This window comes from Drosophila rhopaloa, unplaced genomic scaffold, assembly GCF_018152115.1.
Source record: "Drosophila rhopaloa isolate 14029-0021.01 unplaced genomic scaffold, ASM1815211v1 contig_3, whole genome shotgun sequence".
Taxonomy (NCBI): Eukaryota; Metazoa; Arthropoda; class Insecta; order Diptera; family Drosophilidae; genus Drosophila; species Drosophila rhopaloa.
The window spans coordinates 4929035-5190831 of NW_025335123.1; the positions used below are offsets into that span (position 1 = coordinate 4929035).

Below are 261797 nucleotides of genomic sequence, written 5' to 3' on the forward strand. Positions count from 1 at the left end.
TATTATATATTGTTTATAAGAGTTTTTGACACTAATTATAAAATTCTAAATTGAAATAGACAATTTCCGAAACCTTTAGTTGCTTATCATGCATAACTGGTCAAATGTTGATACTTTAAATAATGTCAGCTTATCGCTAGCTAATTAATTCTCTTTTGGGCCTGTATTTAGATGCTTTCCCCTTGAAAAGCAATTTTGCACATGGAATCTGTCAGAAAATAAACGAACCTTGTCCGATTTCAGGTCGCACCTTCTTCACAACAAAGGCAGAGTTCCCAAAACTTCCGCTGTCATGATTCCGCCTCGGAATTCCACTCATTCACAAATGCTAATCGCAGGCAGAGAGTCAGAAGTGGGGAAGACACTGCGACGCCTGCGCAACAGTGTTTTGGGAGCCCATCTTTAATGCTCGAAGCTTGCCCAGTGGCATGCCTCAACCGTGGATTTATAAAGAAGGCCCTAAAAACAACCCGCCGAAAGGGAACGTGCCGGGAGAGATCTTCGCCGGTCTCTGGGAACAGGGCTTCCGTTCGAGGGGTCTGGGGATTCACCCTTTTCCCGACACCCCCGTCCCCAAAAACACTGAGCAAATTAAGGTTGTGCCTTCGAACATTTGGGAAATAACGAGTAGGCCTTAGACCACCATTTATTTTCATAGATTAACACTGCTTATACTATATTTTATATTTCCAAAATTAGGAAGATTAGTATTGAGGTTGTTCAACATTGTATTTAATTTTAACATTAATTCTGATAGAAATATAATAGGTCCTTTAACTCCTAATTAAGTCTTAGGAAATGTGAAAGATTGTTTAATATTTGTTTAAATACACTCCGTTAATAGCCTCATCCCTTTTTTTTAATACTTGGACTAGTCTCATCTTTTAGATTATTATTTCTTAAATTTAGTTCTCTGGATGTATCTTTCCAAGTTTGTCAAAATGGGACTGACATATCTTTATTTGAAACAAATAGTTTTTTATAACAATGGTTGTTTTTAAAAACTAATTAAAATACGAATAGCGCAGCCTGATAGTCGCCAAAACTTTGTTTGCGAACTAGATAATTTAATTTAGTAAGGACATTGTTTACGTAGAGTGCTTATCTTTGATGATTGCATGATTTATGGTATTTTGTGGCAGTGAAAAGGCCAAATTAGTGGCAAATATGAGTGGTTTTGAAAGGTAAATAATAAAATTACCATTAATTTCTGTGTGTGCACTTCCTCTGGTCTGCTGCTGCCGGTTTGATTTATTGTTTTTGACATCTTTTTCGTCGTCTTTTTCGGCTCCTATTTCTTCGTTTCCACGAGCCTCTGGAGTCCCAGGTCTGAATTCCAGTTTGAGTTGCGTTTCAAGTGGATTCGGAGCTGGAAATCTGTTCGTTATGTTTTATTTATAACGGATTTGTTTCTGCCGCCACTTTTGGCCTTCCGTCGTCATTGTTTGTAAATATTTATGCCAGCCCGCACATGTGTGTGTCCCTTTACGACTCCTTTTTTGACCTGCAGCGGACTTTGTTTTCCTTTCATGATTGGGGTCCATTTCGCTAATTCCGAGCTGGCCTAAATGGAATTTAAATTTTATTTGGTTCCTTGGCTGGGAAACCGCAGCGAGATATGCTTTGCTTTTCCCAATTGAGGAAAACTTTCGGTCGATTTCACTCTGCCCGGAGCTCTCAGCCAGAAAAGTGAACCGCAGCCCCAGCTCTGGACCAGGTTCAAGTCACTCACACTCAGAGAAATGCCTGCCTTTAATCATTATTCTGTTATTTTAATAGCTCAATAAATTCCCTTGTTTGAAATGAAAGCGCAAAAGTAAGTGAAAAGAATCGATATTAATATAAGACATTTAAAATTATTCCCTAGATAAACAAAATCAATATTTTTTTCAAGACCTTAAGTTATTTATTATTTTGATCAGAAAACCAAAAATATAAAGTTATTCTTATTAAGAGAGAGATACCAACGGTTTCGGAACAATCTTTAAGGTAGTACTTTTGAAAACTAGTCTAAAAAGAAAGAGTTCACAATTTAATCCATAATATAGTATAATAATATTTTTTCCTGTGCACCGAAAAGTGCGGAACGTGTAATTATGACGCCGCCTCGCACTTGGCCGAACAAAATGGAAATGGCCAGCACCTGATCATTACGATCATTATAGAGCTGGCTCAGTTGCTCCAGATGAGGCTGCGGCCACTGATGATGATGATGTTGACGGCGATGAAACCGCTGGTCAACGCCTTAAGTTTGGTTGGGGGCGTGGCAGCAGCGCGTACGCCTTGCCAAAATGTCCCACAATCGCGATATTTCCCGGCAAGAGTGAGTCGTTTTTCGTTTAAGTAGTCCAATAAAGTGAGAAAATGAAAGGAGGAATGTGTGAAGGAAATCAACTAGAATTCAGTTAACTCTAATCATTATACTTAGCGATGAATAAAGAATGAATAGCGGACTAAGAATACATTATTAAAAATATCTAAACAAAAGTGGCCAAAACCAAAGTATTTTTCTAAAGAAGTCTCTTTCTGAAAATAGTAAATCGAGCTTTAAAAGTTTCCAAACCTTATAAGTATTTGAGTAAAAACTAAATTTAAGTTGGGGAATATAATTTTCATAAGTCCAATTAAGGTTCTAGCTTTTTACGTAACCTGAGTTTGTGAATCAATCTGATAGAACACTACATTGCATTAAATAAAAATATAAAAATATAAAATATAGTTTTCGGTCAGACAGACCGAAGTTAACTACCCGATTTATTACTCAAACCTTTCATATACATTTATTTGCAATCGTATTCAATTTTCAATTAATTTCCAAAATGGCTCGGCTTACTGCTTCCAAAATTTTCGCTAGAATATATGCTTCCTGTTGTTGTGGTTGCTTCTATGTATTTCTAATGAGCCTTGTGGGTTTCCATCCACCCCACCACCCTCTTCCCCAACATCCGTATGTGCTTGGGTATTTTTTTTTCATTTAAATGATTTATTTATTTTTGCTCATTGCCCTTCGCAAGCTTTTGGCCTGTCCGCCGCAACACACATCCCTTAGACCCTGGATTGAGTACTACAGTCAGCAAAATTGTATTTGTTGAATCAATGTGAGTTCACTGGTAATGTTTTTGTTACATATTTTGTTTAATTGCATTTAAAGATAAATAACATATACACACAAATCCATGTAGTAGAGTTTCGTAAGGATACCAAGAATACATTTTCTGTGTAAGGAATATAACAAGAGAAAGAAAACAGAAAAAATAATTTTTAACTTTTCCTACATTTTATTTTGTGTTGTCTTTCAAAAGAGTTGCAAATTAGAGTTAATATAACAAAAATAAAAATAGAGAGATTTTTTCGGAATATGTACAGTGGCAATAAAATTGAAAACAATTAAAACCAATAAGTAGACCTGATCAAAATATTTATAATTTCAAAAAAAATCCCGACTTTCTTAATAATAGATTAGTATTTGGCATTTTAAGAAGATTTCCTTATTTATTTATAATGTTTTATTTACCATTTTACTTGTTTTTCTGTGTATCTTGGCTCCGCATTGTTTTGGTTTGGCGGAGTTGCTCTGGTGTTTTGGCTGTAATTGTTGCTGGGAAATTGCTTCTGGCATTTGATTTGTACATCATTTTTAACGAAGCATAAAGTTTTCTATATAAGCGATGTTTCGGCCAGGAAGAGCAGGACGATGAGGGGAAGGAGGGGGGGAAGGACATGGCAGGACAGACAGAAACACATCCTTGCTGATGTTGCTCTTGACTCTGTGGCTGCTGCCCCTCGATTCGGACCCCCTCCCCTGCCTCGTCCTCCAGTCGAGTTAATGAACAAAAAACGTGGCATGCAGATGTATTATTATGTATTATGTTTGCCCTCGCTTTCCAAAAATTATTTGCAATTTCCACTGCACAGCAGTCCTCTGTTTCGGACAGAATATTAAATAGGCATTTTCATTTGCCGGCAACATTAAATCAACCAATTAGAAAATTACAATGCGGCGAAGGAAAAATGAAGGAAGCAATTGTGGGAAAGGAGCGGAATAAAGCACAATTTTAATTGTAAATATACACTGTAATGGTCTTTTCTTGTTTGAAGGTCGAAAATTGTGTTTGAGCTCGTGGAATCACAAAAAACTGGAAGTGCAATATGTTAATAGCAATAATAAAATCATTAAAAAATGTTGTATTTCTAAGATTATGTTACATGTTTATAAATCATTTATCATTTGGATTTTGTGACTTGGCCATTTAGTTTATGTTCTTGTGAAAAGAAAGAAAGAATTAAATAATAAAAATATAACAGTAATTGAAATTTTAATCAAGTGGAACTTAGTTCATTTAGTTGTCTTTAAACTATCTTTAATTCATGAAATACTCTTATATGTGTAAAGATGAATGTCTGAGCAGTAATATATATTTATGTAGGCTTTCTAAATAAGTTTACCATAACATTTTAAACATACCTACGTTTTTCAGTAATAAGCATTAAAATTATTAGGATCATTTATTAGATATTAGTAAGCTACACAATAGTTTTAAGGGCACTTTTAAGGGTAATATGGTTCTCGTGTCTTAATTAACCTTGAAATACATTATTTTACTCCCACATTCTCAAAGATGTAGTATATGTATACCCAATGCCTCCGAAGTATTTTGTTCCCATCGATCTCCCAATTGCGCGGGATTTTGAAACCAAACGAACCGAAGACGAACAAATTTCATCGCAAGATTTAGACAAATCTCGCGTTTCTGCTTTGGGATCCCCAGTTCGATGGCATCGAATCGAGAATCGAGAACCGAGAACCGAGGTTTCCGTTCTGCATCCTCCACTCAAGTAGCACCGACCAAAGCGATGCAGCAGCCCATCTCAAGTGCACCGGCCCATCACCATTCACCATTCATGCAACATTCAACATTCAACATCCACCATGCAGCATTCAGCATCACCATTCACCATTCACCATCATCAGCGTTCCCATCTTCCCCGACATCGTCGTCTTTATCGATGGGAGACTATCGGAAAATCACGTAATGGGCACGTAGGCCAAATATTTACTTAAGCCCAAGTCGTGATGGTGCAGGAGGGGGAGGGGGGGGAGGTGGAGGGGGTCGGAACAGGGGCCACACATTAATGTTGTGGTGGCAAACCAATTGACTGGATCTGAAGACATGGTATGGAATGGAGAAGGGGGAGTGGGGAGGTGCGTGAATGAGTGGCAGGAGTCGACAATGACTTTCCTCTGCAATTGTTTGACTTAATTACCCACATTGACTGCAACTTACTGTTTCAGCATCAGACGTATTGGTACTAAAGAATACTCATTGTAGTAATTAATTAAATTTTGTGGTTTCAATTTATGAATTTAGCAAAGCCAAATTTTTGAAAAAGGACTTTGCAGAAAAGTGTCCAAAAACTGCACCTCTCAGACTATAACTTTTCTAATTTAAATCCGATTTTGAATTGATCTACCTCGAAAATCTTGCGGTTTAATTTCCTAAAAACTTGTATTCAAATCTTGGTCTACCATTTTTTCGATTTTTTGTCATTTTTTCCCATGTTTAGGAAAATTGGCTTTGCAGAAAATAAAAAAAAACCTGACCTTAAGACCTTTTCTTACAGGCATCCGATTTCAATGTGGCATACTACTACTGATTGTGGGTTGATTCTCTAAAAATCTGTGTTTATATTTTGAGTTGGTTTTTCTTAATTTTCATGAAATTTCGAAAATATTGAAAAATGCCTTTGCCGAAAAGTGACCTAAAGCCTGCACTTCTAAACCCATAACTTTTCTTACCCACGTCCGATTTGATTGTGGTTTGATTCTTTAAAAAATGTGAATTTATATTAATAAGAGAAACTATTTCCAAAGCTTATATATCTGAAGGTGTTAATCCGATTGATATGTATGTATATACATAGTACAATTTGCAGGCATATTGAACTAAATCTAACACCCATTCATCACCCAAGTAACCTGTTAAAGCGTTTAATTTCAGTGTAGCAATTGTGTCCGCTGCAAGTGCAACTTTAAGTTCAACATTGACTTTGGGTGGATGCAAACAATGGGAATGGGCACGAGATTCCAGGATGAGGACCGGCATATAAACAGCTCCTGCGTTGACTTTGCATTTCGAGTGATTTTCGGAGGAATAGGACACTGATGTTCCTTTGACGACTACCCGCAGCAAGCGGATTGCGAGCAATTCCATTGATTAGGCGAGTATATACATCAATTTGGGGTGATGGCCGGCGAGCCCGGCTTTCCCAACGAGAATCCTCTTGAGGAAATTGCCTGCACACAACTCTGGCTGTAGTCCAAACAAAATAAAACCTTTCCACCCTCCTCAAGTGTGGCAAATATCAAAGTCAAAGAAATGTGAAGTGGCAACAAGAGGAAAAACAACGGAGGAAAGTGGGCCAAAAAGGAGGAGGAGGTGGCAAGTATTTTGCACTAAAAGCGAAACTACTTAGCATTTGCCATCGAAGTCGGACTCGAAATGTGGAGTTGGCCAGGCGGAAACGGAAACAGCAAAAGAAGCGGTGGCGAAGGGAGGGGAAGGAGGGGAAGGAGGGGATGGAGCGGAAGGAAAGCGAAAGCCCAGACCGAGAGGAATGAGGTTAAGAGACAAAATAGGCTTACCGACATGTGTTTCCGACTTTCTCCGGTTCGTATGTGTGTGCGTGGGCCACCCTCTGCGGGAATTCAACGGTCAAATCCCTTGACTTTCGCCTGTCCAGAAAACCATTCCTCGAGGTTCTTTAACCTTTGCTTCGCCTCCTGCAGCTTTTCACACCCACTACTTGACAGGGATCAGGGCAATCTTGAATTCATGTCAAGTACGCAGCCAGAAGAACAAAACAATTTGCCATCCTGAAAAGAAATATACACAAATTTATTTCCGTATAATAAAACGGTTGACTTTGACAACTAAAAGCTAAAAACATTTTAAGCTACCGAACAATTTAGATGACTAACAAGTATCCAACAGTTCTTTTTAAAATCGAGGAAATATACATCAACATAATAAGAAAATTAATATCCCTATGATAAAATGAAAGACTTTGACATTTTAACATAACATTTCCGAATAATATATATTTAATGTAATTTTTTAAATATTTTTAAATGTAGTTTTTATATAAAGAATGTTGATAATAAAGTGAATTATTTTAATATTCACATGACATTTATCACATTGCTTTGTTTAAAGCTAATATATTTTTATATTTTAATTAAATTCTTCCTAGTTTTATTACAATTTTTTGTGTGGGATATTTTCTAGCCTTTTTAAAATTACTAGAATATTGAAGCAAAAAATAAATGTTTAAGGCTAATATATTTTTATATTTTAATTAAATTCTTCAGTTTTATTACAATTTGTTGTGTGTGATATATTCTTGCCTTTTTAAATTTACTGGAATATTGATGCCAAAAGTAAATGTAATGGATATACTCAAGTCGCATAAATGTTCCAGCTTTTTCGTCGTTTTTTTACGAATTTCCCAAATGGATGGCTGGTTGTTGGCTTCGCTTACGCTTAATTAACTCGTTTGATGCCGTACAAATCCATATGGAGATGGCCCGGAGATCATTTGGTTGACCGCTTTTGGCCTCCGCCAATGCCTTTGACTTTGCATTCGGATTTGGATTTGATTAACCGATAGAATTTGTTTGATTTATACTCGGCTAGTGGGTGAGCAGGGAAACAGGGTATTAATTATGGGGAGTGCTCCATTCATTCCACGAAAACAAGCTCCGGGACATGTTTAATGAACAGTTTACTGTGAAATTGTCAAGAAAATGCGTGTTTAAGCCAGATTAAATGCAGCTGGCCACTGATTTATGGCCATGTTGCTCCCCACTTCTCACACACTCGAATACTCGAATACTCGAATTCGTTGCGCTGGCATTGTTTACTCCAATTATTTATGGGTCAACGAGTCAACTTAAACAAGCCAAGAAAGCAGCGAAAACAAAGGCCACAAATGGGGCGATATCAAATTTCCCGAGCAGAGCAGAGGCAACAAAGCCGGCAACATGTTGGTAATGTTTCTGGCTCTGAGTTTGGCCAACAAGTTGCAAGAGCCATATTCTTCACACTGAATGGCCGATCGAGTGGGCGCCAAAAGGCCAAAGGGGCGTGGCCCCCAGGTGGGCGTCCGTATCGAAAAAGTAATTAAAGGCAAACGAGACAGCGAGGACGACGACGCTAAATGCTGATGCCAGTCGCAGTTAAAAGCTGCCCGCCTCCCCAAAAAATATTCCTGTCAAGTGCAATACGTGCCACGTGCAGTTGCCAAAACAAAAATGCCGGGCCAGCAATAAAGTGGCAAATGGCAGTGGAGGCAAGCTTAATGCAACGACCTGAAAATGCACTTCCCTCGTTTATAAGGTAAAATCACAAGAGGTCCGATTTAATTTCACATATACCTTAAATAAATAATTTTAAAATGAACTACTTCACTATCTTTAAGAAATAATAAGTGCATCTTAGCTGAAAGTTAAGATTAAAGAACAGATTTTATAAAAAAAATTGTTATATTAAAATATCAATTTATATTTTACAAGCATTAAAACTACATTTAAATACGAGTAAAATAATTGTAATAAGATTTACTTAATCAATGCCTTTTAACTTATTACCTTATTCATGAGTTAAGCATACCTTTAATATTTCTTTTTCATATAATAAATAAATAAATCCGTTAAAGAGCACTGAACACATTTCCATAAAAGTTCCATAGACAAATCCTCAATCAGATGACACCAAACAAATATGTCTTAATTGACATTAAATTTAAAGTCGTATCTAAAAGGGCAAGACAAAATTCATATTGAATAACCAATACAATTTTGTTCAATACTGTCCATTTAAATCAGACCGATATATAAAATCTATAAGATTTCTAAGTAACACCATTACTTTGAGTTAGATACGTACCTAAAAGTGTACCCATCTTTTTTGAGCACTAGTAAACTCGTTTTCGGGTTGACGGAATTTCCTGTATTTGCTTTTCACAATAATTTTGTGGTGGCCAATTCCGCGATAGGGCACACGAGTTTCCAGACTTATCACACAGTTAATGCACTCGCAACCTTTGCATGGGGCACCGCAAAAAGAGCAACAATGGCTGCAACAAGGGGCAAAATACAAAACGCATCCGTTTTGTGCAACGTAATCGACAATTATCAGCGACATGAGCAAACCAATTGTTCAGTGCCCCGTGTCCGCAGTCCGATATTCCCCGTTTCCCGTTGTCCGATGTCCGTTGTCCGCTGTCCGTTCCCGATTCCTCCTGATATCCTGGCATCCTCACATCCTGTTTACGTGCAGGAAAAGAGCGATAGGCTCGCGGCCAGGACTCCATTTACAGCCCACTCCAACCCAAGCCAACTAGTTCATTTGTGTGTGTAATTGTTTGCCAGCGACACTGATTACTGTGTCCAAAAACACTGGTCAACACAACAAAATGTTGAATTTTTGGTATAGTTGAGTTTAGTGATTGAGAACTTTGTGATACATACGTTTCGTTTAAGAGTCACCTAGAAATCATCAGACCCAATCGGTAATATAAGTATAAAGTTTTATTTTTACAAGTGCAATCCAGAATACTATCGATGTTTGGAAAACAATACGACTAACAATGTTTCTTTACCAACATCGATGTTTCACTAATTAAGAAGCCACCTAAAAAGTATTTCTTCCAGCAATTTATTATTCGTTTGTACAGTTTTTTATCGTTGGCAAATAATAAAACGTTTTTTTCAAAATTTGATAAAAGGTTTATTTATCTTTTAATTTTTTTTTTTACTCTTTGCAAGTCATTATTATAATTTCCTTTAGGTGAATATGAAAAATAAAGAAAATAATTATGCTATTAATTTTAGGCCATATTTCCAGGTTATTTTGACAACTTTCAAAATTTTCGATGTCTTTGGTGATAAAAAAAAACAAAAACTTAAATAGCACTGAATTGTATCTGCAAACGAACTATTTTAAAATTCCACTTACTATGCCAGTAAGTACCATTTATTTTGTTAGCTAGTGTAATAGTCGATTGCCATGTCACGCCCTCGAAACTATGACCACCCCTCGCGACCCCTGCTAAAATTCAGTCACAAGTTTCGGACAATGTTACATTTATTAAATTCTTCTTAATACTCCTTACAGCTATGCAAAAAAAGAAATTATAAAAATAACAAATCGGAGTAAGATAAGATAATTACAACGAAAAACGAAAATACACTTAGAGACTTACTGCTAAATAAAAAAAATAATATTTGTAATTGTACACATTGGTTAGGTGAATAGGAATAGGACTGTAGGTTCGAGGATAAAGCGGGAAATCTCGTTCGATTAAAACATCCTTGGCAGAGACTCATCTTAGTTTATTTGGGTATACCAATTATGAAAATTAAGCTATACCCTATATCATCTGGAATATGTTTGTCGAATCAATGTAGTTTTAACTGAATAACTTTAATTGTGCAGAAGGTTTTAGTCCTTGGAACACCAAAACAATTCAGTTTGCAAACTAGTATAATTTATCAATACTAATTAAGATTTCAACTTTTAATGAATTGAGTTCAAATATGTCGACATTGTTTATGTATTTTTCCCTATAGATAGTTGGTCAAAATCACTGCGTTTTTCTCAAAAAAATTGCCTGTTTCATTTCTTTTGAAAATACCGTCAACTACTTTTCGGAAAAAGATTGGTGGGGATTGTGAATCGATTTTCATACGTTAGAAGTCCCATGTTATTCGAGGCCCGAGAAAAAGAGTTTCATTTCGATTCCGGCTCGAATCGCTTTACCGTTTGACCTACTCCTGACCCCTAAAAACTTGCTCAGCGGAATGTGAGTATGTACATGAGGAGGGGATCGGGAGCCCGTTCTCATCTCTCGCCTAACAATCCTTGACCTTGACCTTGACCTCCTCCTGAACGAAGGCGGGGTTCTCAATGCCCCGTTCGTCGGGTCGCAAGGTCACAGGGGTCACAGAGGTCACGGCGGTGTTTGTGGCTGCGGGAGGATCGGCGTGCTCCAAGGACTCGTGTATCACATTGGCCACGATCCCGTTCATCTGGCCCTTGGCCTCGCTGGCCAAAACCAGAGCCTCGATGGCGTTGATATTGCCATTGGGATCCTTCACAGAGGCGCGTTCCGCATCCGGAGAGGCCAGTTTTTGTCGTTGTCGCACCTGGAAGCGGTACATCCACCTGGGCGACACAAGATTTCATTTGGATTATTACTTAATTTTGGGGGGTTAGACAAAGTCACAGGACTTACAGGAAAATGAACACAGAGAACAGGGTGAGACCGCCGCCGAGGAGGAAGAAGGCTCCTGGAAGGACCCGCAGCGTGGCGGCATACAAGGTCGTATACATGGGCGCAAATACCATGGGCATCAGGGCCTCCGCCACCCCGAACAGCGAGTTGACCTTGCCCAGTTCGTCCTTGGACACCAGCTTGGTGGCAATCGATCGCATTGCAATGAAGGCGGTGCCATTGAAGATCTCCACCAGGCCGCCCAAGTACATGTGCCACGGAAGCGTGGCAAAGGCGTAGACGAAGGACGACAGGATCTTCGAGGTGCTGGACAGGACACCCACCAAGGCATCGTCGATGTTCAGCTTGTGCGAGAGCACGCCCACGCAGAAGATCACGCCGATCAGGCCGGTGAACATGGCGTAGGTGGAGAAGAAGCTGAACTCCACCTCCGACCAGTTGAAGCGGAATCGGGTGAACAGGTACGTCACCGCCATCTCGCCGTGCAGCGGACCAATGATCACCATCACCACGATCATCAGCAGGATGACCCGCTTGCGGCGCTGGTTCTCGCCCTTCTTGAAGGCCACCCGGAACGTCTGCACCACGTGCTCCTTGTCGAAGAAGTCCGCCAGCAGGCTCTTCTGCTCCCCGCTCTTCTCCGGCCGGGCCACCGGCTCCTCCAGGAAGAAGAACCCGTAGACGAACGCGATCACGTAGAAGGCCGCCGAGATCGAGAAAACGCCGTAGAATCCAATTTGCCTGCAAGCGAAAATAAACTGCAGGTTAGTTGATTTCTCAAAGATAGTTTTTTATTTAATACCCCTATCTTACAAATGGCTCGTTTTTCTATGGAGTATATTTTGTTTACTTTGCTTCTAACTTGGCTAATTTTATAAACTTTGTGAGCTATAGTAATAAGAGTTTTATTTGTGACTTTTTAAATGAAAATGGCAGGTAGACCTTTTGAAAAACAAAAATCTCAATTAGCAAAGACCAAAAATAATCATTATTTAAGAGTTTTATTTTCAAAAGACTACTGGGAGTTTAACACTATTATTTTTCCATTTGTTTTCTTTCTCCTTTTCTGGACAAGAAATTAAAGCTATATTTACTTAATTTAATGTAAAAGACAGAATTAATTTAAAAATAAAATTCTCAAATTAAGATTATTTATGGTCCCTGCAAATTACGATTTTTTTGGGAGCTTTGTATGAATATTTGTTTCCTATTTAAAGAGGACTCACTTGAGCAGGACTCCGCTGAAGGCCATTCCGATGGGCACGCCCACCGAGAAGCAGACGTTGAGGATGCCGATCCTCAGGGTGCGGTCCTCCTCGGTGGTGATGTCCGCGATGTAGCTGAAGACGCCCATCAGCATGGTGAACCAGCCGCCGCTGAGGGAGGGGAAGATGGCCTCCGTGAGGGCGGCCGCCTCCATGGGGGCGTTCTCGAAGTAGACGCACAGCATGAGGCCCACCACGCCCAGGAACTCGCCCACCACCGGGATCAGGATGCACGGCTTCCGCCGGCGGTGGCGGTCGCTCCACGAGCCCCAGAACAGGATCAGCAGGCAGGGGAACAGGGACTGGATCACCGTCTTCCAGGCGGCCATCCGCGCCACCATCTGCTGCACCGTCTCCTCCTCCCTGGAACAAGGAACAAAATAATTTACAACATATATCTTAATATTACAAAATATTAAAATATAATATTTTATATATTAAACTATTATTGGGCCTAATGCCATAGTAGCTATGGCCGCAAAACCCCGCTGTAACTTTAATTGATAACTTAAAGCTTACAGTTTGTAAATAAATAAATTAAGCTTTCGTCCTCAAATTTGTATATTTTACTCTAAATACATATTTAATTGGAAACGATGAGGGAGATTAAATTTTTCTTTAAATGTTAAGTTAGCTTTAACTACATCAGGTCTTGAATTCGAAATTTTGCAACTTAAACTTAAGGCCTGCTTCTAGTTTACCAGTCCTTATGGAATATGAATATGTATAAGTCCATCTATTTGCCTTTTGCTCTGATTTCTCTATGACATCTTTAAGAAATAGTTGCTTTGTTTTTCGTAAATCTAATTTTTTTACCATTTTAAAAAATAATTAATTCCGTTCAATCATTACTTTTAATAAAAACGAAATATGTTATTTGGCTATTCAAACCATAATGATTTTTATACCCTTGCAGAGGGTATTATAATTTTGGTCAAAAGTGTGCAACGCAGTGAAGGAGACATCTCCGACCCTATAAAGTATATATATTCTTGATCAGGATCACCTCCTGAGTTGATATAGCCATGTCCGTCTGTCCGTCTGTCTGTTTCTACGCAAACTAGTCTCTCAGTTTTAAAGCTATCGAGTTGAAACTTTGCACACAGCCTTCTTTCCTTTGCACGCAGTATATAAGTCGGAACGGCCGGGATCGGCCGACTATATCCTATAGCTGCCATATAACTGATTGATCGGAAATGCCATAACTTTGGTGTTTGTAAAGTTAGGTAGTTGGAATTTTCTATGGGCTTTATATTTGGCCAATCAATCCGACCTACCAAATTTCATAAGGATCGGCCGACTATATCTTATAGCTGCCATATAACTGATTGATCGGAAATGCCATAACTTTGGTGTTTGTAAAGTTAGGAAGTTGGGATTTTCTATCGGTTTTATATTTGGTCAATCAATCCGACCTACCAAATTTCATAAGGATCGGCCGACTATATCCTATAGCCGCCATATAACTGATTGATCTGAAATGCCATAACTTTGGTGTTTGTTAAGTTAGGAAGTTGGGATTTTCTATCGGTTTTATATTTGGTCAATCAATCCGACCTACCAAATTTCATAAGGATCGGCCGACTATATCCTATAGCCGCCATATAACTGATTGATCTGAAATGCCATAACTTTGGTGTTTGTTAAGTTAGGAAGTTGGGATTTTCTATGGATTTTATATTTGGCCAATCAGTCCGACCTACCAAATTTCAAAAGGATCGGCCGACTATATCCTATAGCTGCCATATAACTGATTGATCGGAAATGCCATAACTTTCGTGTTTGTAAAGTTAGGAAGTTGGGATTTTTTATGAGTATTAAGAATGCATTATATGAATAATTTTGGAGAATATAATTTACAGAGTATTCTGCAAGGGTATATCAACTTCGGGTCCGCCCGAAGTTAGCTTGCCTTTCTTGTTTTTGATCATTTAAAAAGGTGCCTAAAAGCATACTTTAAAAAGTGCACTTCTCGCCTTGGAATAAACAAAATTCACTGCATAACTTCAGGCATATTTTTAAAGGATTTTAAATTGCTAAAAATTCCCTAAGTATATTTCTCAGGTTTATGGTAACTTAAGTATGATTTTTTTGCGACTCATGCGACTCACAGTGTGTAGTTGGCTGTCTGGCGGCGGGTTAGGGCATCGCACACCTCATCTCCGTAGGCCATGTTCACGCGACAGGCCTTCTCCAGGTTGAGATTCTGGGTGGCCAGGTTCGAGAGCACGCTGGGCATGATGTAGGCGGCCAGGATGGGTTCCACGGTGACGTTGTTGGCCACCAGCCGGATCTTCTCCCGCCAGGTGCGTTTCGGGGGCGGGGTCATTGTGGCGCTCTCCTTCTCCTTGGCCGTCGACTTATCCAATCCGGTGGACAGGGCCATCGTCGTGGTCGTCGTCGAAGGAGGCGGAGGAGGGGGTGGCGCATGATTCACCGTGTATTTGGCGTATTTGGCATCGTCCAGGCTGCCGTCCTTGGGTGACATCCTGCTGGCGGGCTGGAGGGAATCTGCAAGTCGCAAAAATCAACTGATTAGAAAAGCTAATCACAAAGATCAAACAATATGTGAGTGCCTCTTCAGTGGAAACTTTCATTTGTCGACTAAACATTTTCCCATTATCACTTAATTAATTGCCATAAATATTTAAAATACATAATTGTATAATTTTATAGTTCATAGAATTTGTATAAGACTGCAAAACGTATAGAAAAACTAGGCACGGTAAACACAATTACTTCAAAGCGAAATGAAATCATTCCAATTTAGAGCGACTGTTTCAACAGGAGCTATTTATTTCTTTTATACTCCTTACACCAATTGTCTATAAAATGTTCTATTGCTTTTAAAATGTTGGAATAAATAACAGAACCGGCCAGATTTGCAACTATAAAGTACTAACATTTTAACAATACTAAAGTATTCCATAAAAGCCATAATTCACCTTATCTTTATGCGGTATTCCTAGAAGAAAAGGGCATATTGTGTTCATGTAAAGTCATGTAACAAGTTTTTTCCGATTCTCTAAAGAATTATATATGCTCTTTATTGGCTTTGACCGCTGGAATATGTTGGCAAAAATTAATCATTAAATGCATTAGTAAATATATAATCATTTCTTCTATACCTTTTTTAAGCCGGATTCTAAATTCGTCTTAAATTAAATGGTTTTTAATGAAAGCAACTAACCTATTAAATAGAGTTAAGTTCTAATCATTTTTCGAGGGTAATATATTCTCGCTTCCTCGAAGTTAATTTGCTTTTGTTATCTAAATTGAATTGTCATAAACACGGAATTGATAAATTTAATTAAAAGCCCATTAACAAGATTCTTTGCACTGCTAATATTTTATCTGGTTTTATTATCATAATGACTCCCTTGTCTTAATTGCGCTCTTTCATTATACATTTACGAAATTATATTGTCATCTTAAAATTTAATTGCTCGAATTATTCTAGGGAATTTCGCCTTGGGCGCTTTGTTAACTGAATGAATAAATGTCTGAAATAGTTTATTTAGATAATTAAAAGTCTTAAATTCAACGAACTTGGCAGACTTTTATATACTTCCTCCATTTCGATTCGTATTTCGGTTACCCTTCATTAGCGTTCACTGTGATTTTTGACTGACGGCAATTGGAAAAGTCAATCAAAGTGGAGCCTCAGCATGCGATCTCTCTGGCATTGAAGTGTTATCATTATCGCAGGGGGTCCGTTATCAAAAACCGCGAGCAGGTGCTTCTTTTCTTTTTTTTTAATATTGATTTTGAATTTTTAAAACCAACTCCCTTTGATGGCCCACAGCATCCGCTTGTAGGCCGCTAATGAAGCTCGTTGAAAACAAACAAAAAAAAATTATTCTGCGTGTCATGGCAATTCTATAGCAAAATGTTATTAGTGGAACTCCGATCTCTAGGAACGGAATCACCGGGTCTGCAGCTTTATCTTGGGATTGGGAAATCCCAGAGAGCGACAACGTTTCCATTTTGCAATTCCCTCTTTTTTTGTTGCTATTTTGTTGTAGCTTTTAATTGTTTTGCTTAGTGCATTTGTTTTTGTTCGTTAAAAGTGTTTACACAATTGTTGCCACATTTTGGCTTAAGGCATATGCCTGTCTATATGTCTATAAGTCGTCCCCGTTTCCCCGCCAGCTCAACTTCGCCAAAAAAAAAACCCATACCCATCAACTGCCAAGCGCATTCACCTTATCGCGGTGGAATTGCTCAAGGCGATTACCCAAAGTAAGGAAAACCATAATGATTTAAGCAAAGTACATACAAGAACACACTGCAGGTGGAAAATCAAAGATAGTTAACAAAGCTAGTTAACTATAGTTTAATAAAATAAAAAACGGTGTAAGCTACTTCAGTAAGATATAATTAAAAACCACTATTATGGATTCTACTTCAGTAAGATATAATTAAAAACCACTATTATGGATTCTACCATAATCTAAAATCTTTAAAATCAAAATATTCAGCTTATAATAAATTAAAATATTTTTTTATATACAAAAGGAAAATCAATGAAACAAATTATTAAAATATTTAACTGAAAATCAAAGATAGTAAAAATATTTTAATCAAAATCTTGTACAGGTTTTGATATAGTTTTTAAATGTCTTAAGCATAAATAAATAAATCTTCAGTAATAATACTTCCGATATTAAAATGAGAAGAAATTTCAGTTGAAAAAACGTGTTTATGCTTATCATAAAATGCTAAATAAAACTTGTTTTTAAAGTGAATTTGAATTAATCAATGTTTTTCTGGCAGTTTTATGTTTGCGTCTTAAGAATGTTTTGCCAATTATAGTTGGCACTCTGTTTTGATTATATTGAGGAATGGATCCCTCTTTCGGTGGTTTCCCCCATTAACAAACGCTTTAATTTCACGAACGCGACTCTGGGATTGGGTTAAAAGTTAAAATTAGCGAAAATTAGGCAAAGCTAATTGACCTTGACAGGTGATCACACACGAACACACCCAAACATCTTAGTCATAAAGTGCAGCACTGACCGTTTTAATCTCCAACTTCCGCCAGGTGATGACGCAGTCGGATCGACTGTCTAAAAGCACATAGAAAGCCAATGCGAACAAAGTCCACACTTAGAATCGGATATCTGCTGTACAGTGGAGCCCACAAACATCAAAAACCAAAGTTCAGAAAGAAAGTCGGGCTAAACATAGAAGCTACGCAGTGATAGAGATTGGTTCTCTCATTGCCAGCTCCACCAGTAGTTCATTGTCTTATGCATTGTTTAGATTAAAATGATCACATGGATGTGTATGGAAAAGTTAATTCTAGTTATTCCAAGTGAAATGAGGCCTAGTTGACCTAAATCGGTTAGCTAGAACTCTTTATAAAAATTAAATAGGCATGCAAACATTTGATTTAGAAAAGGTTTGACATTGAAAGCGATTTGAAAATTCGTTTAATAGACAAATATAAATTTGTAGTACTATTTTTTGTTAGCACTTATTTTGCGCATGCAAAATGTTTCAAACGTGACACTTTTACCAATTTACTTAATTTATCTTAGCGTATGTCTCGTAAATTTGGAAGAATAGCGTTGAGTTTTGGGGAGATCTTGAGCTAGTTTACATTGTTGCAAGCTCTGCAGTTTCTACGGTCACCCAATGCCACCCACTCAGACGTGCGTTGAACCCGATCAATTGGGGGGCGTGGAGCAGGAAGAGGGCGGTATCGAGGTCATCGGACCGTCGATCGGTCACGTCAACAAGTGTTAGCCCTCGATTTGGCCACCGATCGCCGTCTCTGGAAGACGGCCTATTCGTGCAGCGACTGAGTGGCATACTAACTAGCCTAATCGATGGCTATGGACATGTGCAAATTCAGGAAGCATTTTTGCAGTTGGTCTGCAAGTGCAACTAGGAGTGGTGCACTGAGAAAAAATCAAATCCATTATGGCTACAAGGGTTTTCCTTTCAATTTTATCATTTAATTTAGCCAGTCTGGAGTCTTGATTCAACTTTAAGTCTTACAATCAATTCAAAAGCCAATAATAATGTATTCAATCAAAAAACAAATCATTGGAATAAAATGTTAAAAAAACACCATTGCGATCTACAAAAATACAACTTAAAACTAAAAAATAATGTTTTATTATTAATTTATTTTCTTATTCCTCAGAAATAATAAATATTAGTAAGACATTTTTCACGAAATAATTTTTAACTATGAAAAATAATATTTCGTATGAATATAAACCGTATTAAATATTATGGTTTTAAATGTGTTCATTTAAATAATGTGAATTTTAAAAAGCAAAAACTAATGTTTCTAAGTAAAGGTGTGATGTTCCCAAATTAAGTTTTCTTTTTTCTTAAACGAAGAACAATATATTCATGTTTTAAGTATTTGGTTTCATGATTCAATTCATGCTTATTGTTATAACAAAATGTAACTAAACCATAATATAATTAAGTATTTTTAGTTTTTCGAAATAGTTCTTTTAATTTTTGAGCTTAGAATTTCTATGCCACGAAATACTTTGTTTTTTTCTGAGTGTAGTGAAAACAGTGCCAGACCCAGAGTCTGCTTAGAAATTTCTCCGAATTTTAATATTAGTGGTCGCTTTCTGGCAATTATCGATGGTAGTCGTATTATTAAGCTACTACCTTATAATTATCATGAACGAGGGAATATTGTGTTTATCAGTTTTAAATTCGAAATGTCATGCTGACATGTTAGACAATTTCTTCTGGCACACAAGTAATATTGACTCTTCCCGCGATTTGATTTGAAACAAAAACAGGGACAAGGGAATTACAACAGTTATTACCAAATATTTGCCGATCATTTGTCCCCAGTCACTACGTTATTATTTATTTTTCTAATCTTTGTTTGATTTTTGTTTTTGTGCTGTTTTTCAATGTTGCTTTGCTCATTTCCGGCTGGTTTGACAAAACTTTTCACACAGGCGAATCGAACAAGCGATGGCGCTCCAAATTACCCATTTACGTTATTAATTGCATGTCTATGACAGATACAATTAGATATATGAGTGTGGCATCACAGATACGCCGCCACACGGATACGGATACAAAGATACGACTGCGAAGTCTGCCTGTGACACAAACAAAGTTCTGCTTTAGTCGGGCCACTAAATTGGAAATAATTAAATACAATTAGCCGGCGAAAAAAGAAAAACTTTTCTTCTCGGATTTATTTATGCACAATTCAATGGTAAAATTAGCCGCTAAAAATATTTAGACACTCAAATAAGCCCCAGACCTCACGGACAAACGCCAGCTGGAATCATATATTTGTGCACAGAGAACAATCGTATGATAATTCAGATTTTTTAAATATTTATGATTATGAACATTAGACTATTTTTTCTCAGTGGGATTAACCCTGTTCGCAAATCGCGGAAATTCCGGTAACTGAGAAAAAAGCAGAAGCTCAGATGATGCCGCCGCAATGGAAACAGACTAGCAAAACAAAACTTGACAAAAAATAAATAAAGAAAACTATAGTCAAGGGCGCCGACTATGAGATACCCACTTTTTCTGAAACTCTTATAAAATACTTAAAAAAAAACATTTTAAATTTTAAAGCGCGGGAAATATCAAATACACATTTTTTGAGTGGTTCTTACAGAATCTCATTTAAAATATAAACGCATTATAGAATCGAAAACTTTTTTATCTCACTCTTTTAAGCTTTTGCTCATGTGGAATATACTCTACGAATAACAGGTACGAATCTCTATTCGTCGGCGATCAAAATAATGATAAACGAACCACTAATTTGGGCAATCAAACAATAGTGAAAAGCACGAATCTCATTTTAAAATACATACAGAAACTGCCACGTAATTGCAAAAAAAAAACAAAATTTAGAATACATTAAATACGATTTGCGTAAGTTTATTCAGGCCATAATTATAATGAATTGGGCTTGACAAATGGTACGAGATTTTCACCGAAATTCAAATTTATGGAAGGGTTGTCAAAATTTTCAATAATATAAATTCATATTATTTTCTCTTTTATAACACTATTAATAAAAGTTGTTTTTTTGAGCAATATTTTATAACAAAAATAGAGACAGATTATTATTGGTCCATGTTAACAAACGAAAATAGCTTTTGGTTGATGATTATTTGCAGCTTCACTAAATATCACTTAAAAAAATGCAGATTGAAGATTACAATTTAACCAATTTCGTTTATCAGCAGCTAAATGCAACAGTAAATATAAGAGATTATTATATTTGCTGTTAAATTTATCTGCTGATAAATTATACAAAAACGTTTATCTAGTTATCTTAATACTTAAAGTATGAAGTGATAGCATATGCAAATTGAAAATAAATCAGTTCTCTTTTTGATATTTTCGACAACCCTAAGCGAAAGGGATGCGAACATCACAGAAAAAAGAGAGGGCGAATGGCGATGGTCAAACAAGCGGATTTGATTTAATTTACATGTCGTTAATAAAATTAGTAAAAAGCAAGACACACACACGCACACACAAATGGGGGATAAATATGTATGTACATATTCAGATGCTGTAAGCAATTGCTGGAGCAACGGTAACTACACTTGCGGAAATCCCCGCCCGATATTTAAATTTTTCGGTTTTTCGATTTTTCAATTTTTTCCAATTTTTCGAGATCTTTGGCGATCCTTACAATTTTCGTATCTTTCAATTTTGCACCTTTACCTGAAAACGCTCCTTTCGATTTTGTTGGTTTGTTTGTTCTGTTGTTTAATCGCAGGTTGTTCTCCGTTTTTTTTTTTTTTTTTTTTGGTTTTTGTTTGCTGGCGAGGTGATTACCTACATTGACGCGACTGCAGCTGCAGTTGGATTGCTTTTGGGAATGGGAATTGGAATCGGAATGGGAATGGGAATTGAATTAAAAGTACAACGACAACGGCGGTGACAAAAACACAGTGCCTTCTGTGTTTATTCAGACGCTACTTTCGGCTTAACGAGCTGCGCTTTCAGTGTCTAAACCATCGGCGTTGAGCTGAACTCGGCGACTAAAATATTTCGTACTGAATTTGATGAGTTCCGCTGGCCAGTTGCCGCCGGCGCACGGTAAAACGCCGCTGCCGCCGTCGCTGCCGGCGCAGATTCCATCGGCGGTGGGTGTGTGGGTGGGGTGGGGCGGAGTGGGCGGTGTGGGCGGTACGATCAGCCCGAGGGCAACGCTGCCGTCGCAGAACTGAACACCGAACACCGAACACTGAAAACGAAAGCGGAGATACTCGTACAGGTGGGCTCACAGGTGGCATCGCCAGTTCTCCTCCTTTTTTCCCGAATGCGCTATCACAACTGATGGTCCAAAAAGTAATACAAAAAATATTGTTTTCAAAAGTACTACAGCTGGTATTGGAAAAAAAAAAAAAAATAAATAAAAAATCCCCTCTCAAACCAGTTCGTTAGTCTAAAAAAATATCTTTGAAAAAATACAGGTAAACAAAAATGTATTTTAGGCTTTTTTTTATGCGCCTCAGGTTTTTTCTATTGAAACCGGATAATTTTCAAGTTTTATACATATATATCGAACCTTATGTACGAAAATATGTATGTCAAAAATTGTTTTAATAGAAATGTATTGCTAAACAAATATCATTCATAATATTTTTCATCAACCATAAAATGTTATTACAAAGGCACAAACTTAGTTTAAAGGACCAACGATTTTACTGTATACAAAGACCGCACTTGAATAAAACTTTAAAACAACCACACATAATAGAACACTATAATAGAGTTCCCCGACTATTTTATTATGTTATTACAAACTATTGAATAGCCTGAAATTTGGTTTGAAAATTAAAGTTGATATTTCGAAAAAAATCATTTTTCTACGATTAAATATACATTAGTAATCGGCAATACATTGTTAAAAGATGTACAATATAATAGCATGTCTTAAAATGGTTTCTTAAAAGTTATAAAGAATTACATTTTAGGAGCCAAAATTCAATAATAACCCGCGCACTTTAGAATTTTTCTTAATTTCTGGTAATTGGGTTGCAATTGCTTCGTTATTTGCACCTCCCCTCAATTGCAATTAAAAACTTTGTTGGTGGGTACATTCAATATTTATTTAGTTGTCAGTTGCAAAAAATGTACGTCCCTATACAGATGTGTTTAAATTGTGAATGCCCCAATTAGCTGATCAAAATATAATTTTCAAGAGCTTATATTATTTTTTATCTTAGTCCCTTTTCACCAAAATCAAAAATAAAAACAAAGCACCTTAAATACAATATACAACAAAGTTTCACTCCAAAGTACACATATGTCACGACAGAAATTCAATTAAAATATTGTTGGGGGAATTCCAAAGTGAAATGGGGAATAAGTGATCAATCACTAACTGAATGTACATGCCAGTATAAGGGCAAGACATAATAGATTATAAACTTAAGTTAATTATTAGTATTTTAATACACTGATTTAAACATTATTGAGCCAATATTTACAAAGTCATTAACTTTAATTTGCAAGAATTTTAAGTAAGCCTATTCATCAAGTCCAAGACAAACAAATTAAATTTAAATTCTACTCAAGAAAATGATCATTGTCTGGGTTATTCCGCTTTTCGTTTAGTTTTGTGGTTTCAACAAATATCTGCCCTTCCAAACAACCAATTACACTGAGCTGTCGAGCGCACATTATTAACTGTTACCAATAAATTTCGATTTATCATGCAGTGAAAACACAAGCATTTTCACAAAGCAATATTTAAAAGAATGAAGTCGAGTTGAAGACAGAAAACAAATATTTCGAAAGTTAGATCATACATGCTGAACTGCTTTGTTTGTTTTTCTTACTGCGATTCAAAAAGTAGCTTGTGTATATATAATTTATATATATTTCTTGAGGCAACGACTTGATGTCCCTTCTGTTGAATATAACCAGGAGATATTGTGGACTATCTCGGGGCAAAGAACAACGCAACGTTTTGCAGCTAAAGGTTTTTAATAGAACTGACTTGGATTCGAACAATGCATGTACTTAAGAACAAGGGATTGAGACAGCGATTAAGCAGATGATGGAAAGCTCGCTGTTATCTCAATATATAAAGAAGATGATGCTTCTGAACAGATTATACCATGCTTCGCGTTAAAGTTATATCAGTATATTTTTAACAACTTTAATTTAAATACATATATAAGCAATAAACCTTTAAAAGCTAGCGAGGCATTTCAGTTCAACAAGGAGGAACAATATAGTCGACTTCGACGACTATCACATACCTTTCACTCTGCTAAACAGTTTCAAAATGTCCACAACAGATGGCATCACTTGCAGTTTTGTTGGCGCGGCAAACGAAAAATAAGTGTCGCCATCTGTCGGACAGATACATTTATCTGCAAGCTTGGACGTTACATTCCATGTTAAACTAAATTTTTTAACTATTAATTAAATAATTGTTCGATTTGTCTGTTGATAGATTATATTAAAGTTCAAATATATATATATATATTTCTCTATCCACGGCTTTACAGATGTTCAAGACATGTGGGGTACAAAAAAACATTGTCAATCCAGAAAATTTCGGTCTCTCGTTGCTAAAAATTTCCCATTCAATTAGTACGTTTGAGGGTTTGTTTTTTTTTCTAGTCTGCAGTTTGCAAATATCGCCGGCACTTGAGCGGTGGGCATAATTATCGCACTTGCTGCCACCTTTAATAACGCTGCTGATGATGGGTTTCGTTGGGCGAATGGGGTTCACTGAACGCCTGTGTGGCCTTGACTCACAAAGCCACAATGCCGCGGAGACCGCAAAAAGCGCATTCATTGACTGTAGATGCTACGATGGTCTTTGCTCGACTGCAGCTTAAAGGTACCTCAGCGGTGGCAAAGGTACTTATTTCTATCTGGATGACAGAGTTCAGGTGATAACAAGAAAGGAAAGCTAACTTCGGGCGGAGCCGAAGTTGATATACCCTTGCAGAATACTCTGTAAATTATATTCTCCAAAATTATTCATATGATGCATTCTTAATACTCATAAAAAATCCGAACTTCCTAACTTTAACAACAACAAAGTTATGGCATTTCCAATCGTTCAGTTATATGGCAGCTATAGGATATAGTCGGCCGATCCTTATGAAATTTGGTAGGTCGGATTGATTGGCCAAAAATAAAATCCATAGAAAATCCCAACTTCCTAACTTTACAAACACCAAAGTTATGGCATTTCCGATCAATCAGTTATATGGCAGCTATAGGATATAGTCGGCCGATCCTTATGAAATTTGGTAGGTCGGATTGATTGGCCAAAAATAAAATCCATAGAAAATCCCAACTTTCTAACTTTACAAACACCAAAGTTATGGCATTTCCGATCAATCAGTTATATGGCAGCTATAGGATATAGTCGGCCGATCCTTATGAAATTTGGTAGGTCGGATTGATTGGCCAAATATAAAACCCATAGAAAATCCCAACTTCCTAACTTTACAAACACGAAAGTTATGGCATTTCCGATCAATCAGTTATATGGCAGCTATAGGATATAGTCGGCCGATCCCGGCCGTTCCGACTTATATACTGCGTGCAAAGGAAAGAAGGGTGTGTGCAAAGTTTCAATCCGATAGCTTTAAAACTGAGAGACTAGTTCGCGTAGAAACAGACAGACGGACAGACAGACGGACAGACGGACAGACGGACAGACGGACAGACGGACAGACGGACATGGCTATATCAACTCAGGAGGTGATCCTGATCAAGAATATATATACTTTATAGGGTCGGAGATGTCTCCTTCACTGCGTTGCACACTTTTGACCAAAATTATAATACCCTCTGCAAGGGTATAAAAAAAACATTCGTACATCGGTGGAGAGTCAAAACCAATTGTGTTTAAGGTGCCATATTTTTAATGTTGCCCTATTTAAGTTCAAAATATTAGCAAATAGTTTTGAGTCACGTTTAAGCTGAAAAATCTCGTTAAAACCATTTTTCGAAAATTCCATTACAGTATGAAATTACATTTTTTTTTTGTTAATTCGTCATTATTTAAAAGTGTCACACACTTTATCCTCGTTTCCTTAAAGTGAACCAAATTTGTACACAAATATTGGTTAGTGTATTATTTTTGGACAATTTAATTTGTTATTTTTGAATTAAGAAATGTATAATTACGTTATTTAAGTTTTAAAAATTCTGTTTGTGGTTTCTTTATGGTTTTACAAGCAAATATCCTGATGTTGTAAATCAATTATCTTCGAAATGGGAAAATTTTTGTATTTGCAAGACCTTTTAGAAAATAAAAAGTTTATAGTAAAGCAACTTCAAGTGAAATGTTAGATAAGAACAGACATTATGGTAAAGTAAAGCTGCTTAAAAATGAATTGTACCCAAGTGCACCTGATGTACTCAGATACAACTGCCGCCTAGATGCGGCATATAAAACTGGCCGTAATGAGATACCGATTAAAATCAGCATAGCAGCACCCGACCCTCCTGTCTGTAATCAAGCAATAATATTTAGTTATTTGGTAATTCAATGCAAAATAACTGGTAAGTGGGCACGTTGCTCCGTGGCTTGGAACGCTTTTGTCCGCTGGTAGTGGCACTAGTGGCAGTGGTGCAGTTGCAGTTGCAGTTGCTGATTAATTTCCAATTGTTATTATGTTCGAACACCCTTCACCGGGCGACTGGCAACCCCGATGCTAATAGTCTCTCTGCAATCGCAGTTTTGTTCAGCATAATTGCTGGAAACTGAAAACTGACAACTGGAAACCCTAGATCGCAAGACAATGACAATGAATTTGCAACTTCATCTGCGACATCTGTCAGCAGATGTCAGCAGGCCCGATAAATCAACAGTCAATGATGTTGATCTATGATTTTGTGGAATAGCCAAAGTCCCTTTCACCTCATGAAGTTACCTGAAACTCCATCCATGCAAACTGCCGTCTGACACACTTAATTATTCAAACCTGTTTGCATGTGCGGAACAGTCTTAAAAATGGCATCTGGCAATTGATATTATCAAATTTATTCACAGCAAACTATGTTGGATGGCATCGCCCAGTGCCGTCATTTATCGCGAAAACCTCTTCCTCATATTATATAAATTACGCTATCCGTTTTATATAATGTTCACCCAATTTATTGGCAATATAAACAAATACTCTGTCCACACTTTCTCCCCATCACTCTCAGTGTCGTTGCCCAATTGATTAATTGTGTTGTCGCTAATTAGCCGAAACCATTGACGTTTTGCATATAAATTTGAAAGGTAATTATTGCCCGCCGAACATTATAGCCAAAACAAACAACGAAGCTACCTTTACGTCAAGCGAAAGATAAACATGATTTCTCGGTGCAGACTTCAAAAAAAAGATAAGTACAACCAAAATGGGAAGGTGAAGCTTTAAATACCCTTTCAGTCATATTAGTCATATTAGCTCAAAACCATTCTCAAGCTATTAAAATACGCTTTTAGTCATTTTAATGTGCTGGAAATAATTGGTTTTAATTCAAGCCTTTTAATCATATACAATATAATATTTATTATTAGTAGTTTTAAAAAGACAAACTATTAAAATAGAAAAGCAAACTTTTAAGCATAAGACATATTCCCAGTGCGTTACAGGGAAACGAAAGGCACATACAATCTTTTGGGACCTACCAATCATTTTAAACAATTTCATTCGCAACACAGAAAACCTTTCTTGGCGTAGATATGCTCAGACACATGATTTGAAATCATTTTGGGTTACTTATGGTAAAAATCGCAAACGGTGTTAAAAGTTGGTCCAGCGAAACAATTTGGTTGAGAGCCAACAGCTAAAGGGATGCCTCACTGGAAGCGTCAATGATAATGGTCAACTTCCATAACAAATTGTGTCTAATTCTGTGCAGGTTTGATGCCAGTTGACTCACCTTTTTTTTCCAATTTTGTTGGGTTAATTGGGTTAAAAATAAAGAAGAATAAAAAACAATACGATTTCGAAGCAACGACATAAATTATTTCCGAGCAAAATTTTTATATATTTTTAACTTATTTAACTTACTTAAAAATTGTCTTAAACGGGCCTCAGTTAACATAGTAAAGTTCCTTATTTCTAACGATTCAACCGGTTTTATATTCAAGGAGATTATTACTCCTAAAAAAATTATTACTAATTATTACTAAAAAAAATTACATTTTACCGGATATGGATATTGTTCTTGGATTTTATCTCGGAGTGTCCGTACATATGAATTTCTTATTTAAAAAAAATAAATAATTTTGGTCTCTGGTTCTACAAAAATAATGGTTTCAATAACAATATGTCCAAGCTTCTAGCAACCGGGCCGAAATTAAAATGGAAAATTTTCTAAAAGCTAACCATATTGATTTTAACATAAAATTCACCAATTTATGGTTATCTTGGAGTACCTGTACCTACTGTTTAAGATCAGGACTAGATGGACCTGTTTATGCTATTGAAGGTCAAAAACTCTTTCACAAAATATTTGATAATTTTGCACAAGTATAGGCTAATAAATGGGGTATACAAATACACAGTGTTGGGTGTTGAACCGAGACTCTCAGTCTCTGTCAGTACATTTGATAGACGAATAGTTGATGCCCTTGTACTTGCCAGTGCCCAGAATAATTGGCAGCAACAATAAAGAAAAAGTAAATAAGTTTAGCGAAAATCACAGCCGTTGTTCGACGTCACGACAACAATCAGAATGCCACTGTGTGTGGTCGATGTAAATCGTTGTTGTATCATTTGTTGGGTAAACAAATTATAAGCTATGTGCTTGCAAATTAATAATAGTTATATAGGTATATACAGAAAAGGCCCAGTCAAACGTGTCAACAATTTTGGGCCATCTCTTAGAGGGAACTTTCATATGAAATGAAAAAAGCTATACATTGCCTTTATAGTTAAAATATCAATTTAAATTTATAATTAAAAGTTTTTATAAGTTTTGATGAATTTGTTCCGTTTAATGTAGTGTACTACCTCATTTCGATCCAATCGATTTCAATTGAATGATTTGAGCAGCATGCGGTGCAGATAATTAATCTTCAGGCAAAACCGCATAATTTGCTGCAGCGGAATTTCCAGAAGATGACCAGTAACATTCTGTCACACAGAGATAATTAAATAACTATGATCTTCTAATTGGAAATATTTGGTTTCCAGAATTTGAAAAATATAAATAGAAGCCAATAATTGAAACCCTTTACTGTTGTATCCGACATATTTCACCAAATCTTTTAAGGGCTAAAAATATTAAAATATTTTTCTTAATTTACGACAATTAATTTCGATCTTTTAATTAAGAAGTTTTTAGTATGTAGTATTTTTAAATAGTTTAAACTCTATATTTTTGTTTTCGACAAAATATATGTTGAATTTTTTAATTTACAACAATTAATTTCTATTAATAATACTATACTTTTAGTAGTCGTAAAACAAAGTAATTATACAAATTTCAAATTCAAAAGGTTTTGTATCCCACGTTTTTCAATAAATCTTTAAAAATGCTTGAAATAATAACGATTTGCACTGAGCAATTCAAAAAGGTGGCCAATAATTCAAACCCTACATTTATTGCATCCAACATATATCACCAAATCCCTTAAAATGTTAGAGATACAGAAACGTTCTTGAGTTCTCAGTACTTTTGCGAATACACATTCGTATGTACTTTGCGCACATGGAGGAAATGTTATAATGATGAAATAATAAAGCCGGAGGACAGGCCGACCGAATCCTCGGGGAGTTGCCCCACACACATCCTGTCCACCATAACCGTTGATGGTGATAATAAAAGGAAGCCAAAGAAATGCCTCCTTCGATGCCTAACAGCATCCCAAGGCAAACAAAGGGGATCCAGGAACAGCAGCTCCTTATCGCCGCCAAAAACGGAGATATAACCCCTTGGGGAAGGCCTGTCCGGCAGTTTTCGTTGTTTTGTTGTTTCGTTGTTTTGTTGTTTCGTTGTTTTGTTGTTGCGTGTTAAATTGACCGCTCACATGCAACTTGCGGGCCATAGAAGACAATAAATATTTATATGTAAATGCCGGCAATATTGTCTCTATTGTGCAAACGGGGAGCTCACTAACCTGAACCCGCAGGGTACAGTTCACACCCAGCTTAGTGGACCAGAGGTCGCACTAAAGTGAGCCATTAAATGTTACAATTGATATACATAATTATATCCGTTATTTGTAGGAAAAAAGTTGTATTGTATTTCTGCACAAATATGTAACCATGGGAAGGATAGGTTTTCCTATGTTTAAAGAAATATATTTTATTAGCATCAAAAGAAATTCTTTTCAAAGCTGATAATCAAGATAATAATGAATGATAATTCAAATACATTTGCATCAGTATTTTTAAACGTTTCCCATGTTTGCCTAAAAGTAGGCAACAAATGCCTCTAGAAAAACCGCGTACATCTTCTTTATACATAAACTAGTAATTATAATCTTTATAGCTGTTCTAACTTTTTAAAAAGAAGGTAGATTAATGGAAATTGTTTACGTTTTTAAGCTTTAAAGAATTTCCTGGTTATTTATGCTAAGCTATTTGTTTAATTTGGACATAAGGTCAGAAGAAAACATTTCATACAAATGATAAAGAATCTTCGTGACTGTATAATGAGACAGCAATATGATGGTGTTTTTCTTATCAATCAATTTCACAATTATTTACATAGGTCTTATATTTTGATCGCATCTGTGGGTTTGGGTGTGTGGTGACGGGGTGGCAAGTAGTGTTGCCCCCGAGAAACAACACACTTCCGGCGGCAGCCACAGATTCAGCTTCATCTTCAGTTTTAGCTCCGAGTGACAGAGCCGAGGCTAAGCGACCACTTTAAAGTGCCCTGAACTTGATTAATGAATGGCAGCGCTCTAAAGTATGCTACGTTGTGCAGCTAACACAAACACACATACAGACACACACACCGAGGCACACACACACTCAAAGAGTCAACGACACGGCGCAAAAAAGAAAAAAGAAGGCGAAAGAAAAGCCCCGAGTCCTGACATGGCTTAAAATCTGTTTGCCACGCAGAGCACAAATTGAAATTGGCTCACAACTTGGCAGCTAATTTAATATTTTCAGTGAAGAGCCGCGTGGCTCGTATATGCCACACTTATAATTGTCACACACACGGGCTAAAAACATTCAAACAAATCTGCACAGAGACCCTAAATTTAACCAGAAAGGAATTCAGAACAATTTAAAAAAAATGAAAAGGTTTGCCAAGAAACTACACAAATATTTAAAGTACCTTGCAGTTACAAGTTACACAATTCGAGAATTTCTGTTTTACTGTTCTTTCATTTTTAAATTTACAAATATATGATTAGCTTATTCTTAATTAATTTTACATAAACTTTTGAAGCTTTGTATTTATGCTTACCAATTTCGATCAGAGCTAAAAAAATCAATAATAAAATGTAAATACATTTCAATGAGAAGGTTACGCCTTTCGGTTTAAAAGGTTTCCAGCCACTATTCGAATAAGCCAACCATAATAAGCACCTTCTTATTTGCATTGGTTGCCTCAATGTATATCTATTTTTTTCTGACTTTATGTTAGCAATAAATTTTAATGCTTCCTGTGGCTGCATCTTAAATAGATACAAGATACACATGCCAACGCCGATACACTTTGTTGGTAATTTAAATTGCACCTGCCTTGAAATTCAATTCGACTGATGCGGTGCTTCAAAAATTACCTGTAATTGAATTCAAATGATTTTTCAGCATGACATTTCAATATAATTTATTTACGACCAAATCTTTTGAAATACATTTCCGTTCAAAATACGTTTCAAGAGTATATACTTATACATTCATATACTTGTACTTGTACATTCATCATATTTAACTAATAGATTTCCCCTTTGCGCTCACAACTCCTTATTTATTCGTAACCCCACATTTCAATCCATAGAACCCTTATGAATAAACTCATTAAGTCGTTTACTCAAACGTCCAATTATTCATTAGCAGGTTTGAACATAAAATACACTTTATGTATGATGCTAGTATAGTAGTAAATAGCATAAGTAGAGGAAAACACACATACGCAACGTGGGCACGTTGAAATTCTAGACATAAATCGTACATAGGTCGAAATCCACAGGAATGAACTTCGATTCTGCCACAGACACGATTCCTCGTCCAAGCTTATTTTCGATTTGTGCAACAAATGAAGTGAGAAATTATTTTTATTATTATTTATATTTTTACTACGGATGCCGTGATGGGGGCATCACCCACATCCACATCTACATCCACATCCGCACCGTGGGCGAATCACGTATTCCAAAAAGCAAACAAACGCCGGAGCCCGCATATATAAACAGGCTGCGAACACATTCTCCGGCGGGTAGTTATGAAAAGTAAGCAAAAGCCAGGGAAAAATAATACGAGGGGTGATGGAGACCATCACGAAACATTGAAGCAGCTAAGTAAAGTACATTTTTCGGTGGGCGTCCGTCAGTCACATCATTAAAATCGAGCGTGGAGCATCGGCAGCCGCCTAATTCAAGTCCTTGCCGCAAGATGTGCTGAAATGTGCGATTTGGTGGGGGAAAGGGGAAGGGGAAGGGAAAGGGGAACTAGATAGGGACACCCATTCTCTGGAGGCATTCATCAATATGCCAAACATGTTTTGTTATCATCAAATGGAAAATGCTTCATTTCCACGTACGCCAAAACGGAAGGAGAGTTCACTGCAAGAAAAATAATGTAGGTATCCTCAAGCATTGAAATATACAAAGTAAAGGATTTCCTTTTAAGTAAAAATAATATAATCTTTAACCATATTTGAGGTGTATTACTTCATCGATATAAATATGAAAATAACATTTTCAATAGATAACATTAGAAAAATAAGTACTATTACTTTTGTCTTATTTAAAGATTGCCTTCATATTGTGAAATTATTTTTGAATTTAGCTCGACAATTAATTGCATTTGTTCAGAGATACTTTTGGAATGGTGTTTAACCGACTTAAAAATGTAGAGTCTGTCATTTATTATATACAATCCTTACAATAACTTAAAAATTGCTTATCTTTAAATTGTATGTTTTCTGTGTATAGTCAAAATTGAAAAGTACGATTAAAAAAAGTTGTGGATTGAAAATAAAAAATAAGGCAACTGAAGGCTGGCCATTCCTTTTGTTCGCATCGGAAGTTCCGTGGCAAAAGCGTTAATTCTGTCTCAAGCAATTCATCGTTGTTCCCAGAAGATTATTTAGAGTGCAGGACCAGCAACAGGACCAACAGGCGACTGACAGACAGGAACACCTGGGTGAGGATGGGAGGGGGGGGGAATACCGAAGACGGGCCGTCAAAGTTGATGGCCTCAAGGCGGAGATGAGTGGAAGTTATCGTTGGGAATTCCGCAGGTGAATTTCGAGCTCCCAAGCAAACCAAACCCAAACCCAAACCAACCAAACCACCTCATCCCGCATTCAGCTGGCAAAAAAGTTGGCGGCTTCTGTCGAATCGCGGTGGTTAAACCACCAAAAACTAGCGACGACGACGATGTCGGAACACATAAATTGATTACCAAGACATTTCACGACAAATTCGGCATATAACAACAGTGCCGGGGATTCACACCCGGGGGCTTATCGGTGTGGTAGACAACAGTTTCCGGAAGCAATATACTCGTAGATGTGGCAATGGCAATACAAATGGCGAAATTCGACAGTGGGGGCCACAGTGGAATGCCGTAATCTGCGACAGCCAGGGCAATACCCAAGATGCCAAATCAATTGCGACAACTGTTGAGCAAGTCAAAAGGGAGGATTCGATCTGGGAACTTCACTGGGAAAAGCCCCCCGAAAACGCAGATTGATTCAACCGCAAACCGCGTTCTTAATCTCTTCATATTAGAAAAAAAAGTGTATATAACCATTTCTAGGGTTCAAAAAACACTTAAAATACTTTAAAATAAACAATTATACTTCGGCAACCAAAATATAAAACTAGATAAAAAACATGTCCAGTCTTTTAGACATATTTTAAGCTAATGTCATATTGCCTTTAAGAGTACTTTTCAAAATGTAACCCAGCAACCACAGCGTTTCTTAACACATTAGAGAGTAGTCTTGGAAGTGAAACTTTCAACGAACGTATTGCTTCGAAACAGTTTTAAGCATTTACATAGCAAATACTTTTTTTAAATTTTGCAACGCCTTTTGAAAACCACAAGAAGAAACAGTTAGCAGACATCGGGATGGCGCTTGGCCGGAGTCAAACTATCTGCCACTACTATATGCGGGGCATCTGCCGCTTCGGGGATTTCTGCCGCTTCTCCCACAAGCTGAACCTTGGGCGTCTGGGTGTCCGTCCTTGGTGGGATGTGGAGGAGCAGGATGTGGCCGGCACGAGCAGCTACAGTCGCCAGAGGATGTGGGCGAATGCGCCGGTGTTTGTGCCCCGGCAATTGCGTAAGACAGCCGAATCCGAGGTGAACGGCAATGGGTCCCCGGTGATACCAGGATCGCTGGACGAGATCTGCCCATACGATGGCCCGTGCATGTGGGGCTCACTGTGCCCCTATCGCCACCACCTGGAGCTGTGCGAGATGTGCGACCTCTACTGCCTGCATCCGTGGGATCTGGAGCAGCGCAAGGAGCACAATCGCGAGTGCCTCCGGCAGCACGAGCTGGCGATGGAGCTGTCCTTCGCGATCGCCCGCTCCAAGGACAAGATGTGCGGCATCTGCTTCGATACCATTGTGGAGAAGGAGGGCCGGGACAAGCGGTTCGGCATCCTGCCCAAGTGCAACCACGTGTTCTGTTTGAAATGCATCCGCACCTGGCGGCAGGCCAAACAGTTCGAGCATACGGTAACGCGAGCTTGCCCCGAATGTCGCGTTAGCTCGGACTTCGTCTGCCCCAGCGTCTTCTGGGTGGACACCAAGGAGGACAAGGAGAAGCTGCTCACGGACTACCGCACCGCGGTGGGCAAGAAGGACTGCAAGTACTTCCGGCGGGGCGAGGGGAAGTGCCCGTTTGGCAACAAGTGCTTCTACAAACACGCCCTGCCCAATGGCGTACTCGTCGATGTGGGCTTGCCGTGGCGGAATCAAAACAAACCGATCCGGAACGGAATAGTCGACCTGCTCGAAATCTATCCGTGGGCCAACAGTGCCGATAGCCACGAATGGCCCGATACGTTTTCGAGTGATTCAAGCGACACCTCCGACACCTCGGAGGAATATTAGGCTCTGCGACTCGACTCCGGGAAACTTAGGCAGCAACATATGCCCACAAGCATACTAGTGTAGTACCAGAGCAGCGTATATTCAGTATTGAAGCGATTTGTTTATAGATGATACTGAACCAAATATCGAATTCGAAATCAAACAAAATATTCATTTGGCAACCAAATTTAGGTTAACATGTATAACAATCCTCCACTTAATGCCACCAAATTGTTAAATCAAATAAATTCTCCGTACTTGTGAATAATATTAAAATAATATTTGATACCATCAAAGAGTAGTTCATCATAAAACTAGAGGGGTAATCTTATTAAATTAACAGTAACCGAAAATTGTTCAAATATTTGTTGCTATTTAAACAGCTAAAACAAATGTTCGTTTAATTATTATATTATATATTTCTCACAAACTTTTTAATATACCATATTTACAAAAATATTTATGGATTGGTCAAAAAGATCTTTCTTCATATTGGAAACTTGATAGTCTTTACTATCACGTTTATCGTAATTGGCTTAAAGCTGAACTCTAACCCCAAACAATTTAGAAACAATTTTCTCAAATTTGAATAACTTTAATCATACACTTGATTGGCAGGTCTCACCAATCAGATGACCTTGAACTTGGTGGGCCGATTACCAGGTGGGTGGTTTACCAGCTGTTGACATCGTACCACTCGGAGGGGGAGCAGAGGTTGCCGAACTCGCCGTTGGTGCCGGATCCGCATCCCTGAGCTGCCCAGTCGCAGCTGGAGTAGATCTGGCGTCCGATCATGTTGGTGGTGGCATAGTTGCATGCCACGAGCACCTGGTTCCATCCATCGCGATTGTAGCGGGCGGCGGCGCATCCCACGCGAGTGTTCTTCTCCGACATCATCACGGTGAAGTGGCCGATGGCACTACAAATAAATAGGGATATCAATTTTTAATTGTACGGAATATAATCTTATACCATATACAAAAGAAATAACTTGAGATTTATCCACCACTTTTACAATGATAATTGTTATTAAAGAATCTGTATAATAATTCTTTTTTTTTAAAGGCCATTCATAATATCGTAGATATATCTTTAAATAAGATGTGTTGAAAAAATTCGTATTTCAAAGAATGAAGAATACCATATGATTTCTAATCAAATTTGGATCCTTTTCAAATAAAATAAAATTAATAAACTAAAGCATCCAAAAGGTTCGAACTAAATATTGATAAAATGCTCCTAAAGTTTTCCAATAAGAGTGAAATAATTTAAATTTTCAAACAAGAGTACTAAATAAAACTTTAAATATGTCAAACAGAGCGTTAAAGACATAAGAATATGTTTTTAAATAAAATTGATTAAAATATCACGACTATAGGAAAAACGGTAGCTATTAAAAAGTTGGAATCGAAGGTTCTTATCTGTGCTATCAGTCATTTTTTGTACTTTTATAACTAGAAACAGAACAATAAAAAGATTGGACATATTATATACAGTCCCTGCTAAATCTGACATGTCAGTTCACACCATTGGATCACAGAAAAAAAAGTTTAAGAAACAGTGTAAATTCACTGGGTTGAATATCCTTATGGGTAATTTAGACTTACGGGCCGTTGTCAATTCACACCATTGGATCACAGAAAAAAAAGGTAATAACTCAGTGTAAATTCACTGGGCTGAATATCCATATTAGTAATTTAGACTTACGGGCCGTTGTAGCCGGATGGGTATCCGCCGGAGATGATGCCGGCGTTGGAGTTGTGCACCTCGTCGAACCACATCTGGACGCTGTTGTCCAGGATGTAGCCCATGTCGGGGAGGTCGCCGGAGTAGGCCTGCCAGGCCAGGTTCTGGCCGGAGTACTTGAAGGCGTCGGTGTTGTGGCAGCTGTCGTGCACCATGTTGCACTGGCGGACGTTCAGGGAGGCCAGGTAGGCCAGCTCGTCGTCCCACTCCATGGTGGCCATCTTGCAGGCGGCATTGTGGCTCGGATCGTAGCCGCCGGCGATGTAATTCCTCTTGTCGTTGTGCGAGTGGACGAAGACCCACTTGTAGTCGTCGTTGATGTCGATCAGCTCGGCATCTCCGGGACAATTGCCGTCCCACCAGTTGCTGTGCCCGCAGGCGATGTGGGAGCCCCCGCTGCAGATGTCCCACGAACAGTAGTCGGTGGCCTGGGCCAGGCCAGAAATCACCACCAGGATGGCGAGCAGAGCGAACTTCATGTTGACTTCGATGCGATTCAGTTCGATTCGATCTATAAGGTGATCGGCACGACAGTGTGCTTATATGGCCAACCTTAGCCACTTATCGATCGGTATTAGCGATCCCCAAGTGCCCCTGTAAATCATCCCCGTGGCCACACACTCTTCCAGCCGAACTCCATTCAAATTGCTATCTAATCACCCGCCTCATATTTACGATTGCCAATATCAGTTTTTATAAATATATTGCAATTCAAATCACCGATAAAAAGTTCATCAAAATATGTAAGACTAATTTTTATTAATAACAAAGTTAAATCACTTTGAACCAAACGGTAATAATGATTAAAAAAAATAATATTTATATATTATAAAAAATTAAAATTTAAAAAATTATATTTTTATATTACTAATAAACACTTTTTATAACTCGCAAAAATTATCTTTTGCCCAGACACTTGAGGTAGGTCGACTTTATTAACAAGTAATCTTTTCCTTATCACTGAACTGATTTAGAGTTTATTTATGGGGCACTTCCTCAGTTCGGGTTGCTCGTGCAGAAGTTAACTATAAAAATTGAGTCTTCGCGATTACTTTAATTAGTACCAAAAATATGGCTACGTTTAAACAAAACAATCGAATTTATTACCTTTTATTAGTTTGTTTTCATTCAAATCGAATCAACAAAAAGGAACAAATATTGTGTCTGCTATATGTTATTTAGTAAGCTCAAGTTATATTAGATTAGATTTTTAATTATATGCTCAAAACATTTTAAAACAGTACCGTATTATCAGTATCCAGAAATTCAACTCTGTTGTTTTTCCCATAAGCTTTTAGAATGAATGACTAACTATCCACTGATAGCATTTGACTGGTTATCAAGTCTTAGTCTACCTTTCCTAAAGGTATTACAATGTTTATTTGCTTTGCTTCATCCAAGACGAACCTTCATCTGCAATCGTATATTTTATCTTCAAACAGAACAACAGAGATTAGCTCTTGATATCTCAGTATTTCCGCTGAAGACACAATAATTCTTATCGAAATTCGCAATAAGCCCAGTTACTCAGAAGAAAAAGTTCCGATTTGGTTTTTATACCCTTGCAGAGGGTATTATAATTTTGGTCAAAAGTGTGCAACGCAGTGAAGGAGACATCTCCGACCCTATAAAGTATATATATTCTTGATCAGGATCACCTCCTGAGTTGATATAGCCATGTCCGTCTGTCCGTCTGTCTGTTTCTACGCAAACTAGTCTCTCAGTTTTAAAGCTATCGAGTTCAAACTTTGCACACACCCTTCTTTCCTTTGCACGCAGTATATATGTCGGAACGGCCGGGATCGGCCGACTATATCCTATAGGTGCCATATAACTGATTGATCGGAAATGCCATAACTTTGGTGTTTGTAAAGTTAGGAAGTTGGGATTTTCTATGAGTTTTATTTTTGGCCAATCATCCGACCTATCAAATTTCATAAGGATCGGCCGACTATATCCTATAGCTGCCATATAACTGAACGATTGGAAATGCCATAACTTTGGTGTTTTTAAAGTTAGGAAGTTGGTATTTTTTATGAGTATTAAGAACGCATCATATGAATAATTTTGGAGAATATAATTTGCAGAGTATTCTGCAAGGGTATATCAACTTCAGCTCCGCCCGAAGTTAGCTTTCCTTTCTTGTTTTTTTTAAAGAAAGGGGTATATTTATTTACTTGTTATACCCTTGCAGAATTTATTATAATTTTGTGTGCAACGCAGTGAAGGAGACATCCCCGACCCTATAAAGTATATATATTATTGATCAGGATCGCGTCCTGAGTTGTCTGTCTGTCTGTTTCTACGCGAACTAATCTCTCAGTTTTAAAGATATCGAATTGAAACTTTGCACACACCCCTCTTTCCTTTGCACGCAGTATATAAGTCGGAACGGCCGGGATCGGCCGACTATATCCTATAGCTGCCATATAACTGAGTGATCGGAAATGCCATAACTTTGGTGTTTGCAAAGTTCGGACGTTGGGATTTTTTATGGTTATGGTCAAAAATCACACCAACGCTAAAATGAAAAATTTTGATGCAGATTTTTTGGGAATCAAATTACGAGTCTTCGGAGGTATGCCACTTTGAAATCGGATAAAATTTGGTAAAGTTATGGACTTCGGAAGTCCAGTTATGGGCCACCTTTTAACAACACATCGGAAACTTGAAAATAAATGACATGAAAATTGGTCAAAAATTGCACCAACGCTAAAATGAAAGATTTTGATGCAGATTTTTTGAGAATCAAATTACGAGTCTTCGGAGGTATGCCACTTTGAAATCGGATAAAATTTGATAAAGTTATGGACTTCAAAAGTCCAGTTATGGGCCACCTTTTAACAACACATCGGAAACTTAGAAATAAATGACATGTAAATGGGTTAAAAATTGGACCAACGCAAAAATGAAAAATTTTGATGCAGATTTTTTGAGAAATTTGATGCAGATTCTTTGGGAATCAGATTACGAGTCTTCAGAGGTATTCCACTTTGAAATCGGATAAAATTTGGTAAAGTTATGGACTTCAAAAGTCCAGTTATGGGCCACCTTTTAACAACACATCGGAAACTTGGAAATAAATGACATGTAAATGGGTTAAAAATTGGACCAACGCTAAAATGAACAATTTTGATGCAGATTTTTTGAGAATCAAATTACGAGTCTTCGGAGGTATGCCACTTTGAAATCGGATAAAATTTGGTAAGGTTATAAACTTTAAAAGTCCAGTTATGGGCCACCTTTAAACAACACATCGGAAACTTGAAAATAAATGACATGAAAATTGGTCAAAAATTGCACCAACGCTAAAATGAAAAATTTTGATGCAGATTTTTTGAGAATCAAATTACGAGTCTTCGGAGGTATGCCACTTTGAAATCGGATAAAATTTGGTAAAGTTGTGGACTTCAAAAGTCCAGTTATGGGCCACCTTTTAACAACACATCGGAAACTTGGAAATGAATGACATGAAAATGCGTCAAAAATCGCACCAACGCTAAAATGAACAATTTTGATGCATATTTTTTGGGAATCAAATTACGAGTCTTCAGAGGTATTCCACTTTGAAATCGGATAAACTTTGGTAAAGTTATGGACTTCAAAAGTCCAGTTATGGGCCACCTTTTAACAACACATCGGAAACTTAGAAATAAATGACATGTAAATGGGTTAAAAATTGGACCAACGCTAAAATGAAAAATTTTGATGCAGATTATTTGAGAATCAAATTACGAGTCTTCGGAGATATGCCACTTTGAAATCGGATAAAATTTGGTAAAGTTATGGACTTCAAAAGTCCAGTTATGGGCCACCTTTTAACAACACATCGGAAACTTAGAAATAAATGACATGTAAATGGGTTAAAAATTGGACCAACGCAAAAATGAAAAATTTTGATGCAGATTTTTTGAGAAATTTGATGCAGATTCTTTGGGAATCAAATTACGAGTCTTCAGAGGTATTCCACTTTGAAATCGGATAAAATTTGGTAAAGTTATGGACTTCAAAAGTCCAGTTATGGGCCACCTTTTAACAACACATCGGAAACTTGGAAATAAATGACATGTAAATGGGTTAAAAATTGGACCAACGCTAAAATGAACAATTTTGATGCAGATTTTTTGAGAATCAAATTACGAGTCTTCGGAGGTATGCCACTTTGAAATCGGATAAAATTTGGTAAGGTTATAAACTTTAAAAGTCCAGTTATGGGCCACCTTTAAACAACACATCGGAAACTTGAAAATAAATGACATGAAAATTGGTCAAAAATTGCACCAACGCTAAAATGAAAAATTTTGATGCAGATTTTTTGAGAATCAAATTACGAGTCTTCGGAGGTATGCCACTTTGAAATCGGATAAAATTTGGTAAAGTTGTGGACTTCAAAAGTCCAGTTATGGGCCACCTTTTAACAACACATCGGAAACTTGGAAATGAATGACATGAAAATGCGTAAAAAATCGCACCAACGCTAAAATGAACAATTTTGATGCATATTTTTTGGGAATCAAATTACGAGTCTTCAGAGGTATTCCACTTTGAAATCGGATAAACTTTGGTAAAGTTATGGACTTCAAAAGTCCAGTTATGGGCCACCTTTTAACAACACATCGGAAACTTAGAAATAAATGACATGTAAATGGGTTAAAAATTGGACCAACGCTAAAATGAAAAATTTTGATGCAGATTATTTGAGAATCAAATTACGAGTCTTCGGAGATATGCCACTTTGAAATCGGATAAAATTTGGTAAAGTTATGGACTTCAAAAGTCCAGTTATGGGCCACCTTTTAACAACACATCGGAAACTTAGAAATAAATGACATGTAAATGGGTTAAAAATTGGACCAACGCAAAAATGAAAAATTTTGATGCAGATTTTTTGAGAAATTTGATGCAGATTCTTTGGGAATCAAATTACGAGTCTTCAGAGGTATTCCACTTTGAAATCGGATAAAATTTGGTAAAGTTATGGACTTCAAAAGTCCAGTTATGGGCCACCTTTTAACAACACATCGGAAACTTGGAAATAAATGACATGTAAATGGGTTAAAAATTGGACCAACGCTAAAATGAAAAATTTTGATGCAGATTTTTTGAGAATCAAATTACGAGTCTTCGGAGGTATGCCACTTTGAAATCGGATAAAATTTGGTAAAGTTATGGACTTCAAAAGTCCAGTTATGGGCCACCTTTTAACAACACATCGGAAACTTAGAAATAAATGACATGTAAATGGGTTAAAAATTGGACCAACGCAAAAATGAAAAATTTTGATGCAGATTTTTTGAGAAATTTGATGCAGATTCTTTGGGAATCAAATTACGAGTCTTCAGAGGTATTCCACTTTGAAATCGGATAAAATTTGGTAAAGTTATGGACTTCAAAAGTCCAGTTATGGGCCACCTTTTAACAACACATCGGAAACTTGGAAATAAATGACATGTAAATGGGTTAAAAATTGGACCAACGCTAAAATGAACAATTTTGATGCAGATTTTTTGAGAATCAAATTACGAGTCTTCGGAGGTATGCCACTTTGAAATCGGATAAAATTTGGTAAGGTTATAAACTTTAAAAGTCCAGTTATGGGCCACCTTTAAACAACACATCGGAAACTTGAAAATAAATGACATGAAAATTGGTCAAAAATTGCACCAACGCTAAAATGAAAAATTTTGATGCAGATTTTTTGAGAATCAAATTACGAGTCTTCGGAGGTATGCCACTTTGAAATCGGATAAAATTTGGTAAAGTTGTGGACTTCAAAAGTCCAGTTATGGGCCACCTTTTAACAACACATCGGAAACTTGGAAATGAATGACATGAAAATGCGTCAAAAATCGCACCAACGCTAAAATGAACAATTTTGATGCATATTTTTTGGGAATCAAATTACGAGTCTTCAGAGGTATTCCACTTTGAAATCGGATAAACTTTGGTAAAGTTATGGACTTCAAAAGTCCAGTTATGGGCCACCTTTTAACAACACATCGGAAACTTAGAAATAAATGACATGTAAATGGGTTAAAAATTGGACCAACGCTAAAATGAAAAATTTTGATGCAGATTATTTGAGAATCAAATTACGAGTCTTCGGAGATATGCCACTTTGAAATCGGATAAAATTTGGTAAAGTTATGGACTTCAAAAAGTCCAGTTATGGGCCACCTTTTAACAACACATCGGAAACTTAGAAATAAATGACATGTAAATGGGTTAAAAATTGGACCAACGCAAAAATGAAAAATTTTGATGCAGATTTTTTGAGAAATTTGATGCAGATTCTTTGGGAATCAAATTACGAGTCTTCAGAGGTATTCCACTTTGAAATCGGATAAAATTTGGTAAAGTTATGGACTTCAAAAGTCCAGTTATGGGCCACCTTTTAACAACACATCGGAAACTTGGAAATAAATGACATGTAAATGGGTTAAAAATTGGACCAACGCTAAAATGAACAATTTTGATGCAGATTTTTTGAGAATCAAATGGTCAAAAATTGCACCAACGCTAAAATGAAAGATTTTGATGCAGATTTTTTGAGAATCAAATTACGAGTCTTCGGAGGTATGCCACTTTGAAATCGGATAAAATTTGGTAAAGTTATGGACTTCAAAAGTCCAGTTATGGGCCACCTTTTAACAACACATCGGAAACTTAGAAATAAATGACATGTAAATGGGTTAAAAATTGGACCAACGCAAAAATGAAAAATTTTGATGCAGATTTTTTGAGAAATTTGATGCAGATTCTTTGGGAATCAAATTACGAGTCTTCAGAGGTATTCCACTTTGAAATCGGATAAAATTTGGTAAAGTTATGGACTTCAAAAGTCCAGTTATGGGCCACCTTTTAACAACACAGCGGAAACTTGGAAATAAATGACATGTAAATGGGTTAAAAAATTGGACCAACGCTAAAATGAACAATTTTGATGCAGATTTTTTGAGAATCAAATGGTCAAAAATTGCACCAACGCTAAAATGAAAAATTTTGATGCAGATTTTTTGAGAATCAAATTACGAGTCTTCGGAGGTATTCCACTTTGAAATCGGATAAAATTTGGTAAAGTTATGGACTTCAAAAGTCCAGTTATGGGCCACCTTTTAACAACACATCGGAAACTTGGAAATAAATGACTTGAAAATGGGTCAAAAATTGCACCAACGCTAAAATGAAAAATTTTGATGCAGATTTTTTGGGAATCAAATTACGAGTCTTCGGAGGTATGCCACTTTGAAATCGGATACAATTTGGTAAAGTTATGTTCTTCAAAAGTCCAGTTATGGGCCACCTTTTAACAACACATCGGAAACTTGGAAATAATGACATGAAAATGGATCAAAAATTGCACCAACGCTAAAATGGAAAATTTTGATGCAGATTTTTTGGGAATCAAATTACGAGTCTTCAGAGGTATTCCACTTTGAAATCGGATAAAATTTGGTAAAGTTATGGACTTTGGAAGTCCAGTTATGGGCCACCTTTTAACAACACATCGGAAACTTGGAAATAATGACATGAAAATGGATCAAAAATTGCACCAACGCTAAAATGGAAAATTTTGATGCAGATTTTTTGGGAATCAAATTACGAGTCTTCAGAGGTATTCCACTTTGAAATCGGATAAAATTTGGTAAAGTTATGGACTTCAAAAGTCCAGTTATGGGCCACCTTTTAACAACACATCGGAAACTTGGAAATAAATGACTTGAAAATGGGTCAAAAATTGCACCAACGCTAAAATGAAAAATTTTGATGCAGATTTTTTGGGAATCAAATTACGAGTCTTCGGAGGTATGCCACTTTGAAATCTGATACAATTTGGTAAAGTTATGGACTTCGGAAGTCCAGTTATGGGCCACCTTTTAACAACACATCGGAAACTTGGAAATAAATGACATGAAAATGGGTCAAAAACTGCACCAACGCTAAAATGAAAAATTTTGATGCAAATTTTTTGGGAATCGAATTACGAGTCTTCGGAGGTATGCCACTTTGAAATCGGATAAAATTTGGTAAAGTTATGGACTTTGGAAGTCCAGTTATGGGCCACCTTTTAACAACACATCGGAAACTTGAAAATAAATGACATGAAAATTGGTCAAAAATTGCACCAACGCCAAAATGAAAAATTTTGATGCAGATTTTTTGAGAATCAAATTACGAGTCTTCGGAGGTATGCCACTTTGAAATCGGATACAATTTGGTAAAGTTATGTTCTTCAAAAGTCCAGTTATGGGCCACCTTTTAACAACACATCGGAAACTTGGAAATGAATGACATGAAAATGCGTCAAAAATCGCACCAACGCTAAAATGAAAAATTTTGATGCAGATTTTTTGAGAATCAAATTACGAGTCTTTAGAGGTATGCCACTTTGAAATCGGATACAATTTGGTAAAGTTATGGACTTCGGAAGGCCAGTTATGGGCCACCTTTTAACAACACATCGGAAGCTTGGAAATAAATGACATGAAAATGAGTCAAAATATGGACCAACGCTAAAATGAAAAATGAAAATATACACTTCGGCTTTCCGAAGTTTGCTTCCTTTCTTGTTTTATATAAAAACCAATTTATGTTATTCAAAATTTATTCAATTTGTATTTTCAAGTCGGCTATGACTCTAAAGTCGTATATTTCAAATGTGTTTGATGAGGAATGGCTCACATTATTTTTCAGTTTTATTTTTACTGCCAACCCGATCACACGTATTTTTCCAACAATTTACTGCTAGAAAAAAATCAAAATTTTTTTTGTGATCAGTTTCGATACGTTTTTATTTTTATCAAATTGTGAAATACTGACAAAACGATATGGAAACAAAAGACAAACATAAGCGTGCCACATCAAAAAGCGTTCCCGCGAAGAAAGACGATTTCGTTTGTAGTGATGTTCCCAGGCATCGCGGATCGAATACAAGGCGTGTTGGCAAAAAAACCCTTAGTCTGCGGTCTGAAGTTGCGGCCGAAGTAGTGCGCCCACTCCCTAGAATTCGCAAGCGCAAGCAACCGGAAACAAAATCTAAATTCGAGAAGACTAAAACCCCGATTGGCAGGAAGAAGAAGCTACCTTCTCCAAAGGTCTCCGCCGCCAAAAAGCGGGTCGCCAAGAAAACCCATCGTCCATAATCCACTGTAGTCCTCGAGCCCTTTGAGAAATGCTGATGGGACCAGCGAAAAGCCCTGGAGGAAGTCCTGCCCTTGCGAGAATCAAGATGTCGAAGGACCCTTCAGGAAGTTCAAGACGACGAGAGGATCCAGCCTACCAAAAACCGGCAGTCTGCGCAATACTCTTGACCTGAACACCAATACACTATAATAACAAGATCTTAAAACCGCATTTTCATTTAAATGGATAGTTAATAGATTAAGCCTGTATTGGATTGGGCTTAGTACATTTACAAGCTGTTTATTTGGTCTACATTTGGCAATGTCTACATATAGAATGTTTAATTTTTATAACATTTGCTGATTTGTTTTTGACAAGTCCAAATCTTCTGCAACCCTGAATTATGTGTAAAACTTGTGGTAGCCCTCGAATTTTGTACCTTATAATCAAATACAAGGGCGGCAACCCTGGAAGTTGAACAACGCTACACTTATATCGATTCCGTTAAAAGGATAATCGAAATGGCCTGCAGGGAAAAACAACTTGGGAATTGTAAGATTTCGGAAATTTGAAGTGAAAATTTGAAGTGGAAAAACATCTAGTAGGCTAGTTGGATTTAAGTTGACGTTTGGAAGCTTTCCGTTCGCCGCCGGTGGCAGCCGAGTGAGTAGACGGACCTCCTCGAGCTAAGTGTGTTATATATCGCCACCGGTCCGGGTTCGAATCCCGGTAAGATGTAAGAAGCATGGTACACGAACAGACTAGGGACCACAGACGAACAAACAGACACTAAAAGCGATGAAAAACATTTGGGATCCAACCATACTTACAAGTTATAGAAATTGCCAGCCGGGAAGACAGAGGAATAAAGAGTGGTCTGTCCCGGCCGGCTGACAGCTGTGCAAAAGAACTAGAATTAAGTAAAAAGTTATGGTGTTAATCACCTGAAAAAAAAAAAAAAAAATATTTTGATCGAAAAAATACGCAAATTTTTTTTTATACCCTTGCAGAGGGTATTATTATTTCAGTCGAAAGTTTGCAACGCCGTAAAGGAGACATTTCCGACCCAATAAAGTTTATATATATTCCTGATAAGCATCACTAGGAAAAATGGGTCAAAAATTGGACCAACTCTAAAATGAAAAATTTTAATGCAGATTTTTTGAGAATCAAATTAAGAGTCTTTAGAGGTATGCCACTTTGAAATCGGATAAAATTTGGTAAAGTTATGGATTTCGGAAGGCCAGTTATGGGCCACCTTTTAACAACACATCGGAAACTTGGAAATAAATGACATGAAAATGGGTCAAAAATTGGACCAACTCTAAAATGAAAAATTTTGATGCAGATTTTTTGAGAATCAAATTACGAGTCTTCGGAGGTATGCCACTTTGAAATCGGATAAAATTTGGTAAAGTTATGGACTTCAAAAGTCCAGTTATGGGCCACCTTTTAACAACACATCGGAAACTTAGAAATAAATGACATGTAAATGGGTTAAAAATTGGACCAACGCAAAAATGAAAAATTTTGATGCAGATTTTTTGAGAAATTTGATGCAGATTCTTTGGGAATCAAATTACGAGTCTTCAGAGGTATTCCACTTTGAAATCGGATAAAATTTGGTAAAGTTATGGACTTCAAAAGTCCAGTTATGGGCCACCTTTTAACAACACATCGGAAACTTGGAAATAAATGACATGTAAATGGGTTAAAAATTGGACCAACGCTAAAATGAACAATTTTGATGCAGATTTTTTGAGAATCAAATTACGAGTCTTCGGAGGTATGCCACTTTGAAATCGGATAAAATTTGGTAAGGTTATAAACTTTAAAAGTCCAGTTATGGGCCACCTTTAAACAACACATCGGAAACTTGAAAATAAATGACATGAAAATTGGTCAAAAATTGCACCAACGCTAAAATGAAAAATTTTGATGCAGATTTTTTGAGAATCAAATTACGAGTCTTCGGAGGTATGCCACTTTGAAATCGGATAAAATTTGGTAAAGTTGTGGACTTCAAAAGTCCAGTTATGGGCCACCTTTTAACAACACATCGGAAACTTGGAAATAATGACATGAAAATGGATCAAAAATTGCACCAACGCTAAAATGGAAAATTTTGATGCAGATTTTTTGGGAATCAAATTACGAGTCTTCAGAGGTATTCCACTTTGAAATCGGATAAAATTTGGTAAAGTTATGGACTTTGGAAGTCCAGTTATGGGCCACCTTTTAACAACACATCGGAAACTTGGAAATAATGACATGAAAATGGATCAAAAATTGCACCAACGCTAAAATGGAAAATTTTGATGCAGATTTTTTGAGAATCAAATTACGAGTCTTCGGAGGTATTCCACTTTGAAATCGGATAAAATTTGGTAAAGTTATGGACTTCAAAAGTCCAGTTATGGGCCACCTTTTAACAACACATCGGAAACTTGGAAATAAATGACTTGAAAATGGGTCAAAAATTGCACCAACGCTAAAATGAAAAATTTTGATGCAGATTTTTTGGGAATCAAATTACGAGTCTTCGGAGGTATGCCACTTTGAAATCGGATACAATTTGGTAAAGTTATGTTCTTCAAAAGTCCAGTTATGGGCCACCTTTTAACAACACATCGGAAACTTGGAAATAAATGACATGAAAATGCGTCAAAAATCGCACCAACGCTAAAATGAAAAATTTTGATGCAGATTTTTTGAGAATCAAATTAAGAGTCTTTAGAGGTATGCCACTTTGAAATCGGATAAAATTTGGTAATGTTATGGACTTCGGAAGTCCAGTTATGGGCCACCTTTTAACAACACATCGGAAACTTGGAAATAAATGACATGAAAATGGGTCAAAAATTGGACCAACTCTAAAATGAAAAATTTTGTTGAAGATTTTTTGAGAATCAAATTAAGAGTCTTTAGAGGAGTGCTACTTTAAAATCGGATAAATTTTGGTAAAGTTATGGACTTCGGAAGGCCAATTATGGGCCACCTTTTAACAACACATCGGAAACTTGGAAATAAATGACATGAAAATGAGTCAAAATATGGACCAACTCTAAAATGAAAATTTTTGATGCAGATTTTTTGAGAATCAAATTAAGAGTCTTTAGAGGTATGCCACTTTGAAATCGGATAAAATTTGGTAATGTTATGGACTTCGGAAGTCCGGTTATGGGCCACCTTTTAACAACACATCGGAAACTTGGAAATAAATGACATGAAAATGGGTCAAAAATTGGACCAACTCTAAAATGAAAAATTTTGATGCAGATTTTTTGAGAATCAAATTAAGAGTCTTTAGAGGTATGCCACTTTGAAATCTGATACAATTTGGTAAAGTTATGGACTTCGGAAGTCCAGTTATGGGCCACCTTTTAACAACACATCGGAAACTTGGAAATAAATGACATGAAAATGGGTCAAAAACTGCACCAACGCTAAAATGAAAAATTTTGATGCAAATTTTTTGGGAATCGAATTACGAGCCTTCGGAGGTATGCCACTTTGAAATCGGATAAAATTTGGTAAAGTTATGGACTTTGGAAGTCGAGTTATGGGCCACCTTTTAACAACACATCGGAAACTTGAAAATAAATGACATGAAAATTGGTCAAAAATTGCACCAACGCCAAAATGAAAAATTTTGATGCAGATTTTTTGAGAATCAAATTACGAGTCTTCGGAGGTATGCCACTTTGAAATCGGATAAAATTTGGTAAAGTTATGGACTTCAAAAGTCCAGTTATGGGCCACCTTTTAACAACACATCGGAAACTTGGAAATGAATGACATGAAAATGCGTCAAAAATCGCACCAACGCTAAAATGAAAAATTTTGATGCAGATTTTTTGAGAATCAAATTACGAGTCTTTAGAGGTATGCCACTTTGAAATCGGATACAATTTGGTAAAGTTATGGACTTCGGAAGGCCAGTTATGGGCCACCTTTTAACAACACATCGGAAGCTTGGAAATAAATGACATGAAAATGAGTCAAAATATGGACCAACGCTAAAATGAAAAATGAAAATATACACTTCGGCTTTCCGAAGTTTGCTTCCTTTCTTGTTTTATATAAAAACCAATTTATGTTATTCAAAATTTATTCAATTTGTATTTTCAAGTCGGCCATGACTCTAAAGTCGTATATTTCAAATGTGTTTGATGAGGAATGGCTCACATTATTTTTCAGTTTTATTTTTACTGCCAACCCGATCACACGTATTTTTCCAACAATTTACTGCTAGAAAAAAATCAAAATTTTTTTGTGATCAGTTTCGATACGTTTTTATTTTTATCAAATTGTGAAATACTGACAAAACGATATGGAAACAAAAGACAAACATAAGCGTGCCACATCAAAAAGCGTTCCCGCGAAGAAAGACGATTTCGTTTGTAGTGATGTTCCCAGGCATCGCGGATCGAATACAAGGCGTGTTGGCAAAAAAACCCTTAGTCTGCGGTCTGAAGTTGCGGCCGAAGTAGTGCGCCCACTCCCTAGAATTCGCAAGCGCAAGCAACCGGAAACAAAATCTAAATTCGAGAAGACTAAAACCCCGATTGGCAGGAAGAAGAAGCTACCTTCTCCAAAGGTCTCCGCCGCCAAAAAGCGGGTCGCCAAGAAAACCCATCGTCCATAATCCACTGTAGTCCTCGAGCCCTTTGAGAAATGCTGATGGGACCAGCGAAAAGCCCTGGAGGAAGTCCTGCCCTTGCGAGAATCAAGATGTCGAAGGACCCTTCAGGAAGTTCAAGACGACGAGAGGATCCAGCCTACCAAAAACCGGCAGTCTGCGCAATACTCTTGACCTGAACACCAATACACTATAATAACAAGATCTTAAAACCGCATTTTCATTTAAATGGATAGTTAATAGATTAAGCCTGTATTGGATTGGGCTTAGTACATTTACAAGCTGTTTATTTGGTCTACATTTGGCAATGTCTACATATAGAATGTTTAATTTTTATAACATTTGCTGATTTGTTTTTGACAAGTCCAAATCTTCTGCAACCCTGAATTATGTGTAAAACTTGTGGTAGCCCTCGAATTTTGTACCTTATAATCAAATACAAGGGCGGCAACCCTGGAAGTTGAACAACGCTACACTTATATCGATTCCGTTAAAAGGATAATCGAAATGGCCTGCAGGGAAAAACAACTTGGGAATTGTAAGATTTCGGAAATTTGAAGTGAAAATTTGAAGTGGAAAAACATCTAGTAGGCTAGTTGGATTTAAGTTGACGTTTGGAAGCTTTCCGTTCGCCGCCGGTGGCAGCCGAGTGAGTAGACGGACCTCCTCGAGCTAAGTGTGTTATATATCGCCACCGGTCCGGGTTCGAATCCCGGTAAGATGTAAGAAGCATGGTACACGAACAGACTAGGGACCACAGACGAACAAACAGACACTAAAAGCGATGAAAAACATTTGGGATCCAACCATACTTACAAGTTATAGAAATTGCCAGCCGGGAAGACAGAGGAATAAAGAGTGGTCTGGCCCGGCCGGCTGACAGCTGTGCAAAAGAACTAGAATTAAGTAAAAAGTTATGGTGTTAATCACCTGAAAAAAAAAAATATTTTGATCGAAAAAATACGCAAATTTTTTTTTATACCCTTGCAGAGGGTATTATTATTTCAGTCGAAAGTTTGCAACGCCGTAAAGGAGACATTTCCGACCCAATAAAGTTTATATATATTCCTAATAAGCATCACTAGGAAAAATGGGTCAAAAATTGGACCAACTCTAAAATGAAAAATTTTAATGCAGATTTTTTGAGAATCAAATTAAGACTCTTTAGAGGTATGCCACTTTGAAATCGGATAAAATTTGGTAAAGTTATGGATTTCGGAAGGCCAGTTATGGGCCACCTTTTAACAACACATCGGAAACTTGGAAATAAATGACATGAAAATGGGTCAAAAATTGGACCAACTCTAAAATGAAAAATGATGCAGATTTTTTGGGAATCAAATTACGAGTCTTCAGAGGTATTCCACTTTGAAATCGGATAAAATTTGGTAAAGTTATGGACTTTGGAAGTCCAGTTATGGGCCACCTTTTAACAACACATCGGAAACTTGGAAATGAATGACATGAAAATGGGTCAAAAATTGCACCAACGCTAAAATGAAATTTTTTGATGCAGATTTTTGAGAATCAAATTACGAGTCTTCAGAGGTATTCCACTTTGAAATCGGATAAAATTTGGTAAAGTTATGAACTTTGGAAGTCCAGTTATGGGCCACCTTTTAACAACACATCGGAAACTTGAAAATAAATGACTTGAAAATTGGTCAAAAATTGCACCAACGCTAAAATGAAAAATTTTGATGCAGATTTTTTGGGAATCAAATTACGAGTCTTCAGAGGTATTCCACTTTGAAATCGGATAAAATTTGGTAAAGTTATGGACTTTGGAAGTCCAGTTATGGGCCACCTTTTAACAACACATCGGAAACTTGGAAATAATGACATGAAAATGGATCAAAAATTGCACCAACGCTAAAATGGAAAATTTTGATGCAGATTTTTTGAGAATCAAATTACGAGTCTTCGGAGGTATTCCACTTTGAAATCGGATAAAATTTGGTAAAGTTATGGACTTCAAAAGTCCAGTTATGGGCCACCTTTTAACAACACATCGGAAACTTGGAAATAAATGACTTGAAAATGGGTCAAAAATTGCACCAACGCTAAAATGAAAAATTTTGATGCAGATTTTTTGGGAATCAAATTACGAGTCTTCGGAGGTATGCCACTTTGAAATCGGATACAATTTGGTAAAGTTATGTTCTTCAAAAGTCCAGTTATGGGCCACCTTTTAACAACACATCGGAAACTTGGAAATAAATGACATGAAAATGAGTCAAAAATTGCACCAACGCTAAAATGAAAAATTTTGATGCAGATTTTTTGAGAATCAAATTACGAGTCTTCGGAGGTTTGCCACTTTGAAATCGGATAAAATTTGGTAAAGTTATGGACTTCGGAAGTCCAGTTATGGGCCACCTTTTAACAACACATCGGAAACTTGGAAATAAATGACATGAAAATGAGTCAAAAATTGCACCAACGCTAAAATGAAAAATTTTGATGCAGATTTTTTGAGAATCAAATTACGAGTCTTCGGAGGTATGCCACTTTGAAATCGGATACAATTTGGTAAAGTTATGTTCTTCAAAAGTCCAGTTATGGGCCACCTTTTAACAACACATCGGAAACTTGGAAATAAATGACATGAAAATGAGTCAAAAATTGCACCAACGCTAAAATGAAAAATTTTGATGCAGATTTTTTGAGAATCAAATTACGAGTCTTCGGAGGTATGCCACTTTGAAATCGGATAAAATTTGGTAAAGTTATGGACTTCGGAAGTCCAGTTATGGGCCACCTTTTAACAACACATCGGAAACTTGGAAATAAATGACTTGAAAATGGGTCAAAAATTGCACCAACGCTAAAATGAAAAATTTTGATGCAGATTTTTTGGGAATCAATTTACGAGTCTTCGGAGGTATGCCACTTTGAAATCGGATACAATTTGGTAAAGTTATGTTCTTCAAAAGTCCAGTTATGGGCCACCTTTTAACAACACATCGGAAACTTGGAAATAAATGACATGAAAATGAGTCAAAAATTGCACCAGCGCTAAAATGAAAAATTTTGATGCAGATTTTTTGAGAATCAAATTACGAGTCTTCGGAGGTATGCCACTTTGAAATCGGATAAAATTTGGTAAAGTTATGGACTTTGGAAGTCCAGTTATGGGCCACCTTTTAACAACACATCGAAAACTTGAAAATAAATGACTTGAAAATTGGTCAAAAATTGCACCAACGCTAAAATGAAAAAATTTGATGCAGATTTTTTGAGAATCAAATTACGAGTCTTCGGAGATATGCCACTTTGAAATCGGATAAAATTTGGTAAAGTTATGGACTTTAAAAGTCCAGTTATGGGCCACCTTTTAACAACACATCGGAAACTTGGAAATAAATGACATGTAAATGGGTTAAAAATTGGACCAACGCTAAAATGAAAAATTTTGATGCAGATTTTTTGAGAATCAAATTACGAGTCTTCGGAGATATGCCACTTTGAAATCGGATAAAATTTGGTAAAGTTATGGACTTTGGAAGTCCAGTTATGGGCCACCTTTTAACAACACATCGGAAACTTGGAAATAATGACATGAAAATGGATCAAAAATTGCACCAACGCTAAAAAGGAAAATTTTGATGCAGATTTTTTGAGAATCAAATTATGAGTCTTCAGAGGTATTCCACTTTGAAATCGGATAAAATTTGGTAAAGTTATGGACTTTGGAAGTCCAGTTATGGGCCACCTTTTAACAACACATCGGAAACTTGAAAATAAATGACTTGAAAATTGGTCAAAAATTGCACCAACGCTAAAATGAAAAAATTTGATGCAGATTTTTTGAGAATCAAATTACGAGTCTTCGGAGGTATTCCACTTTGAAATCGGATAAAATTTGGTAAAGTTATGGACTTCAAAAGTCCAGTTATGGGCCACCTTTTAACAACACATCGGAAACTTGAATATAAATGACTTGAAAATTGGTCAAAAATTGCACCAACGCTAAAATGAAAAATTTTGATGCAGATTTTTTGGGAATCAAATTACGAGTCTTCAGAGGTATTCCACTTTGAAATCGGATAAAATTTGGTAAAGTTATGGACTTTGGAAGTCCAGTTATGGGCCACCTTTTAACAACACATCGGAAACTTGGAAATAATGACATGAAAATGGATCAAAAATTGCACCAACGCTAAAATGGAAAATTTTGATGCAGATTTTTTGAGAATCAAATTACGAGTCTTCGGAGGTATTCCACTTTGAAATAGGATAAAATTTGGTAAAGTTATGGACTTCAAAAGTCCAGTTATGGGCCACCTTTTAACAACACATCGGAAACTTGGAAATAAATGACTTGAAAATGGGTCAAAAATTGCACCAACGCTAAAATGAAAAATTTTGATGCAGATTTTTTGGGAATCAAATTACGAGTCTTCGGAGGTATGCCACTTTGAAATCGGATACAATTTGGTAAAGTTATGTTCTTCAAAAGTCCAGTTATGGGCCACCTTTTAACAACACATCGGAAACTTGGAAATAAATGACATGAAAATGAGTCAAAAATTGCACCAACGCTAAAATGAAAAATTTTGATGCAGATTTTTTGAGAATCAAATTACGAGTCTTCGGAGGTATGCCACTTTGAAATCGGATAAAATTTGGTAAAGTTATGGACTTCGGAAGTCCAGTTATGGGCCACCTTTTAACAACACATCGGAAACTTGGAAATAAATGACATGAAAATGAGTCAAAAAATTGCACCAACGCTAAAATGAAAAATTTTGATGCAGATTTTTTGAGAATCAAATTACGAGTCTTCGGAGGTATGCCACTTTGAAATCGGATACAATTTGGTAAAGTTATGTTCTTCAAAAGTCCAGTTATGGGCCACCTTTTAACAACACATCGGAAACTTGGAAATAAATGACATGAAAATGAGTCAAAAATTGCACCAACGCTAAAATGAAAAATTTTGATGCAGATTTTTTGAGAATCAAATTACGAGTCTTCGGAGGCTTGCCACTTTGAAATCGGATAAAATTTGGTAAAGTTATGGACTTCGGAAGTCCAGTTATGGGCCACCTTTTAACAACACATCGGAAACTTGGAAATAAATGACTTGAAAATGGGTCAAAAATTGCACCAACGCTAAAATGAAAAATTTTGATGCAGATTTTTTGGGAATCAAATTACGAGTCTTCGGAGGTATGCCACTTTGAAATCGGATACAATTTGGTAAAGTTATGTTCTTCAAAAGTCCAGTTATGGGCCACCTTTTAACAACACATCGGAAACTTGGAAATAAATGACATGAAAATGAGTCAAAAATTGCACCAGCGCTAAAATGAAAAAATTTGATGCAGATTTTTTGAGAATCAAATTACGAGTCTTCGGAGGTATTCCACTTTGAAATCGGATAAAATTTGGTAAAGTTATGGACTTTAAAAGTCCAGTTATGGGCCACCTTTTAACAACACATCGGAAACTTGGAAATAAATGACATGTAAATGGGTTAAAAATTGGACCAACGCTAAAATGAAAAATTTTGATGCAGATTTTTTGAGAATCAAATTACGAGTCTTCGGAGATATGCCACTTTGAAATCGGATAAAATTTGGTAAAGTTATGGACTTTGGAAGTCCAGTTATGGGCCACCTTTTAACAACACATCGGAAACTTGGAAATAATGACATGAAAATGGATCAAAAATTGCACCAACGCTAAAAAGGAAAATTTTGATGCAGATTTTTTGAGAATCAAATTATGAGTCTTCAGAGGTATTCCACTTTGAAATCGGATAAAATTTGGTAAAGTTATGGACTTTGGAAGTCCAGTTATGGGCCACCTTTTAACAACACATCGGAAACTTGAAAATAAATGACTTGAAAATTGGTCAAAAATTGCACCAACGCTAAAATGAAAAAATTTGATGCAGATTTTTTGAGAATCAAATTACGAGTCTTCGGAGGTATTCCACTTTGAAATCGGATAAAATTTGGTAAAGTTATGGACTTCAAAAGTCCAGTTATGGGCCACCTTTTAACAACACATCGGAAACTTGAATATAAATGACTTGAAAATTGGTCAAAAATTGCACCAACGCTAAAATGAAAAATTTTGATGCAGATTTTTTGGGAATCAAATTACGAGTCTTCAGAGGTATTCCACTTTGAAATCGGATAAAATTTGGTAAAGTTATGGACTTTGGAAGTCCAGTTATGGGCCACCTTTTAACAACACATCGGAAACTTGGAAATAATGACATGAAAATGGATCAAAAATTGCACCAACGCTAAAATGGAAAATTTTGATGCAGATTTTTTGAGAATCAAATTACGAGTCTTCGGAGGTATTCCACTTTGAAATAGGATAAAATTTGGTAAAGTTATGGACTTCAAAAGTCCAGTTATGGGCCACCTTTTAACAACACATCGGAAACTTGGAAATAAATGACTTGAAAATGGGTCAAAAATTGCACCAACGCTAAAATGAAAAATTTTGATGCAGATTTTTTGGGAATCAAATTACGAGTCTTCGGAGGTATGCCACTTTGAAATCGGATACAATTTGGTAAAGTTATGTTCTTCAAAAGTCCAGTTATGGGCCACCTTTTAACAACACATCGGAAACTTGGAAATAAATGACATGAAAATGAGTCAAAAATTGCACCAACGCTAAAATGAAAAATTTTGATGCAGATTTTTTGAGAATCAAATTACGAGTCTTCGGAGGTATGCCACTTTGAAATCGGATAAAATTTGGTAAAGTTATGGACTTCGGAAGTCCAGTTATGGGCCACCTTTTAACAACACATCGGAAACTTGGAAATAAATGACATGAAAATGAGTCAAAAATTGCACCAACGCTAAAATGAAAAATTTTGATGCAGATTTTTTGAGAATCAAATTACGAGTCTTCGGAGGTATGCCACTTTGAAATCGGATACAATTTGGTAAAGTTATGTTCTTCAAAAGTCCAGTTATGGGCCACCTTTTAACAACACATCGGAAACTTGGAAATAAATGACATGAAAATGAGTCAAAAATTGCACCAACGCTAAAATGAAAAATTTTGATGCAGATTTTTTGAGAATCAAATTACGAGTCTTCGGAGGCTTGCCACTTTGAAATCGGATAAAATTTGGTAAAGTTATGGACTTCGGAAGTCCAGTTATGGGCCACCTTTTAACAACACATCGGAAACTTGGAAATAAATGACTTGAAAATGGGTCAAAAATTGCACCAACGCTAAAATGAAAAATTTTGATGCAGATTTTTTGGGAATCAAATTACGAGTCTTCGGAGGTATGCCACTTTGAAATCGGATACAATTTGGTAAAGTTATGTTCTTCAAAAGTCCAGTTATGGGCCACCTTTTAACAACACATCGGAAACTTGGAAATAAATGACATGAAAATGAGTCAAAAATTGCACCAGCGCTAAAATGAAAAAATTTGATGCAGATTTTTTGAGAATCAAATTACGAGTCTTCGGAGGTATTCCACTTTGAAATCGGATAAAATTTGGTAAAGTTATGGACTTCAAAAGTCCAGTTATGGGCCACCTTTTAACAACACATCGGAAACTTGGAAATAAATGACTTGAAAATGGGTCAAAAATTGCACCAACGCTAAAATGGAAAATTTTGATGCAGATTTTTTGGGAATCAAATTACGAGTCTTCGGAGGTATGCCACTTTGAAATCGGATAAAATTTGGTAAAGTTATGGACTTTGGAAGTCCAGTTATGGGCCACCTTTTAACAACACATCGAAAACTTGAAAATAAATGACTTGAAAATTGGTCAAAAATTGCACCAACGCTAAAATGAAAAAATTTGATGCAGATTTTTTGAGAATCAAATTACGAGTCTTCGGAGATATGCCACTTTGAAATCGGATAAAATTTGGTAAAGTTATGGACTTTAAAAGTCCAGTTATGGGCCACCTTTTAACAACACATCGGAAACTTGGAAATAAATGACATGTAAATGGGTCAAAAATTGCACCAACGCTAAAATGAAAAATTTTGATGCAGATTTTTTGAGAATCAAATTACGAGTCTTCGGAGGTATGCCACTTTGAAATCGGATAAAATTTGGTAAAGTTATGGACTTTGGAAGTCCAGTTATGGGCCACCTTTTAACAACACATCGGAAACTTGGAAATAATGACATGAAAATGAATCAAAAATTGCACCAACGCTAAAATGGAAAATTTTGATGCAGATTTTTTGAGAATCAAATTACGAGTCTTCGGAGGTATTCCACTTTGAAATCGGATAAAATTTGGTAAAGTTATGGACTTCAAAAGTCCAGTTATGGGCCACCTTTTAACAACACATCGGAAACTTGGAAATAAATGACTTGAAAATGGGTCAAAAATTGCACCAACGCTAAAATGGAAAATTTTGATGCAGATTTTTTGGGAATCAAATTACGAGTCTTCGGAGGTATGCCACTTTGAAATCGGATACAATTTGGTAAAGTTATGTTCTTCAAAAGTCCAGTTATGGGCCACCTTTTAACAAGATATGGGAAACTTGGATATAAATGACATGAAAATGGATCAAAAATTGCACCAACGCTAAAATGGAAAATTTTGATGCAGATTTTTTGGCAATCAAATTACGAGTCCTCGGAGGTATGCCACTTTGAAATCGGATACAATTTGGTAAAGGTGAGGTATGCCACTTTGAAATCGGATAAAATTTGGTAAAGTTATGGGTCAAAAATTTGATCAACGCTAAAATGAAAAATTTTGATGCAGATTTTTTGAGAATCAAATTACGAGTCCTCGGAGGTATGCCACTTTGAAATCGGATAAAATTTGGTAAAGTTATGGACTTTGGAAGTCCAGTTATGGGCCACCTTTTAACAACACATCGGAAACTTGGAAATAATGACATGAAAATGGATCAAAAATTGCACCAACGCTAAAATGGAAAATTTTGATGCAGATTTTTTGAGAATCAAATTACGAGTCTTCGGAGGTATGCCACTTTGAAATCGGATACAATTTGGTAAAGTTATGTACTTCAAAAGTCCAGTTATGGGCCACCTTTTAACAAGTTATGGGAAACTTGGATATAAATGACATGAAAATGGATCAAAAATTGCTCCAACGCTAAAATGGAAAATTTTGATGCAGATTTTTTGAGAATCAAATTACGAGTCTTCGGAGGTATGCCACTTTGAAATCGGATAAAATTTGGTAAATTTTTGGAGTTTGGAAGTCCAGTTATGGGCCAGCCATGTCCGTCTGTCCGTCCGTACGTTTTGACGCTTGAAACTTTCCCAAAAGTTGTCTTTTTATTAGAATATAAGTCGGAACGAGCCGGATCGGACGACTATATCATAGGGTATATAAACTTCGGCTTGTCGAAGTTTGCTTCTTTTCTTGTTTTTTTTTTTCATTCCATTAATAAGGCATCGTTATCTGGCTATTGGCTTGTGGAGACTGTTCTTGAACTTAATCAATTTTTTAAATGTTGTCGAGCCTTACCATCTTTATTCAATCAAATAACCAATCCGAATAAGTGTATGGGAGAGATAGTAAAATGAGATCTGGAGTACAAAACACGAGATAAAAACCAAAACAATAAACTTGACTAGAGATAAAAACAAAAATTTCCTTTAAAAAAAAAGCACCAAAAACAAATATTATGAGAAATATTACAAGTAGGTTGTCGTTTTTATTTTGTTAGCTAGTGTATGTGGTTCTGGTAGCACTTTCATTAACTGATACATTTAGGTACAGTAATCCTTGGCTTAAATGTTAAAATTTATAAAAATCATTAGGCAAGGACCATCTCATCCAATTCCCAATTCTAGCAATGATACTAGAGAACTCAATATTTTAAGGAATTTTCCTAATGAAACTCTTTTGCCAAAAGAATTCAAAATAAAGCAAAGCTCGCTAATTCTGAATAGACAGTCCTTTTCAAAGTGGGTCTATAAACAATATGGTATTTTGCTTAAATAATTAATATCAAAAATCATCTGTGTAAAAATGGTTAATATCAGGGAACGAAACATGAACCTAAAATAGCCGCAAAAGCAATTGAAATATACCATTTGGTTACTTTCTGGATAATCGTTTCCACTCCCCAATAATATTTATATATATATTCTTGATCCAACCACAGAGATGATAGAGCCGAGTAATTTGTTGGTAAAATAAAATTAACCGATTAACGCTTCTGTTTATTATTGGTTTAGTAGGAAAGATTGTTGACGTCGTAGACCTCTTTGGCGCTGCAGAGGTACTTGTAGCTGGGATTGGTGCCCGTGGTGCACTTGCTGGCCGCCGCCTTGGGGCACGAGCTGTACATCTTGATGCCCAGGACGTTGGTGGCCGCGTAGTTGCAGGCCAGGAGGAAGGCCTTGTAGGATTTGCCGGGCACGGAGTAGGTGGCCGCGGCACAGCCCACATCCGTATTGCGATCGGCCACCAGCACGGTGAAGTGGCCAATGGCCGGGCCCTGGTAGTTCGAGGGATAAGCGTCGATGTAGCTCTGCTTGGTGTAGACCGCCTCGCCGTACCACATATCGACGCCCCACTGCACATAGTGGGTCACGTTCAGTGGATCGTAGTAGCTCATCCAGGCCAGATTCTGGCCGGACCAGTCGAAGGCGTCCGTGTTGTGGCATCCGTCGTGCTTCATTGCACAGCTCCTCACGTTCAAACCGGCCAGGTAGGCCAGCTCGTCGTTCCACTTGATGGTGGCCATGCGGCAGGCGGCACTCAGATTGGCATTCAGTCCTCCGGCGATGATGTTGCGGTACTCGTTCGTCCTGTCCACCAGGGCCTGCTTCTGCCCGCTGGTCAGGCTCAACAGGCTAGCATCGCTGGGGCAAGTCGAGGCCCAGGCCTGCAGAAAAGTATACATAATATATAATTACATATTTATCTATTTTATTATTGGTTATTGTTATGGGTTATTATTAAAAAGTTAACTTCGTAAACTTAGGAATTTATCATTGCAATGTTAATTTTTCGTGAGATTTGGGTAAGCTTAGGAACTTATCATTGCACTGTTCATTTTCATAAGATTTAGGTATTTTTCACAATTTTCTATATCATTTTGATTTTCAAGTGGGCAAGATAAATATTTATTGCTTCAAAAAAGAACTACATTTAGGCGTTGAACTTTCAAATGTTTTTTCTATGTTTAATAAGGTATAATTTGTTTTATCGTTTTGAAGAAGTCTTGACAACTCGAGTTTATTTCTTACACAGATTTGGAAATTCGACTGTAGTTTTACTTTTAACGTAAAAAAACATATTTATAAAATAATAGTTTAGATACAACTATTCATTGAATCTGATTCAATTATGTTCATATTTAAGAGAAACATATCTGTTGGCATCTAAAGAGAATTATTTAATAATAACAAAAGCCACATTTGTAAATCAAATACAATATTCTTTGAAAATAATATTAAGAATATGGAACATAGAAAAAATAAGGATTATTTAGTATAATTTTAGTAATAGATTATTCATTATATAATATATAAATTTATTTTTTTTTATAAATATCATTTTTTCTTCAAATTTGTTTAGTTTTCGAAATTTCTTAGCCCAGATAAAAAAAGGAAAGTGGAAGGGACTTCGAAAGCATAATTTATATAAAGGCAACAGGATAGCTCACCCCATAATTGTCGCATCCCAGGTTCTTGGTGCCGCCGCAGCTCTTTTTGCAGTAGTCCGTGGCGGAGGCGATGCCAAGTGCCACGGAAAGGCAGACGATGATCACGGTGTTGCGCATTTCTATTCCAAGATCTGATTGCTGGCCTTTTCCGACGGGCTTCGTGCTTTTATGGCTGCTGAGTAGCTTTTTATCAACATTTGATTAAATATTTACCGCCATAGTGTCTCATTTGTCCCAGCCGAGTCTGCCGCCCCCTTTGTGTGGGGTGCTCAAATATGTAACGGGTGGTTCCACTCCACCCCACTCCCCCCAAAAAGACGTCATTCGATCAGCATGATAAACAACCGTGTCTGCGGGAACCACCTGATATTTCTCCACTGATTGTTTTCGAAAGTGACAAGATTTTGTGGGAAATATTAATGAGTAACGCAAATAAAATCAGAAAAAAACAAAAACCAGACGTTCTTTTGTTTAATCTATTATTTACAGCAGAACACAACACCCTCAAAAAAAATGGCATTCATTATGGAAAAACCCCATGATTAAATGGTTGTCAACAAACTAACAAAAAAGTTTTGAATTCATTCTTAGGATGTTTAAACAACTATTTAGAAAATCTACTGTCGATGTGTCAAACCTAAAATTAAAAAATGTTAGCATACTTTTTCCAGTCTTACAAAAATGCCTTAAATGATTTTTGACCAAACAAAATGAAACTTTAAGACATATATACTATAAGTAATTCTAACCATCTCTAAACAAACATAGTCAAAGGCCTCGTAGCTATCACTATGCCTTTTATGTTAGCTTTAGTTTTATAAACTATTCTATCTTTTATAATAAATAAATAAAATAAATAAGAGTCCCAATGAGTTCGTTTTGTTTCCTAAGATCAAAGTTGTTGATGCCAGAAGAGGTTTGTTAATGCATTGAAAATATGTGTTTAGGTCGTAATGGGGTAACGAATGAACAAAGTGCTTTGAAAATTGGCCCAAACTAATGCAAATAAAGAATATTTTGAAAATGAATGAAACAGTTTTCAACCACCAATGTTCGTTGTTCCTTAGCTAGGACAGAAATATGAATAGCATCCCTCATAAGTACACATTGCAACAAATAGAAAGTCTGGCACGTGTCGTCATGACCCTCCTCCACCAGTCAAATGTTAGCCCAACTGCGGAGCAAAATGCAAAACAGACAAAAGCCAACAGATCAAGTGCAAAACCAACTAGCCAAGACTGGGAGTGTGGCGCACATATTTGCCCAGCTGCTACGAGCACCCTTAAATTGCAAAATAAAAGGCTTTGATTGTTGCCAGGGAAATGTTGCAAAAAACTATATTAATAATAATATTTATAAACGATACGCATCTGCATTTTTATTTAATTTTTATTCGCACAAAAAACCCAAAGGTTGTCGTTATTATGTATAACAAGAGAGAAGAAAGAAGGTTTCCCTTACCAACGAAATAAAAGCCATACACATGTTTATATTTTTGTATATATATTTTTTTCTGACATATTTGATATGCTGACATTTTATGTATTTCTAGTAGGGTTTTGTTCTTATGCAAACAGGCCTGTTCCACTTTCCATATCCGGAACAATCTTACAGATGAAAATTTCTCTAACTGTTCCAATTTTTAGTTTTAATAGACATTTTTCCAAATTTCTTTCCGCATTTCAATGCTTACAAATTTAAATCAAAACAGAAAAATAGAATTTTCCAGAAAATTTGATAAGAACTTTAATTTTAAAATGATATTTTGGATAAAATAATAATAATAATCAGTTCTAAACTTAAGAATTTTAGGGGGATTTAAGTGAAAAATGAAGTAACTTTTTTAAGATTTATTTTATGCTAGTTAATCATAAAGGGACAAACTTAAAGGAAAGTTCGATCAAGTCTTCTATTAAGTTGCTGAATTCGGAACAGTCCTGATCATGCAATGTTGCCAACATGATAATTGCATTTTAAAATTCAAAATGAGTCGACAATTGGCCATCAAAATTTGTATGTCTGTTTATAGGGCCTTACCCACCATTATTTTGTGTAGATATAGACAGATGTCTGTCATTGCATATAATATTTAATTCTTTACCATTTACTTTCTTTTAGTACAGAAAAATAAATATACTTGCACACCGTTCTCTAGTTCGAACTTCCTGTCTGCCTCTGTGTACAATCATATGAATGTGTGTATATAGATATTCCAGCTTGTTCTCAATTTCATTTATATGTACATATATATTTGATGTATAGATCTGCGCTATTTGTGTTTATATTTGCATAAGAAGTTTATCTGTGGGCTGTTTGCAGTTCTTGCAGTAGCTGTGGTAGTTGCTTTTATCGTTTATCTTGTTGCCTTCGTGTAGTTTAATTAATAATATTTGGCGCTACTAAGGCGACTTTATAAAGTTCACACACAAAATATGGATTTGTTTGTTTACATTTTCTTATTTATCATTTGCACAGATGTAAGAGATTTTGTTTCAGTTTTTTGCTTGGTGTTGTTTGGTTTTGGTTTCGGTTATTGGGGTCGGGTCAACAATATCAAGAATATTTTGTCTCTGCATCTTAAGTTCCTAGTAATTGTAAATTATATTCATATACTTTCTTCTATCATTTCGAATATCCTATGTACAGATCTTACAGACGAATGCACTGAATATAGCATAGCAAATGAAATTTGACAATTGTGCAGCAGCCAACAGAGTGGAGTCCACTTTAAGTGACTCCTTCTAGCACTCTGGAACTTAAACTAAAAATTCGCAACATCATATTTGGAATACAAAAGCTAAGTATAAGCCAGTTTGCGGTTGAGCCCAAGAGTAGGCAACATAAAAAGTCAAAGACGCTTGGCGCGGAGGTCGAAACAAATAAAAAAAACGAAAGGAGGAGTTACGTATCTTTCACGTGGGACTTTAATATGATTATCCGAATTGCGTAGTCTCAATCGATGAGATTTTTCGGTTTAAATTTCACTTCCAAATTCGAATTCATGGTGGCGCAGTCTATGGGCAATTTATAGCCTTACAATAATATCGGAAAAATATTTATAACATTTTGTTTTATTTACATCTTGTCATGCATTGGTTGTGGCTTCGTATGAATGGCCAAATTGTTGCTTATTCGATTATTAAAATGATACATATACACATATATATTAGTACATTAATAACATATGGGACTGGACGGGGAACGCCTAACTGCCATTCCCCGCCCTAAGTAAGTCCTTAGGAGGACTAAGCGCACTAAATGATGAATTCATGGATTAGCATTGGGTATCTCAAGTTGCGGCTAAATATCAAGATTAATTTCGATTTTTTTCACGCGGTATAGTAACTGGAACGCTTAACTGGGCCAATTGGCGACGAGTAACCAATGACTACGTGTTTTCTTTCAATACATATAGATTTTCTTGCATATACTATATACTATACACTATATAGGTATATATGAGTTAATATCTACTGGGCATGATCTAGCCACAGTAAAGTTAAACGGGCTTACATCTAGGGGTGCCATAGAGCAGCATTAAGTGCCTCTGCTTCTTCACATACATAAATATATATTTATCTGTCACCTATTCTAGATTTAGTTTACTTTAGTTTAGGTTGGTTTATTGTAAATTATTAGACACCATTTGCATATAGCAATAACAACGTTTGAGTGTTTAACGCTCCCTGCTCCTTCACCAACTTTCAATCTTTACTCTCTCAGCTCCTCTGCTGACTGAACCTGAACCGGTGTCAAATGCGATTGGGCCTGTATTTGCAATTGAGACTGCTGATGCTGCTGCTGTTGCTGCTGGTGTTGCTGCTGTTGCTGGTGCTGCTGTTGCTGTTGTTGCTGCTGTTGCTGCTGATGCTGTGCCGGTGAGGAAGGCTGTCCAAATTTGCTGGAGATCTTGTGCGAGGCATTGACAATGGCCAGCTCGTGCTTGGAGTCCAGGTCGCAGTCGTAGAGGCCGCTCAGCGAGTCCAGGCTGAGCAGGCGGGAGCTGGCCCGGCTGGACACCGAGGTGTCGTCCACATCCGGCGCGTTATACAGCGAGTTAACGTCCGAGAGGGCGCCCTCGGCATCGGTGAGACCGGCTTCGTTCAGCAGCGAGATGTTCTCCAGACCGGGCTCATCCGTGATGTATCCCGTGGACTCGGCTCCACCTAACGTGATACCAAAACATTAGTAATTTTGTAGAAGAATGGCTAAAGGCTTTGTTCTCACCTGTGGCTTCCTCACGGCAATCGTCGTCCGACCACTCCGACTGGCTCTCCAAAGGATTGGAGTCCATGGACTGGTGGTTGAGATGGGCCGCCCCGTACTTTAGCTCGTCGTTTATCACATTGGCCTCCAAGCCGCGCATGCTGCCATTCGTCAGCGGCGCCGCCTCCCTGTGTCCTCCGTTTCGGTGGTTCTCCTCCTCCTCATCCTCGTCCTCGTCGTCGTCGTCGTCCTCCTTTTCCCCCTCCGCATCGGCTGCAGCCTCCGCCCGTTTGTGGTTGAGATCCGGCTTCTGTAGGCGCTTCTGCCGCACATCGCGACCCACTTCATCATCCTCAAACTCCTCGTCGGCCAGGTTGTCCTCGGTGTCGTCACGCTCCTCCTGCTCCTGCACATGGTTGTAGCGCTGCTGTTGCTGCTGTCTCTGTTGGTGCTGGTGGTGATGGTGGTGGTGGTGATGGTGGTAGCGCTGGTGGCGCTGCTGCGACTGCGTCTGCACCGCTCCATCCAGTCCGTCCAGGCTCTCGTGGCTGTACTGCAGCTCCTTGGAGCGCGGTCGCTGGCGATGCGTCCTCTGCTGCTGCTGCTGCTGCGTCTGGGGATGCTGCACGTGGTGCACATGGCTGCCGTTCAGCTCCTTCGCTGTGTGCATCTCCAGCATGGCCAGCACTCGCAGCTGATTGCGGTTCTCGTGCAGGATCTCGCAGGATTCCGTGTCCGAGGTTTGCCTGCAATAGTCACATTCGCTCCATTGGTTAAGGTTGTTGTATTTAATTACAGGGAACTACAACTAAGAGTATTTTAGGGCCACCCACCCACACACCGGTTATGAAAGCGGCGAACCTACCACCATATGACATGGAATGGAAGCTGTCTGTCGTCATGGTCAGTGATGGGAAAGATACCATAGCTAGTTGGGTGTTACAATTTGCCAACGTTTCTTCAAAGAATATATTCAATTTGCAAACGACAACAGCTAAAAACTTGTTATTGGTGCAAAGGTATTTAATATGCCATCTAAAAACAATAAAGTTTATATATTTATTTAATCTTCATTACCTTTGATAATGCTCGGACATTAGTTAAGTTAGAATAAACTACAAAATGTACAGAAGAAAACCTTAAGAAATTGTGAAGAAGAAAATGACTGGTAGATATTCCATTGTCAAGGAACTCGACTGGCATTCGTATTTCCCTTGTTAAAATCAACTTTAATAATTTAAAAAAAGATATCTAAGGGTATACTTCATTCTTTGATCATCCATTATCCAAAGATCATGATTTTTCGTAGACAATTTTTAATCGTCCTTAAATTCTTTTGGCTATTTATTTATTGCCTTCCACCTACCAGGATACTTTTCCCATCACTGATCATGGTCTACTCACATTTGGCTTGACTCCGAGGGATTCTTGTTGCGCGTTATCTCCTTGATGGCTTCCAAGCCCACCGGGTGCTTGGCAATCATGAAGCTGTTGCTGCCCGGCAACTTGCCGCCGGCCAGGAGCTCGTGATCCACATGTTGCTGCTGCTCCGCCTTGTGGTGGCTGCTGTTGTTGTTGCCACTGTTCGAATTGCTGCCGCTGCCGCCGCTGAGATTGCCATTGCTGCTGCCGCTGCCGTTGCCCGCCGCCGATCCTGATCCCGACCCGGATCCCGATCCGGATCCCGCAGCGCCATGTCCGTTGGCGGAGCTCAGCTTGCCGTTGCTGAGGGAGTAGCTCATCTCCCGGCTGCCATTGCTGGCCGTGTGATCCGTGGTGGAGATGGCCGTCGCCGTTGCCGTCGCCGTCGTGGTCGCCAGGCAACGGGCTCGCGAGGATTCGTTGAGCAGGCGCTGCAGCTCCCGCTCGAAGGGCGACTTGGTGGCTATGGCCACGCCCGTTCCGGCGGCCGCCTTCTGATAGTCGAAGCTGTTGCAGCTGTCGCCCTTGTGCTGCGTGTTGCTGGTCGTGTTGCTGGTGGTGTGCTGGCCCTGGCTCTCGGTGGTGGAGCTCAGCTCAAAGTCGTGGGTGAGCTGGGCCATGTCGACCACCGGCGAGGTGGGGTCCACCTGGATGTCGCAGGGATAGAGCCACTGCAGCGGATTGACCAGGCCGCCGGCGGGCAAATGGTAGCCATTCCGGTGCAGGTGGCCGCCGTTGAGGATGCGCGGCGAGTCCTCGTCGCCTTCGCCCTCGCCCTCGGTGGTCTTCGAGTAGCTCTCGTCCGAGCTGCTCATCGAGGGCGAGTGCGGGCGCGAGCTGAGGTCGTCCGTCGAGGACATGTCCCGGCTCTCCTCCAGCTCGGCCGGCAGCTTCGGCAGCGGCTTCATGTACGTCCTCAGCGCCGGCTTCGGCGGCAGCTGCGGCTGCTGCGAATACATGGCGTACTGCCGCTGTGGATGCGCCTGTTGCTCCTGGGCGGGATGTGGCTGCTGATCCTGGGCGGGATGTGGTTGCTGCTGATGCTGCTGATGATGCTGCTGCGACAACACGGTGTGGGGAGAAGTGTAACGTGGTGGCTCGTACTTTGGCGCATGCTGCATGGGCATGATCTGGGGGCGTGGTTAGTCGGAGATGAGCAAGCGAGAGAAAGATAGATGTGCGGGCATGCAAAGAGTGGACACAGAGAGTTAGACACACGGTAAACACAGATATAGATATAAGGAGTGGATATTCGGGGCAAGTTGGTTGGTTGGCAAGCATCAAGAACAGACTGGCATGTACAATTTTACTTATTTTCATTTCATACCTTTATCTAAAAAACTACATTATCTAACTCTTTAAGCAGAATTATAAGCTTGAGGTTAATAAAACGGTTTCTTTGACCTTTCAATTAAAATGAGTATCCCTTCAAGCTTTAGAAATTGTATTATGTCTTAATATCTTAGTATAAATCTTCCCAATAGTTCGATTATAATATTTTTTGTTATTCATTTTTCACTCAACTAATTCACCTTATGAATAAACTGGTTTTCCGAGAAAACATATTAAACGTATTAATAAATATCGTTAACGTAAAAAACATTACTTAAACTAAAACCATAAAATTATAGGGCTCAGCCTAACTTAACTTGTATTAAGGAAAATAAAATTGTACTCTGTTTTTTCAGATTAAATAGCCTCAAAATATTTGTATCCTTGGGTCATATAATTCCTATTAAGTTGAATTGAACCGACTTTAAAACAAAAATTTGCAGACAGAAACTATTGTTAGAAATTTCTAGAGAGTTTTTTTTTTCTGAAAAAGTTAACAGCCTACTTTCAAATCGATAGTTTTTTAAATGTAGGTATCTCATCCCAAAAAGCATTTTTGTTTTACATACATACAAGTCTATTCTGGTTCTTGTGTGTTATTTACGAATGGGATGGATATGGGTCTTGGTTTGGGTCTGGTTACTGGTTCTGGTTACTGGGCGCTTTTTAAGAGGCACTTGGAGGCGGGACAAGGCGGTGCTGGCTGTTCAGAGGAGGATCTCCTTGCTCCAGAGCAGGTGGTCAGCGTCTTCACTCACCTTGGCTACCGGCGCGACGCTGCTGGCATGCAATAGCGGCTCGCTCTCCCGGCAGTGGCCATAGCCCAGGCTGGTGAACGATGGCGGGTGCTGGTTCTGGCTCTGGCTCTGGTTCATACTCAGATTCAGATTCGAATGGAGGTGATGCGGTGGATAATGGCCATGCTGGTTTAGGGGCGGCGCATAGGTGCGATCGCGATCGCGATCTCTATCTCGCCGAGGCATCATGAAGCAGTCGCCGCCGAGCACGCCAGCCCCCACACCTACACCCACACCCATTCCCATGCCCATACCCATTCCCAACCCGCCGCCCATGGCGGATAGGTCGAGGCTGCCGTGGTGCGGCGGCAGCTGCTCCATCTGCGGATGCCGGCCACCGGAGGTCGGGTTCTCAATGATATTAAACTCGCGCAACATTACCGAAGGAACGGGCTGATGCTGATGCTGGAGCTGGAGCTGGTGGTGGAGTAGGATCTGGTGCTGCACTGGAACCCCCGCTGCTGACGGGAGTGGATGCGAGTGCGGGTGCTGGTGCTGGAGCTGGTGCTGGTGCTGGCTCTGGAACTGGAGTTGGTGGTGCTGGGGCTGGAGGGGAACCGCCACTGCAGCCGTCGGTGTCGTCGTGGCCACCATGAAGCCACTGTGCTGCTGCTGTTGCTGCTGCTGCTCGCCATTGTGACCGTTGCCGTTCTCCCGGATATTGGGCAGTCCGCCGTTGGCCATGAAGATCGGCTGCTTCTGCAGCTTGCTGTTCAAGCGTTGTTGTTGCTGCTGGTGCAGGTGGTGGTGCACCGGAGGCGGTGGCGCCGGAAGCGGCAGTGGGTCGAGCTGCTTGTGCTGGTGCTGCAGCAGTAGCTGCTGCTCCTCGCCACCGGTGCCGGCGTACAGGTGTCCGTTCTCCTTCTTGCTGTAGGTGTCGGTGTTGACGCGGTTCTCCGGAAACTGCGATACCTTCATGTAGTAGTCCGGTGCGTGGAGACTCTGGGGAAGGGACATGGCGTTACGCACCTCGCCGTTCAGCGATTTGTTGCCACTGTCGCACAGAAAGTAGGTGACCATGTCACCTTTGCCCTTCACCTTAATGGTGCCGCGACATCTGCAATGGAATTTAATGGTTTAGAAACTTAAATAATAAAGACATCGAGCACACTCACCGGAACTCAAAGTGCGAGCCCACCAGACTGTCCACCACCTCCTGAGTGACTTGCGAGTAGCCAGGAACTCCGGTGGAGTCCATGCGACTGGCCACGTTCACCGTGTTGCCCCAGATGTCGTACTGCGGCTTCCGGGCTCCGATTACGCCCGCCACTACGGGTCCAATGTTGATACCTATAAGATACAGGAAAATGAAGGCAGGATAAGTAATGTTAATAGGTCATGGGTGCAGTGCCCTCAATTTCGGATTTTAAAGCTTATAAAGAGGGACCCCATTTACACAAAAAATAATACATTTTAGAAAAGCTTACGGGGACTTCAAATATTATTTTAGTTATAAAACAAAAAAAAAGTAAAATGTATATAATTTGGCAACTTTTTGTTCTTTATACTTAAAGAATGGAACGAGTTTGGACAACATTTTAGCTTCTTACATTTACTTGTCGTAACTGAAATACGAAATAGGAATAAAGACTTGGGTACTTACCCACGCGCAGCATAAAATTGTTGTACGAGTGACTGTTGATCTCCTGCAGCGAGTGCCGCATGGCCTTGACATATTCGATGAGCGCAGTCATGTGGCGACGTACTGAGTTGGGATCATTGGGCTGGATCTTGTACTCGGGAATGAGACCCACGACGGCCATATAGGTGCTGCCCACGGTCTTGATCTTGTCGATGCCCCGGAAGCGGTCCTCCTTGAGCAGCTCGTCAAAGTCCGCGATGATCTCGTTCAGCAGTCGGAGACATTCGAGGCCCTGATCGGAGCCGTCCATCTCCGTGTAGAACTCGTTGAAGTTGGGCACGCTGGCAAAGATGACCCCCACCTTGGCGTAGCTCTGGTGGTAGAGCTCCTGTACAGAGAAAAGCAAAATCGAATGTAAGTTCACCATATCCCGTCAGTTTTCTTAAATTTTTTACAATTAAGACAAATGAAACTAATTTTAGACAAATTGGCCACGCCATTGTCAATAAATGAATTACTAAATAATCTTGATTTTAAGTCTTTGTCAAAAAAGTGACCTAAAACCTGCCCTTCTAAGCTAATAACTTTGTTTACAGACATTGGATTTAATTGTGGTTTAATTCTCTGTGTTTTTACTTTAAAATTTTTTTTGCGTCGATGCGCCCTTTCCAAATTTTTATAAAATGGGTGTGCAGAAAAGTGCCAAAATACTGTACTTCATAACTTTTCTTATAGACATCCGATTTCAAAGTGGCGTACCACAAAATGATTGTGGTTTAATTCTCCAAAATTCTTTGTTTTTACTTTAGCTTTTATTTTTGGGTAGATTTTTCGTCGTTTTCAATGAGGTAACCCCTTTCCAAATTTGCAAAAAAGGGTTTGCAGAAAAGTGTCAAAAAACTGCACTTCCACGCTCATAACTTGCCCTACACACTTCCGATTACAAAGTGGCGCACTTCAATATGATCGTGGTTTAATTCTCTAAAAATCTGTGTTTTTATTTTTGTGTCGATTTTTCGTCATTTTTATACCCTAGCAGAGGGTATTATAATTTATATACGTTTGGTCCCTAGTCTCTCTTTCAAGCTTTTGATTATATCTCAATGGTCACATCAATTTTTCTAATTTTGTCAGTGGGTCAATGGGCCAATGAAGGTTCTCACCATATTGTTGCGGAATTGTGCATCGAGGAAATGTGCAGCCACATGAGCGGGCAGCAAATTGTGCAGAATGCGCTTGTTGGACTCCTGCAGCACGTCCATCTCCTTCTTCTCCTGCGAGGCCTGCAGCTGCCAGAGGAAGTCCAGCCGGGCGGTGCCCTCCACCAGGCGGCCGTGCACCAGAATGGCAATCATGAAGATGGCGATGCGGGCCAGCGAGATCAAGTGGAGTGGAATCGAGGCGCTGCGGAGGGAGTAGGGGGAGGAACGTTCGATAAGGGGATTAGTGGATTAGTGGGACGACCAAAATTAGCGTTGACCTACTTGACCCGGTTGTCGTAGCACTCGAAGATGTTCTGGTGAGACAGCTCGATGAACAGGCCGTAGATGGTTCCCATGCCGAGCACCAGCAGCGATTTGAATATAATGGGCAGCCTGTGGACGTGGCAATCAAGGTTCCGCATTAGCAATGTAAGTTCGTTCTCACCCCCCTCCCTCCTGGGATGCACTTACCTGAGGAACACGGACACAGATAGGAAGGCAAAGGCGGCCGATAGGGACACGTACTGGGGCAGCGAGCACTTGCGATGAGAGTCGTTCTGGTAGGAGGCCGTCGCATTGCCCGAGCAGGGATGGTCCGAGACACACGTGAACTGGGTGAAAGCGGGGAGAAAGCGGTTCGTTAGTATTTATTCACACTGCATTTTTCGGCTGTCCAATTTGTAAACCTCTGCAGAGGTTAGTATAAATTGTTGGTCGGAAGTTTGCAACAGGGAACGAGACATATTCGACCCTAAAAAGCTTATGTACACAAGTGAATACTACATTTGCTCGAGTCCATGTAAGAATATAAAGTATTTAAGCAACACAGTATGTCAGTTTAAAGTTATATGCATAAAGTTTATAGAATACTCTAACTTCTTTACATTTAAGTCACATTGGATAGCTTAAAACAAGTTGTTATTTTTAAAAAAGTATTGAAAGGCAGACCAAAAAAATTACTAATAAGTGACTAATAAGTTGTGATTCTAACTAAAAGGTCATATTAACTTAAGCTTTCCGAAGCTAGATTCCGTATTTTGGTTGTTTCTATAATCGATACACCATCATATAGATTCCACGCTATCCATTGTTTTATTAAATTCGGACGACTGTATTTTACAGCTCCCATAACAGATACTTATCATTAATTTTGTTTTATATTTAATTTTTTTATTTTTTATAATAATTTCCATTACAATTTTGTGTTATTTTTGTTAAATTGTTCTTTTTATTTTAACTGTTTCACTTATTTTTTGTATTTACTTACCACATTCACTTGTCCCACGGAGTAAATGAGAATGACCGTGAAGATCGTGATGGCCATGCGCAGCGAGAAGCTCTCCGAGATGTCCCAGATGATCCACTTGAGGCGCACGGCGAGCAGGAGCATCAGGATGGCGCTCACCCAGATGAAGGCGGTGAGGAAGAGCAGCAGCAGGATGAGGGTGCGCGGCAGGGCGGTCACCTGGAGCGCCGCCCCCAGGATTAGCAGCAGCAGGGAGCAGCCCATCGCCGTGGTGAAGCCCAGGTCGAAGTCCTTGTGGTACTCCCGCTCCATGTCGCTCTGCCGGAAGCGCAGGGTCAGCCGGTCGACGTGCTCCGACTTGTCACAGTCCACCGACCGGGCATTGATCGCCTGGGAGAGGAATCGGTTCACCCGGTTGGTGGGCTGATGGTGGGCGGCCACCGAGTGCCGCTTCCGGAATGGCCTCTTGAACTTGTCCGCCACCTTCGACTGCGACTGCGGATGCGGAGGCGGACGCAGATGCGGATGCGAATGCGGGATGGAAAGCCATGCAAGAGGGAGCAAGAAGTAGAAAGACATTCGTTAGTTGTGGTTGTGCTTCCCGGACGCTTTCATCTTGCTGGATGGCTGAACTTGGCACTTGAACTGGCTGGTTGAGTTGAAGATTCAAGAAATAAGATTAAAGATATAAAGCTCTACGTATGTGCTTTGGGTATGTGGCCACGACTCACTACATGCTGTCAACTGAGAATTCAGAATTGAGAATTGTGAATTGAGAACTGAAAGGCAGCGAGCAGAGCTGGGACATTGCACCACCATGCATGCTGGGCAAGATTTGGAGGATGTGCCCGGAACATGCACTCCGGATGTCGAATGGTAAATGAAAATGTGCAGCTGCAGCTGGCATTTTTCAAGCGCGATGATGACACTGAACCAAAGAGACAACTTGGCCTAAGACCGGAAATGAACTCAGCTATTGATGTTCATCATGGTATACAGAGCCACCTTCATTTATCCTAAAAGCCCCTCTATGGCTATTTTTTTTCCAACTTAAAGGACTAAAATTAAACATAAAGAAAAAATCATCATGCTTTTTCAAAATGTAGTGGTAAATAATAGTAATAAATTGAATTTAATTCTACTGATATATATTAATAATATTTTTTAAGGTTCATTTTATATTCCTTTATTTTTCTTTCATTTGCCAGGAACTTCGTAATATATTAATTAACTTTCTAGTTCTACTTTTTAGATATCATTTTACTCTACGCCTTTGAAAACAACAACTGATATTAAATTATTTAAAACATAAAGAAAGGGGAAAACCTCTGCAACTCCCTCATATACACACTAAAACACATACAGGATTCTCTACTATTATCTTACATGTATCTAACATTATTTTGTATTTATTAAATATGTCTAGGCACGTTTTGGTCCAGTGTCTTTCAGCTGTAACAAAGCGAAAAGGAACATAACTAGAACATGACGAATTCTGGCCTGGAAGCCCTCCCAGAAACCAAATTCGACAAAGGACAATGGAACGAAATAACGAATGAACAAAGCACACTTATGAAGTAGTTACACTTAACACAGTTATTGAACGAATGTGAATGAACGAAACACAAATTGAAGGCCTCTTTAAGAGATTTAAGTTTTCATCGGGATGGCAAAAATATCAAAGACTCAGATGATCACTCAGTTCTGATAAAGAGACCTCGAACGAACGAACGAACGAACGATAGAACGCAGGTTGAACGAAAGTTTATAGAATGTTTTGTTGGCTGCTGCTCTGCTCACTTTATTGTTCTTGTGATTGTGCCTATGAATGCGACTAATCGTACTCGCTGTTGAGTTGGGATTTGTGCCTACGGTCACTTGAACACTGCCCCCACCGGCAGCGGCAATACCGGAAATACCGCCACCGCCATTACCGTCACCACCGCCGCCGCTGCCGACGACGCTGCCATAGCCCATGCCGTGCGGTGGCGGTGTTGCATGCAAGATCTTTTGCAGACGTATCACCTGGATCGGAGAAGTATACACAGTTGTCAAGTAAGTACTTATATTTACATTTCGAAAATAAAGAGAGAGTGTTTCTTAAGCTAGTGGTAAATTAAACAGTAGCAGATAGATAGAACGGTGAGTATAGTTAGGCTAAGAAATAATGGGAACGATGGAAAGAGGAGAAGAGGCGCATCAAGTGAAAACAAAAACCAACATAATCTTAACCAAAATCAAAGGTCGCTAGCAGCGGTTCAATAGCGCGGATACATAATGGGTGAGCATAATAGCATTTTAATATAAATTGTTTAGAAGTCCTGCGCAATCTACAGCAGCACCTAGTTTTGAGCTGTTATTTTGATTTTAAAAACCGATTGCTTCACTCAACCGAAACAATAATGAAATGCAGAAGAAATTTAAACATATTTAATAAATGTGACTATGAAAAAATATATTCTAAAGTTCCTGATAATAATCACAGACATTCGATATAAATTTATGGAATACATTTCCACTGACATCTCACAGAAATGAGTATCGTAAAGTATGCTATAAAATGTGTGTGTGTGTCCTTTTGAAGTGTTTTCGATGACTGAAATTGTAAAGAATTCGCAAGTCCGTCGTGTAAATACCACTGCTTTACACTTAGTTCAACACTACTGGCGACTCTAATACACAATTGATGAATATATTTACATATATATTTATATTTAATGACACCAAGTAGTTCTACATTCAAACTACACACAACATTCGCAATATGCGTTACACTACAATTGTTAGTAGATACAGCAGTACGAATAACAATACCGAATTTTTCTATGCTAAGTATACAATCTTATACGAGTATATATATAGGATATAGATACATGTGTATGATGCGACTACGAAACAAAAGAGCCCATAATATTTGGAAACGAAAAACGAGAACCGATCAAAAACTTAAGAGGAGCGAGGAAAAGCGCAACTGAATAAAATGGTTACGGTTATGTTATCGGTAACGAAATCGGGGTTCGATTGGTGGTATAAATACTTAGACATAGGCGAGGCAAACTTACCGCATCCTGAAAGAAAACGAAAGGAAACAAATCAAAGCAAGAAATGAAAAGGAGTCTCGCCGTCATCAAGCTACCCGCGACTATCTATCGGATCTGTGTATCCCTGGGCTACGGATACAGTACGGAAAATGAAAAGCACACCAAGCCAGAAGTCAAAACCACCTTCACCTCCATTTCCATTACCCATTATCCGACCCAAAACCCGCAATACACCCGGACATGCACTGAACTGGAGCTACGACATAAGAACAGAACAGAACAGAACCGAGCTACAGGAACACGCAACTTCCAACTTCCAACTTGCAACTCCCACCTTAAAACTCCCGCATCGTCTTTGATTGAGTGACTCTGATCTCCAGACCAAACACCACTTACCTTGCGCGATCCCTTCTCGGACACCTGAACGCTGCCGGCGTTCGCCTCGCAGGTGCTTCCCCGTGCCACGCCCCCGCCGAGGCCCACTCCAGCGCCGACGCCTCCGAGGGCGCTGGCCGCCGAGGGGAAGGATCCGGTGGCTATGTTGGAGAACGGCACGGGCTCAGAGAACTTGATCGTGTGCAGCAGCTGCATGACCACATTGGACACATTCCGGAACGAGAGCTTCCGACGACTGCCTATCGCCGAGCGCACGCCCAGCGTGTTGAGCATCAGCGGCTATAAAAGAGACGAATAGGTAAAATCAATCCAAGTTTAGTACTTAATATATGGCATTTATATATTGAAATATTATTCAAACGCTTAAAATCAAAATAATATCAAAACACTTTATCTTTTAATTCGAAACTGTGTATAAAATTTACTTTGACTTGATGAAACATGGTAATATATAACTAAAATATAAATTAAAACCGGGAATTCTTTTCCCGCCCTTTTGCTTAGTCTATCTTCAAATTTAACAAATATGTTATATTTTGAACTGATCGTTCTTAGGAAGGTATTGATCATTTTTGATTTGTTTTTAACTTTTAGAAGAGGCATCCGGATTCATGTTTTCGAAATTATTTGGTTTTCGAAACCGTTTTTCCAAATAATTTGAAGGAAATAGACTTTTTTATAACAAAATTCTATATTCGAAAAATGTCAAGGCCGAATAGTTGCACTTGACCAGGTTGCTAAAGGATTTTAAAAACAAGAATCCGGGCACATGTTATTCATGTTCAAAAATGATCAAAATCGCTTTTTTCCCAATACTATGGTAAATTGGAAAATTAATGTGGATATGTGAATATAATTTCATTAATGTACAAAAATTAAGCTCAAATTTCGTAGTCCATGTGAGGTGATCGCCACTGAATCTACTCACCTTGCGGCGATGTGGCGGGGGCACGATGAAGAATGTGTCCACGCCGTGGTCGCGTAGATACGAGGACCGCTCGTCCCCGTGGCCGGCCTCCACCTCGTACTCGCCGGACAGGGAGTCCAAGGTGGCGCGGGTCACGTGCACCCGACCGGGCTCCCCGCCCGACTCCATGTGGTTGGCCAGGGTGACGTCGTTCGACCACACGTCGAACTGCCACTTGCGGAGGCCCAAAACACCGCACAACACCCGACCGGTGTGGATGCCCACGCGCATGTTCAGGATGACGTCGGTGGCCTCCACCACGGTGCTGGGAACGAGGAAGAAGCGCTAATTAGATTTCAATTACAGTCAATGCAACAGCGAGATGTTGAAATGTGAAAATTAATTAATTAATTAGATAGAGTGGACTAACAGCGGTTACAAAATAATCGAATGAACAATTAAGCTTAGAGAGAGATACGAAACGGCAAGCTTTCAATAGTTTCCATTATATTATTACATGCTGCTTATTTTCACAAATTAAAAACACATTTAAGTAAAATTTATTACCCGCAATCAAACCTAATTGATTACTTTTTGTTTGCCATCAATTAATATGTGATAATTATATCAAATAAGTTTCGAGTTATTTTTCAAGTGTTTTCTTATCAGAAACGGAAGACAGACAATGGAATTATTTTACTAATTTATCAAAGAAGTTAAGACAAGACTCAAGTAGGTTGTTGAAAAGTTCGAAACCTTTGTCGATCATTGTATAGCGCATTCACAGATACTCACGCAATGGCATCGATCATATCGAGTCCCATTTCCACAGCGCATTTGGCGTGATCCTTCCGCGGTTCTGGCAAACCGGAGACACAATAATAACAGTCGCCCAGGATCTTAATCCGCAAACAGTGGTTGTCCTGGGGAAAGAGGTGCAGAACAAATATACAGATGTGTAAAGTAGTTGGACGATTGCCACAAATATTGTAATAGTAAAGCTTACAAAACGATGCTATACTTATGTTCATAAATGCATAAATGTTTTATCATCGGTCAAATTTAATTAAAATCTGATGACTATATCGAAAAGCTTTTACAGTGTATTTGGACCAACTTGACTTGCGAATACCAAAGACACTATTGTTTTAAAGTGTAACTGCAATTTTGACTTAAGAATCTAAAAGTATTAATCGAAACTAGTTAAAAACCAGCTTCGCTTTATGTCTGTCTTTTGGACATAAGAAAATCCCATATAAAACTAACGAACTTTCCAGTGCGTTAAAGTACACACAATGTTAGGAAATTACCATATGGTATTTAAAGTAAGTATGTATACAAATGCATTTTTATATTCACTGTTCAAATTTGATTGTAAATGTATTTTTTGTTTACCAATCCTACATCAACGTACAAGATAGGTACGTAAAATTGCAATTTGCTTAAGATTTATAGCTTTTATAAATCGGTTTTTATCTTTAAGTTCCTTTTATAAAAAAAATTGGTTATAATTAGTTTCATTAAAAATAGTTAAATTATACCGTATTATGAGCCCGGATTAGCCAACTTACATGGGCCAGCTGATCAAAGCGGCCAAAGAGCTCGTTGAGCAGACGGACCAGCTCCTGGGCGCTGCACTGCGAGGAGAGCACCGTGAAGCCGACGATGTCCGCGAACAGGATGCTGACGTTCTCGTGCTTCTGGATGTAGATGCGGTGGAACTGGCCGGCCACCGGCGACAGGATGTCGTTCTTCATCTGCATGGCCACGTGTTGCGGCAGCACCGACAGCAGAAGACGCTCCAGTTTCTCGTTCTCATCCTGGATCTCCAGCCGCGAGGCGATGCAGTTGCGCGTGTCGAGGAAGGTGCGCCGCTGGGCCCGCTCCATCATGATGTTCACCACCAGACCGGCCACATTCACGCCGATGAAAATGACAATGTTGGCGATCAGCTGGTTGTACTCCAAGTAGCGCAGGGCATCCGTGAATATCTTGTAGACGGTCAGGCTGATGTGCACCGAGGGCAGGGCGATGCCAAAGGCCACCGCCTCCCAGATCTGCAGCGGCATCATGGCGTAGGCGAGGAAGACCACGAACACGATCTGCCAGACGCCCTCGGCCATCACCTCCTTGGTGTCCACCGGGAACACGCTGCCCAGCGTCGGCATCGACACCACGCAGATGCTGGCCGTGAAGAGCAGGATCCCGTAGCACAGCGTGGGCAGGTGGTGGTCCTTTATCACGGAGCACTGCAGCAGCACCAGCACCACCGCGAACAGCCCGCACACGATCGCATTGAAGATGTTCTGGGGGTGTTTAGAGGGGATAAATAAAAGATATTATACCAATTGAAAATTATGAGTAAAACTAGGTCATCTATACTTAATACATAACCTCACTTTAGTTAAAACTTTTCTTATAGTCCAAATCCCTGACTATGGAATGCTACTCACTCCCTGACCTTAAACCACCCATATAAAAATGGTAAGATTCGCAGTGGTTTTTGGATACCTGTGTAGATATTTTTGGTGCTAAATTCTGAACTTCGTTTTCAAGTGTCCCGAATAGTTTTGAAAAAAACCTTAACTGTTAATCCAATCCGATTGATCTTCGTAGCTACACTATTTTTCAAAAGTATATAAACTTTTGTTACACCAAAGTACCTTATTAACTTTTTGCCAAACTAATATCACTTCAAATAGCCCTGAATCAACCATATAGCTTTAAAACTGAGCTACACTATTTTTCAAAACGGTCTGAAATGGACTTTTGACTAAAATTATGATACCCTCTGGAAAGGTATAAAAATATATTATAATTTGGGAAAAACCGTAATCTATTGTTTTGTTCCACATAACATAATTTCTAAGCTATATAATGAATTCCTCTTTCGAAGTCAGTAGACACTTTTGATACACCAAAGTAAGTTCCAATTACGAGCTGCACTACTTACGTGAAAGGTGGCCGCATTATTGAAGGCCAGCGACAGGGCCGCCATCACGCCGCAGAGGACGAAGACCAGGGCCACCACGCCCAGCACCGAGAAGCGCTGCAGCTTGAGCGTGTACCGCTGGTAGAGGCATTCCAGCTCGTCGTTCTCGAAGCGCAGCGTGTTGAGCGGGCGGCCGCGCGTCGCCTTCACGGCATGGTCCATGTGGTGGCGCCGCCGCAGCAGCCGCTGCCGAGCGGCTCCGCCTTCCGACGCCTGCCAAAGGGATTGGGGCCGCCAAGTTCAGGGGCTGCAATAAAAGAGGGGAGGTTGTATTAAATAAATTATATTTTTGCCTATAGATTTAAAATGAGCATTGCCTAAGACCTAGAAGGATAATACATACATGATTTCTTGTATTATATAGGGGGCACACTATAACAAGATTGCCTAAACTTAGTGTATGTAAAGTGTTGTACATGTTGAAGAAAAAAAAAAATAATAATTTATTTTTTATTTTTTATATCAAGCAAAACTATATATAAATTAGACAAAAATATAATGTTATACCGAAATGGTTATTCTTTGAAATAATTTTGAGACGCGTATAAAAATGTTGTAACAACTTGATAAAAATAAGAGATGAATTTGAGACCTTGAAGGAAAATGTTTCAAGAAAGATATGGCCTTGACTCATTTTTTCCTTAAACAAATGGGCTTTTCTTTGAGGTCATTGCTCCCAAATTTTAGGTAGTTTTAGTTATTTTTGATTGTTGAGTTCTTTTGTTTTGACAACATGAACCTCTTTCTGTTATCAACTTAATTGTTTATCAATGGAGAACCAACATTTGTGGTCTTTTTTAGTCTCGAATATATACTTTTTTAAGTATTGTTATAAGATAGTTTTCTTAATTCTATAAATACACATATTATTGTGAATTAAAACAGAATTTCAAAAGAACAAATATAAATGTAGTAATTTGCGTTTGAAACTTTCGAAACTATTTTCAAAGTGACGAAAACTATTGATTTGGCTGACTGACTCAATATTAAATTGTGTGAACTATTTAACGTGATTTTAGAAGGCATTTCCTCCCCGCAGTGTAAACGGGATTAGGTCACCTTGAAATCGCGCTGACGCTGCAGCATGTCAGTGGGGCGGCTTTGGAAATTGGAAAATTGGAAAATGGGAAATAGGAAATGGGTGTTTGTGCATGGCACGCAACCAATGGAGGGGAAAATGTCCACCGTCGAACAGCATCAGCATCAGCATCGACCGTCGAGCGAAGACCCACGCTACGGCGGAATCGTTTAAAATAACATTTCCCATTAGCTGAAAATATCCGCTAAAAATAAGTAAGCAGAAAAGCTGGCGTGAAATCAATCAATGTTCAGCTCAGCAAAATTTCCCACTAGCCACTGGCCCACAGAGGCCCACGCACTTGAGCAGGCGAAAATACACCGAGAATGGCCAGAAATCTTCTGCTGACAACGGTCTTTCACTGGCAGATTAATTGCGATTTGTATGCGGCAATCCGTTAAATTCATTAAAATATTATGCACAAATTCATTTTACAAATAAAATCCGTAATTAGCCGGCTTTAACGAGTGCAGCGTGGAATATTTGGCCGCTGCCATTGGATCGATGTCTATATTCGGCTATGCCCGAGACGTTAAATCAATTAGGCATGAAAACATTTATAGACATCGTGGAATATTGCCACACCACCGCTGTGCAGCAGCAGCAGCAGCCCAAAAAAATTAGCAGTGTGCGATGTTAGGTGTGTGTTTCAGCGATGAGATATGTTCACCCTCTGATTTCACGAAGATAAGGTGTCTCCGAAAGAGTTTCAATCATAATTCCATTCCATAACTCAAACCACCTTTGGCACGGACTAGAAATTAAGGTATTAATATTAGAATTAATTTGTCTTGTATTAATAAAAATATATTTAAAAATTAATAGTTAATTTAGTTCGGCTTATAGAGTCTTAGAGTTTGTAAATTAAAAAGATATTTTGCACCCTTTTAAATATATATCTATATACTCTTAAGCTGTTTGTTTCTAATATCTTTTTTCAGTTAAATTTTAAAACTATCATCTTAAGCTCTTATTTTAAGTCAGATAATCGAAGATAGATAGACAATAGAATAGAAAGACAATTTTAGGATACTTTTTAAATTTTATCAAAATTATTCAATCCTATTAATGACATTGAACGATCTGCGCCAAAAATAATTTTTTTTTATAATTTCAAGGGTATATTAACTTCACCCTGAAGAATAATCAACTGATTTTATTTTAAGACAGCAAAATGAGTTTGGCTATAAGTCTAAATCCTTTGGCTTCCATAGAATCAATTGGCCTACAAGCTTTAATCTATAAAAATAAACAGCCTTTTTCGTTATCCTACCCTGATCTCTAATCAATGCACTATCTTTATTTCATCCACTGATCCTGCCTAGATATTGGGATTCCCACTTAATGCCAATGAACTGTGCAAATTGATCCGAACTCCTTATGTGTCCCGTCCAGTTGAGCAATCATCCAGCAGATCGTGCAGAGCCTCGTGTTTGAACAGTTGCTCCGACGAACCCTCGACAATTAGACGTCAACATGGATGTTTCTTTTGTTTGTGTGGCAGCAGTTTGTCAGTCAGCCATTCAGTCAGCCATTCAGTCAGTCAGTCAGACAGTCAGTCAGTTGGCTTACTCGTTGATTCGCTGTCAATTTGTTTGCTCGCGCCGCTTGTTTGTTTGCTTATGTGGGCTGTTTGAATCATTTTTGATGTGCGCATTTCGAATTTGCATTTTCGCAGCGACATTAATATAATGAGACGTGAATATTTTCAATTTTACGTCCACATACTCGTCCCCAACTTAATGGCTTCAACCCCATCACCACCGACGACGACAGTGTTTTGTGTGGGCTTGTCCAAAATTCTATTTGCGGCACGCCAAGTGCTCAAGCGAATTTCTGAGTTATGCAAGTGTAAATACGAGCGGTTCGCACTGCAGGTTCAGGCCAGGCCAGGCCAGACCCACCAACTACCAACCAGCGAACAAAAAGCGAAAAAGCCAAAAACACACAACGCAACGGAAAAATTGTTGTCATTATAAATTCACGTCAAGTGGGAATTTCGTGCGTATTTTGGAAATTGTATTTATGTGTCCTACATAAATTGCGCGGAGCTTGTTGGCCGTTAGTTGAGATGTTATTTCCATCATTTCAGTCGCGGCTAAATTAATTAAGCTCGAATGTTATGAGTATTTTGTCCAGTTTCGCCGCGATTGACGAGTCGGCACGAAGTGGATTGCCAATGCTCAATAGATCGATTGAGGGCCAGCTGACACGCGCTACTGGGCCGCCTTCTGGTAATACTTGGCATCATCCATTCAACACAATACATTCAATACCCCTCCACCCTACTATCCACACACTTATCCCTCGAGAAGCGAAAACATGACAATTTCTTGTGTTTCTTTCTTGTTTCCGCTTGACAGGCACCCCATCGCCTCAAGGAGATCAGAGTCCAAAGAGGTTTCTTGCCAAGACTAGCCGCAACTGTGTTAAGTGAAAGGCCTTAACCCAGAGTGGGGGGGGGAGGTAGGTTGCGTTCCATGTCAATCAGCGAGGCCCCAGAGGAGATGGCAAGGTGGATAGATAAAATGCATCGCAAGTGAATTTGCCGCGATTTCTAGATTGATTTTCTGGCCCCAGCAATTGACAGCAATTAGGTTTGCAACACTTTCATGGGCTCCGCATTAATCGTCGTCATCATGGGAACTCATCATAGCCGCTCTCGCAATATAATCAATCAAATTTCAATTTCCAATTTTCGCTTTCGTCGTCTGGCGCCCGGCAACAAATTAAGGCAAAAAGCGATAGAAAACCCGATGCAAAAGCAGCATCAGCCAAATGACGCAAACAGGAATATTTAGCAAAGCAAAAAAAAATGAAAAAGGAAATCACAAACTGTACGCTTGTATGTATAGACATGACCATATCAAACGGTTTTTATGGCCCACTAAACTGATTGGATTCGGATTCATTTATAGTTTCAAAAGGAAAACTCCGGGAACTGCAGCAAATTAGGGGTGTGGATAATCCCAGTGAATTCAATAATTGATGATCTTTCATTATTCTATAAATAGTTTAGTTTGGTTCCAAAAAAATAAAGGTGGGGGCAAAACCGACACCCCAAACGTTGGAACCCATAAAGGTGCTTAGTTTTCTTCAGTATATAATTGAACTATATAGACGATTCATTTATGTGTTTTTTTCTTTAGCAATTTTGTATGTTGTTTTGTCTCATTCCAGACAACCAAAGAAAAATAAATAATTAAAAAGCCTTTCTTAAATAGCATTATTATACGAAATTCTTCTATATTTATGAAAGGTGTAGTTTGTTTTTATGACAGTACGGATTCTGAAACAGAGACATATAAGATATTCCTTGACAAAATGGATCACCTCCAAATTTACAGATTATTACAAAAACCCATCTATCAACCAGAACCAACCTGCCAAAGCTCACTCATCCGCCATGTGGGACATAAATACATTTTTCCACTCTGCCACTGTTTGCTGTTGCCAAAGGGAAAAGAAAATTGTATTAGCCCAAGTTTCATACTAAAACATTTTAATAGACAACAAAGTTTTTCTCTTTGGCCATTCATCTCAGTAGCGAAGCCGGTCCAAAAACTAATTATATTTGTACGTGTTCACTGTAGGTCAGCAAGCCCAATTTTCCCCTTTTTGCCCAGCGAGTGGGAAAGACAAAATCAATTAGTGGATCCCGTGCACATTTTTGCCATCCACTTTACCAAATAATTTATTACACTAGTTAACAAGAAAATAAATATGTAAGCTTTTAGCACAACTTTACAATTTTATTTTGGTTTGATCATTAAATGGTTAAAATGTTAGAAAAAAAAAAAAAAAAAAACCTTAAAAATATATATAAAATAATGGAATAAATAAAGTACAAGCCTCAAAATATTTGATATGGTTTTTTTAAGTTAAGGAAAATGTTCATCTCAGTTTTACAATGCACTGACTTAAAATACATTGTAGAAACAAAATTTCAGTCACAAAGAAAACTTAAAAAAAAAATGTATTTCTATTGTTTTGCCAACTAGTGTTATCTGCATCGAAAATGTTCTTTGGTCCTGCCATATATTACGTTTATTTTCTTGTTATTGCCATTTAAATAGGCCATCATGTTCGGGGTTTTGCAACAAAATTAGTTTAGCTGACCCTCCAAAATCAGTAAATTGAATACAGGCTGCGACATGCGGGCTTTTAGGAGGGTGGAAATTGGCGCCACACGAAATTTGATGTCTCGCCAAAGAACTCGTATATGTGAGCCCTGCTTCCTATTCCAAATCCCAGTGACCTCCCCTCCCCAAAGACCACCAGCTCCGCTTTCATTTGTTGGGCTTTAGCATTTTTATTAGCATGTGCGCGAAATTCAATTTCCATCATGAGCGGCATTCGATAAACCAGGCAAAGCCGCTGGACGTTGTGCTGAAGCCTTTGAGTAATTAACAAAAAGGCCCCCAAAAGAAAGGCTTCATTTTATGATATTTTTTGAAACGGATTTTATTCGTCACTTGGTATAGCCGTGCAAAGTGCTTTGTATTTTTGGTGTGTTCTTAAGATCCCTTTAGCTGTTTTCCGGGTTATTGCCCATGATGTTGGCATGCCTTTTTATTGCTCTCCAGGGAAAAATTGAGCTAGCACACACACCTTAACACGATAAGAATTGAAAAAGCATTACACTTTGCACTCAGATAATAGGCAAGGCAAATAGTTGCATATAAAATGCACCATTCCAACAGTGGGACTTAAGCTTAAGAACAAAGTGTTTAGGTAGATATTATTGTACCTACGGTACACACAAGTAAAGAATTAATCTTTAGACTTCATGGCCCTCAACCGTAGACCATTTACCATCTTGGTGTCTTAGTCTTATCAGATTAAGAGATACAGTCACACTTCTATAAATTGAACATTTCTAAGTATAAATCCCACAATGCCAAAATTATGCCTATTATAACCGTTAAAAAACAAGTAGCTTTTGAAGAAACCTAAACATTTTTCTGTGTGATGGTTTAAGTTACGGAAATTTGACTGTGTTTGGGCGGGCGGTGAAATAAGGGAAGGTGGATTGCTCAGTGTTATCTGGTGCAAACCCAGGTTGGTTCCGCTTCTCCGTTGGAGCGACACCTCTGTTTACACGGTCTCTTGGCTATTCCAATGCAGTGCAATGCACTGCCAGCTGATTCAATACCGCTCACCCCACTAACTGCATTTATTCCACATTCTCCACGCGGTTTTCGCAGTTAAAACGATAAGGGTTAAGTTATAGAGAAATTGAAGGTTTGGAAGTGTTAATAAAATGTTTGTTTAACAAATGCGTTGGTAATAATTATAATGTTATTTACAACAAAAAAATGTATTTTTGTATAAATGTGTTACTATTTACTATTATATTTCCAACTCTTCATCAATAAATAATAAGATTATAAGAATCATTACAAAAAATTCTTTTTATATATTATATCAATTTTCAGATCGTTGCAAAAATCTTTTGCTAGGAATCTACACATTAATTGTGAAGAGTAATTTTTTATTTTTAAAAATATTTTTCAACCTCAATCAATAGTTGAATTATTTTTTTTTCAGTGTCGGTTTGGATCAAATTCGATTTTTATTTGAGGGATTTTCTGCGAATTCCTCGATTTGCCGTGCTTTTTATTGCATTTTTGCGCCTAATTAAACGCACAGCACAGCACAAAGCGCGAGATATCAAGAAACGCATTGAGCATATGTAAAATATGTACCTAGGACAGACGACGAATCGCTTGGCTGGCTCGAACGTGGCTTCGCATCCGCAATGAATGGCGGCAGGATGAAGTGGATGAGGTGGGCGGTGGGTGAAGTGGAGTGGAGCGGTGGCTGAAAAGCAAGGCAAGGGCACGGCACGATGCAAATTACCCCTAAAGGCCATCGCACAAAATAAAATCAATAAAAAGTTTATTTATAACACACTCTCGAACTGCTAGATGATTGAACGCTTGACGATCTGGAGCTCCAGCGGGTTAATCGTGCGTAAATGCATCCTAGTGCCGTGTTCCGAATCAGAGTGTGCGGATGAGGACTACTAAGTATATACATCTGAGGAATTCAAGATTTCCTACGGCCATCCGATCGAAAAAAACATAAATCCCGTTCAAAAGATATTGTTGTAAGTAGTTAACCAGACTTAATCAATACCGGTCACTCAAACTTATTGGTTAATAATAGTAAAGAATTCATTTGCCAAGTCAACTTAAAATAAACAGTATTGATAATATTTAACTTTTACCTTAGCAAATGTAAATTTACCAAAGATGAAAAAATTTGGTAATATTTAATATTATTTAAATTTTCAAAATCTTAAAATATGAACGACCAATTGTTATCATAACCGGTAGAATCTAATTTCCCATTAAAAGTTATTCATGCTATGACCGAACCCTGAATACTACTTTAGTTTAAACACTATACATTTAATGGATATAAAATTTGTAAGTAAGTGACAGTCGGACAGATAGACCGCAGACCAATTGTGTGGTCATTGGATGCTGTCTGACCTGTCAATCGCACTCAGCTTGCCCTTGTTCTGGCTAAGATCTCATCGAAAGTGGCAATATCATCGAGCAAGCGACCCTGGATTATCCGATTTTCGCCCATTGCATTAGTTGCTATCGCCACCTCATTTTCTTTTCAAATTCTCAGGTATGGCTAGCCAGGGGAAAATATTTACAATTTTCGTTTAGAAATTACACCATAAGCTTTAAAAAATTTCGGAAATAATCTTTGCACTCAAATAAACTACAGAGATATTTGTACACAAACAATAACTAATCATTATAAAAAATAAATTAAATTGAAAAGCTGGCAATATAGATACATATATATATACCATACACAAGTTTATAATATGTAATGTAGCACACATAAGAGCTCTTAAAAAAATAGTTGTCGGGAAAAAAATAACCAATCCCACAAAGCTATTTCTATAATCATCCGAAGAACATCTGCTCGGCTCGTTTCTGCATGATTGCTCCTCTGTGTGAGCCAGCATGCACAATTGATCGTCTTAAATTGCAACCGGAAGTGGCATGATCTTAGCGATCAGAGCATCCACAGCAAAGCATCTGGTGAAAACTTTAATGCTGCCATATATGTCTATAGATATGAGAGCGTACGATATTTGCCCTCTGCCCCTCTGAACCCGGTCAACTATAATCGTCAAACGATTATAGAGACGACAATTGCAAACGACTGTAATTTTGTTTAATCCCGCCAAGATGCAGGTGGGCCGGGGCACTGTGACGCAATGGCATCGGCCATCAAAATGCAAACTGATTATTAGTAATCTATGCTATTAGCTGCAACTTATGGGGGGGTTTCATAAGAGCAAAACCTTGGCCACTCGCTAATGCAGGGCACGCAAAGAAAAACGGAAACCGAATCCCAAATCCACAATCCACAATTACCCGACCCCCAGACATCCGAGCACCCAGATACCCGGAGTGGAGCTTGGTCTGTGGACGACCATTATGAATATTAAATATTTGCTATTTCCAGTGAAAACAAAACGAAAAACGACAATAGAAAAGGGCTAATACAATGCGCTCGCTCAGACAAAATGTACGGCAAAGATTTCATGGAATTTTTCCATCAAATTATAACCTTTGGAGGAAATTCCACTAAATATTTCCATTTAAAATTAACTGATTGATGAAGACTCGCAAAAAAAGGTCTGCCTAATGCTAATTGCTTAAGAAAAACTTTGGTAGAGTCCTTAACTTTTTTGCTAATTAGAAACACGACAGGAAACCGTTTAAAAACTTTTTGTTTATTTCCTACTTGACCTAGTCTTAGTCGAACGTGTCTGTGCTTTAACTTATTGTTAAATAGACAGGCTTTTTAAAGAAAACATTAATAATTGCATTTTATCGTTTGTTTCTCATTATTATTGATGGCAATGGTTTTGCAAAATTCAATGTTCGTTATTTAGGGCTTAAGTTTTTAAACAAAATTGATCGCGTTTCTCAAGTTTTAATAATTCCCCAGAACCACATTTTCATACAGGAGGTCATGTGTAGATCGACTCGTCTGTTAATGTTGATCAAGAATGATATGTTTATAATTTCTGAATTTGCTTTTGTTCATACAGACGAACAGCGAATCGGCCGTTAATACTGATTAATAATATGCATACTTTATAGGGTCGAATTCACATACATTGCAACGAATTAAACACACCCTTTACTTTGTGTTATATATTATATCTTTTTAAAATAATAAAGATGATTCGCTGTAACTACAAAAGACTATTTAATCGTTTGGAGTCCAATATTTTTAAAGTATGCAACATTGTGTTGTATCTCTCAGTGTAAAAGTATTATATAGGTAAAGTTATATATTAAAAATCCAATATTTTCTGCAGATCGTGTCGATATTGTGGCCATATAATACCGTTTTTTTTTTTGCCAGAATCGACATCTGCGAAATCATTTGCCGAACATGTGTTGTCATTATGAAGAGTATCTCAATGCTGACTGCTGCTGATCGACCTTCTCTCCATCGGCGAGCTTCTCGACGATGGTCTTTCGGCATTTTGTCAGAACATCTCACTTAAAGTGTTGACTTTTGAATGGCAGCCAGCAAAAGCCAACCGAAACAGCGAAATGAAAAGAAAATAAACGGACGAAACGAAACGAAACAAAACGCCAGCAGCGAGAGAAATAATATTTCCGATTGTCATTGACTTTGTCCTTAGAATATTTGAAACAAAAAGAAATCGCGACAAATGAAAAGTTAATGTCAGAGGCATGAAATTCAAAAAAACAGAATTCAAACAGAGCAAAGTGAGTGTTGTCTTTGTTTGTTTTGGTTTCGAGCCTGCGGAAGGCAGCCGGAAGGACGCGATGAAAAAGTATTCGCCAGTAGTTGACGTTTTGACTGCTTCCTTCTGGTCTTTAAAATCGAATGAATGTGAATATAGGGACGCCTGCAGACTGCAAACTGGAGACTGGACATCATCCGCTGCGGCTGGCTACTAAAACGGATGGGAAATGGCACACGCAGACAGAAGGAACTCGATGCACAAAAGACACACACAGGGCAACTTCTGGGTTGTTGAACTAAATATGCCAAATGAATTGCAGGTGTCTTGGGTGCAGCGACCCACGCACACAGGAAACAGCTGCCAGTGCTGCAGCAAAGTGTCCTTTCCTCCTTGAACGCCCATCGCCCCACCCACTTTCCGCACCTGGGGAAAGCCGCACACACTTAAGCCATTATATACGCTCGCGGTGCTGATGACCCTTTGGCGGCCTGCCAACAACAACAGGACAACAGAAGAGCAGTGACAGCAGGACCCTCTGCTGAAGGACCTACTAGCAAGTCCTATGAGCCAGCTTGTTGCCCTCCGATGATGATGTGGGTAAGAGTCCAATGTCCTCTTTAGTCCAATGTTTACGACATTTGTTGTGACTGGAGATTGCATAAATTAAAGGACTTGGACAACAGTTTGTCTGAATGTGACGTTTCACTTACGATTCTGTTTCTTAGTTTCAAGAAATCACTATTGAAAATAAGTTATTTAGTTTTTAGTTAGTAAGGATATACATATGTACTTCCAGCAGTGAGTGGCAAACTGAAGTGCCTTCGAAACTATACATTTCATGAGTTAGAAACCCTTTGACTTTGGTTGCATCATTTGGCACGCAATTTCCACTTGACCTTGTCGTGCCATCCAGAGCTTTGCTTCCTTCTCGTAGGCAGTATATTCCCCTTCTACGCAGAGCTCTTTATCTGTCTACATATTTCCCATGACATCACTCACCGAATCGCGAATCGATAAAAGGTTTTCTTCTCTTTCGCAGGCCGTAAACAAAACAGCAAGGGGCAGTAGCGAGATATAAATAATAAGTATAATAAGTCAAGGTTTTAGAATCACGTTGGATGCCATATCAATTGGTACAACTTAGCATATCTCATGTGCATTTTAATAATAAGAAAATAGATGAATAAGAAGGAAACGGGGAAATTTAAATAACTTGTTTGATTTAAAAGGATTTGAAAAGTGGTAATAACATATTATTATTGTAATTTCAATGCCGATAGCAAAATTGAAAGTACCTATTAAAAAAATATGCCCAATAAAAACATATTTGACAATCGACTAGAAAATAGTGTAACTATTTTATGAATCATTGTTATTATGTTTGCCGGTTTATAGACAGAAGTAATTACAACTTGTATGAATTTTCTTATTGTTACAACAAAACTACAAAAATCAGAATGATATGTAGGTATGCATATAAGAAACTCAAAGCCTCGGTTATTAGAATAAATAAATATCTTTCGATCATATTACGACTTTATTTTATGAGACCAACTAGGGTGAGGGTGTACTACTATTATTTTGATCGCAGCTGTATAATCAGTATAGCGTTTTCCATTCCTGCTTATCTATCTTCTCGTCTTATCAACACGCCTCGGTGTTCGTAGCGAAAGTTTCCTGACCCTCCGCAAAGAAACACCTAAGAACGTTAATAAGTCTTACGACGCTAAAATACCTAGCCCTCAATTCGTTAGAACTTAACTTCCTGGCAACCGAATTCCTTTACAATAATGTAAGCTTTAATTTATATTACATAAAAATAATTATTTTAAACACATCTGCCATTTTAAGTTTTAGAATTTTTCCTTGAATATGTAATACGAAGACATCACATTTATATCGCAATTCCATCGTAGCTTTCCTAGAATTTTAGTACATTTAATTTGATTTTCCAGACAACAAAGTAATGTTTTGAAAGAGTTAAAAAAAAAGACTAAAATGGAACCTGAAACGTACTTCTTAAAAGGTAATCTTAAGAAAAAGAAATAAATAACTAGGTTGATCTTTCAGATAATTATTCCTAAAAATAGAATACAGAAAGAAAACATTTGTTGTGCAAGCTAAGAATCACTATGATTACTAGTTAATACTAGTTAATTGAGTGGCGCTTATAAACCAGTCAAGTATGCCCTTTGCCCGATTTGAAAAATAGGTATATCTTTCTATATACCCAGAACATTCAATGTGCAATCGCTCCGGCCACTTGAGTTTTGTTTTTTATCAGCGCAACTGGAAAGCTGATTAACTCCTGCTCACAATCTTTTTCCCCTTATTTTTGTCCACAGCCGATTTGAAGTCAATACTGCTGCACTGATTTTTGTTTGTCTGTTTGCAATGTCGTTTAGGAATCTATTTATATTTCCCGCAATGTGGATAATTTATAAGTTCCAGAATGCTTTCAAAGTCCGCTGGGGTCACCTGAGGCTCGTGCTGTCCCACTGCAGGTCTCCTTTAAATGTGTTCCCTTTCGATTATGCAAAATGAGGATAATAATGTCCGCCGCAGTTCCTGTAGCCAACGGTTCAAATGCCAGTTCCGGAGTTCACTGACACAGGACACATTTGTGTGTGCAAGGAATAATTTGCTTCTGAATTGAATTAAGCCTTATGAATTTTTAAACACCATGTTTTTGATCGTATTACCACGACTTGGTAAATTATCTTTACTTCTCATTAATTAATACGCTTAGACCAAAATTGGTAATTGTTGGAACCTCAACAAATGCTGTCAAAAACATACCCGATGTTTCCAGCTCAAAGAAGCTGGGTCGACAAAAATAAAATTTTCGAAAATTGATTAGCTCAATCGTTTGCCCATTTTTTGCCCATGTTTGCCCACTTTTTTTTTTTTTTTGCCCACCTTTAGTTTTGAAAATATGGAATCTTCGAAAATTTTCGAACATTTTCGAAAACATAAAAGTTGACTTTTTCAAATTTTTTTTTTTTTAATCGCAAGAGAATCGTTTGCCCACGTTTGCCCATCTTTTAGAATTGGGAAAATATTTATACTTTTGAAAATATTCGACTTTTAAGTTTTGATCATATTTACCTGCAGAAAAAATTGTTTGCCCACCCCTTAAAAATCGTTTTTTCGAAAAAATAAAAAATGACCATGATTGCCCATCTCCTGAAATTTAAGAATTTAAAAAAATTTTCGTTTGCCCACCTCTTAAAAATAGTTAATTTTGACAAAAACGTTTGCCGACGGCTTAAACACGAGATTTTTAACAAAAAACGTTTGCCCACCCCTTAAAAATCGTTTTTTCGAAAAAATAAAAAATGACCATGTTTGCCCATCTCCTGAAATTTAAGAATTTAAAAAAATTTTCGTTTGCCCACCTCTTAAAAATAGTTAATTGTGACAAAAACGTTTGCCGACGGCTTAAACACGAGATTTTTAACAAAAAACGTTTGCCCACCCCTTAAAAATCGTTTTTTCGAAAAAATAAAAAATGACCATGTTTGCCCATCTCCTGAAATTTAAGAATTTAAAAAAATTTTCGTTTGCCCACCTCTTAAAAATAGTTAATTGTGACAAAAACGTTTGCCGACGGCTTAAACACGAGATTTTTAACAAAAAACGTTTGCCCACCCTTAAAAATCGTTTTTCGAAAAAATAAAAAATGACCATGTTTGCCCATCTCCTGAAATTTAAGAAATTTAAAAAATTTTAGCGTTTGCCCACCTCTTAAAAATAGTTAATTTTGACAAAAACGTTTGCCAAACACGGTCATTTTTTATTTTTAACAAAAAACGTTTGCCCACCCCGTGAAAATCGTTTTTTGAAAAATAAAAAATGCCGTGTTTGCCCATGTCGGCAAACGTTTTAGAAAATTAACTATTTTTAAGAGGTGGGCAAACGAAAATTTTTTTAAATTCTTAAATTTTAGGAGATGGGCAAACATGGTCATTTTTTATTTTTTCGAAAAAACGATTTTTAAGGGGTGGGCAAACGTTTTTTGTTAAAAATCTCGTGTTTAAGCCGTCGGCAAACGTTTTTGTCAAAATTAACTATTTTTAAGAGGTGGGCAAACGAAAATTTTTTTAAATTCTTAAATTTCAGGAGATGGGCAAACATGGTCATTTTTTATTTTTTCGAAAAAACGATTTTTAAGGGGTGGGCAAACGTTTTTTGTTAAAAATCTCGTGTTTAAGCCGTCGGCAAACGTTTTTGTCAAAATTAACTATTTTTAAGAGGTGGGCAAACGAAAATTTTTTTAAATTCTTAAATTTCAGGAGATGGGCAAACATGGTCATTTTTTATTTTTTTCGAAAAACGATTTTTAAGGGGTGGGCAAACAATTTTTTCTGCAGGTAAATATGATCAAAACTTAAAAGTCGAATATTTTTAAAAGTATAAATATTTTCCAAATTCTAAAAGATGGGCAAACGTGGGCAAACGATTCTCTTGCGATTAAAAAAAAAAATTTGAAAAAGTCAACTTTTATGTTTTCGAAAATGTTCGAAAATTTTCGAAGATTCCATATTTTCAAAACTAAAGGTGGGCAAAAAAAAAAAAAAAGTGGGCAAACATGGGCAAAAAATGGGCAAACGATTGAGCTAATCAATTTTCGAAAATTTTATTTTTGTCGACCCAGCTTCTTTGAGCTGATGTTTCCCATTAGAATGGAATATTTTTACGGCCTGCAAAATATCATCCTCGTTTTGGTATTTTTGCAAAATTCACTTGCACTTTTTGTCGATACACCCGACTGGGCGCGGAATTGATTTGCCCATTATGTACTACAACAGTCGCGCCTGTTTCGCTTTCATCTTTTTTGGTCGCCAACATGTGTGAAACATCTGACAGCGTATTTTGCTTTGTCACGCGAATTTTAAGCAACGCAAAACAATGAGCTATGAATATACTCAAATGGATCTACGAGTGTGTTTTGCGAGCATACCGAAAATCGCTATAAATGAGCTGGCTGGCAAGCCCTTCGGTTCTTTGGAGAACTTTCTTACCCGTCCGTCGGGTTTGAATCACTACCAATTTGTTTTGGAACGTGCTTGAGTACTTAGCGGAATGGGTATCGGAATCTAAGTGGCATTTATAATTAACCAATTTGTATGTGTGTCAAAATTGAAGTGTTATTGTCTCTAGATGAGGTTTTAAATTTTATTTTGTTTTTTTTTATTTTTTTATAACTGCAATAAATTGTCAAATGCTTAGCGTTCTGTTGCCGCTTCCCACTTAATTGTTTGCCATAAGCGGATTGGAAAAATCGTAAAACGTCGTCTAAAAGTGGGCAGTTAATTATCATATATGTCCGGCATCATCGCCACCTATTTTCCCCGCCCCCTAATTACATAATGTCCGAGGTGGAGAGTGTTTTGTGGTTCCATTTTAACTTTGTTTACCAGTGGGTTATCTACCCTGCACTTTATTTGAATTTTGTGAATTCTAATCGATTGGTTGATAGCCGTACTTGCGAACCTCTTCATCCGGGATACTCACTTCTAAATAAGGCTAGAGTAAAATTAATTAATTTTTTTCGAAGCAAATTGAGTTCCCTAAGCTGACATAAGACAAACTAATAAAGTTGGGCCAAAGTTTCGAACAAACAGACCGACGGACTGAGAATCCGCTGACGGGTTCGAGTGGTGCTACTCGAATCGAAGAAACAATGGCCATTGGCCCATCTTAAGACCATCAAGTGGATGTGGATGCCGCACAGCTGGCAGGCGCCAACTTCATAATGCAAATTGCGTGATAATTGTTTGGTCAGCAGGCAGCTTCAATTGGACAACCGATATAATGAAATGGGGTTGGGAATGAAAACAGTTTCGCTTCACTCTGCAGCAGCTAATTGTGGCTAACTGCAGCACTAGCTTACACAAAACTATGGCTTTAACTTGAGATCGCTGGACACGAAAACATTAGTGAAATATTTTCCCAAGAACTGTTCTTCAGATAGTATTTTTATTAATTATTATTTAGTCTTAATATAAAATAAATAAATATATTAAGTGTTATCATATAGAATATTTATTACAAAAATTTGTTGTAGTCGGACTGGTTGCGTGTCAACATTTGTTTAGCAAAGTAAAAGACTTGGTAAAAGGACTCAATTCCAAGTTATAAAGCAGTCTACAATTTTAAAACAAAGTTGTATATTGTTGCTTTGTAGATTGTTTGCGTTCCCATTTTTATTTTTCAATACTCATAATTTGTTTTTATATTTTCATAAAACGAACTTTTTTTTAGGCAAGTCACAGATTTAAATTCTTGTATATGTCAGACTACGATTTTAAAAGACGTTAACTTTGTATATCAAGGCTCATAAATAGAGATTAGCTTCTACAAGAATGGTTTCTTCAAAAGTACTCGCCAAAACGGCCAACTTTGTGAACTAGTGTAATTCGAGTGCGTCCAATAGGCGTATACGTGCTGGCCATTTACCCCTCCTCCTCGCATGTCAAAGGCCTGTCAATCCGCTCTCTCTCTAGCGTTGACTCGCTCATGCATGATTGATGGCATTGATTGATCGGCGGTGAGTTGCCCACGGGGAGGGGGCCTAAGATGCGAGCAATCATCTAGCCGACTGATCATTGTCATGTCGATCAAATTAGCAATTAGATAAACAATCGAAACAATGAATAAATACAGGCCATCCGATCAAGTTATGACTTCGTTATGAAATTAAATTGCAAAGTGCCTAAATTAAAATGTTTAAGAAGAACAGGAGGCTGAACACAACGAATTACTAATGCTTTAACGAATATGTATTAATTTAAAAATAAAATTGAAAGCAACTGATTGAGTTATGAAATCACTTTGATGACTAGAAAATAATTTTAACTATACTGTACAATTTTTAATAACTCAGAATGCATGCTGCTTTTAAGTGCAAACTATGCTTTTTATGGCCGATTTCTAAATGTCATGGTTGGCTTTGGAATTCTCGATCTAATTGTGGTTTTTAAATCTCCAAGCAAAATTCTGGGGATATCTGTGAACAGTAGCGGATCCAGGTACTATTTTAGTACAACATATTTCATAATTTTTTACTTAAAACAGCCTTGAGTGTGTAAAATATATTTATTTGTCCGTTTTCTGGGCTTTTGGAAGGGCATCCCCAGTTCGATTTGTCATCACTTGTCAGTGTGTAAAGTGTTTTTCACATCGCAGCTCGTTTCGGGGCCCAAAGCTTACACATCAGGCTCGAACGTTACAAATTTGCTGCGCGTGCGCAAGTGTCTTGGCTCTCCGATCGACTTAGTTTGCTCAGTTCTGCTCCAGTGCTCAAAATCCAAACTTAATCAATGCGCGCGCTTTTGGTGTAAGTGGCTTTGGGGGCTCAGAGGCTGGTCTATCTATCTCACTTGTGATTTCGACGCCAAGCTTCGCGGTGCGGTGCGGTGCAACTGCCGCCGCCGAGCTATTTGCACAGTTGCAGTTGAAGTTGAAGTTGCAGCCGTCCGTCCGGCGGCACGTTTTTTGTCAGGGTTGCCAGCGTGAGTTCATTTTAATTGCCAGCACATTCCGTTGTCCACACACAGATACTCACCCATTCGGGCCAATAGCCAATAGTCAATAGCCAATAGACAGCAACCACTATCTAAGGAGCTTTGTAATGAGCGGGGATTGAATTGCTGGCCAGCATTTATGCCTGATTGGTTTACCCCCAACACAGGCAGGAACTTTACAAATCTGCTGCCATAATGGTCTTAAATACCTGGTCATAAGTAAGTTCATCAAACTCCAGCTGATTGGAACAGGAAATATTCAAAGCCTGTTTATAGAAATTTTCGTGATAGCTTAAGATTGTATTATCACTTTAAGATGGAAAAATATATTAACCAAATTTATATTTTTTCACCAACATAAAAAAATACTCTGAAAATTATTATAATGTTATTTTAGTAACCATTGATTCTGGAGGAGTTTCATTATAATTTTATAGTTTTTAAACTAGTATTATTAATCGCTGGTGCATTTAAACCTTCTGTTGCCATAAAATAGAAGAGAAACTTCAGATTGAAATTTAAATTACTTCAATACATATTGTTTTAATAACCAATGGTGTACGTACAATAATAAATTTGAAGTTAGTTAAGGTCAATTTGGGTCCATGGTTTCAATGGACTCCTTGGACAAAGAGTATTCAACTGATTCAGCTTTCCAATAGTCCGTAAAGTCCGTGGAGGCCTGAGCAATTTCTATTTAGGCTTCGAATTATCTCTGATGTCCATAATTGATTGGCAGTGCAGCCCTCTCTTTATCGGCTTGCTTAATTTCTGCTCGTGAGAATGGGTTTTTCTGCGTGTTTCTTTTTTTGCTGACTCTGTCACATTTGGCGGCGAACAAATTAATTTCTGCGCCTACATGCACTAATTGACTCGCATATGGGCGTTTGTCTGATCTGCGGCGGCGTTTAGTAATCCCCAAGAAAAACAAGCGGGGGCAGCAGATACTGTTCAGATACTGATGGTAAGGGTACCATTTTTTATACTCTGGCAGAGGGTATTTATATATTTGAGTTTATTTAAGATTAAAGTATTATTGTGATAGTTATTGCATATCTATATTTGCTATTGTCGAAAATTGCTTCGGTTTTCGCTTTCACAAATTCTTAGTGATTTACTTTGTAACCTAAATAAAAGGAGATTTTAAGGTGGTTTTTTAAAAATAAGATCTTATTTGCAAAAGAAAAATATTATATAAATCAATGATTCATCAACACTTATTATACACCATCACAAGAGCGTGTTATTTTCTAAATTATTATTTTCAGACCCCACCTCAAATAAAGCGATCAAAAATTTGTATAGCGTATTGTGGAGAACCAAAAAAAGATAGTTTTACTCAATAGAAGTGAAACCCCTAACACGCCGGAATATTCATAAGGACAAACCAAGGGTATATAGAGCTAATTGAGGTCGAAACGATTATCATTTCGGATAATGCTTTTTCTCAGTACAGGTAAGGTATGTACCTGCTACCCAGATACTTGATATCACTGGCTGCTCATCTTTCGCTGCCCACACAAAGCGGACAAAGACGCTGGCAAGACGCCGCTTGACCTACAAATGGCTAAATAGATATGGCTAAATAGAAAAGCCGACACCCTTACACCTCGTTGAATGCCACATGGGGGTAGCACGGGCTATAGGGGCAACATGGAACATGGAACCGAAGCAGATCAAGTGCACACGTGAGAACATTCACACATGGACACTGGCACGCAGCTATGCAAATGGTTAATTAGAAATCAATTGAAACGTATATGTGCTCGTAATTGGCCAACGCCTGCAAACTGCCGACTGCAACGGAGAGCCGCCAACTGCGACCCAAATACGCCACCAATTGGATGTGGCATGCAAACGGCGACGAGAACCAGTTTGGCCCCTGCCCCTGCCTCTGCCCCTGCCACCAAATATCTATATCCCCACCATTCACACAGTCCAACTCCACCAACTAGAACTTCCCAAAGTTTAAATTTCAAACGAATGCGTCGTCAAAAATGAATTTACTTTTAAATCCTCTTCGAATTAAAAATTATCTATGGCCTAGGAGCTTTGCAAAAAACAATTAGCTATTGATGTTTTGTAACAATTTATAAAAAGTAGTTCAATTGAATGAGCTTATATAGAAATCCTATTACCTTTTAAATATATTTTCATTTTTAAATTTGATTGTTAATTTAAGTTAAAGATAATAATGATTAATATTATTGGTTAGCCTTTTTTTCTACAAAAAGAAATTAAAAAAAATTTAAATCAATATTTAATTCTAGATTGATTTAGTTATTTTATGATTAAATAATCTCCTTTTCTCTATAGACTTTTCCAAACTATGAAAATTACGACCGAAGAATTAAAACTTTGGATTGTTGGCTCGTTAAATCTAGAAATATCTAGCAAAGTCAGCTCGAAAACATTAGGGGCATTAAAATCGACGGTCGTTAGCTACAAAAGCTGTTCGTTCAACGAGTTAAATTATCGTTGCTTTTGTATAAATGAAGTGAATGAGTTTCTTTAAAGTACTGCCGCCATAATATTATTTAAACATAAAACAAAGCTTTTGTCGAGATTATCAACAAAAACTGCATTTCAGGTATACACTTAAACTCGCATTTGTTATTTTATGTACTTGTATGAAAAATAAAGCAAAATATTTGGTACGATTATTGACTCTGGGTCCCTCAAAAGATTTTAAGAAAATTTTCTTTACTAAAACCTGTTCCTGTATATCGGTGAAACCTTAAAACATTTCCTGCTTGGGCTGCACAAATGCACAAAATATTGGTTTTATTGTACGTTTATGATCCTTTATAAAAAGAAGCTCCTCAATTGAATCCTTCTAAGCCACAAGGTGTTGCAAATATTATGATCGAAATTGAAGGAAGAATTGCACATTGTTCTCTACCTGTTATTCTTAGAAAACTTGTTTGCTGGGAAATTGGAAAGAAGTGGTTCTTTTGTAGTGCTTCGGTCGGTTTCAATGGCACGACTGCCCCATCAGGCCGCCCACTTGCACTTTTCAGCCGATGCTCAAACACTGTTGTCAAGCAATTTAGCTCACTTCGCAGAAGGTTAGAGGCAACTGACTCTTTGGGCAGCTCTTCGCCTTATCGCCCGCCGCCAGTTCGTTTGTGCGGGCCTCAGTCTGAGGTTGCACTCGCCTCAATGCACAATTTGCATGCATGTCACGTTCCCGCAACGATGACGGCTTCGTCACCTGGCCCAACGCACAGTCCGACAAGAATTTGTACACTTCAGGCAGGAATACAAAATACAATACAAAAAACAAGTCACACATACGGTGCAGAGTGGATAACCCGAAATGCAAATACCCTTTTCAAAGGGATTTCTGACTAACGCGTAAAAATCACATGTCATTACCATATTTTACGCAAAAAATAAAGTTGTTCCCCTTTTCAGAATTATTATCAGCTTTTTACTCATTAAATAATATTAACACGAGTCATAACTATTTCATAATTATAATATGACTTGTCCCTTGTTCATAATTCCAAGTGCTTTTTTTTATCATATGCCAACAAAAACGTGAGTTTGAGAAATTTTTAAAGTTGAGTCAAAATATAATTATAAATTTAAATATTTGAAAGTTCACTTTTACAATACAACTTTGAGGAATTTATTCACCATTTATTATTATAAAATATTATAAACTCATCGTTGCAGTCACATTCTTATTCGTTGTTGTTTTGTTTTAGTATTCTATTTCTACAAATCGTGAGCAAAATATTTAAACCGCTCAAAATAAAAATTGGAAACGAAAATGTGGGAAGTCAATTAAAAATCTTTGGCCATGTTTTTGTCTGTGTGCTAAGTTAATTGAATTCACGACTGGCGCCATGATTTACGATTTATAAGAATGCCATAATCGAAAATATATATTTGAAAAATTTTCTAGCCTCGATATTGAAAATTGCGTTGGTCCGAATGAATGGTGTATTATTATCTAAAAACCTGTTGCCAAAGCAGCAGTGGGTGCAAAAGCATAATAGTAAGCATAATGGTGCAATTACATTATGCCATACAAACCGAACGATCATTAGTAACATACATATAACAAAGTTGATAGGATTCACTGTGGAAAATTTGAAGACATGTTTGGATTTGAAATATGAAGATAGCAAAAATACTCGATTCTTAATCATCTAAAGAAAGTAAATACAACTATAATCTAATCACTGATCTGTTTTAAAAATGTTACCTGCATTTTTTGTTTACATTTTTTACAAAACAATGACAAACTCAAAATATATAGATTTTAAATTGCATAGATATAAGTAAATAAATTTCTATAATTAACAACTATTTTAAGTTGAGCGTTATGAATGGTAAATAAATTTAGTAAATATATTTCGAAATTTGTCTGAAATGAACAACATGTTAAGAAAGGTGTTATGAATGAAGACAGTTTCAAAACTAAAGAATCTTCTTTAGTATTTACTAAACGGTTCAGAAAGTCTTTTGTTTTTGATTTTTTTTCAGTGGGGGCGAACTGCATGTAATGCTGTGTAGTTGTTGTCGGCTGTGAACAACGCGGCTTTGTATAAATTGGCAGTGCGTACCGAAGCAACAACAAGAGCTGCTACATCTGCGAGACTGTGGTCACAGTTCATTGAACCGTTAGAACACACTTTGCCTTGCCACAGAGATGCTGCAGAAGATGCACCCGATGGATATGGATATGGATGGAGCAGCCCATGTGCCTGTGCGTTGCACAGAAAAAATATTGCACGCTCTATGCACATCCATTGATCATCCATATAATTAACAAAATAAAACAACCTTTATTTTTGTTATGTAGTAAATATTGTTTGGCATTATATTTTTGTATATCTTTAAGAGTGTATAAAAAAGTACGACAGAAATTATCCATGCATAAATATAGCTTATGAGCAACGCTAACCAGCGTCTATCAATAATTTAAAAATATGTCAAAAATTGCTGACTTATGCAGAGTGTTGACATATACGTATTATTCTAAACAAGAAAAGATGCCAACTTTACCATATCGAAATAAATATACCCTTGCACTTGAAACAAACTGGTAAGTAAATATACTTGTTCGTTCACTGCGTTTCTAAGATAGCATTGGGACTTTTACATTAATAGTTATGTTAAAAAAAATTGAAATCAAATTTTGTACGATTTTGAAAGATACATTTACTGACTACCTCATTTTTGTTTAAGCTGCAAAATTATTTACCTTCCTCGTTTATTTATGATTATTATTTATTTTGCTTGTTATTGAGCTTGTTTTTCACTGTGTGCTTAAAGATGGCAACGATGCTGTGGTGTTGTGGGACTCTGGTGGTTCAGACAGACACTCCAGAGCGTGTCAACAGTGGCACCACCGAGCCAGAAAAGCGATGCTCTTCAGTGGTTTCAAAGGCGATGGTGGTGCTGCGCGAGAATGATCTGAAAGCGTTGAGAATTGAAAATGCTGCTTGCCCTGCCCAACTATAATTTTATAGCATACACTTGGGTTGCCTTAAAATATTGCGAATTTAGAGTAGAAAAGATTTTATATTAAAAAAAGGAAGTATATTTATAAAAATATAAATAATAAAATATATCATAAATATAATTGCCAAATTTTAGAATTATTTAGCAGATAAATAACGACAAATGTGTCTTATCTTAAATGTGATTTTTGTAAATTGTTTATTTTTCCTTATAAAAATTCCTTACTGCGTTTGCAATCTACATTTTCTTTTGTAGCGAAATCTGATACCAAGGACAAGTCGAATCGGACTTTGTGTTGGGAGGAGTGTTTTGCCTTTGTGGCGCTTGTAATAACAAGATAATCCCTGAATGAAGAAAGGTCATCAGACGCACATGTTAGACCCTCAATCTCTGCGAAGACAACAACCCACTTGACCCATATCCTTGAACTCTAAAGTAAAACGCGCTTTCGGCGACCTTTTTGTGCAAAAAAATAAATAAAATATTTATGATATTGTGCACAGCGAAATCTACGGAGGGAACGAGCACAGCCCAGAAAGTGCATGTGAAGAGGCTAGAGCGCGTGCATTGTTCGTGAGAATATTGTTTTTAGCGACATCGAAGGCCAAGAAGGGCAATGCACCAAGTGTTATTACCAATACACGATGTGCGATAGACGACGCAGGCACATCAAAGCCCAAAAAGACTGGAGGAATGGCGGAAAGGGAATCTTCTTCCCCAGGGAGATCATCGTCATGGAACCGTGAAGACCATTTATAAATAGCAAAAATAAACGAATCTCATGATTTTACGGAGGCTTGTCGCATGTCTCACTGCCTTGTGGAGGTTGAAAACAAAAATAAAAAAAATACAAATAAATTAAAACAAAAATCTGCGGGTAGAACAGAAAAAACATGTGCCAGCTGCGCCACACAAGTTTCATGAACTATTGCCAATGATATTTCGGCTTAAAGCACTAATAAATATTAGGTTTATATATACTTATTGAGTGCTATTATGGTTTGTACAAAAATGAATTCCATGATCGAAATAGCCCTACTGATAAGTTAAGCTAATTTACAATGCTCAAGATAATGATCAACTTTAATGAACAATAAAAAACTAATAATTTGACATTAATCGTTACTACTTACTATATTTCTCTAATCTCCACTATCACTGATTAAATACAAAGTCTAAACTCATTTATGGTTTCAAAATCTAAAATTTGATTGGTTATTTAGCTTATTCATTTAGCGACTATGCAAAGTATAAATATGTTTAAGTACTCTCTTTCTTGATATTAAGGGATACTGAACCACTGGCTAAGCCAAACAATTTAAAGTTATCATTAAATGTTTTTACCAAAATACTACTCTGGTTTTATACATATAGAAAATTATATATATTTCCCATTTCGGTAGTTTTATTTTAGTAATTATTATTTTATATATTTTTTTTTATGTTATTTTAGTTTATTATACTAGAAAAAATATCGAAAATATCAAAATATCGGATATCTATGCTTTGATTTTATTTTATTGTTCAAAGTTGAGATGTGAAATGTATCTTACAGATTTGGTCCAGAACTATCTTATTTTTTGGCCTGTGTATATACATATGTATTTTACATGGATAACTTACCCAAAAAGCAACAACGATTGCGTTGCAAGTTGACTTTTTTGGTTCCTTGTTCTGTATCTGTTGTTGTTGTTATCGTTGTTGTTGCAGGTTCAAGATGCATAGATGTCTGAAGAAGAAAAGAGCGAGACAGTGGGAGAGGTTGAGAGGAGAGCGAAAGAGAGAGCAAGAGAGCCCTAATTGAATGTTTGGCTTTTAATTAAACAAGAATTGTAGGCGGAGGGCGTGACAACCGCTTCACTGTGTCTTTTTTTTCACTTTCTGTTGGTTCTCTTCGTTCTCATATCTTTTTTAACCTCTCCCCCTCCTTCTCTTCTACTTTTTGGTTATCTAATCCGAGGGTTTGACCCTTAAAACAGGTGACATTTTCGACTTGAGGAAGTGCTTCCGTTCCTCTTGTTGTTGTTATTTTTGGCGTTGTTGCTGCTGCTGCTTCTGCCAATACCGTTATTGATTTTTTGCGGCAGCTTGTTGTTGTTCCTGCCCTTAAGCTTAAAAAAGGCGTGTGGCAAAGAAAGAGGGAGAGGGAAAAGCCAATAGCAAAGCACCGCCTAAGCGCATCACACAGACATGGGATGAAGAGAGGAAAAGAGGAGCAGAGTAGGAGAGGAGGAGGGGAGCAGAGGAGAAGGAGACAAGAAAAGAGAGGCCAAAGCAAAACGAGTTAAGACGCAAAGACAATGCAGATAAAGTCAGCGACAACAAACACGGCCAAGAACAACAACAACAGCCGCAGTCGCCGCGGCACGCTCTTCTTCTTCTTTGGCTACCACCAAATGCATTTATTTTTTTTATTTTTTTTTTTTTGGGAAAAACTTGGATCTTTACTTTTTAGACCAGCTGCGGATTTAGTTTTCGTTTAAAATACGATTGCTGTTTCACCTCTTAAATGCGCGCGCGCATTTTCCCCGACAAAAAGAAAACAAACGGCCGAGACACACAATTAAAGCTTTGTTAAACTACAAAAAAAATAACAAACTGGGCGGCACACCGAAAAAAAATATTAAAAACGTCGCGTTATTTAACGGCTTTGCCTTCCGACGGTTTCTTCCGCTTGCTCGGTTTGTTTGGTTCGGCTCGTTCGGTTTGTTTGGCCTGTTTGGATTAGTCTGACCAAAAAAGCGTTGCAGCCGAAAGCGTCGACACGAGACGATACTGGGGGTGGGAGACCGTCGATTGAAGTTGGCGAACCATCGATGCTTGTAACGATATTTTCGAAAATATCGGAGATATCGATGTTTGGCCGGGGACAATCTATGTTATACCATCTCTTCGTTTAGTTCTTACGCACTGTCAATTTTTTCAGTTAGAGAGCACTATTTATTGCATACAAAATGCACTTTGATCAAAGCACTTAAAAAATGGTTTATTATCTGTCGAAATATATAAAGTATAATTTAAGGAAGTTTGAAAAAATTCAAATACATATTTGTATTACTCTACTGCCTTAGCACCCCCAAACGAACGTTTATAGTGAATAAAAAAAACTCCTTCTTTTTCTCACTTGATTCAATTACAAGAACAATTCCATTAGAGCTGTAGAAAACTCGATGCTTATGTCTTGTTAACATTCTTTTAAACATTGATAAGACATCGATGTTTTCCGCCATAGTCATAAAAACATCGATGTCCGTAAAAATCAATCTACCATCGATATCAACGATGTTTTTAGAACATCCGTACTATCGATATTTGGCCGGTCACTATCGTTCTTTTTTCACCTCTAACAAATGGTGGTTGTACTCGGTAGCTGCGGAGCAAGTCCCCACTACCCGTGGAGTGAGTATTGGAAACGTTATTGTCAGCGCTAAGTAAGTATCGGTAAGTATCTCTGCTAACGATGCTAACATGCAAGTTTTTCCATCTCTAACAAGTATTAAAAAAAAATGTTATTTGAACGTTAAAAAATGGGCTCACCAAAAAATCTCACTACAGTCATTACGCACTTTAAACGCAATACAAAATTCAATTTAATCATAGCACTGTGATAAATGTTTACCAATCTAAATTAAGAAAATTTAACAAATCTAAAAATGTATTTATTTGTGATATAATGTCGGGGTTTCTCCATTTGAATATCTCAAATATACTAAACGATTGTGGTGAACTATCAGTTTTAAATAAAAAGTTTTTCAGCAAAAGAGCATAATATTTCATTTGAAAGGAAAATAATTTATATTTCTCATTATACAAAAAAACCTTGAGGTTTTGATAATTACGACGGATGTGACACAAAACTGCAATTCTTGAGCACATTGTCGGATCCCGATTTATTTATTAATTTAATTATTATCCAGCACCTTCCCACATTTGAAATAAAATACTCAGTTTTGTATAATACACTTCGTATAATTTGTATGCAGGTATTATTAAATATATGCAAGTATTTAACACTCGGTGGCATTCGCAGAAGAAGAATGTGGGGTTCGGTGGCGATTTGCAAGCCGTTCATTTTAAAATTGATTCCATAAACTATCATTAGTACAGTGATTCCTCGCACCTCACCCTCCATTCTATTTCTGCGATCGCCACATTTACCATATTTGTACAATCGTATGTATTTTGTGGGTTTTGCTTTGTAAATCTTTTGCTGAATGTTTAGCTCGTACACACTAAAACTATTAAACTGATTTCGTTTGTTGACTAGCAGTTAGTTATTTGCTTTTTGTAAACAGCATAAAATGTAACGCTCTTATTTATATGCCTCTAAATGAACTAAATTATTGCACATTGTATTTAGGATTAGAACATAGTGTGCCACACACCCGATGGTGTGGTTTCTAAAAGATTCCTGCGGGCTGATCCCTCTGGATTGATGTCTCGAATGATATGTACGCTACGCTTTTGACTAATTGGATTTGGGGTCTAAGATCGCTGCCCGAATACTCATGGAGTAAAATTTTGCCATAATTCATATTAATAAGTAGTTGCAGTGATGGGAGCTGCCTATATGTAGGTACTTTTCACCGCACCTAACTACAATAAACTTGCATTCGTTATTAAGGTAAGAAATTTGATCAATAAGGTAATATTTTTTAAATAATAATAACTACAATTCGTTATTAAGGTAAGAGATTTGATCAATATGGTAATGCTTGTTAAATAATAATAATAATATCTGGGTAATGTCAACATTATTTCGAATCCGAAAAGTACATTTCCCATCACTGCATTTAATTACACCGTGTTACACCAAAAATGTACATTAATGAGGGTATACTTTTCTAAAAGAAATCGCTGTCATGAATTGAATAAAATTCTTATAATTGTAAATTTGATTACAAATCGGAATACTTTCACTTTGCAATATTGTTTAAAAATATAAAGTGAAGGAATTTCAAAAACACAAATCCATTCGCCTCTTAATGAGGTTACAAAATGATCAAAATTTAAATTTTTTCAACTTTTTTCTCATTACATACGGAATATGCTCAATCTTTTAGAAAAGTATCTTTTCATTAATGTTAACAATATAAAGGTCAAATTTTTTAACACAGTGTTTAATGTGTTTTTGTGTGAGAGAGTTTTGGTGTTTGTGATTTGCTAATTATAAATAGGTTTTTCGCTGTCGTTTCAAAACAGCAATGCTCCAACCACATTGAGAGCCTGATGGTGTTGTTGCTTTTGTTGTTGTTGCTGCTGCTGCTGTTGTTGTTGTTGTGGGTGTGTGTGTGTGTGGAACATGCTTGGTGTGGTTGTTGGCGATTTAAGTTCCTCCACTATAATGGCACCGTTCTCGTCCACCGTGTGATTTAAAAGTAAATTCTCAACCTGCTCATCGGATAGTAACTCTTTTGGCTCTGAAGATCTGCAAAGTTAGGTTTTAAAATATTTAAATATAGTTGCTTTGGTATGTGGAAGCTGATAAAACACACAACTGAGACTCGACAGAGATTGGGAGATGATCATATTGGAGGGACAGGAAAGGGAAACAAATACAAGGACTAGCACGTACAAACAATACAGTCGAGATTGCCGACTAAATAATACCCGGTACTCCTATATTTACAGTGGCTAACAAATAACTTTTAAAAAGATTCATATTCATATATGTATAACTTCACTGGCATTTTCTATTTTACACTGCTTGTTGGTGATTACTAACAAACCATTTTGAAAATATAAACTTTATGACACAGACATGAATTCAAAACTTTTGTTTTTAAAAGATCAATCCTGGAACCTCAGGAAGGTGATTCTTTTTTTTAGTAGTTACCTAAACCTTACAATGTTTTATTTAGCTAAAGTTTTTAGATATTGCTTATATATTTAAAAATATATAAATCCTATACCTGTACTTTTACTTTCGAATAAATTGTAAGAAACTAAACTCTGTTGAGAAAACTGATGAAAATATGCGGCTTAAAACTACTACTATTAGTTTAGCATGAGGACGAGAAAATGGACCTTAATCATAAAACTTTCTAGTAAATTTAATTCACTTGAAAGGGTATCGAAATTTCCTAATGGCTAGATTTATGCGAAAGTTTAATGGTGATATCTTAAAGATACCTTTTCAGATTTGAAAACTAGAGTACTGGGTATTCAAAACAGGCACATTCAATTAGACAGAGACTGTGAGTTATGGCTTAGAGGGAGATGGCAATGGTGTGATACCAATTAAAGGCGGTTAAAATGCGAGAAAAGTAACATTTAAAGCTAAAAAACGGAGTTGAAACAAACACAACAGATATTTCTCGATTTTGGTTAATGCGTTTTTGAGCAGTACATACAGAATATTTTTTTGTGGTTAAAGCGAGTGTGCATTCGTGCTGTTGTTGTTGTTGTTGTTCTTGTTGTTGCTGTTGTTGTTTTAGCTGATATTATTATTATTGTTGTTGATGTTGTAGTTGTTGTTGTTGCAGTTAGTGGTGATATATATATAAAATTTGAAAGAATCAAAGTAGCAAAAGCAGAGACCAAATGAAAGCAGCCAATTTCGTATTAGAATTATCAATTATTAAATTTTGCAGTAGTTCTTGTAGTTTGGTTGTTGCTAAGATGGGTGCAAAAATTGCGCTGATCATCGCTAGTTAGTTGGGGTTTAGTATACGTGGCAATGATTAATCAATTTCGATATCAAATTCGGTTTCAAATTCGGATTCAAATTCGTATTCAAATGAGCTTGGTGAGGCGGCTCTGCAGCGAGTTGAGCAGACTGCGACCGCCACTTTTCGGCCCATGACCACCGTCTACTGACCTGCTGAAGAGGAAAAAGTCACCGGCACCGCCTCCAGAGCTGGAACCCGAGCCGGAGCCACTGCATCCGCCGGCTGATCCGCCACTGGCGCCGCTGGCCACTGCCACTGCATCCGCCGTGCCGCCCAGGAGCGCCTCCCCCTCGGCACCGCTTTCGCCGCCCATCTCCGACTCGCTGTTGCGCCGCTCCAGGCTGCGACCCACCTTCTGGAAGCCGTAGCTGAACACGTCCTTCACCTTGTCCCCGGCATCGATCAGCAGGTCCAGGCTCTGCCGCCGCCCGCTGCCCTTGAAGCTGTTGGAGCGGGACAGCCACTGGCTGAGGCTCTGCTTCCGGCTCATCTGCTGGCCACCAACGCCGCCACTGGACGCACTGCTGTCGTCCTGGAATATGGTCGTGCAGGTCACCTTGCGCTTCGGTTCGTCCGACGACGAGGTCGAGTGCTGCGACTGGGCATCCGCGTCCAGATGATTCCTGCCCAGGCCCAGGCCTCCGCCCGCGATGCCGCCCGAACCCTCCAGTCCGTGCTGGTCGAGCAGCGACTGGTTGGAGTAGCTGGAGCTGGTGCTGTCCGAGTGCGACAGCCGTATCTCCGTCCACTGCTCAATGTCGTTGTCCGCCGGAGCGCCCGTGGTCGAGGCGTTGGCGGAGGCTGAGGCGCTGGCCGATGCGGATCCCGAGGCCAGGGAGCCGCTGCCCGACTTCACCTCGTAGGGGGCGTGCAGGCCCAGCGGACCCAGACCGCCCTCCCCGTCCGCCGCACTCGTGCTGGCCGACTTGTGCATACCGCCGGCCAGCTTTTGGGGGAAGGTGAGCACCGCCTCGAAGTCCGTCAGCAGGTGGGGGCACTCGTGGCCCAGGCGCTCCGGCATCCGCAGGTACTCCTCCTCCTCCACCGCCTCCGCCTCCGCATCCTCCTCAGGCTGGCCTTGCGTGGCCGACGCCAGCGTGTCCACCGCATCCAGGTCCACCTGGCGCAGCATGGCCTCGTAGTTGAGCAGGTTGTTGCGCTGCTGGCGCTGCCGGTGAATGTCCTCGGATATCTGCTCCAGGTTCTTCAGCGCCTCGTTGTAGGTGAGCTTCGCCGCACTGACCTTCGCCTCCAGCTCGTTCACCCGCGTCTTCTGGGCCTTCAGCAGTCCGTTGTAGTTCGCCCGCGTCTCGTAGTACGGCCTGCGGTGCGAGGGATTCCACGGGATTAGTGGCGATGCGTGGGCCTGGCCAGAGGGGCGATACTCACGAACAGAGGGTACAATACAAAGCGTGCATAATGCTAAAATATCTCAACAAAAGTAAATTGCGCTTGAGCTGCAATCTAAAAGAAGGGAAAAGAACGGAAGAGAGAGCAGTCCGCGGGGAAAGTACGGATCCGAAAATAAAATAAAAAGTATAAACAAATTGGAATCAGAATCAAATAAATAAAAGAAAAACTTAAAAACCGAAAGTTTTAAATCAATAAAAAGCATAACTTCGACAAAGAGCCGAAGTTTGAAATTCCAATAGGTGTTATTTTCATACCGGAAGTTCAAATGTTTCAATTATACATAATTCATACGTCTGTTATTCCTAATTTATAGAAGTCTTTTTTTCTTTTGTTTATAAAGATATTGCTGTTTTGTTTCCAATAAAAAAAAGGTAAACAAAATGTAATGTAATATTGACTATTTTATAGATTTTATATAGATAGATTTATCCTATTGAACCTTTAATTTGAAGAAGCATATAATTTATAAAATATACAAAATATTAATACTCAAATGTCATAAATTATACAACGATACTAACGAAACTATTGAACTTGATATTAAAATACAAAAGTAATAAATAATATATAAATGCCCTACGTTTAGTTCATTATGCCACCATCTTATGTGATTTATGCATTATAGAAATATCAAGAAAATCAGTACATTTGGTTTGTACTTCAACCGAAATCGAATCGATATGGACATATAATTTAAAGGGTTTTTGTTCGTTTGAAGTTAATTTTCTCAGACGAAAGGCAATAAAGTTTAAATCGATTGGTCAGAGTTGAAGAGTTTTCTGGGGCACCTAGATATGGATCTGTTGCACCCTTGAAAATTGCATGCATATATCTACATATGCTGAGTTGCCAAGTGAGATTTGATATTAGGCTGCTTCATGTTTACCCCCCATACCAAACTATGTAGTTGGGTTAGGAACTCTGGTGACTTTACCTGGAGGCCCTTAGCGCCTGCTTGAGCTGCCCCTGCAGCTTGCCGACCCGGTTGTTGGCCACCTCCAGCTTCAGCTGGCACATCTTGAGGGCGTTGCGGGTGTCGGTGACCTCCAGCTGGGACTGGTTGACCTTGCCGGCGGCGTGGCTGAGCATCTCCTGGCAGGCGGTGTCCAGCGTGGACTTCTCGCCCAGTCCCTGCTCGGCCAGATAGACCATCTCCTTGGCGGCCGCGTGAATGGACTTGGCCTTTTCATGGCTGGCCGCCGCCGTCTGCGTCTCCTTGGCCAACTGGGCGGCATAGATGCGCGACTCGTAGTAGGGTTTGGCCGCATCTATGGAGTTGCCCAGCTTGTGGGCGGCCGCCTTGATCCGCACCACGCTCTCGGCCAGCAGGCGCTTGAACTCGCACTTGGATTCCTTCAATTGTATTGCGAAATAAGTGGTGTGAGTGGACTGGGGGGGAAAAATCAATACTCACATCGAGCTCCACCTCGTAGCGATTGATGTTGTCCGTGGCGGTGTTTAGCTTCTCCAGCTCGACCTGTGCGACGACCGGAGATTAGTGGGGATCTCATGGGTAACCAGGGCGTGGGAATGCAAAATAAATACCCACCTGCACCCGCGGATCCACGGGCGTGTTGCTCTCCGTTGACATGGCTGCCACTTCTGAGGGGGCTCACGCACTGATTTCACACCGGAGCTGGGGCAGCGGACGCAGTGCAGCACACGGACAGCGGGTTCGGAACTGGAGCGGGAGTGGGTCACTTGCTGCTGCTGCCAATTTGATTCATTTCATTCTTTAATTAACTTCATTTTTTTGCGCACTAAAAAGCTCTGTCAGCTGTGAAAATGTATCGACTTATCGATTTTATTTAACATTCGGTCAACAGTTTCGTTAAGACTGAGGTTAGCAATTACTTACTCCGCATTTATCCAGTACAGGCACCAGTTTATTTGCTTTTTTGTGATGGCAGAACATGGATGATGCCCTGCCAATCGTTTTGAAAATATCACTTGCTGCTGCTGCCAATTTGATTCATTTCATTCTTTAATTAACTTCATTTTTTTTGACAGCTAACAGCTCTGTCAGATGAAAAAATGTATCGACCTATCGATTTATTTAACAGTCAGTCAACAGTTTCGTTAAGTTTCAATGGTTGAGCGGGGACTCACCCCACGTTTAGCGAGTACATATACCATTAGTGATGGCATAACCTCGATGATGTCCAGCTAATCGTTTTGAAAACATCAACAACATCGAAGTTTTGCCACCACTAATAGTTTGTTCCAATTTTTTTGCGAAGCAAGTTGTGTTGATACCACATAAATAAACCCATCCTAGTGCAGATGCAGGCTCGCAGCAAGTCCGAGATGAAGCCCATACGGAAGGAGATCCTCAATCCGGGCAACGCCTACATCGAGCTTACCCCGGGCACCAGGGTGAGTCGCTAAATCCGCGGTATTGTTGCAGGAGCAGGGATTGTCCAATTGGGAAATTCAGAAATTGAGAAATTGGGCCAAGGCCATTCAAGTGGGCGTTCGCCGTTGGGTGGTTCACACATTCTCATCCCCATCCCCATGGCCTGCATTCCAGGTTAAGTTCCACTTCCAGACGCGCAGGGCTGGCGAGAGCCGCATCATCGACGACAGCCGCAAGATGGAAAAGCCCATGGAACTCGTCCTGGGCAAGAAGTTCAAGCTGGAGGTCTGGGAGCTGATTGTGCAGCAGATGTCGCTCAACGAGGTGGCCAAGTTCACGGTGCACAAGTCGGTAAGTGTGTGAAAGGCGGACCTCTGCCCGATCCCATCTGACCTAATTTACCATACTCCTGCGCCCGCAGCTCTGCGCCCAGTACCCATTCATCTCGAAGACGCTGCGGGACATTGGCAAGAAGCCCGAGGAGCGACGCCACTGCTGCGGGATGACGCTGCAGAACGAGGGCATTGGGTACACCGACCTGGACGAGCTGCTGCAGCATCCCGCCGAGCTGGAGTTCATCATCGAGCTGATCTCCATCGAGCTGCCCGAGCAGTACGAGAAGGAGCGCTGGCAGATGTCCGACGACGAGAAGATGCTGGCCACCAGCACGCTGCGCGAGCGGGGCAACAACTTCTACAAGGCGAGCAGGTTCTCGGAGGCGGAGACCTGCTACCGGGAGGCGGTGGGCATTGTGGAGCAGCTGATGCTGAAGGAGAAGCCCCACGACGAGGAGTGGCAGGAGCTGGCGGCCATCAAGACGCCGCTGCTGCTCAACTATGCGCAGTGTCGCCTGATCGCCGGCGATTTTTATGCAGTGATCGAGCATTGCAACGAGGTGCTCACCCTGGATCCGCGCAACGTGAAGGCACTGTTCCGGCGGGCCAAGGCCCATGCCGGCGCCTGGAATCCGATGCAGGCGCGGCGAGACTTCCTCGACGCCCTGGCCCTGGATGCCAGCCTCAAGACGACCGTGTCCAAGGAGCTGAAGTCCATCGAGGATCAGCAGCAAGCCCGTAACGTCCAAGACCGCATTCACATGCAGAAGCTGTTCTAGAACATAAGTTGCGTCAACGTGCTGCTCATGCTGCTTGTCTATTGGAGCAGCTACCTGCAGCGCTAGCAGTACCTGTCCCTTCCCCCAATCCTCTCGCTGGCCGTCACCTTTGCGCACGGCCTTGTGCTGCTCTGCTCGCTGGCCAACTTGTTCCTCTGCTGCTGGACCCTCAAGAAGCTGCTGCGGGCCCTGCAGCGGGCTAAGCCGGCTGGTGGGGCGCAACACAATCAACCCAGGTACCATCTCGTTCTGTGAGAGCTGCATTTCGGAGCACCATGCCCCATACTCATCCTCCGCCCCGGATCGTTCGCGGGACTAGACAACGTGTAATGTTCTATCGCCAGATGCATGGGTGCATCTGGAATATGTGATGTATGTTGTCACGTAGCGTTTACCAAAACATGAATCAAATGTTCCACATTTGTTGTCCATAGTCGTATGTATGTATGTATGTATCTACTATGTATCTCTATATGCGATATGTACTCGTAGCTAGAATCTACTCTAAATCTAGACAAATTGTATAATTGTAATAAATGTGCTTTTGATGCTGTCTAATTGTTAAACGTAGTTGGAGACTTTGTTGTATTTACATTATGCGGTAAGCATGCGTAATAATATGCATTAGCATAAGATATTGAATTGTGTAGGGTGCTAACACTACTAGTATAATTTGTATAAAATAAATAACCGTATATCTATACGCTTTAGTTGGACAAAACCATTGCGAAGCATTTGCATTTCACAAGTCTGCATTTTTATAAAGGCTTATCTTGTTTATGGGTTTTTAAAGATAATAATAATGAGTTCATATATGGTTTTGTGGTTTGTGGTTAACTGCCAAGTAAACAAGCTCTGACCGAAATAAAATAATGACATTTACGAAGAATTATATGAAATACTTTCAAATATAAACTGATATATGAATTTCTTGAATTTAACTAGTTTTTACGCCCTTTTATTGAGGGTTTTAAAAATTAAGCATATAAAGTATATATTTAATTTCCAACTGTATAAATTATATCCTTTGATTATCCTTTTTTTTTATATATTTTGTGTAGGTTTTAAATGAACCACAATTTTTAAAAATGACACAAGAAGGAGTCTAGCGTGCTCCACCTTTAAAAAGTATTGTATGTCTTGGATTATTTAATTCTTACTAAAATGGATGTTATATTAAATCACTCCTTTTTTAGTTCTGATCTAAGAAATGGAACTCAAAGGAGGGGAAAGCGCTGTTTGATTTAAGCACAATGATTGAATTGTAGGTGAATGTTGACAATGCAAAGTTCGTACCATTCCGTATCCAATATTTATATTTTTTAGCTTCTATATGTTCCGAGATGTCGCCGTTAATCAAGTTTATCTAGATCGATATTGACGATCTTGTGCGGAAAAACTCAAACATCAACCTGATATTATTATTATTATTAATACAGACAGAAAAGAAGCTTAATTATTAAGTTCGATTTACTAATTAAAAATCACGATTAAGCGGCGTCGTTAACGAGTATTATACACAATAAATACATGAAGATTAAGAACTAAGAAAATCTTTGGAGACCAATCAGTAAATGGGGGGATCCGGATCCGGATTCGGATAAGGTTTTGGATCCTAGAGCCGCCACAGCCGGCTGCTGTTGCCCCCGGTGGCGCCCTCGGCCTCGCCGCGCAGCTTGTTGTCGTCGGTGCGCCAGACGAAGGGCTCCAGGCGGTCCTCGTCGTCCAGGAAGTTGTTGATCGCCTCCAAGCTGGCGATGTTCTCGTGCAGCAGCGAATTGCATCGGCTCAGCTGATGGGAGACGCTCCGGATCTTGGCGAACTGCTCGGCATACGAGGCGTACGTCTTCTGCATGTCCACGAATCCGGCGAACAGGGTGGTGATCGAGTTGCTCACCACCTTGGTGCGCTCCACCAGGTGGTTCTGCTCGCTGGCCACATAGCTGGCGCACAGATTGAGGTGCGTCTGCATGCGGGCACATATGTTGACCAGGTGCTGCGAGTGCAGCCGCTCCAGGATTTCCGCGTCGCGCGTATACGTGGCCGAGGTGATGGACTCCCGGAGCACCGGCAGGAACTGCGGTATGTTGCGCAGCCGGGCCAAGTCGGGGTCCACATCTTCGCCAGCATCGCTGGCCCCGGGACGCACGATCACAATGTTGTGACTGGAGGCCGTGGACTGCGGTCGCTTCGGCTTCACCGCACTGGTGATCCCTCCCGGATGGGACTTCCTGGCCGCCGCCCGGCTGGCGCTGCTCTGCTGCAGCATGTGCGCCGGCTTGCTGCGAATCTTGGGCGAGTCGCCGATGGGCCGGTCCGTGTAGGAGACGTACGGCAGGTCGGAGCACACGCTCAGCGGCGGCGAGGGCGGCCTGCTCAGCTCGGAGCCGCCGGGCGAGGCTGCCTCGGCGATGATCTGCTTGCTAGCTATTACAATGCTAGCGGGGCCGGGTACGCCGGGTGTTCCTCCAGGTCCCAGACCTGGGACACCTGCTCCTCCACCGCGATGGCCCACTCCGCGTCGCTTGTTGGCCGCCGCCGTGGCCGCCAGGATCATGGAGCTGCCATCGGCAAAGGATCCAGATCCCGATCCCGGTACCGCCGCCTGTCGCCCGTCGAAGATCTCGTGGCCATCGGCCTCCGCCCGCTGCTGCGAGTGCTCGGCGCCCATTTATCGATTGATTGGTCCGATTGGGGCGCCTCCTCCCCTCCGTGCGAATCCCGAGTACTCCTGGTGGGCAGTTGGCTGGAGACGTCACTGCTGCTGTGCTCGACACAGCTGCAGCCTCATTTTTCGGAATGTAAGCCTCGGATTCGAATATTCAATCGTTTATCAAATGCAAATCCAATTCTGCTAGGAAACAAATCGCAGCCAAATTCCAATAAGATCCTGAAAAATACCAAAGTGCAAGGGTAAAACGCATTAGTGCTTTTCTTGTCGTCAAAAAAAATACCGCTGGCTTGGTATTAAAAGAGCAAAGGTCGGCCGCAACGTTGGAAAATTTAATACTTAGGGGCTTTTTGCTTTTAAATATTTTAGCAATTACAAAAGCAAATTAAATAAATCTAAAAGACAAAAATTACATGATACAATTTTTGTATATATAATTTCGAATATATCTACAATATGGAGCCGCAATTTTATTCCTGACCCATACAAAAATCAGTTAAATTTGCGCTTCTAACCAAAATTAGAATATTCTCTGCAAGAGTACCAAAATAATTTTGTTTCTTATGTTAATCAGTTTTTTCAATCAAAATTGATCAAGTTATAAGCAAATTCCTCAGAGTATTTGAATTTCTAACATTTTGGAAAATTGTATCGGGTCATAATCATATTTTAATTGATTAAATTAACCTTTTACATTTTTGACCTTGTTAAAAATGCCCATGAGTAGATAGAACCAGTTGGGAATTATAGTTTCGATTTCGACTTTTCACTATTTGAAGTTATTAGGTTGAAGACGAGCATATTTTTAATGTCTACATAGAGAGAGCGTCATTGTAGGGTGATTATCTTTATTTTTGTATGGGTTTATTGTTTCATATCATCCAAATAATCCGATAGTCAATAAGCTAGATAAATTAAAAATGTTCCATACTCTCCCATAGTTTTTAAGTAGTTTTGATCACTGATTTTAGCAAAAAGCCTATGCGTATTATTTTAATATTTCGTTCTTGAGTAAGAAGCTTAATTTTAAGGCTATTCTCTGATGCTAGCCTCTGGGGCTTCTCTTTAGAAGCTTTACTGTATAGATAGAGAGTGATCCATAGAGGGGCAGATAAGCGATAAGTTCTCTCTAGCTTCCGTATGGGTTTCGTCAGTTTTGTTGTGGCTGTCGTTCTGGCTGGGATCTTTAACGCCTCGCGACTCTATTTGGGTGCTAATTCAGCAATAGATTTCGGTTTCGGTTTCAGTTTCAGTTTACATGTATTGTTTGCTACAGTAATATTCAGCACCTTTAGTTTGTCGATAGCCGTGATCGCGATAACAACACTTTCCCCCAGAAAAGAGAATTATAATGGTGAGCCAAGACAAAAGTGTTTTTTTTTTAAATCTTATCAAACTATTTTATCGGCCCTCACCTTAAATTATGGATTTTTATGCTCTGTTCGAGCAACATCAGTTTAAACTTGATAATTAAAATAACAAATGTACAAAGACATTTTTTTGGAAAGATATATTTGAAATCGAGATACATAGAAGCATTTGTTCTCAATGAATTTTAAAAGCAAGAACTCGTTGCCAAATTTTAAGCTTTAAAAATTGTCAAAAGCAAGTGTTTTTACAAAGTTCAAGATATTTTCGGAATCAAATTTTTAAATTGGTTAAAAAGTGATATATCATCCGACCAGGATTATAAAATGGTTGATAAATCAGATAGATATAAAAATAAAAGTACTTCACATAAAAAATAAACAAATTAAGGAAAATTAAAATTAAATAATTGACTATTATAATGAGATAATAAGACTATAAAAAAAAATACAAAATATAATATTACATTTTTTTTTTATTATATTTCCTAGGCCAAGCCGCAACACATCCTGCAGCTGAGTGAGGAGCAGCGGCGCAGCTTCGTCGACTCCTTCGACCGGGTGCTGAGCGACATCGACGGCGTCCTGTGGACCATGGAGCACGATGTGCCCCGGGTGGCGGAGGGATACTCCGCTCTGGAGCGGAGCGGCAAGCAGCTGACCTTCGTCACCAACAACAGTGTGCGGACGGTGGAGCAGTGCGTCCGGCGCTTCGCCAAGATCGGGATGCAGGTGAAGCCGGAGCAGATCTGGCATCCGGCGCAGTCCATCGTCAGCTATCTGCGGGGCATTAACTTCCAGGGCCTCATCTACATCATCGCCAGTCCGCCGTTCAAGGCGGTGCTCCGCGAGGCCGGATTCCAGCTCCTGGACGGGGTGAGTGTCATTAAAGACCCAAATTCTAAATTAAATATTAAGCAGTTAATCACTCAAAATGTCCCTGAGGAATCAGGAATTTTTCCAGGGTCTATGTGTTGAATACATTTCTATTTCTTAAAAAGAGTTTTTAGTCAAAAACAGAACAGTTGCCAAAAATACAAGTTTGCATGTCTAGTCTGTAACTTGATTTATTTCTATTTAAATGGGTTAATTATTTCACATTTATATACATTTTTGTTAAAATAAAAATAGTTAATATTAATTTTTAAAATTTACATAAATATGTAGCTTTCAAGTTATTTAGGAAAAACGAGTTAAATGTTTCAAGACTTCGAAACATATCTTAGACAACATTTTAGACCGTTAAGCTTCAAAAATGAGTGAAAATAATTATAAAAATTCAAAATTTAAATTTAGTGTAAACGTCTAACTTGCGCAAATAGGGACCAATAAAAGGTTAGTCATACAAATCGCTGAATTTATAATTATATCTTTATTTACACATTATTAGCTTGGTAAAATGATTATATTTAGTTATAATTTATATGCAACAGTCCCATAGTTATAGCTTCTATTTGAATTAAAAAGAAATAAGAATTAGTTTACACTTGATTGTATAAACATCAAGTAATAATTGTTACTTTTAAGGATTTTGCTCCTGATACGTTTGTGGCGTATACTCAAATATCATTGATACCATTGATTGAAAAAATAGCTAAAACTATTGTTTTTCTATATTAATCAATCTAAAATATTTGCTGCAGCCCAACGAGTTCATCGAGGAGAACTACGAGAGCCTGGCCAAGCACATCTTCTGCAAGCAGCCGGTTCGCGCCGTCGTCATCGACGTGGACTTCAACCTGACCTCCCCGAAGATGCTGCGGGCCCACCTGTATTTGAGGAACCCGGAGTGCCTGCTGATCGAGGGCGCCTCCGATCGCCTGCTGCCGGTGGCCAAGGGGGTGAACATCATCGGACCCGGACTCTTCTCCTCCATCCTGGAGGAGGCCAGCGGCCGGGAGCCCATCCTGCTGGGCAAGCCGGGCCGCCAGCTGGGCGAACTGATCGTCGGGCACTACAAGATCGACCGGCCCAGCCGGGTCCTCATGGTCGGCGACATGCTGGCCCAGGACGTGGGCTTCGGCCGCCAGTGCGGCTTCCAAACGCTGCTCGTCCTCTCCGGCGGCTGCACCCGGGAGCAGCTCCTGGCCGAGACGGATCCGCGCCACATTCCGGACTTCTATGCGGACAGCATGGCCGATGTGGCCCAAATCCTTGGTGGGGGACCCAGGTCGCATGTCTAGTCGTTCACCGCCACAATTATTGCTATCCTTATAACACCGTATTTTATTCGTTACCTGAAATATAACTCACTCTAACAAACCACACTAGAATATTTACTAATTGGGAATTCTCGGAAATGGATTTTTAGGATATATATATATCAGATACATATCATGGTTTTTGAATTATCATTGAAAAACTTAAAATTTAAACATTATTAAAAATTATTTCAAAACAATGCTATTGAAAAATCTAGTTCCTAGAATTAATGTTAATAAAATATTTTTTATTGGTTGCAATGTTTAACTTGCAACATCTATTTTCTACATAATAGATTCCAAGAAACCTCGGAGAAGTATCTTTGGCTAAAAATTGTTAGCTTTCTGAAGGTTTATTTTGAAATTTACCCTTAATGATCCGAATTAAACGAACGCCTAATTATTCAGAAGTGGAGGAACGTAGCATACGGACAACAAAGTAATTTAAAAACAAATGTTGATTTAAACAGTTTAATTCATATATATGAATTTATTTTTTATCTAATAAATTATATTTTACTTTTTTTCATTAGCATTGCTTTTGATAATTATTTTTTCAAATGCTAATGAAAAGCTTACTAAAGTATAGCTACTTTTAGTATTGAAATTTACATATGTAATTACACGTCATCTGAAATAAATGTGCCTCACTCCAGACACTATAATACTTAGAATTTTGGGATTCCCGTATATTCAAGATAAGAAAGATAAACATAGTGATGTATAAAGATAGGTGTATAGTCATCACAATGTGTAACACCGATTTGTATACTATAAAAGTCAAGCGGAATGGACATGCTGACAAATCATCACCGTATTTTATTCGTCGTTTGAAATATAACTCACTATTTGCAAAAAAAAACAAGATTTCTTAGAACTACAGATAGATTGGGTATTCCTATAAATGGAAAAGTAAAACACTTTTTGTCACTGCCTGCTCCCCAACAACCGCAATATACATATATGTGCCGGTAGATTAGTGTATCAAACACTTGAAGGGCTATCAAGTTGAAAGTGCCGAGTAAGAATTACTCGGTTGCGGTTTATCGGGGGCCATCTCGCCCAGGCAATCGACCAGGTAGTCGGGCATCTGGGGATGGCCATCCGGAAGTTGGTGCACGTCCTCCAACTTGGTGCCGCCTGTGAGGACGAGGAGGGTCTGGTAGCCACTGGTGCGGGCGAATCCAATGTCGCTGGCCAGGCTGTCGCCCACGAAGAGCACGCGGCTGGGCGGGATTCCCGGGTGGCGGTCCAGCAGCAGCCTGCGCAGATCCTCTCCCGGCTTGCCCAGAGTGGTGGGCTGACGGCCCACGGATTGGGCCACCACATCGATGAAGGCTCCAGGTCCTGTTTGCAAAGAGAAGGAAAACAAATCGCTATGAGTGACTTCTCCGATTCCCACTTTTTCTGTTTCCCATTTGATTATATTTCGATTTGTCAGATTTCTTTTTTCAAAACTTAGTTTATTGTTTGGTTAATTTTTTTGTAATTTTTGAAATTTTCGAAAAAGGACCTTGCCACTTTTCTGCAAGGTCATTTTTTCAACTTTTTTCACAGAAATCCGATTTCAAAATGACAAACCTCCAAAAGCTTGTAGTTCAACTCTCTAAAAATCTGTATTCAAATCTTGATTTTAAATTTTTGGCCGATGTTTTGTCACTTTTTATGATTTTCGAAAAATGGCTTTGCAGAAAAACTTTTAAGCCCATAACTTTCTTCACTGAAATCCGATTTCAAAGTGGTATACCTCTAAAAACTTGTGGATTAATTCCCTTAAAATCTGCGTTCAAATCTTGGTTTGTAATTTTTGTCAATTATTTTTTCATGTTTTATGATGTAACCCCCTACGAAATTGCTTGCAGAAAAGTGACCTCAAACCTGCACTTTTAACGCCATAACTTTTCCCACAGAAATCCGATTTCGAAGTGGTATGCCTCTGAAAACTTGTGGTTCAATTCCCTAAAAATGAGTTAAAAACTCACCTATAATCTCGCCCTTTCCAAAGGGTATTAGGGCATCTGCAGCTCCGGCCAGGAAAAGGCAGTTGGGATTCTGCAGTTGGACTTGGGCGCGCATCATCTTTGCCGCCGACAGGTTGAAGTCCACATCGATGATGACGGCCTCCACCGAGTCGCCGCCGAAAATGGCCTCGTGGAGATCCTGGAGGCTTGTGATGATCCCGGTCCCGTTCTATTGAGATTCCTTGAGGTCATCAATTAGCTTACGTCTACTTTTTGCTCACCCACTTCTTTGGTCATCCGAAAACCGGCATCCTCAAGGACTTTCTTAAAAGGGGGCGTGGCCAGGCAGTAAATGAGTCCCTGGAAGTTAATGGACTTCAAATGATCGCAGATGGTTTGCGCAGGATGAACGATTTGATGCTGGTAATTAAAAAAGAATGGACAACAATAATAGGCTTATTAACTTTTAGTTAATAAAGTTGCCCAACTTAAAGTCGGTTTCTTTATTACTTGTAAGTCCACTGATACACAAAAATATATTAAAATATGTAGATATTGCCATTATAAATAGCTCCTAAGAAAAATGATATATGTGCCTAGTTTATACGGTAAAAGATCTGTTACGAGATGTGTTTTTTATTTATGATATTTATATATATTTCCTTCTTTACACAATAATAACACTTTTAAACTTGACTTGAGCTTCACTTTATAGGTCACAAATAGTAATACGAAATTTAAAATTTTCATATACAACTTTTTGTATTTCCCATCAAAACTAGATCACTCACCTCATCGATCTTAAGTTGGCCCTGTTTCTCAAACTTCTCGATGTGCTCTTTCACCGAGCTGATGCTGTTGTTGGTCACAAAGGTCACCTGCTTGCCAAGATGGGCCAAATGGGCCAGGGCATCGGCGGAGCCGGGTATAAAATCCCGCAGGGGATACCAAACAACTCCTAAAACGAGAAACGCAAATGGAGATCTCCATAAAGTGAGGCAATGCATCACTCACCATCGCAATCGCAGAAGACCAAATCAAATGAGTCGAAGAACTCATCGCGCTCCTTTTCGCTCATCGTCTTAAGATGTCTGGCCTGGAATAACAATAATTAAATAAAAATTAAACATTTAACATGTCTCAGATATTAGAATATTAAGGAATTTAATTATAATTCTCCAAATCTGTTCTATAATTAAAAATCTAGGTGTGGAAAACGGATCTAAATAACTAAAGATCGGCTTATCCAACCAGATCATGTTACTGATATCTGTTCTTATATTCCGCCTTCCATTCTACCCACCGAACTCATTTCGTGTGATGGAGAAGCGACACAAATCCGGATCAAGAAGAGGGGTTTCTACGGGACTCCTCCGATTGCTCAGCTCAAAGTTCCAGTCCAGCGGTGCGACAACCACATTGCCGGCGACAGATTTGTAACTAAGTCCACCGAGACGAGTGTGCCAATCTGGAAGACCCAGCCGGAGAGAATAGCTGCCTCTGGGGGATGCGATCGGGGATTGCATTACACATTTCAAATTACATTAGACCAGCGACCAGTTTAGCATGCCCTAGTCCGACCTGTTCAGATTGGGGGCGAGGTAAGTGGCTCACACTGCACGGAAAAATAGTCTTGTATGCTTACTAAATCGCTCACAGAACCAACATTCGATTTAAACATTTTTTTATAATTTAAAATTACTTTTTTAGGGCTCCGTATTCATGCTACCGAAATTGCTTTCAAAACCATTTTGTTAGCCAGAGATTTTTTTGAACAGATATTTGTAAATAATGCAATAAATAAATATAAACATACAACAAAAAAAATTTTGAACAAAGGTATTTATTGTATGTTAAATTCGTGCAAAACCATAGGGGAATCTTCTCTATAAAAAACAATGACGGTAAATTCATAACTGTCTGTCTCTGTCTTTGTAGTACCTTCATATGATTGCCTATTTTTCGGATATTTTTTGATATTTTTTTTAAAATTGTATTCCATGAATTTTGATCGTCTGTCCAATAGTACCCTCCTTTTATTGCATTTAATAGATTATTTCTTTACTTTAAACTGCTTCCAGTGACTCTGCTTTGATCATCAATGTTGTTGAAACTTACAGAATGTTAAAAATCGAATAGTAAATTTAACTGAATCTAGCACCATGCTCACTTTTCCAAGAAATTCGTCAGATTTGTGGATCCTACAATCATACAAATGTTTGCTCAAGTGTAGTTACACCTCAGTCGTTCGTAATCCGTGGGGTGGATGAGCTGGCGAGGGGCTGGTGGTCCGGTAAGTGGTGTCTCTGTCAATTGGATGTTGTCCAGCCAAGTCGCTGGGTAGCGTTCCAATTGATTTGCTTTCATCGCCTTTCAATTGAGCTCATTTTATAACATCTCTCGCATCCGGTTTTCATTTTTATTTTTAAAAACTTTAGATAGTCAAAACAAACTTACTTTACTAGTTTGTTTTCTGCCGGTTGGATATTGTACCTTACACATATGTACATATCGAGTGTAAAAATAGAATAGCGATATGCTTAATCATCTGTAGTTCGTTTTAGCCATCCAATAGATAACCCATTGATAAGATTGGTTGAAATCACTGTTAACATTAATGGAGTTAAACCCATTTTTATTTTTTTGTTTTAATTCACATGCAGACCAGCACACAACACAATTCGTTTCTGGCTTAATCTCTATCGTAATCGTAGTTGTTATTGTTATCGTATAAATATGTTTATCAAAACAACAATTCACTATAGGTGTACGTACTGGTAAGTAGCATTTAGAGTTCTACAAAATATTGCGAAATGTGCAATGCTCTCGCTTGGCAATAATCAACAATAAAAACAATGGATTAGAGGGAGAGGATGAACCATATGTCTGAGTTCGCTTTTCGGTTGTGGGTAACATTGTTAGGTACATTGGATTGTTTCTTAGTGTTAGTGTTAGCATATTTAACTTGCACACATTTTGTGGTGTATAATTCGTATTGTTTATGATCCATATCCATCCTGGGTATGTGGAAATATATAGCTACCAACGATTTCGTTTTAAATTATAAATACTCGTTGTTAATGCACTTTGGACGTGTATATAATGTAAAAATATTTGTATATTTGTGTGCTGCTAAAGCGACTTGGCCTCACTGTGATCCTACGGGATGATGATTCAATTCTCTTGGCTCCTTCCGGGAGTTGCGTGAATCTTTTATACAATATACAACATATCCAACTCGATCCGTTTGGAAAATCAAGTAACAATATAAAACCTTATTCGTGTGTGTGTGTATATAAAAATGCAATTGCTTGACCGGGGTTTCGACATCCCCATTCGTTGAGCATTTCCAATGCAAACACAGTACAAAAATCATCTTAAGTACGAAGCATAACTTCCATGCGATAACGATACACAATCCCTAGATATTCGCGTGTCGGTATATACAAAAGTTCACAAGCTAACTATGTGTTACTGGAGAAACCAAGGAATGATCTGATGAACATGCAGCTCCCGTTCGCCGATCCTTACACAAAGGACGTGGCGTCATTGTTCCTGCGGGTCAAGGTCTCACTTTGGGGCTGGCGCGGCCCACTATCCGCCTTCGACAGACCGCCCACTTCCGTCTGCGCCATCTTCATGGCGTGCTGCTTCTCGTACTCGATGATGTGCTCCCGCAGCAGGAAGTTCTCCCGCTTGATGCGCTTCAGCAGGCGTCCCGACACATCCGGAACCGCCCAGCGCAGGATGCCCTGCAGCATGGTGATGATGTTCTGCGGGGCAAGCAAAGTCAAATATCAGATGTTATAAGCAATACATTTCATTAGAATAATTATTATTTATTAGAAATAATTCATTTTTAAAGAAATGTTTGAATAAAAACCGGAATAAACCATAGTTTATAACACATTAAAATATTTGATCGCAGCTTGACCTGTTTTGATTATTTGCTTGTAGCTTGATCTGTTTCGATTTTTACGGAGCATAATCTTTTGCTATTTTTTTTTTAACTGATCTGATCTGATTTTTTTTTATATCTAAAAATTTTTTTTTAATCGAACATGATCCAATGATTGTCTCAACTTGTGAGCAAAAACAAAATAAATAAAAATGCTTCAAATGTATTTGGAAGTTCTGTGGAAATGCAATCCTATTCTCAATAAAACTACTACTACGCGTTGATTATTACTTATAAATAGTTTTAGTTTTTTGGTAACCAATTAAGGGATTAACCCACCTGGTAGATGACGATGAAGGCCAGCCGACCCGTCAGTATCTTCCAATAAATCATGGGGCGTTTGTAGGGATGGGGATCTGTCGGCGGGTTCCGGAACTCTGTGTAGCGGCACACCGTCTCGTTCCCATGCTGACTGCCCCCCAGCAGCGGCTGCACCTGGAAGTCCTCGGTGTTGAACACAGCCAGCGTGAAGTTCAGGTAGTTGTTCAGCTCGTGATCGCCCATTGAGGCGGCATACACGATTTTGGGTATGAGGTTAGTGCTAAATGCAATTATCATTGCCTGCAGGGCACAAATTGGAATTAGAAAACAAACATCGTCGATACAATTCCACATTCACTTACACTCGAGGCCACGGCTATCCGGGTGACGACGGTCATGATGCTGTGCCAAACTCCAATGTCGCGGGCTCGCATTCCCACTGGCCGTCGCAGGAAGCGCAGCATCTTGATGGCGTCCAGGCGCACCTCCAGCACATTGTTCAGCAGGGCCAGCAGCGGCGCCAATGGGAAGGCCAAACTGAACAGGGTGATGAAGCCGAATTGCACAACTGCGGGGAAAAATAATTATTAAATTTAGAATAGCTTCTTATTAGTAATATAGTTAATTGTTTGGGGGTTTGGGATAAACAATTAAGTTAACAGTTCAATTAAATTAAATAGTACTTAAATGGCTTGCTAAATCAGAGGTTGCAATAAAATAGAACACAAATTTATAGTATAATGATAATATAACACTATAAACTCTGGGCAGTGCACCTGCCGATTTCTCAATGTAATGTTAAGATTCCATTTGGCAATCTTTCAAAGAAACATGAACTCAAATTATTTTGCAAGACAAATTCGCGCTTTTCAATTCGATGCTTAGTTTCTGCTTCAGCCTCCATTAATGTTGTAAATTATGGGTGTATCAAACATTTCCGCTCTGACCAGATAAAAATGATAGGTTCAACGGTGTCTTACCCATTTCGAGGTATTCCACGTAGAGCGAATTATTCTCGGCGGGCAGTAGATTATAGTCCTCGGTGAACTGGTTGTAGGGCACCAGGCGCTGGTCCTGGTGGCTCTTGTACCAGCCGTGGCGGTAGCTAAGCTCCTTGATGGTGCGCTTCAGGTAGGGGATGAGCATCTCCACGATGGCGTTGACCGCCTGCTTGCCGGCCATGATGATCACCAGTTGCATGCAGAGCTCCATAAGGCAGCCGCCAGGATTGCACTCCTCCTGGCGAAAGCCCAGCACGCGATTGTATTTGGCTGGATAGCCGACGAACTTGCCCTTGAGAAAGGCGATGTAGAAGAGCGAAGAGTAGTAATTGACGAACTGGAACACATAGTTTTTGATAGTTAGGCTCTCGTCGTACTCCGTCTGGGTGCGACAGTACTCGTAGTTGGTAAGCTTCACTGCCAGGCTTGAGTAGACCATGTCCAGCAGCGAGATCACCATGAGATCTATGATGCCCGCCGTCATGGGCAGGATCATCACCTTAAATGTCATGGAATTCTCGCTGCCCAGAATGCTGTGCGAGGCTCGCTGTGCCATTCTGTATATGATTATTCCCGCTATCGCAATGACTGATATGCAAATCTATCGAAAAACATGAAAATTAGTCTCTACTTCAACCGAAACTGAGAGTATACTTACAAACAATACCATGATGCTATAACTAGTGAAGTTGGGCAGGAACTTGGTACTCCAGAAGGGCACATCCGGATCCAAGGTGGTCCGCTTTCCAGTCTGGTCCTGCTCATATGCCTTGCCGGCCAGCCTTCTGGAGCGCGATATTTTGGCCAAGTATTGCGGACGCGGGTGCTCCACGTGGTGGGTAAAGCCAGTCAGTCCCCAACGGTGCACCAGTCCCGCCGAGTAGCGCTTCCAGAACTCAAGGTACACCACAGCCCAAATGGCCATCGACAGGGCGAACACCACCGTCATGTTGTTGTCTATCAGATAGTTGAACTTGGAGGAAGTACACGTCTCGTTCAGCCGCCAATAGTCACAGCTGCGGTCGCACTGCGGACACATGATCGTCCCGTTGTCGTCGCAGATGTCCCGGCTAATCGGATCGCTGCCCCACGTAATGAATCCGTACAGGAAACAGAGTAGGCCGAAAATGCTAATGGGGATCAGCATTTGGGTGTAGAAGCCCAGCCAAGCGAAGTATAGCGCCACCTTCGCACCAAAGTAGTCTTTAATTTGGTCCAGTGGTTGCAGGCTGAAAATGTATGGGTTATTCAAATTAATTTGTTTATTTTGTCATCAATTCTTGGTCTAACATATCCTCAAAATAAGCTTTATGGATTCCTTTCGCTCTTCCTTCAAGTTAAATCAATCTAAATTAGTTCTAAAATGTTACAGGCTGTTTTATTTCTAGTTACCATATTCCATCTTTTTGGGGCTTTTTCATTCGCCAAAAATTGCCATCCGGCAAAAAAAAGGTTTCAAATGCATATTATGCGCCCAAAGAAACTGTTTAAACTAACTCTTTGTTATTTAATATAACTTATATTCCAATAGAGCTGATCTCGGCAAATTAACATATTTAAGAATTTAAGAAGTTATTAAAAAATTTGATAAATTATCAGGGCAAGCAACTATGTATACCCACTAATACATTTATTTTAACATCCTAGAATTAATTCATTTCGCCTTTTTAGTTTATAACTGGATCAGACGAGTTAATCATGTATGACACCCAGGGTCTTTCCCCAATCTTTTTCTTAATATTACTTGCAGCTGCAAAAATTGTTTTTCTAAATTCAAACTTGCTGCTAAACCAATTTTTCAAAGCTGCGGTTTCGCAAGCTGCCTTTCCGAGAATTTGCGATACGAATAATTCCTATGATAATTCCTACGAAATGAGTAATTTTCTTACTTCTTCCACTTGGATATGTTGGCCCACTCCTTGAGCAGACGATCGCGATCGTCTTTCTGCAATAAATCGATAAGAGTTTATAAATAAGATAAGTAGATATGGTAGATATGCACTTACATCGTGCAGGGTGTAGGCGCAGGTATAGACGCCATCCTGGACGAGCTTCTCGATGCCCAGATTGTCAGCCGTCTCCTCGCCCTCGACGAAGTGCTGGCGCTGCAGAATGAAGTTGATGATGGAGTAGCGGGTGCCGGCGTCGAGGAAGTTCGGGTGCTCCGTGTCGTACAGTTCCAGGTAGTTGCGGGAGAACTCGAGGTGGATGCGCGGTTCGCGTTCCGGGAAGAGGGCCGTATTGAGTTGCACCGAACTGAAGAGGCTGCGGCACATGCGACTGAGGCATGTCTTAAACTCGTGCGCCGACTCGGCGAAGATTTGGTCCTGACCCGGAATGGGCTTGAGCGGCACCTTTATCTTGAGTATTTCCGCATAGCGATACAACACCTCGTCCGGCGCATGGATCTTGATGAAGTGCACCCGCTGCACCTTGTTGTGCTCCAGCTGCAGGCCCTCCCGCTGCAGATTCGCCTCGAAGATCTCGCACTTGCGCCTGTGCTCCTCCAGCTGGTCCTCGCCATTGTACGCCAGCACGAAGTCCACGCTCCGTTTGCCATCGTCGAAGCGCCGGTACGTCTGCAGATCCGGAGATCGGTGGGGAGAGAACGATAGAGGAAAGAGCATTAGTATCGGACTGGTGTGAGTCACTCGGTGGGTATCTTAAAAATACATTTGCTTATTATCTACACGGAAACAAAGCGTGTGGGTGCGTGTGCCTACACTCCCCCCAGATCACTAGGTGACCCTAGGATCACCCTATCACCGTGGCGGACTCCTCCTCCCGCTTATCTCCGAAGCGCAGTCCGAGCAGGAGGCAGCAGTTCAGCATCTTGGACAGATGGGTGGTTGGATAGATGGATGGATGAGAGCGACACCAACACAACCGACGAGGCCGAGAGGCAATTGTGATTTGGTGCCCGATCTGGAACCGACCGCTCTGCAGGCGCTGATTTCTCAGCTGTTCTGGCTTCGATCAGCTCCAAAGTGCCTGACTTAAATATTATATTACAATATACAAAATTCACATAAAGTGTTCATACCCAATCCCGCAAGCAAACTATATGAAATAGAGAAATATAAACAAACAAAGGAGAGCGTGAAAGAAGGCAGCAAGAACGTTATCAAGTGCAGAATATTGCTACAGCAGCATTTGAATCATATACGTGACGAGTGTGTGCGTTTGTGTGTACAGTGGTCGCTCGATAGCTCGAAACCTTATAATTTTCCATTCAAGGACTATGGTTTTAATGCTACTCTGTTTAAACTTTCTTATTCATATCGCAAAACAATCTCTAAGTTTCTTTTAAATTTATCTGTTGAAAATATATGAAAATCAAATTATATCATATCATTACTCAATTATTATTAAGGACCAATTATTTTACTAGTATACTTTTTGTATTTAATATGTTGCGTATATGAGGCAATATAAGCATTTTTAGGGGCCCTGTGTTATCTCTAAATTTAGAAAATTAAACTGAGAACAAATATCTAATATTAACATCCTATGCGATCTTTGTTCAATAAGAAGTGAGTTGTATTTTTGTACATTTATAACAGAAAAGATTGTTAAGTATTTTGTTTAGTGTATCGGTACTTAAATTTGAATGATTTATATTTCATATATGTAAAATATCTAAAATACGTGAGTACATATATACATTTCATATACTTGCTCTAATATACGTATGTCTGTATATTAGAACACACACATTTATGGAATATATTTCAAAACTCATAACACTTAATTTAAAAACCACTTGGTACAGCAACAATCTATTCAGTTTAGGAATACTTTTAAATTTATTTTTTGTTAAAGAAGGAACACTCAAATATAAGATTATACGAGCTCTGGTTCTATCAATATATATATCTATTATATAAAGCCGTAAATAACAATGTGTAACTTAAAACCTACAAGTGTGGAGTGACAAGAGTAATCTTAAGTACAGCCCACTTGAGCCTGACCAAATATATAGTTCCCACACTGCACAAAAAGGCTCCCTCTCAGGCAAACAGATGTGGTCTCTGCGTAGACCATAGATAATTTCATGTTAGTTGCGTAAGCGAAGACTTAGAAAAATAAAGTCAGTTTTACTAGAGAACTCAAACGTGAAGGTTGTTTTCCTTATTACAGGAATCTCTCACATTTTAACAAAAAAAAACATGGTTTTAATATTATAGGCAATGACTTTGTTCTAGTGCTATAGTGTAATAAATCTTCTATGCTATATCTTTGTGTCCTTACCTACATGTTGCTAGTACTGAACTCTTCTAACTATATATCAAGTTGGTAAGACAATTTCTACACAGGAAATTAGATATAAATTATAAAAACTGAATTACAAGGAAATGAAATATGGAAGGATTCGAGGTTGGAGCGACCACTGCAACACTGACAATAGAGATTTGAGTGCGAAAGCTTGTGCATTGGAGCACTGGCAATGGAAAGTGAAAGTGGGTGTGAAGAAATGGGGTGAAATGACAGAACAACAACCGCAAGGCAAACATGAAAGTGAGATCGATGTGGGTGCGAAAGATGAAGACATCGGCGGCAGTGCAAAAGCAAAGGCTCTTAACCGAAGCAGTTTTTTGGTTTGTTTTCTTTTGGTTTTTGATGCTTTAATATCGTTGTGGAACGAACGTATTTGAATTTGAATTGGATCGTATGTTACTGTCGTTGTTTACCCTTGATTTCCACTGGGAGTATGTTATTGGCAATTTCTTATCTTTATTAGAAATGTTGCTACTACTTCTTAACAGACGTCTAGAGACCTCATCGTCACCACCGCCAGCTCCTACTCCAGCTCCATCGCCGGCCACACCGATGCCAGTGGGCAGGTGGCCGCGTCCGTTCTGCAGGGCAATTATCTGGGCGGCGATCGCGGCGTCCGTGTGGTCCCCACCACCACCGCCACCTCCATTGAGGTGCTCCAGCGCCGTCGACTGGCGGTATCCGGGCTGCCAGGCGAGCGCCGCATGCTCGGCATTGAATCCGCTGCCCAGGCGCAGGCTGCTCCGACCCTCGTCGCCGGCCAGGTCCACTGCCGAGTGGTAGATGGTGTTCCGCGACTGCGAGATCGACTTGCGGTGCGCCGCCGCTGCTGCAGCCGCCTCCGAATCCGCCAGCGATATGGTGTCGAAGTACAGGCTCTCCCGCTCGTCCATTTCCGATTCGGGATAGTCGTAGTCGTGGGTGCGGACTGCAACGAAGGGCAGGTTGGGATTAGTCGGAAGTTCTGGGACTCTTATTACAACTAGATGGGTGCTGAGATGGTATGAGATGAGCTGAGAGGTGAGGCGGTGGTGGTGATGAGTTAGTGGTTACGTCTCCACACTCAAATTACAATACAAAGTGCATGATTACGATTCAAGTTTATTAATGTGAGCTTGTTTACGGATTAACAGCTTGTTTACCAATTTATTTCGCGTAAAAATGTAAAATGCTTCTTGATACCAATAGTTATCTGACCGATCTTTTCAATTTTTGTTTTCCTTCGTTTAGTTGCACTTTTTGGAGAAAATGCTTAATTTACATATTATTTTAATTTTCTTTAAAGAACATACCTATAACCTTTATACGACTTGTTTAAAAAACAAATGCATTCGTGAACTACAAATTAAATGACTCTACCATTAAATTTAACTTCTTAAAAAAGCTAATTTACCTAATCCCCTTAATGACGAACATCCAAATGGGTGAGATGACCAACGCTCATGATTAACATGATCTTTTTTATATTCTTATACATAAAAATCCTAGATTTAATGTGCAGTAATTCCCGACATAAAGTGTTTTAGTGACCTTTATTAATAAGAAATGTTATTTAATATTTGTGGTAGAGAGAGCACTGCATAGCTGAAATTTCCTATTAGCAAATCACTCCGAAACAATCCAATTAAATGGCATTTTTACCAAAACTTAGAATACAAAACTATCTTTAAGGATTGAAAGAATTTCGGTCTTTTTACCTTCTTTTATGTGTGGTTAATATAAAATTATTACAAAATAAGTTATATATTGTGTTGATGTTATGATAATCTTCAAAACATGATATCGGAAAAAACTAACGTTAGAAAACCAAATTAGGATGCGGTTGTCTATACGAACATAGATTGTGGCACGGTGTTACTAATGGAGATTAAGGGCGGAACTCGAATGGAAATAAATTTGCGTGCCGATTGGGTGTATCAGTCCACCTAATATTAATTACCGATAAGCTTAGAAGGCCCGATAGTGAGTCTGTGGCCATGATAGTGGGGATGATGGTATTTGATGGCCCAATTTGGAAGCCGACTTTATCGGAGGCCAGCTGTCGCTGATACCAACCGCCTGACTCATTTAAATTCGGTCAATTACATAAGTGCCCCACAGCGTTATGTACCCATGAACAAATGCGTGTGAGAGTTTCGATGAATGTATTAGATGAATGGATGGATGGATGGGGTGCTACTGCTGATGATCAGTTTCCGGCGCAAACTAGGGATGGTATGGTGCTTTTTCGAACTAAACACGGACAAACAAAACCAAATGAAGCTTGCGCCAATTCCAAACAATGCCTTGTCCAAAGATCGAAGTGATATCGGACTGATCTTGGATACAGCGAAATGAAACAAGTTGGGCGATCGAAATACATACAAGTCAAGAACAAAAAAACAAATTTGCATGACAACGGGTGCGATGTTGGAATTGTTGTTTAGTTGTTTACTCATTAAATTATTTACCCGCCGAATACATGCTTGGTGGCAGAGGAAGAGCGAGGTGAATGTCTTAGCGGCAGTTTATTTTATTATTTTTTTTTTTTTGTTTGGAAGTCGATTGCGATCCTCAAGCGTGCTGGCATTAGCGATCCTGCTGAACCTTCGTCGTATCGAGTCCTGGCGATAGTGGCTCCTTTGGAAGAACTTTCGGCACTTTCTGGGCGGCTGCGCAGCGGCGCCGGATCCCACGCATAACGATCAAGGATGGCGATTAGCGAAGAGAGTGCAGTTGATGCAAAAAAAACTCGTGGCTCCACAAAAAAAAAAAAAAAAAAACCCAAATGAAACTGAAATTGAAACTAAAACCGAAGCACACACAGAGATTCACCCGCGTTCTACTGCGCGAATGATGTCAGAGGGAAAAATAAATGTAGAGCCAGAGAGAAGAAATGCGTACGCTCGCGTTGTTTGCCGATTACTGAAAACAGAGTACGAAAAGAATAATAGAGGCTGAAATACACAAATTTGGTTCGGGCTTGCCAGCCGGCTAACCAACCAGCGGTAGCAGCAACAACAATAAACTGATTGCCCAAATAGGCGTGCAGCAAGTTGTGACGTCGCACAGTGTCTAGATATTGTTAATTTTAAAGCACCTTTTATGATCACCTTCGATCATATATTTGTAAAGAATAAATACATCTTTTATTATTTGATTTATAATAAAAAATTGTTTCAAAAATTGTAACAGAAAAATGCCAGGAAGAAAAGGTATAAACAACTGAATGTCATACAGAAAATGTATTAAGGAAAATACAAAAATACTTCTAAAATTTCAAATCGATCGGATCATTGATTTCGGTGTAGGGACGTGGAGTTGAGCTATTTAAGCCTGACGAGTTTTATTTCGAAATTTTTTGTTTACCATAGATACTCATTTAGAAAGTTATGAAATACGATTTTCTTCTTTTAGACATTTTTTTTTTTTATGGAAAACAAAATTTATATTCTATCGCTTTAAAATTGAATACATACATATATTTTTTTAATTTTAGCATACATTTTTTTCATTAGTTATGATGCCCACCGAATGATGGAATTCCGAACGTTGCCCTAAGGCCCACTGTTGCCATATGAAGATTAATACTGAAAAGTGGCACCCATACGAGTAGAATGCTTTGCGAGCAAACAATTTTTTTCCTCATCTTTAAAAAAAAACCTAAACAGTCGATTGTTTTTTCAGTATGCGTAAATGCATGATTCGTCACCTGTATATATGTTATACACAGATTTAAATGCACAGCAATCATATTTTCCTTCAATTTTGTTACACCAGTCGACAAAAGTATATTTTTATAATTTAAAAAGTCGACAAAAGAATTTTAATTAATTTAAAAATTCCATAAAAGTTTTTTTTTATAATATAAAGATCGATATTTTTTGTGAAAAACACAGTTGACTACAAGATGTTAAATACAGTAAAGTAAAATATTTTTGTTTAGTCAACCACTAAGATGACGTATATTTACTAAGAATCAACTATAATAAATAATAATAATAAAACTTTCAAAAATTAGATAATTAAATTAAATATTATAATATATAAATATAAATATTATTATTAATACTTTAAATAATGTTCTTAGTGTTAGAATTATTTTAAATTCAGACTAAAGCACAGAGAAAAGAATATATATGCAGTACGATTTATGATTGATGTCAACTAGCTTGACCTTTCCGAAAATTCTTTTTTTCCTACAGTATTTATTTTTTTAATAAGAGAAACTCAATTTAACCAATTGTTATATAATTTGGTTAACTATAATAAGAAATCTTATTAATATAAGCTCAAATTATATTTTTTTAATTTTTAAGACATAATTCTTATTTTATTTTATTGTATGTGACTCAAATATTCATCAACCCAATTTTAAAAAAGAGTTGCTAAGGTGCGGCAGAGCTCAAAAATAAATTAAACAAAGAGTATACATCATTTAGGATACAAAAGCCCATACATTATATGATAAGTATATCTTTGAAAATTTATTTGTTTTTCAGCCATTGATAGATTATACGAAAGACCAGTTCCTTTGGTAGCAGTTTGCCATATTATCTTGGCCATAAATACGGAAACTACTTGGGTAGCGTTATATACCTGGGGCCATATTACTATGGATAGACATCGGGTAAAATAACCGAAATCCCTGGATGCACACGGGCTTTTTAGGGGGGATGAATGGGAGAAAGGGTTAACATGTTGGCGGCAAAGGTAAAGGTCAAGCCGCCTCGTAGATTGTTGACAAATCAAAGTGCGAAAAGAATTCGTATTTGTCTATCGGAACGAAACCCGTTTTCGTAGACATGGAACCATGGAACACACCCGAAGTCAGAGGAACTAGTCCAAGACACGCGAGAATGGATGGGGGAATGGAGAAATTCGGTGGAGAATGGTTGTTCTAAATTCTTGAGCCGATGTCGATGATGATGATTATGATGATGCACTGCACCTTCATTTCTGTCTATGTGGACATTTCTATTTTTAGCAGACTGCAGTGGCCGAAAATAAACGGAAGGTCTGCCTCTGTCGTTGGAATACATTGAAAGCTTAGAATTAGAGAGTTAGCAACAAGGCGTTAGTATTAGCCACCGTGATAATGCCCATCCATTTTGGGTCTCCACCCGGACTCACCTGCTCTATTGTTGTCGTTGGCTTTAGTTAGTGTTCACCGTAGTTGACGACCAAGGCCATTTCCACTCTATAATGTCCTATATATATGGTGTTCTGGTCCTGGCACACACCGCTCGTTTCTCACAGCCCACAAATAACCGACAATTAATGTCCCAGCAATACTTGTTTTCATTAATTTACACAAAAAAAGAAACCCAAACACCTCGGATCTCCGGCCACAGTGTTGGCAAGCGTCAAGTCGTTGAAGTGCAGTGCTGCAAAACGCCGAACAGCTCAAGCAGTGTGACCAGCGAAATAGCCCCATTCCTCATCGAAGCGCACTTTTTAAACCTATTAATGTTTTATTCGAACGGCTTAGTAAGTTCTTATATATTGACAGTTCGTCGGTGTTCTAGTTCTAAAATGGATACTTTTGAGCTTTTCAAACAAAAAAAATGGTTGTATATTACTTAAATTTTATGTCCCAACCAAAAAAAAACGCCGGATAACCCGCTGGATAAAAGCCCTGATCTCTAATCAATTTTTAATTTTCAGAATCCATGCATTTTGTGGGTTTGATTACGAATAACATGATTGAAGTTGGCGAAAATAAGGATTTCTTGGACAAAAACAATAAAATCCTTTTGTTTTTTGGTTTTTTGTCATTATCCCCTATAATAAGACCTTTTTCAAAAAGGTAAATAAGTCACTCAAAAATGTGTATTTAAACTATGTATATCCAAAACTATTGCTTACAATAAAACAACAATTTTTAAATTTGTTTCCAAGAAATGTTTCACCCTAGTCGACCTATTTATTTATTCGTATTCAATTTACAATTACACATACATATTTTAACATCCATGCTAAAGGTACAGGTTAAGAGATAATGTTTAATAATTTAATCAAATTTCTGATCCGAAACAAATAAGTAAGCCTATCGGTTTTGTACTGGTTGAGCTAAATTTTGATATGTCTTTTATATCCACATTTGTGTTGCTTTTAAAGCTTAATTTTAAAAGCATTAGAGGCTTATAAACGAATTTTTATTTGTTTTTAAAATCGTTTGAATTTTGTAGTTATGGTATCCGTTAAGTAAAAAATTAAATTGATCATTTCATGGGCCTTGCTTCTGCTTTAACAGTTACAAAACACCGGTATTAAATCGGTGATTACCCAGATTAAATGTGATAAGGGGTATTCTTTAAAAATAAACAAGGCTATGTGAACTTTAAAATCCATGGGTAGTATATAAATCACCTGGTAACGTTCTCGGTGTTTTTGTGGGTTCCCACAAACGGCCACACTAAGTTCGGGCACCCCCGACAAGGGCACACTAATTTTGTTGTTGTTGCGCATTCGAGCGCCGCGGTCGACGTCGCGGCTTTCCGCTTATTTTCCGTTTGAAAAGCCGTCGTGCATTTGAAATTGCTTTCGATCCGATCCGAAGATATGCATAGATTTTAATTGTGTTTTTTTTTTCGAGTGTTGTGTGGGAGAGTGTCACCTCCAAAAAAAAGCGGCAACAACAAGGTTAATTTTCTGGAGCGCACACACAAATACAGCCGAAACATGCACATGCTTGATTTTTTTGTTGTTGGCGGAGTCGTGATTTAAAAATAATACAATACACCAAAATAAAATCTACACACACGTATACAAGTGCAAAATAAAGTTTCTGGTTTCTGGTGATAACAACAACAATTATTGAGGTGGAGAGCAATATAAAAAGAGGTACCGCAAAAATGCCACTCAGCTGTTACGAATAAAAACAAAAAAAATAACACTAAAAACATCGAAAATCAAGTCAAGAGAGATACTAGGGAAGATGGAGATTAAAACAAAGAGCGGAATTGGAATCGTTAAAAACCAAATAACAACTACAACAACAGCGGCAAACTGCTCTTGAAATCGCCACAAATCTCGGACTTTTATTTGTTTTGCTTTAATCTTTTGTTTTACAATAACCCCCAAATCAGCCATAAGGCACAAGTGCAATAAAAACAAAACAACAATAGCAAGAACAAACAAAATCAATATTCAAATTAACCAGCAACGACAACAACAACAACTCAACGAGTCGATAAGCTAAACGATAAGTGAGAGAGCAAAAGGATAGAGAGACAGAAAGAGAGAGAGAGAAAAAAAGAGAGAGCACAGCATCCATCCAAAATTACCACCCCCACAAAATGGGACGACGAACTTATTTAAGCCGGGCCTCAGCGATTTCCTACCCCAGCAGAATCGAAGGATGGCTGGATGTCTGCGGTAAGTGGGAGTTACCTAAATACATATATAAATACATATATGGAAATACAAACCCATCCAAAAATAAAACCATAATCTAAAGTAGTAGTATAACAACATCTAACTTTTGGCGAAAATAAAAATGTATTTAAATGCAAAAACAACAATTTGGGGTATGAAATCGATTAATATTTATGGGTAGTTATAGGATTTAATAACTCAGGTCTTACCGTATAACAACTTCTTACTGTAGGGGCAAAAAGATCTGAAATTAATAGGAAACAATAATGTAATATAATGTATCTTTCAAATTAAATATGATGAATCAATATGGCGTTTACGTAATAAATTTATTCATTTTTAAATAAATCAAAATATCGCCTTTAACAAAGTAAACGACAAGCTTTGCCTTTGAAACTTAAAATTAATTTAAATTGGCCCAATAAATAAAAAACGGTATCCGTAGGATATCCTCTTTCCGATTCTATAAACGTAATATAGCGTAACGAAGGTTAATCATCAATTGGGGTTTATAATACAATATCATACTATTCTAAAAAACAAATGTCGATCGATACAGTTAACGGATATACAAACGTGCATAGGTCATTTGATTTTTATAAAACTCATGTTGATTCAGATTTTCCAAAAAAAAAACACACAATAATGTGGGTTTTTACAATATGTCAGGATATAGCCGCCCAATCGGTCCTAATAAAAAAAGGTATTAAAAAAATTATACAAAATAAATATTTGTATTAATATATAACTTCCAATAATGTCCGACAATGTTTGTTTTAAAGGGACTGTCTATCTAAAATTTATTTACAACATATCTAAATTGCTGAATCAAAAACTAAAAAAATGTATGTAAACGAACTTGATTTACTATTTCAAATAAATAAACTGATAAGGGAAAAACATCTGAAGGCAAATAATGGTACCGAAGTCTACCCTCTGCCGAAAAACAAATGTATTTTCTAATCGCATCTTGAAACAAACAAAAAGCAGTAATCTAGTTTACTATTGGTTGGATTTGGTGTTGTTTTGGGAACCCCCAATTTAGAGTAACATTTTAGATATAATCTTTTAATGCACACGATATATGTATGTACATATGTTAATACAGTTTAACTATGCAGGTGTATTATAACTGCTGTTAGCTTTGAACTCAATTTGTATAGTTTTGAGTCTATTAAAGAGATGCCAAGATGAAATTTATGCTTGTCTATATTTTATATTGACTACATTTTTGTTACTACTTAAAAATATATTGACTGTTATGAGACAATAAATAAGTCACAAAAACAGTTAGCAATTTATGAACATAAAACCCCACCTCTTTTATAAGCACTTTCATTTATCCAAACATTCCTACCTTACTTTTAATGGGAAACCATGTTTTGGGAGTACGACATACACCAAAGTCAAACCAAATGACCAACTCGAATTGTTTTTCACTTGGCTATAAATTTAACACCTTTTTAAAAGTGCATAAAAATAGTAAACAAGTGTCCATAATTTGAGTTTTTTAATGTGACAGTTATGGGAGGTTCATCTGTGGATTTATACCAGGGACGGGGGAATGGGAAAGGGGGGAAACTCTCGGCGGATGCGGATGTGGAAGCGGTTGCGGATGTGGGATATGGGATGTTTGATGTTTGCTGTGGGATGTGGGATGCGCTCTCTTCAGCTAAGTATCTTCGTGTCACCTGTGCAAATTCCTGGGCCTGGGAAAAAATACCTTTCCACATTTTCGGGCAGGTTCATGTTTGCCGTTGAGCGTTTTTCCCCGTTATCTCACATTTTACCTGTCGCAGGTTGTCTCTGCTCATAGTTGTTGTTTTTGTTTTTATTGTGAGGGGTTGGTCGTGCGTCCCTCGGAAAAAGGTAAAACACTAAAACACAAACTCACGCACACACACTGCAAATACCCAGGCAAATAGACAATAAAGCCCCTGCGCAGGGTCTTTCATCGATGTGCAGGCGACCAAAGTGGCAAAGTTCAAGTGGCGAAGTGGCTAATTTGGTCCTCACTGGGTTCTTGAAAATCGTTTAAAAATACATTGTTTTTATGGCTATAAGCACTTTCAGGGTTGTAAAAAGAAGCAAAAGAAGGGAATAACTGTATATAGGACTGAAAATTAGGGCGTAAACAAAATTGTGTGATTATAAAGAAACTAGAAATTTTTAGAAATTCTTTCAAAATTGATAACGTGCTTATGTGAATTAGGGAAAATTATCTCAGTATACTAAAGTAGTTATATTTAACCATATTTAATATAATACAAGTTTAGTGCTCAGAAACTATGATATCTAACTTAATAAAACTCTACAACTATTAAATGAATAGTGACGAAACTTATAGGAACTGTGTTGAATAATTTTATGAAATCAAAAACTTGTACGTGGGTAAATATTTTAATTATTTAATAAGGTTCCTGATTAGCTCCTGCTTTTGTCGCCTGTGGCACATATGTATATGTGTTTATAGATTAGCATTGGGCATTGAAGGGGCACGTACAACAAAAATTGGTAAAAGCACACAAACACACACTCACACAATCGCGATAAGTGGCAGCAAAAAAAAAAAAAAAAAAAAGAAAAAAGGCTACCTTCGCCTTGAAGACAACTTCTCTTATTGCCGTTTTCGGATTTCGTTGGTTTGCCTCATTTGCTTTATTTTTTCATTTTTTTCCTTACCTTTACCTTTTTTTGTTACGGTTATTTGCCCGCAGCGGAAGGAAGGTGTGTTTATTTCCAGGTGAATACGATGGATGGTTTTTGGTGTGTGCGTGCGGGTTGGTGTGTCAAGGTCATTGATGGCATTCTATAGTAACCTTTTGCTTCGTCTTTGCCATTGTCCATGTCTCTTGGTCTTTTGTTGATTTCTTGCACTGCTTTTAACCCACCTACAAAACTCGGCTGGCCAACAACCACACAGATACTGGCAAACAAATGCACAGAAAATAAATATCACCTGATTATTAAAGTAGATTTGGTTTCATAATATTTTGTTTAATACATTTTTATGCATCTTGAAGATGAATACTGTTTTGGTAATTCGTAAAAATTTCAAAACTTTAAATTTTAAGTTAAAATCATCCAAAAATAATACACATAGGTAGATACTTACAATAAGATAAAATTTTTGAAACCTTTAAACAGTCTACAAGAGATTTTGATTTTTAAAAATATAAAAATATCCGTTGATATATGACGTTAAAGAAATGATGTCCAGTTTAATAAAATTCATATTTTACCTAGAATAATAAAGACGTTTACTATACCATAAACACGAAATGATTGTTAATGAAGTTATCATAACGATTAAAATTGTTGAAATGCCAAAAAAGTTTACAAACTTAAAATAATTAAAAATAGCTTTCGTAAAATGTTTCCGATTGTATCTTACTTTCTGTCTGTGTAAGTTGAGTTAAGAACAAATCGTAGGGGTTCGATCCATATGGTTGTTCCTGTTATTTTGTTTGCTTGTGTTGTTCTTTCGTGTTGCCCGCTGGCTTGACATCATTTCTGTCATGTTTCGTGTTGTCGTTGCCATTTTATTTGGTCGGTTGTTAGTTGGTACAGTGAATAAAAGCCATGAAGTCCTAAAGAATATATGGACAAAATTTGTATTTTAAATATGTATAATTGTAGAAAATATTTTATTTTGAATTGTTTTAAATCAGAGTGCCTATGCAGATATTTGTATATCAATTAAAAGTTAAAAAAATATAACAACAAATATAATAGTCGATAAGTCTAAAGGCTATATAACATTTAGTTTAGCTTAAGAAACTTAAATGTCTGAAGAACTTGTATTTCTTAAGGTTCGATTAATGAAAGTTTAAGGTTGTAATGGAAACTTTCTTTCTGAGTGACTTCCAGATAATTATACCCGTTACTCGTAGAGTAAAAGGGTATATTGTATTCGTGCAAAAGTATGTAACAGCTAGAAGGAAGCGTTTCCGACCCTATAAAGTATATATATTCTTGATCAGGGTCACTAGCCGAGTCGATATAGCCATGTCCGTCTGTCCGTCTGTCCGTCTGTCCGTCTGTCCGTCTGTCCGTCTGTCTGTCCGTCTGTCTGTCTGTCCGTATGAACGCTGAGATCTCGGAAACTATAAAAGCTAGAAGATTGGCATTTTGCATGTAGATTTGGGGAGTTCCTACGCAGCGCAAGTTTGTTTCAAATTGGTGCCACGCCCCCTCTGACGCCCACAATCGCTTATATACGATTTTAAAAATTTAAATATTTCGGAAAAGTAAAAATGCAGTTGTATTGTGTTTATCAATACCTATCGAAATGTAGAATAAATTTTTCAAATCGGACCATTTGTTAAAAAGTTATGCGTGATCAAAGTTTCTATCTCCATCTCCCTCGCACTCCCTTTACCTGAGTAACGGGTATCTGATAGTCAGGGCACCCGACTATAGCGTTCTCTCTTGTTTTACATATTATTTTCTTTACTCAAAGTACATTTACAATGATATAATTTTAATTGGCCGATTAAAAGTACATATTTGTTCTTTCGTTTTAATTTAAGGTTAGGATAATATTCCTTATGTTTAATTAAATACCAGTTACAAAAGTCCTAATCCCTTAAAGAGAGTGTCCACTGTACCCTGTTAACCCCTCTTGGCTTTCGCTTTGCATGTCACTTGGCCATGTCCAAACTCTTCTTCTTGGCCTGTTTGGTTCGGTTCTTTGGGCTTTGGCGTTTAGAAATTGGTTATGAGGCCGTTTGCGTACAAAACACCAGCAGGCCCATGCCAAAAGCGTTAAAAGGAAGACGGCGAGAAGAGGAGAAATCGACTGGGCCAAAAGGCGGGCCACAACGGAAAACTAAAGACTGGAGGAGGAGTGGCCAAGACACGACGATGGAGAAGAACGTTAAACGGCGGAGCGACACTCGAGTGTCGAGATGATGGCGTCATTAACTTGGCCGAAAGCTTTTGTCGCTGACACACTTTTTGCCATTGCACTCTTTGTTGTTGTGCGATTCGATTTTTATGGGTTATAGCGCCACCACCTGCTAACTCTTAAATTGCAGGTTTCAGTCACAAATGTATCTCGAAGTTTCTAGATTTTAAACGCTTTCAAACAATTTGCCACTCTCTCTAAAGAAGAATTAATTATTTTGAAAAGTTCCTAATACTTACAGGTACTTAAACGCTTAATTACATTTAAATAGGCTATTTTGAGTCTTAGCGAATTAGCAAGCGCATTTTCCAAGTCTAAAACAATTTTATTTTCAAAAAATAACAGTAAGAAATCACAGTAAGAAATCAGTTGCTAAAATCACTGATCAAACTTTTCTTTAACAAAATTGATTATAAAAACATTATTGTAAAACATTAAATGAAGTAATAGAAACAAAACTCAGAACTTGAATAATAATTATAGTAAGTTAACAGGTTCTTACAATTAAGGAAACCGACAAAAAACAAATATAGTCGAACTTTTTTAAACGCAAAAATTCTTTTGTATGATATATAATACCTCTCGATAGATAATAGATTGGAAAATATTGAAAAAGTGTATGGTCAAATAAATAAAATAAAGGAAAAGTGCGATCCGAAAAAGCCACCGCATATTAATTAAAACTCGCTGGTTCAAGTTCAATGATCCCCGGCAAACTTTCGTTTGAGGAAAACCTTTCCAATTGCAATCCGTCCATAATCTGGCTGGGATCTGCCGCCTGCGAGCTTGACCCACTGCATCTGCTAGAAAGTGAAACATGGTCGAAACGACTGGCTGGGATTACCTGTCCCAGGTGAGAGGGAAAGAGAAGGAGGCAGGAAGACGGAAAGAGACGGGCTGACGCGGGGGGAAGCTACTATAATTTTCTATTTTCAAGTATCGAATGCGTTCGCTGTCGCCGCTGCAAATGCTGCCCAACAACTTTCTATGAAAAAATTCACTTTTTCCTCTATGTCCAACCAACAACACCACCTGAGTCTACCGAGTGTTTTGGGGGTCCAAAGCCGGCTTTTTATTTGTCTTTCTGTTGGGCTTTTAGCAAATCGAACTCGAACAGATTAACACGTTGCCGGCGATAAAAACAAAAGGGAAACTTCAGTGAAAGAAAACCCGTTTGTATATGTTCGTATATGTATTTAGAGAAAAACAAAAGCCACACACCAAAAGAAGTGTAAAAAACCATTGTCCAGATGGAACTCATCGAAATCTGGGTTCCCAGGGGATTGAATCATATTTGGGCTGCCAAAACACTTGTTTCCCCCATACGAATCATATCAAAATAAATCCGAGCGGAATGTAAACACATTTGTACTGGGCTGCGTATGCAAAAGCCAAACAAAAGCCAAATCAAAACAAATCACACCCGAAGAATTCGCCTAACAATCCGTAAAGTGTCGCTATAATTTTTATTTAGATCTTATAGTGTTTCGAATCGGGGCAGTCGGCGATTTCTTAGCGTATATACAGGTATTTATTTTTCGTTCTCGGAAATGAGGTGTCAATTTACCGAAATTCAAATGAGAAGTCACGAAAATCAATGCGCTTTGCTGAACAAAGAAATTAAGGAAATCAAATATCAAACATCAGCAGAATTTCTTTGAAATTATGGGATTCAAAAAAAAATAATACATTTATAAATACCTAAGAAATACCTAACGTTGAACCGAACTAACTAAAATATCAACATACCATTTTTTGCACTTAACAACTTAAGTGTTATTTTTCTCGCCGAAATGAAACTAAAGTCGGAACTTCCACTGAATCAAATCTATCAAATGATCCCGAAAAAGAAGATCGTGTGTGTATCTGAAAAATACAACACCCAAAGACCTGCGATTCCATTTGTCATATCACCAAAAAGAAATAAATAAAAGCCACAACAATGTGGGAGAGAAGTGGAAAGACTGGGAAAAAGTTGAAAGAAAAAAATCTATAAATGAATTGACAAATCAAATGCAAGCAGGTCGCTGCTATTACATGATGCGAAATCCAAGTTATGCTATAATTCTGCATTGTTTGGTTTTAAAGGGGGGTAAAAAGTGGAACAGCCCGAGTTGGTTTGTTAGATTTCAGTCTCCGGTTTTTTTTTTTTGCCGTTTGTTTGTGTTTGTGTTGATTTTTCGAACGTTTCGCATATTTCCCATAAACCTAATTAAATGCGTTTGTTCGTTCGTTTACGCAACGATTTGTGTCGGGATTGCGTGCCATCTATATATACAGACGTCTGGGCATATAACACGGATATATATATGTATATATACATATTTATATATATGCATCTGGGTCGGGCGGGTCACCGCCCAAAATGCAACATGTTGTTTAGGGGGCGGGCAGGGGCGGAGGGCGCCGAAGATGATTTGGGACAGCTGCAACATGCGGAAGCTATAGCATTAACGCGGCACTCAAGAAAAAAACGTCTGCATTTGTCTGTGCTTAAAAAGCTTTTTGTTTTCGTTTTAAGATAACAAGACCAACTAATATCAAGCCAAATTCTAAAACCATCATTTCTTGATGCCTAAGAATATTTATGCTGTTCAATTAAAATGATTTAAGCAAATTACAATTTTTAATGATTTTATTAACTTTAAAATTTACCATATAATTATTTTAGTAAAAAAATAATTTCAACAAATTTTCTACAAATTAGTTTTAATCAACAGGACATTCTTTTGGAAAGTAATAATTTATTTTATATGTTATAAGTAGGATTTTTTGAACAAGTTTTTTCTCTGAATGTGGTTGAAAGGCGTAGTGCCACGCCCCCATTTGTTTGAGGCGACGGCCGAACAAAACGCCAACCGCATGAAAACACATTTCTTTCTTGTGGTTTAGCTGGCGACAATGGACAAGGGAAACATCTTGCTTCCCCCACCCAATTGGACACCCCCTTCCTTTAATTTTCCCCCTCACTCAACACCACCCCCTTTAATTTTTCCCCCTCGACAACACCACTTTCCCCTCCCTCCCCGTCCTCCAGTCACCCACACAAATGCACAGATGACGCAGAGCATAAATTATTTTAAATTAGTTTTAATTGGCAATGTCTTTTCGTTGCGCCTTAACATTTAATAATTCAATTTTGTGGGATGCTTTTTTTTCTTTGGCTAAGCAGAAAAAATGTAAATCAATCCGAATTCCGATAGGAGAACTCAACTCAAATAGTGGGAATTATTCAAGATTTCCGATGATGTCATTAATTTATGCGAGTTGATAACGAAATGAAAAGAAAATTACTGCTGGATGATGTGAGAAGTTGTCGGCATGGTAATGAGATAATTCCAATTAACGACCATTCTTATTGTTCAGCACAGTGCGTTTCGGTGCGGGAACTCCAATCGTTACCTAATTGGAAAATTAAATAAATCGTTATAGACGAATGAAAATGGATAATGATTGTTTGATAGGTGATGAAGGGTTAATTAATGGACTTCAAATGGAAACACAAAGGTTTGTTTGATTACTTAATGGTTTTCTTGTTAATTGCAAAACTAACATGTAACAATTTCTATTCATAAATAATTATTTTCTCTGGTAACTTTCTTTTGACTTCCTTTGGCTCATTAAAATAATAATATATAAAATAGATTTTAATCATTCGTTCTAATTTTATTTTTATTCATAGTTTGCTTACAAAAAAACCAACTGAAACAAACTCATTTTTTTATCTTGGTAATTTGTGACTAATATTATATGCTTAAAAAAAAATCCCAATTTAACAAGTCATAATTTCATATATTTGGAAAACAACCCAAAAAACAAAGATTTCTTATTTTTAATTTAATTAAAAACATATATAATTATAATTTTGTAACCAGTCATTATTTGTAATATTTATTAAGTAAAAAACCAATCAATATTTAAATATTTTATACCCAAAAACAAAAGATTCTTTTTATCTTAGGAGACCGAATTAAAATGCTGACTTACCAACGATTAATTGACTCTTGAGCTTTAAACTTGTTTTAAAATACTAGGAGTGGAAATATCTAAAGTTTTCAATAAGAAAATGACTTGATTTAATGATTCAATGCAAATTAATTCATATCTATATTTGTTCAATAGGTATTAATTTGCCTTATTGTATACAATTATTGAAATTGCAACTATGTGCAAGCCATCTCCGAATTAAACTTTGCACGAAGAGTTTATTATTATTTTAATTTATTTTGACAGTTTTCCCATGATATTATTCCCTGATATTATTCCGTAGAATATTCGCCTAATCATATAGAATTAATGACTGAAGCTTCTAGATCTGAAACGCACTGTAAATCTTGGGAACTGTGTGTTCGACATTCATGACGAGAAGAGCATTACGTGAAATTGAATCTGTCGTTTGTATCTTATCTCTGTAGCCCCCTGATGGTCATATAAACACATATATTCTTCACGGCACAGGGAAATGCACTGCAGTGCCAAGATAATTCACAGATTGTTCGAATACCCGCCAAGAAAAAGCGAGAACAATAAGTCACATGAAGTTCAAGTATAAAACGATTATTTTTTTATTTCTGAAATAATTTTTAAGAGAGTTAATAAAATTACAACTATATTATTTTATTTTAACTATTCTTTAAAAAATAGTAGAACAGCTCTTTAAAGGCAAACCATTTTTTAAATGGTTTGTTTAGTTTTAAAATGTTATATGGCAACACGTTAGGCTTGGACATCATAGTTTAAGGTCAAACATTTTTTTCTGTGCAAAGTTATTGAGGGGGCAAAAAGAATTGATGGAGGGGGGAAAACCAAAAACACTTGTTTTTCCACGTTTTTCACGCTCAGATGCCAGCTGATGGCCAGTATTTGTGTGCGTTTGTCCATTGAACAACCGCAAATCTCGGCTCGCCCCTTGAAGACCCCCTTAACCCCTTGTCGCCCCTCATCGCCACCTGTTGCCATGTGCAGAAAAAAAAAGAAAAATAGCTGACACAGTGCATTGAACTCGAGAACTCAAAAAGCGAGAAATTCTTATGCAAAAACAGCAACAAAATGTAAAAAAAAATGAGAAAATGTATAATAAAGAAACAAACGGCCAAAGAACGTTAAAAACAAAAATAAAAAAAATTAACGCAAACTTGCTGAGCAACGACTTCAATTTCGCCCCCTCTCTTTCGCTACCCGTCTCCCTATCTCCTATCTCTTTTTGATGCTTCTACGTCATCGCTTCACTTGCTATTGCAGTTGTTGTTGTTGTTGTCTTCACAATTACTTACAATATTTATGTTAAATCCCTGCAGTACCGTTCATCACCTTTTAATCGCTTTTTCATCACCAAAAATTCATCACTGCTGATTAATCGGCGATGAAACTTCATACAAATTAGTGATGAATTTAACATTGGCATGTCCTAGGAGTTAATCAGTGAAAAATTCATCACTCTTTAATCAGTAATTCATCACTCTTTTTTCAGTTTTTCATCACTCTTTAATCAGTAATTCATCACTCCACTCCATTTTGTCAGCTCATTTTATGGGGAGAGAGTCAGAGTAAGAGAGGGAGATGGAAATTTTTCTGCGTTGCCTACGATCGGGGACTGAGAGTTTCGGCTCTGCCTGCGTCGCACTCGGCTCTGCCGACTTTGCCTTTGTCTCTGCCGGCGTCGCAGTCCGCTGCTGATTAAACAGTGATGAATTTTTGTAGTGATGAATTTCGGAACTGCAGGGATGGTAGACGGCGCCGGACTTGAAAAATACGATTGCTCGAATGTACATATGTATGTATGTGAAATAATTCGCTGCTTAAATAGGAAAACAACGGAGAACTCCACAAAGTCAGACTTTAAATACACTGTGAAAAGCAAGACAAAACCAGAAAAATGGTTTTCCTCTATTATCGTAGTGATTTTTCAAATAATAGTGTTCAACTTATTTATGTTCAGTATGAAAATACAGAAATGTATCTATTCTATTTTTATTGCATATTCGAAAAATGTTTACTGTATGCTTTCAAAGCGTTCAGAAAGCTCAAAAGGGTAGAAGAGTTACATATGAAGAGGAGCTCAATAAAATTGGTTGACTAAAATTAAATTTTTGTACTTTGAAAAGCTTAATCGTTTGCCCATCACAAATCGTTTGAATCACAAGAGAATGGTTTGCCTTTCTTTTAGAATTTTGAAAAATTTGAACTTTTAAGTTTTAATCATAATTTGGATCCAGAACAAATCTTTTGCCTACTCCTTAAAAATGGTAATGCCCATTTTTGTCATCCTCTTAAATAATAATCCCATGGGAGCAAATATATTTTTTCGAATAACGATTTCGCCATTTTTAACGGTTTAATTTTTTGAATATTTGATCAAAATCTGCTTTATTTATATGTCAGTTATAATCAAATTAAGAAATCTATTTGCACATTGCGCGGGTTTTATGATAGCAAAAAGAAACCATATGGTTAATTTTTATGTGAAACTTCGCTCAAATAGACCTGATAACAAGTGATTCTAGTAAAATTGATCAATTTGAATAACTCTCCATAGGTAAATAGGTTTGCCTATATGGGCAATTTTTATTTGACGGTTTTCAAGGGGCGGGCAAACGATTTTTGTTAAAAATGCTTCATTTCACGCGTGTCACGGCCACATCTCCATTAAGCACAACTTCAAATTAAAATCATTTATGTAGCTGCCTCACATTGTTATCTCATAGAGGCAAAAAAAGGAAAGAAAAAGAAAGAAGGAGAAAGCATGAAGAAGGCGCAAACTGAGTGAAACGAACTTTAAGAACTCAGACACGCAACCTGAAAACTGAGAAAAAAAAGGCATTGAATCACAATGCGGTTCAACTTGGCTAAGCAATTCTCATTGTTTTTTTGTAGGAGCTACTTTATCTTCTTCTTAACTCCCCGCCCCTCACTCCCTCTATTCAGGTAAATTCTAATGCACATAATTTGCACATTAGGAACGGCATTGCAGTCCAAAGTTCCAATTGGAACCGCAGTTGCGATTGCAGATGCATAAATAAATAATCTAATCCAGTTGCTGCTGCACTTAATTAAAAACACGCATGCGCCACATTTTTAAAAAGGTTTTTAGCTCAGTTACATGGCATCTACATGACGCTTGGATGTGCGCAATTTGTAATTTGTTGTGGTTGTTGATGTCTTAACCTGTATTTGCAGTTATTTGTTTTTTATTTTAATTAAGTTTTGGGGATCACTGATTTCGTATTTTACATTTAGATAAGTAATTTGTAGATCTACTTGACAGTGTCATGAATTCTACCATTTGACATGCATTTTACATTGGGCGACGAAAACTAAGCCTAAAAGTAGGCAAACATTTTTCAATTTCAGCTATGAACGTTCGGTAACAGAGGGCGCCACTTAGTGATAATGGGTAACAAATGGGTAATTAACTAAAATGTTAAATTTTAAATAAATTTTTTTACGTTTTAAGATGTTTTTTTTTTACCATAGATGGAAAATATAAATTCTATTACAATAAATAAACAAATAAAGAATATAAAATATATGTATATTTATTAAAATCTAAATAATAATGTTTGCAATTGTCTTTTTTACAGAACCCGAGGGAGAATTGACTCGCCTGATTAAGACGCTTCCCTGGGGACCTTTTTATTGCGTCCTGCAACAGGACGATCAGAATTTCACAGCCTACTGCAGCGAGGAGATATCGGTGAGAAATCCCAAATTAATCTATAGTTTATACAATTTATTAGCAACTAACACACACACACATACCTAGTAAAACCGACACGTACTTGTTCGTAACTGTAAACATATCAAGTTCATTGGCTTTGTAATTTCGTCTGTGTATACATATCTATCCCTGTCTCTTACCATTGCACACTATCGCTAACAAAAATGGATGTAAACAAACCGCTACTACTATTATCGTTCTACTAACCTGTAGATATTCCCGGCCACGCCCAAAAAGGAGGTGGGTAGTGTAATGCAAGGCGGAACTGGATAATCCCCCATAATCGAACCGACACGTGACCGTTTCCGATTAGCATAAGTTGTTAGCTTTGATTGTATTTCCACGGTGAAACTCTATTACTGCTTGGCTTCAAATGTCTAGCACTAAAAATTAACTCTGGAAGAGATTTTAAAGACCTAATTTGAAGGCATAATAAATAAACCCAGAAATCTTTTGTGTTTTATAATTAAATTTAAAATATAAAACCTAAGATTTGTACCTATATTAAAAGAGCCAATATAACATCCAACAAATGAATGAGAATATCTAATGCTTGAAACGGAAACGGTTAAATGTCTTTTCTTGTCTTAATTTATTTAATACTTAAGTAATTTATGTAATATTTGTTATCCTTGATCTTCAGCGGGGTGAGGCATTCTACGAGGACATTCCACGGGTTCGTTTGGACCGTGTTCGACGGCCGGCGAAGGCTTTGTGGGAAGGACCGCCGACCTTGGCGGAGGAAAATGAGGACTCCGATTCGTGTGTTGGCGGAAGCGGTGGGATGAGCGGCATAAACGACATCGTGCTGAATACGACGCTTTACAGTGAACTAGGTAAGTGTGAACGGGTTTTTTTTAACACATAATTTAATGTAGCGTCGTTTTGCAAAACTCCCAGAAAAAGATCTCGGGTTTCAAAATATTTCGTATATTAATTGTGGCTTTTGTTAAAATATGTTTTGTCCAAAATTAAAAAAGAAAATCTCAACGTTTGGTTATTTTTGGTGTGAGCAAGACCATTAAGCAAGGATTAAAATTAGGTAATTGAATCGCTATTTCATTCTGCATCGAGGTTGATTTCAGGGATAGTTTCTCTTTGTGTTCCGTTCTCTTGACAAAATCCATGTAATTAAGAACCAATAAAAAAAGATTTCCCAAACGATTCCACTTAAGTTCGGAAGGAAGTGACTTTTCCGCTACCCCTGATATTGGTATATATATCTCCCATGCGAGCGTTATGTAATATGGCTTCGCGTCAGGTGGATTTGATATTGTTGGTGTGGTCAAGCGGCGCTTTAATTGCATTTGACCGGCAAGCGAGCTCATCAGTGCTCATCAGTAATTGCAGTTTTTTTTTTTAGTTTTTGTTTTTCAGTTTTGTGTTTTGCTGTGGGTCCGTAACACTTTTCGATCGTATCAAGAGGTGTGTGTATCTGTGTCTCGGGTTTTTTTTTGTTTTTAATTCTGTGTGTGAGTAGTCAGGAAATTTGTTTGTACCGCCGTCGCCGCTGTCGTCACGCATGCCGGAGCATTAGGCACAATAGCGAACGGGAGGCGGCTTGGGGTGGATGGAGTGGGTGGTTTTGGGCCCATGTGGAAGGTGCCGTCCGTCCAGCCGGCACTTCCGTCGATGCCAAGATCGTTTTGGTTTCATCGATCCATTGCAAGTATCTCTCAGAGTCTCTTCAAATCATTTAAAATATCAAGCGACTTACATTGATCGTCAAAAAATATGCTATAAATATTTTACATTTGTATAACTGAAACTATTTACTGAATGCAGCTTATTCCATTGTATTCTGCTCGAAAATAATATGAATTTCTATATGTTTATGAATTAAATCACGTCCAAATAACAACCACATATCAATAGAAGAAATATAAGGATACATTTTTATTAATACCCCATTCAATTTGTTAAGGAAAATTTGTTCTCAAAATTTTGAAAAATATATTTTTTAGAACATGCATTGAATCGTAATGTTTTGGAGTGATCCTTTTTATTTACAAGTTTTAGTCATCTCTTGATAGCATTTAAATCTCTTTGCAACTTTAGTCTGGAGCCGCGAAATCGGAAATAAATTTTAGTGCGTTTTCTATAAATAGTATTTGATTCCTCAACGGTTTTATATGTCTAATACTACAGATTAAATTTTAAAATTAAAACTAGACACTTTAATAAAATTATTGACTACTCTTTGGCTTTCATTCTGAATTATCTCCCAGGCATTTGCATGTTTTCTTTTCAAATTTCTTTCTGTTTCCATTCCTCTTTCTCTTCCTCCTCCTTCTCTTCCGCTTCCCTTGTTCTCTGTTTGTTTCACCTTCCCAAACGTTCCATCAATGGAGCTCTCACCTCACAGCTGGCGGGAGCAATTGGAAGAGGGGGGCGAAGTGAAGTTGCGGCTGCGCATGTTTTTCTCAGTGCGTTTCGCTTCGTTTCGTTTCTTCTCGATTCGTTCCGTGTTTGCTGGCGATTTCTCAGTCGTTTTCAGTCGATTTTAAGTTCCGGCGCAGGCGGTTCAAATCGCTCCGTTCGGTTCGTTGTTTTATTGTTTTTATTTATCAGTTAAATTTTAATTACTGGCCTGGCTTGGGTCTACTAAACTAAAAACAATTCAAATTGAATAATAAGAAATTCAAAAATATATGCCAATCTTATGTGGTCGTGTGATTTTTTTTCAAATATTTTTTTGTCGAGTGAAAATTGTATGGTAGCAAAAGCATGGAAAATGGCTGAAAACATGGCAAAACTATGCGGGCCGTGCTTGTGTTTGTGCGTGTGCGTTGCGAATTCGAAAATGTTCTAAAAATAAATGCAAACAAAAACAAACAGAATGTGAAAATCGTATGAAAAAAAAACTGGCCAACTACAAAGGCAAACTTGCGAGTGCAAAACCCCCCGCCCGCTACCCCCTTTTCGAGAAAAACCCCACCCCCGCATTTTGACATAGCTCATCATCATCATCTGGCTATATAAATTCAGCCAAGAAACAACCAGACATTGCTGCACAGAAAACATTTCTCGTCGTTTTTACATTGAAATATTTGGCAATACTTAAATAATATGATCAATATTTATTATTTGACACTTAGTTTAAAAAAATGTAAAATCTAAATTTAAAATTGTATCTTTTAGTTCGGTTTTCATATATAAAAAGGGTAACACTAGAGAGATGCAATTTTGTAACTACTTATGATCATTTTTAAAAATTTTGAATTAATAATAGAAACATGTATTAAATATAATATTTAATACTACGATCGTTGTATTTTCAAATAAAAATGGACAAATAAAGGTATATTCAAATTTTGGAGAATGGGAAAAAGGTGATCTTAAATATAATATTTATTATAATCTCATATTATTTTTCAAAAATATGATACTATTATATTTTTCCTTTTATAAGATCGTATTTTTTTCCGTCTACAATTTTCACATTTCCTTGCATGCGACTTGCGTTTCATGGGCGGTTTTCGATTTTTTTTTTGGGTGAACAAGAAAAAAGCCACCAAATTGAGGCAAAAAGAAAGGAAACAAGAAAAAGAGAAAAATGAAAACTAAATTAGGGAAATGAGCGCTTGACACCGTTTTAAGGGATACCGGAAAGTCACGTTGTTTTTGTTATTTCTTGGTTACTGTAAACCGTTTACGGCCATAATCGTATCCGGATTAGCCGACGTCTGTTTTGTTATTTTTTTTGGTATTGAAGAATTTGGAACATGGCAACACGGGGGTGGGGTGCTTTTCAGAGGGGGTAATAAGGGAGCTTCAGGCACTTTTGTTTGTTATTTGTTGTAAATAGTTGTCAGTTGTTATTGCTGCAATCAGAAGCCGTTGACACACATAACGGCAGGTTTAAATTTGTTGCTTTTACCTTGTACACTCAGAAAAATAGGGAAATTCAGCAGGTGTGACTGGTATTAATAAATATATCAGCCAAATTATATTATTTTTAATCAATATTTAAGAGTAATGACAAGAGTTAATTTAAAGATTAGTTTGGTAAACCAAAAATTTGTTCATCTGAATATGAATTTGAATAATATAGGAAAATTATTGGAGAAAAATATAATTTTTAAAAATAGTATAAAGTTACATGTTAAAATGTCTTATACAATTAAATTTTGTATACTAAAATATATCTGAAAAGCCTAAAAACTTGTGAGCTGGATTCGCTCTCTGTAGTTTCGCTCAATCAAAATTTCGAGGCCCATGCAAATCACACAAAAGTGTTAAGCCCGGCTTATTGACACAACAGCAACAGCAATTGCAATTGCAGCTGCAACAGCAACATCGAGTTAAACGGCTTAACGGAAATCGAAACGAAATGTAAAGAAAAGAAAAGCAAGCGAGCGAAAAGCGAAAAGAAAAATCCAACGCCAATTGACACCAATTAAATAATTTGATGCACATGACCCACATTTTATTTATACATGCATCTACTTGAGCGTACTATATGTGGAGTATGCATAGCCAAGAACAACTGCAGCAACAATCGCACCAACAACTGCAACATCAACAATTGCCAATGCAACATCAGTTGGTGAAAACGGTCTTAAAATAGCACTTCAGTTGCATTTTGATTCAAATAGACCCCTCTCTTTTTTCCTTTATTTTCTCAATCTCTATCTATTTTATTTCTAACAATTGATGCCTGTCAAAAAATCTACTGTTTGCTAAATTAATAGACTGCTTTTAGCTTGAGGTTAACAGCTTGTCAATACAATTTTATTGATACCCGTAAATTGAGCATACTTGAAATGTGGAGAAAAAGTGTGAAACGAATTCTGATTTATGAAAGATTGGATTTATGGGGTTTTGCCATAAAAACAAATTCACTTTGGTATTGCGTCTTATACATAAAATATCATTAAAGAAAAAAAAATGTTGGAAATTATTTATTAAAGTTTTCTATAGCTTTTGAAACTTTAAAAGTAAATCAACTCCCAGTTTGCTGATGTGAAGTTAAAAAAGAAAAGTCTTCTCCAACTTTTGCAAAAACAAATTAGTTATAAAATAGATTTCAGCGAGAAAAACATCTCTGCTTGTTGAAATCAATGAATAGAAACTACAGAGCTTTGAGATATTACCATTTTATTATCATTGCATAGCTTCTATTATAATGTAATTTTATTGGTAGCAATAACATAGGGAAACTACTGTTACAATTTTAGTGTGGGCCCCCATAGGAGCTCTTATTTTTTGTTGGCAACAACTTTTTTTTAGCCATAGGATTTCTCAGCAGTCGATCAAATTTGTGGCCATCATCTTTTGTTAAGCACTGTAACAAGGGAATTGTGTGTAATTGTTTGAGATCTCTGTGTTTTGTTTCCGATTTTTTGTTTTGTTTTTGCCTGCCCTTCTCTTTGCTTTGTTGTCAGCTGATCTTCCTCTTATTTTTCTCGCTTTTTCACTCAGTTTTTCTCAGTTTTTTTTCCCCCCCATTTTAGCTGTTTGATCGCGGAGTTCATGGAAACAAAGCATCGTATTTGCATTGCTTGAATGGCGAGGAGGGGCGGCGGTTTCGAGGGGGGTTGAAAGGGAGCGAGGGGCTGGCTGGCACATGTCACATTGAAGAGCTTTTTTTTTTGAGTTATTATTGCGAACAAGCTGCTGTTGGCAGTCGTAGTTGTCGGGCCTAGCCCACGAGATGCTCACATATATATATCGTTATATCTCATTGTTGCGGGTGAAATTGCCAGACAATGCGATCCCCATCCACTTAAAAAAAAAACACCCAGTTAAGCCAAACTGCTCTCTTGTTTGTTCCCACTGATGCACAGGAAGAAATTGATATTTCCAAAGACCAAGTCGATCGTATTCATTTGACTAACGCAAATATTTAAACCCATTTGCTCTTGTTTGTGGTAAGCTTAATAAAAGTTCTACACTTGTTTGTCACCTTAAAACTTCCTTTGGCTTTAGACTGGAAATATCTTTAGCTGAGCTTTTAACTTATGTTTAACATTTTGTGAGGATTGAATATTAGTTTTTGGTCTCCGTGGAATCAAAGTTCTTGATATTTTGATATATTATATTTTCTGTGCGATATTTTGTATACCAAAAATGAAAAAGATCAGTTTTTTAAGTGTATCTACTGCTGCTGCTGTTAATTATATGCGCAAATAGTTAAAGTCAAATTAAAATGCATTGCATCGGGCCGCGAACGCTTGGAAATTGTTTTTTTTTTCAGTTTTTATCTGGCTTTGGCGCTGGTTTTGGCCAATACGTTTTGTTTCGGCTGCAATGACTTGGCAAAATGCGCTGCAATTAATAAAAAACCATGGCAATAATCCAATGGATATCCTCTCTTTGTAGAATGTTCTATTAGGTGGCCAAAGGTTAAAGAAAAAACAATACTTTTTTTTATTTTTGTTGCGTAGCTTCCTCTCTAATCAAAGATATAAACGTTTTAAGTCCAAGAAGTAGACCATTGAAATATGAAAATATTTTGTATACAACACATTTGATAGTCTCTCTAGTTTTTTAATTGGAAAAGGGTATTACCAACTTCATTGTCCCGCGACCGCCTTTCTTTTCCTCCACATGAGTGCGGTTTGTTTTTGCATTTCCGTTGCTTTGGAGTTTCTGTTGATTTCTCGGGGCTGCTAAAAATTGAATAATTCGAGTCATAACTACAGCAGAAACAGCAACAATTAGCGGCGCGGCACAGTTAGTAATTCATATATGTCATAAATCTATCTGTCGGTTGGTCGGCCGCTCGGCATTTTGCGTATCCGTAGCTGTGTCTGTCAAATGTATCTGTATCTTCCACTTGTCCGTCCGCGGATTGCCACACATCTGAGAGATGTCGTCATCGCACTGGCTAATGCACAGACGTATGGGATGGATGTACAATCATCCGCTTTTCTGTGGCCCGGGACACGCCCCGATCTATATGGGATATGCTTTGGTCTGTGGTCTATGGTCTATGGTCTATGGCATATGGATATGGTGGCAATTGCTGCCAGCAAAACATCAAATTAACTCGATTGTATAATCAAGTGGCGGCAGCGGCCTAATCGTTGTGCTGGATGAGTGATAAAGCAGATGATGATGGATCATTCCGCTTAATTTGAAGGCTGAACTAAGGCCAAAAGGAAAACCCTTTTATTTTTGGACCACACAAAAGAAGAATATGAGGAAAGCTTTGGTACTTATCGTTTGGCGTATACAAAAAATATCATTACAAGTCAATCTTGTCTTTCCAAAAATATAATTTTACATATCTCAATATTTTAAATATAAATTGTTTTTATATGACTTATACAATTTGTTTTTGTCCAGTACTAACTATTATTTTTTATTTATTCCCCATAAATATTTTCTTTAATGATTTAAATATATTTTTTTTGTTTTAAAATTACATTTCTCTTGAAATAATATTATTTCGTATTGCATGTTTAATATTTTCGATTAAAAAAATTGAATTTCAATGAGGTCTACAATTTGCATTCACACTACGAATGCTTTTATATGCTTTTTTTCGGTGCACCTTTTCTTCTCTTTTGGAATTATCTCTCATTAGTTATTGTTACTGTGACTCCATGCAAACACGATCCAACCAATCCAACTAATTTTGTTTATATTTTGACGCGAGCACCGCCGAAACTTTTCGGTACGCTTGATTTGTTTACATTGAGCGAGAAATTTGTTTATTTCGCACCTTGGGAAGCGTTTGAAATCATTTCCAAAAATATACACAAGTTTTCATTTTTCCAAAGCTCCAACGATCTCGTTCTCTCTCTGTCTACTCTAATTTTAGCCAGCCAAAAAAAAAATGGAAAAATAATCGCATGAACAACTAAACAAAACTGAAGAAAAAAAGAAAAGCACCAGCAACAAGTTCACATAGTTCTGCTATTAAACTGAAAACAGGCAGAAATAATATGAGGCCTAGATCGGTCTATGAGTCCATGAGTCCATGGTGGTACCTCTCCCAAAACCCCTTTTTCTCTCACTCGCATGGTGTAGACCGAAAAAAGCATTAAAACAGTTAAAATTGCTTTATGTATTTCAACATGGCCAACAATGTTGTTGGCCTGTCTGCTGGAGATGGCCCCATTGGGCGCTACTTAGCCAACGAAAGAGACGGAAATGGGGGTTGAGAAAGAGAGGGGAGACTTCTGGCACTCAGAAAAAATGATACCAAATACCATATTACTCTTATTTATATCAATTAATTATTCATGTGGCATAAATCAATCAAGACATCTAGAAATACCATTTATTAATATTATGAAATAGTACTTATTGTACATTCACTGTTTAAGAATTTCATTAATTAAAAAATAAATAATTGAAAAGGTTCTAAGAAACCTAAAAATAGTTTTCTCTGCATCGTAGTATTTAAAGGTCGTTTCGATATTTTTATCAATACCCATGTGCATTTTCAAATATTTCACTCCTTTTTTTAAATTCAAGAATTAATATTATTAAATTAAAATTAATTTCAGAATTTCTAAAGTATGAAAATTATTAAAGAAATATTAAAAATTGTTTTCTCTGCACAAAGACAATGAGTTTTGCTCCTCTTTTTTTCCTGGCCCAGCAAATAATTTACATAATATGCAACACAACACATGTTGACACGAATATCGGGGACTTCGGGGGGCGCTGGATTAGAGGGGTGAAGGGGCCAAAGTGGGGGCTACTACGGGGGCAACAACAACTTAAGTTCATCGTGTGAAAATTGCGTCGTCTCCACAGGTCTGCATTTTCTTCCTCTCCTCATTTTTTTTTTTTGCTGCGAATGGAAAGTGGCTCAAACAGAAGTCGCATGCTGATGACGACGGGTTCTAACGGTAACAAAGTTCTATAGTCATCAGGGGAAATAAAACAGTAGAACGCGATTAGTAAGTGCACAAATAATCGCTGAGCTCTGGGAATTCTTATTTACAGCAATTAGATCGCTACAAAAGTTTCCAGAAACTAAGATAATTGCCAATTCGATATAATTAACGTGTTAAATATCGAATAAAAAGTAAAATAAACTGTTTTACGAACAATATAATATAATATTTTGATTCTTATTAGAAATATTTCCTTAAAACGCAGCTATACATTTATAAGACTATATTATGATATTGATATTTACATCTAGATCGTGATAAAGTCAAAATTAAGCTAATTTTGTTATAAAGCCAACTGAATTCCGTCTTAAACTCTTGGGAAGCTTAAAACTCTTATTGGGCTTAGATTCTCCCACGATTTTTGCAGAATTACTCGACTGGTTTCGATGTCTTCCAGATCTTCGATAAAAATCGTTCTCACTCACGTATTGTGTTTGTATTGTACCCTTACATGAACTCCCTTCTTTGGGATTATATGTACACCCCCCTTATCCCTCATTTTATTTATCTGATCACTTCAAATAAGAAAACCGCGAATATCCGTCGAAAATACGAAAACGTGCCTTCAATGACAACCGGACGAGCGCAACAACAATTTCACTTTTTGGTTGTTATTTCGTTGTGGCTGGTAATTTAATTTGACTGTGGATCAACGACCACAACCCCCGCCCTCCCCCACCTCCTCCTCCACCTCCCTGACCTGGTCACTATACTTTAGTTAGTTGTTGTTTGCAATAATCATCATCATTATTGTTATTGTTCTGAATGAATCACACAAAAGGCAATACCACCTACCTCGTCCCCCTCTGAAAATCACCTCACGCCCGTTGGCCATATGTAGAGAAAAGCAACAACAAAGAAAGGTGGTGAAAGGAGAGGGGTGAGGGGGGTTAAGGGGCAAGGAGAGAGTATACACTTGTCCAATAGCAGATGTACAATCAATTGTCTTTAACGTTATTCTTGGTACATCTCCTTATGGAGCTCTACCTTTTTTGGTCTAACCCAATACGATAATTTACAAAATTATTAGGAACCCTTAATTTCAGCCATATTTGTATCTTTATACTTTCAAGACATGTTTATCTCTTCCTATTGTGACAATAGTTCATTTAAATGTTTTTATTTGCATATTGTTATGGTAATCAATAAGAACCGAGGATTTGTTTTAAGGAATGAAATTTAAATTCAGTTTTGCCTCTAGGTTTTTGGGATTTTGTTTATTACAAATAATAGATTTATTTCTTTTGGAAAGAAATTACTAGCCGGAGGTTGGCTCCATAAGATTTCTTACTGATTATTTCTGCAATGCCATAAATTCGAATTGGTTTTTAACTGTTTGTAAAAAAATTTTTTTTCTATTAAACATAACAATCGATTAGGTTGCTTTTAGTATTAGTATTAGTATTAGTATACTAAACTACAACTTAGAAAAATAAAATTTGAATGAAAAGTTTTACATAAGGTTAATATTTTTTGTTCTTGACAAACTTAGTTATTCTTATCTGTATAAGACTTTCCAGCAAGGTCATTCAGAAGTCGTTGCTTTTCTCTCCGCCCCTTTCTGAGTTTGAGTTACATTGTGTTTATTGCCAGTTGATTTTTCCGCGTACTCGTACTCCCCCCGGACACGAACTCGAACCCTCCGTATCGCTGCATCTTTTCCCTGGCATTTTATCATTCCTCTGTGCGTGGCTCAAAAAGAATATTTATGTTCGTCTGTGTCGCAATTATCGCCGCAATCATTGTGGTCCATTTTGATCTCATCACTAACGTCAATTACGCCGCGACTTCAATTCGCCGTTTGCCGGGGCAAAATGGGTAAAATGAAAATAATAAAAAAGAAAATATAAGGAAAATAAAAATGTTGAAGAAGCGCGGGGTACATGGATGCGAAAAAAAGAAGATGAAAGAAATGCCATAATAGAAATCTAAGATCTTTGCCTTTTGCCTTTATTTGTTGTTGTGCTGTTGATGTTGCTGATGTTGTTACTGTAGTTGCTGTTGTGTCTGATGTTGTTGTTGCTGTCGTTGATCTCTCAACTGTTTTGCGGCAGAGGGAAATGACCTAGGGACCGGTGCAGAGCCCACGGCCCTTCTTCCATTCAATACCAATATAGCTCCACAGCCCCATTATCCACGAACCCGGCACTCCAAAAATTTGGATTTACTATTTGGGCAAAATATTTTCTCAAATGCTGGCATTTTTTATTGAATCGAATTATTTGAGGCTTTTTAATTTACATAAAATATTTGCAAATTTGTAAACAAATATTATCGTATATATTGTAAGCATTCTTAAAGTTTAAAAACTATTAAATCAATTGCAAAAAATTGCAACAAAATTTGAGAAATCTTTCTTCAAAATAAGGTTTTTTAAGTTTTTTTAAGGTTTTTATTTGAACAGTTTTTATTATCATTCAAATGTATATTTTCAAAATTTAAAAGCTTTTAGAAGATCAAACAGTATTTATGAACTTCTAGAATGTTTGTAAATGGCCTTAAAACATTTAGAAAGGAGAATCCAATATTTCGAAAAATCTTATGCTATTTAGAAACACATTTTGAAATAGGGTGATATGTTTTTGCGAGTGTTTCGATTGCATAACGAAGTGCGATCGCCGGTTGCGCTCTGCTGGCGCTTGGCGTTGACTGCGACGTCGACGTCGACGTCGTTGTTCTATGCGACAAAAGACGAATCGGCGAATAGGCGAATAGATGGAAAGTTTCCCACGTCCCCGCGGCGAGGGCAGCCACCAGAGTGCCTATTATAAAGCGATACTCATTATAATATATATTAGCCGTAAACCTAATGAGCTCTGGCTCCTCCTCGCAATTGTGTGGGACCTTGGTTCTAGTCGGACTTGGACTCCACTTCTCCGGAACCATAATCTGCCAAAAAGAAATAAGAACGAGCGAATTCTCATGAATGGGAGTTCTTCTTTGGGCCATAAAAATATTCGCAACTTAAATGTGTCTGAGAGCTTATAATATATGCAAATATAACTTTTTTGGTGTTATAAGGAAGTTAGACTTCAGATTCGATCTCTAAAAGATTTTAGATAAAAGTAAAACAGAAGTGTGAAGTTCAAAATACAAGTTGTACAGATTTAAAGATGGAAAGCATAAAAAAGGTTAAAAACTAGTAAACAACCTTCAAGAAATGTTTATCATTATTTGGTTGTAAAAATGACCCCCTTTCGGTTTTTGGGTTCATGGAAAATCGAGGTGTATAAAAAAGGGAAAGCTTTGCAGAACCTTTAATCTGATTTCTTGGGATTCAGTAAAGAGGAAATGGGAGATTTACTCTTGGCCTCAGATCATTTATCATCCGCTGGATCTGCGTGCTATTGTTACTTACACCTTTACACCTTTACTTCTCTGTCTCACTTTTATTCTTTGGGGCTTATCACCTGGCTCTACCTGTGTAACCCCCCTCCCCTTCAAAAAATGTACTTTTCAAGAGATACATACATATGTACTTGCACTCGTGCATATATAATCAGTTGAGTCTGGGCAAAGTCTGCGATTGGATTGACGTTGTTGGCCGATGTTTGAGCTCGTTGTTGTGCGATGTCTCTGATGTTATTTCCAACGTCATCGATGTCTCCCCGTCAATGTGCAAAAATGCATCTCTGCCAAATTATTCATTATGCGGACGAGACGCCTCCAAAAACAACAAATAAATAAAAAATATAAATGAAAAATGAAAAAAAAAACACAAACAACGTAAATAAAGCAAACACATTGTGACGCCAACGCCGGCTGCATTAATCAGCAAAAAAAAATGGGGGAAAAAAAAACCCACAAAAAAAATCAAATAGAGAAAAAAAGCTTTCAGCTTGAAGCGTTGCATGCTGCCTTTATATGGCGCATCCGTTGCAGTTGCCGCTTTTGTTTGGAGTTTTTCTCTTTTTCCCATATAAAAACATCAGCCGCCGCCAGTGGAGTCATGTGACCATATTGTATGGTAGGAACCAAAGCGCACACATATAGCATATCGAATTCTGAGCACTTCTGGCCATTGGCTTGCACTTCCGTTTAAACGGAAGGCGAACAAAGGAGGGGCGGGGCGTGCTGGGCTTACAGGTGCCAACGTGGGCGTTTCGCTCGAATAACCAGAGAAGCATTAAAGAGATAAAAGCGTACACGTACAGAAATAGGTTGGTTAGTTCAGGGGATTGATTAAATATTATTATGTGCAGAAAAGTCATTATAAATTGAAAACATTAAATAAAACATTAAATTAAAATCTCTAATGATTTCGAAATACAATGATTTAAAATCTATAATCATTTAAAATCTAAAATTATTTAAAATATCTGAGGATTTCAAATCTATAATGAGGTGCGATCGTAGTTAATTAAAAAACTCTATTAATGTAAATTCTCAAATGATTAGAAAACTTAAGTAATTTAATTAATTAATTGCAGTGCCTCAAATGTTTTTAAAATGTAATGGATTAAAAAAAAGAAGTTATTTAACATCTCTTACTTAATCTCAATCTCTTGAATTAACCAGACTTAAAATGTCTGATCAAAATTTTATAATTTTATTTATATATAATAATTATAAAAAAATGTATTTCACTATAATTTATAGATTTTTATCGATTTAAAATCTTTGCAAAAATTAAAACATTTCAATTGTAAAAATGCATTAATAGAGCACACATTTTTCTGCCGTGTAAAAAGAAAAGGAGAGGTAGATAGAGAACAGCTGCTGCGTGTCTGTCGTCGCTACTGTTGGAGAAAGTAATGAAAAAATAGTCAAGTCTGTGGCGAAATTTATGTTTATCACCAGAGCACGCACACAAAAAATTTCAACTAGAAAAATATGATGGTTGGCAACCAGTTTTCTTTTCGGGCACGCAGCAATTGAAAGCAGATATGGAAAATTATTTTAATAGCATTAAAAATAAAAATAATAATAAAAACGCAAAACGCACGCAAGAGGAAAATCCAGTAATGGAAATCAGCAAACCACAAAATTGAGGCCTAGAATTCACACCGCCGAACAAAACCCCATTTTTTTCTGGCGTTTTGGAGGGGAAAATGCAAAAGCCGAACAAGAGAAAGCCGAAGCCCCCAATTATTACAGATTTTTAACGCCTTGGGCTGATTGCATACATTATGATGGCTTGTTTATTAAATTGGCCTGCATTTATCGATTGGCACCTAGTTTAAAACGATGCAATAAGTTAAAAGTTGCGGGAACAATGGTAAACTCAAGTCTTAATTAAATACTAGCTAGTGGAAAAAGAAAATGATATTACATTTTTTCAGTTAAATACTTAGATAAAGTCTTGTTCAAACCAGTATTTATTAATAACCATGTAATGTAATTTTATTCAAGCCGTTATTAATTGTGGAATTATTTAGAACAATATTGTGTGGGCTAAGTAATTTATTCACTCTCTTTTCTGGGCGATTTCTCTATTTCTCTCTCGATCAGATGTGGAAAACCCCAGCTCTTAATAAAAAAAAAATACAAAAAAAACACCCACAGCTGCTCATACATAAACAAACATTTTCATTTCAATTCCGTTTCGTTTCGATTCGAAACTGTTTGCAGCAAAACCCAACGAGCGTAAAATTGTACAAGTTAAAAGGAAAATTTAAGCCAAAATAATGAAGGTTGTTGTGCTGCGTTGTGTGTGTGTGTGTGTGTGTTTAATATTCTTTATATGTTTTCGTTTTCCCTTTGTTTGTTGGAGTGAGGAGTGTTGTTGCGCAGTCGCGCGTGTGCAAAAGAACGAAAAACCACTTGGAAAAATTAGCTAAACAATTTTCGAGTCACAAAAAAGTGGCAGTCGGAGTAGGAGCCTTTAGATTATTATTTTTGTTTTTTTTTTTTTGGGGGGTGCAGCGAGGGAGGAGGGTGGTGCAAACCGGTAGGGGGTGCGCTTACGATGGCCAACACGCCATGACCATAAATCTTAATTGCCGACGCAGGCAAGCGAAACCAAACCGTCGATGTCAGATGGCTTTGGGCCCAGAAAATAACCAAAACAGCCCTGCTTAAGAAAGTAACTGGGGATGTTTCAGATCATATCACATGTGGATATTTCATATTTGCCTGGATTATTGTTTCCCAAGATAAGACACTTTTATATTTTACTGCGTATTTAATTGAATAAAATTCTTTTTAATACAGTGCCTTTATACATTTAAAGATATATTCCATATATACATATATGTAAGAAGCTATATTTTATTTGAGGGTATAAACAGTACACATGACATCATATTTTGATAGGATATTATTGTATAATAGACTTATTTTGACATAATCAGGGATGACACAGAAATGTACGAAAAAAGTACAAAGGGAGCTAAATATGACATCATTTTATATAACATCATTCGATCGGTGTCATAAAATATGAGGATTATCACATACAATTTTTGGAAACACAAAGTTATATCGAAATAATTTCTGAAGAGTGAAAAATATATAATAATAATTTAATGTTATAAAACCAAGCCAAGCCAGTGTTTTAAAACCGTCGCGAGTGTTGTGTTTTAAAATGTATAACTTACCCCTTGTTGTACAGGAAACCATGTCAAGGTTAAAGAGAAACTGAACTAATAACTTAAAAAAAAATAAAAAACAATTAACAAAACTACCAAGGCAACACAAACCAAAAATCTACAAAGGCAACTTAAGCAAGGATACCAAAAAGAACAAAATCAGCTAACCAAATCAGAATGAACTGCGGTGCTTTGCGTGCAATTAGCGACGAGGTGCAAATGCAGACGAGCACATCGACGTCGCCGCAGCAGCGGAAGATCAACTCCATGCCACGCAACGCCACAGCCCCGCACTCCCAGAATTCCATACTGAATCCCTCGAGATCCGTGGATCAGCAGCCGCAAACGACTGCCCTGCGGAGGAGCACAATGCCACGGGGCCGGGGATTGGCCTCCTGTTTGAGGGGCGAGCGGGATGACGCCCCCACTCCGCCCATTCACGAGGTGCACTGCGATGTGCAGCAGTTGCAACTACTGCAGCAGCAGCAACAGCAACATCAGCAGCAACAGCAACAGCCACAGCAGCAACTTCAATTGCTGCTGCATCAGGAGCAACTGCAGCTGATGAAGAACGACCAGGAGCGAATGTCTGGGACGGGATCGGGTGCATCCACTCTGGAGACGGCGGGCAGGAGTAAGTATTCACCCACAGAAGCTAATAGCGATTTCATGATGTATATATGCCACATTTCTAAGAAGTATTGCTTGCTATTTATCTAATAAAAAAAAATGGTATTTATAATAGGAAACCATATTCTGTGTTATTTAAACTAATATATGCAGATAAGTAAGATATATTTTCGCTTGAAATTTAGTTTAAATTTGTATGCACATCATGTAGATTTCAACCGAAACGATTTCTGATAAAGTCGTAAAACGTCGACAAGCGATTTCCAAATAATTGTGATAACAACATAGAAATATTAAAGATTAAACCACCTAAATGAGATGTTGCACCATAATATTTAATAACTAGTCATTTAATTACATTGATTGTGGAAAATGACAAAATTAAATATCTACTTTTTATATATAATACTTAAAAAAAAAGATACAAATATATATATGTATAAGCTTTAAAGATATGTAAAACTGTAATGAGACGCCCACTTTAACTCGAATTCGGAATGATTCCGTGTCATTCTTATCCCAGAGTCAGGGTTATGGCATCTGTCAACACATTTCCTTGCAAGGGGGAAGCACTGCCTCTCGAACCAAGCGAATGGATGACGGATGTGACATCATCGAGAATTCACAATCATCATTGGATTGGTGTTGGGTCGTTGGTTCGTTGGTTGGTCAGTTCGGTCATTCCGCTTTGAAGTCAATTGTGCGGCGGCATAATTTACAGTTGCACAGTTACGACTGATGACCCGCGCAAAGCAGATAATGCAGTGTTGGGAAAAGTGCCAACGGAACCATAATAATAGTAATAATAATAGTAGTAATAATGGCCTGGCCTGGGAACCCAAGGGGCTCTCCAAAGACCGAAGACCCCAGACGCACACTCCTGGGTCACCTACAACAATTGCTCAATTTACGAGCTTGCCCCACATTGTCACCATCATCTCTGCATCTGCGATGTCTAGCAATTGTATCTCTCGCATCTCTCGCTTGTGTTTTCATATTTTGCATTAATTGAAGTGAATTCACAACAAGCTCAAAGGTCAGGCCATGTAAATGGGTCGAGTTTTGCAAAACGAAATACACAAAAACATCTAGTATTTACACTCTGACATTTGCATTTAACACAACTAATCCATTTTCCACTTGTATTATATTTGCAGGTGAGTACAAGTCGAAGACACTGCCGCGCATACATTTCGATACGGCGCTAAACGATACATCGCTGAATGAAGGTAACACCAACACAAAGTCCCCCGATTGTTCGATTGATTCCCTGCCACAATGGGGCACCACAGCACACAGCACACCCCGCCAGTCACTTGTTACTCATGCATCCGTATCTCAATGTCGTGACATTGTTTCCCCCATTTCCATGTGGCGCTTAGAGCGCATTTGCACCAGAGGGACCTAGAAACCCACAAATGCAAACATTTTTGCCGGCTCAGCGCAATGCGATCTGTTCTTAACTTATCAGCAAGTTTTTGTACGATTGTATTCGTACACTCATTGCTCTTTTATACACCAAAGGGTTTTTCAAACTATGAAATACTATCACAGCTTTGGTACTCCCAGATAAGCATATTCCAAGATGATTAAGAGACTGTCAGAACTATTTCATAATAAAATGCAAGTGTCATTACTTCTTGTTAGTATTTGGACTTTTGAAGACTGATTTGTAAGCTTATTATCAAAATTTGTTATACAGCTTCTGAAAATAATTAAAGTCAGTTAAATAATGAGGCACCAAAGAATTGTCAGTATATTTTTGTATCTTTAAACTCGTTTTATCAGCAATTAAAAAAATTAAAGAATTACTGAATTACTGAATGCAGCTAGAAATATAATCTTTAAATTTCGTATTCTAAAAGATTCATTGGGTAAATTCCAAAGCAAAAAAAAACATTGTAATTATTTACCAGTTAAAGACTGATTGCTGTATTTTGAAAGTTACATAAATATTTATAAATAACATAATTGAGTTGAAAGAAAACTTGTGTGTTGGTTTTTTTCAGTTTGACCACAAACTCGTTATGTATAATCTGCAGCCATAATTTCCTTTTTAGTTCATTGACAAAAAAATGTAACTAAAAGAATCTATAAAGGGCCGTCACACATTTTAGTATTGAAAAAATGCATGCTTAAGTCGATTAAAATTATATATATTAGGTAGAGTATTTCCCATTTGTGGTCTCGTAATTTAGTTTCTTTATTTCTTTGCATAAATCAAGGCGTTTCATAACGATCTACAGTATTTCTCTTACGGTCATTTTCTCGTTTCTACACGTAACTTACCTAATGTCTACTTGACATGCCATAAACTCTATTTAGCCCGTAAAGTATGCAGTATATATTATGTTTATTGGCAGTAACTCCACATTTAGTGACACAATTCATTTTGGGAGGGGAATTTCTGGCAAAGTAACGGAATTTCGAGAGGCAGGACGTGGCTTATATAACAATCACCTGGTCAAGGGTTGAAAATATAAAACAGAAAACTCCCCTCTTTCCTACGGTTCATTGTGCCCCTATGCTAATGCCGATGGAAATGGGAATGAAAATGAAAATGGTAACTTTCGAGAGCCGCTCGTAAACAAGTCTTCCGTTTCGTTGTGGCGAAGGAGGTGAACGTGTCACATAAAACCCAATAGTCACGCACTTCCGCAGTGAAAAAAAAGAATAATAAAATAAAATAGAGGTAGAGAGAGGGGACCCAAGCGTTACGACGAGTGTAGGGGTGTTGGAGGGGTCCCTCTAATTTGTATTATGCTTTGCCCGGCTGCACAACTAGCACCTTATTATATATGCATACAAACTAACACACTTACAATTGAGGTAGGAAAGCAGTAGTTGCCATTTTCGAAAAATAAAGTTTTGTTTTTGTCATACATGTATACAAATATTTTTAGAAACAACAAATTGTGGACCAAATACGGATGTTGGGGCAAAAGGGACCTTCTCCCCTTATCTCAGAGAATTGGCAGTTAAACCAAAAGGGCTTCACACATTGTTATGTATTTTTATTGTCTCCGGATCTAAAGCACTTTATTGTCTTTTTATCCCTGCTTTTTTTACGTCCAAAGATTTTTTGCGTGCAGCGGAAAATTGTCAACAATGAAAACCAGATATTTTATCATACTTCAGCAAAGTTTCTTTAAGCTCAAATAGTAATTATAACATATCTAGACACAATTTAAATCCATATTCTTTCCCGCCAGCTGTTCTTTGTTGTTGTTGTTAGTGGAGATAGTTGCGTGCGATAGTGGAGCGATATGCCAAATATCGAGTAGAAATCGAAAAAACTCCAGTTGTCGGTTCTTCTACCCAACTTATTTTGCTCACGATCACAAGGCCCCTGTCCTAAACCTGTGTAAAAAACCAAGTTTTTTAAATAACGCAGTAAAGAAGTTGCAGTGGTCGCCTTAAAAAATCTTATATATTAAGAATCCCGTTTAAAAAACGATAAATTAGGCGCCAGTTTCGTAAAATGGTAACTCCTATGGTTTGAAACTTGGATTGGATCACAGCAGCCGCGATACATTGGTTCTTTGCTGAACTGGTTCCGATCGCGATATATCGATATGCCTTAACTTGGCATTGTATTCAAATTTTTCAGATCGATTTTCGACTTCGGCTGGACTGGATGCGACGTCGCCGGCGGTTCCAAAAATAGCTCCTTTTATTATTGTTATTAGTTTTGTTCGCGCGTCGGTTTTACTGTAACTTATTTTCGGCTGAATTCAACATCCCTGTTAATCCCTGTTTTGTTATGCTCTACATAAATTTCCATTCATATTTTTTTTGATAGTTGTTAAAGCGAAAGTTTTGTTTTTGTTAAAGTGTTTTATCCCCTTTCCCAACAACAACCAAAAACGCATTCCTGCACACCAAGAAAAAAAATGCGTGTTCGTGTGTATTAGTGCAGACTCTCAGCGCTGCATGTGTGCGTTCGTGTGTGTGTATGCTGCAACTAAAAACCAAAACTAAACAAACAAACAACAAAAAAAGAGTACCACAAGAAAAACAAAAAGAAAGACTTAACCAAGCGACAATGTGATGCGAAAAGGCGATAAAATAGCAGCAACAACAAAAGCGTGAAGAAAAAGAAAAAAAACGCGGAAATGCAGTTGAGCGCATAATTTTTATAAGCCAAGCGACAAACGCACACACTCGAACAAAATAAAAAAAATTAAGAGTAGAAAACAGCAACAAGAAGGGGAGTGTAAATACAATTCAAGAAGTAAAAAAGAAGCATCAGCGAAAAAGGGAAAGAGGAAGCAGCAGCGTCAACAAACACAAACACAAATTTACCTGCGTGTGTGTGTCTGTGTGTGTGTTCTCTTCTCACTCTTTAGATGTGTGTGTGTGCCATGCTCTCTAAAATACACTGAGCGATATAAAAAATAATAACGACGAGCACAAAATGTTGAGCACCAGCACAACAACAACTACAGTAGATACACCAAACACTGAGCACAGTGAGACCCCGATACTAGCCACACCGGAAGAGAAATCCCAAAGACGCCGCTCCACATTCTATGTGCCGTTGGTAATCGAAGACGAAGAGGAGAAACGTGACGACCACCAGGATCTGGTCCACAAATCCTCGAGCAACACCAGCCTGAGCAGCAATAGCAACTCCCTGACCAATTCCGATACCAAATCGGCCAAAAGCTATAGCCTACGCAAATCGAGCTCCGTGAAAAGCGGCGTGGCCAAGGTTAGTGCCCTCTTCGAGCGGAAAACCCCCTCCTCGAAAATGTCCCCACCCTGCGGCTTCAACTGGAGCATCAGTGGCAGCGAGAATGCGGCCCAGTATTCCGACACCGACGAGGACGAGGAGAACTCCTCGGAGGCGCGTCATCGCGAGCAGTTGCTGAAGTCCTTGCCCACCGGGAATAATAACACTGCCTCCGCATCCCCATCGAAACTGAAAAGATATGGCATAGTCCTGAACGTGATCAGTTTGAATGGCAGCGATGGGGAGCAGTCCTCGCTGGGTGGTGGCATTATACCGAGGCTTTCCACAGCCACGTCGGCGCCCAGGACCCATTTCAATGAGGACAACGATATAGTCCTGGCCACGCCCCCGCCTCCCAAACAGCAGGCCCTATCCGGCGGCCAAGAAACGCAGGATTACGACGATGACTCAGAGATCAGTCGCATGCAAACGAACACCTCGACGCCCATTAAGCTAATGAAATCGCGATCGCGTACCAATATATTGGCCGTACCGCTGCCGTCGGTGGAACGGGGCTTGGCCACAAGTACGACGACGACGACTAATAACAATAATAATACCTCATCCATGGGAGCGGGAAATACTACAACGACCACAACGACAACTACGCTGATTACGCTACGTGCCAAATCAAAGACCCTGCCGCAGAACTTATCGCCCTCAGTTGTTTTACGCGAGGCAGCCGCCTTGGATGAGCTGGAAAAGAAGCGGGAAAAGCAGCAGGAGAAGCAGGAAAAGCTGCAGGGAAAACAGCGTCAGCTGTTTGGCGGCAGTACCGTCAGTCAGATAGCGGGATCGGGATCGGGATCGCCCTATAAACTGCAAAACAGCTGTTCGGCCACGTCCATTCTAACACACAGTTTTCCGCCCAAAAACCTCTTTCTACTCAAGTCGACGCCCAAATTGTCAGCGGATTTAGCTGGAGCTGTAGCGGCCACGCCCTCGAATACCTCGGCGATCTGCTCGCCGCCCAAGAAATCGCTAAGTTTCATCCGAAGAGCCCACTCCACCAAGGTGGCCCGAAGTAACTCCCTGTTGAAACCGAGTCAGACTGGCGGTTTGGGATCGGGAACTGGAAACACCGGCCTCTCACTGAATCAGGGAGCCATGCAGGGATCACTGTCCTCGAGCTGTGCCGGGGATAATTCCAGCAATAGTGGCAGCTGGGGCAAACATTTCTACCAGCCCTACGATGTCTGCCCATTGAGTTTGGACGAACTGAACTGCTATTTCCAGGCCGATCATTGCGAGGAGCTGATCTGCGAGCGATTCAAGATCCGGGATCTGACCATACATATGGCCTCGTCGTCGACATGCGCAGCTGGGGCGGATCTCTCGGTGGCCGCGGAGAATGATGAGACAACGGCCACGGCGGAGGACGATGCGGGACATCATTCCGGTAGGTCGAACCCACCAAACATTCTTTGTCCTTCGCCTTTGTCTCGGCGGATGGGTAGCAAGTAGTATTTCCTGTGGCAAACAACCGAAAAACAACCCCTTTTGCGATCCCCCTTCGGTTCGATTCGATCGAACGATCCCCGTTTGGCCGTACAATGGCTGTTTGTATCGAACAACGGCGATCGCATTTGGTATTCCCCTATCTACACAGGGTCACGATAAGATAACACCCAGCCCCCCTCCCCTCGAGGACAGTGTGGGTCAAAGTTGTAGGTCTGCAACATATTCTCCCTCTTGATATCTAAATGCCACACAAAAGATTTAAGATCCATTTAACATTCTCTTTGATGGCTCAAAGTTGTAGGTATCTCCCTTAATATCCGAATGCCACACAAAAGAGCTAGGATCTGTTAAAGAATCTAATTACATTTATGTCACTGTATGTCATTTTATTTGTTCAGTAATATTTAAAACTCTAAAGAAGCTTTATAATTTAGATTTCAAAAGTAAATACAAACATTAATAATTACCGATCCCTTTAGGGTTTCTTTCACTTAAGCCTATTAAACCATTTAAAAGTCATGACTCATGACTAACAAGTAAATGTTAATGCTGACTTTTAATTCGAATTTCGTAAATTTTACTTAATGATCGCATATCTATCAGCTTGAGTGGAACACATACTGAATAGTCTATTAGTAATGATAATGGCTAATATTAAACTCCTCAACATAATGTTATACATTGTAGATTACAACATTTATTATGGGTACACTATTTTATGGGCAGATGTTTTAAGGGCTATTATTATGACCGCAGCTGTGCAACTCCCCCTTCTCTCTTCGTGTTTTCTTCACACTTTCTGGCGGCTCTTATTAAGCCTTCCTGTGCGTTTCTTTTGCGACGTTTGCCATCATCAAGCCAGCTACTTTATTTACACACGATCAGAGGTGAACCCTCCCCCAACCACCGGCGTATACGCCTATATATATATATATTTATGTGTGTACGGGTACAGCGAAGTATGTGTATTCTTTTGGAACGTAGCCCAATTGTGAGGCTCAATTGTAGCTCAATTTGATGGCCCTGGAAGGCAGTGGAGCGTCGCACCATGGGCTTCATAGAATTACACACGAAATAAAGAATCTAATATGATATCAAATTGCAGAACAGATATTGGCCTGGTTAATATGATAATAAGAACATATTGATTTTGCCTAAATTAATTATACTTTACTACAAAATTAGAAAACAAATTGGCAAGTCCTTAAAAAACCAATTGTATCAAATGTATAATTACAGTCTTTTCGAACCTATTACATACTATTTATACCCGTTACTCGTAGAGTAAAAGGGTATATTGTATTCGTGCAAAAGTATGTAACAGCTAGAAGGAAGCGTTTCCGACCCTATAAAGTATATATATTCTTGATCAGGATCACCTCCTGAGTTGATATAGCCATGTCCGTCTGTCCGTCTGTCCGTCTGTCCGTCTGTCCGTCTGTCTGTCTGTCTGTCCGTATGAACGCTGAGATCTCGGAAACTATAAAAGCTAGAAGATTGGCATTTTGCATGTAGATTTTAGAAGTTCCTACGCAGCGCAAGTTTGTTTCAAAATGGTGCCACGCCCCCTTTAACGCCCACAATCGCTTATACACGATTTTAAAAATTTAAATATTTCGGATAAGTAAAAATGCAGTTTTATTGTGTTTATTAATACCTATCGAAATGTAGAAGAACATTTTCAAATCGGACCATTCGTTAAAAAGTTATGCGTGATCAAAGTTTCTATCTCCATCTCCCTCGCACTCCCTTTACCTGAGTAACGGGTATCTGATAGTCGGGGCACCCGACTATAGCGTTCTCTCTTGTTTTTACCTACATTAACTTGCTTCGTTTCTTATTTCTTCATAAAAATTGATATATCATTAGAGACATAATAAAGAACACTTCTATCAAATCTTTTATCACAAAAAATGTATATATTCAAATCTTACTATTTTTTTAATAATATCAAATAAATATGATAATATTAAAAATAATTTATTTAAAAATCTAACTGAACACTATGACAATAGATCTTTCTGTTTAATGACCTTGTTTTCTTGCTGTGTAGAACCCAAATAAACCGATCCGAAAGTGATTGGAGTGTGTATAAGTATATCTATGTGCCATGTGGGCATCCTGCATTCTGATTTCGTATTCCAGGAACGCCATTGGTGTTTCTACCAACTAGTGACGACTTCTTGAGTTATTCTTGCTGTGCTGGTCATTGAATCGGAATCAGTTTTCTATACTTGGAACGAAACGCTGCGAAGCTCATTGCATTTCAATGAGTTCGAAAGAGATAGGGAGAAAGGTAGAGAGAGAGAGGGAGGGGGAGGCGCACGACGGTACCGTTAAACACCCGATCGATTCGCATTAACGCCGCCGAAGAAGTGTGGCCAATTCGATTTGTGATCATTTAAATGATAGTCCCACTGTGCGGCGTCGTCTCTTTTATTTATTTTTATTTGTATTTTCCTTTCCTTTCTTCCCTTTCATTCCATTCTCTGGCAACAATTTCAATTTCGTTGCTTTTTTCTGGACTGTTGTTATTTTATTATGATTCACACACACCCGCACAAGAAACCAGTTTTTTTGTTTCTGAAGTGCGAAGAGAGCGAAAGAGAGAGGAGAATGAGAATGCCAAACAAACGAACCGCTTTATTTTAAAACTCAAATTGTTGCTGCCATTTTTCGCTGATGCACTGCAAATAATTGCTATCAATTGTATGGTAGTTCAAACAAAATGAGCAAACAAATTGTGTAAAAACCAGGCTGGAATGCTTGCAATTATGTAAAATCATCTGAAATTATTATTTCGTGTCAAATCACCATTGCAAACTATTTGTCATGTAATTTGTAATGCTTCAAGACTGTTTCGCCCTTGAGCCTTCATTACATTTCAAATATAATTCCCTTCAAAGTAGATTTACATTTTAGATTTGTCAATATCTCAAATTTGCAACGAATAACAATTGGTGTGGTAATTTTAGAATTTCAATGTTATGTTCTATTAAATATAGTTAAAATATGCTGATCCACAATTGAAATACTTCATTTTTGATTAGGTGAATTTCTTCAAGATAGTTTTAAAATTAAAACAATTTTTTTCCATTGTACTTAGTGTCGATTTCGAGTGGCCAGCAAACATTCAGATAGTGATACTATGACGCAGTCGGTTTGCTGTTGTTTGCCGCTGCATTCGCTCAGTGCAGTTGTAGTTGTAGTTGCAGTTGCATTTTATTTGTAATGTGATAAGGCGCAAACGCTTTCGTAACTAACGACTTAACCCAAGGCGGTTTCTATTTTTCGTCGATAAAGCATACGCGGCGATGGAAATAAAATGAAATAGACAAGGGAGATAGGAATATATTTATGATTTAGAGAACGCACGAAACTCAAATATGAATTTACTTTATTGATCGACGCCTTATCGGAGCGGTGAAGAGTGACTTGTGGGCCCATAGATCATATCACATCATATCACTCAACCGAGAACGAGAACGAAAACGAGAACTGTTGACATTTTCGAGAATTACGGCGCAGAGAAAAAACAAAGAAGAGATAAAGATACAGGGGCCATTTATCTGCCACGATCGCTGGCTAGTTCCATTTATCAGGGCCCCACTGACGGATCGTGAGATAGTGAGTGATCACTGTACGCATTTTCCACTCTCCACATATTTGGCTCTGGCTTTGGTTTACTTAACGCGCTGATAATTGAGCGCTGACCTTATCGCACAGTTAGCATCTGCCCAAGGGGTCCAATGTAGATACCATACCATGCGATCCCATTCGATCGATCTCCATTTTGGTGGCCAGTGAAAGCGACCCCCTTTCTTTGCCCCCCGTCTTTAATCCGTTTTAATTGCAAGTTGTCTCAATCCCCGAACCCCCAAAAAACCAAAGAATTGTGGAAGTGACTGTGACTCAAGCGATGAGCAATATGTTTCTGTGTGTAGTCAGCAGCATTTCAGCATCATCGCAGCACGATCATGAGATGATCTCGCGGTCTCGGAGGTCCGGTCATCTGGCCAAAAAAATTATTACACACTCCCAAGATGAGGTGTAATAGGCCCCAATCTGATCTCTGCTGACTTCATAGCTGCTGGCTATATATGCGATTAGCCCACCTATTTACCCAAAATGGCATTTGCCATCATTTGGTTTTATTGAACCAGAACCACAGAAACAGACAATCTCTGTTGTATCGTTTAATAGAGAGACTTTATCAGTGGTTGAACTCTGGGTTACATATTTATGAGTGGTCTTTAAACATCAGTTCAAACCCATTGAAATCGCCATAAAGAACTTGTGAGCATGTGGGCAGTAAAACATAATAATTACTTTCTTTATGAAGCAGAAATGTTCGAGTAATTGCAGCTTGTTTCTACTGAAATATGATAAGCCAAAGTTGCCCCAGATTATTATGGAAAGTTTGAGAAAAAGAATTGTACATAATTAGTTGAAAAGGTTGAGATAACATCCCTTCCTAGTTTCCTATTATCAAATTCATGTTTTTTTTTATTGGGTGTGTGTGCTTTTTTGCTACCATTTTTTGATGGTTACTTTGCTGCTGGCCTGATTTGCGTGCCTATTCTAGATTTGGCATTAATCTGGGGGCGTGGAACACCCACCTTCTACGAAAACGGTATAAATGCGCCATTTTCGACTCACCTTCTTTTTATTTATATATACTTTATCGCTTTGAATTTGATGCTTTTTCGCTTTGGCTGTTTGTTTTGCACGCCAGGCGGTAAGATTAACTTGATGATGATACAGTTGCTCATCAACGAGTTTTGATCTTATATAGGAATATTTCATAACTTGTGTTTTTTTTTTTCGCCCGCTCTTTATTATTAATAGATGTTGTGCGTTTTTGAATGCCACACCACCATGCCAAACATGACACAATTTCTTTGGTTTTGCCTTTGGTCTCCCCCATATTTTGTTGTATTTTTTGAATGAATGACAAATCGGGTTGTTTGCATCTGGTGGCCATTCAAATGAATCAACCTGGAAATGCGGAAGGGAGCCCCTTTGGACAGTACAAAAAAAAAATAAATAAAGAAGGCGGAGTAAGCCCATAAAACATGGAAATGCCCGTTTTTCCGATGCCTCTTTTGCATGCCATCAGATAAAAGTGATGTTTGCTCTCCCCCGATGAGTCAGAATGGGATATGGCCACGTCCACGGGTTCCACCTCTCCATCCAGCCTTCCACCCCCCCTCCCCAGATCATTTTCATGGCTAACTTTGTAGGTGGCCTGCCTTCGACAAGGTCGCTTTGTTTTTGGGCTCGTTCTTTATTTTCTTGACTGTGCGGGCGGCTTTGTAAAGAGGAGGAAAGGGCAGATGAAGATCCCCAGGCCAAAACCTGTTTTTGGTCCACGGATTCCAACTCAGTTTCAACTACGATTGCACTGGGAAAATAGGGCTTCAAGGGAATCTTTTTCCTAATTTCTTATTTACTCATACTCACGATTTTACTATTCAATTTATTCTATTAGGAATGTATTAACATTAATTTAATAAGGCTCCTTAATGGCTCCTGATTTGACAAAATTCCAATCTTTAAAGCTGTGGGGAATAAAAAAATAAATCAATTGAGTATTTGATAAGATAATAAGTACTAAAATTAACAAGCCTCAATTAAATTTACCTGGCAAAACAAGTAATTGCATTTTTTGTATCTCTTTCTGCCAAATATGGTTATTAACATATTGTCAATAAATAATATATTTTTGCAAATTTATTTGACCGTTTTACATTATTACTCTGAAGTTTCAAATCTTAAATACAAATAATAATCTTTATGGGACTTATGACATTAAGAATTAAGTATTTTACTTATTATTAGGTAAGTTTATAACTTGCAATTCTTTTAGTAGCAATTTATTTTATTTCAGAGCAAAATAGGCATCATTTGTGATGGTTAAAAGAAGATAAACTGATATGGATAATTTGTTATTTAGAAAACAGGTCTAAGTGACCAGCATTTCGACCACCCTCGTGTGCACAGATATACGTCATTTTGTTCTATTTTCTTTGTTGAGTGTACTCGTCGAGCATCTTGCCACGGTAATGAGGCACATGATGAATCATGGTTACCTGCCCCTCCCCCTTCCGCTGCCTAATTTTCCATGTCTTCTGGCTGCTCCGGCTGTTGTTATTTTACTTTACCTCACTTTTTTTTGCGGCAGGTGATGCGGCAATGTTGATGGCTCTCCGGAGTTGGGATAAATTCATTTGAGCAGCAGCTGCTCCTTTCCTTTTGTTCGACAGGCTGAAACCAGTTTTAAATCGTCCAGAAAAACAACAAAAACTGAAACCGATTCATGCCAAAGTGTTGTGTCTGTTTTTGTTATACGGAAGTCCAGAAAAATGTGCGGGGGAAGATGAAGATGAGGTGGAAACAAAGCTGGGAATTCTTCATTTAGGGATTAAAATATTTGCCTGAATCACCTGAAAAAAGGAGGTCAATGAAATGTATTTGAAATGAGAAACTGGAGATGCCTGTTGCGATGGCACTTGTGAGATAATCCCTTCTAATGCGAATCCTCTTGGTTTCCTTCTTTCCAGATACTTCCTATGAGAAGGCGTGCCGCCGTGGATCAGCACCCACCACGCCCATTTTGGGCAGCAAACAGCACCAGACGGAGCACAATGCCACCTCACGATTCACCAACTTCTTTTCCAAAAAGTAAGTTTTATTTGTATTTGGTTTTCTGTTTTTATCGGGGGAAAAAGGTTTAATATCGCAGGCTTAATATATATGTATTTCGATTTTTCATATCATTTTGATATGAAATGCCCATATGTTAATTATGTTATATCGAACTGATTTCTATAATTGATATGAAATGTTAATGATGTTTAATCGAGCAGATTTCTATAATTGATGATTATACTTTTATATTTTTTAAGCCTAACATAAAAGTTGTAAAAATATCGATCAAGCATTGAATCAGTGGAAGTTATAACTTTTGTCAGATATAGTATTTGTAACTTATTAAAAGAGATATCTCCCAACCTTCAGGGTATATATATATTTCTAGGGTTTTGAAAATCTTTCCGTATATTTCTCGCTCTTTTTTTTGCTAGACTTCTTCTAATCAGGTTTATGAAAATATGAACTTAGTAATGTTATACCAAGGCAGAGTTTATTATTATTTGTGTCAGATATTTAGTCCTAAAAAGATACAAATCCGATTGATCCTATAAACTATCTTGTTTTCAAACATCTTTGCTTATATCTTGCTTTTTTTGCTAAGACTTGCACATAAATAAAAGTATTTATATTTGCAAATTTATCATCATATCTATCATTAACTTTTTATATTTCTATGAAACAGATCCAACCCCCTGAAGCGGACCAAGTCGGTGACCAAGCTGGAGCGGACCAAGCGCGGTTCCGGCGGACTGAGGGGCTCCCGCTCGCACGAGAGTCTGCTGTCGAGTCACGCGGTGATGTCCACCATAGGTGAGTTCCGGACTGAGGTGATGGTGCCTCGATGGAGCTGTTGTGCTAACCCGGATCCCTCTCCCCTTTCCAGATCTCTCCTGTAACGGGGCGGTGGGCGTGGCGCCCGTGCACCAGTCCGTCCTCGGGCGGCGCCACTGTTTCCAGGTGCGCGGCGGGCCGCGTGGCGAGCGGTACTACTCGTGCGGATCGCGCCAGGAGCGTGACCTCTGGATCTACTCGCTGCGCAAGTCGATCGCCCCGAATGCGGAGCACACCCGCCGCACGGACAACTCCCTGAAGATGTGGGTGTACGAGGCGAAGAATCTGCCGCCAAAGAAGCGTTACTTCTGCGAACTGCAGCTGGACAAGACTCTGTACGGCAGGACCTCGGTGAAGCTGCAGACGGATCTGTTGTTCTGGGGGGAGCACTTCGATTTCCCCGACATACCCGAGATCAATGTGATCAACGTGAACGTGTTCCGCGAGGTGGACAAGAAAAAGAAGCGGGACAAGTACCAGTTCGTCGGCTCGGTGACGATACCCGTGCGCGATGTCACCTCCCGATTGCCCTGCGAGCACTGGCATCCCATACTGAGCGACAAGGCGGGCGACAGTCTGGGCAGGAGCTCGGGCGGCGGCGGCAGTGGGTCGAAGGAGAAGGACCAGCTGCCCACGCTGAGGATCAAGTGCCGCTTCCAGAGCACCGAGATCCTGCCCATCAATGTGTATGCCAACTTCTTGGCCTACCTCAAGGAGAACTACAAGCGGGTGTGCGAGACCCTGGAGCCGGTGATCGGGGTGAAGGCCAAGGAGGACATTGGGCAGGCGCTTGTGCTGCTGATGCATGCCCAGGGATTGGCGGGAGCCTTCCTCACCGATGTGGTGGCCCTGGATCTCTTGCGCGTGGGTGACCAACGGCTCACATTCAGGGGCAACTCGTTGGCCACTAAGAGCATGGAGGCATTCCTCAAGCTGACGGGCGAACAGTATCTGCAGGACACGCTGTCCGCGCCCATTAACGAGCTGATCCAGTCGGAGCGGGACTGCGAGGTGGATCCCACCAAGGCGAGTGGCTCGTCGGCGGGCTCGCTGCAGCGGCAGCAGGCCAACCTGCGCGCCGCAGTGCGTGGGGCGTGGCAGTGCATCTTCGAGTCACACAAGCACTTTCCCGCCCAGCTGCGCAACTGCTTTGCCACGTTCCGGGAGCGCTTGCAGCAGCTGGGCCGCCAGGATATGGCCGACAACCTGATCTCGGCGAGCATTTTCCTCCGCTTCCTGTGCCCGGCCATCCTGTCGCCGTCGCTCTTCAACATAACCACAGAGCTGCCGTCGGCGCGGGCTACTCGAAATCTGACGCTGGTGGCCAAAACGCTGCAGACGCTGGCCAACTTCACCCGTTTCCAGGGCAAGGAGAACTTTATGGAGTTCCTCAACGATTTCCTCGAGGAGGAGGCCGCTCACATGCAGCAGTTTCTGGAGATAATATCCACGCGACCGGAGCATCCGGCCCCGGATTCGATACTCGACTGGGCTGGCTACATTGACCAGGGCAAACAGCTGTCCATCCTGCATACGCTGCTCAGCGAGAGCCTGGCCAAATTGCCGGAGGCCAAGCAGCACGAACTAGATCCCCTGCAGCACATTCTGGACGAGATTAGTCGGGCCAAGGAGCACGGCTCGGGCACGGCACTGCCGGGTGGCTATCTGCCGGCCACCTCATCCACGCACTCGATAGCCAGCGAGAATCAGGAGAATCGCAATCCGGGCTGCCTCGTCTCGCATGCGGGCTCCAATCCGGAGCAGTTGCTGCCACAACAAAGCCAGTTGGCCCAGCCGCAACATGCGATTGTGAGCAAACCATTGTCGGCGGAGCGGGGCATAATGCGAGGTGTACTTACGCCGAATTCCCTGGAGAAGAATATCTTTCGGTACAATGATCCCACGGTTAATGGCTTTCTGCAGCAACAGCAGCAGCAGCAACAACAGCAGCAACAACAACAGCAGCAGCAGCTGCAACAGCATCCCCACCAGCAACAGCAACCACACCACCAGCATCCCCTCCAGATGCTCTCCAATTCACAAACCTCGATTGCTGGCAACCAATATATGAGCTCGCCTGGGGGCCTGCAGCATGCCCAATCGCAGACCTCGATGGCATCCTCGTCGCTCAATGGCAGCAGCAGCAACCTGCTGCACGGCCACCAGCAACATGCCCACCATCCGCAGCAGCAGCTGCATCCACATCACTGCCCGCCGGCGCCGCAGACGAGTGCCTCCAGCACCATGGAGCGCATGGATCGGATGAACTATCCGTATATGGCCCACAATGGCAACGACTACGAGGCCAGCACCCCATCCAGCACTCGCTCCAAGACACTGCCACGCAATGGGAATCCCCCCAATGCCAACGGCAACGGCAACATGAGCAGCAACAACAACCAGAGTGGCAGCTACGACGACATGCACGGCGAGTTCCAGATCCAGATCTCCGGGCTCGATACGAGCAGTGCCTTCGTCTGCAAGTCACCCACGCCCATGATGAAATCCAGTTTGGGTCCAGCGGGGGCCGGACGGGGTCACCACAAGCTGAATCTGGGAATACCCGACCATTCGGGTGGCTATGTGCGGGGCGGCAATCCCAATCCCAACTCGAATATGCCCAAGAACCTGGAGGATCTCGACGATCTGTTCAAGTATGCCGAGGAGCACGATGTGGCGGAGATGGGGAAACATCAACTACACATCCAGAGCCACCAGCAGAATCACCAGGGCCACCTCAAGCCCGCTGCCGTGCCCGGCAAGGAGCAGCTGTCGGCGAAGAGCAGCCACTGCAGCTCCGGCTACCAGAGCATCTCCACGAATCCCTCGCCCTCGCAGTCCTCCAGTCCCGTGGAGAGCCAGCTGAAGGCCGCGATGGGCAGTCACAATGCGCCGCTGGCCTTCAAGAATCCCTCCTACCAGCTGCAGCCCCAAACGGGCTCCTCCCGCTCCTCGGCTCCAAGCAATCCCCACCAGCAACAGCAGCTGCAACAGCAGCAGCAGCAACAGCAGTTTGGCAGCCGCTTGAAACCCATTGGAGGTGGATTGGTAGCGGCCAGGGCGGCCTTCCTCAACAGTGGAGGAGCCTTGGAGACGGCGACTCTGACGCCCAGTTCCTCGGACGAACAGCTCTCGGCGGATAACTATTTCAGCTATGCAGCGGCGGCGGCGGCTGGAACGGGTATGTCCACCAAACTGGAGGCCCAACGCTCGCTCAGCGGCGGCAGCAGCTCCTCCACCTCGGCGTCCGCGTCCACCTCGAATCTGGGCAAGAGCGCCGGCTCGTCCGCCTACGGTCGGCTGAATGGACCGCTCAAACGGGAGGATGTCTACGGCAGTGGCTACGGCGGCAGCAGCGGCAATGTGGGTTATGGCCTCTCCACTCCCAGTGTGGCCGGATCCCATCAGCATCCCCACCAGCAGCAGCAGCACCACCAGTTGCAGCAGCAGCAAAGGGAGAGGGAGCAGGAACTGAAGCAGTATGCGGGCAGTGTGGCGGGCAGCGTGGGATCGGCCAATTCGGCGGCCCAGAGGCGTCTGAGCTTGGACTCGGCACGCACGCTCTCCGACAGCAGCACGGATACGGAGGGTAAGTCGGGCGGGATGATGTGAATGTATCTAGGATCTATAACTAACATGGAAAATTCCTCCATTCCAGGACACTGCAATCAATTGCAGGAGGGCAAGCGACGCAGGCAGTTGCGCAGCAGTGGCGGTAGCAACGGCGGCGGCGGAGGAGGAGGAACCGGTTCGGAACAAGGACTGGGCAAGAGCTATGACCAGAACGGGGAGATCCAGCTGCTGCAGCAGACGCTGGACACACTCCGGCACACACTCGACCGGGACGAGGCGGAGCTGCGCGACTCCAGCGACGAGCTGTTCGGCCTCCAGCGACCAGCGGGCAGCGCCGGCAGCAACGGGTCCAACAATCTCAGCCTGCAGTCGGAGTCCACCATGCGCAGCATCATCGACAGGTGGGGATTGCACCCAATTTGGGCTAAAATGCATGTGCCGAAATAGGTTCTTAAAATTAAAATGTAAACGGTGTTATTATGAGTTATGCATGTACTCAAACTATTAAGAACAAAAATTTATTCTTCTTTTTAAAAATATTTTGATATATAATGTTAAATTCTAACGAAAGCTTGGGGCTTTATTGTTTGGATATATCGCTTACATTTTTCGTAATATTAAATATAACTGCTGGTATCTGGGCAAAAATTATATTTATATAACTACTGTCACTGCACCGTTTACAACCAGATTTGAGTAACCACTAATTTGGGCCACATGACACTTGAAATAACTATAAAGAACAAATCCTTCAGTGGACAACTTAATTAAAGTTTCTTTCAATCCTCCTGCAGACTCATCACCATGGAGGAGGAGCTGCGCCGCGAGCAGCTGAAGATGTCGCTGGCGCTGTCCCACAAGCAGCGCGTGATCGAGGAGCAGGGCCAGCAGATCGCGGCACTGGATGCGGCCAATAGCCGGCTGCTGAGCGCCCTGACCGCCCTGCGCCAGCGGTACGAGACCCAGCAGCAGCAACAACAGCAACAGCAGCAGCACCAAGCACCACCAAAGACCCAGAAGCCGCAGTGAGCGGATGGGGGAGGAAGGGTAGAATTCGAGGGAGGATTAGGAGGATGACCGCGACCGCGACCAAAAACCGAGACCTAGCTTACTGACGGTGGCATCTTTGTTGTACACAAAATGCAAACATATGGACACCGTCGCGGTTCTGTCTTAAAGATACCTTTTTGTTTATTTTTTTTAGCTATTTTTTTTGTATGCTACATAAATTATACTACATGTTTAATATATAATTATACATAACATATATATATTATAAATAATTTCTCAATCTATGTTTAAAAACAAAAAAATGTGAAAATGCTAAACGCAACTGCATAAGCAGTAAGATAAACCGCAGAAGTACGGAGCATGGAAGTAATGAAGAAACAAGAACAAGTTAAGATAATGAATAAAATTATAACCAAAGTTAGACAACAAATAATGAAGTGTTTACTTAATTTTTAAATTCGATTTTCTTAAAAGTAAATCCCTAATTCTGAAAATCGTTAATCTCGGATTCCTGTAAGAAAAGTTATGGGCTTCACTTTTCTGCAAAGCAATATTTCGAAAATTGGGAAAGGGGTAACATTAAAATCGGACGTCTGTAAGAAAAATTATGGGCTTAGAAAGTGCAGGTTTTAGGTCACTTTTCTGTAAAGCCATTTTTCGAAAATTTGGAAAGGGAAAAAATTTTGGAAAGAAAAATGACGAAAAATTGACCCAAAAATCCGAAACAAGTTGAGAGCACAGATTTTTAGAGAATTAACCCACAATCATTTAGAAGCATGCCACTTTGAAATCGGACTTCTGTTAGAAAAGTTATGGGCTTAGAAGTGCAGGTTATAGGTCACTTTTCTGCAAAGCCTTTTTACGAAAATTTGGAAAGGGGTAACATTAGAAAGATGACGAAAAATTACAAAATAATGTGAAAACACATATTTTAAGAGAATAAACCCACAATTAGAAGTATGTAACTTTGCAATCGGACGTCTGTAAGAAAAGTTATGAGCTTAGAAGTGCGGTTTTTTGACAGTTTATTGCAAAACGATTTTTCATAAACTCAAAAATTATAATGAAGTTGCTGAAAAATAGTATGCTTATACTACTAGTATTAATATACTACCTGCAACAAAGGCGGAATATAAATCGTCCAGCAAGGGTGTAACAAAACAGCCAAATGCATACTCGAGTTTTCTAAGCTTACATGCATCATACATTTTTTTACATGTGTATTTTACAGAACTGTCCATTTTACATGGATCTCACGTAAAAAAAATCTAGAGACAATTGTGTTTTCAACCTTAAAGTTAGATGGAGCCACCAAATCAAAAATAAGTAAAACACCTTTCGAAATGAACAAGACGAAAAATATATTAATACAAAAAAGGAATTCAATTAAATTAAAATTAAAGCACTTATCTTGAAATATTCACGATATAAATTGAACCTCATCTAAAAGCAATGCAAAACAGAGTTATTTTAACCTATATAGGTTAGTATACTAATGCAAAGCTTCGAGAAAATAAATAGAGAATGTATTAAAGAAAACCGATCTATTGACTGCTCAAACAAAAAACAGGTATGTTAAATTTCTGGTTAATAATTTAGTAAAGTGAATTGTACAGATCACATATTTAAACCGATCTTCTCCACAGGAAGCCAAAGAATATGGTTATTCGATGAGTAACAATCGGCAATCAGGTCCAAATGCGATCGCCCTGCTTTGTCAACGATAATGTATGGGAAACAATATCATTTTTCTTTCCAAAAGAGGGGCCATAAATTGTAACGGAAATCTGGTTAACTCAAGGGGTCGGGGATCCCCCGAAAAAGGGGGGGCGCCTCTGCGACTGCTGATGGACTGGCCGGTCGACTTTTGACGCCTCTTTTGTTTTCCTTCGGCTCTTTGTTGCCTTGTTGCCTTGTTGGCTGCGGCTTTTCATTTTTCCCAACCAACCGTCTTGTGATTAATTACATTTTCTTTTGCCGGTTTTCTCTCTGCCCGCTTTTCAATTCAATTTTTTGGCCTCATCGTCAGCTTCATCGTCAGCGTCAGCGTCACTTTTTGAAATTAAATTTTGATTAATTGCAGTCGGCACCTTTTTTATTTTGTGTTTTCGAGTGCGGCGCTACGGGAAAAGTGTTTTGCAGCCTGCAACTCCGCAATCGGAATTCGCTGCACTTGCCCCGCTCCCCCTAAATACCCTATATACCTTATCCACCATACACCATCCACTATACACCAACACCAACAACATCCAACAGACCATTGGCCTGTCACCCCCCCGCTGGCAGTCGGGAAAAAGGAAAACAACCATCTCGAGACAAAATAATTTTCAGGTGTGAAAAATTTTGAAATGCGCTTTCAATTTGCGCTGCCGACAAGGGAAGATGGGAACGGAGAGGAGGGCGGGGGGTGGAAACGGAGACGGAGGTGGAGATGGAGACGCAGATGGAGATGTAGAAGCAGAGTGCGCCCCATTAACGCAGCAACCAAATAAAGTCATTACCAATGCGCAGGTTCCGAAAGGGGAGGGGGCTACGGGAAGATTACACAGGGAAAAAGTGTGTGTGTATCACAGGTAGTGCGAATACCAATTACAAGCAGTTTAAAAAAACAAAGGGTTGGTTATATTACAAATTCTAAATAGACTTTAAATAGTGGTTAGAAAAATACAAGTATTTTTAGGTAACTTAAATCTGTTTGGGATTATTCTGAAAACTATTTGAGTCTCTTTTCAGTAACATGATTTTCCCAAACAGAGATATAACATTCAGAATGTCTGAAGTTTCGTTAAAGAAGCTGAAGAAAATCAAAAAGAAAACAGTTTGAAGCAAAATTTAGTTACATCTTTTAGAATAAAAACTCAAATACTATTTCAATTGTTTTTTTTTTTCAACGATAATAATCCCTCCTCAAAACTAAAACCTGTTCATGTATATAGTTGGCGCATTATCTTCTAAAGAATTCGCGGACTTATTTTATTATTATAACAAGCCAATAACATAAAATTAACGAGCTCCAATTCTCTTGAAATAGGAAAACTCAGTTTTTTATTTAATTTGCAGTTTAATGTGCAGTAACAAATTTCCTTATATTTTATTGCCCAATTTTTGATCCGCCCAATTTTCTTATTTTAGATTTCCTAGCATATTTTTTGTGACATTGGCTTCCTAACTTTGTTTTTCTTAATTTTAATGAAAAAATCTTGTATTAAGAAGTGTGCTACTTAATTTGACGACGTTTCTTTTGGCAGTGCAAAGGCACAGGTAAGCTGCCATCTAATGCGCCCCAAACAATTTGCTACGTAGGCCGCGGCCACACCTACCTGCTGCCAATGGCCAACATGCAATGTGCCGTCCAAGGCACCGCCCCCTTGTAACCCTTCTGCCCCACCCCCACCCCCCCCCCTTTTTTTCAATAGACCTAGAGCCCGGCTCGTTTGCAGGAACCGTCCAGGTTACTTTTCGTGTCTTGTGGTTAGCTGCAAGTCCGACTCGAGGACCGAGATCAGATAACTCAATTATTCGCGGCGTAAACAAATGCTGCCTTTCAGGGTTTTTAGCCAACATCCCGTCCATCTGAACCACACCACCCTGCACCACCCTGCACCGCCACCCCCGAACACCCCCTTTCGAAGGGCAATGGAATGGAGTCGAATGGGATGGGTTATTATCCCAGGCATAAATGGATTGTAAACGTGATTTTTATAGTCATTTAGCATAATAATGCATTTTATGGTTTTGGCCAGTCGGAGCACTCGCTCTATCTCGCTCCCCCTCTTCCATCTCGCTCTCTTCCTGCACCGCGTCGTCCAGTTTATGTTTCCTTCGCCTGTGCTTCACTTTTCGCCGTTTTCGCGTAAATTAGACCCGACTTGGTGGCTCTCGTTGCTGATTAGTGCAAAGATTTCAACTGTGGCAAAGTGGGTGAACAAAATATGGCCCAACCTGAAGAACTTTAATACATTTTTATGATATTATATTCCTTAATTTTTAATTTCAAAGATGAGGCATAAGAATAGACATACAACTATTAGATAAGGGAATTACATTTTAAAGTTCTGGAAATTCGATTAAACCCATAATTTTAAAAGCTAAATGACATGATTACTTAAAACTTAATAATGAGCTAGAATATATTCTTATTATCCCAAAAATATATATAATTTAAGTTTATACAATCGTTTAAAATATAAGTTAAGTATTTCACCTATCAAACTCTCATTTTTTTCAACCAAAATAAACAAAATGTTTAAGTTAATTAAAGGGGTTTGATAATATTAGATCATTATTAAAAATATACCTATTCGCACACTAAAAACTTTTAGTCATAGTTAAGCTTAAATATAAATGATTATAATATAAATTATAAATTTGTGGTTCATGATCTTAAATTATTTAAAGTAGCTTACCAAATTTGTAAATTATTTCTAAAATATGTTAATATTTGCTTATTCTATATTCATTTTAGGTCAACAATGTGTGTAACTGTAGCTTTGGATTGGAAAAACCTTTTTCTAGTTGATCACAAAACTTTGCCGCCGCATAAACGCAATTCTCCCAATCCAGTTGAACAGTCTTCAACTTCGCCATCGACTCTTTTAACCAATTTGCGCCCCGTTCACGTTTGTTATTCACGCTTTTCAATTGAGAACACGCCGCCAGATGTGCTCCACCCCCCTCTCCTTTGGAGCACCCCCCTCCATCCTGTCAGCCCCTCACCGCCCCTGGCTGCCCCTTTCCGGGGGGATCACGGCTGGGGCCTCGTTTTATTGTTTGTCTTCTTTATTACAAGTTAAAGCGTAATTACTCAACAAATATGCGGCAATTTGCAAGCGAACAGCAAGTTCAGACTGAGCCGAGCCAGAAGAACTCGACGAACTCGAAGACCGAATCCGAAGACGGGACTTTGAGACACCAGGAGGAACCAGAAGAATCGGCAGAAGAAGAGGAAGAACCCAAGGGAAGACGCTGTAGAAATCAATCGACCAAATGTCCGACTGCAAATTTGTTTTTATTTATTTCCTACTCGGGCCACAAAACCGAAACCGAAGATGAGCACTGAGAAAATGACTATATATCATCTGCCAGATTCTTAAATCAATGTACAATAACAAAACATATTTTAATAATATTTATTCAAGCAAATACCTCTTGGTTTCTATTAGGTAATTTTCTAAAACATTTTTATATTTTAATTATATTTTATATATTTAATTTGTAGTCAAAACATAATTACCATATAAATTTATATAGCTGTATGACTACAAATTCGTTATAGTATCATAGTATAATTTATTATATAATTAATTTATAATATTTGAACAGTATACTTTAAATATTCATATGTATTTTTTCTAAGCACATATTTTTATAAAAATTTGTATCCATAAAACAAAAAACTAACTTGGCCAGTTTTTAAATGTTTTGAAGACTAATTGGGAGTTATTCAATGAATAGTACCCGGTTTTTCCCCCAGTGGAGCTTAAACTGCTGCGGAGACTGGCGGATGGATGGATGGATGATTCCTTCGTGTGCTTGATGTTAGCCGACACCAAAAATGAAATGAAGTAATCCAATTTGCTCACCGGTTGTCCACCGCCAGTGGCCCAAGGTGCTTATTAGTGCCCCGGACTCGGGACTTGTCTTTGAGTGACTGCTGCTGCCTGATTTGGATTTGGATTCCGATTTAAGGATCCCCATCCCCATCCCCATACACATTCCCATTCCCATTCCCCTGACCAGTTTCCAACTTGGGTGCCCCATAAAACGCTGTTAACTCCTGCATAAATCTCCATTTGATGGCGACCCTCCGATCCCAATTGCAATTCCAATCTGTTGCGGAGGGTGTTAAGCGCTCGTCCCAGTGCCCCGGAATTATTATCGAAATACTTATCAAACAATAAAGTAAACTCTCGGGTGCATGCAGATTTGTATGATTTATATGATTTATATGGCGGGGCGCTTATCTTGTGCCGATCAAACCGCACGCGACCTTCATAAAAATCCGAAACAGGAGAGTAATTTTCAAATTATTTCCAGCAGCCTTGGCCCTTTTTCCGCCGCCACAAAGGGGGTTGCCACAAAGGACTCTCGTCTCCGGGTGTCGTTTGACTGTCAGGAATGTCGAATGTTTATCAAAACAAGTAAATCGCATAAAAATAGAGCCATTGTCGAGGGTTCGGGAGTGGGGACCCCCGGGGTCGTGTGCCCCTGTCCGAAGGGAGGGTTCTTATTTCGGCCTTAAGTCCTCAACTGATGCTGGTCGCCGATTAGCCGCATATAAATCGTACTTAAGCCATTATAAATTGTTATCCTATCATCCCATTGGACACAACTAACAATTTATCCGACAAACTAGTATCTCGCGGCTGGGAAACAATCCCTTATATATTTAGTGGCTTCTCTACTTTTTTTTCATATTAAAAGAGAAATTAAATAAATATTTTATTCGTTTTTTGTTGTGTAATTAAACATAAGCAGATATTCCTGTTTCAATTCTTTTTCAAAGACTTTTTTGTTATTAATTTATGTAGATATAAAATATTATTGGTAATAAAGTAAAAATCGTTAGTTCATTATTCGTATAAAGAAGAAGTTAGTCTTTTAAATACATTTTCAAAAGTTTCTTTTCTTTTCCATTCACATTGATTTTAAAATTAGTTGGTAATTAAGTACAATTTCTAATTTGTTTATGTTATACTTTTTAAAAATGAATTCAATCTCATTAATCGTATTATGTAAATATTGGCTTTTGCATTGTTCGCCAACTTATTATTTTTAAAAATCATAAAAAAATCATTATTTTAAATCATAGTTAATAATGTTCAAATGTTCATCCTTTTTAATACATTTAATTAAACATTTAATGCTCCGCAATAAATCCTGATTCTCCTTTTTAATAAAACATCTTAACTAATATTTCTATTCTGGTTCTAACCTTCCAACATTAAGCAAATCAATATTTTTCTCGACCAACATTTGCGTTATCTAACACAACTCAGAGCGTATATTTTTTCGAAGAAATCAATATGGGGGAAGCCCCACCCAATCGATACCTTGCACAAGCTCCATTTTTCATCTACAACCCCAAACTTGGTGTCTCTCTGATTTTTGGCGGCATTTTTGCACTGGCAAAAAAAATAAAAAAAAAACAACTCCGGTAATCCCGCCCGCTGGTCCTCGTCATCCGGCGTCATCTTCTCACGCTCTAAACAACTATTAGCAGGCCACTTTACAGGCAATACCCGCTAAGCCCGACCGCAGCGAACGACTCCCAGGCAGACGCTAATCCTCGTCGATTGCTCACTTTAATGCCGGCCACCCTCCGTTTAAGACCGGGCTTCCTCTTCAGATTCCCAATCCTGTTCTCATTCCCATTCCCATTCCTACTCCTATTCCAATTCGCATTCCGATTTCCCCCTACCTCCATTTTCCATTTCCCATTTCCCAGCTCTTTGTTTACGTCATGTTGTACATGTTAAGCCGACAAATCGGTTGCGATTGATTAAAGTGCGAGCCGCACGGGTTCCATCCATCCCTCCGATTGCTATCTTGACTTCAGTTTCGGTATTGGTCTCTCCGGTTTTCGGTTTTTGGTTTTTAGTTTTTGGTTTCGGTTTCGGGATTTGGGTTTCGGGATTTGGACTTTTGGATTGGGTTGTTCTGGGTGTTGGTCCTTGGGAATCTGACAAAAGCCGGGATGCGTCTCGAAAGGTAAGCCGCTGACGGCGTCCACCTTGTCTTGTCAGTCACCTTCCATTGCACAGAGAGAAAATCTGCTACTGTCTCTAGTTTGTATCTAAATGTAAAATATAGTGTCTTTTCCTAGAACCTAATTATAAGATCCTCCTTCACTTAAATGATTCCTATACTGTCCCTATTTGATCTCAATCCATTATCAGATACCTTAATTCCAGCATCACTCTTTGCGATGTTTACATTTACACATTTAAGTAAGAAAAACTGTATCTAATAAAATATTATAATGAAACATATTATGAACCAAAATTTGAATTGGTCTGATCTTAATATGTTTAAAGAAGCTTACATACTTAAATAGAAACTCAGCTTAGAAATATTATTTAAAACAGGAACCAATAGTTTCGGTTTTTTTAAATAAAACGTTATAGCTTTAAAGAAAGTTAATGACTATTTTTATTTTCCCAATCGATTTAAGACCTCAACAAAAATAACATTTGTAATTATAAACCGCTAAAGAAAAGACTGAGCTAACATAAAAATAAAACAATTGTTTGTTTGATAAATTCGAGCCCTTATTGTGGAGAACCCAAAATTGTTCTCAGTGCGTCTGTGTTGTCCTTTTTGCGCTAAGCGCGTGAAATTTGTCATATCCTTATCGGCAGGCACTCTGACTTCGTCCCCCGAATCCGAATCAGAATCCGAATCCGGTGGTTAGTTTTGCATGAGGCACGTCGGCCAAGGAGGCGTGAAATATGCCCCGAGTAACCACGTACCGTCGCGCGTCCCCCGAGAATGTGGAACGGAATCCCGGACCGGAGGCGGAGTTCCACCGAGTCCTCTGCGGTTTCGCCAGCCGTGAAATCGCCGCGTGTGCCCGGCTCGAGCGACTGTCGGGGATTTGCGACTTACTTGCCTAGATGCCCATCGAATTGTCCCCGGGCGGATTGCATCTCCATCCCCAAGAACGGGGTCACCACTGCGACAGATGCAGCAGTGGCACACTTGTGGGGTCACCAGGGTGCCATATGGAATACTTTGCACGAAATCGTGCTTAAGGAATACTTCTTAAAGGCATTTTTGAATGCCCATATGTGGGGATCACAGAAATCTCTTGCAATAAAACTAAGTTGGAACTTGTATGGATATAGGGTTCAATTCCAAACGAATTTAATGGGAAGTTATTTCTGTGAAATATTTTAAAATGTATTGTTTATTAGTATCCTCTCGGAAAGTCAGCTCTAAGAGTATAAATATCACAACTATAAATGGAATATTATTGCCGAGCAAATATATAAGTGTGTTCGCAATGCCACATTGTTTTAATTGGGGTCACCAACATGAATATTTCTGGGTGGCTCCAAGTTCTTGATATAAAGATAAATACTTCTGCTTCATTAAATTAAAAATGGAGTTCATCAACTCGTCAACCTGCCATTGGATACTTTTCGTGGCTTTCCATCCACTTGATGGGGTCACCGGGGATGAAAAAAGCGAGATGTTCGTCTGTGGGAACCCGCCATTGTTGGATGAACAGTTGCAACTTTTGTTGGGGGGATTTCAAAGGGGGGATTTCGAAGGGGGTTTTCGAAGGGGTTACAGCGGTTACAGGTAGCGAGTATCGCAATTGAACGCTTTGCACTAATTACTTTCGCAATTACGCGCGTAACGAACGCCGTCTTCGTCTTCTTCTTCTTCTTGGGAGCCAAAATGCGTTCGCACTTCCCATCATTAGGCCCCCTTTTGTGCACCCCCCTGGCATATTAATCAAATTAGCTCCAATTTTTTTTTTGTTTGTTTCACCACCGCCTTTGGCTTACTGTTAGGCGTTTAATTTGCCTTTTTTCGCCTGTTTTTGTTTCGGTTTTACTGCTTTTTCTGATCGCTGGAATCATTTTAATTGATGTCGCTGATGATGAGCGCCCTGCGCCTCTCCTCTTCTTCTATTCCACTGAGAAAAAATCTTGCCCAATTAGGCTGATGTTCACTGACAACAATGACTTGTCTCAAATATCGCAATTTGTTCTTTAATTACCACAATCATTAAAAAGGTAGATCAAATTAGATAGTTAAGTGTTTATCTACTTTAAAAAATACTTTAAAAATCTTAAATTTTAACATTGATAATAAAATTACTACTGAAATACAGATTGTTTTTTAAAAGAAAAATGTCTTAACAGTATTTATATAACTAAAAGTTCAAGGTCCATATTAATAAAGAATTTGAATATATTTGAAACCCCTTCATAAAGGTTAGGACTGCAACTTAAGTTAATTAACAATATCATATCAATTTATTATACAAACTCTGTGATTTTTCCCTGTGTGCAAACAATTGAGTTGTCAACTCGACTTTGCCCCACTGCGGATGAGGAGGCGTGGCCGGGGGCGGGGTGGCCAAGATGGAGCTTTAGCTGGGGCGTTGATGACATTAATAAACGCAATGCGCATATGCAAAAAAGGGCCGTGGAATGCGCGGCGGCAACCACAAGAAACCACAATGTTAATTACCGCCGAGCAGAAAGAAAGAAAAAAAAAAAAAAAGAAGGAGCGACAAAATTGTAACAGTGGCAAATGCCCCCAGCCCCTCGACACAAAGGGGGCGTGGCCGGCAGCTGGACCAAGTGGTGCAAAAAGGGCGAATCCCTGGGCCTTCGCATGGGTTTTCGGATCGGGATCGTAACTGGAGCGCAGAAAAAGCAGAAAACGCAGCCCAAGGCCGATCAGGTGGCGCATTTAATTGCCCAAGAATGGTAGCTCCCTTTTTATGTTGTTTTGGGTGACGGATATGGCTAAGAAACTGTGGGATCCCCGATGGAGTTACATCCCTGGCCCCTCTTCATTCCATACAAAGTAACGCCAGTATGTCGTCCAGATTTATTGGCCAACGGAAGTGCATTTACAAATTGTTCCTGGCTTAATCTTATTTTAAATATTTACGATTATCTATAAATTTGAGATTTTCGAAAAACACACTTTAAGATAAATTTTATTCCCCAAAAAGTTGATGTACTTGCAATCCCATTTCAAAATCTTTTAAAAGTATTTAAGAATGAACATGTGAAATTGGAAAACATGTAAAAGTATATGTTATAAATTATGTTAAGCACAAGAAAATATTATATTTTATCCATTACCAGTTGAAAGACAAGTATTGGCTTTATAAAATAATCCACTTAAAAATCATTTAAGAAAATTGTAGAGTGACTATAAAACTAAAGCTTTATATGTATATAATGAAATTTATATATTGATATTCAAAAGTATATGTATTTGTATTTGTTACTTTTTATTGTTATATTACATCGATAAACATAATTTTAGAAAATTATAGAAGTAGTAAAAATCGTAAGCTTTATGTTTAATACAATTTAAATGTATCCTAATTGTTACTTATTTTGTGTTGCATTACATTGTTGATTTCCCTAAAGATACTGCCTTCCGTGGAGTTGAACGAATGTATAACCTCGGTACTGGAGGCCGAACCCTTCCACTCTGGCCACGCCCACGCCCCTGCCCACTCAGGTAAGCCAAGGGGGGCGGGGGGCGGGGGTGGAGGAGTGGAGGAGTGGAAGTGGTGGAATAACAGAGGAAAAAGGCCGCACCATTTGCGGCTAATTTTGTAAATCATGATATCGTAATTAATTTTTGCAGCCTTCGCGCAGCAACACAAAAGACGTGGAAAAGGGATCCGCGTCGGCGTTGCCCCCTCCCCCTTCTCCGCCCCTGACTTTTACTTAGTTGTTTTTTTTTAACCAGAAATCCTCGGAGTCAGCATAAATCGGAGGAGTCGCTGCCTCCGCACACAGAGAGAAAAAACCAATTAATATTTGAGCAATGCTCCTGCGGCAACAATTAAAGTCAATGGCAGCAGCAACAATACAGCGGAGAAATCTACACTGGGCGAAACAGGAGTCGGAATAGGCTTTAAGTCCAAAAACTATAGTTTTGGCGTATGGAAACTAAGTCGCAGTTCACTTTTATTTACTTAGAAAAACATATTAATTTGTTTGGCCAAATCTATTTGTTAAAAGTCGAATTAAAAATCTTTGTTACTATTAGTTTTAAATATTATTCCGAGAAAATTAAGGGGAATGGGTCTTAGCATTTTTGTTTTGAAATGCCGTTTCCACATAACTTACAAATATAAATTAGAAAATAGAATTAAAGTAAAATTAACAAAAAATTAACATAAAAATAAAATGTATGTTACCATTCTACTTAGTTATATTGTAGTTTTAAATGGTTTTTAAATTTGAGAAGGCGTAGTATTAAAACCTCTTTGTTTAGTTCAATTGATTTTCTTTATTTTCAAACAGTGAACTATATTTTTTTCAGTGTAAAATGGCAAGCAAGGAGAAAAGATTTTTATTGAGATCTCAAAGATGCAAAGTGATTTGAATTTGATTGCACCGCGCGTGCGCTGTTCAACCGCTCCTCCTTGGTCCTCCTCCTCCCTCCTTCCTCTCCTGCCTCCTCCTCTATCCTCCTATCGCCTCTTCCCCCCTATCACCTCTTCCCTCATCTCCCCCCCTTCTCTTCTTTGTCTTTGCCTTGGGATCCCATTCGTTTGTCGGCTTGCAGCGGCGCAGTGGGGCGTCGGAGGTGTGAAAACCCTGCTGGGTCTTAAATGCAAGCTAATAAGAAGCGGGCTGCGAGTCAGTTCTTCTTCTTTTTTTTGGGGGGGGGAGGGGGTCGAGATCGGGGAATCGTTGTGTTCCTGATCGGTTACATGCAACCGAAATGGGAACCTCGGGTGGAGGAGGAGGAGGAGGAGGAGGAGGAGGAGGAGGAGGAGGAGGAGGAGGAGGAGCAGGAGGAGTAGTTCGAGCCAAGTCAGAAGTAGATTGGCATGACCAATGTGATGGACAGTAACCAATGATCGGCATGAAAAAGTGATCAGCCATCAGTGGAATTATGCACCTCATAAGTGGGTGGTGATCCGCCACATAGTGTCCGTGGGATTTATGCCAAATAATTTATAAATTATAAATTAAAAACTGTATTCAAAGAAGTAATAAGTTGCTTTTTAAAAGAAGATCAACAACATTATGATTAAGTATAATTTAACTAAATTTGGGATTAAGGATAGATGTAAAATTATTGTTTAAAGAAGATCAGCAGCATTATGATAAGGATTAACTGGATAAAGAATCAATTTAATTAAGATTATGATATTATTAATACAGATTATGTTGGTTCTATTTAAGCAAATCTTATCTTAATAGTATTGAATCATTCAAGGGAGTGTCTATAAAGTGTCTACATATATAGATACTGAATCTCATCGTCAATATGTATTTTCAGAAAATTGTTTAAAGGGAAACCAAATGTAGTAAAAGGGAAAGGGCAACCAAAACCAGGAGGAATGATCAACTAATGTGATGAGCTAATAATAGTTTTCACATAACTAAATTATAAGTTAGGGCTTAGGGATGATCGGCATTCAACAGTACATCTTTATTCCTTACAAAATCAACAGATTGCGCTAATTACACTCCATAAAATCAATGATGCCGATCCCTGTCCAGTTTGGTCCACTCCATTGCGATATCCATTCCCTGTGCAATTCCAACCGCACAACTTAGCCTCGTCGACCGCAAATCGGTGAACTGAAACCCCCCTTCCTCCCCTGCTACCATCGATAGGGCAAATAAACCTCCGAGGGAAAATCCAACAACCAGACGGAAAATAAAAGAAAAGCCAAGGCAGAGAAAATAAGAATCAAATCAAGCGACAAATAAATGTAACAAAATGCGACAACAGTCAAGGGCGTGGGGGTGGTGGATGGGTGGCAGGGGCAGTGGGAGGGGCTGGGGGAGGGGAAGGACGAAAGGACATCCCAAGGAGGCGGCCACAAAAGGCGACCTCAAAACGGCTGCCTAAAAACTCAATTACATAACAATCTGTTCACATTTTTTCACACACCATCAACTTTAAATGAGCTAGAGGCTGCGGGGAAAGGGGGATGAACCAGGGGCGTCGATGCAGGAAGAGGGTGGGGGGGGGCTGGTGCCCTAACCAGAGTGGGTGTGGCAAGCGGTAATGCCAAAACGGTGGGCGGTGGACGGTGGGCCAAAAGGCACTCGAAATGAAATTACGAACCCACACGAACAACAACATTCGCACTGTGCAAAAATATTTATTTTTTCATAAATAGCTAAATAGTTACTCTATTGAGTTAATTTTTTCTCTAAGTTCATAGTATCCTGTGCTTAGGAAAATCATATTACGAAATCTAGATGATTATCCTCAATTTTGTATTATGGAATTTTAAATTTTCGTCTTTATAATTTTGTAAACTTTTTTATTTGTAAAATGGTAATCAAATATTTTTAACTAAAATATATAAATATTATTTTTATAAGGCTGAAATATAATTATTGTTTAATGAACATTATTTATATAGTAGATATAAATTTTTTATGTATCAATTTTTTAAATTTTCCAATTAATCAATATCAAAAGATTTCGTTTCCAAAAAATAATGATTGTTTTTTTTTCTTAAGGACCTTATTAGGTTATTTCAAATTTAAAAATTGTTTTTCTGAGTGGAGGGAAATAGAAACAGCGCAAGCGACAAGTCGAGGGTTGAAGGAGCCAGTCTGGTCAGGACGAAGGATGCGGGACATGCGGTGGCCCAGGGGGGGCGGGGTGCCACAATAACAACGGGGGACACAAATTACAATGTAATTTATTTGCCGCCAAGCGAAGGGACGGGGGGTGGCTGGAGAGAAAATCAATCGCGACAGCCAAAAGAGCAAGGACCAAGGCAAGGATCCAAGCAGGAACTGAGCAAGGACAATGTATTCGACTGTGGGGGTTGACGCCCAGGACATCCAGGACATCCAGGACATACAGGACATCCCCAGAGTAGAGGACAGCGGAGGGAATGGAAGCGGCCATCAAACTAGCCAATGAATGTCAATTGTTGTTGCCGCTGATGGCGTTGATGTCCTCGTCGTTGTCTGTGCCAAATCGCAGACCCCCAGAAAGTCCCCACAACCCAGCCTCCCAACACCCCGAAATTCCCCCGAAATGATTGGATGATTGGGAGTGTTGGACAATACCTAAATAGCAGGTTTATTGGTATTACATCTTGATAATAATTTACATTTCGCTAATAACTTCTGCGTTTATGCTTTATGAATGGGGCTATTTGTAACCTCTCTTAAAATAAATACACATATATCAAAAACCAATTCTAAAAAAAAATGTATATGCTTTTTTGAATATGATTTAAAGTTATTTAATAAATATTGCAGGAAAATAAACTAGTTATAAAAGTTATTATTACACAAATTATATTAGATTTTTTAAAACAAATATTTGATAATGGTAAACTAAACCTTAAAAGTATTAACTTGGATCATTTGATTTATTGTGAATCAGGATTACAGTGTTGTTTAATAAAAAATTAAATCTTAATACAAACTTTTAATACTTTTTCAAAATACATGACATTTTTGAGAACCTATAGTTATGAATGTGAATTTTTCGTCATGTTGAATATTTTAATTTAATTTAATTTGAAACATTAATATAGACACACTATTTTAAACACAATGTTTACTTGTAAGAACCGAAAAATCAGAATAACTTACTTGAACATTTTTAAATTGTAAAGGGTAATCTTAACTCCATCACAGCCACTTTAGGCTTTAGTTTTGGCGCTTGTCATTTGTCAATATGTGTGTCGATATGTGTGAGCCAAGTCATTGCAATTTTATGAGCCTAATGACGAATACACACCCCGGAAAAATGGGGGTGATGTGTGTGGTTGTGTGTGTGGGAGGGTCTGGAGATTGTCTTCGATCCGTGATGAAATCGACGAGCAAATGCGGTTTTTCATTATGTCAGCGCTGAATGTCAAAATGGATTTTCGAACATGTCTGCCAACTATATGGCCCCCTCCCCTCCCCACCCCACCCGAAAACCCCCCTTTACATTAGATTTTTTTTGGGCCTTCTCTCACGTTTAGTTTGTGTGCTTCACTTGCAATTATTCATAATTCGTGGGCTCATAAAAATAAATGGCCTGCTTAGCGTAATTGCCATAATTTTGTGTGACTTGACTTTTGCCAGCCGAAAAAAGAAAGAGAGGGAGGTTTTTTCCCATTCATAGTCTGAGTTTTCCTGGGGGTTGCCCTTGCCCTGTTCATTGTTTTGATTTTTGTTGTTTCCTTTTCTTTTTTGTTTGTCCATTGACAAACCGGAGAAAAAGTGGGCGTGTCTGCAGGTCGTCTGGAATTAGCGACACATGTGTGCCCTGATCCTGATTCCTGAATCCCGTTTCCTGTTTTCCTCTTTTCTGGTCTCGCTGCATCTGTTGATCGGTCGGGAAAATTCCCAAATCAGGTTGTCTGAGTGGGCGTGGCATTAACGATTTTTGATGGACACAATATGATGTGCGGTTGACACGCTGGTTATGCTCTATCTGTCCCAATCACGGCCAATTAACACGCTCGTTAATTGGCCCAACTTAAATCGAACTCACAACTGTCACAATTCGGACTGCATTTATTTGGGGTGGCCCAAAAACGGAAATTCTATCAAAGTCGGCCTAATAAAAAAGATTTTATGGCAGTAGCTTTCGGAATAGGTAGCCTGATAATAAAATGGATTTTTATTGCAGTCATTTGAGGTATATGATTTGTGTTATTCAAACGAGGTGGTAAGCTAGGGTAATTCAAATTTAATAAGAATTCCAGCAGCTAAGAAAAATCATAACACGGTCAAATAAAATCGTGTTTTATATGTATATTTTTTTTTACTTAGAATACTGCATTTTACAATTACATTCATATTTCTTTCAAATTACTTTAAAAAATATATTATTAGCGTTTATGAGAAAATCAAATTGATAATCAATGGTTAAGATATATTGTTTAGTTTGAAATTTGAAAAAGTTAATAAATTTGGATGAAGAGATAAAATAAAAAAGGCGAAAAAAATTAAAAGGAATTGTTTTAAAACAATTTAATTCGCTCTTATAATTTGAAGAACATATTTTTACAACATGACCAAAATTGTTTAAAATTCACATATCGATTTTATATACAAATTCTGAATAAGTGTTATGATTTCGTCTGAAAGAGCGCTTCGAAAATAGATGCAAAGTACGCATATTCCAGCACATCATCCCACGCCAATTTGGGCTCCCCACTTATCATTACTTTATTCCAAATGGCATGGAGCAGTTCTTCAATTTCCTGCCTGTCATTCCCTCAGTTTTCATATCCGTCCATCGCCATGCCACCCCCATTACACCTCCCCCTTCTGATTTTCCGCCCACGCCACTGCAGCCATTTGACAGACAAATCAAAGAGACATTTTGAGCGGAAAATTCCCCACAAAGCATCCCACATTCCACATCCAATCCGAGCTGTTTGCGGCCACACGATTTATTTCCCTGCGACGCCGCCGAATTTCCCACTATTTCATTTCCCTGCCTGGCTGCTCTTCGTTTAGCACTGATTTGGATATTCGAAAACAATTTGTTTAGGTCTATGCTTAATTTGTTAGACATGTTTAATGTTAATTAATTTATGCATATCACTAAAGTTATTGTTTTAAATTCAGTTCAAGTTTTAATGTGTATCACCATTATAATTATTTTTCTTAATGTGTATCACTAACATAATTGTTTTAAGTTTAGGAATGAAACCTTTTAAGATTTCGTAAAAATGTTTATACTTGCTTTGAAGTTTTATATTCGAAACCTAAATATTTAATAAATAAGATTTTTAATTAATATTAAGTTAGATTTTTTATTTTAGACAATAAAAATATGATTAAAAATGCATTATACATTTCGCAATGCGATAAATATCAACGTTTTTATCACTACAACATATTCAATAAATAGAAAATGGAGAATATAGAAAATTCTTCACTACAAGCAAGGTCCAATACTTTGAATTATAACAAAATAAACATTAATATATCAGGCCAGTTATTCATTCTGTTAAATTGGAGATTTTTATCGATTTACGTCTTAGGTAGCGGTACGACATTTGTGCAGAAAACCCTAATTTATTTTCAAATCTTGTCAGTTTCCACAACGATTTCCATCACATTCACTCGAATAAATTCTGATTAGCTAAACCTCGAAAAGAACATAAAAAATATACCCCAATTCCCTTATGTTTCACTCTTATTATTCGCTCATCATTCCCCTCTCTACATTTCATTTCCTGTTGGAGCGCAAAAAAAAAGTTTTTCCTGAAACCTGAGAGCACAAAACTTTTTGCTAGCACAAAAAATAATTAAAATTCATTCGTTTGATTTGCAGGGGGAGGGGGGTGGTTGAGAGGGTGTGTGTATGGGAGGGGGGATGGAGTGGCCCAAGGACATGGGCGCCGTTGGGGCAAACTTTTGCAACAAACTGTAGCAGAATTAATTAAGTTTCGGTACGCATGGAAATTTTATTAACAAACTGATAGCACAAAGGGTAGGGACAAGGGGCAGGGGGTGGGTGGTGGGTCTTGGGGTGTAGGGCTTTTCTGGGTGGTTTTTTTGGGGATGTGCGTGTCGTTTTTCGCTTTTCGCTTTTCGGCCACTGGCGCTGTAAGTCATTAATAAAGCGAACACCAACCGACAGCGTCAACGTTGCACATGTGACAGGCGGTGTGGGAAGAGCGGAGTAAAAGTACCAGAGCGAAAAGTAAAGGGATCCACAGTGAGAAAAACCCAGTATGGAAAGTTAATAACTATGAAATATATCCAGGCAGCCATTAAAAGTTAAAATTTAATTTCAAAAAATATATCCTGCAGTATCATGATTGTCTAATTTGAGTTTTTCTTTCTAAACTTTTAACTTTTAAAGTCGTTATTGAGATGTCAATTCTTAGAAAAATCTTCCAAATCTAGAAAACCAAATGCGATATATATTTTGTATAGTAGAAGTACCATATCCCTTTTCTCCCAGTGCACGAATAGGGAAGTGGGCGGCAGAAGAGCGGGGGGCGAGCAATTAAGTAACCTGCCAACAAAACATCTGACAGATGAGGGGGCGGCTGTGGGGGATGTCGGGACATGGGTGGTACTTTTCGAGGGGTATTCCATACAATGTCATTGATTGCCAGGCCAGAGTTTTCCGGGCATTGGGGGTTAAGGAGAGCAAATGGGTTAAGTGGCACTGCTCTGCTGGCGCTCAATAAAATGAAAATGAATGATTCATGCGCAGCAGCAGTCCCAAAAAATGGGGAGATGCTCTGTGGATTCGAAAAACTGGAACGAGGCGTTTATGTCAACAAATTAAAGCAAAATGGCCAGTGTACGTGTTGCTGAAGTTGTGCATATTAAACAATGGTTCTTTATTAATTGATAACGTTAATAAAGCACTATAAAAACTATGGAAAAACGGTAGTCAAATACATTTAACATTTCAGTGTATTGTCGAAGCTATAATAAATAAAACAGATCACAAAAAAATGGTAATACAATATTTTATCTTCGATAATATGTAGTTCAAATGATGTAAATAATATAGAATTTAAATATTTGATATTTTGATATTCAGTACTTTTGATGTTAAGTTTTTTGCAAAAGATAATGACAATTAATTAAACTTTTAAGTAAAGAGTGTATTAGTAGATATGCATAATTACACATTCTTTGATTCATCTTAAAATATTTATAACTAAAACGATGGGAGTAAAACAAAATTAAGTATTACAATTTCTGTAAAGGTTTTTTATTTAATAATCAATTTCATTGTCAGCAAAAGACTATTTATAATGAGTTTTCCTCTCTAATAGATTCAAATGGATTTTGTTGTTGGTTTCTAGAAAAGCTATGTGGAAAATGCTAACAAAGTGTTAACAAATCGTACAGAAAAAACATAGCAATCGCTTTTAGGCTAAGCAGCCTCTCCCTTTTGGCTAATTAATTGTTAACGAATTTTCATTTTCTATTTGTCGCAAGGAAAATTGCCATTTATGGTTATGGCGAAGCTCGCAATTTCCCAGCAGCCGGCAGAGCGGCGGCAGAGCTGCGGCAGCGACGCCGGCAGCGGCAGCATAATAATTTGATGTGCGGCAAATTGAAAAAATGCCGCATAACTCCGCCCTGGAAAACTCCGTCGCATACAGTTGAAGAAAATTGAAAACTCTTCAAGTCGTTTTTGGCAATGGCGACGCAGCGCCTTAACAGCGGCAGCGGCGTCGGCAGCACAGTTGCTGAGATTTCCCCCTATTTTCCAGCGGGCCAATGGAAGCTCGCTCCGAGTGCCATCCGGTTGTCTCGCTCTGGCGGCAAAATGGCCACGCAAGGTGAACAAGGAGAGGGGCAGAGCGATGGAGAGCGGGCAAGCGGGAGAGGCAGAGAGCAGAGAGAGCGACAGCAGTTGATCAAAATTGAAACGGCACATATAAAAATTAAGTGGTTGTTGCTGCCGCTGATGAATTTCCCTCTCGCTCGCACTCACTCGCGCTCACTCGCACCAAACATGGCAACAATCTACCCGCTGGCTGCCTCTCGCTCGCACCCCATGCAAATGTACATGCATCTCGCTCGCTCCCCGTCGACGCAGCGCACTTTCCTGGGTTTCCTCTTTAGCTGCGTCGATTGCGCTGCTCAGTTCAAATTGAATTTTCATTGCGAGCGCGCGTCTCTCGCTGTCGCTCTCGCTCACTCGCCCATCGCTCACTGCTCCTCGCTCCTCGCCCATCGCCCACTCGCTCTCCCGCAAAAGCAAAAAAGCTGATAAACGCTGGAAAGGCTGACACAAAACCAAACCGAACTTGGGCCCAAGTGCAGTTTTATTTAATCAGTGTGTAAAGACGCGTTGTTTGGTTAACGCCGGCCGACGGCTCTGCGAAATAACAAAAATAACACATATATTTTTTTTAAAGTCCTACGCGAGTGAACAATAAATAAGCCCCCCTCACCAGCCCCTCTACCACCAACAACCCATCAAATTGTGCATAAATAGACCTATTTGATGGCCTAAACTACAGACCATAATGGTTTTGGAGACCTCCGAAGGCGATAGCAAAAAGTTCTTGACCAATTGCCGAAATAACAACAACCAAAGTCCCAAGGAGGCGGAAGATTCGAGAGGGAGTAGCAACACCGCCGCCCATCGGAGTTCCAGTCAGCATCTGCTAGGGGGCGCCAGTTCGGCATCCGTTTCCGTGTCCGGTTGCGGCATGCCCTCCGAGGGCCTCCACCCGACGGCCGCCCTCCAGCTGTATGCCGCCGCCGCCCAACTGGCGCCCGGCGGCGTCCGCGTACCGCCCTGGGGTCCCTTCCTCCAGTTCGGCGTGCCGGGCGTCTTTGGGCCGAACGGACCCTTTTTGGGGCGACCCCGTTTCGATGCCGCTGCCGCCGCCGCCGCTGGCGGTCATCCGAATTCCGCCGCCGCCGCTGCGGCCGCCACACAAATGGCAGCGGTAAATGCCAGCAATGCGTTCGCCAATCTAACGGGACTGAGTGCGGCGGCACTGCGGAACGTTAGTGCCGCCCAAACGACAGCGGTGGCGGCAGTGGCCAGCACAGTGGCCACCATCCAGCACCGCCTGATGATCGGCAACCGGCAGAGCCTGCCGCCGGCGGGACCGCCCAGCGAAGGATCCAACGAGGATGGCGGTAAGTGTCCAAAGGGGAAGGCTTTTCAGATCGCTCTTCACACAAGACCAAAAAGCAGTTCAAAACATACAAGTAGAACTTCTATAACTCGAACCTTTAGCTGCCAAGAAATAAGACTTCATCCAAAAACCCATATTTCAAATTTAGTAAGAGTTGTCTTAAAAATAAACTATTGGCAGTATGCCAGTCTTTCGTTGTGTCGAAAATTAACTAAAGACAGTAAAAATTCAAAACCAAATAATGTAAAGACTTTACTCTGTGGTTACATTTTAAATCCAATGAGTTTTATTTTGTTGTTCTGAGGTGTTTGCTTAATATCGAAAGATCAATTTTGATACCTTCAAAACAATTCAGTAGTATTGAAAGGTTATTCATACTCAATAGTTTAGGTAACAATAGTTTCGTTTTTACATTTATTTTTTGGGTATTTTTACACTATAATGGCAGGATAATAGTTTGACTTGTAAAATAAACCAATTTACTGATATGGTATGCAAAAATGTCATTGTGGCAAATATCCACAAATTAATTAAAATTTGAAATCATCTATGGAGTGTTAGACGAAATTACAAACGTTATCTATAAAATTGCAAAAATTATATTGTAAAAATATATGAGTTCAACTTTAATTAATTAAATAAAAAGAAAACATAATATTCGAGCAACACAAAAACAAAAAAAATCCATTCAATTCCATTCTAAAATTTGATTTCATTTTAGCTAGTTATAATCTGAAAACGGTTTAACTTTGAAAGGTGTTCATAAATTCGATTTTGAAATTGTAACTCTACTAATAGGAAAGAAGTGGGCGGGTCACTTATGTAATCCCTCCCCTTTCTAAAAGACTTAGCTTAGTAAATAGCCTTTTAGATCTGTTATTTGAACCATTTGCCCAAATTCAATGAACCAATCAAGCAATCCAAACAAAGACGACGACATATGATTGAATAATCATTCAATAAAACCTCCCACTCATGTGCTTTTCAAGAGTGAATAAAAGTTCGGTTTGTATAAAGAGAGGAGCTAAGCAAACTAATCGAACTCTTTCAAAATAATTCCATTCGGATGAAGCACAATAAACGCTGTTAAACCAAGTGACTCAACAAGAGATCATTTGAGTGCAATTGAGTAATACCAGGTACTGTGTGACGGATCCGAAAGCTAATCACCGACACGTGTCCATGGTAACCTGAAATTCGCGTCACAATTCGCATTCCTCAGTCTTTCCCATTAAATCAATTTCCATCGCCTACTTTCGCCGAACATTAGCTTTATTGGCATTCAAAGGGGAAATCGGAGATCGGGGATCGGGGATCGGGGATCGGCTAATGAATTATCAAGTCTCACGGAACACGCGCCTCCCCATCGAGAGTGGAGGTCAGCGCCGCCTGATCGATCCATTTGGTCGGATGGGATCCGATCGGATCGCATTTCTATTTCCATCTGAATGCGTACCATATGAGCTACAGATGCTATATAAGCCATAGAACTCATCCTGCTCGTTATCGGTGCCCGGACAATATGCTAATTCATTCAATTAGCCCTGCTAAATGCCTTCGGTGTGTCAGTCATTCACGCTGTTTTTGCTCTAGCCGGAGCTTCTATATCAGCCAAGCCAGTTGTGCTTGACTTTTGCTACCTGCAAAACACATTTATTGATTTAGCTAATCAGCGAACGATTATTATGTAAAGTCCGATTGATTTCGTTGATTTGCATTTAGCATACAAAGTGGTATGCGAACGGCCAGCGATTGTCGCCTGCTGTGCGCCCCCGGAAAAGGTCGCAATCGCCTCCAAATTGGGAACACACCTATGGCTATCCATAGACCATAAACAATAAATAAACTACCCAAAAGCCGTGTTTAAACTGAGACACAAAACAGACGTTATTCAATGTGTGAATCGAGCTCAGATTATTGTTTTGCGATGTAGTTCTTTGATTTCCTTTTTTAATTGGTTTTGATCGGTTGGTTTCTTAGAATTAGGTGAAGAACCTATTAAGGTAGCTCTATCCTTCATTGGAATACTAATTTTTCTATTATTTTCAATCATTTTGCATTTAATTTAAACCTTTTTTATTGACCTTAAAAATAGGTTAAGAAGGTTATCAAGTCAAGTGATAAAGTATGGTTTAATTTAGCTTTTTCACTAAAGACAACGACTATCTTTATTACTATATCTATTTAACTAAATGTTATCATTATCCATCTACTCAAAATGGTGTTTGTGACAATTATGAGTTTTCCTTAATCATTTTGACTTAGCTAAGTGCTATGATTACAATGTATTTTTGATGTAGATTATTACATATATTTCTTATTTTTCGTCGAAAAATAAACAATACCTAACAAAAAAGTTCCAATTAAGATCTCCACCATTTGAACAGCTTAAATGGTATTGTCCATTGGGTAATCAAACAATTGTCTATCCTATTCCGTAATCGTTATAATTCCGGGAAACTCTTGTTAGCTAAGAAAGATCTCTTGACCGCCCCGCAATCTTTCCCATTGAAGCATTAACATGATCTTGTTTGCGGTGAGCGCGACTTTCTTTCTGCCTTCAATCTGTTTGGCCGGACAATTGCCGGGGAGCAATCACTAGACCCGAAATTGATGGGACGCCATTTGCTCTGATCGCCCAGTTGGCCATTAAGTGGAGACGGGAAGGGGAAGGGGAAGGGGGAACGGAGACGATACAAACGGAGGGGGGCAGAGCTGCAAACCGGACTGGAGATCGGGCCCGGCCGTGGCTCATTGACCAATTAGCATTAACAAATGATGGCTAGTTGGTGTAATTATGGCCATAATGCATATATCCAAAGCCGGGGCGTTAGCAAGGGGGCGTGTTGGCCCGCTTGTTGTAATTAACTGCACTTGGCTGGGCTCGCAGTTCGAGTTCGAGTACCGAGTACCGAGTACCGAGTTCTGTCCCCAGATCGGGGAACTAATTAATTGCAGCCAACGCAGAGCCACTTTTGGGGGCACTTCCTTCTTGAAAAGTAATTATTAATTTGATTTGATTCAATTTGATTAGGCTGGCGATTGCAGTGCAGATTGTGGATACGAGAGTGGGTGTTGCCAGGGTTGCCATCGCACTCTTTGCTCATTAATCATTTTGCGGCAGAGAGTTGACATGCAATCCAAAGTCTGGATTTTGATGGGTGTGGGTGTGGGTGGCGATGGTGATGGTGGTGGAACGTCATCATCATCATCATGACGTTTGCTTGCCGTTGCTCATTTCACGCCGGAAATGAAGAAACTGTCATAAGGCGATCGGAATCATTTATCATGCGATTTTCAGTTTTCAGTTTTCTGTTTCCACTTGCGCCACCATTTTGTTTTCTCCTTGTCTTGTTTTCTGGTCCTAATGAATTCCGTATAACCAAAACTTGATGGGTATTGTGGGGTGTTCACATAGTTGTAGAGCACTTCCGTTCCGCCCCCAAAACGGAAGTTGGCCCATTGATGGAACGGCAAAATGATGGCCCGAAGGTTCCATTCCAACGGAATGACTTACTGACTGAATGATAAATCGTTGCGCGCTCTTGCTCCTCACAAATAGATTTTGCCGCAGTCTCAGTTTTCTTATCAAAAAATTGTTATACCGTCGGCTTTTTAAGTATTTCCGCCTTTTAATGGGTTTTTTTTTATTTTCTTCAGACCAATATTTTTTTTTAGTGGAAATGAGAATGAGGAGATTTAACTAATAATTGTGATTACAAAGCCTCTTTATTGTGGATATAAGATAACTTATAAGATAACTTGCACTAGTTCTGTTTTCTTTTTCAAGTGGCGTTTAATTTCTAAAACTAAATAAATAAATTGAATTGTCATTCAATGGGGATAAACTTCTGTGAATAATAACTCTAAAAAACTGTATTGTGCTATATAAACTAAATCCTGCAATGAAAGGTAAAATCGATGTTATTTAACTTAATGAACTGTAATAGATGGGCTTGAAAGTTTTTAATGTCTCATGTTTGAATAATTTGGTTTTTTCTTAATGATAGTGATTAAACTCCTTTAATTTTGGATGGCCAAAACTTGTATAGGAAAAAAGACTGAACCAAGAATACCCCTTCCCAAAAATTCCACCCGTACACCTCTGCCATAATACACCCCTTTCGAACACCCCGTCCCTAAACTTTTTAGTAGTTCTCTCCTCCACCTTTTTTCGCCTTTCTTTCCTGTCTTACCTTTTTTTATATTTTCGCTTTAATTTTTATGACTTAAGTGGCTCACCCGCGAGGATCGAGGGGCGGGGAAGGGGGCGTGGGGCTGGGACAGGGACAGGGCAGCTGGGCGAAGGACGAGGGGTGGGGGGTGTGCTGATTGGCGAGTGGTGTGTGTATATGGTGTGTGCGTCTGGGTAACTGTTATATTGCCTGGCTGACGCGCGCTGTAAACGAAAATAGCATGCCACGGAATGTGACTGAGGCATGCAACAACATACACACACATTTCAGTCATTCTTTCTGATTTAGCCGCCTTTTCATACCCTTATTGGGGGTATCTTAATTTTAGCCAATTGATTGCCCTTCGCCAAAACCAAAAATAACCGTTACTGGGTTTCTCCGTTTTTAAACTGTTTGTGGGCAAGAGCAAATAGATATTTATTTGCGTCTCAAATAATGATTATTTTTGGTCATCTCATTAAAAATTAAATATTTATTCGATATTCTCAGATCTAAAAAAAAACGTTTTTGTTTTGGAACTGATTCTCTTTCGCAATTTTCCGAGAACTTTTGTCCTGAAATATTATATCTAATCCAAGAGGAAAGCTGAAATGGCATAAGCCATAAATCTTTCAAGTTCTCTTAGTTACCAAATTAACTATTTTTAACATTGCAGATTTGTTAAGCACTTTTTAATTTGTTGGTTTATTTAGCTTGAAGAAGATTCTAGAAAGATAATTGAAATCGGGTTACTTTATTGTAATGAACAATTTAAATTTAGAGGACAAAGCATTGTAATAGAATGAATTCGCATATATTTTTATTAAACCAGTCTTTCGATATTTCCGATTTGGACACGACACAAAATCGGGGTCCAAAGATCTCATAAATATGATCAATATGTAAGATTATCTTGATAGAGTACTAGATATTACAGATTCGTTCCCTACAATGTTATACCCAATATAAAATGTTTGATTACAAGGATATTCTATTTAAACTTGGTATAATGCAATTCAAAGACATCGGAAGTAGCGTTATTGAAGTTTTCTATCCTTTTTATTTCCGTTTCATTCCGTTCAGTTTCCATGTCCCTTTCTCGTTGTTCCTGCTTTTAAGGGGTCATGTCGAATCAAAGCAACGTTGCCAAATTTCTGTCTGGCGAATTTGGCGCTGCACATTGCACATTGCAAACTGCACACGCCGGGCGTGCAATAATCATAATAAATTTCAATTATCGTTTGCATTTGCTCCCACACTCGCTCTCGATCTCGTTTTGGTGGCACAAATCACAAGCCACCCGCCGCAAGAGCCAAAAACATGAATTATGTTCCACTCGTCGGGCACTCCAAATGCCCCTTCCCCTTTAGGAAAACCCCTCCCATCCGCCGCCCCTGGAAACTTGGCCTGTTATTATTAAGTCATTTGAATGCACTTTGTGCTGGCCATCTCGCTCGCTCCTTGGCGATTTGTCTGCTCTTTGTCGCTTTGCCTTTAATGTCTCTATTATTGTTGTGTATTTGGCGCTGTTATTGAGTTATTAACCTCTCTTTCGCACACCAAAACGCTTAAAACAAACGAGTTTCTGAGCGCGTAAAAGAGATGGCGAGAGAAGGCGAGAGAGTGGAGAGCCGAAGCGTTACAGTGCGGCACGCATAATTAGGTACACTTAACAGCAGAATGCAAGCCATTCATTAGGGGCGTCCTCTTGTTATTGCGCTTTAATGTCGGGTGTGTGTGCAGTGTGCAGTGTGCGTATGTTGGTAGTCCGCAATTGTGGCAAGGCCGCCAAAGGGGGCGGTGGGCGGCTGGAGGGGTGGTGTCCGTCTAAAAACCGAAATTAATGCGATTACAAAGTCAGCTGAGTGGCGGCGCTTTGAATGGTGTCTGTTCATCACTCGGCGATTCAATGTTGAGCCACTAAATGGCTCATTGTACGCATTTATTTCCCCGAAAGAAAGTCCAATGAATAATTGTGGTAGTCACATCACATCACCAGATCCAGGGATGTATTTAGTGCCCATCGATGGCTATGTATCGATTATTTCGATTGGCATGAGTTAAGTGGGTTATTCAGTTAGCTATGTGAAAATTTATCAAATATTATTCGTCTGTAATATTGTTGTTTTTTATTAAATTTAACAAGAAGTAAAGTAAAAGAATATATAGCATGTTACCTGTTAAAAGTGATTCAAAGAGGTGTGAACGATAAAGGATAATTGATAAACGAAATTGTAGTTTTTAAGTGGGTTATTCGAAGAGTTAAAATAATTTTCTACTTCTTTTACCTCTATTTCCGTAATAAGTTTGGTAATTTAATAAAATAAAATAATTCGTTTTTTTTTGTGTTTTGTAATTATTCACTGAGTTTAATGTGAACGTAAAAAGAATTGTATGTTAAAGCTATGTAAATATATTTTAAATTGCATAATGCTATGTGGTTCTGCAAAATAAATATTTTTTTATACATATTTATTGGGTACTCCTTTCCTAATGCCCAGCACTGTGGTTCCGTTCAGTGTTTGTGGCCATCATCTAATACCCAAACACCTTGGGACCCTTTCCCTTCCGCCAACTTCTCCATTTCCCCAGCCCTCAATCTTTTGGCCTGTTTCTCTTCTGGCCAGATCCGAGTTAATTTGATAAATTGCGGGCCCTTTTGCATGCATTCTGTGTGAATGTGAGTGTTTTGGCCACGCCCCCTTCGGGGGTATAATCTAAATATAGAAAACTATGCATCCTGGGACGGATCGGATCTGATGGGATCGGATCGGGTAGGATCGGATCGGGCTGGAAGGTAATGGAACGGAAGAGCGGGGCGGCATAGAAACGTAATTAAATTGTTTCGTTTTTATTGTGGGCCGGCGGCTGGGAATTAAATGTGGGGAGGGGGGAGTTATGAGTTATACCATGTGGAGTGGTGGGGGGAGGGGGGCGTGGGGGGACACTCGTTTGTAGCCCTTTGGCGGTGTAATTGAAATATATGATTATGAATATTTATGCATTCTGTGTGTGCCCCTGTGTCTCGGCTAATTTAAATAATTCTCCAACACTTAATTATAGGGTTTTTAGTGTCGGGAACAAAGTGTTTTGCTTTTGCGCCCATGTTTCCATATGCGTTTGTTTTCCTTTTTTGTTTTCCCTTTATTTCGGGTCTTTTTGGATAATGTGTGGGTTCGGGGGTTAGTTTTTGGTTTTGGCACCACCCTAATTAGTTTTAATAAGTCAACACCCACCCTCCCCCACCGACCGGCGGGCTAATATTAATGACTCTATTCTGTGTTTTTCGAATTTCATTTAGATTTCCCCATTTTCCGTTTGTTTTCCCTAGGTTTTCCCGGGGACGGCGACGACGACAGCAGTGCGGCCAAGCGCCGGAGGTCGCGCACCAACTTCAACTCCTGGCAACTGGAGGAGCTGGAGAGGGCCTTCTCCGCCAGCCACTATCCGGACATATTCATGCGGGAGGCCCTGGCCATGAGGCTGGACCTCAAGGAGTCGCGAGTTGCGGTGAGTTTAGTTCCAATCGGCTGCAGATATGCATCACCTGCATCACACAGAGAAGAATCCAAAGAACTCTAGGGCAGTATTTGCTTTTAAACAGTCAAAATACAGATTTTTTAAAAGCCCGGATTTGAAAAATAATTTGAAACAATATAGGATTAGTTTTTAGAAATTGATAAATTAATATCATATTTTAATTTCACTATTTGGTAAAAGCTTAGATAAACTTTGAAATATACAATAATTCTGCAATAATTTGAAAGCTTTGTTTTTTTTCCACATTTTTAAACAGTCAAAATACAGATTTTTTAAAAGCCCACATTTAAAAAATCATATTGAAACAATATAGGCTTAGGGTTAGGTTTTAGAAATCGATAAATTAATATCATATTTTAATTTCACTATTTGGTAAAAGCTTAGATAAACTTTGAAATATACAATAATTCTGCAATAATTTGAATGTTTTGGTTTTTTTTCCACATTTTTAAAACGAGAAATTAAATAAATTGTACAATATTAAATTTAATGGGTTTCAGTTTAAGGTATTTTCATTGCTAGTATCAAGAATCTTGGTCTCCAAAACAAAGTACAGAACAGTTCATGTTGGAATTATATAGAATTCTGTGTTATTTTGTCTTGCAACGCACCTACTATGGTTAGGTTAATGTTTTTTGTTTTGTTTTAATATTAGTTTGAAAAGGTTTTTTGCTTTAGCTTTTTCTGAAGTTTCTAAGCCATTTGGAAAAACTTATTCTCTGTGTCTTATATCGTTTTGCGAGCACCTTTGCTGAGATTATACGCTTTGTTCCAGATAGGTATGGTTCCAGAATCGACGTGCCAAGGTGCGTAAGCGCGAGCACACGAAGAAGGGTCCTGGCCGCCCCGCCCACAACGCCCAACCGCAGACCTGCAGCGGCGAGCCCATTCCGCCCAACGAACTCAAGGCCAAAGAGCGGTAAGTGTCCATCGAACAGCCGAAATGGCCCACAAATCAGTTAGAATTCCTCTTTTTATTCACCCGTTCTTAAATGAGTAATAAAACCCATTAGTCGGTAATAAAAATATTAGTTTTATGGCCTAAAATGCTCAAGTGTCAATCGAATGGTCATTTTGATCACCTAAAAATATTTTTTAAATTAACTGCTATTAACTGCTTGGCTTCTAAAAATGTAAAGCTCTCAAACGAGTTGCCATTTTATATTTTTAATCAGGTCTTACAAATTAAAACTGTTCTTAGCTTAATTGTGTATGATTGTATCTTTTTGTATATTAAAATATTTGATAGGCATTATTTCAACACACATTGTTGTTGATGAGATGTATTAATTAAGTATACATTGTTATATTTTTATTTTGAATGGTTTATTTTAAAAGAGAATTGATATAGAAGCTTGAATGATTGTATACTTTATTTAATATGAATTATAGATGTAAATTACTTTATTGAAGCCCTATTTAAAGGATTACATTACATTTTTAAGCATATTTTTTTTATATCGGAAACCCTTTTGTACTAATGTGAACCCTTTTCCCCCATTTTTCTATATTGCAGGGCCCGTCGCCGAAAGAAACTGGCCAAGGCGATTGACCGACAGGCCCGGAAACTGCAGGCCAAGGGCATCACCGTGGACTTGGAGGCCCTGAAGGCCGAGTACATATCACAGCACAAGGCGAACGGCACCTTCTCCGACTCGGATCTCGAGGACGATGGCATCCAGATCGACGTGGTGGGCGGCACGGATAGCGACGACGAGGGCGACAGCGATGCGGTCAGTCCGGTCCGCCTGGGTGGCGGGGGCGGCGGAGGTGGTGGTGGCACCGGCGGAGGCGCCTCCTCCCAGCAGAACTCATCGATCCACTGCGGCCTGGATGGCGATGGGGACAGTTCGCGGGCGGGCAGCTTCATCGGCGGAGGCGGCAGCCTTGGCAGCCCCAGTTCGGTGGCCCCGCCCTCGATGCTCTCGAATGGGGCGGCCGGCGGCGGTGGCTCCATATTCGGCAAACTGGAGCCCATGGACGGCAATGAGTCCGAGGAGCGGGACAGGGAGAACTCGCCGAAGCCACTGCTCTTCCCCGCCAAGGCCTTCCATCAACTGAACCTGCAGAGCAGCCAGCAGCACCACGGCCTGGTGGGTCAGGGTCAGGGATCGGGGTCGGGGCACCAGCACCAGCACAACCACCACCACCAGCACCACCACCTCCATCATGGCAGTGCATCCGCATCGGCGGCGGCGGCAGTGGCCAGTCTGGTGCACCAGACTTCGCCGATCAGCATGCGCCGGAGCAATCCCTTCAGCATCGAGTCCCTGCTGTTCAACAACACGTGAGGAATCCACGCAAGGATCTCGATCCAACCGAGCAACCCGGAACTTTTCAACACCCCAATGATTTTCGCGTTCCTAGAATATTTTGCTCAATTCTCTACAAGCCCCCTCCTCTCTAAGTTTTACCACATGTATCTTCGGTTCAGAGCTTGAATATTCCCTAAGTGATTTATTTATTCAAATGTATTTTGTAATGTATTTTTTTTTTATTAGACCTTGTTCCCAGAGAGAGACTAAATTAGTGTTGTAAATGAATTAATTATTTTTACTTCCTATATATATATATACATATATAAATACCCTTTTTTTTAGAGTGGCTGATGCCCAAAGCAATGCTTGAAACATGAATAATATAATTATGTAATAGAAGTGTATTTACTAAGGACATTTTTTTTCAAACTGAGAGTGCGAATAAGTGTGTGTGTGTGTGTGGGTGAGTGTGTGTTTGTGTGCGAGAGAGCCTGTGTAAAAATGTAATTTAATTTAGCAAAACAAAATAAAAATGATGAAGGGAAACACAAAGAATTGCATAGAAATCCACAAGTTAAGTAAGCGGAATTTTTTTTGTGTCGAAAAAAAGCAGGCTAGTATATTACAAATATGAGAAAAACCCCCACAATATTACATATAGAAATGCAAAGAACGGCGAAATGGCTGCTAAAAATTATATTGTATCTAAAAACTGATTGTCAAACAAGAATAAAATGCGAATCTGTAAAGAGAGAAAAACCACATAAACAACAAGTTACGATTATTATTTCCCCTTTTGATTTCCACTCGAGCTTAACCACAATAAAAATAAAAAACTGCGCAAGGTCCCAAATCCCAATCCAGAAAATTACCCAATCCCCAATGAAAAACAACAACCAACCCAAATCGGGGAGAATTCAATAAACGGCAATTTAAATGGCATCAAAAATACACTTAAATCTGATATTTGAAAGTGTTTTCCTCGAGGAATGGCGTGAAAATGTTTGCGATTGTCCAAAATGGCTGGAAAGGATATATTCGGCCGACTCTTAATGGCACATCATCTTTGGAGCATTAATATTATGGGCCACAAATAAATATTCTCTTGACCATCGAGGCAAAGGAATTGAGGTTGTAGGAACTGGAAACAATTCGTTCTTTAAATATGGAAACATCACGTTTATTATTCTCTAGAAACCCATTAGAAATGATAGAATGGAAAGACTTCCCCGTCGGCATTTGCAATTTCTCAATTTCACACGGTTCGGATCCTAACGGATTTTGACTACACGATATATATTTAAATATATCTTTCTAGAGTCAAGCTTATTTACTCGCGTTGCCTCTTGTCACTGTAAAAGTTTGGTTTATAGACTAGTAACCCACTATTTTATTAGGAATATTTAAGGTTTATCCGATTTTTCAAAGAAACCCAATATCTTCGTAGATTTGTTGCCTTCTAATTAATAAATCAATTTTGCGACTTACCAAGAAAGTATCTCAAAAATCTCATACACTCCTTGCCATTTAAAATGGGACCAAGTCTTTGAGTTAGCCCCATTAATCAGGCTGCAACTCAAGTCCCAAATCGGTGGGTCTCTGGGTCCATAGCCGACTTGCGGTTTGGCAGGGAAGTCGGTCCCTGGACAAAAAAGACCCCATGGAGGGATCTTGGGATCTTGGGAATGGGGAAGAGCGGGAGACCTGTCCCAAAGACGAAGGCCGGCAAAGTGTCAATTGAATTTGCATTCGGGCGTTTCGGCCAATCTCCGCGCATGGAGAAACGGTACAACCGATTAACCGTTTCGGCTTCCTCACAGCGGGGGAGGCGGCAAGAGGGGCGGGGCAGCGGTCTGAAGCGGTCGCTTTCATGGGAATTTGTGGTGTACTTCATTTCATGGCAATTTTATTGCTTATTAATTTTTCAGTGTTCGCGCTTTCGACCCTCCTCTTTCCCCCCCAAATCCCCAGATCCCCCCTTGTGCCGCCCCTGTATTTGTGGCATGCTGTTAATGGCTTCACCTGGTTGTTATTGTTGCCTGTTGATATGATTATTACGTTTATGGATTTTAATAATTGTGCATGATTTGGAAGATTTTCCACGTCTTCATCTTGATATTTCGGCTTGGAGTCCCGGTCTTCAGACTCGTGCCCCCGTGGCGCGTTCATAACTTCTCTTCCATTTCTTTCTGTTCCACCTTTTTTGTGGCTCAATTACTTTTCGATGCAAATCAAATTGGCCGCTCTTAACTATTCTTCACACGTTTTTCATTAAGTTTATTTGTGCGTATGTATACAAATAGTCGAGCCATTCCCAGCTCCTTAAGCCTTTAAACCTTTAAACCTGACCAGCGATAGTGCCTGCCCATCTCATTCGTTCGCTTTGGCCTGCGCTTTGTTGTAAATGAGTTTTTTATTGAGCTGAAAATATTTTTGTTAAGCTTATTGTTCATTGTCTGATTGTTTATTGGAGGCCAATCGACGTTTGGGATATGGGTTCGGTATTTAAGGCTATGAAGTGCCCTACAAGGAGCTCAAAAGATGGACTCATGGAATGACACTCCTTAATTGAATGAAAACAAGGAGGATTCGCGTATACCCGAACTAATCAATGTTCGGTCATTCGTTATGTTTGAGTTAAACCGGCTTAAAATAAATGTTTTTTGGTTGAATCAACCAAATTTTACAATCAATTTTACTGCCGTTCCTCTTTGGTTAGTGTAATAACTGTAAAATGACTCTGACAACTGCTAATAAAAGTTGTTCTCCCACTTGTGCATTTATAATTCTCAACTGGTAATAGCTCTCTCAAGACATGGTCATCACAGATACAGTTTATTACAGATACATTTAAGAAAATAGTACCAACAATTTTTGACTGAAGCCTTTTGACTGTCTACTAGGTTGAAGTATTAGTATAATTGAATAAAAGTAGTGATAAGGCAGTAAGAAGAGCTGCCAACAAATATCCAAAAACTTTGTTTATCATAAAGTAGATAGATAGAACATATATTGGAACTGGGTGGAACTTTAAGAACTGTAATATATCATGGGAAACTTCTGTTTAATAATTCAAAAACAGAACACATTAAAAATGTTTTCACAAAAATATCCTACTATCCAAATTTTAACCTTCTTAAACTATATACAATCTTTCTTCCACATTTTCTCGCCTTAAGAACCAAAATGCCCGATACCAATGCAAAGTAGAGGTCCATGGTGCTGGCAGTGATGATGATCACCCTACGTTATAGCGCTTAATCGAAATCAATAAAGTTATTAAAGCGACGCTTTTAAGTTTTCTGTAACAGATTCTTAAGCCAACAACAAGGGGCCCCAACAAAAGGGCCAACAATGGGGATTAGCGCTCCATCATAAAGCGGCCAAATGGCGAGCAGCTCGGGATCCCGAAACATGAAACATGAAACATGAGAAACCCGGGACTTGACTTCGGATCTGAGAATCAGTGAATCAGTGAATCCCAGAGATGATTGTCATAATTATGGGCATTTTGGTGTTTGCGGCTCTCTCGACTTATCGACTTGGTCCCGGGAGTTGCTTCCATTTCAATTTCGCAGCGGGAGTTCTGGGTTGCCGAACGCTAATCAAAGTGTTTATCGTGGCCCGATCGTTTGTATTATGATTTTTGATGCCTTAATTTATTCACACTCTGAATAAACGTGCAACACTCGGCTGTTTTGGTGTTAATCTTTGCGCCTTGCCCCGTTCGTTTTCTATTTGCCTTTCGAACGCTTTTCAATTTTCACAGCGGGCATTCCGCTGGGGTCAACCCGAAACTCAACTCCCAAAATCCGGACTCTCATCCATATCCATCCAAACAATGTTTGTAATTTATTTCATTGTGCGATGATTAGCAGCATTTCTCGTTGGGCTGAGGTCGATGTTAAGGTTGAGGTTCAGGTTCAGGTTGTGATTCAGTTTAGAGCCCAATCGACCAACAGTTGCTCCACTTTCTTTGTTTTGATGCCGTGTTAAGATCTCGTCGAGCATCGTAGCATCGTAGTATCTCGACCTTATTAGTTCATAGTTATGGTTATTGGCATAGTTTATGACTCCACGCCGAATGTCGGCGTTCATCCGCTCCATTGTCCGATTCCAGGTAGCAGGTAGGCCACAAATTGAAAAACCTCTGCTCGGGCCAAAAGGGAAAATCTGAGCATATTGTTATAATTGAGTTTCTGGTTTTCTACCCATCTTTCTGCCACGCCCCAGAGAGTAGCTATATGCGGATGGTTATATGGGTATATGGGTATATGGGCATATGGGGGTTGGCTCAACACGGGGCGCTGACACCAAATATCATAATAATGAACTCGGCAGTAGCGCCTGGACCCGAACCGGGTGTGAGTGACTTTTAATTTACTTCAAATCCGTACTCAACTACATGACTCCCGGGGGGGAGTCGCATCCGCATCCGCATTCGCATCCGCATCCCCACCCACTCGTACGTCCTTCGTTTTTTTCACCCGCTGCGGCAAGTGGCACGTCCTCCGCGGAGCACTAACACTCACCTCGAGTCCTTGGTGTCCTGTCCGCTGGGTTATGACTTGGGTATCTGGTGAGCAACCACCGGAGAGGCCCCAGTTCAACACTGGTCAGCAAAATACAGGCTTTATTTTTATGATGAAACACGTATTAAAAAAGGTTCAAGTGCAATATATTTTAATATTATTTTATTTATGTTATAAAAATAAATTTCTATAGAGACTTTCCAATATAATAATACAATTAAATAGAAACATTCTAATTACATTATAAAACTGTTTTAAAAGGGATTCCATTCTGTTCATAAATCAAAATGATGCATTGTTTATAAACTCATTATATTTACTTACTCACATTGGTAACTTATTTTGGTAAAATAAATATTATAGCTCCATAAAAATATATCCCTTTGGCTTTTGAAATAAAAAACAAAAAGAAAATACACCTTGTGTTTATAACCCCTGAACCTGTTGAGCAGTGTAACAAGCAAGTGAAGTCAAAAGTTTTCATATTTTGCCACCCTCAAACGTTGTGCCCTCTCTTTCTCGCCACCGGCTGTCATATCTAGCCGTCTCTGTTTCCCGGCGAACATCATTAATTTGTTATACGGAGATTATCTATTTTTATTGTTATTAATGGCAAACAATTTATTAAGCCAGCCGCCGAGACGAGGACTCACACATGCCAGGACCTGGAAAATAGGGAAAAGGACAAGGACCAGGACCAAGGATCAGAAATAACTATTCAGGGGCGAGTGGGGGGAGGGGGGAGTCATGTAAATCAAGGAAGTTTCACTAAACTACGTGCGGGTGTTGCTGCAGATGGATTGCTCATTATGTCCTGCCCAAAACCAGATGGATATGTATGCCAGGGGTGGCGGAAAAGGGGCTGTAAAGGGGGTCATACGAAGGGGGAGGGGGTGGACGGGCTGCTGTCTAAGGTGTTGACGTCCTGCACTTTGCATTTATTATTGTTATTGTTCTCACTGTTGTTTTACACAGAAGAAACAAAGCAGTAAATGTATTACATTTCACAACAAAATATTAAATGATTAGAAAACATTTTTTCCTTTACGTTTATTCAAATCAATTTTTCCTAAAATACTCTATGTTAAGTTTTTCTTTAAATAAAATATTTTCTTTAATATTTAATTAACATACTACGATATTTAGACTGGAAAATATCGTCTATATGTAAGTGCAAAAATAAAAGTTTGTTTCACCATTTTTAATATCGATTCTATTTTATTTTCCTTTTTGTTTTATTATATAACACAGGATATATAATTCCTTTTAATACAATCATTTAAAATAAAGGTGAAGCAACATTTTCTTTGTGTGTTCTCAAGTTGCTGCTGTGATGTTGCTGTGGTGAAGTTAGTTGCTAGCGCCTTGAGGTCCTGGTTCCTTTGGTCAGAGGACTCATTAGTATGCGCAGCGTTCACAAAACTGTTTATTAGGGTCATTAGCGAGGCCTCAACACGCCTCCTCCGAAGGATCTGTGACTAGGACCTCCCTTTCTCCTCCTGCGAGATGTTAACTTTCACCCTCCTTTGACCTCCACCCCCTCCCCACCCCCGCCATCGATATAAACGAAATAGTCGCAATTCCATTTGACGCTGTTAAAATCGAAAATCAACAGCGCATACATTCAATATTAAATAAGCATGGCGCACAATAAATTCGATTCCAATAAATCCAATTAGTCATGGGCAAATTGTTATTGAAGGCAGCGCCTTGTCAAGAGTCTCGAAAAGTCTCAAGACCCTCAATACCCCCCATAATTCATGTTCTGATTTGCTGGCACTTTCCGTTGATAAGCAGTCGAACGGCAGCCTGATAAGCGGAGAAAATAAAATAAATAAAAAACCAAATAAATAAGCCGTGGACGACGTAGATGAACAATTCTCGTTGCTTGTATTTCGCCTTTCCCGGGGGACAGGACTTTTGAACCCGTCGAGCAATTGAAATGCATCGAATTCAAATGAAATGAAATGTCTGTGAGGATCGTCTCGTCTTTATTCCTCCGATTTCCGTGATGTCAAAGGCCCGCTTAGACAAATGAGATAATTGGGTACATGAATTTATGTGGCATCCGTCCGCTCCCCTCATTTTTTGTCTTGTTTTTTCCTGTGTGATTTATTTAATAAGCAGAAGGGGTATGGTACATATGTATATATGTGGTACTCGGCTGCCCTGATAAAGCACCCACCATCGAGCATGTCCAGATCCGTTGCCATATTCCGATTCCCATTTCTATATGTCCAGGCTGTAAAAATTTATTGGCCATCAGTCACAATTGCCAATGCGCTTCGGCAATGGCTGCGAATTGTGGCAATATGTTGCACACGCGCCCCGATAAGCCACGCCTCCTTCCCCGCCGCCCCCTTGGTGTAGTATCCCTTAAGAGGATTTTTTGGAGCAGGATTTGGACACTCTCTGCCTGGTTTCATTACATGTCACGCTGGGCCAAGGCGGCGTATGAGCAATGTTGGGCGCCAAGATTTAAGTTGAGAAATTAAAATAAATATTAAGATTTAGATTTTTATATTGGATTTCTACAAGTCCTTATGGTCTGAGCAAGCTTAGGAAATATGTCAGTTTAAGCCCCATTTTTGCTAAACGTGACCAAAGCTATAAATTTCAGTTTGATTCCTAAACATATTTGTTTTGACATCATGATTTTTTGCGAAAATTTGCCAAAAATGAACTTAGGCCAATAGATGACAAATATTGACTATTATTTCCCACAAATTTTTTTTTAAATCTGTAGTTTGAGTTGATTATTTCCGAATTTCATGATTTTTTGGCTGTGAATACCAGTTGATTGGAAAATTTTCAACGAATTCAAAGAATAGCATGCTGGAATGGCAATGCGACCATTATTTCCCATGATTTTGAATATTTATAACGGAATATTTATAACGAATTAAATGAGATATATCATGCGACCATTATTTCCAAGGGTTTTGATTAAAAAACTGAAAAGACGAGCTGTTTTTTCTGGATTTTGGCCATCAAAAATATATATTTAAAACAACCTTTTTATACCCTTGCAGAGGGTATTATAATTTTGGTCAAAAGTGTGCAACGCAGTGAAGGAGGCATCTCCGACCCTATAAAGTATATATATTCTTGATCAGGATCACCTCCTGAGTTGATATAGCCATGTCCGTCTGTCCGTCTGTCCGTCTGTCCGTCTGTCTGTCCGTCTGTCCGTCTGTCTGTTTCTACGCAAACTAGTCTCTCAGTTTTAAAGCTATCGAATTGAAACTTTGCACACACCCTTCTTTCCTTTGCACGCAGTATATAAGTCGGAACGGCCGGGATCGGCCGACTATATCCTATAGCTGCCATATAACTGATTGATCGGAAATGCCATAACTCTGCTGTTTGTTAAGTTAGGAAGTTGGGACTCTCTATGGGTATTATATTTGGCCAATCAATCCGACGTACCAAATTTCATAAGGATCGGCCGACTATATCCTATAGCTGCCATATAACTGATTGATCGGAAATGCCATAACTTTGGTGTTTGTAAAGTTAGAAAGTTGGGATTTTCTATGGGTTTTATATTTGGCCAATCAATCCGACCTACCAAATTTCATAAGGATCGGCCGACTATATCCTATAGCTGCCATATAACTGAACGATTCGAAATGCCATAACTTTGGTGTTTTTAAAGTTAGGAAGTTTGGATTTTTTATGAGTATTAAGAATGCATCATAGGAATAATTTTGGAGAATATTATTATAGAGAATTCTGCAAGGGTATATCAACTTCGGCTCCGCCCGAAGTTAGCTTTCCTTTCTTGTTAGGTTTTTTTTTGCTGTAGCTTTGTCAAAATAAGACGCACAGCCAAAAGAATGACTGTTTTGTGTAGCTGACAACCTACACAATCGTTTCCAGGATGATTTGGTAAATTTAATTTTTTGACCGATTTTCGCATTAACACTTGATTTTTTTTTCCAAATATGGCCAAAAATAACATTTTTGAGGTGAGAATACCAATCGATTGGAAATTTTATAACGAATTCAACGAGATATGACATTCCAATATGCGACGATTTTTTTCGGGGTTTTGATCAAAAAACCCGTAAAACTAACTGTTTTTTATACCCTTGCAGAGGGTATTATAATTTCAGTCAAAAGTTTGCAACGCAGTGAAGGAGACATTTCCGACCCTATAAAGTATATATATTCTTGATCAGCATCACCAGGAGAGTCGATCTAGCCATGTCCGTCTGTCCGTCTGTCCGTCCGTCTGTCCGTCCGTCCGTTTCTACGCAAACTAGTCCCTCAGTTTTAAAGCTATCTGCTTGAAACTTTCCCAAAAGTTGTCTTTCTATTGCAGGTAGTATATAAGTCGGAACGAGCCGGATCGGGCCACTATATCGTATAGCTGTCATATAACTGAACGATCGGAAATGCCATAACTTTGGTGTTTTTGAAGTTAGGAAGTTGTAATTTTCTATGGGTTTTATTTTTGGCCAATCAGTCTGACCTACCAAATTTCATAAGGATCGGGCGACTATATCCTATAGCCGTCATATAACTGATTGATCGGAAATGCCATAACTTTGGTGTTTGTAAAGTTAGAAAGTTGGGATTATCTATGGGTTTAATTTTTCGCCAATCAATCCGACCTACCAAATTTCATAAGGATCGGCCGACTATATCTTGTAGCTGCCATATAACTATACGATTGGAAATGCCATAACTTTGGTGTTTTTAAAGTTGGGAAGTTGGGATTTTTTATGAGTATTAAGAATGCATAATATAAATAATTTTGGAGAATATAATTTACAGAATATTCTGCAAGGGTATATCAACTTCGGCTCCGCCCGAAGTTTGCTTTCCTTTCTTGTTTTTCTGGATTTTGGACAACATAATATAGCTAAGCTTGCCACCTTATTGAAAATTTAATAAAGAATTCAACGAAGTATGACATTCCATCATGCGACCATTATTTCCCGGGGTCTTGATAAAAATCGATCTTATTTTTTCGGGATTTCGACCAATTGATTATAACCTAGGGTTTCTAACAAAACTTTTTGGGGTATAGTCCCCCCAAACGGCATTCCCTCAACTTATAAAATAAATAAAAATAAATACAATATATGTAAAGCTTATTTAAAGCACAGTTTATAAAGTTAAATGCTGATGACCCCAAAGGGCATCCCAAAGTCGACTTAAGGTCGGAACGGTAGCCACTTCTTCTTGGTCTTTTTTCCTGGCAGCTCCAAATGTACATCATTTTTTTGCTCATGTGTTTTGGGGTTTGGGGCTCCAGGTCCCCCGAAACTCCTGCCGGAGTGGGTGACATGGGTGGGTGTTCGGGCTTTTGGTGAAGGGGTGCGATTGTGTGTGCCGGGCAGTGAAATAATGGCGCCCAATGATATTAATACGTTCGCTCGTTATCAAATTGCGTTTGCATGCAAAATGGACGGATTGTTATGCCGCTGCTCCATCTCTGGTACGTAGAGCCCCCCTCCCCATTCCCCTCTCTCCCCCCTGTCTCTTCTACTCCTGATATAATATTATGTACGGGCATTTCTCCTTTTGCCGGACACGAAATGGACATGAAACGAGCGCCATATTTAAGAGCCGTACGTGATTTGTGGCAGCTCCCAGTTTTGCGGGCCGGATCTCCGGAGTTTCCTTCTTCTCCACCATAAAAGGCCTAAACAATAAAGCAGGAAAGCGGAGGAAAACGGAGGAAAGCGGAGGAAAGCGGAGGAAAGCAGGAAAGCGGGAAACTTGAGAGGAAATACCGAACAGGAGGTGACAACATGCCGATGCAAATAAAACGGTGCCGGCGCAAAACTTTATTTAATTTAAAAGCTAAAAATATAAAATAAATTTTCCACATTTGGCTTTTACACCAACAATTTGCCGGCGTTGGCAGTCGTAAACCTTCGCCACCCACAATGTCAGTGGATCCCGCGAGCCCCGACCCGTAACCTTTAACCCGTAACCCGTAGCCCGTAGTCTGTAACCCGTAACCCGTAACCCGTAACCCCTAGCGCCCGTAATCCGTAACCGTAACCGTTCCGAATGGCAATCTGCGAGCGTAACCAAAAACCGTACGCAAAGTTACGATAATCGTTTATTGAAATGCAAATTTTTTGCTGATTTTGCCGCTTTTAGAAGTCAATTTGAGTTTGAGCTTGTTTTTTGTTTCGTTATTTGTTTCTGCTGTTTTGTGGGTGAGTTTTAACACTTGTATTATGATTGTCTGTCCCGAACCGAAAGACCCCGGCCCCCAATAAAAGCACAGCCATTTGGCAAGTGTAAATTTGCATATTAAGGAGCAAAGTCAACCCTGGGGTCCCATATGCTGAGTTGTCACCTGCAATTTGTATAATTGGACGGTTAGGTAAACCTCTTTTCTGCTAACACTTCGATTAGGTAATACCTCACACCCCACCCCCCCCTCCCCCAGCCCACCCCAAAATCGATCCATCAGAAATCAAAACGCAAAATCTCATTAATTTGACAAGGGGGTTGGAGAGGTGGGAAGCTGACGAGGAAAGGATTCGAGTTTCGAAAAACACCCCCTGCTCTTTGGGAAACGTAAATATTTCCACAAGGGGCACAAGGACACAAAAAGATGCTGAAGATAAGGTCTTTCGGGGGAAACACTGATGCAACTGTCAAATTGTCAGGGATTTGGAATTATGAAAACCAGATATTCTGATTCCAATGCCGATCCCGATTCTGATTCCGATTCGCATTGCGAGGGGTGTCTGCGGTTTTAGAGCGCAGGCTTTACTATTTACAAACTGCAAGATACGGCTGATAAGATAAATAATTGGAATATGAAGCTGGTGACCCCCCCTCTCTGTCGCAGCCCCTGGAATTAGACACACACCCGAAAAGTGTGACACGGAGCGGGGTGTCTGCTCTCATTCTGTTTAATCACAGCAAATAATTAAATGTCCATTTCACAGGCCACGTCAATGTCGAGGCCCCCTTTTGTTCCACACCACCCCCCCTCACACACACACCCATGGATTCAAACGCGGTATGCCGAATCTGGATTCGGAATCTGAAACCGACCCCTCGACCTCGATGACGATGCGACACGTGTGCGACAAGCGGCATTTGTATTAAGACTTAATTTAAGTGCTTATCACCCAAAACAAATCAACGCCGCCCCCAACCCCTTTTCTATACTCCCGATATTTCCCCGCCCCTGGCTGCATTGTCATGTGACATTTTGTATGAGTAATGCTCACCTAATGAAGTTATTAGAGGCGCACACAAAGCCCCGCCACACCCACAACTATATGCTCTATACCTGTCCAAACATCGGCGATAACACCTGAAAGGGGGGTAAATTGTATGGGGGGGGAGTGGCGGTACAGATTCAGGGGCTAAAGTAGAGGAGCTTCATCAGTTGTGGGTATTCGAACACAGAAAGTTTATCAATTCAGGAACCATAAAGTTAAGGCATGGGATTTATATAATATGGTATATATTATACAAAGCTACGACAATCTCTAAGATATGGTTTTAAAATATTATACATAATTATTTTATGTTTATTAGGTAGTATTTCTATAGCCCGGAGTATTCCAGAATCGAAACGTACATCTATACTAATTCCAATCGAAATAGGTTGGAAGAGATGTCTGTCATGTCCAGAAATATATCATATTATAAGACATTAGATGTAGCTTACCAGTTGGTTTTGAAAACAATAAAATATAAAACTAGACTACATTTTCTATCAAATTAAAATATTAGTATTATTAAAATATCTTGTAACCATTGTTAATTGGCAAATCTTAGAACTTAAATGTCAATTAATTGTTAATTAAAATTAAACTGCAGAATATTTAATACATTTATTTTTACAACCTTTACAAATCGTTATCTTTAACTTTGCTAAGTATATATATATTTTAAACTTAACCATTAAGAAAATTATATAAATACTCTTTAAAAAATTAAAAAAAAAAAAATTAAAAAACGTTTTTTTTTTTTCGTAATTTGGAATTTTCCTTGATTCAATATAGATTTTTTCCTCCATCACTTTTGTTAGTAGCGCACTTCGGTGAGTCCAAACGGCCGAGTTCCGATTACTTCCTGTTGTAGCCCCCGAAATCAAATTGCTCCACCGCTCCATGACAAATGCGACTCCAATAAATGTTTATGATTTGACAAATCAATCGGGCTACTAATGTCACAATTTCGGCGATTGTCCCGCATTTGGGCATTGTCACTGGGCGTTCATATTCCCCCCGCGCAGTCCCCTCACCCGGAGTGACTTATTAATTTCGTTATTTGCTCGCTGTCCATTTTATTTATTCATAAATTTTATCAGCACAAATTAAAAACAAATTAGTCGACAGTAGGTAAATAATAATAAAGTGTAATAAAAATCAGTGGGACAGGAGACAGTCTGTCGATATGCGGCGATAAGCGGCGCAACCCGAAACGAACTTGATTTGTTTAATCGAATGTGAAATGATTAAAACTTAATATTCATTTAGTTTATTTTGCCCGCGTTCGCTCACTCGATTTGCTTATATTATTCCGGTTTTCCCCCCCTCTCCCGCACATGTTGTAATGACATTTTTATTGTTTTTAATGCGCTTTTAATAATAATTGATTTGCGATTGCAACAATTTGATATACCAAGTAAATGAAGCGAAGAGCCAAAACAAATTATGTCTCTGCTGACTGGGAAAGGGAAGGTGGCTTATTTTAATGGCGAAAAAGCCATAATGAAACATACATTACATTTTAAATGTAATTACCTAGAATGAAATTAATACGATCATGTTTTCCCCCGAAAAAGGTGACCTTAAATGCTGTTTTCTTCTTAATACCATTAAGTTTTTGATTTATCTAAATTAAGTACTATTCTTTCTATTTCAAATTTTGCTGATTTAATATATCCGCAAGCAAAATCGAGTTTATTTAATACTAATCATTATTTTGCTTTATTTTGTAAGATGTTTTTGATGCAGTTTTACTATGTATGTACATTTTTAGAAATGGTATTATATTAAGTGTATTTTAAAATTAATAATATTTTTTTTAAACAACTTAATAAATAGTTCTTATACTTTAATTCATACTCATCGAGCTCAAATAATTCGAGAGCAAACTAAGTATAAAAAGTAATATGTCTTCTTATACTTTAAAACTTATCCTTCGTGCAAGCATTTTACAATATTTGAATTACTATTAACTGACTGTAATATAATCCTGGTAAATTTGAATTTTCAAGTATCGTTGTTAAGTACCACCTAAACATATTTGTGTTTCCAATCATTTACATCATTTAAATTCCCAATATCAGTTTATTAGGTTCGTTGTGTGAAGGGAATTCCAACAGAGAGGCAGATGGAAACAATGCCACTACATAATAATCAAATCGCAACAAAGTGTCTCAACAAATTTTGCTTTCCAACAACTACTTACCACGAAAGATATGGTGTACGAAAAGGGGGCTCGGGGGGCCTGAGTGCCCCTATTAGCAGCGAAAAGTTGTTCGGGGAATAGAGCTGGGAAAACTTAATAGAAAATCAAGCGCAAGAAAATGGCGTCCGATAAGGCGATGAGGAAAAGCGAAGACGGGGGGAAATGGAAAAAGCGAGAGGAAAGTCAGCCAACCAACGCCCCGCAGCAAATTAAATGAAAATTTGTTTGTGTGTGGAAAAATCAAGTGAAAATTAATTGAATTGAGTTGAGTGCGGCTACGCCGAAATGGTTTGGGTTCGAGTTCGGGTTCGGTGGTGAGTGGGGGGAGGGGTCTTATTATATAGATCTTCATGTGGCGATAGCACCCAAAAATAAAAAAAAGAGGAAGCTGGAAATGGAATTTTCTTTTTTCCTTTTTTTGCCAATCACAAAGCAATGATGAAGGAGAGTCCAGAAAATGGCGGGGGAGGGGATGGAAAGGCCGGGGGTTTCGGGTGGTCACTCGCCCTCTCTCGCTCTTGCCCCCTCCAGCACTCACGTAAAGTCATACTCCATCCCTTTCTTGCAGCCATAATTCATTTTCCAAAGACGGCAGCTGCGCATTGAAACTGCCTCGGAAAAGTGGGTGTATTTAAAAGGGGGTTCTCGGGCCCCATTCCCCTGCATATTTAAGACATTATTACATTATAATCGCATAAAACAATCAATAAAATGTCAGTTTTTGCAGGCAGCGCTGCCGTTGCCCTCTCTTTCTTCGGCACTCCCCCTCCTCCAACCATTCTTCTCATTCTCATTCTTCTCTTTGTACTCTTTCTTCTCCTTTCTTTGCTTCTTCTGGCTAGCCGTCTTCTTCTTACTGGGCCTTAAATTGGCCATAATCATATTCATATGAAATTTCCCCCTATTTTTTCGCTGGCCACGCCTGTCCACAAACTATGGTTGTCCCGCTTGCTCTGGCACAAGTTCTAGCTGTCTGTGTGTTGTCTGGATACTGCCCTCTCTTTCCCGCTCTCTTTGTGGGCCACGAACACATACGCACACACACACACTGATTCACTTTAAATCAATTTTTTTTAGCGGTTTTCATTTCATTTTCCCTGTTGCGCATTACTCGCTCTCTCTTGCTCGCTCTACGTGTCTCGCTCTCTTTCTGCTTAGCCTCTCTTTCGCACAATTTAGTGAGGCAGAAAAATACCATTATTGTATTGGCCATTTGTGGGCCAGCGAGGGGTTAAATGTGACTGCGGGGGGTTAAGCGCGGGTGTTTCTTTTTTTCGGGAGGGGGTGGGATGAGTGGGTGGTGGGTTTTTGCGGACGGCGCCTTGGCATGTTTGTTAAGTGAAACCATTTTTCTTTTTATTGCCTCAACTGCGCTGCCGACGTCGACGTCGCTGCTTCTTCGGGCTTTTTCAGCTTTTTCGCTTTTCGTTTTGTTATTTCTCGCTTTGGCGCACATAAATTTGAACGTTAATGATTTTTGCTTGCAGTCGCGCATGCGACCCAAAAACAACAACAACAACAGCTGACCGTCAAGTGTTGAAAATGAGTTTTGTTGTTGCTGCAGTAGTTGTTGCTGCTGCAGCAGGTGTCGCCATCTCACTTTTTAGCACGGACTCAAACCACGGCCAGCCAACCAACAGTGGTGACACTTTTTCCCATATTTTTTTTTTGCCTTGTGTGGCCCCCCTTTTAACCCATACAAATGCGCATTTTTATTAAACAAACGCGAAGAAGACAAAACGAACTCCATATTTTTCATTTAAACACGCCTGTCGCGCCATCCCGCTCGCACCGACTTGCCACTTTTGCACTTTTGTCTCCACAAAACTCCACAACTCGCTCGGCGTAATTTTAATTCGAATCAATTTGTTTGTCGCCGCCGCTGCACAGAGTTCAGACATTTTCCCAGTGGGCCGCCGATCCGCTCCACTGTACACCGGCCACGTGTTCCACTGTGCGGATTCAAGGATACTGGGTTTTTTTTTCCTGTGTGTGTATGTGTCTGAGGGACTTGTGTATTGAGTACCAAAGTTAAAACGAAGTTAACCGAAAGATCCTACGGATCAAACTGAAGTTAACGCTAACCTGAAGCTGAAAGCAAGTCCTGATAAAATCAGCTGATCAGTGTGTATACATTTACAGGACGTTAACGAATAACCTGCAGCTTTAACATATAATGGAATTAAACTAAAAGTGAATACAGAAGTGGATTACAAAGTTGTAACGAAATATAAAGATAACATTGAAAGGATCAGGTTGATCAAGACGTATACCCTGAAATTAAAAAACAATATTATTAAACTCAAAGAAATTAACAATAATTATTTAAAAAGAAACCTTCAAAATAAGTTAATTAAAAGTTTGTACAAGGCCAACACCTATGGATTCATAAAATTCTTGAGGAAGATATGTAACAAAGTTTGCAAAAATGAAGATTGCAGTTTAAGTCAAGTGAAAAACGCTGTATGAACTAAAGAAACTCAAGTTTCCAAGTCGGTGGAACCAAGGGAAAAGCTAAAATAAAGCAAAACAGTTAACAAGAAGTTGTCAGAGAGAAATCAATCCATAAAAATTTGTCTTAATTTTTAACAATAAGAAAAACTATTCAAGGTTTTAAATTAACCCCAACTTGGAATTGAAGTAAGAGACAAAGCAACTAACTAAGATTGAACCAAAACTTATTCAAAGTGAGTCTAAAAATGGATCAGCTGATCAAACAGCTGCAGCTGGCAGCCGCTGCTCAGGCGCAGGTGCGAAATCCCAGTGCAATGTCCGCTCATCCTCATTCGCATCCGCATCCTCGCCAACATCCGCATCCGCATGCGGCATCCGCCTTGCAACTTTATGCGGCAGCAGCCGCCGCCAACCTGCGAGTGCCAGGATGGTCGTCCTTCCTCAGCCTGCCCATCGAATCCCCGGGGGATTCCCCAAGATCCGCAACCGGAAGTGGAACCAGTTCGTCCTCCGTCTACATGCTCCGCCAGATGGCGCTGATGCAGCGAGCCAATGCAGCCGCCGCAGCAGCCGCAATTCAGCAGCAAAGAGATCGAAATCGGGATCTGGCTGAAGATCAGAATCAGCAATTCATTAAATTGGAATCACTGGAGTCCCTTAAAAATTCAGGAAATTTCACGACGGAGCAGGAGAACTCAGGCAGAAATCGGCACAACAACGGCGAGGGTAAGTGAATTCAAAAAATGAATTATTTTATGCGTTTTACCAAAAGATAAGTCTTTTTTTTAAATTATGAAACAAATTGAAAATGTAGTAAAAATTTATTTTTTTCAATAAGGAGACTAGCTTTCTGCTTGCCACATATTGTACACACTTTTTTTGTTATACTAAAGATTTTATCATAGTTTTTTTTTGCTCAGCAGAGGAAATTTGTACATGAAAATTAATACATATCGTTATCAATATCAACATTCAAATTTTGATTTAAAAATTTTGTCAATTTAAAAATGCTATAAATATTTTCATGATATATAAATGACGATAACCTATTAGAAATGTAATTAACAATTGTTTCCCTCCCATTATTAGGAGGCATTAAGACTGGTTATTGATTTTCTTAAAGACATAAACATAAAAATACAATAATCAATTGTACCATATTGTATTGCCCAGCACAGAAATTCATCAGTATTATTATTAACAATCAATCAGCATTCAAACAAATGCATTTAAATAATTTAAGCAGAATATATTATTAAATGTCTTAAACGTCATATACGGTTTCATATTGAAACATAACTCTATTGAGAATCTAACACTGATATTTTACTATACGAAAAGAAACCCCAACTTTTGCGGTTGGTCTCACAACTAACTAAGTATTTCGCATTTGGCCAAAATACACGAAATTGCTGGCCAAATTTAATTACGTGAATAATCAACAAGCAGCAACAACAACAATTACAAGCTGGCAAAAACACAGATACTCTCACACACACACACACACACACACAGAGACACATTAAAAGCTGGCCTGCAGGCAAATAATGTTGTTGATTTTGTTGTTGCTGCCGCTGTGTTGTTGATTAAAAATTGATCAAAAAACATAAAAACATACGAATTATGCATGCGCGTATGTAAATGCCAGTGTTTGTGTGTGTGGGTGGCAGCGAATTGATTAAAAGGAGCAATTCGATTGAAATTTTATTGGTAAATTGAATAAAGTGCGCGGCGGTGTCCGGCCGGAAAACTTGTTTTTCCATTCGGCCATTGGGAAAATCGCATTATCTGCGCAAGCTCGGCGCAAAGTTAATGAATGTAATGAATGAACAAATGAGTACCAGGACATGGGGCATAGAATGTGGGTGGCTTGGCTCATAAATAACGCCATTTCGGGAGTGTCCATGCCGGGAATTAGCGTTAAACAATGCATGATTAGATGCGGTCAGTTGACAGGAAATAGGTAAATGGATCCACTAGTTCGGATGCGGTTCCCGGAAATATTTCACCAAATTTGCATTTAATTAAAAACCATATATTTGTTTAATATCGAAATGTCTTTGCTGAACACAATCTAAAATGAATATTGTTGGTAAAAATACTGATAGTAATTACCAAACAAAATTCAACAAGCTTCAGGTTTTTGAATCTCCAATAAAGCAGATTTTCTCACTTAAGAAAATGGTATCCTTTTCAAATTAATTTCAAAAAATTACAAAAAAAAAGTTTTTAAGCAATGATGTAAATTATGCAATTAACCTGCATGCAGGCATAATTTAGTAAAAACCACCCAAATATTGTAGCTAACTTAATTCGCTTTCCTAAACGACGAGGTCAATGAAAAACTGCAGCAATTTGTGAATGGGACATGAGGAAGTGCGAAGCACCTGGCATCGGAAAATGGGAAATGGTGCATGGGAAATGAGCAGTGACAGGTGAAGACTTCCTAACCGTATTTTTTTGTTTTCGCCCAGGTCACGCCCAATCCGGGAAACGCCCGTCTTGTTCCCTTTTGTCTTTTGGCAATTGAACTACTTTTGAGGCGCATCCAATTCGAAATGGGAAACTCTTCGAATTGGCCGTCTTGCCGGGCCTCATCCTCCTACTTCGCCACCTCCTCCCATTTCTCGACGACGGGAAATTAGCTGCCATTAGTCATTTTTATTGTTTTCGGTCGCGGCCCCGAAACCAGAAAGAAAAGAGAGCTAACACAAGTCGGGGAAACTGAGAAAATTGTAAAGAGAGCGGCGAGATATCAGGGAAAGTCGGGGGAAGACTTGTGGAAATTGGGCAGCCAAACAATTTGTGGCAGCAATTTTTCTTAACATTTTCGTGAACCCAAACTCAAACCCAAACCCAAACCGAAAAACCCAAGCCCTAAAAAAGAAAGAGAAAAGGTCGAACGAGAAGCGAAATGTCTTAATTATTTTTGGTAGCTCCCTGCCCGTTCAGTCCCACCGCGTGCCTAAACATACAATTTTCGTTTACGACATTTTAATTAAGTTTTTCCCCATTTTCCTCTGCTTGTGGAAATTGGGCAAATTAATAAGAACTCCATTGGCACGCCCCGTCAGGTTTCCTTTATTCGGTTTTCTCTGTTGTTATTGTATTTTTGTATATTTTCGGGTCTGGAGATCGAGTCGAGAAAGACCCCCTCCCTGGCAGCGATCATCAGTCCATCGGTGATGAATGAATTGAGTTGTGGCCCCCAATCCCAGGTAATCCCAGGTGCTCCCAGCTGATCTCTGGTGATCCGCTCCAGTCGATGGCCGCTCATTAGACAGCGCTGACCGCGAGCGCTTCTGGTAATTGCCTTCATTTCAGGGGGACGTCGAGGAGTCGGGGCAGAACTACTGGGAGCACTACTAGACCCGTAGATTAATTGTGATTGTGTCGAGTGGAAAATGAAGATGGAAACAGGTACAGCTGCACGGCGAAAAACTGTCTTTTACTAGAGTAAAGTCTTAAATCTTAGAAATACAAGTAGGTAAATTATAAAAACCAAAGAATCGTAGAACACACTCCCAAAAAGGATAATAGGTGTCTGTTTCTGACTACTAAAATACTTTATAGTCGCTCAGATCATTTTGAATAATATATATTAACTTCGTTTTTCTATAAAACATGGCTTAATAATTTTGAGATATATGTATAGTACCTTCACTTAAGTCAGAAATATGGTTTGATCATAAGGTTTCGGAAACACATCTGTGAAAGACACCAATCCCGGTGAACCATTTTTAACCAGCTTTAATTTAGACCACCTAAACCATTTCTCGCAGTGCAGATGATAGGCTCTTCATGGACGAATTGATGAGTGCTGATCCGAAGATTTCTTTCGCCCAAAAGTGAAAGATTGAGTGAGTGGAGTGGAGGGGCCGAAAACAAGACTGGAAGCCCGAAGAGCCGAAAAACGAACAACGAGGCCCCATCAACATCAGCGACTAATGGGACTCTTGTTCGCATCAAAAGGGATAGGTTTAGGTATGGGTATGAGTATTGTTAGGGGTACGGGTATAGGTCCAATTTCCACCGAGATTTTCCTTGGCTAATTAATAAAACGCTCAGTGGGCTCGTTGCACTAATTGGTCCGATCGTCGGGGCCCCTGATGAGCTTTTGACGAGCGCTGGTTTTTGGCCCGGGAAATGATAATTATTTAAGTGGGCTCCCATTTAGGCGATTGCCAAAAACGAAAACAAGAAATCAGAGCAGAAGGCGAGTTTGGCTGCGCCTCCTTTATTTCGCTGTAAATACTCCACCCACGTCGTCCTTGCATTTGCATTAGCATTTGCATAATTTATGAGGGCGACAACCCTGGCCAGTGGCCATAAATTCACCAGAATGGCAGTCAGCCAAAATAGAAGGCAACATCTTTTTTGTAGGCCGACTGCGAATGCATTTTGGCAGCTCGCTTAATTTCCCCCACTCCCATGTGGCTGTTTTCCAACCACCACCCCCCGCCCCACCCTTATTTTATTTTTTCATTGTTTAGCTCTCTTTTTTGGTCGACTAATAAAAATCAAAAGGCGTTTTGTTCTCTAAACTTAAATTGAAAACACTTTAGGCCAGTCCTGCCCCAAAAAACCGTTCCCCCGCCCAAACCAAAGGATAAACACTTCAAGGGGCGGATTTGGCTTAGTGCCCCCCTCCCCTCCTTTCCTTTGCGGAACCCCCTCCCCTGATTTTCGCCGTTCTACCGTTGTTGAATTACCGTTTAGCACAAAGATGGCGGCGCTAGATAAAAACATTTTTTGCCCAAATAAAAACAGTAGGGAAAAAAAGAAAAAGCTTGTAGGAAAAGTAAAACCAAAAAAAAAAGCATGATAAAGGGGTATATAGGGGGTGTTCGCGTTGTTTTGGGCACTTGACTTGTTTCTATTTTTTGTTTCTTTGCTTTTGTTTTTTTTTTTGGCCATTTACAGTTTTGAGGCGTCATTTTTCTTAAATAGCATTACAAGTGACACGCCTTCTACCGCCCTCAAATCGTACAACACGTTTTGCGATTAACAAATTAGGGTTAGACCCACAAAAGTGGTAAATTTATTGGTTGTAGCGAAGGGTTTTCGCCACTGCTTATTATTTAATAACTGCTTGTGGGAGTCTGAGGGCAGTGGAAAATTATATGGAATGGTCAATCAATCAGACGAGCCCCTCACAACATTTTCCCTACTCATTTCCCCACTTTGTTAGCAATCTGTGTCGACAAGTGTCAAGAAATCAAGGCAATTACACGACCCAAAGCCAAAAGAAGGGGGGATTTTTGGGAGGAAAACATCAAAGAGCGAGGAAACGCTAAGCGGAAAAACCGCAAGCACGTAGAATCGAGCGTTTTACCGCTAAAGCCATGCTCAGCCCACCACCCACTAAGAACACCACCCAGAAATACCCACAAACAGGCAGAACCACCCACAAACACCCTCAAAAAAAACACCCACACACGTCCCGATTTTTATGTTATCTCCATGGACTTGAGCGACCTCCCCTCTCGACGACATGAAAATTATGTAAAACTTAAGTAAAAGATGAGCTCGTCAAGAATTATGACACCCCAGGGAGCCCAAGGATGTGTGTTTGTTCGGTGGTAGCAACCCCTAAAATCAAGTGGGCTACTTTAACTAGAGTTGATGCGAAGTATACATGTTCTGCGATACGGAAAATCAATCTTTTTAAAGATCCAAAACTGTAAATAAAGTGGAAATCTATAAAGATCACAAAAGACAGTGAAAATAAGTACTATAATAATTATGAAAAAATTACTTAAACAACTGGTTTGGATTAACATTTGTATAATATCGATATTTCATAAAATCGTTTATATTTTAATATCAAATCCAAAATTAATGCTAAAACTAAAACTGATATTTTGATCATTCCTTGTCGGAAATAACAATACAATTAACTCAAGCCTATTCAATTTCCTGTCGTTTAGGGTATATCAAAAAATCAAAGTCACCGCTTAAGGCACGACCAGAAAAAAAAAACTGTTGACCAAACAACAAAAATCCAGCGGCATTTAAGTGGTAGCTTCTTTTGGGTGGCGCCCAACACCCACACACTAACACACACACATGCCAGGATATCGGGATCCACAACCCAAACACAAAAGCTCCACTCGGAGGAAACCCCAGGACGCTTGTTGGATTCTCTCGTAAATGCCTCATGTGCGTTTATATTGAAACAGATTGCTCTGCCATTTCATTCCATTCCATTCTATACCCTGCTGTATCTGTATCTGTATTTGTATTTGGAGTAGATGTGTGTGTGTGTGTGTGAGTGTTGTTTCTGTGTCCTTTGTGAAATTGTTGCGGTTTGCAATTTGCTGCAAATGACACCGAGTTGGTGGTGCTATTCGTTCCTTTTCCCCGACATACTTGTCTCCCTGCTCACGATTGTCCTTCTACTTTGCCCCTCCCCCTCTGCTTTATCCCCCCCCTCCCCTTGGTGTGGCGGCAAAGACGAGCATGGCGGCCATATTGCGTATACGCCATGTGGTTCGCCCAGGACTAGGACTCCCCCGCCATTGTGCGTGTGTGTGCGTATGACGCGCATCAACCACCCAGAGGAAAATGGAGCGGAAAGGGGAGCAGGACAAGCAATTGCGTACCTTGGTTACGTCCTTTTCCCCCCCTCTTCTTAGCAGGCGCTTTTCCTAGCCAAAAAAAGAAAAGTCAGGGGAAGGGAAAAAAGAGGGGGACGGGAGGAAGAAAAGCCGCACGACACTTCGGGGCTAATACAATTTATACACTTGGCTTGGCGTCGTTTCGGTTTGGCTCAGTGCCATGGTCCAAAAAAGATGGTGGGGTGGGGGGTGAGGGGAGGACTGGGGATTGGCAGGACCCTGACTTCATTCCCTCTCCCTCTCTCACTCTCTCTCTCTCTTTTGCCTCGGCTCGATTGTCAGCCAGTTTTACGGTTGGATCAATGTTTATGCCATTATACAAACACACACACACATATATACACAGAAGCAGGAGCACACCGAGGCATTTATCCTTGTTATACACCGTCCTGTCTACTGACTTTCCTCGTCCGCCCCCAATTTACCTCCCCCCGCCCTTCTAAGCGCCTTTCTCCGTCGGATTTCGTTTGTAAATTGGAAAATTTTGTTTTTCATGTCCTGCATGGCAAAATTTTAGATTCGACTGTCGTTATACTTAGTTCAAGATGAGTGTTTATTCCTAAAACATTCCAATATTTTAAGATACATATTTCATTGTATTACCTAAACTGTTGCAGTATAAATGTTTTACCAATAAAGTAGTAAGTAAATATTGTATATAATAAGCGGCAGATTAATTTAACTAACTAATTTTTATATCTGCCGTACTCCTATATATTTATATTTATTTGTATATTCTATATATGTAGGTAAAGGCTTTTCCGTATAACTTCTATCTTTATAACCGCAAAGCTAAAAAAGTTTAAGTATTGTTAAAGAACGCCTAATCAAAAAGCGGTGGTGTTAGATTAGTTCATTTATATTAATTTAAGATAAGGTCTGTTTTTAATGTTGTAGTCTTTTATTTGAAATAAGTTACAAAAACAGAGCCCTTATTGAGAGGTACACCTCAGTCGAATCCCTGGCCCCATTGCTGTCTCGCTGTTGCTGTAGTCACAATATTTCTTGTATCCAAGAGCGTTCCGCTCGTTGGCTGTCTGCCACCCCCCCCGCTCCCCTCGTAACCCCCATCCGGAGGAGCTCCACCTCGAGCTGCCTCCACAACGTTGTCGTTGTATCTAATAAACCTTAAATGAAGGCAATATTGTGGGGTTGTTTTGGGTTAATATTGAAACGATAAAATTGAATTGAGCCGTATGCCCAGGGAGGTTTACAAGGGGTGAGGGGAGTGAGGGGGCGGGACGAGGAGCAGACGTCCCTGAAAGTTTTTCCCTTTTCGTAGTTGTTGTTGTTGTTGTCTACGTCTCTGCTTTACTTTTGCTTTTCCGCTTTCTTTGCTTTTTCCATGCTTTGCTTTGGTTTTTGGTGAGTTGTAATGACACTTTTAGCTGACTTTGAAGCCATTTCCTCTCGTGTGTGAGTGCTGGTGTTCATTTCCGTTTCCGTTCGTGCTTTACGGAGCCCCACTGTTTATTGTTCTCCACGAGTCGATGCGGTTTTTAATCAATTTTTGGGACACGATTGACTTGGCATTACTTTGGGTTAGAGCAAACGTGCGTGACTCTTGGAATGTGAATGCCAAAAGGAAACAAGATATAAAAAGAAGGATCTAATCGGACTACAATAATAACATTTAATATCATCTATAAGTCGGTCTATATAATATAATAACAGTTTATACGTATAGAGTTTGCCAGTAAAAAGTTGTATTTATATACATATAAAGAAATATTAAAAGATAGTTCTTGACACGAATAGTTTTGATATTAAAAGGAGATGTACAGCTAAGTTGTTAATCATTAGTTAAATACAAAACCTAAATTAGTAAAACCAAAATGTTCGGAAAAGGAGAATACCTATAATATTTTATATATGTAAACAATTTGAAGAAAAATGAATCAAGTTTTATAGCTACAATAATACATTTTTTGGGAATAATGCCAATTTCATTGTACTCTGTTGTTATGAAAATATTTCACATTTGAAAAATATATTTTAACTTTGAGTTTTAAAATTCTGAACTTCTAGATGTGATCTGAAGTAATATTAACGTATTTATAATAATTGGAAACATGAACCCATATTTCAAAGGTGATAAAAAATATGTAAATCTGTTAAAGCGGAAAAAAGTAGTTAAGGGATAAGATTATTATTTGAGTAGATAGGGATAAGAACAAAGTGGTTCCAAAAGTGGAGGCAAAAGAGAAGGGTAGGCAGGGATAATATTATTCGTATTCCTATCTGTTTCCGCCGCTGTTTTAGCCATGTTTTTTTTGGCCAAATGCCGTCGGCGATTCGCCCGTCTGCCTTGCTCTGTCTCTCTTTCTCTCTTGTGCTCACTGTCTCTTTCTCGCCGATATGGTCAGCTTTGGCAGCTGCGACTTTTCCGCTTAACATGTTTGGCGCTGTTGTTGCTGCGTTTTTTTATTAATTGAAAAGTTAATTAAAGGTGATAAAAATTATACATGCCACCGATTTTCGCGCTGCAGGCGTTCGACAGCAACAAAAACAACGAAACACGTTTCAATTACACGCACACACATACGCACGCACACCTGTTTAAAATACACATACACCTACCATTTACAACAAGTTGCTCCCTCTGTCCGTCTCTCTCTAGTCTCTCTCCCCTTTCTCTCTTGCCCCTCTGCTGGCAGCGACGCGGCGTCGCAGTCGACGTCGCCATAGTTTGTGCATTCCAGTGGAATGAGATGAGCGAAAGAGATAGTGCGATGGCAAGTTAATTAAATCCTCATGTATTAATCACGGCACCTACCTCCCCTACTCCGCTCCTCCCCACCCCCTCAAACCCCCTCTTTTGCCCTCTCTTTCGCTCTATTAATCGCCATCGCCCGAAAACCCGTTGTGACTGAATCCTGTACACTAAACAAAAATGTTAAGATTCGAATCATAAACTATGTGTGTATAACTTCTTAGCGTTTTAAATGTCTAATGTAACCACAAAATAGATATTTGTAATCCTTACCACATAAGTTTGTTTAAAATATTTACCCTAGTGCTTGAAGTCAAGCTTTCTTTCAGCTTTGGTATTATTATTTTTTTAAATGTTTTCTTATACTTTAATTTTGCATTGCCTAGACTTAATTACACCTGCTTACTAGCCTCTTTTTTCCATACACTTAATTAAAGCTGAGTTAGGTTTTAAATATTAAACCTAAATATATAAAATATATGGATACAACGACTGTTTCCTATGCATAGTTTCACAAGTTACATTTTGGGAACAGAAAAACTACTTTTAGCTTTCCATAAAGACGAGAAACGGGCCCAATAACGTTTTTATAGGTCGCAATGTTCTACAAATTAAAAGATTTTTTTCTTGTGCAGCCCAAATCCTCGCTGCCGTTGCTCTCTCTTTCACCCGCCTTGATGCTATCTCTTTTGCTCGCGTGGGCCTAAAACTGCGCTTGCGTGATTCCGATGGCAAATTAATTCCTTGGTAATTTGTTTTGATGTGATGTGCGACTTGAAATTGATTGAGATTGTGTTGTTGCTGTTTATATAGCTGCCGTTGTTGTTGTTTCTGCCGGGTAAGAATTCATTAAAAGCAGCAGCAGAAATCAATTTTTATGCTCGCCTCTTTGCTTCTTCGTCGTCGTTTTTTGTTTTTTCCTTTTTTTGCCGTGTTTTGCTTTTGCTCAAATTTCCAGACTTCTGTTGTTTCCGTCCAGGTCAGACATAACTTTCAATTAATAAACCATTGTCTATATTAATAGATTTTGTGTGTGCCATTTGCCATGGTTTTTGGCTTTTGCGCCGACATTTGTTTGCCCAATTAATTATACAAAGAAACCGAAATTGGTCTTCAAATTTTGGGGATTATGGTCATATAACTGGATAAGCTTTCACAACGCAACAACTGCCGGAGAATACAAGTGGATTTTCACATGCAAATTAAAATTAATGTTTTATTGCACATTGTAATAATAATAGTAGTATGTGTGGCAATCTTAATATTTCAATTGGCTTATTAAAAGGTATAATATAATCTAAAAGCTGTGAGTTAATTTGTTTTCTGCATTCAAGATAGAAATAGGTATAATTTTCTAATTATTCTCTAGCTAAATTGTTAGGGAAAGATTAATCCCCATACGTAAAAAATCAATACTTTTTCCATCGGTTCAAGTTTTGTGTACTGGGAAATGTAAATAAATCGTATTACTTCTTAATGTATTATATACATATGTATGACTAAAGATCATAACTACCTCAATTTCTTCTGCAAAAAATGGCATCCCACATCCTTAAAATCAGTGAGTTCCATCATTCCTCAACCTTGCACCTGCGCCACACATACACACACGCAGACTGCGCGAAAGAGACAGACAGTTGGACCACGCCTCTCTTCGAAGAGAGCGGTACGACGTCGCTTCGTAATCAAATTAAGTAAATTACAAGCTTTCAAATGTGCAAGACTCGTGTTTTACCAGGCTAATAACTGCCGAAAACGGCGGAGAATCCCAGCAGGGCCAAAACGAGATCCCCGAGAATCGGTGGAATGGCCTGATCCGCAGCTTTATAGGACTCAGTCCAGTTCAGTTCCCCTTGCCCTTTCCTTACCCTTTCCCACAGACAACTTAAGAACTCAATTTGCGCTCTCTCTCCCTCTCGCACGTCCCTTCACCTCCTTGGGGCCTGGTGCTATCTCTTTCTCGGGCAGGGCCTGATCTTTGCCGCGCTTCCTTTCTAAATTGATTTTGAAACCAAAATGATCGTAAATTTTGATCGTCTTTGCAGCCTCTGCAAATTACCGGAGCTTTCGGTTCTGTTGTTGTTGTTGTTGTTGTGGTGTCGATCTTCAAGCGGGCACCGCCCCAAAATCGTTGTTGTTGCCTCTTTTATGGGCCTTGATTGAGTTGTCATATTTTATTACCGAAAATTTTAGACAACGTTGCAAGCCCAAGCAGCCGAAGGTTTCATTTGCCATAGCGAATGGGGTTCGGGATCTTGAGATCTCCAAGTCTACTTTGACGTTGACGCCGGCTTCACACCTGTGTTGGTATTGGTATTGGTATGGGTGTTAGTGTTGGTGTCAGACGCGGTACGAGTATGTGTGTGATATTCAGGTGATAATATGCCCGCCATTTTCGTAATGGAAAGTAATTATTGTTTGCGGCAACGAATTACAGTAATCGTCATAAAATGTTTCCCCATGACTGCCCGCAGCGGCAGAGCAGCGCTGCAAACGCCAAAAAAAAGAAACACCCAACAATCAACGGCCGTAAACAGCGGCGAAAAAGCAGAGCAACAGAAAGAGATGGGACGAGAGAGGGACAGAGACAGGGATAGAGAGCAGACGGCAGACGGCAGCCCTCCTATAATCAAGGGAAATAACATTTTCAAGCAGCGTTAAAACTAACATTAATTATGTCCGAAACGAACAAAACGATCGGCCAGGGCACGGGCGGAATGCGGAATGAGGAACGCTGAACGTGGAACGGAGTGGAAGAGAACGCGGATCGTGAAACGAGGAAGCGCAACACCGAAGAGGAAGCCTCAAAATTGGGCAAAAAACAAAAGTGGCACAAGGCAAAGATCGTTTATGCGGGGTATAGTTTTAGAGGACATGCCCCGTAGTGATTGAATTCATTTTCAAGAATTAAAATCGGTTCTTTCCAAAGACGTTACTTTTAAAGAGACTTTCGTAATAAATTTGGCGCCCAACGTGTGGCACTATTGGTCCAAATTGAACGGAAAAGCCTAATTGACCAAGGGCAAAGGTCGATGAAGTAAGTATTGAGAAATCTCGTTACATTTATTATATTTTAGAAACGCCTTATAAATCAGATCCTTTGTGGCTATATTTCATAAATCGAACCTAAGGTAATGCCTTTTTATTGATCAATATTACCCAATCATAATCCATTCTGATTATATAGTTTATAATAAGGTTATGTTATAATTCCTTTCTGAATTCCTTGAGAAGAATCTGAAAATTAGTCACCAGCAAAATATGTTATTGTGGTAATCTTAAGATCTAATGTTAATAAAACGGCCAGGATTAATTATTCGGTTTTTCAGTGTACAAAACGGCTTTGTTCAGTTTTCTACATTGTTGTGATAATTATTGTAGTAATCAAAGCTAATCACAAATATCAAAGCATAAACAAGGCACTGTCAATGTGTTAAAGCACTACGTAATACACTAACCAAATCAATCAGCAATAAGTGACTTTGAGCATGCAAGAATGGACGTCATGCTAAGTGCCAAGAAAATCTAGTCTGGGATCCTTGCTGAAGATATCAAATTAATAACTGTCAAGTAATATAGCGTTTAAAGCAGCTAAATGAAATGAAAATTAGCCATAGACGGAATGCTAGCGCAAAAACAAGAGAAATGGAGCCAGCACATGCAACACTGTAAGTGGCTTTTGTGGCGCCCCCCGATCTGATATATATAAATATGTAGTTATGTATGTATGTATGTAGAACCCACCGGCGATCGATGGAAAGTCGTTAGAGCCACGAACATGGCAACAAAGCAGGGGACCGAAAAGGAAAGGACTGAAATTGGAATGGGAAGGAAAACGAGTGCAGCCCCCGTTCGAAGTTACGCCCCAGAGACCGAAACCAAAGGAAAACCTGACCGAACCCGAACCCAAAACCGCAACCAGACGTAGGCGCATCCAATCCTGTACCCAACAGCAGCGGCCTATAACCGAGTCGATCTGAGCCGATCTGAAGGAAGACGATCTCTAACCAACGAACCGACGAACAACGAACGACCGAACGAAACGACGTTAATAAGAAATTAATGTCTTGATCATTTTCGATCGTTATGTAAATCAATCAGGCAAATTATAGCTCAGGGGCTTGCCACAATAATTAGACCCTATTCGTAATAATGCGCCACAAGCTGCCAGCGAGCGAGCGAGAGGGCCGATACCCGGATAGAGATAGCGATAGAGCGATCCTCTTGGCGTGCAGACGCTGACGCGCCCCTTCGCAAAAATGAAAAAAAAAATATATAAAAAAAAAAAAACGAAAGCGCAACAAGCAAAAAAGAAAAAAAAAAAACCAAAAGATAAAAAGAAGCAGGCAAGAACGAGGTAAAAAATGTGGCATGCAACGCCTTGATGTCTTCTTCGACTCGAAGCTGAAGACTGCAGACTGAAGACTCGAGACCCCAGAAGATCCAAGATCCAGGGACGTCTTCATTAAAACAACAAAACATTTATGCGCCGCTTTGGCATGTCGATCGTAGCCGGTAGATCGTTTGAGAGCAGTTCGTCATGGCAGTCGACTTTGCTCTGGGCCAAGGGGTCCACGAGGGGTCTGCGAGGGGGTTGCCAGGGGTTAGAGGGGGCAACTGGCAACATCGTAACAAGATGCGTAAAAATTATTGATTTTCTTTGACTTGATTGTTGTTGGCTATCAAAATTTAATCATAACATGCAGCACAACCAGCAAACAGAAGAGAAGCAAGGGTACACTCGGAAAAGTAATCTTCTAATGAAATTCGTACTTTCTAACTTTTTAAAATTGTGATCTAATTAACATATTATAGCTCTTAAACCTTAATTTTGTATGATTTTTGCTTGCAAGGTGTTAACATCTATATGATTTTTATTTTACATACAACTATGTTGTTTGACAATCAGACTTAATCTTAAATGTCAAAATCTCAAAAAAGAAATCAGAACGTATAAAAGGACTTTAGGTTTATTTATCACATAATCATCTAATAGAAATATCTTAGTAAACATATAACAATTAGTTATAAAAAGCCTGATGGGAAAGTAAAAACTTCGATTTAATTACAGAGTTTAGTTTGCCTTAATTATAACCATATGAATCCAATATACAACGCTCTCAGAGATTTTGTTTGAGATTCTTGCCTCTGTAAAATCAACTTTTTTGTGCTTTCATATGTCGCACAGGATTTCGTTGAGTGTAGGAGGATGGGAAGGAGGGGGCAACAGGTACTGGGCGATGGAGATGGCTAGCATGTTGCCAAGTTAACCACTCGGCCACTTCCACTTGAATTTTCAATTTTGCATCGCAGCAGCAGGGCAAAGTAATTTGCCGCGTTGACGTGCCTGGCCTGGCAGATGAGCAATGACCCGGCCCCGACCAGATCGGCAAAATGCAGAGACCCCGAGAGGAGGAGTACCCCAAACCAGACCGAAAGCAATACCAATACCAGTACCAGTGCCAGTACCAGAATACCCGGACAGCCTTTTGCTGTCGATTTCACTCGCTCGTCGTGTCGATCAATTCGTTTTAATGCAAACAACTCGTATAAATTCATGTGGCAAGTGGGCAGCCAGCCGGTGTTTCGGTGCCCTTCGTCCCTCCGGCCTTTTGCGATCCCTTCCTGGAAACCGGCAGAGCCACCATTGACCATCCACCAGGCAAAGTGCAAAGAAATTCATTAAATTAAGTGCCACACATTTGTGGCCCACTGTGCGGTGCCTTTGGAGAGCGGAGCTCTGCGCTCCGATTGCGGTTATTATTGCTCGCCCATAAAGCGACCGAAGGAAATGAGACTGTGGACAAGGACTTGCACTTGGACTCGGACTCGGACTTGGACTTGGCCCTGTACCTGGGTATTAGCCAGGATAACAGGGGGGGCAGGGGAGAGGGAAGGAGAACCCCGCCACATCGCACCGAGTTGAGTGACGGCGTCAGAGTCGGGGCCTAGACAAATTACTGGGCACCTCGCAAATGGCGATTGTCCGGGTGTCTACTGTAATGCGGTTGGCGGAGTCGTTGGCTAATGATGATGGACTTGGACTCGAGCGATCGGGTGGCTCTAGGGGTGGCTTAGGTGTCTATAAAAAGGGAATCTCTGGGGTATTTCTTGTTTGACTTGGCTTCAAAGCTTTAGGAGATGATCTGTAAAAGTTGTCAAAGACTTTAGTTACTTGACAAAATGTCTAAGTACAATAATGTATTGACTTTCATTATAATTTATAAGTTGTCGAACTTGTTCTGCTAGGAAGGACACCTATGTCCATGCCCCTGTATACAAATGCTGTAAAACAATTCAAATAATCATTTGTCTGCATTCTTAATGCCTATCTCTTTTTAAAGAGACACCTCAATAGATAAAAAGATATATCTGCGGTATTTATTCCAATTCATGAAAAAATTCTCCTCTTTCGTTCCAACTAGGTTATGAAGTTTTAGGAGAGAATCTGTCGAAGTTCTAAATAAAACATAAGTTTCTTGAAATCTCAAAATATTAACTTTAATTTATTATTGAAACTTACACAATAGATATTTGCCAATTACAAAAGGGAAATACTCATGCATTTAAACCAATTCATTTTTTAATTCGTCAGCTATAAAGTTGTAGGGAATGATCTGCCAAATTTTTGTTTTGTATTATTAGAGAATACAAAAATCCCCGCTTACAGGCCTTCAGCTTCCCAAACCCTTTTATAACTGCCAGCTTCCCACGTTATCGCCCAGTTTAGAATGCGGTGAACAAACAATTTAACACACTCCAAAGTAGTTGCATTACCAACTTGAAGTCAGCGGCGGGAAAACTCGGACAATCCATCAATGTGCCCAGGAACTAAGCGACTTTGACAGGCAATGAAAAGCGTCGGGGAAAAAGGGGTTAGAGTTATAGCCTCTATGTCTATGGAGTGAAAAACAAAGGCCTCCGTTCGAGGGAAATCCCCGTGTCAGGGGCGCGTGTCTGACTTTATGCCGGATTCTGGGCACCTTTTTTTTAGGTGACAATTCCGGGGGTTGACTTTGCCCAAAACAAACCCAAACTGAGGGTCACACAATTAGCAGCCCTAATAGTTTATGTGGCCTAAAGCTGACTTCTAACCATTTTTTTCCCAACTGTCTTTTTGATTCACCTATTTTTTTTGTGAGTTTTATTTTTGTATTTTTTTGTATAGTTTGTTTTTTTGTATTTTTTCCTGGTGTGAGTCAGGCAAATCAAATCATGTGACAAGCTTCTAATGAACCTCAGAAAGCACCCTAAAATGCTTTTTTTCTCGTGATTTTCTGTTCCCAGTCAGCGACATTTGTGTGGCCTATAAATGCTAATGAGCCCTCACATTTTTTACTTTCGCCTGTTTCAATCTCTTTTTTTATAGATTTTTACGGGCATTTTTTGGGTAATTTTTTGTGGGTCGTTTTGGAGGTGGAAAGTGAAAAGAGCCGGGGGGAATTTGATGCGCCCGCTCATCGTTGTGGACCAGTCTGGTGTCCTTGTGCTCATCATCATCATCGTCCCGAGGGCCTCCTTCCTTCATCTGCGTGTGCATTTTGTTCCACTTGAGTTTGTTTGTTTAACGACCTTTGAAATTAGGCAAAACTAAGGGGCAAAGGATGAGGTCCTGTGCTTGGGGTTGGCTCTGAGATTGGGTTAGGGTTTCGGGTTTTGTGTTCTGGGTTCGGGCTTGTAGGTCTCAGTCTGGCATTGTCGACTGGACAGCAGACAGCAATTTATACTGTTTATATGCTAATTTCGTCGATCGCCTTTTTATTCAGACGCCGCCTTTTGCATCTGATTCAGCTGCAGATTTGCCATTTGCTGGCCTAATTTAAATTGGGTTAATGATTTTAATTAGCCAGCTTCACGGGGGGTGAGACATATTTAAGGGGGGTTGAAACTCTCGAGGAGTTTACAAACAAAATAATTAAATGGAATTAATTTACAAGAATTAAAAGTAGGACAAAAGAAGAAATCGATGACTTGAATCAATTAAAATGTATCCTAATGGGTAGGAAAAAGTCTAAGTTGTTATGTATATAGCTTCTTGAATATTTCTGTTGAAATTAAAAGTTTTTCTGCGAATTACAAATATTTATTAAATAAATTATTTGAATGCAAGGGAATTATGTTTCTTGGGAAATATTGGCAAATAATTTGAACTCACTTGAATTATAATCCCCATATAAATATTAAACAATAAACATATAAGGGGCATTGAAAAATACATATACATTTTTATACCCGTTACTCGTAGAGTAAAAGGGTATATTGTATTCGTGCAAAAGTATGTAACAGCTAGAAGGAAGCGTTTCCGACCCTATAAAGTATATATATTCTTGATCAGGGTCACTAGCCGAGTCGATATAGCCATGTCCGTCTGTCCGTCTGTCTGTCCGTCTGTCTGTCTGTCTGTCCGTCCGTATGAACGCTGAGATCTCGGAAACTATAAAAGCTAGAAGATTGGCATTTTGCATGCAGATTCTAGGAGTTCCTACGCAGCGCAAGTTTGTTTCAAAAAGGTGCCACGCCCCCTTTAACGCCCACAATCGCTTATATACGATTTTACAAATTTAAATATTTCGGAAAAGTACAAATGCAGTTTTATTGTGTTTATCAATACCTATCGAAATGTAGAAGAAATTTTTTAAATCGGACCATTCGTTAAAAAGTTATGCGTGATCAAAGTTTCTATCTCCATCTCCCTCGCACTCCCTTTACCTGAGTAACGGGTATCTGATAGTCGGGGCACCCGACTATAGCGTTCTCTCTTGTTATAATTCTTATGTTTCATATTATGAATATTAAATTTAATATAACCCAGTAATGTAAGTAATTACTTATTTAATTTTTCAGAGTTAAGCATATATACTTTAAGGTTTCAACGTTATTCTTCTCGATAGTTTTCTTTCAATGTAACCTTGTGGCATCTTGGCCATCAATCCTTGGGGGTATCGTTCTGTTTAGCCACCTTGGCGCCAGTTCTAAATGCCCGGCAAATGCTTTAACCATTAACTGCCACGCCCCATATCGATTGCGAACCGACCATATGGGGCTGCTAACGTGCCCCGGCCCACTGTTAATCCAAATCCCCGAACTCAGAGCGACCCAAAACAAAAGCCAAAGACCTGTTCCAGTTGGAATCTTCGTGGCAAATTAGGAGGACAAACCCCCGAAATGCTGCGGCACACAGAACTATGCCAGATACGAGTCCAGATCCCTCTCACTCCTTCCTCTCGGGGAGTCGCAGAGTCAACAAAAACCATAATTCAGATAATTTTATTTATAACACCCTTGAGGAATTATATTTTATTTACTCTTTCAAGTGTGATGATGAGGTTGGCAGTGGGGGGGGAGTTGAGGGGTAAGGGCATTGTTGGATGGACCGATACCGATATGCCCAAAGTCCTTGTCAGAAACCTGCCCCTTTGTTGTGTTTTGTGTTCGGTGTTTGGTGTTTGTTATTCGGTGTTTGGTGTTTGGTGAACTCTATAAAATGTCTGGGTCGTGTCGAACAGGGGTTGAAGTCGTGGCCGTCTCTTTCTTTTCGACTACACCCCTCTCTTTTCGTCCCGACTCCTTCGATTTGCTAGCAGATGTGTTTCTAAATTGTCAAAATCTGTGTGCATTTCAGCATATGAAACTCACGTAGACCGCCGCTCTATGATTTTTATTGTATTTTTGTTTTTTTGGGGGGAAGGTGAAGTGGCCCCCCGATGCGTCTTTTATGGGTCCTTGGTCCTTGGTCCTTGGCTGTGGTTCGTTTGGTGGTTCGTGTGGTTAGCCAGTGGTCAGTGGCTCCACAAGTCGAAGCCCAAGAACCCCATCTCTCCCATTGTAATTGCCCAGTCAGCACTGGTAGCACTGGCACTGGCAAATTTTTGCAATTAAATTTCACTTAAAACTGCAACCAAACGGAGCAAAGACAAGGCGGCAAAAGGGATAGGATATGGAATTGAGAGGGGGGTGGGGATGGGGAGGGAGAAGGGTTCGTAGGAGTAATTTACTTCCTCCATTGGAGCTTTAAACATATCCGAGCAACACCCACCACTTCCTAATTGTGGAAACCAATTTGCGCCGCTATAAATTAGAAAGACAAACGACGCTCCTCCTCGACTCCCATATTCCCATATCCTGCTGAATTTTCCAAAAGGGGGCGGTGGTCGGGAGGGCGATTGCTTGAATGGGGGCGTGGCCACTTCCTGTTCCTGTTTCGGTTTCAGTTTCTGGCCTCTCGCATATCTTGGAAATTTGCATAAATAGACTTTAATTGTTTGCAATTATAAAACAAGACCGAAACGAGCGGCCCCGCCTCCACCGGAATAGCACATGGATATATGGATACATGGGTGCATGGATTCATGGGTAGACCTCGTGCATGGGACTTCCCCAGTCGGTGGGTATCCAGCAGATACTATTCCGGTTAATTGTGCCTGCTATCACTGGCCGACTTCCGATCTAATCGTAGTGCTATGGTGGTGTTCAGATTTAGTAGGTACTTTAAATCGCACCATCCTTATGCTGCCACACACATTTAGATAGTTTAGATTTATACCAATTGAACTTGGTTTATCGATTATTGGCTTATTATTTTCCCTGATTTCCTTCCTAAATAGACTCTAGTCATGAGGATGAGACAAACAGCGAGGAGTCGGTCTTTATCAGAGCCACCGATCACGATTCACGGGGCGATGAAGAAGCCAAATCCAATCTGGAACCGGATGAGGATATGGAATCCTCAAAACGCAGACGCTGCCGGACCAACTTCAACTCCTGGCAGCTGGAGGAACTGGAGAGAGCCTTCCTGGGAAGCCATTATCCGGACATATTCATGCGGGAGGCCCTGGCCATGAGACTCGATCTGAAGGAGGGTCGCATTGCAGTGAGTCAAGTTAATAAAAGAACCTAAGAATAAGTTCCGACACATAGCTTTCTATTTTAATATAGTTCAAAAACTGTAATGAACAGGTCCTTATTTTTTGATCTAATCTTCCATCTTCTTTCTGTTTCAAATAATTCAAATAATATAATAACTCAAAAAAAAAAAAAAAAACTATAGTTTATTGCATATTAACAAATGTCCCAAGAATACCTTACTGATACCATCCACACTCCATTGCCTAACGTTAACCAAAGTTCCCTACGCTACCATCCCTTTCATTTCGATCCGTTTCGATAACATTTGCGTGAGCATTGTAAAACAATTTGGTGGCAACTGGAACTCAATTACTCAATAAAACCAATTACCTGACTATTTTTATCCATTATAATTCATTTTATTTCATTTGCAATTGCGTTTCGTGTCGCTCGTTGTTGTAATGATTTCAATTGCATTCCCAGAGCGGAGCTTAACCCTTTGTCGCCCCCGTGCGAGTCCCACAGCCCCACTCTTCACCCCCCCGGCGATGGCTGACTTTGCATGTCAGTCGTGTGATTATCGTGGCTCTTTGTCTATCTGGCTATAGCCCTCTCTTTCGGCGACATTTGGCTACGCTTTTTTGTCTAAAATTGTTTCTTGACATGACATATCAATTTGGCAATGCGAACGACAAGACAGCGACAGTCTGTCCGTTCGTCATTGCCTTCAGTCAGTCACAGGTACAGGTAACTCCCCGACTTTTGGAGGTACAAAAAATGAGGGGGGGAGGGGGATGGGGGGGTACCTCTTGTTAAAGCCGGGAACGAAGCATTGCATGCCGCTGTTCGAAAACAATTTGTTGCACATTAAAAAATGCACAATGCATGCAAATGACTTCAAATTGTCGCACACACACAGGTCGCCGCCCACTGCAACCCCCCACCCCTGACGCACCACCCCTCATGCCCTCAAACACCCCTACCCCCCACCCCTCCCCTCGATACGGATGGGTTCCCCGGCAAACTGCACGTCAATTAGCGACGCCATCTTGTTTATGACTCCAACTAACCAAAGCAACCATCCCCATCTCCATCCTCATCATCACCGCCATCATCATCGGCATTTGGTCACGATCTCCACCGCGATGATAATGATGATCCATCTCCAGAACGCATGACATATTGCCCTTGGTCTGGTTAATCGTCCGCATCTGAATTGGTGACTTATTGAAATGAAATGGAGGAAATAGCGATTATCTAGTAATGGATATTGGAATGGGGGTACCAGCACATACTTTTAATGTTTTGGAGCATTTGTACCATCCGTAGTGGGTAACTATTTTTAAATTGAGCATCCATACAAATCGAAATCATTTTTTGTTTCTGTTCCAAATCGGCCATGTAAAACTATACCAAGCCTCCTTTTTATTTCTGCCAATTTCCGGCGATTTGGTCAAGATAGATGCAACAAAAAACATTACAATTTTAATCATGTTGGAAATAAACTAAAAAAAAAACTAAATCAAAAGAAAAACCAGCTACAAACTTAATAAACTTTGTTGTTTTTGTTTTATGTCCTTATTTACCCCAAAAACACAAAAAATTGCTATGAAAAATATTTTGGCCGAAATGCGGAAAAAATCAGTTTGATTTTTCTGTTTTTGTATCCAAGCCCTGGGAAATAATAGTCGCATATTGGAATGTAAAACCTCGTTGGATTCGTTATAACATTTTCAATCAAGTGGCCTTCAAAGATTTAAAGTTTTCGCAAAAAATCATAATGGTACCACTCATGGCACTCACATCCATTTTGGTCAGAAGTTTGTAACGCAGTTGGGAAGACATGTCCGACCCTATAAAGTATTTATATTTTTGATCAGCATCGCAAGACAAATTGATATAGCCATGTCCGTATGTTTTTATATCGTGTGCCAGTTTTTTCTAAAAGAGAGAGAGACTTCTATAAGTATTTTTATAAGTGTACGCAGATCAAATTTCACAACGACTCATACATCGTTAGATTCAAATGCCCACAGGCTATACTGTGGAACTTATTTTATATATTTTACAAATTTATATTATTTATATATATTTGAATACTCCCCTAATATTTTCTGCAAAGGCCTAACCGATTTCCCCGCAGGTTTGGTTCCAGAACCGTCGTGCCAAGTGGCGCAAAAAGGATCACACCAAAAAGGGTCCTGGCAGACCGGCGCATAATGCCCAGCCGCAGAGCTGCAGTGGAGCACCCATTCCGCCCTCCGAATTACGGGCCAGAGAACGGTGAGTAGAAGATGGAGAGGTGTAGCCGAGATCCCCGTCCTGATCCACGCCAAATCCTCTGCTCAGGACTCAACGCAGCAAGCGGATGAAGAAGGCCATCGATCGGCAGGCGAGGAAACTGCGTTCCAAGGGAATCGAAGTGGACTTCGCCCGGCTGAGGGCGGATTACCTGGTGGCCCACAAGGACAGCTGGCAGGAGGATCAGGATTTGGAGGATGTGGGATGCTACGACGATGACGATCTGCCCATCGACGTGGTGGGCGAGGGGCAGGAGGATGGCACCGGCGACAGTCAGGACAACTCGTTCTGCTCCTCGAGAACTTACCAAAAGAGCAGCAGCAGCGAACTGGATCCCGATGATTTGGGGGTGCCCATCAAGCTGGAGGCGGCACCTCCACCATCGACCACATCGCAAAACAAATCCCTCTACAGCTCCCCCTTCAGCATCGAATCCCTATTGGGCTCATAACGAATATCGAATGGTATATGTGGATAGCGGTAGGCTTACAATTTCGGTGGCTAGCTAAGAACTAAGTGCGAATATAACCTGTAAACCCAAACTGTTCACCTCTGTCTGGTATTTTCTTCTGGGGGTCAAGAGTGTGCGAGTGTGAATTTGAGTACGGTTAGGAATACGAATGCCGAAATGCGAGTGCATTTTAATTTCCAGCAAACTGCCCGAAGGTCTTCGCGGGGTAAGGCATAAAAACCAGAGAGGAAAAGGCAGCTCCAAGAGGCGGAGGCAGTGCATCCATCAAATTCACACGCAGCCCGCACGGTGGAATGCATCTTGGGAAGGCAGTGGTAAAATGAACCAGCGATTGCAGAATCGATCGAGTTACATGGAGTTTATCAAACAATTTCCAAATAAATGATTTCAAATAGTTAATGCTTTTATGATATACCCAAGTGATATACATTACAACAATTATACCTAATATTGGCCAAACATTTATTGTAAGTTACGCCAAATTTAAAATTTGTTACAAATGGTATTATATATAGAGAAGTACTGTAATATATCATTATACATTTATTTTTAAAAGACTCTTATATAGAAGAAAAATAACATTTTCTCCACTTACTCATATCTTAAATTAGCACTGTCTCTATTCACTTAAGTCAGATGAACTCTAACGTGATATTAAGAAAGTAAATTTGTTCGAAACACCAGTTAAACCAATGTCAAAAGTTAAAATTACATTGAGAAATCGACCATTATTCAGGTATACATCGTCTTACTCTGGTTCACTGAAATAAATTCAATTGAAATAGTTATTGCACGCTTATCGCTGGCATTATGTGCTTTTCACACCAACCACTTAATCCACCATGGTGCAGCGCAGCAACTGTATCACCCAGCGCATCATCAGCATCAGTTGGAATCTCGCAGTTTCGACCTCGGGGCGAATTCAAAAATGCAACTCGCGACCGTTGGAGCAGGGACTGTGAAAGAGAGGGGCATATGCGGGGCGAAAGAGACGGGTGCAAGGACAGCGGACAGCGGACGCAGACCGACTCACTCACAAATGTAATACACACATCAGGCAAATAAATTAGAAGGCAACTCCTTCGGGAGAAGCGTCAGCCAGGCCTCGCCCCCCGTTCGCACTCGGGGTTCAGTTCAAGGTGCCGGGCAGTCCTACAAAATGGAGCCGAGTACGAGTCCGATCCCGATCCCAGTACCAGTGCCATTCCCAGTCCCAGTCGCAGTCCCAATTCCATGGCCCAAACCCGAAACCCAGGTGAGTGGGGATGCAGAGTGGCGAGTAATGCCGACAATCCGTCATGCAGGTGTGAATGATTCATTAATTTCTCGCCTTCATACGAATTTTCATTTCAGTTAACATGCAAGCGGAACCGAAACGAGCCTCAAAGAGTTACGCACACAGCGAGAAAAGCCGGTCTTGTTTATAGTGAAGGATCGTTTGTTGAAATTAACTTCTAGTCTCTCTAACTCGAATTTTTCTGTTGGCAGCTTGTGGTTCGAGTTATGGAAGTTGACTGTATTTTATATTAATGTATAACTTAAAAATATTTCTCATTAGAATGATATTATTTTATAAATATACACAAATATTATAAATATACACATTTATGTCTTTATCTTTAGGGGATTAATATTCATTCATTTTGTAGGTAATTTTATTTTCTTTATTAAAGTTTTTAAAAATTCTGTTGCTGAAAATAAAACTGAGAGTTTAAATTTTAAATACCTTTAAGAGAACATATGTCTTAATAGTTAGTAGTACATTTTTAGTCTAGAATTCTTAAAGCAAATAAAACTTAAAATTATTTCAATATCACAAAGTGCAAGTTATAATTCCAATTAAACAAAAATGAACTAAAAACCCAAACAAAATAGTTGATTCCAGAGAAAATAGGCTTGGCTCTTAGAGACGAAATCGCTATAATTGCATGACATCCTGTACAACTCATTGGTAAGGTGAAAAAAATAGGTATCAGCTGGAAATCGGTAATGAATTTTCCTCCGTGTAGCGATGATCGGTAAAGAGGGTAAGACGGGAGAATGGTTTTGGATGTGGAGGAGATGGGGCCGGACTTTAACGGCGACGTATGCCTGGCAGCTCTCTTGAGGATCCGCTCGACTCCATATAGCCCACTGCTGATCCTCCGAGCTTAACGTCTTCATTACGCACGGCCACGGCCCACGTTTCCTGCCGCCTGCCGCCTTTCTCTCCCCAAAAATCCAGAAAAAAGGTGCATGAACAGAAACTAAGACAGCGAAGCCAGTTTGTCTCTGTTGCCAATTTCGTTTTGCATTTTCAATTTCGTGGCATTTCCTTTGGGGAACTGGGAGTCTGGAGATCTGAAGATCTGCAAATCTGGGCACCTGGGCATCTGGGGATCCGGAGTGGATCGAACCTGAGAGAAACCACCAGCGGGTGGCCGGCGATCGCAGCTGGTGGGGATTGTCTGCTGAGCGGCGATCGTTAATTAGCTGATGAACCCAAAGATCAAATGCCAATTAACCAATTGAAGTGCACAAAAGGGGCTCTAATTGAATTACCCGACTGGATTACTCTGATATGTTTCATTTACTATTATAAGTTATTATCATAATGGAAACTTTATAGAATGAAGCTTATTAATTTGTGACCATTAATTGAAACCGATGATAACATTCATTATTTAAAGCACAAATTTAAAAATGAGAGGAGTTTGAAAAATTAAATTTTATTATTGATTTGAGTTCGATATATTTATTAGAAAATAATGCATATTACCCCATAACAATGTAATTCGTCTTAGTAATTGTGGTTGAAAAACAGGAAACGACCTACAATTTAAACACAAATTATATAATATAATTTATCATTTATTTAAAAGCTGTAGTTATTATTCCTAGACACATTCAATGGCATTTATTTAATACAGTTTCAATCCGTGAGCTCCAAATTGTGTTCGACAAAAAAGCAACTCATTGTTAATACTTAACTGGTTTCGTTGCACAATCATTTTCATTCAGGCAATTCAATTGCTCAAATAAAGTTAATTTAAAAGCGAATTCATTCATTGGATATAATGTTCGCTTTTTGCAAAATCAACTTCGCTTATTATTCATTATTGCGTTTATTTAAAATGTTATAGTCTTTTTAAAAGAGGTATTAATAATTAAATAAACATAACATGGAATGCGTAGAACAATCTACTTAAATTAATATAAGTAAAAATTATGAATACAGTGGTCATGAATCAACAAGAATTCTCCATAAATTGCCTTTAATTTTGGTGGTAAAAAACGGTGAATGATATTTTAATCATCTAATTTAAATTCCTCGAAATTAGCCATGACCTACGACGAATGTTGTCCATAAGTTGGGCAAAGTTTTGGGTATAACCGATATGCATGCGAGGATTTCACACGAATTGCCGACTTGCAGTTCGTTGCGGGTCGTAAAAAGCGCTGAATGATCTTTGCCTGCTGTTTGCCGTTTGCTGTTTGGATGGATCTTAATACAACAACAATTCATATTTTTTATTACACCTACTTTGGGACCCAGAAAAGCGACGTCGAGCCGATCGTCCAAAAGAGCGGCCCCGAAATGAAGGCGTTAACCAACTTTAATACATTTATTTGGGCCACAAAGCCACGCTGGCCAGGATTGGGTCTCTGGATGGGTATGGGGATGGGGTTTGGGATGGAGACTCCAACTGAAACCGAAACGGAGACAGAGACTTCCACCTCGGGAACTGGGGAACTTGGCAACTTGGCAACTGGGGAACTCAGGAACTCGGCAACTTGGGCGCAGGCGCAGCAGACGCTGCCATATCTGTCC

General features: G+C 39.2%; 15 protein-coding genes across 40 annotated transcripts; 6 read left to right on the forward strand and 9 right to left on the reverse strand.

Moving 5' to 3' along the window:
* Positions 1-10127: 10127 nt before the first annotated feature.
* LOC108050384 (solute carrier family 46 member 3) lies at positions 10128-21567 on the reverse strand. Its single transcript, XM_017132057.2, has 5 exons — positions 21255-21567; positions 14672-15071; positions 12522-12923; positions 11296-12036; positions 10128-11225 (listed from the first exon to the last, which is right to left on the reverse strand). The coding sequence occupies exons 2-5, from the start codon at positions 15046-15048 to the stop codon at positions 10913-10915; spliced, it is 1833 nt and encodes a 610-aa protein (XP_016987546.1). The 5' UTR covers positions 15049-15071; positions 21255-21567; the 3' UTR covers positions 10128-10912.
* A 12097-nt stretch (positions 21568-33664) lies between these two features.
* LOC108043620 (probable E3 ubiquitin-protein ligase makorin-1) lies at positions 33665-34997 on the forward strand. Its single transcript, XM_017122400.2, has one exon. It carries the CDS (start codon positions 33779-33781, stop codon positions 34769-34771), a length of 993 nt encoding a protein of 330 aa, XP_016977889.1. The 5' UTR covers positions 33665-33778; the 3' UTR covers positions 34772-34997.
* Positions 34998-35005: 8 nt separating this feature from the next.
* Positions 35006-37005, reverse strand: LOC108043619 (antigen 5 like allergen Cul n 1). The gene is made up of 2 exons (XM_017122399.1): positions 36458-37005; positions 35006-35669 (listed from the first exon to the last, which is right to left on the reverse strand). The coding sequence occupies exons 1-2, from the start codon at positions 36973-36975 to the stop codon at positions 35423-35425; spliced, it is 765 nt and encodes a 254-aa protein (XP_016977888.1). The 5' UTR covers positions 36976-37005; the 3' UTR covers positions 35006-35422.
* A 23389-nt stretch (positions 37006-60394) lies between these two features.
* Positions 60395-62028, reverse strand: LOC108038728 (antigen 5 like allergen Cul n 1). Its single transcript, XM_044461111.1, has 2 exons — positions 61885-62028; positions 60395-61101 (listed from the first exon to the last, which is right to left on the reverse strand). The coding sequence occupies exons 1-2, from the start codon at positions 61999-62001 to the stop codon at positions 60445-60447; spliced, it is 774 nt and encodes a 257-aa protein (XP_044317046.1). The 5' UTR covers positions 62002-62028; the 3' UTR covers positions 60395-60444.
* A 1360-nt stretch (positions 62029-63388) lies between these two features.
* Positions 63389-106639, reverse strand: LOC108046448 (Ca(2+)/calmodulin-responsive adenylate cyclase). Of its 12 annotated transcripts, none has more exons than XM_044461418.1 (19): positions 106362-106639; positions 105483-105588; positions 80969-81254; positions 79587-80321; positions 78811-78938; positions 78037-78340; positions 77109-77387; positions 76734-76739; positions 75472-75696; positions 73693-74166; positions 72897-73036; positions 72708-72818; positions 72387-72627; positions 71245-71611; positions 70757-70931; positions 69603-70698; positions 67495-68642; positions 66112-66836; positions 63389-66050 (listed from the first exon to the last, which is right to left on the reverse strand). In XM_044461418.1, exons 3-19 carry the CDS (start codon positions 81167-81169, stop codon positions 65596-65598), a joined length of 6810 nt encoding a protein of 2269 aa, XP_044317353.1. In that variant the 5' UTR covers positions 81170-81254; positions 105483-105588; positions 106362-106639; the 3' UTR covers positions 63389-65595. The 12 variants fall into 12 exon arrangements, with proteins under 12 accessions (XP_044317353.1, XP_044317356.1, XP_044317354.1 ...); XM_044461421.1 differs by having other exon boundaries at positions 70023-70698; positions 106308-106639; XM_044461419.1 differs by having other exon boundaries at positions 67495-68558; positions 106308-106639.
* A 1168-nt stretch (positions 106640-107807) lies between these two features.
* On the reverse strand, positions 107808-113737 carry LOC108046459 (keratin, type I cytoskeletal 9). Of its 2 annotated transcripts, XM_017126149.1 has the most exons (6): positions 113493-113737; positions 113358-113420; positions 112878-113296; positions 111920-111994; positions 110680-111852; positions 107808-109287 (listed from the first exon to the last, which is right to left on the reverse strand). In XM_017126149.1, the coding sequence occupies exons 1-6, from the start codon at positions 113532-113534 to the stop codon at positions 109053-109055; spliced, it is 2007 nt and encodes a 668-aa protein (XP_016981638.1). In that variant the 5' UTR covers positions 113535-113737; the 3' UTR covers positions 107808-109052. The 2 variants fall into 2 exon arrangements, with proteins under 2 accessions (XP_016981638.1, XP_016981639.1); XM_017126150.1 differs by lacking the exon at positions 111920-111994.
* A 417-nt stretch (positions 113738-114154) lies between these two features.
* On the forward strand, positions 114155-115535 carry LOC108046466 (AH receptor-interacting protein). The gene is made up of 3 exons (XM_017126161.2): positions 114155-114319; positions 114474-114650; positions 114721-115535. Exons 1-3 carry the CDS (start codon positions 114227-114229, stop codon positions 115411-115413), a joined length of 963 nt encoding a protein of 320 aa, XP_016981650.1. The 5' UTR covers positions 114155-114226; the 3' UTR covers positions 115414-115535.
* Positions 115536-116711: 1176 nt separating this feature from the next.
* LOC108046465 (BLOC-1-related complex subunit 5) lies at positions 116712-118191 on the reverse strand. Its single transcript, XM_017126159.2, has one exon. It carries the CDS (start codon positions 118082-118084, stop codon positions 117029-117031), a length of 1056 nt encoding a protein of 351 aa, XP_016981648.1. The 5' UTR covers positions 118085-118191; the 3' UTR covers positions 116712-117028.
* Positions 118192-119260: 1069 nt separating this feature from the next.
* Positions 119261-121713, forward strand: LOC108046452 (chronophin). Its single transcript, XM_017126139.1, has 3 exons — positions 119261-119438; positions 119944-120327; positions 121095-121713. Exons 1-3 carry the CDS (start codon positions 119436-119438, stop codon positions 121632-121634), a joined length of 927 nt encoding a protein of 308 aa, XP_016981628.1. The 5' UTR covers positions 119261-119435; the 3' UTR covers positions 121635-121713.
* Positions 121714-122442: 729 nt separating this feature from the next.
* Positions 122443-125093, reverse strand: LOC108046451 (4-nitrophenylphosphatase). Its single transcript, XM_017126138.2, has 6 exons — positions 124917-125093; positions 124628-124709; positions 124405-124571; positions 123899-124033; positions 123635-123842; positions 122443-122999 (listed from the first exon to the last, which is right to left on the reverse strand). Exons 1-6 carry the CDS (start codon positions 124923-124925, stop codon positions 122656-122658), a joined length of 945 nt encoding a protein of 314 aa, XP_016981627.1. The 5' UTR covers positions 124926-125093; the 3' UTR covers positions 122443-122655.
* Positions 125094-126215: 1122 nt separating this feature from the next.
* Positions 126216-138461, reverse strand: LOC108046450 (anoctamin-6). 4 transcript variants are annotated; one of them, XM_017126136.2, is made up of 10 exons: positions 138224-138461; positions 135562-136015; positions 133612-134039; positions 130840-131412; positions 130723-130778; positions 129492-130062; positions 128813-129434; positions 128195-128400; positions 127851-128132; positions 126216-127386 (listed from the first exon to the last, which is right to left on the reverse strand). In XM_017126136.2, the coding sequence occupies exons 2-10, from the start codon at positions 135572-135574 to the stop codon at positions 127141-127143; spliced, it is 2997 nt and encodes a 998-aa protein (XP_016981625.1). In that variant the 5' UTR covers positions 135575-136015; positions 138224-138461; the 3' UTR covers positions 126216-127140. The 4 variants fall into 4 exon arrangements, with proteins under 4 accessions (XP_016981625.1, XP_044316771.1, XP_016981623.1 ...); XM_044460836.1 differs by having other exon boundaries at positions 133525-134039; XM_017126134.1 differs by lacking the exon at positions 135562-136015 and having other exon boundaries at positions 133525-134039.
* Positions 138462-139537: 1076 nt separating this feature from the next.
* On the forward strand, positions 139538-187809 carry LOC108046443 (ras GTPase-activating protein raskol). Of its 10 annotated transcripts, none has more exons than XM_044461279.1 (10): positions 139538-140470; positions 152960-153072; positions 153310-153336; positions 153740-153932; positions 170272-170343; positions 181874-181994; positions 182647-182774; positions 182848-186384; positions 186454-186769; positions 187142-187809. In XM_044461279.1, exons 1-10 carry the CDS (start codon positions 140392-140394, stop codon positions 187395-187397), a joined length of 4842 nt encoding a protein of 1613 aa, XP_044317214.1. In that variant the 5' UTR covers positions 139538-140391; the 3' UTR covers positions 187398-187809. The 10 variants fall into 10 exon arrangements, with proteins under 10 accessions (XP_044317214.1, XP_016981594.1, XP_044317216.1 ...); XM_017126105.2 differs by having other exon boundaries at positions 187163-187809; XM_044461281.1 differs by lacking the exon at positions 170272-170343.
* On the reverse strand, positions 168509-169114 carry LOC108046436. The gene has a single exon (XM_044461282.1). It carries the CDS (start codon positions 169092-169094, stop codon positions 168744-168746), a length of 351 nt encoding a protein of 116 aa, XP_044317217.1. The 5' UTR covers positions 169095-169114; the 3' UTR covers positions 168509-168743.
* Positions 187810-207691: 19882 nt separating the features above from the next.
* LOC108046439 (homeobox protein unc-4) lies at positions 207692-219567 on the forward strand. Of its 2 annotated transcripts, XM_017126099.2 has the most exons (4): positions 207692-208666; positions 216172-216350; positions 217160-217299; positions 217897-219567. In XM_017126099.2, exons 1-4 carry the CDS (start codon positions 208042-208044, stop codon positions 218669-218671), a joined length of 1719 nt encoding a protein of 572 aa, XP_016981588.1. In that variant the 5' UTR covers positions 207692-208041; the 3' UTR covers positions 218672-219567. The 2 variants fall into 2 exon arrangements, with proteins under 2 accessions (XP_016981588.1, XP_016981589.1); XM_017126100.1 differs by lacking the exon at positions 217897-219567 and having other exon boundaries at positions 217156-217294.
* A 15713-nt stretch (positions 219568-235280) lies between these two features.
* Positions 235281-258030, forward strand: LOC108046438 (homeobox protein unc-4). Its single transcript, XM_044461163.1, has 6 exons — positions 235281-235687; positions 242748-242763; positions 250419-250437; positions 255024-255238; positions 257357-257496; positions 257563-258030. The coding sequence occupies exons 1-6, from the start codon at positions 235281-235283 to the stop codon at positions 257963-257965; spliced, it is 1200 nt and encodes a 399-aa protein (XP_044317098.1). The 3' UTR covers positions 257966-258030.
* The last annotated feature ends 3767 nt before the right edge of the window (positions 258031-261797 follow it).

Excerpts from the sequence above, each read along its gene's own strand:
- LOC108050384 (XM_017132057.2), bottom strand. The coding sequence starts at position 15,048 with ATGTCACCCAAGGACGGCAGCCTGGACGATGCCAAATACGCCAAATAC. Across the intron at positions 12,037-12,521 it reads TTCAGCGGAGTCCTGCTCAA|GCAAATTGGATTCTACGGCG; the intron begins GTGAGTCCTCTT and ends TTTCGCTTGCAG. Across the intron at positions 11,226-11,295 it reads TTCTCTGTGTTCATTTTCCT|GTGGATGTACCGCTTCCAGG; the intron begins GTAAGTCCTGTG and ends TGTGTCGCCCAG.
- LOC108043620 (XM_017122400.2), top strand. The coding sequence starts at position 33,779 with ATGGCGCTTGGCCGGAGTCAAACTATCTGCCACTACTATATGCGGGGC.
- LOC108043619 (XM_017122399.1), bottom strand. The coding sequence starts at position 36,975 with ATGAAGTTCGCTCTGCTCGCCATCCTGGTGGTGATTTCTGGCCTGGCC. Across the intron at positions 35,670-36,457 it reads CCATCCGGCTACAACGGCCC|TGCCATCGGCCACTTCACCG; the intron begins GTAAGTCTAAAT and ends ATTTATTTGTAG.
- LOC108038728 (XM_044461111.1), bottom strand. The coding sequence starts at position 62,001 with ATGCGCAACACCGTGATCATCGTCTGCCTTTCCGTGGCACTTGGCATC. Across the intron at positions 61,102-61,884 it reads TGGGATGCGACAATTATGGG|GCCTGGGCCTCGACTTGCCC; the intron begins GTGAGCTATCCT and ends ACTTTTCTGCAG.
- LOC108046448 (XM_044461418.1), bottom strand. The coding sequence starts at position 81,169 with ATGGACCATGCCGTGAAGGCGACGCGCGGCCGCCCGCTCAACACGCTG. Across the intron at positions 78,341-78,810 it reads GATATGATCGATGCCATTGC|CACCGTGGTGGAGGCCACCG; the intron begins GTGAGTATCTGT and ends CCTCGTTCCCAG. Across the intron at positions 73,037-73,692 it reads CCGTGGGACAAGTGAATGTG|TTCACGTGTGTCTCGGACCA; the intron begins GTAAGTAAATAC and ends GCTTTCACCCAG.
- LOC108046459 (XM_017126149.1), bottom strand. The coding sequence starts at position 113,534 with ATGTCAACGGAGAGCAACACGCCCGTGGATCCGCGGGTGCAG. Across the intron at positions 111,995-112,877 it reads CAGGCGCTAAGGGCCTCCAG|ATTGCAGCTCAAGCGCAATT; the intron begins GTAAAGTCACCA and ends CCCTTCTTTTAG. Across the intron at positions 111,853-111,919 it reads TTGTATTGTACCCTCTGTTC|GCCGTACTACGAGACGCGGG; the intron begins GTGAGTATCGCC and ends CTCGCACCGCAG.
- LOC108046466 (XM_017126161.2), top strand. The coding sequence starts at position 114,227 with ATGCAGGCTCGCAGCAAGTCCGAGATGAAGCCCATACGGAAGGAGATC. Across the intron at positions 114,320-114,473 it reads AGCTTACCCCGGGCACCAGG|GTTAAGTTCCACTTCCAGAC; the intron begins GTGAGTCGCTAA and ends CCTGCATTCCAG. Across the intron at positions 114,651-114,720 it reads AGTTCACGGTGCACAAGTCG|CTCTGCGCCCAGTACCCATT; the intron begins GTAAGTGTGTGA and ends CTGCGCCCGCAG.
- LOC108046465 (XM_017126159.2), bottom strand. The coding sequence starts at position 118,084 with ATGGGCGCCGAGCACTCGCAGCAGCGGGCGGAGGCCGATGGCCACGAG.
- LOC108046452 (XM_017126139.1), top strand. Across the intron at positions 120,328-121,094 it reads GATTCCAGCTCCTGGACGGG|CCCAACGAGTTCATCGAGGA; the intron begins GTGAGTGTCATT and ends TATTTGCTGCAG.
- LOC108046451 (XM_017126138.2), bottom strand. Across the intron at positions 124,572-124,627 it reads GGTCTTCTGCGATTGCGATG|GAGTTGTTTGGTATCCCCTG; the intron begins GTGAGTGATGCA and ends TTCTCGTTTTAG. Across the intron at positions 123,000-123,634 it reads TGGAAAGGGCGAGATTATAG|GACCTGGAGCCTTCATCGAT; the intron begins GTGAGTTTTTAA and ends CTTTGCAAACAG.
- LOC108046450 (XM_044460836.1), bottom strand. Across the intron at positions 130,779-130,839 it reads GCGCCTACACCCTGCACGAT|AAAGACGATCGCGATCGTCT; the intron begins GTAAGTGCATAT and ends GATTTATTGCAG. Across the intron at positions 128,133-128,194 it reads GGATAGCCGTGGCCTCGAGT|GCAATGATAATTGCATTTAG; the intron begins GTAAGTGAATGT and ends TGTGCCCTGCAG.
- LOC108046436 (XM_044461282.1), bottom strand. The coding sequence starts at position 169,094 with ATGCACCCGATCCCGTCCCAGACATTCGCTCCTGGTCGTTCTTCATCA.
- LOC108046443 (XM_017126103.2), top strand. The coding sequence starts at position 173,532 with ATGTTGAGCACCAGCACAACAACAACTACAGTAGATACACCAAACACT. Across the intron at positions 175,249-181,873 it reads CGATGCGGGACATCATTCCG|ATACTTCCTATGAGAAGGCG; the intron begins GTAGGTCGAACC and ends CCTTCTTTCCAG. Across the intron at positions 182,775-182,847 it reads CGCGGTGATGTCCACCATAG|ATCTCTCCTGTAACGGGGCG; the intron begins GTGAGTTCCGGA and ends TCCCCTTTCCAG.
- LOC108046439 (XM_017126099.2), top strand. The coding sequence starts at position 208,042 with ATGGTTTTGGAGACCTCCGAAGGCGATAGCAAAAAGTTCTTGACCAAT. Across the intron at positions 216,351-217,159 it reads TCAAGGAGTCGCGAGTTGCG|GTATGGTTCCAGAATCGACG; the intron begins GTGAGTTTAGTT and ends TGTTCCAGATAG. Across the intron at positions 217,300-217,896 it reads GAACTCAAGGCCAAAGAGCG|GGCCCGTCGCCGAAAGAAAC; the intron begins GTAAGTGTCCAT and ends TCTATATTGCAG.
- LOC108046438 (XM_044461163.1), top strand. The coding sequence starts at position 235,281 with ATGGATCAGCTGATCAAACAGCTGCAGCTGGCAGCCGCTGCTCAGGCG. Across the intron at positions 255,239-257,356 it reads TGAAGGAGGGTCGCATTGCA|GTTTGGTTCCAGAACCGTCG; the intron begins GTGAGTCAAGTT and ends ATTTCCCCGCAG. Across the intron at positions 257,497-257,562 it reads GAATTACGGGCCAGAGAACG|GACTCAACGCAGCAAGCGGA; the intron begins GTGAGTAGAAGA and ends TCCTCTGCTCAG.